This window comes from Emys orbicularis, chromosome 3 (genome assembly GCF_028017835.1).
Source record: "Emys orbicularis isolate rEmyOrb1 chromosome 3, rEmyOrb1.hap1, whole genome shotgun sequence".
NCBI lineage: Eukaryota > Metazoa > Chordata > Testudines > Emydidae > Emys > Emys orbicularis.
The window spans coordinates 70,285,123-70,573,480 of NC_088685.1; the positions used below are offsets into that span (position 1 = coordinate 70,285,123).

The window sequence follows — 288,358 nt, forward strand, 5'->3', positions numbered from 1 at the left end:
GACTTTTAGCGGCCCAGAGATCGCGATGGACTGGCAGAGGCTCCAGGATTGACCAATAAATAAATTATGGATTTATTTTTGCGGGGCCCCCCGAGGCCCTGAGCTGCAACCCCTAAGCCCCTGCATTAATCTGGCCCTGGCAGCAGTAGTATAAGCTCCCCCAATTACCAATATGCTCAAACCTCATTCTGGAGTTACCCCTATAAGGTATGAGTGTAGTTACATTTCCATGACCTTTTCTGAGATTTCTAAGAAAGATGTGATTTGGTGCCAACTATAGTGTATTGTGGGAAGACTTGATTAAAAAAAATTACATTTGGAATTTTTGTAGGAAAAAATCAGGGACAAATTTTTCACAAAAATGTGTAAAAGAAAAAAAATCCTATATTTCAATGAGCTCTAATTGAAGGCACCTGATCTAGGAACTGAACTGAGACCAACACTCACTTCACACTGAATATGCATCAGAGGATAACAATATTCAGTCACCAGGTTAGAGCTGAATTTATGATGTAGAAGGCTTAACATCCTCTTACCAGTCTCCTGATCCAAATAATTGGAATTCCTAATCGTCTCTCAAATTAAGTAATAATTTTATTTCATTTCTTAAACACATGGAAAACTGGAAGTTCTCAGAATGGTCATTGGAATCCTGGGGTTGATAACCTGTAGTTCAATAATTTGCCATTAATCTACAAACAAAAGGTATCTACTTGTCCTGGTCAGAATTCTGCCTCACATATCAGACTAAGTTCCCTCTAAGCTGCACAGCAGGCTACAAGGGCCGCGCAGGCAGGAAGAGGCGGTCCGGCCCAGCCCCACCCAGCAAGAGCTGCTGCAGGTGGGGACAGATGCGCCCCTCCCCTGGCCCCGCTGGAGCTGCCGCATCTGGGGAGAGGCACCTCTCCCCCAGCCCGGCACCACTGGAGCTGCTGGGGAGAGATGCCTCTCCCCCGGCCCGGAGCTGCTGCAGCGAGAGAGGGCTGGGGGTAGTCCTCTCTCTCCCTGCCTCAGCCCTGGGGCAGCCTGCACGCCAAACCCCTCATCCCTAGCCCCACCCCAGAGCCTGCACCCCCAGCCAGAGCCCTCATCCCTCTGCACTCCAACCTTCTGCCCAAGCCCTCAGCTCCCTCCCACACTCTGAACCCTTCAGCCCCACCCCTGCCATACATCACCTCCATATTGGTACACATAACAAAATTCATTCTGCACATGGATGTAAAAAAATAGAGGGAACAGTGGTGTCAGAGATACTGTTAATGATTGTAGTGAGATTTTTGTTCCCTCAGCTTCCAAGGAGACCTCAGCTGATGTGAAAAATATTTTTGTTCCCTTAAAGCTGATGCATTTTTTCCTGCTTTTGTTTTGATTGCTGAGTTAGTCCTGTTCATCTAATAAGAAATATTCCATCTGTTAGACAAAAGCTATCTGGGTTAATCCTTTATTATCAGTTTTTGTACTTTTCCTTCAAATCTTGTTTTGTGTTAGTTTCTTATTGTTTGGAAATATTCTTGTCACTTGTGGTCCAGTGAACCATAAATCACCTCTGCTACCTAGTCAAGTTGTTATTGAAAATTTAAGAGGCTGAGGGCATTAGAAGAGAATATGTAATCTCACTATTGTCAGTAAATGTTGCGGTGGGGAAAACAGAGAATGAAAGACAAATGTATGATGCACTGTAATAAACATCAAACCTGTTAATGTATTGTTGGTCCAGAATGTCTCACTCTCAGGCTGAAAGTGTCATAAAGAATATAATTCGTGAAATAGGACAAGAATGTGCCATGAAAGGGCAAACTGTGTCTGAAACCTTGGTGGCTTTCATGGTAAGAACAAAATTAATATTTTAGCCATTGATTATTTTGTTTAAATGCCTTCAGGTCATGTTAATATCCCCCTAAGATTAATAACATAATTTTCACTAAACAGACAAGTATAAAGATTTAGCAGTTGCGCACATTGGCCACAATTTTCAAACTCTGTTCTTAGGCTCTAGCCTTGCTAGGACTTACTGTAATTTTACTCACTGTGAGTAGTCCCCCTAATAACATATTTTGCTAATCTGCAGGTGAAAGCTGTCGTTTTGGATCCAAGGAATGAGTTTAATGTGGATCGAACCCTCACAAAAAATGATGTGCAAAAACTTATTAAGGTAATTCTGAAAATTCTCCAAAAGTTCAGAAACTTTACATACTTATGTAGAAATAAAACTTAAATATCTGCTCTGTATTTATAGTAACAGAACATACCTGCCATTGCCATCCACAGGCTAACATATACAATTATGCAAAGCCACCTGTATGGTTGTATATGCATTGGGAAATCTAAACAATCTAACTACTTGTTAAAGTGATGTTATGGTAAATTACTGAGATCTCAGCATAATTATTAGAAGGTAGGTGAGGATTAGATTAATGAAATATTTTTTGCCTCCTGGAGTTACAGTATAACCAGATATTGGAGGAGAGAGAGACTGAGAATAGCAGACAGAAATATTGAAAGCATCTTTAATTGCTAATCAGTCTCAGTAGGAGATTTTTCTATACAGCACCGAACATCCTATCAGCACTTAACAAATACTAAATCATACCAGTTTGTAGGTTGGTAATTTTTAGCTACCTGATCAATTTCCTAAGATTCCTTTAAAGCATTTTGAAAACTAACATCATACTTCATTCTCATGGTTCTGTAGTCAAGAACAGATTCTGCATTTCCTAGGGATGGTATATACCTATTCATCATGTTCTGTTGGGAGAATGAGGAATGGGGAGTGGAAGGCTCCGTTGCTGCTGTCAAAATGGTAACGTTGCTATTGATGTTTCCGAAAATTCTAAGTGGTTAGAAAGAATTAACTTTTACAACTCTCTTCTTAGCTCTGTGTTAGTAGACTTCTTGACACAGCAAATCCATCCCTGGACACTATTAAGATGCAAGTTTACTTTGATATGAATTATACAAACCGAGGTAATTTTAATATGTACAAATATTAAATATGAGTGTCAGATAATAAAACTTGTATCTAACTATATTGGTTCATCTGTATTTTAATATTACTCTTTATTAGCATACTATATAGATATAGATAATAGGATAGGTCTGTGAGAGGCTCCCTGGGGTACAACCTGAACTGGGGTACCGCTGTGCCCCCTTAACTCTCCAGCATGGGCTCTGTCTCACAATGCTTTGCTAATGACAAGCACCAAACCTCTCCCGGTGCTGTTATCTTTCAGTACAACAGCATGTGGAGCTCCACAACTAGCTAAATTGCATGAATGCTCCCTGAGCCACTCACAAATTGCACAGAGAAAGGCACCAGCAAACCTGCCAAGCCCCCAGCCTTGCACCGCAGAACTGTAGTATCTTGCCCTGGTCAGAAGCCTGACCAGTGTAAATTCATTACCCAGTCCGACTCTCCCTCAGTGTGGAGAGGATACACACTGGCCTTTGTAATCTGAGCTCAGGGCCGGCTTTAGCAAGTGCGGGGCCCGATTCGTGGGGCTTATACTCACCGGGCAGTGCTCCGAGTCTTCGGCGGCACTTTGGATTGCCGTGCTCCGGCCCGGGGAGGGGGGTCGCGGGGCTTTGGAGCTCCAGCCTGGGGAGCGTGGTCTGCCCTGCTCCGGCCGGGAGAGCGTGGCCGCAGGGCTTTGGAGTTCCGGCTGGGAGAGCGTGGCCACGGGGCTTTGGAGCTCCAGCCCGGGGTGTGGGACCGTGGGGCTTGCCCTGCTCCGGCCGGGGGAGCGTTGCCACGGGGCTTTGGAGCTCCGGCTGGGGGAGCGGGGCCGCGGGGCTTTGGAGATCCGACCCGGGGAGCGGGGCCGCAGGCTTGCCACGCTCTGGCTGGGCGCGGGGCTCTCTTAGGCGCGGGGCCCGATTCCGGGGAATCGGGGGAATCGGCCTAAAGCCGGCCCTGTCTGAGCTGAGATTTCCCAAGCACTTTAACCAAAACACACTGTTTTAGGTAAAATATAAAACAGATTTATTAACTACAGAAAGATCGATTTTAAGTGATTATAAGTGGTAGGCACTAAAGGTTAGAGATAGTTACCAAGGAAAATAAAAGGTAAGCATGCAGTCTAAATCCTGAACCTTATTAGACTGAACAATATTTGGATCAAGCAGTTTTCTCGCCCCTCTGGATGTTACAGGTTGGTTACAGTCCTTAATACACAGGCTTTCCCTTTAAGCCTGAGACCAGTCTCCTCAGTTCAAGTCTTTGTTTTCCCAGCGTTCGTGTTGCTTCCAGTGTAGGTGGGGGAGGATAAAGGTAAAAGCACAATGCCACTGTCCTTGATATTATATTCTTAGGCTATGTCTACACTTCGTACCTTACAGTGGCACAGCTCTTTGCCACAAGAGAGAGCTCTCCTGCCAGCAAAATAAAACCACCCCCAACGAGGGGCAGTAGCTTTCCCACCGACAAAGTGCTGTCCAAACTGGCGCTTTTTGTCATTAAAACTTTTTGTGTTTTTATCACACCCCTGACCGACAGAAGTTTTAACGACAAAAGTGCAATGAAAACATAGCTTTAGTCCATGTCCCTGCAAAGAAACTAGCCCTGGCATGCCAAGCGGAGTGCCCCAAGGGTCGGTCCTGGGGCTAGTTTTGTTCAATATCTTCATTAATGATCTGGAGGATGGCATGGATTGCACTCTCAGCAAGTTTGCAGATGACACTAAACTGGGAGGAGTGGTAGATACGCTGGAGGGTAGGGATAGGATACAGAAGGACCTAGACAAATCAGAGGATTGGGCCAAAAAAAATCTGATGAGATTCAACAAGGACAAGTGTAGAGTCCTGCACTTAGGATGGAAGAATCCCATGCACTGCTACAGACTAGGGACCAAGTGGCTAGGCAGCAGTTCTGTAGAAAAGGATCTATGGGTTACAGTGGATGAGAAGCTGAATATGAGTCAACAGTGTGCCCTTGTTGCCAAGAAGGCTAACGGCATTTTGGGCTGTATAAGTAGGAGCATTGCCAGCAGATCGAGGGACGTGATCATTCCCCTCTATTCGAGATTGGTGAGGCCTCATCTGGAGTACTGTGTCCAGTTTTGGGCCCCACACTACAAGAAGGATGTGGAAAAATTGGAAAGAATCCAGCGGAGGGCAACAAAAATGATTAGGGGTCTGGAGCACATGACTTATGAGGAGAGGCTGAGGGAACTGGGCTTATTTAATCTGCAGAAGAGAAGAATGAGGGGGGATTTGATAGCTGTTTTCAACTACCTGAAAGGGGGTTTCAAAGAGGATGGATCTAGACTGTTCTCAGTGGTACCAGATGAGAGAACAAGGAGTAATTGTCTCAAGTTGCAGTGGGGGAGGTTGAGGTTGGATATTAGGAAAAACTTTTTCACTAGTACAGTGGTGAAGCACTGGAATGGGTTACTTAGGGAGGTGGTGGAATCTCCTTCCTTAGAGGTTTTTTTAAGGTCAGGAGTGACAAAGCCCTGGCTGGGATGATCTAGTTGGGGATTGGTCCTTCTTTGAGCAGGGGGTTGGACTAGATGACCTCCTGAGCTCCCTTCCAACCCTGATATTCTATGATGGGCCTTGTTGAGTCACAGGGTTGAACAATCCCCATTGTGTGGTGCTTCTCTTACAGAATTGTAAATCCCTTGTCTACAACTCCCCTGCTGATTAATGGTTGTTTAACGTCTGCCTGGGTGTGGATCACCTCCTTTGTTGTCACTGAAGAACTAGCAAGGGACAACTCCCAAACTTACAACATATTTCAATAACAACCGTACAGCAAAATCTCATACTTTCATACACACTAATAATATACATATTTTGATGGAACAATGGGTTTCAGGAGATCATGACCTTTCCTATATATCTTACATGGCATACTTTGTACAAAACATATCATAATTACAGGTTTGAGGTACAGAGTGCCACAAGGTCTATCATGGGAAGTACAGTATTACAGCATGGATGTAACATAGAAGGAATGTATAATGGACTTGGAAGCCAGAACACATTCGCTTTTTTTATGGTGGGGGGGAGAGAGATTTACCTTTATAGAAAGGCAACGTTCTAGGTTCTTTGAACCAAGTTCTTCTCTCAGTTACACTGGTCCATTGACTTCAGTGCAGTTACTCTAGACCTGTGCTTGTGTGACCTGAGAGCAGAATTTGTCCATTTGTTGATTTTTCACAATTGAGAAGGATCAGCATTATTGGACCGTCTATTTTAAATGGATTGAGTTTGCATAGTCCAGAGATTATTTCATGAAATACAAATATTACAATCCCAGTGAATTAGGCAGATACTTGTCTTTGGCTATTATATATAAATATTGTATGTTGTCTCTGATCAGTGCCCAGTGACTTAAAATGGCAGAGAAGGTCTGGGTGGGAACAGGAAAAGAGAAGGAGGAGAATAAGAGTCACGGTGACATGCAATATTCCTGGGACAGGGAGAGCTGAGAGGCATGGGACATTCATAGGGCATCAGGATAAACTGTGAAAATTATTTGAAAGCTTTTGCTGCTTAGCACTGGCTTTCGTAGTGGATTTTTAAAATTAGCAAATCTAAGGGCTTGATCCAAAGCCACTGGGATTTGGAGCAGGCCCAAAATGCACAAACAGCAAGTTCAGTCCAGTGAAAATTATGTCACTAATGTAGGCTAGACCAAAAATGAGAATAATATTTGGCTGTAACATAGCACTTCTCAAATATCTTTCCTTCCCAGTTGAGTTACTTAATGAGCAGCATCGCATTCTAGAGGCCAGGCTGGCCCCCGTGAGCAGAGAAATCACAGATAATCGTGCTCGTACACGAGAAGAGCTGGAGAGCATTTACCGAAAGATTGTTAGCTATGTTCTGCTACGCTCTGGCCTCGGATCCCCTACAGACATCAAGGTTGTTAGGGAGGCAACAGGTCAGTAACCAGTCAAAGTATCTGATACTGGGCATCCCTTGTGGGAAAATAAAGTCTGGGCCTGATTCTGCTCTGACACAATGTAAATCTGGAATAATTTTATTGACTTCAGTAGAGTTTCCTGGTGTGAAACCGGTGTGAGTTGGGAATCAGGCTGTCTGACTCTTTCATTAAAACGTCCAATTGCCCAGACACTAGTAAATATTGTAAATTGTGGCAGCTTTAAAAATATTTGTTACTAATAGTCTGAATTTTAGATAAATCATTTCTATGGCATAAAATAGCTTGATAGCATATCAGCCTGTCTGCTTTGTTATTTGCTCGTCTCCAACAATAGGTGTGGTAAAATTATTAATTTGTGAGCGCCAAAGCATCTCTCCAAATCTAGAATACACTGCTATTTTCACAACTAGCCATAAGGAGGAGTTAGTTTTGTTTCCCTAGTATTTTCAGTTTCATTCTTATACCTGCTGTTATTTTTTAAATCTTTTCAGCTGCCCTGCAGAGTGTGTTTCCCCAGACAGAGCTGGGTGTTTTTCTCTCTCTCAGTAAGAAGGACAAAGAGCGACAACTGAAAGAACTTACCATGATTGTCACAGGAATTCGGTTATTCAACAAGGACTGTGGGAAAGGAGGAGAAGGCATTGATGACTGTAGGTATATTACTAAATTAAAATTATGAGCCCTAAGCCAGACTCTTCTTGCCTCTAGCCTTATGACTTCACGCTACTCAAGATGAGCAGGATTTGGCCCAGTGTCAGTAAGCCTGAAGGAAAAACAAACTATTAGAGGAATGAATTGCATAATGCTTAAGGCCAATCAATGCAAATGTCAAAATGGTACTGTCAAAATATTTACAGTAGAGCATACCTTTAATCTAATATTGCATGAGATGTTAGAAATCCATGGGACAGAAAATACATAAATTCTGATAGTTTTGGATCATTTCTCCCAATTCTTCTTGAATACTCAAAAATCTCTTAAGTCTTGAGCCCTTCAGGTTGTTTAGATAACTATAACAATGTAAATTGATGCACTGGAATCTTTTTAAGTGTGGAGCCAGATAGCCCAAAATAGTAAGCCCAAAGAGATGGCTAAACTTCCTTGTTGCTCTTATTTTTGACTCCCTCCTTAAAATATAGAGTCATAGAGTTTAAAGCCAGAAGGGACCACTTGATCATCTAGTATGACCTCCTGTATAGCACAGGTCACCAACACCACCCAGCACCTGCACACTAAATCCAACAACAGAAATGACACCAAACTAAATGAGACCCACAGGAAACTCAACTGTTATGTGCCACGCGCAGAGAATAGGCAGGACCAATGTGCACCAGTGCAGGAAGCCCCTGCAGTGGCAGGGAAATGATTAAATGATAGAGACCCAGATAATTCTGGCAAGGAAGTGACCAACATCCACACGCTGCAGGGAAGGCAAAAAAAACCCAAAGGTCACTGCTGATCTGATGTGGGAAAAAATTCTTTCCTGGCCCCATATATAGTGATCAGTTAGACCCTGAGTATATGAGCAAGAACCAGCCAGCCAAGCATCTGAGAGAGAGAATGCTCAGTGACACCTCATAGCCTTGGCCTACTCAGTGCCCCATCTCCAGTTGTTGCTATCCCTGATGCTTCAAAAGAAGGGGATTAAAAAAAAAAAAAAAACTCCCTTGCGGGGGCGAAGGAGGTGGGGGGGGGGGAATCCCTTCTTGACCCCTGCTGGTGACCAATTGAAACCCTGAAGCATGAGCTTTAGGGGGACATAAGCCAGAAGTGAGCCCCATATCTGTTGAGCCCTGCAACCCACAAACAACCAATGCTATTAAATATTTCACTGCTAAATGTATCAGAATTATTATTTAAATGGCTGTTCAATGGAAATAAGATTGCAATATATATGATATATTGTAATCTACTAGTTTAATTGTATTTTCATATAGAGCAGGGATCGGCAACCTTTGGCACGTGGCCTGTCAGGGAAATCCGCTGGCAGGCCGGGACGGTTTGTTTACCTGCACCGTCCGCAGGTTCGGCCGAACGCAGCTCCTACTGGCTGCGGTTCACCGTTCCAGGCCAATGGGGGCTGCGGGAAGCGGTGTGGGCCGAGGCATGTGCTGGCCGCCGCTTCCCACCATCCCCATTGGCCTGGAATGGCGAATCACGGCCAGTGGGAGCTGCGATCGGCCAAACCTGCGGATGCTGCAGGTAAACAAACCGTCCCGGCCCACCAGAGGATTTCCCTGACAGGCCGCGTGCCAAAGGTTGCCGATCCCCGATATAGAGGCAAAGACACTATATGTAAAATGTTCTAGTACCTCTGAATGAATGCTATACAAAAATAAATAATAACATGTATTGTGAGTTGTGAACATGCAAGTAATCAACTATTCTACTGATTATTTGGATAATCGAGATAATACTTTGCACTTAGAGCACCTTTAATTCAGGGTTCTTAGTGCTCTTCACAAAGGTATATACAGCATTATTACCCCCACTTTACAGATTGAAAAAGATTAATTAAAGAGATTTATGTGATTTTTCTAAAGATCATACAGCAAATTGTGGGCAGAGCTGACTGAATAGAAATGAACAGTTTTGCCACTCAGATCTTCTCTCTGAGTCTAATCATTACACCACACAGCCTCTGCTGCTTGCCTATGTTTTAATGTTAAGTCACATATAAAGAGGAATACATAAAAAACCCCACATGGCACAACTGTTTGCTCTGAGTGTGCAACTTACCTCTTTTGCATGCACAGATGTCATTACATTCTACACGTCCAAATGTAGAATGTAATGGATGCACGCCTGTTTATACCCTCCTTTGATAATGAGGCTCTAAGGAAGAAATGTTAATTATAAAACCATCAGCTCAAAGATTTTGGACTCCCATTGTGCAGCTTATGGAATTTTGTGGGGTGGTTGTAATGCGCCGTGTCCAGTAAGAGCAAAAATAGTTCATTTTAATAAGCAATATTATATTTTTCTCTCTTTCTGGGCTTATATAGACCCATTACTGTACTATGTGAGCATCTCATAAATGTGAATTAATTCATTCCCATAACACCTTTATGAGGCAGGGAAGTATTATTATTATCATCCCAGTTTCACAGATGGGGAAACTGAGGCACATAAGTGATTTACCTAAAGTCACACAGAAAATTTTGGAAGAGCCCAAAATTGAACCAAGACCGTCTGAAAAGCTAATTTTCCATAATCCTAGACTATACTGTAGCATTTTCCTCACAGAAAAGTTGTCATTTTTAAGAACCATTTGACCAGCAGTGTACGTAATGGTTGGGTCTTGTAAACAAACTTTGGAAATGTGTGCTGTCTCAGAATAAGAGCTTACGCTCCGAAATCTGTTGGAGGATTCTTCTGATCGAAGTATTGAAACTAAAATATTAGCTATCTAGCATGATTACCGTGATGTGTTTCTATATCTGTTACCTTCCTATGCATCTCATACTAAATCTGTATAAATAGTACCAGCTATTCTGAATGAAGCCATTCCAGCAGCCACGCAGCCTATTGATGCAGAGCTTCGTGCCTCCCAAGATCTGGCATACCGCTACACAGCTGTCTTGGAAATGATGTGTGAGAGCCCACACAGAAATATAGAAGCTAGATTATCTATGTTAAAGGAAGCACTGTTCAATGTGAGACAACATGAAGCCTTCCTCTGCATCATTCTGGTGAGATATCACATTATATTTTATGGATTCTTTAGGATAACTTAATATCAGTGTAAATTGCATTCTACAAAGTAAAATAGGGGTATATGTTTGAGGAAAGAAATCCTGGTGCTGTGTTTGAGCTGTGCAGCTAGAATGATATATTAAAAGTTCATGCCTCAGGGATTCAGCCAGCAACCTGCAGGGGTCAGGAAGAGATTTCACACATCCTCAATGTATTCTGAGTGGGTTTTTTTTATTTCTTTCCTCTAAGCATCAGGGATGGACACTGCTGGAGATGGGACATTGGATGGGGAGGGCCAGGGCTATGAATTGGCACCCAGCATTCTCTCTCTCAGGCACTTAGCTGGCTGTTCTTGCTCAGATGTTCACGGTCTAGCTGTTTGTCATGTGTGAGGTCAGGAAGAAATTTCCCCCCATGTCAGATTAGCAGTGATCTTCGGGGGGTTTCGCCTTCCTTTGCAGCATGTGGGTATGGGTCACTTTCCAGGAATATCTGAGTATATCTCACTTAATAATTTCCCTGCCATTGAGGGGGCCTCCTGTTCTCTGCATGTGGCATATACTAGTCTAGTCTCCTGTGGGTTGTAATACATTGCTCTGATTTCAGTTGTTGGGTTTAGTGGGTGGGTGGATGCTGGATGGTGTTGAGGGCTTATGATCTACAGGAGGTCAAACTAGATGATCTAATGGCCCTTCTGGCTGTAAAATTCTGACTCTATTTAGAAGTTAGGTTGCATGCCACTCCTTAAAATATAACTGCCCCAAAAGAGGCAGAATGCAAGTACTCAAATAGCTTCTGCTAGCTATTTATTTTTCTGTGACTGTCACACTCCTTACCTGAAGTATGTTCTCTTTCCAGTCTGATGTGATCACGTGTGCACAAGAAGTTGAAATGATGGACAAGCAGTTTGCAGCACAAATAGAGCAATTAAAAAACACTGTTCAAGCAAAGACTGCTGTACCTACATCACACGTTTTTGTAAGCATTTGAAATGCAAAAGTATTATTTTCTGAACAGAAGCAAATTAGAAAAATCACTTTTATTGTCTACAATACTAACATAATACAGTATTTATGCTGCAGTATCATGTGACATGGTTCACATAAATTTCATGTTGAATTAGGAAAAAGGATCTTATTTTCTGTGTCTGTCTAATAGCAGTGTTCCACTCAGGCAGTGTTCCACAGACACAGCTACCTTGACATCTATTCATTTGCTTAAAAAAAAGTTAAAAGAAGTTTGTTATTACACCTGCCCTGAGTTGTCTTCTCAATAATTGTGGTTTTACAAACATATTTTCCTATTTTTTTTTACATTTTCGTTTTCTTCCCAGTTGTTTTGCGAAAGACATAAAAAACAGGGAAAACTGACTCTAGGTGAACAGAGAAAATGATTATGCCAAAAGTGCTGTTAAATGCATAGAATAGCACTAAAAATAGATTTTCTCTATCCTTTTTCTTTATAGTAGCCTTAAATATTACTTTTAACAATAGTAGGTAAAAGTATTCAGAGATGAGAGTTTTAAGTTAATGATGCTTCACTATTGTATTATGTTGGAATAGCCTTGGCTCAGAGTCTTCTATCCATATTATTTTGAAACTAGGGCTGTGCAAACCTCCACATGGTCAGTTCTTATTTGGGTTCTTATTTTTAGCTGGGAAGATAGTAATAAAATAGTCACTATGTTGTCCACTTTCTGTCATAATTAATGATAATAAAATTTTGGAAGGGATCTTAAACCTCATGCTTCCATGACTTAAGTAAATCTCTAACCGTTAGAGAGCCTGATGAGACCTAATATGGGGGACAGATTATCCCACATCTACCTTCTCTAGGGTTCTTATACCTTCCTCGGAAGCATCTGGTGCTGCCCACTTCAAAGAGAGGATACTGGACTAGATGCCTCTTGGGTCTGATCCAATGTAGCTGTTTCTAGGTGCCTGTTGATCTTACAAATACTGTCCTTTTAGCAGACACCCCTTTCTTCTATCCTGCTACCCAGAGCAATTATTTCCCTTTGTCTTCTCTCTCGCTGTACTGTTCATTTTTATTACAAGGGCCAAAAACATACTTGTCACTTTACAAGCAAACAAGAAGGCACATCATCCCTGTCCTAAGGAGTTTACCATAGATTTCCTTTCTTGAATGGCTTCTCTTTACCAGGTTATTTGCTTGTTTTCTTCACCTCTGTTAGCAACAGAATATGTACAAGATACTTGATTCCATCTGTGCTCTTGCAGGTAGAACTTTCCCCATCACAAGACCACTTAATTCTACTTGTCTTCAAATTGCTGCAGAGAAGTTGTATTGTGTAAGAGCACCAGGAGATTATTTTATAATTTAGCATTTGTAGCACAGGGCCTGGATTGAGAATGTAGCAGACAAGCATTTTAGAGTATACAGTAGGCTCACTCATTTTCCAACAATTGAGCTAAAGATGGTTATGATGCTATTTACAGCAAAAATTATTTTGCTGCCATTCCTCTATTTTAGTTTCTTGTGTCCATAGCATTTCATGATAGTGATGCTGATGAACAACAGAGCTAACTCCCATACCAATTCTTATCATGGCTTCATTAACATGAATGCTAATGTGCTAGGATGAATTTTAAGTTCCTTGAATGTATTCCTGATGTCGGGGGAGCCCTTTTCTACTGTGCTAAGATCTGAAAACTTGAAGATGGCTGTGTTAACATTCAAAATCTATTCAGCATAGTCAGGAATGTAATTAATTTTCTGCTGGCCATTTCCTCAGTGATTTCAGATATGTTACAACAGGCCCATTTTCTGCCACTGTCTTTGAAATCTGTATCTGTACTAGACTGTTTTGGGACTGAGGGAAAATGAGAGGAACAAAGGCTGAAATTTGTCTATGCCTAGGTCTGTTTGTGTTTCTTTTTATAGTTAACCTGAATATAGGAATTTCTTCTTTATTGCCTTCCTCTGCCTATCTTCCCTTTTTGCATTTATATTATTATATTTGTGGGGAGGAGGCGAGACTCTTTTCCAATATAATTCAGAAAATCGCCTCCAATGTTTTCCCAAAATGTTGTTTTATTACTTTTAAAGTACATTTAAATGATTTCTAGGATTTGGGCCTGATCTTGCAAACCCTCCACTGAGATTTCTGAGTGCAGAGGGCATGCAGGATTGGGCCCTTTGCATTTAACAGTTGTATTTGTTAGTATTGTTTACAGTATTTGTTTAATTTTACAGACAAAGCAAATGTAGATTTCAGGTCTTTCTTATTATTTTTTAGCCTATCTTTCTAGCACTATCTAACCTCTGGACGAGCTTTCAGGATGAGATATTGCTGCTGAGTTTCCTGACTAATTTGACAGTCAGTCTACAGCAGTTCTTGGGAATCCATGCACAACTCTTTCCTGATGATGTGATGGAGTCACTTCTCGAAGGAGTGACTGTGAAAAGTGATGAGCAAAGGATAAAGGAAACCATAGGTACTGAAAGTTATCACATTTCCTTTTTCCCGTTTGAGTCCTTGTATGATTTTTTGACTTAAATCCTGTTTCTAAAAAGTGCAACATTCCTATCTAAAGCAGGACCTGACCCTGCAAATCTTTACTGACATAGGGGTCCTTACCCAATAGTCCTGTTGAGGGCAACAGAATTTGTAGGTGCTCAGGACCACATAGGAGCACTTAATGCTTTACAGAACTGAACTCTTACTTTCTTGATGAAAACATGCTTTACATATAATTAGTACACATCTTCTGAAAACTGAGAGGAAAACAATGCTTGGACACCAATATTTGCTCCCTGGTACAGTGCTACTGTTTCTTCTACATTATCAGTGTGCTGCTATACCTGGGACTACTTTTTAAAGTTACTCCTATGGCATAAGCTACTAAATCGTTCTTTATGTTAAATTTGTAAACACCTTGACATATCTTCATATATTTTCCCATAATACTGACCAAAATGGGATCCTGATCCCTACTGGAGCAACTGGGTGCTATCTTAAACAAACTAGGGAAATACAACCTAGATGGAGCTGCTATAGGGTGGGTGCATAACTGGTTGGAAAAACATTCCTAGAGGTAATCAGTGGTTCACAGTCAAGTTGGAAGTGCATATTGAGTGGGGTCCCGCAGGGATCAGTTCTGGGTCCAGTTCTGTTCAGTATCTTCATCAGTGATTCTGATAATGGTATAGAGAATACACTTCTAAAGTTTGCAGATGATACCAAGTTGGGAGGGGTTGCTTTGGAGGATAGAATTAAAATTCAAAATGATCTGGACAAACTGGAGAGATGGTCTGCAGTAAATAGGATGAAATTCCATAAGGACATATGCAAAGTACTCCACTCAGGAAAGAACAATCAGTTGCACACATACAAAATGGGAAATGACTGCCAACGAAGGAGTACTGCAAAAAGGGGTCCGGGGGTCATGGTGGATCACAAGCTAAATATGAGTCAACAGTGTAACATTGTTGCAAAAAAAGCAAATATCATTCTGGAATGTATTAGCAGGAGTGTTGTAAGTAAGACATGAGAAGTAATTCTTCCACTCTACTCCACGCTGATTAGGCCTCAGCTGGAGTATTGTGTCCAGTTCTGGGCGCCATATTTCAGGAAAGATAGGGACAAATTGGAGAAAGTCCAGAGAAGAGCAACAAAAATGATTGAAGGCATGACTTATGAGGGAAGAGTGAAAAAATTGGGTTTGTTTAGTCTGGAGAAGAGAAGACTGAGAGGGGACATGATAATATTTCCAAGTACATAAAAGGTTGTTACAAAGAGCAGTGAGAAAAATTGTTCTCATTAATCTCTGAGGATAGGACAAGAAGCAATGGGCTTAAATTATAGCAAGAGTGGTTTAGGTTGGACATTAGGAAAAATTTCCTAACTGTCAGGGTGATTAAGCACTGAAATAAATTGCCTAGGGAGGTTGTGGAATCTCTGTCATTGGAGATTTTTAAGAGTAGGTTAGACAAACACCTGACTGAGATGGTGTAGATAATACTAACTCCTGCTGTGAGTGCCAGGGCCTGGACTAGATGACCTCTTGAGGTCTCTTCCAGTCCTACAATTCTATGATAATATAAACAATAAATACTAAAAAGTGTCTGCAGTATAGGCAGGGCCAAGCAGAGGGGGGGCCAGGAGGGCCATTTGGCCTGGGCCTCAAGCTCAAAGGGGGCCTCAGATTTAGACACTTGTTCATTTTTTGGCATTTGATACATTTCTAAACTTGTTTTTATGCGCATCCCTATCGGACCAAAATGTGACACATTCTCTCAGCTTAGAGCTGCAAATTTAAGCAAATAAGAGATGTGATTTGGTAAAAGACATAATTTTTTTTGTTAACTGATATAGATTTTGTCATATTAACGAGTTAAAAATGTTCATAAATATTAATAAAAGTATATTGGTTCTGACGGCACAAGATTAGACTGTGATGAACGTGTCCTCTCAGATCAGCTGGTTATATAAAGAAACCACTACTACTGGCTGGTGCTGGATCAAGTGCATGTTGAAAGGTAGAGAATTGTTACATTTTAGTGTCTTTATAGTTTTACGTCTAGTTGATTAAGGAATTATTTATGTGTGAGAATTCCTCATTATTATCTTCACGTGGTAGCTAAAAGAGGTGACTGTTTGGTTGATTGAGCCTAGCTTGGTAGCTTGGCCATCATCATAGGCTTTCATAGTCTATAGGCCCAGAGTCAAGGTGAAAATTGGTGAGGACAATCTTGTACGGTGAGTTTCGTGAGGACACACATTTGAAATTTCTCTCTGTCTGTATCCGTGTCTGTGTGTACTATATATATGTCATCCCTTTGTCTTCAGCTTAGCCTGTTATATTATACCTTGCGTGCTTGAGTTTTGATTCCGTGATAAGGATAATAATCTGTCTGACAGTTTCATTTTGTGTTCTTAATTAGTATTCCTTCGTTTTAAGTCTTTTCAGCATTTGTGTACATGTTTAAAGTAGATTTCAAGTGTAGATAAGCTACTTATTTACAGCAGAATATTTCAAGTGTGGATAGGCTACATACTGACCAGATGGATCACTATGAAGACGAGATTTGGAAGTGGTGCAAGCAAGAGACAGTGAGAACAACTGAGTGAAGCAGCAGCTAAGAGCTCAAAGCCAAGAACTTCATTTCTCAAACCACTGGAAAACGCACCTTACCCAACAAACAACGCTACAGATAATGAAAACTCAGCAACTGCAACAGGTGATATTTCAATGCCAATACCTGAACATGAGGACAGTAGTCAAGAAGGAGATGTGCCAACTGTAACAGATGCAGCAGAAGATCCTGTGTGTGATCAAGAAACTCAACAGCAACAGGAAGATGTAGATCTTATGCAGCAAGAGCAATTAATGAGTACAGTACTACAGGTTTGACTGTGACTGATATTGGAATTATTGACAAGAGCAATGCTGCCCAAATGCAATCTTTTCTTCAAATTAGTTGTTTTGAAATTCCAAGTAACATTCCACGAGATGCTGATAATCATGCTTTCCCTACTCATCTGCTGACAAAAACTCTTCCAAACAGTGAGACCTGCACAAGAGACTGTTTTTCCATACTCCAGCATAACCAGTCTCTGTGCTGTGGACCCTGCTTCATTTTGAACAAAAGTGCTACAAATGCATCAGTTCTCTCTGATCAATCAGGATGGAGCATCAACAGAGGTTGGAGGAAGTTGAAAGACCGAATACCATCACATGAGAGTTCAATGTCACACAAAGAAAACTATGTTGCACAGAAATCAGCCAATAGGATAGCATCAGCTGAAAGTTCAGTTGAGAATTTACTCTTGACTGAACTCTCTACAGAAATTAATAACTGGAAAAAACTTCTTGAGCGCATCCTAAATGTCATCCTTTTTCTTTCTGAGCGGGGATTGGCTTTCTTTGGTTCCAGTCAATGTATTGGTGATTGTGCAAATGGAAACTTTCTAGGCATAGTTGAGCTCCTCAGCAGATATGACCCACTTTTATCAGAGCATGTTAAACATGTTCGAGAATCGCAAGAGAGTCAAAAGAGCATGCAAGTCCATTATCTCTCCACACGCATACAAAACGAGTTTATTGAGCTATGTGGGTCATTGGTACAAACAACAATTCTTGATGAGATTTGAAATGCCAAGTATTTTTCAATCATTGTTGATGCCACTCCAGATTGTTCTCACAAGGAACAGACTACTATGGTTATTCGATATGTTAAGATTGTAGACAGCTCAAAAAATTCAACTGAAGAAAGGTTTATTTTGTTTGATAATTACACAAGAAAAACTGGAAAAGAAATTGCTGCTCGAGTACTAGCAATTCTAGAAGATATTAAGTTAGATTTTCAAATCTGCATTGGTCAAGCCTATGACTATGGATCTAATATGGCAGGGAAGTACAAAGGTGTACAAGCAGTTCTGCTTGAGCATAATTCAAACTGTATTTTCTCCAGCTGTGGAAACCACACACTAAACTTTGTAGGTGTTGACTGTGTTGAATCATGCAAGGAGGCAATCACTTACTTTGGAACTGATCAGCAAATGTACAATCTCTTCAGTAGCAGTCCACAAAGGTGGGAAATTCTGAAGCAATATCTTCCTGTTTCACTCAGGGCCGGCTCTGGCTTTTTTGCCGCCCCAGGCAAAAAAGCCTCCGGCCGCGCTCCCCCCCCCCCCCAGCGCAGGGGGGGGGGGCGGCCGGAGCCCTGGGAGGAGGGCGGCGAGCCCCGGCCGGGGCTCCGCTCTCCCCGGTGGCCAGAGCGCCGGGGGGAGGGTGGCGAGCCCTGGCCGGGGCTCCGCTCTCCCTGGCGGCCGGGGGGGAGGGCGGCCGGGGGGAGCCCTGGGAGGAGGGCGGAGTGCCCGGCCGGGGCTCCGCTCTCCCCGGCGGCCAGAGCGCCGGGAGCAGGGCGGCGAGCCCCCGGCGGCCAGAGCGCCGGGGGGAGGGCGGCGAGCCCGGCTGTGGCCCCGCTGTCCCCGGCGGCGGGAGCCGGAGCGCCGCGCCGCCCCCCTCCAGGTGCCGCCCCAAGCACACGCTTGGTGTGCTGGTGCCTGGAGCCGGCCCTGGTTTCACTGCATGGGATGTCCAAAACTAGATGGTCTGCACGGATTCATGGTGTTCAACCAGTTGTGCAGCATTTGAATTCAGTGAGAAAGGCTTTAAATGAGCTTGAATCTCTCAATCTCACTGCACAGGCTGGAACTGAACTTTAGTCTATTCAGAAGCACATGTCCAAATTTGAAAGCAGTCTGATGTCACCTTTGTGGATGAAGCTACTTACAATGATCCACCAAACTAATCTGGTAATTGAAGCACAAGCAATAAATTAAATTAATAGAGATATCCTATCTCCTAGAACTGGAAGGTCATGGAGTCCAGTCCCCTGCCTTCACTAGCAGGACCAAGTACTGATTTTGCCTCAGATCCCTAGGTGGCCCCCTCAAGGATTGAACTCACAACCCTGGGTTTAGCAGGCCAATGCTCAAACCACTGAGCTATCCCTACATTTGTTATTGAGAAGGATAACATTGAAAGTCTTATCAATGACATTCAACAGATTCATGAACAATGGGATGCAATCCTGACTGAATCCAAATTAGTAGCACAGAATATTGGAATTTCATCTGAGTTCTCCATCAGTTGCAACTTACCTACTGAATCTGGTGCCAAGCAGCATTATAGGGTCAATGTCTTCCTTGTCATCATTGGCTCTATTCAATCAGGTCTGCGACTAATTCGTATCCTTTTTGGGTTTCTTTGGCAGTTCAACAGACTGAGTAATGAAGATCTACTTTCTGCAACTGAACAATTTCAGCACCAGTACAACAAAGAAATTTCAAAAGATCTCAGTGACGAGGTCGTCTTCCTCAAATGAATATATTCCACAAACTTTAATTTGGATTGCAAGCCAAAGGAATTGCTTCGAGAAATACTCGAACTTGGACTCTCTGGGGTGTTTCCTAATATCACAATTGCATTGCGTATTTTTGGCAGTTTGCCTGCATCAGTGGCTTCAGGTGAACGCACCTTCAACCTGTTGAAGCAGGTAAAGAACTATCACTGTTCAACTATGGAACAAGAGCATTTGAATGGGCTCGCCATGCTTAATATCAACTGTGACATTGCATGAAAGCTAGATTTTTCCTCAATAATTAGTGCATTTGCACAGAAAAAGGCTAGAAAAGCATTTGTTAAATAAAAAAATATTCAAATTATGTCTCAGTCTTTTTTTGGTGCCTTATTTTGTTTTCATGTGTCGTCATTTTTTATTATGGCTAGGGGCCTCAAAAGCTGGAAGTAGCCTGGACCTCTGAGAGGGCCTGGGTATAGGTATGAATTTATATAATAAAGTACAGCTTTAACTATTATTAAAGTATGTATATAAATGCATCCAATTAAAATGCCACATTGATTTTAGAAATGCCCTGCACTTTAATAATTCAGGATTCCTTGTGTTTTGTTTTGTCTGTTTATGCCTACTGAAACCTCTGAGATGGAAAAAAAAACAGTTTAATTAATTAGGGATATTAGGTTATCAGAAATATTTGTTAGGGAGATGTCCCTACCAATTAACCAAGTTCTGCTGTAGTGGATTTGAAACAAATGGGTGAGTTTAAAACAATGGCTGAAATTATTAGATTTTACTTTCTGTTTGTGGCCATGTTTCTTCCAAGGAAAAGCTAAACTGCTAGAATGTCTGCAGGCAGTCTACCACCAAAAAATAAGTAGGCCGTGGTGCATTCCCGCTCCTGTGGAAACCAGTGGAGCTGTGGGCGTTCAACACTTCAGGCCACAATGTGTTAAAGCATGATTGAACTCCCTTTGAGATTCCCATTAAATCACATTTTAGACATCATGTATTTTATTGTCATCTTTCCTTTGCCAAATTCTCTTTCAGGAATAAAAGTAAATATTTCTGATTTCAAGGAACAAGAGTGGCTTTTTCCAGAAACCACGGCTAATTTTGATCAGTTGTTAATCCAGTACCGTGGGTTTTGTGCTCACACACTTGCTGAAAAAGATGGCCTCCTCCTCCCAGGTGTGTTCTGTATTATTAGTAATATTATTATGTGTATTATTGGTGCCTAGAGTTAATTTTTTTCTTACTGTAAATATGCATACATTAGCAAAAAAATACATTTAAAGACATATACACTGTGTATTTCCTTCTGTGCCAGCATGCAAACTAGAATAACTCATTGAACACTTTTGCACTTTATACCTAACATATAGTTCTACTAATCCTCTGTGTTTTTGAGTGTTTGTGAAATTATAATTAGTGTTCATATAACCATATGTTCTGGACTTGGCTATGTTGTTCATATGTTTTGTCCCAGCAACCTCTCCAGCTCAAATATGTCTCTACCTAAGTTCCCTCTAAGCTGCGCAGCCATGCCTATTAAGCACTGCGCAGGTGCTCAGGGCTGTGGCAGGGAGAGATGCCTCTCCACAAGCCCCGGACCTGCCATGATACCGCTCCCCCAACCCAGCCCAGCCCCGGACCTGCCATGATACCGCTCCCCCAACCCAGCCCAGCCCCAGACCTGCCATGATACCGCTCCCCCAGCCCAGCCCAGCCCCGGACCTGCCATGATACCGCTCCCCCAACCCAGCCCAGCCCCGGACCTGCCATGATACCGCTTCCCCAGCCCAGCCCCGGACCTGCCATGATACCGCTCCCCCAACCCAGCCCAGCCCAGCCCCGGACCTGCCATGATACCGCTCCCCCAACCCAACCCAGCCCAGCCCAGCCCCGGACCTGCCATGATACCGCTCCCCCAACCCAGCCCAGCCCAGTCTCGGACCTGCCATGATACCGCTCCCCCAACCCAGCCCAGCCCAGCCCAGCCCCGGACCTGCCATGATACCGCTCCCCCAACCCAGCTCAGCCCCGGACCTGCCGTGATACCGCTCCCCCAACCCAGCCCAGCCCCGGACCTGCTGTGGCCGAGGGACAGATGCCCCGGCCCCAACCCAGCCTGGCTGGGACCTGCTGCGGCCGGGGGAGAGGCACCTCTCCCCCCAGCCCAGGTGCTGCTGCAGGGAGAGAGAGCTGGGGGGAGGAGTCCTCTCTCTCTACCGTAGCCCCGTGGAGCCCCACTGGACCCCAAACCCCTCTCCCCAGCCCCACCCCAGATCCCGCACCACCAGCTGGAGCCCTCACCCCCCCACACCCCAGCCGTCTGCCCCAGCCGTGAGCCTCTCCCACACTCTGAACCCCCCGGCCTCACCCTGCCACATTAATTTTGTTATGTGTATCAATATGGAGGCGATGTGTCATATATCACTTCCATATTGGTGCACATAACAAAATTCATTCCACACATGGGTGGGAAAAATTAGCAGGAACACTGGCTCTACTTGCTCATCTTTTTTGGCGATACTTAGTAATCCTGTCATTTCTTTTGGTATAACTGATGGTTTGGTTTTGTTTTTTGGGGGGGAATGGAGGTGAAATACCACTGTTTGTAGCAGTAAAAACAGGACTTCTTTAATGGTAGTTCAACTTCCTGACCTACTTAGTATTGTCCTTTGGCATAAAAGAGTAATTAAATTACAATCAATCTTCCACAGGAAATGTGCAGGACAGACATTTGCAGATATGTGCAATATAAATGAAAGGGAATATATTTTATATTAACTTGATAGATATGGATGATAAAGTCTGAGTAGTCTTTCTGGTTGTAATTTAAGCATGATCCAGACTATAATAATATCTAGCTCTTATGTAGCACTTTTCACCAGTAAATTTCAAAGTACTTTACAAAGGTGGTAGATATCGTTATCCTTCCTGGGGAACTGGGTGTAAGATGGTCATCATCAGTTCTGATGGTTTGTAGAAGCTGACTTTCACTGTATCTGATTCTACTGTGTAATGGAGAGGATTTCTTAATTTTGAAAAAGGTTTAGATTGTAGGTTCTATTACAATTCCAAAAGTGATGGAGTAAGAGCTGGTTGAGGGAAATGTATACTCATGATTATAGGAGCCTTGTGTGTTGAATGATTTATTGGTTCACTCTTGTTTTTGCTTTATTTGTTAGGAAATCCTGCTATTGGAATTTTGAAACATAAGGAGAAATATTACACTTTCAGTTCCAAGGAATCAGCATATGTTTTTTCCAAAACCCCAGATATGTTCATTCAGTTGATTGGAGAAAAAGCAAAAGAATGTGCTGAACTTATTCAGCTGCTTGAGCTTCATCATCAGTTTGAATCCCTTGCTCCTTATTCACAGGTATTCACTGCTTGCATCCCCTGTTGAATAGGTGATGTGACACTGACCTATCTGCCCTTTTGATTCACTGAAAAGTGTTGGGACCTGGCCAATCTGGAATTAGTGGGACACAGAAAAAATTTGTTTTATGGAGACAATACTTTGTCAGAGGACATATGTAGTCCTCTACCCAGCAAAGAGAGTACAGTATGTGGGGATCCTGCAGATCCTACTCTTTGGTGTACAGATGAAGGGCATCACTTCTGGGAAATTGTTCACCCTTAAACTCTATATGTGGGAGGGGCAGGGCCACGGAAATTCAGTGGTGGCAGCATTCTCCCATCTTCAGTCCAGAGAAATTCTGTGGATGATGTTTCCTGTTCCCCCTTTGTAGGAATCGTTTGTGTAAGGGAGGAGAGGGCCCTGTGTAATTAAGCATTGTAGATGAATATGAGAAACTTGGTCAGCACAAGTTGGAGACCCTTTGTCCATCCCTGTATATTGTAATAGGGAAAAAATGTCATTTGGGGAGAAAAATCATAGATGATATTTTTAAAATTATATTTTTAGCATATGGGTGTTAACATTGGTGTCCTGGACAAAATCCAACTTGGACAACTGCATTCTGCTTTTTAAATTCCCCCTGCAGTTTCAGTTAGATATTGTATTCTTCATTTAATTGTCCTGTGTATTGTTAAACAGGTGCTAGGCTTTACCCCAGAGGTAGCTACTCTTCAGCAACCCCTGCATAAATTTTGTACGGTAACTCCTCACATAAAGTCGTCCCGGTTAACGTTGTTTCGTTATGTTGCTGATCGATTAGAGAACATGATCGTTTAAAAGTTGTGCAATGCTCCCTGTAGTAGGGCAGCTGCCCCACTCCAAGGTAAAAGGGATTAAGAGCAGCTGAGGGAGGCTGGCAAGGTAGTTGGCCCTAGGTGTGGCTGGCTTAATTAGGCCACAGCTGGCCTGGATAAAAGGGCTGTGGGGCCAGGAGACAGAGAAATCTCACTCTAGCACTGGAGTGAGAAGGGCTAGCTGTCTGGGAGCAAGATACCTGAAGCGGAGCAGTGCTGGGGAAGGGCAAAGGGAGCTCGGGAGCTCCAGCCTGGTAAACCACCAGGCCGCAGGCCTTGGTGAAGGCCTCCGAAATGTTCTGGGGCTGCAGAGGGGTAGCTCGGGGATAGGCCAAGGCAGCAGGTCCTACCCCCTTGCCTATGATGAGTGGCCATTATAGACTTCAGTCTGCCGCAGGGAAGTAGCCACTGAGGCAAGGCGGGTTTAGAGCGTTGGGGGTTCCCCTGGAAGAGGAGACTCGGAGCGTGGGGGTACTGCTGGGGCAGAACCCCGAAGTAAAGGGGCACCGAAGTCCAGGAGGGACATAGGGGGCCTGAGGCAGGTGAGCCACCGGCCAGCAGAGGGCACTCTAAGGCTGGAAAAGAGCTAATTCCCAGGACGATCTGCAGGAGGTTTCGCACCGGTGAGTCTGCTCGCTGCTACAGTCCCTTATAACGTTGTTTGGCAGCTGACTGCTTTGTCCACTGCTTGCAGAAAGAGCAGCCCGTTGGAGCTAGCTGGTGGGGGCTTGGAACCAGGGTGGACCGGCAGCCCCCCATCAGCTCCCCACTCCCCTAAGTTTCCTGTGCAGCAGCCGCCCAGCAGGCTATTAATTGCCGGGCAGTTCAGCTGGCCCTCCCCCCACTGCCATGTGCTGCTCCTGCCCTCTGCCTCGGAGCTGCTCCCGGGAGCATCCTGCTTGCTGTGCAGAGGTGAGGGGAAGAGAGGTGCTAATGTCAGGCTGTCCCTCTCCTCCCGCTCCTGCCCCCTGCTCCTGTACCTTATCTCCACAGAGCAATGGGGGAACATGACAGGGCTCAGGACCGAGGGAGCTTGCTGGCAGCAGCTGCTGTCTCAACTTGCTGATCTACTTAAAAAGGCAATGTACTTAGAGTGGGGTCAGCGTACTTAAAGGTGCAATGCGCATCTCTCTCTCACACACATGGTGTGTGTCTCTGTCCGCTATGCTGTCTTCCCTCCCTTCATTCATGCTGCCTTGTAGAGTGTGAGGCTACATTAACAACAATGTGTTAACCCTTGAGGGCTTAGCTGAGTGCTAGTTCATGACTTCACCACCTCAACCAAGCTTCACAATCATCATTGCTGTGTACAATATTAAATTGTTTGTTTAAAACTTATACTCTGTGTGTGTGTGTGTGTGTGTGTGTGTGTGTATAGATATATACATATACATATATATATATATACACACACACACACACAGTCTTTTGTCTGGCGAAAAAAATTTCCTTGGAACCTAACCCCCCCATTTACATTAATTCTTATGGGGAAATTGGATTCGCTTAACATCGTTTAGCTTAAAGTAGCATTTTTTCAGGAATATAACTACAATGTTAAGTGAGGAGTTACTGTATCTTAGTTTAAATCTGTAAAGTATTTTAGGATCCTCTGGAATGACAGATACTATATGAACATAAGATGATTATTAACCATTAGTTACTAATAGACTTTTATATTTTGTATTCAAGTCTTTAAAGCTTTCAGTATTCTCAGATTCCTGTTTGTTTAAAAAAATACTGTGCTGTGTCTACATGTCATTTTTTCCCCCCTGTGACTTATAGATTCTCCTAATAAATACCTATATCTTCATCCAGGTCAGAAGTGGAGACAAACGTTCAATGAAACCAATTACCAAATGCAACAGCAGTACTCAGACTGACACCCATATATTGCCTCCAACTATTGTGAAGTCCTATGAGTGGAATGAATGGGAACTGAGGAGAAAAGCCATAAAATTGGTTTGTATCAGTATTATCTGGAAGATTAAGCCTTTCAAAATTTGGCATATTTGGCAGGAGGTCAGACTAGATTATCATAATTATTATCCCTTCTGGCTTTAAAATCTATGAAGAGACAAGTTCCTGTAATCATTTCTGTTTGATCTTATTTCACTCTATTTCATATTCCTGTTTCAAAAGCTTCCCCCCCACAAAAAACTTTTTTTATTTGAGCAATATTTTCCTGGCTAGATTCATTGATTCTAAAGTCTCAGGCACTCTTTTAAGTTGTAAGATTCTTTCAAATAATAGTGAATTTTTAGGGTGCTACTCTGTACTAAAACAGCTTAACTAATATAGACAGCTTAACCATTTGGAAGTAATGTGCTATATCTTACCTTTGTAGTACAATGATACAAAAAGGGCTAAGATGATAAAAAAAAAAGTTACTGCAAATGAAGCTGTGTACATTAATAAATATACCACCAAGTCACAAGGAAAAAAAGTTGTAGTAACTGTAGTGAAGTGTGGGTAAAAACACCACTAAGAGATTATAAAACTACAGAGAGTGAGTTGAAGAAAATATGCTGCATGATTGTATAGATGAGAGAATCTGTAATAACGGTCCCTTGTATATGAAAATGTGTATGGAGCTTTTTCTTGCCTTTTGAAGTCTGATTTCAGACATCCAATGAAATGTGTATATTTTATAACACTGAGTTGAGTATTCTGGCCAATAACAAATTAACTGACTGCCAGGTTTGCTCACAGCAACATTAACTTACTATCAATTTGTGGGCCTGATCCTGCAATGAGTTCTGCTTGAGTAGACCTATGTGGAAGTCACTGAAGGATTGGGGCCTTAATTTGTTTCATAGTAAATTATTTTTCACTTTGTTCCAACTCCTTCAATGTTGACTTACATCATCCCGTTTGCAATTTTTGTGTGCATATTTTGCACAGGACCAATTCTGAGCGTAAGATACCACAGCAACAAAATAAATACATTTTGTGTTGGATGTAGAATGTTGAGGCAGGTTTTTGAGGTATTGTTACTTAATCTGTAGAAGTATATGGCCTGCTGTTAGAAATTGCAGGTATGTCCTTAATGTTTTGGCTGTAAATTTAAAAAAACACACCCCAAACAATAAGTGCCTTTCAAATAAGATTCTTTTTTCTTACAGTGTGCACTGCATACTATGGTTTCAATTGTTAGATTCATGCAACATTGGGGTAATATTCTCATTTTAAATCTACACAGAAGATCTCATCTCTGCTAATCTGCTCATTCTACCTGCCATGGATTCTGCATAAATCATGTAGGGAGAGCAGACTATCAGAGTAAAGATCCACTTTGCGGAACTGAAAATGGAATTTTATCCTTCTTGATTATCCATCAGTTTGTGTAATTTGTTACTTTTCTCCCTCTTAGCATTATCCTTGATGACAACTATAAGACCTTTGTTTCCCAAATTGTATTTTGGGACCTTTGTTTTAAATTGTATTTTAAAATATAGAAACATCAACTCAAATCCATTAGAGCAGTAGACACAGACACTACCTCCTCATTATATGTTACCCTGTTACCGAGGGTTTTTAGAACCCAAAGCAGCGGTAGCTTAATTGTTTTATTTTAGGCAGTGTTAGGAATAAATTATTGGGAACACAGCTGAGAGATTGATATAAGTAAGCATGTTTTTATTTAAAACTACTGTTTATTAGTTTTAAGCACATATAGACATAAGCAATAGGTTTAGAACATTTTAAATAATTATTTAAAATTTGAGATGGTGTAGAGTAATTAGTAGCAGGTCAGCGATGGCCGATTGCTTTTTTGCCAAGAGTAAGGTGTTAGGAAAAAGTTTTTCAGGATAGCTTTAGAAAACCGTTTTAAAGTACTTTTTAATTTAGTTTTCTTATAATTAATTTTTAATTTTAATAAATTATTAATAATATATTTTAATACTTTTAGTTATAATAAGCTTTTATATTAAACACACTTAAACTTAAGGTTTTTAATTATTTATTTTTAGTTTTATAATTGGTTGGGTTTTTTTTTTATTTTGATTAGCAGAAACTACAAGCCTGAAGCTAGTATTTGACTTTGTCTTCAAAAGGCCTGCTTGTTCAAATTAACCCTTAACTATGTGGTGTTTTATTTTATTAATTTATGGTGGTTGAATGCACACAATATGGCTGCAGTTAGCTTGATCAAATTCTGGGGTAACATACCGCCTAATTCCAGGGTAATACCCCCCCTCCTTAAAGGTCGTATATTTTTAATATTAAGACCTATACATATGTGTAACAAGTTTAGTGGGTTACTCGTGAAGGCCCAGCATTAGGCTCAAGGCTTTTAGCTGAGACCGAGCAAGAATTTTCTCGCTGGCACTTTTAGGTTTTACCACTGATTTTGTCTTGTTAAAGAACAAACCTTATGTACTTATTTTTGGGGAGTATCCATGGTCTATAGAACCACTGGCTTTGCAATCAATCAATTTTTTTTTTTTTTTAATTTTAGCATGTTAGTACTAGAAATATAACAACCAACGCCAGCTGAAACATTAGAATTACCACAATTGGATATAAGGCCAGATTAAGAATCCCGGTTGCGGTGGGGGAACATCCCAACAATGTCTTTTACCAATTGTGTTTTGAATTTTTGCTAGCCCTTTTAATTACATGTTTAATTTTGTTAGTAGCATGGTGGATGGTAATCATGACCTTGCACGCCTTTTGCCTAGCAACTTGCAAATAATTTTTAAATAGGGATGCTTAAATAACATTTTTATAACAATTAAATTTATTTTCATGGGTTCAGGCATTGCATTAGAGTATAAGGTGTATTTTATATTTAATTGTATTTTAATTTAGACATTTGAAATTTAAAATTACATTTTTAATAGCCACAATTTGATAAAAACATTTATTTTTATGGTAATTATGGATTATATTGTCCACATAATTAATTGTGAGCACAGGGCATTAACTTTTAAGGCATATATAACTATTACCCACAAAAACAATTACAGATTTATTTGCAAAGAGATTTATGGCAAAATGGCATTATTTGTGTTATTTTAAAATATATATGTTGTTGCCATAAAGCATTTTTTGTACATTTCTATTTAATTTTAGATTTTTTTAAACAGGGTTTTAATTTTATTGTTTTTTATGTGGGGGCTTTTTATGGCCCATATTTTATAATTTATGGGTTTTATTACTATTTGATTAATATTGAGGCCTACGGCCATAATAGGAAAACTTTTATATTTGCCTTTGACATTAATAAAACAAATGTAGTATTTTTTAAAAAATGTTTGATTAGAAGTAAAATTTATTATTATTATTTTATTTATTAGGATTGCAATTTTTTTTTTAGTTTGGGTGGAACTTTTTAAAATAATACTTTTAATTTTTAATGAGAGTATATCATACCATTTCAAATTTATTTTTTACCATATTGATAATTTACATTTGTAGTTGCATGCATGCCAGGGCCAAGGAAAAATTACCTGAGGGCAAAAACAGCCTGCAGGAGGTGGAGGTGGTCCTTTTATGGGGATTGTTTAATTCCAAAATAACGACCCATGTTATGGTTTGTTTAATACAGTCCGACAATAACAACTTTATGCCAAGTGATTTATATCCTTTTACATCAATGCTAATGTTAACAGTTCACTGGAAGGGGGAACAAACAGACAGTTGATTTTAAAGTCCTGGCTCTACAGTATGAAGAATTCACAACAAGCTTTTTTGTAGCCTTTTCCACAAAGGTTGCCACAGCAGATTGGTGCTAAAATGACATATTCCACAGTTATGGATTTGTGAAACCTGGGGGCCGTACATGTAAAAGAAAAAAATATGCATCATTGTAATCTATAACACTTCCATTTCAGAGAAAAATTATATTTAAGAATAAAATCTTTCTTATTCTGATTCTGTTTTCATATTTAGGCTAATTTGCGTAGGAAATTAACTCACTCAGTGCAGACTAATCTCAGTCATTTGAGAAGAGATAACTCCACCCAAGTGTATCTGCTAAAGGATTTTGGCACACAGACTAAACTTGACAACTCTAGCAACGTACCCAGGCCACAGATTTTCCTGGCAGGTCTCCGAGGAGGATCAACCCCAGCTACTTGTATGGTCAAAGTGAACTTAACCAGAGCAGTTGATGAAACCTAAATGAAGTTTAAAAGGAGACATACTGAAGTATAGTACATGTTTTAAAAAAAATCCAAATAGATTTCTGAAGTAATATATAGTAAGCTGAATTCTATGTCCATTGATTCAAAGAGTTGTTGTTACACTCCATGGTTTCTGTTAGAACAGCTAAATGGCATTAAGTGATAGTGATTATAAAAAGCCTGAAACATCCAATTAAAAAAAAGTAGAATCCAGGCATGGCTGTAAATTCTGAATTAAACTGGCATTTCTATGGAAGTGTGTGTTTTTGGAATCCTTTAATGTTTTAATACCCTGAGTGCACATCATAACACTACCCTTAAGAGCCTTGTCTTTGAAGTTTGATTATATTGTAAGAAGAATAACTGTTATGAGTTAGAGACACCAAGGGCTAGATTCACAAAGGGACTTGGGCGTTGCAACACTATGCCTCGGTGCCTTGTTGCCTAGTGGAATTCTCAGCTCTGAGTTAGATGTCTGCCCAGGCTCCCCAGGCATTGTATGGGGAGAGTTAGGTGCCAAAGAAAGAGATTCTCAGAAGCCAGTAAGCCGAGCCATCTAAATTAGCCAGAAATGAAATGCAGAGGGAAGGGAGAGGATGTAGGTCTAGATTCTCAGAGGTATTTAGGTCCCTAGCTCCCATGAAGCACCTCCCTCTGCTCTGGATTCTCAGCCATGACCTTTGGAGTTAGGCAACTAAACCAGGTCAGTCCTTTTTCACGAAAAATGAAAGAAAAAGATCCTGTTACTCCATGATAGCCCAGTGGTTAGGGCACTGATCTGGGAGACTCGGATTCAAATCCTTCCTTTGCCTGATTTGGAGCAGGAACTTGAACCAAGGTGGGCCAGGTGAGTGCCCTGACTATCAGGCTATTGGGTATTCTGGGCTGGGCCTCTCTCCAGCTCTTCTGGTGAAGCTTTTTCACTTTGTATAAATAATTAAATATTCACCAGGCTAGAGCGAGAGACTGACTCCATCACCCAGTTGTTAGGGCACTCACCTGGGATGTCAGAGAATGACATTCAAATCTGTGCTCCAAACTGGGCAGAGTGGGGATTTAAACCTGCATCTTCCACATCCCTGGTGAGTGCCCTCACCACTGGGCTATTGGGTATTCTGAGAAACACTTTCTCTCTAGCTGCCTTTTTTGTATGTGCTGGGCCCAAACCTGTAGATGTGCAGAGGAAGCTCTAGTTTGAGAATTTTGCTCTTGGGCCACCAAAGCTTTCTCTTGCACTAGGGCTCCAAGCTGCTCAATAGCAGTGCGGTGGTGTCAGGACATAGGTGGTTTTGTGCATGCCCACTGTCAGAAATTTAAGTGCCATGGAGATGTAGGTGCCTATAGGATTAGGTGGCAGCTGAGCAGTGATATTGAGAATGTTAGTGTTGTCTAAATGGTAGTTTTAGGTGACTAAAATGGCAGATAGGTGCCTAAGTGCCTTTGTAAATCTGACCCCAATCCTCCAATTCTTGCACAAACAAACTCTCATTGACATGAAGTAATATTAACTGGAGGAAAATCATCTGAACCCTTTGTCTATAATCTTCCCTTTCTTGGTAGAATCACTGAGAATGAAATGATAAATTGGCTCCAGCAGTACCAGATCAGCCAGTGTGCTTGACAGAGAATCAGAGATGGTAGTGTGCACCCTGACAGCTATTACACCAGTTTTCTAGGAATTCTAGCTTTCTAAGAGTTTTCTGTATTCAGTGACTAAATAGTAGTGAGCAAACTAAAATTGACTAGATAGTTGTAGACTTCATTGTAGCCTTGCAAAATTCTACTTTCCTGGTAACTTTTTGATTTTTACATCCAAGTAAAATATCCTTTGGGTTTTTTTTTCCATCATGGTTAGGACAGGCTAGTAGAATATGTGCCTGGTCTGGCAAATCAAATGCTCCTGGTAATTTTACAATTGAATGAAAATTTGTCTTTAATGTATGAGTCAAGTGCAACAACGTCTTAACAATGTATAAGGGTGAAGAAACAGAAAAACACTTCTCAAGAACGTTGGGGTTGATCGATGTTTAGCTCCTGTAAAATGTTGGGGTATGTGATTGTACAAAACCATGCTAAGCTTTTGCTCTATCCTTTTGTTCATGTGCTGCATTCAGCTCCATCTACAATGCTGGGCCATATAGGGAATAATCTTTTTAGAAATGTGTGATGCTGGCAGATCAGGTGCCAGCTCATGCCAAGGCCCCTAGGCCTCAAATGAACACTGACAAATGCATAGACTTTTTGAAATGCTTGTAGGATGCTGCATGTATTAATCTCACTTATATTTGTATTCCATTTTATATTATACTGAGTGTTTGCATTGCAACCCACTGTAACTGTGTAAATCACCAAACAGGAAAGCAGCATTAACTAATGTAAAATGCTGGCTTTCTACAGAAGGTGTTAGGTCCTGTCCACCAAATAAGCCATTGTGAAACATCAAAGAACAAAGACTTTGCATTCTTGTCCCTCCCCACCCCCACCCACCCCCATTAAGAGGAGACCTGCATATGAACTCATGCCATGAGTTTGAACTCTGGGAGCATAGGGGTCGACTAAAAAATTAGTGGGTGCTTAGCACCCACCAGCAGCCACCTTCCCCCTCCTGCCCACTGGCGGCCCACCGATCAACAGCAGTCAGCTGTTCCACGGCGGGCAGGAGGTGCTGGGGGAGGAGCAGGGAAGGGGCACACTCCGGAGAGGGGGCAGAACTGGGCAGAAAGAGATGGTGGGGGTGGGGGCTTGGGAGAAGGGATGGGGCGGGGCCTGGGGCGGGAAGAGGCAGGGTAGGGGTCGGAGCTTGGGGATGGGGTGAGGTGGAGGTGGGGCCTGGGGTGGAAAGGGGGGTTGAGCACCCCCAGGGCGTGGAAGAAGCCGGCACTTTTGTCTGGGAGGAAGGGAATAAAAATCCCTGACAAGAAGAAACTGGATCTCTATGCTACTTGGATTTTGGGAGGGCAAGATTTCTAAGCATAAGGAAGGGATCCCCATCTGCTTTGCCTGTGTTAGCCATAGCAGACAGAGCTTGCATATTAAAGCAACTTCTATTACCTTTTGGAGCCTAAGACAATAACTCATTTGTGTGTGTACGTTAATTGTTTTATCTTTGCAAATAGCTATAATTTTTTTGTCTTATTTAACAATTCTTTAGTCAGTTTATTATAGGCTTGCCTGCAACTGTTGTCTTTAGTATAAGATCTACAGTGCAACTGACCTGTGGTAAGTAGGTTGACCATACGTCCCTGTTTTGACCAGGACGGTCCCTTTTTTAAGCCCTGTCCTGGCTGTCCCGAGTTTTTTGGCAAAAGTGGGCATTTGTCCCATTTGCTCTTGCCAGCTTGATCAGTTGGGAGGAGCAAACAGAACAAATGCACACTTTTGTCAAAAAAGTGGGGTGCAGAGGAATGTGTGGGGAGTGAGCAGTAATGCCAGACCGGCACTGGGGGGGAGGCAGGGCTCGGGTGGGGGCAGGCAGGGCTTGGTTAAGCAGTGACACCAACCCCAGCCTTGCACAGGCAGGCAGGGCTTGGGCGAGCAGCGTAGCCAGCCCTGCGTGGGAAGGGGGGGCAAGGCTTGGGCAAGCAGCTAGGGCAAGCCCTAGGGGAGGGTGGGAGGGCTCAGGTTAGTCCCATGCAGTGTCATGTTTTCCCTTTGGGAAATATGATCACCCTAGGGGTAAATGACTGGGTCTTTGGGGATTGGGAGTAAACTGAACATTGTGATTTTTGGAGTAAGGGACCATCTGTTAGAAAGGCAAGCTTCCCTAGGTGGCAAGATAAGAGGACTGTCTGTGACTCCACGGTTAGGCTGTTATAGTGCCTGAGAAGTTTACATTTCATACCTGGTTGGTGAAGTCTAAGTATAGAACTCACAACCAGTTTGGGGTTTGTGCCCTGCTTCTTGACGGTCTGCCTGAGGATGGCACTCATCAGGGGCGGCTCTAGCTTTTTTGCTGCCCCAAGCACGGCAGTCAGGCTGCCTTAGGCGGGAGGTCCGCTGGTCCCGCGGCTTTGGCGTACCCGCCGCTGAATCCGCGGGACCGGCGGACCTCCCGCAGGCATGCCGCTGAAGGCTGCCTGACTGCCGCCCTCGCAGGGACTGGCGGGGCGCCCCCCGCGGCTTGCCGCCCAGGCACGCGCTTGGTGCGCTGGTGCCTGGAGCCGCCGCTGGCACTCATGCTCTTTAGCCAGTCCAGAAAGCTTGACATAATGACTTGGAGGGATTCAAATAGCGGGGCCTAGAGAGCTCCTTAGTGTCCTTCAAATACTTAAAACCCATATTAACTCTCTTTCCACTTAACTAGATTGAAAGTTAGATCAAAGGTACCTTGCCTATGTTTTTAAAGAAGAATGGGGCAAACCCATGTGAGGCACTTAATAAAAAAAAAAAAAAAGAAAGAAAATGAAAAACCTGCCTGAGGGTGGAATAGCTTATGAATATATTCTCTCCTCTTTACTTGCAGCCCCAAACCTCTTTTAGCCATTACCATAGTGTGCTTGTTTAAGGCTGGCTGTGCATGTTGCTTCCTTCTCTGTATGTTCTCATGTGTGCTTCTCCCCCACAAATTTAGCCAAAACAATACCCAGTGAAGCCCTCCGCCCAGTTAGCTCAAATCCTGGGTGGACTCTGATATGCCTTTGTGTTAAGTAGGGACTGCCATAAAGGCGATTAACTGTTTCTATTGTAAATGAAGGGTGACTGTTCCACCCACCAGCTTCAATGTTTTTCCCAACTCACAACGCTGCATATTTTATTTTTCTTTAATCTGCACAATGGTAAATTATCTGGGTCCTGATTTTCAGGATGCTGAGCACCTGCAGGTCTCCTTAACTTTAGTTGATGTTCAGCATCTCTGAAAACCAGTTACGCTATGCCTACATCGTCTGCCATTTTTATTTTAGTGCTCAGTAACACTGCAGTCAAGAGACACTAGCAAATGAACAGGCACAAGAAGGGCCAAGACTAGAAGAAGATGGTAAATAAGTAGATTATAACTGTCAGGTTTACCTCAGGTGGTGTTGACGTATTAAAATGTCAGTCTCCAATTAACTCCTCTCACCTCCACAGCTGATAGAGGTGTAGCGATTTCTGACTTCTTAGTCCAACGGTCCCCAAACTTTTGAGGGTTGCCCCCCCCCGTTCGCATCCTGCTGCCCCTCCCTTCCCCGCCCCCTCCCCCCCCCCGGGAGCAGGGACAGTGCACCGGGGCAGGAGGCAGACAGGGTAAGGGGGACGAAGCTTTGGGTGGGTCTGGGGCCAGGAGCGGGGCTGCACCCAGGGGCCGAGGCTGGGGGCGGGAGTGGGGCCTGGAGCAGAGCCGTGCTGAGGCTGGGGACAGGGCCAGGAGCCAGGGACATGACTGGGGCGTGACCAGAGCAGAGCTGGGGGTGGGCAGGTGCTCCCTCCCCACCCCTGTGGGGGCTGGCCTGGGTCCCACCATGCCTCCCCATGATGTTTCTCCATGCCGTGCTGGGGGGTACGCCCCACACTTTGAGAACTTCTGTCTTAGTCCCACATCTATCATGTCAGAGTGCTTTGATCTTCTCTGCCCCGGCTCAACTCTTATCTTAAAAATTCTAATAATCCTTTATTTTTTGTGGCTCATTCTGATGCCATTCCTAATTTAAGAACTGAAACTGTGAATACAATAAGTAATATTGTTGGTGTCACTAGGCATAACCCTAGGTAACTCGGGAGGGTGGAAGGCCACAAAGTGTCAATGAAGCCTTCCTGCACTAGGCCTATATGAACCAAACTTCTACCATGTTTAAACTCTAATCAACCTCAAAAGCCAGGTGCAATTGGAATATGTAAGCAACCAGTTATCTGTGTGCAACCCCCTGCTCACACCGGTATCAAGCGGTAATAATGAGGCCTGCATGTTTCTGGCTGAAGGGAAAAAGGACAAGATAACGGTTTAAAGAAGTTACTAACAAGCTAGGCTTATAGCTGCCAAGAATGACTTAACTGCTTAAATGTAATCGTTATTTGCTTAGTAACTGTTACCAGGGAAGGGAGGGGTAGAGGGGTAGAGGAAGGGAGGAGGGGGGGGTGAGGCTTAACTGCAAAATGTATAAAAGAAGAAAAACTGTTTCTGTTGGTGTGCTTGATTTGAGACGTGCCTGTCTCCTAGCACCGCTTTGGGATCCCAAATAAACTTTGTTTGTTTCTCCACCCCTGGTGTGTTTATTGGCGCGAAGCACACCGAGCAACGAACCCCGCTGTTGCTGTCCTCGGGCACTCTGTGCCGGCAACAATATCAGATTGTAAAGTAATAATAGGGCATTGTCAAATCCTTTTATGCCAAGAAAAATCAGTATATCTTTAATTTACCAATTCTGACAAGAAATGGTTGGCCTTAATTATAACCTACAACAAAAATCTATAGCAATTTTTTTTCTTTCCCTTCTATGGATTCTTCTCTTGGAAAGGGTAGGAGTGGCAGTTATGATGTTCTTTACTATGCTGGTGCTGAAACTTTACACAGACCGAGGTGGGGTTTTGTGATCCTTAACTATTTATAAATCACTTTGAAATCCTCAAAGAAAATACTCTATTTAGCGCTGACCCAGCTTCCATCCTTACTGGGGCCGTCCAACCCACTGAAGTCAACAGGAAGTGCAAATTATCACAATTGCCATGAACTCAGAACACGAGATCAGAACTTGCAGTTCTTCTGTGATGCATTTTGGGACATCTTCAGCGACGTTGGCATGGCCAGGTCTTTCTGTGCATCATCACTGGATAATAAATTATACTAGTTGGCATCCATTCTGAATACTGGCCAAGCCATAATTGGCCTAGCAAATCTGAACATGTGACAACTGAATAATAAACATTAAAAATGAATTCAAAACACAGTTTATTTGCTATATCATTTATTCCTGAATATCAGTTAGGAATAGGAGTTGCATACTTCAGCTCTGTACAGTTTGTGTTCAAGCGTTTATACTTATTTGGAGACTAGTAAAAATTAATTTAAATTCAAATGCTTATGGTTGAGGAAACACCCAAAGGGAAGTTTCACAACCAAATTCCTGTGATGCTCATAAAAACAGGTGTTGAATTCCAAAAGCCCAGATAAGGATTTTTAATCAAGAAACTGTCCTGGATAAAAATTTTGTTTATTTATACATACGTAATAGTCTTTAGAACCTTTAAACAGGAATGTCTTTACATAGGCCCCAATCCTCCTCTCAAATAAGTAAATGGCAAAGCTCTTATTGACTTTAATTGGAGTATGATCATGTGCCCAATTAACTTTTTTTTTAAATATCCAGTATGCCCACATCTTTGTTATTGTAGGGCTGCTCATCAGGGCTGGGAATATAGATTAATTTAATCTTTTACTCCTATTCATGTAAGTACAACCCTGAAATGTGGGATTGTACTAAGTATGTGGGACAGAACTAGTGGTATGTTCGAACTGTGTCAAAATGTGCAAGAAGGGGGGAAATAGGGGTATGCTTTCAAGCTCCTTCCACTTGAGATGGTGCTCTCAATGGATTGTACAGATGTTCAGAATATGATCATGCAGTCTTTGTGAGTTCTTTGGCCTGGATTCCCTTTCAGTCATGTTCATATATACCCCTGGGCTCTATGGAGATTCTTGGTGGGGCTCAGATGCCACGCAGGGCTGCTTAGGCTTGTGTGATGAATTGGGGCTGTATCTGTGCAATATATAAATCCTGAATGATATTGTGAAGGTGTATTATGAAAAACTGCTGTATTATGAGTGCCTATATGTTTATGGATCCAGGGCCTGCAGCATGTACACTCCAGACAGATGCAAAGGGAAAAATTTAAGGTTAATGACAGTGCTTAGACCTCACAAAGGTTATACAAAAAAAGCAGCTGCATCCTTATAAAAATAGTTTAGCTGTTTCCTCTGGAGGAGCAATGGAAAGTAACCAGGAGGAAAACAAAACAGGCCAGATGACCAGGAGTGGCTAAAAATAAACACACAGGAGCCAGACAGGAAGAGGGAGTGTGTGGGGAAAGAGAGAGCAAGATCACAGAATCTGGGTAAGAGGGATCCAGAAGATAGAGACCATCCAGCATGTAGTAGCCTCAGGGGGTCCCAGTCCACTTTTGTGAGACCAGATGTCCCTAAGGATTTTGGACAACCCATGGGACTTGGACCCCTGCCCCAGGGGCATAGCTAAAATTATGCAAATGATGTAGCTGCACCAGGGTTACATGACTGTGGAGGCCCTACCAGACAAAGCAGCATTCCAGTGTAGTGGGTTGCTACACCACTCATTCAAATTGGACCTGGCTGGAAGTTCTCAGGGCAGTGGGTGAGGGACTGGGGGGCAAGTTTTAGGTGGACTATGGGGTGAATGGGGAATGTTTGGGGAACTATGGGGTGAGGTGTTGGGGGTGAGTGGGACACATTGGGGTGGTAGGTTGGGGATAAGCAAAAGTTTAGATTTTGGAATCGGGAAGGGGGCCCCTAACCTATTCTTGCATTAGGGCCCTAGAGCCTTGTTACACCACTGCCCTGCCCAAAGGATGTGCTGAAGTGATGAGGAAACTGAGGCAGAGACATTGCATTTAGTGCTTATTTTGTATGAACTGTACTCTCCTGTGCTTTACATGATTAAATATAAAAGAGCATAAAGGTATTAGACTGTACAAAGTGTGTATGTGTGAGAGAGAATTTTTTCACAACTACTGTATGCTCCTGAGAAAGTTAAACTATGATAGAAGCTCCACACCTTTTGGGTGGAGTCCTGTGAAAGGATTGTTTAACTGGGGTATCTTTAGGGAGGGAGTGCTGGGTTTAAGGCAGGTGGATTAAGGAGACCCATTTCTGAAAAGAGTCTGTGCCCAGGAAATGTGATAGAGAAGGCCAATGGAGGAACCAGTGCAGCAGCCTGCTGAGGCTTCAGAAACTTAACAGGAGTCGCAGAGCACTCAGGAGATGCAGAGCACAGACTCTTGGATTCCCCTCACAGCAGGTGAAGTGCATGAGTAGGAGGGAATGCTCACTAGGATCTGTGACACCTTGGTATCTTTTTGACTGGTGTTACTGATGGGGAATAAATGTTGGTACCCATTAAAAATAATCCCCCAAACCCATCCATGTGTGATGCCAAAATGAGCTGTCACTAAAAGTAAATTTTATAGATTGATTATATTTACCTCCTTTCTTTGATAAGCAGTTAACTAGTTAACATTGATCAAGTATAATAATTGATAGCCTCAAATAATATTAATGGGGAAGTTCATATTTCCCAGAGCTGTTATTTTAGGCTCTCTGCAAACTCAAGCAGATGTCACTGCGTCAGTTACTCAAATTTTCAGGTTTTCCTAGCGACCACACAATGAAAGCTGAGATTCTGGAGGACCGGAAATCAGTTTGAGAGATGTGCTGATAGGTTGTACCACTACGTACTGCCCAGATTGATCCCTGATTCCAACTATCAGGCACTGGGAACAGAATTTTTGTGCAACTTCTTGCTTTTAAAAAAAATTCAAATTGAGCCCAAACCTAGAAGCATTCAGATAATAGACTTCAAACATGTCTTTTCAGTAGGGCTGTCCATTAATCGCAGTTAACTCACACGATTAACTCAAAAAAATTAATTGTGATTAAAAAATTAATCACGATTAATCTCACTTTTAATTGCATTGTTAAACATCAGAATACCAATTGAAATGTATTAAATATTTTTGGATGTTTTTCTACATTTTCAAATGTATTAATTTCAATTACAACACAGAATACAAAGTGTACAGTGCTCACTTTATATTATTATTATTTTTAATACAAATTTTTACACTGTAAAAATGATAAATAAAGAAATGGTATTTTTCAAGTCACCTCATACAAATACTGTTGTCATTCTCTTTATCATGAAAGTGCAACTTACAAATGTAGATTTTTTTGTTTGTTACATAACTGCACTCAAAAACAATGTAAAACTTTAGGACTGAGTGGACTTGTAGGCTCTACTTCTTGGTCAGCCAAAAGCTAAGACAAACAAGTTTGTTTACATTTACAGGACATAATACTGCCCACTTCGTATTTACAATGTTACCTTAAAGTGAGAACAGGCGTTTGCATGGCACTTTTGTGGCTGGCATTGCAAGGTATTTACATGCCAGATATGCTAAACATTCTTATGCCCCTTCATGCTTCGGCCATCATTCCAGAGGACATGCTTCCATGCTGATGATGCTCTTAAAAAAAAAAAAAAACATTAATTGGATTTGTGACTGAACTCTGTGTGGAAGAATTGTACGTCCCCTGCTCTGTTTTACCTGCATTCTGCCATATATTTCATGTTACAGCAGTCCCGGATGATGACCCAGCACATGTTGTTCATTTTAAGAACACTTTCACTGCAGATTTGACAAAATGCAAAGAAGGCATCAATGTGAGATTTCTAAAGATAGCTACAGCACTCGACCCCAGGTTTAAGAATCTGAAGTGCCTTCCAAAATCTGAGAGGGACGAGGTGTGGAACATGCTTTCAGAAGTCTTAAAAGAGCAACACTCCGATGTGGAAACTACAGAACCGGAACCACCAAAAAAGAAAATCAACCTTCTGCTGGTGGCATCTGCCTCAGATGATGCACATGAACATGCGTTGCTCCGCACGGCTTTGGCGCGTTATGGAGCAGAGCCCAGCATTGCTATGGAAGCACGACCCCGGCCCTGGGCGTGGGGCGGGGCGAACTGACGGGCCCAGAGAGCCTCGGCCGCGCAAAGCTGCGGGGAACGGGGACACTAAGCGCAGACAGGCCTCGGGCTCTATGGTGACGCAGTTGAACGGGCCGCTCATGCCGACTCTCGCCGCTCTCTATGGTACCTGGGAGGAGCGGAGGGGCTGGGGCCCGGTTGCCGGCTCGGGTCGCACAATCTCGCCAGTTTAAGCTGCGGACACGATGGCGCCTCCGAAAGGTGGGAGACTCGGAACGGGGGAGGAGGATGGGACAGCCCCCTTCCCCGCGCGAGACAGATCCGGGGCCGCCTGTCTCTCCCCCCCCACGCCCCCAGGAGTGGGAGTTGCCCGTCCCGGAGGGGCTGCCGCGGGCGCGACTAATTATTGGGGCGGGGGCGACTGCCCCCCCCCCCCCGACTCGGTGCAGGCGCATGAAGGGCCTGGCTGCGGGGGGCAGGGGGATTAATGGCGGGGGGCCGGGCAATGTGTGTGTGTGGGGGGGGGGTGGGCGGGCTGGATTGGGTCAGGTTATGGGGGGCAGAGGAAGGCGAATGGGTTAATGGGCTGGGTCGGGCTGTGGTAGCGCCAGGGAGACAAGTTAATGAGGGATGGGGCGGGCAAGGGGGGGGGGGATGGGGGACAAAGGGGTGGAGACCAGGGCGTTATGGGGGAAGGGGAAAGCTGTGGGTGTCGGGTAAGGGTTAATGGGGGGGCACAGATATAAAGGGCCGTTATTGACTTAAAACTAACACTTTATTTTATTTACTGACAGCCTTCGAATAGTAAACATTTTCAAATGTACTTTTCATACTTGGGTTGTTGTAGCTGTTTTGCATTTTTCAGTGTAGACAATGAAACTAAACTGGTTGATTTCTCTTTTTGGTCCTGGGCACTTGCATGTTTTCAGTAAAACTCTAATATTGTCATGGAAACTTTCTGTTTGTACCTTGTAAATCATCTGGTTGTTGCAAAATCTAAATGTTGGTCCTAAAGCCAGTTGATAGTGCCCTTTGAAATTGCATAGGGAAGCATATGAGTTTTTATCTCTCCAAGAATATAGTTAATTTACATGATTGCAGCAGCGGGATGTGTGAGTTTACCTTGTAGAAATACGTTATACAACAAAAGGCATCACTCCCTTAAAACAAACAAACTGAGGTACAGGATTAATCAGATCATTATTATGATCAGTTCACTTGCAGTGAACATAGAACACTCATTCAGTAATTAACAGAGAACAATAAATTTGTATAGATCAAACTATATTTTTTCAAAATAATGAAAGCAAATTAAAATCTAGAAGCTGTAGAGTGCACAATGCAATTTTACTAAAGTTTGTCAGCCAGGGTACCTACATATATGCACTGTGTCCTCCATTACAACATATCACATTTCAGAAACCTGCAGAGAGGTATTACAGAATGTTTTATTTATTAGTAATAATATGTAACTCTTTTATAGTGTATTTCATCAGTAGATCTCAAAGCACTTTACAGAGGAGGTCAGTATCATTATGTTATGGGCCAGATTCTGCCATGCTTGTGTTGAACAGTATCTTAATGCAATAAGCAGGACTACTTGTGTAACTCTGACAGACTGGGGTCTGTTGGTGTTACAAGTTGGGGCGCCTCCGGGATTTCAACTGGGAAGACTCTGAAGCTCGGGATGCGCTTCCTCAGCTTGGGGAAGTATGTAACCCACACACCTTCTAGGTGTGGTGTTCTGTCCCATCTAGTGGCACTGAGACCACTTAAAGAGAGAGATGAAATGAGTCTGCTCGCCTCTACAGCCTTGGCTAACAGCCAGTTGGTCTTTAGCTCTAGAGGTCCCTGGTTCGGTTCTGCCCGACGACGACTGGGGTCTGTTGGCATTACACTTGCAGAATAAGATATCGCTCAACCTGAGCAAATATGGCAAATCTAGTTGTAAAACATTACTAGATGATGTGTTAATGCAATGGCTAAGAGTTCTAGAGCCATTTCTGAACCACTGGACATTTTTAGATTCTGGACTTTTCAAAGGTGCCATGCAAAATATGGCATTAAAATACTACTTGAGAAATTCTTTTAACTAAACATAGATTTGAATCAAATCAAACCAAAATGGCAGAAAGGGGAAATAATGCTGCCACAGAAATTGTAAAAATGATCAGAAAGAGAGTACAGGAGGAAATTTTCTCTTAAACCTTCAGTATTGACGTACTGTGTTGGAAAACCAAAACCATTTGTTTTTATATGATTCAAAAATTACTCTTCCTAATTTTTATGTTTTAATGTTGTCAGTTATAATTCACATATACAGTTAAAAAGTCTTTCCAACACTACTTTGGTTGCAGTGAGCTATTACTGTTAGTACATTCTAACAGGAAATTCCAGGATCATGGAAAGGTCATCTTCTCCTCCGCCCCTTCTCTCAAAAAGCTTTCTTGGTCTACCATAGAGAGACTGGAAGAGTACTGCAAACAATAATGCTGTGTTTGCATAAGGAAATGTGAGGAGCATAAAACACAAAAAAAACCCCTTTTTCGACTGGAGAGACTGAGCCTAGGTCAAATTCATCCCTGCTGTTACTCCATGAGGGCAGTGAAATCAATCTGTCAGTTTCACGGAGTTGAAACTTCTTCAGAATTAGTAGTAGTACCTGATCCTCTTCACTGCCAGAATTGAACTGCATGTGTAAAAACAAGGATAACATCACTTTTTACAACTAACAAAGTGCTGTCTCACATCTTTATAATAACCATTAGAAAAGAATTAGTATTGGCTTGTTTGATCAGACAGCTTTAGAAATTATATTTTTAGAGTTGTGTGCTGCATTATTACGATATAGTATAAACACAGGACTTTGCATGTACTTCATATGTAAGGGATACAGTTAGGTGTTTAGATCCAAAATTTGACATATTTTAAAACTGTTTTAATCTGGTAAGGCATATCCTTTGGATTTAAAATTTTAAAACTCTCTCTCCACGCTGTCGCCAAATAATGTTTAAAATAGAAAAGCCATTCTGTGTGTAGCTCAGTAACCTGTTTGACCAACCTGCATGGGAGTTAATTTACAAATCCCTCTTGCAGAGGTGTTCTGATTCCAGTTTAGGGATGCTATTACACAAACAAGGAAATCATGTTCAGTGTCATTGTGTCTTTCGTTATGAGAGCTATCCTGCATTTTGGCCATGTTCCTGACCTCATCCTGCCACACTGGCAATTGGTCCTATAGTGTAGTTAGTGTCTACCAAGGAAAGCTTTCTATATTACTCTTGGCACCCACGCTGTGGTGCATGTGGCAACCCCCACAGCAGAGCCTTGGCTGCTTCTGCCTGCCAATAAATACTTGCTTCTACTCATTTACCTAGCACCGTGGATACTATTTTCTGCAGAAGCTCAAGATGCTGATTTGGCTAGAACGAGGGACACATTGGTAGTCAGACACAAAGCAGAAAGCATGTCTTCTGAACTCATTTATATTCTTGCCTACTCCAGTAATTTATTTCATATACTAGAAGGTCTGTGCAGTCTCACAGGAGTAATTCGTAAAGTCAGGTGCATAGGGAAAAAAAAGTCAAAACTGGGGGCTTTTGTTTCTGTACACTGTGTTGTAGTGTACTATGTTGCTGTTTGTACATGTTGCCCAGTTTGTGCACAGAGCTGCCCCCAGGTGAAGGCATGGACCACCTCTTTGTTACCCCACATAACCATTATTCCCACCTTCTCTGATCAACTGTCATGTTCTCGCCATCACAAAACCTTTGTACTACAGCATTGCGTCTGGTTCTCACGAGGCCCACTGATGATTGAACCTGATGATATTTTGAACAAAAACCGCTCTAATTCATGCTTGTAGCTGTTTCAATGACTTCACACTTACTCTACGGATGTTCTAGGCTTTGGAGTGACACACGGACAGAGTGACAATCCTGGAATCTTAGTGTATAGATGTACTATTTACTTCCTGTCCCATTACTATAGTGATGGAACCCCTCCTTTTGTACTATCACCAGAACAATATATGAGAGGGTTGGGAAAGAAGCTTCCATTTATAACTGACTTTCCTGGATCAATCCTATTGTCTGTTATTTATTTTCTCTTCTCTTCTTTTCCGCTCCCATCTCACTTTTTAGTACATCTTAAACGTGCCATTTTTGCCACTTTGTGCAGAGCCTTTTGCTGTTGCTACTCTGAGAGTCTGGTCAACTTTCTCCTCAGTATGCAGAGAATTAGTTATAGCTCACAGCAAGTGGTTGTGCACAAGTTATAGAGACAAGAAGATAAAAGTGAAATATAGATTACTGCATAGGTAAATACCAGTGTATGATTATACTCTTTTTAGAGCAATGGCGTGCTTTGGTAAAGGAACCCCCTTGAAATCAAACATAGCTTGACATTCCTTTCTCAGATAGAATCTTTGAGGTTCCAATTTAGAATTCTTAGATACTGCAATGGAATTGTAGTGGAACTACTGTGTGCTACTACAGTGCACTTGAGACTGCGCTACTGCTTTACAATGCTTGGTTGTGTTCTTAGTTTAGAATGAGGAACATACTGAGTTGCTGTAAGTATACTAGCATGTTGCTCTTTGTCTGTTTCATGTTCCTTACGGAGTTATATTTTTTCTTTCAGAGAATGTCAGTTTACTGTTTAAATTGTACTGCTTGACGGTGATGACCCTGGTGGCCGCAACGTACACTGTAGCTTTACGATACACGAGAATAGCGGAAACAGAACTCTACTTTGCAACCACAGCTGTGTGCATCACAGAAGTTATCAAGTTATTCCTAAGTGTGGGTATTTTGGCCAAGTAAGTATGAGTGCTAACCACTACTGGAACTGCATTCTCACTCGTCTTCACACACACATGCAGATACGTTTACACACACACACGGACTTGAGTCTCAGCTAGCTCTCTTTTTATATGCCTTACTTGTGAAGCTGGGCAGGAGAGGCATTGTAAAATAATGCTGTGAAAGGATCAGTTTAAAACATGTCAGAGCTTGTGAACTTTTTTCTAAATCACTTCTGTAAACCTCACAATATGCAGGTGTGTCCATTTGCATTTTTTTAAATTTATGTGCTTTGGAGTAGGTTCAAAATGGATTAGATGCAAAATACTGAGTCATCAGAGTTCAGCATAGATGAGGACGTGGCTTTTTCCAGAAGTGTGTATGTGTAAAAATCTAGTATTCCCACTAATAACATTCTTCAGAGTAATTCCACAAAAATCTTAATATTTCTACTAGGGGTGAAAGATATAACGGTTAAATCCATACTGAAGGCTTATGGGAATTTTAAGAGCCTCTGCAGTCTAGCCTTCAGATCAGCGCCAGGTACAAAAAAGCTGATTGTGTGGGGGAGGTGGTCTGTCACTGCAGTTTCTTCCCTTCTTCCTGTAACATCTAGATTCCAAGCTCAAAAGAGACCCTGATGTTCATCTAATCTGACCTCCCGCATAACACAGGCCACAGAACTTTCCGAAAATAATTCCTAGAGCATAGCTTTTATAAAAATATTCAATCTTGATTTAAAAATCATGAGTGATGGAGAATCCACCATTACCCTGGGGAAATTGTTCCAGTGGTTAATTACTTTCACTGTTAAAAATTTACACCTTATTTCCATTATAAATTTGTCTAGCGTCAACTTCTAGCCAGTGGATTGTGTTATATTTTTCTCTGCTAGATTGAAGAGTCCCATTATTAAATATTTATTCCCCATGTAGGTATTCATAGATTGTAATCAAGTCACCCCTTAACATTCTCTTTGTTAAATTAAATAGATTGAGCTTCTTGAGTCTATGACTATAAGGCATGTTTTCTAATCCTTTAATCATTCTTGTGGCTCTTCTCTGAACCTTCTCCAATTTATCAACATTGTTCTTGAATTGTGGGCACCAGAACCAGGTACAGTATTCAAGCAGCAGTCGCACCAGTGCCAAATACAGAGATAAAATAACCCCTCTACTCCTTGAGATTCCTGTTAATGCATCCCAAGATCGCATTAGCTCTTTTCGCCACAGTGTCACATTAGGGGCTCATGTTCAGCTGATTACCACTACAGCCCCCAAATCTTTGCAACCTCTTTAGTGTGCAAAAGAAACGCAGCTGGTATATAAACTCAGTGTTATCTCAAGATAACTGAGATTTGCTTACATTTCAGTTTCTGTTAATTTAAAAGATCCAGCAAAAGTTTTTTTTTTTAAATAAACGTGTGTAGAATCTGCAGTAATACTAGCTTGAATTAAAATTTATAATGTTTATTAATGCTGATGCTTCAGTGTATAACCTGATCACTCAATGGATTCAGAAAGCAATCTGCTCCCTTGGTGCAAGGTGTGCATTTTGTGCCTTTGTCTGAAGCAGCCAGTGCTGATCACTGTTAAAGTACAGGACACCAAATAAGATAAACCAGGGTTCTGTTCCAAAATCGAATTTATGTAATTAAATACACTTGCTGTAGTTCTCTGCTGTTTACATTTTCGGCATTGTATGTTCAAGTATCAAATGTTACTTTAAGCTTTGAATAAATGACTGCCTTTTGAAATGGAGACTACGTATAGTTTAAGCTGTGTAATTATTTACTTTGCCTATAATTATGGGAATAAAATGAACCTGGCATACTCCTGGCCACTAAATTCTGAATTAGTAATTTGTTCAGATTCCCACATGACTTATAGCTTCTTAGAGTGGGGACTCAAAAAGCCAAACTGACTTGCATTCTAGTTTTATTTGGGATTACATATTTTGAACAAGTAAATACATACATATTGCAAGCTTGATTATAATTTATATCTCTCACATATCCAGTCCCATGAAAAACACAGAATAAGTTTCCAAGTTAAATATACAAAAGCATCAAGGATGTTGAATTAGTCAAAGCACTTTATTTACTTACTGCAAAACCAAGGCACACATGAGAATGTGTGATTAAGATCTGTTGTGAGATCTTTGTACTCCTTGTGCCAGTGTTGTGAGTGAAGGATGAAGTTTCTTTATTAACCTTTAATTTTTACACTTTTTGTGGGTTTAAATCTATCTAGGTGTGCCCGCATTGTCTAATTTAACTTTAAATTACGTCTAATTCAGAATATTTTTGTTTTTTTATTTTCTCCTGCCCAACTCAAATAAGAAGTCTCACAGAAGGGCTGCATATCTGAGGCCGTAATATTCAAATATAATCAAATATTGATTGTGAATAATCAAAACAATTGCTCCTGTTCTCCAGAACGAGAGTAGGAGTGGTGTTTAAAGGGGCATCATTTATTTTTCATTACTGAAATTCCATGCCAAATGTCAGAAGTACACGAAAAGTCTGTTGTTTAACCACCAGGCTCCTGCTGCCATACTCCCCCATCATGAAAAATTTCTCAGGCACCTCACACTAAGATTAAGAGAAATTCCTACTCTTTAATACAATCTGGATGGAACAGATGGAGGAAAGGGGAAACGTAATAAGCAAAATGACAGTTTGGCATGTGTCTTGTTAAGTTGTTAATTAAGTTTCAGTAGTCTGTCCATTACACTTACCCAGTATTTCAGTTGAGTTTATTTTTTCTGTGTATAAATAGTAACTATTTCAGCCTCTGGCTGCATGTATATAAACTAGAAAACACCTATCCAATGAAACAGAACTAAATGGAGTCAGCTAAAGAAAACTGAACTGTCTTCTAACTATGAAAGAAAGTATGGTCAGCTATAATAAGTATGTTGTGCTCCCTTCCTCTTAACACAAAATCCTGGCATGTGAGGTCATTTGGGGGGAGGGAGGGGTAAGATTTCTCCTAAATTATAAAGCAAACTGCAATTTTTTTTTCCTGTAGTGAAGTGGCTGGTACTCACAAGAGATCCTTCCTTTAAGTGGGATGATTTGTTTAATCATTTACATCAGTAACTTTGCTGAAATACAACCACTGTCTAATTTTGGTTCATCATATTACTGCTATAATTTAACTTTGAGTGACCAGCCAAGCAATATACTATCCTTTGGACCTGATCATTCATGCTTAAGTACATTATTTTTTAATAGTACAGTACTGTATTAGAATTGAACAAAGGTAGGTGCAGTTCTATCCATTTTTTTTTTACTTATTTAACAGCCTACCTTTAACAAACAAAATGTGTGATATATTGCGGGATACCATCGTATTAAAGGTCAGGCTTTTGTGGTATTTTTCCACATTTATTCTGACAGTTAAACTTTACTGTAAACAGAGTATAGTTAATGTAGATAATTCTTTTGAAACAGAAATCTTCTTCCTGGTCTGGATCATACAGTGCGAGGCAATGTGCTGTGCTGTTTAAGGAATAATACCAAGAAACCTCCTATTACATTAGATGTTCGTGTAATGTTTAGTGCCACAGTATAAACTTGCTGCGTGGTGCTGAGCTGCCGCATCCATTTCTGTGCCTTTGGCACCACAGCTCTGCCTAGAACACTGCTTGCCCATAGTAGTATTTGGAGAGGCAGAGTACAGGTACAGGAGGGAAGAGGTGCTCTCCAGGTCTGATTAAGGGCTTGGCTAGGAAGGTTAATCTGAATTAATTTAAATGTAAATTTAAAGCAGATTAATTAAACAGCACTAAACCCCGTGTGGACACTTTTATTCAGAATTAAAGTGGCCTTAATTTGGTTTATCTTAATTCACTTTGTAAGTTACACCAGAAGTGGGACAACTCAGAATCAGAAGAGTGCAAGGGTAGGTTAAAGCCACAGTAGCCCCTCCTTCCCCTGGGCTGAGAGTTCTGTGCTGAACCTCTTAAAGGCACAACCCAGAATCTCACCCAGAGGCTGCAGGGGATTTGGAAAATCACAAAAGAAATTTGAGATGAGTCCAATATTAGTAGCAGAAAGAGCAACTCTTTGTCTTTCTGTGTGAATACTTCACACTCTAAACAATGGGTTGAACAACTAATGTTATTGAAACTCTGTAGGGCCAACCTGTTGCTGAGAATTCATGTGTTAATACGTCTGACCTTTATCATTCCAAAATCTGCTCCTGGCCCTTAATGGTTTGTACTTGCAGGGAACCAAATTGATTTTCAGTGTAATTTTTTTAATTAATCGAAGATCCCAACTGTTTATTAAAAGCATGTTTTTAAAGACCTTCCAAAGAACTCTGTTCAGGTATCTCACTGTAAATGAGTCATCAAATATCGTTGTGCCAAAACCTTTTATTTTGCAGAGAAACTGGAAGCCTGGGTAGGTTGATGACATCTTTAAGAGAAAATGTACTAGGCAGCCCTAAGGAATTGCTAAAATTAAGTGTTCCATCTGTGGTGTATGCGGTCCAAAACAACATGGCTTTCTTGGCTCTTAGCAATTTGGATGCAGCAGTCTACCAGGTAACTGGCATTATTATGGTTAGGAACCAAAACACAGAATCCCTATTTTTACTCATTTTTAGGTTGTAGTTTTGTCTGCTTTAATGCCTTGTAACACCTTAGAATTTTTTAATTATTATTATTATTATTCAAGCACTGAAAAGTGCTCATTAAAAGATGCACATCAGGACAGACACCGAAAGACAAAATGCACTGGGAGGCCCAGAGGCAGGAGATGCTGTATTTATCTTTCACCAGGAAATCTATTTTTTTTTCTTATGATTGAGTGTCTTGAAGAAAAGACAAGTTTTTAGGAGGTATTTAAATAAGAGGATGGGGGGCCTGGTATGTGATGTAAGAAAATGCAATGACAGGAATCTTTGTAGGTTTACTGAACAGAGATTTACACATTTGTGTGAAAATTGGTGGTTGCATTAGTAATGGGGGGGAAATCCCATCTCTTGTAAATAGTGATTTATTATTGGCATCATGTGGCATTGTGTGTAGCCACACTTTAAAAAGCTGATTACCACACACTTGCTAAATGCAAGTAAGAAGTGAAACCTGGAGCTCATCACATCAAGTAATACAATCTGTAATTCACAGTGCATATGAATAAGGCATGAATTTTGGTAAGTCCCTAAAACAGTCTTGCCATCTTCTATGTTTTTGTGTTCCGTTAGAACCAAGTTTTGTTCAGTGCTATGTCACTTAGCACATTGCTGGAAGGTGCTTAAATACTGTGATGATGAGGGTGTTATAAGAACCTTTATAGAAGGGAATAATTCATGTGTAGTTTAAGTTGAAAAGTATAACCCTAATTATGTTTGTTACTATTAAACTTTGAAACCATGTATTTAGATTTAATAGTGGAAGGAATGAGATTAAACCTTTGTTGTAAGTGAATTCCCCTCACAAACCTGTCTTATTGTTAAAATAACTCCATTTATTAATATAACCCTTATGCAAATTACATAAGAACAGAAATAACCCCCCATCCAAAAACTTAAAAATTAAAATATTTTGAAATAATGAGGTAAGTTACTCGTATAAAATATTCTACTATCCTTACCATGTGTTAATCACATGTGTTAATCACAATATTGATATGTAAAAATTCACCATATGAACTTCATAATCAACCATAGCTCTGACCCATAAGAAAAATATGCACATCACTAATATTCGATATGAAAATACAGTAAAAAAATGCAAAGGTTGCAAAGTAAAGTACTTGAAAGTCAGGAAATACCAATTTTAAGCTTATCTCTTTGTGCATATGTTAATATACTTTAATTACACAAAAACATACTGTTGTTTCTACAGGATCCTAGCCTTTTTCGGTGCCCAAATTGGATGATGTGAAGTGAATGAAGAAGGGGTGCAGTATTTATGTTTAAATAACTTTTTAAAACAGAGGTGAAGAGGGAGGTAGCACACAGTACAATTGCAAGCTGTTAACCCACATTTCAAAAAAATCACTGTAGTAAATAACTAAAATACTTTTATAAAAGTCAAATTCTTTGACTTTTTTTTCCTCACTATTGCATGAATGCACCTCTGCCTCACTCACGGTACACTATCCAGCCTGAGCACTAAAAGCCAAGTTATGCTGTTACACCAGTGTAAATAAAAAGTAAACCCATTAACTGCCATGGAGTCATTCCAGATGCACATGGTTGTAATTGCAAATGAAATTTAGCCCAGAATGAGGCAGGAAATTAATATCTCTGAGTATGAAATACTATATGCTGATGTCAGTTTATAGTGGAGTTCAGTATTCTATCGGTTGTGGTTTTGATGGCGTTCATGTAACCATATGCTATTTGCCGTTTTCCCTTTTTTAGGTGACATATCAGTTGAAGATCCCATGCACAGCCTTATGTACGGTCTTAATGTTAAACCGTTCCCTCAGTAAATTGCAGTGGTTCTCAGTCTTTATGTTGTGTGGTGGAGTCACACTTGTTCAGTGGAAACCTGCTCAGGTTACAAAAGTACAGGTAAGCCTTATCACTTGGATACCTTCTCTGGACACTTCAGAAACAGCAGGCTGCTTTGAGCTTCTCCACCTACCTATTTCACTCGCTGTATGGTGACTGTGGAATATTTGTAATAATTTCACAATGTAAAATGTTAGTTTGATTGTCTAGTTCAAATTCAGTGGTCCCCAAACTGTGGAGTGCGCCCTCGTAGGGGGGTGCGGAGGAATGTTTGGGGGAGGGGCGTGGTGGCCACCCAGCCCCGTTCTGCCCCCAGCTCTGCTCCGTCCCTGGCTCCCAACTGTGGCTCCACACCCAGCTCCTGTTTGCAGCTATGCACCCAGCCCCACCCCTGACTACAGCCATCGCCCCGCCCCCAGCTGCGGCCCCAGCGTTGGCCCTAGCTTCCGGCTGGCTGCGGCCCCAGAACCACTCCTGTCTCAGCCTCGGCCCCTGGCCCTGACCGTGGCCCCGTTCCCAGCCCTGGCTCCCAACCGTGGCCTGTGGGTGGATTGGGGGATGAACAAGGGCAAGGGGGGAGCACAAGAGAGAGAAATTTTGGGGACCACTGCTTTCTTCTTCGAGAGATGTCCCTGTGGATGCTCCACTCCAGGTGATGGTGCATCCCTGCGCCTTTGTTCTGAGAGTTTTGCAGCAGTGTCCGCAGGGGTCACACACGTGCGATGCCTGGCTTGTGTGATGTTGGTGCTTCAACTAGCTCACGCGCGACCTGGACTCCTCAGTCCTTCTCAACTGTCCCCGGCCTGTGATGGAGCTCAGCAATCCCATTGAAAACCTTCGTTTCAAATAGATAAGTTTAGATAAATTAGTGAGTTAGGATAGTTTAGACAAGTTAAGTTTCAGTTATTAATTACGTCTCCTATTTAAAAAAAAAAAAAGTTTTATTTTTCCATCCTTTAGTACAGTTACTATTAGGTTAGGAAGATGCATGGTTCACCAGGATTTAAAAGATGCACAACATGCAGAGAGGAGATGCCTGTGTCAGATGGACATACTCAATGCGTCCGTTGACTGGGGGAAACTCACATTCCTCAGAAATGTGCCCACTGTAACAAACTGAAGGCTAGGGCATGAAGGGATAGAGACCTGAGACTTAAACTCATCTTGATGGAGAAGTCCTTAAGACCAGCCTCCGACACGGGGCAGGAACTGTCTTCCTATCATAAGTCACCGGTCTCCTCACCACCAAGGTCCCCGAAGGCCAAAAAACCTGCAAAAAAAAAAAAAAAAACTCCAGCCATCCTCTTCACCTGATAGAGAGCAGACGAACGCAAAACAGTCGCCAACCAAATCGCTCTCATTGGTGCCGGCTGCACCGCCGGGCATACTCCAGGCACCTCCGGCACCGTCTGCATGGTGGCCACCGGCGGAATCCAGTGCACTGGTGCCGAGCTAACGGCTCTAAGCTGCCTGCCTCCACCACGGCACCGTCGGCAGCTCCAAAGGAGACAGCACCGGCAACCACTCCTATCATCATGCCACAGCCCAATGCTGCTAGCGCAATGGTGCCCAAACAAACTGCACCGGCTCAGCACACCGTACCCCCGATGCAATGGCACCTTGCCCTCTGGCACTGAGGCTCTCGGCACCACAAGAATTTGTTGGTCTCCTGGACTCCGGAGTCCCCTGTCCTAGGCACTGATGTCTCACCGGGGCCAGCGGTACCATACCAACATTTATCTTTGATAGCGTCACAGTTCTCGAGCGATGAAGATGAGGAGGTTGAAGGGGTATTCTCCCCTCACCATTCCTCCCCAATCAGGACACCTGTGGCTACTGGACCCTGTGACCATGACCCTCATATGCTCACAACATGCCACCGTGGTATGGCCACCCATGGATGGCACCACCCATGCCTGGTCCTGGTCATTGGCCATATTGGAATCCCTGGGGGTCTTACAAATGATACTACAGCAGGCGCCACAGCCCACGTAGGGAAGATGCCAGATCCCCACCTCCACCTTCAGAGACTGTAGTGACCAAGACGGGATGAACCCATGGCAGAGTAGGAAGAGGACACTGTTCCTGACACCTCGCCAACCAAGAACAATTCATCCTCCTCACCGGATGAGGCTATCATGACTTTACCCATATCCAAGACTTACTCAAAAGAGTGGCCAATGAGCTCAAAATTGCTCTGGAGGAAGTGTCGGAAACTCAACATGAGCTAACAGATATTTTATGGACATCTTCCTTCTCCAAGATAGCCCCACTGATTGGCAATGCTATCATGGAACCCGCCAATACTGTGTGGCAAACTCCAGCCACCATACTTCCTACCTGCAAAAGGGTGGACTGAAAATATTATGTTCCCTCGAAGGGATTGGAATTTCTATTCATACACCCAGCACCCAACTCGCTGGTAGTGGAAGTGGCCAACCAAAGGGGCAAACAGCACTTTCGATCCACCCCCTTCAATAAAGAGAATAAGAGGTTGGACCTATTCGGCCGCAAAGTATACTCTTCATCCACGCTTCTATTCAGAGTGGCAAATTACACGGCACTACTTGCCAAATACAACCACAGGAACTATGGCAAATTTATGGACTTTATTAACAAGATCCCAGAGGAAAAGAGGCAACAATTTAAATCTCTAGTCTCTGAAGGACAGATGATTGCACGCACGGCTCTACAGGCCTCACTAGATGCTGCTGACACAGCCGTCAGGTCCGTCGCTACAGCTGTGGTCATGCAACGAGCCTGGTGGTTTAACTCCTTAGCATTCCCACAGGAGATACAAAATACAGTCGAAGATCTCCCCTTCAATGGAGAAAAATTGTTTGCAGCCAAAACCACTGAGGTACTGCACACTATGAAGGACTCGCGGGCCATTCTCCGGACCCTCGGCATTCATACACATGCTACAAGAAGGAGACAATATAGGTATCAACCATATCATAGGAATAGATACCCAACATACACACAGCAACACCAGAGGCCTTACGAACACCAACACCACCAACAACGACAGACAGAGACCACAATGACGACTCCCTCCACCACTAACGGCATCTCAACCTACTGCCTCTAATAAACAAATCTGAAGGCTTGGTTGAGGGTCTGGACGACCTCTCCCACATTCCAGCACTTATACCATCCATCCATATATTTGGAGACAGTTTGCTCTCATTCTACCTGAAATGGGCTGCCATCACCATGGACAAATAGGCTTAGGAATCATCCAAATGGGCTTATACCATTCCTTTCCTATCTATACTCTCCCACCCACCTCCCCTCCCTGTCCCTCTTCAGGGACCCCCTCATGAACATTTGCTATGCCAAGAGGTAGATCATCTCCTCCAATTAGGGGCAGTGGAGACTGTTCCTGCACACCACGGGGGAAGGGATTTTACTCCCACTATTTTTTAAACACAAAAGAAAAATGGGGATGGCGACCTATCCTCGATCTCAGGTGACTCAACAAGTTTGTGAGAAAGCAGCAGTTCAAGATGGTCACCTTAACAACAATACCAGTGCTGGAGCAGGGGGACTGGTTTTCAGCCCTTGACCTGCAGGATGCTTATTTTAATGTTACGATACACCCTGCCCACAGGCGTTTTCTGAGATTTACTTTGGACACAGACCACTATCAATATAAGGTTTTACTTTTTGGCCTGTCAACAGCACCTCGTGTTTTCTCAAAGATCCTTGCGGCAGTAATGGCACATCTGAGAAAACAAGGAATAATAATTTCCTTACCTGGATGACTGTCTCATACTCAATCAGATGCCATTCGCTCTACCCAAACGATGATGGATTGCTTCCAGAGTCTCAGTCTACAAATAAACAAAAAGAAATCAACAATAGAACCAGCTCAACAGTTAAAATTCATCGGCGCTTACCTCGACTCGGTGGCGGCGAAGGCTTCACTTCCACGAGACAGATTCAACATGATAAAGACACTCATATTCACAGTGTGGAACAGCCTACAGGTCATAGACCACACATGCTTACAACTGTTGGGCCACATGGCAGCATGCACGTTTGTGGTCAGACACGCACGCTTGCACATGCGTTGCCTGCAAGGATGGCTAGCAACCGTCTACAGACGAAACAAGCACAGGGTAAACATACGATTAACAATGCCCCCCAAGGTCAAGGACTCACTAACCTGGTGGACTCAACCACACAACCTGTACTTGGGAATCCCATTTACACAAGATCCTTCATCACACATGATCACAACGGATGGCTCCCTCATTGGGTGGGGAGCACACATGCAACATCGCACAGTTCAGGGATTATGGTCCACACCTGTGACAAGGCTACACATAAACCTGCTAGACCTTTGTGCCATCTGCAATGCTTGCGTCCACTTCCTACCGTTCATAAGAATCCAAAACATAAGAGTAATGACCGACAACATCGCTTGTATGTTTTACATAAACAAGCAAGGGGGAGCCCAACCACACTCGATATGTACCAAGGCTATGAGACTCTGGAATTGGTATATCCAACACAATATTCATATCTCGGTTTCCTACCTACCTGGATGCCGGAACACCACGGCAGACGAACTCAGCAGATGTTTTCCCCACGACCACGAATGGGAATTCAACAACGTGATACTGGAACGTGTATTCCGAAAATGGGGCCACCCACAAATTGATTTATTCACGATTGCCCGCAACACCAAATGTCCGAAATTCTGCTCCAGAGTAGGTCTCGGGAAGTGATCGATGCGGGATGTGTTCCTGACCAGGTGGAACACAGACCTTCTCTATGTGTTCCACCAATACCAGTACTACCCAGAGTAATAGAGAAAATAAGGACCAACAAAGCCAGAGTCATGCTAATAGCCCCCACATGGCCAAGACAAGTGTGGTATCCATACATAACACGGATGTCGGCATCTGCCCCAATCACACTCCCTCTCTGGACAGACCTATTAACACAACAAGAGGGCCAAATGTGACATCTGAACATAAAGATGCTACATCTGAAGGCATGACTCCTGATTCTCTAAAGATGAACTAAGTTGCTCTGAACAGGTCCAGAGGGTGCTACTCCACAGTAGAAAACATTCTGCACGTCGCACCCACCTACGTAAGTGGAAGAGATTTACAGCATGGTGCACCACCAGACAAACCAATGTAACATCTGCACCTCTTCCATTGATATTGGACTATGTCCTGGAATTAAAACAATCCAATCTCTCCATCAGCTCAATAAAGGTACACCTTGCGGCTATCACTGCCTTTCACCAAAACGCCTTTCACCGACGACACTACAATCTTTGCTCACCCAATCACCAAGCGATTCCTCAGGGGCATCCAAACCATCTATCCGGATGAGAGACCATCCACACAACCCTGGGACTTAAACTTGGTCTTACCGGCCCTCAGTCAGAAACTGTTCGAACCCTTAGCAAACTGCTCCCTACTGCACCTATCCATGAAAGTGGCATGCCTAATAGCAATCACATCAGCTAGATGTGTGGGAGAAATCAGGGCGCTCATGGCAGATCCACCATACATGACCTTTTTTAAAGATAAAGTCATGTTACGCACCTATCCTAAATTTCTCCCCAAAGTCCTTCCACATTAATCAACCTATACAGCTTCCAACTTTCTTTCCTAAACCACACGAGAATGCGTTCAAAGCTACGATACACACCCTAGACATTAGAGCACTAACCAAACCGAACCAAACCGGAACTCTCTAAGGGTATTTCCATATCCATGTAGAGACTCTCTAAATGGATATCTGGATGCATTCACCTGTGCTATCAATTAAAAGGCACACAACCTTCCGCGGGGATCAAGACGCACTCTGCTAGATCTATATCAGCATTAGTAGCGTTCCTAAACAATGTTCCACTTATAGACATATGCAAAGCCGCCACTTGGGCCTCCGAACACACCTTTGCCAAACATTATGCAATCACGCAAGGCCCTAGGGCAAAAGCTGGGCTGAGCGGTATTATCAGCAATTATCCTACCAACTCTGAAGCCCCTGCCATCCTAGGAGGTCACTGCTCTACAGGCACCTGGAGTGGCGCACTCACAGGGACATCTCTCTCAAAGAAGAGAAGGTTGCTCACCTTGTGCAGTAACTGAGGTTCTTCGAGATGTGTTCCCCTGTGGGTGCTCCACTACCCACCCTCCTCCCCTCTACTTCGGAGTTTAAAGCAGACTCTGTGGTAGAGAAGGAACTGAGGAGTCTGTGTCACGCATGCGCTAGATGAAGCACCAACATCATGCGAAGCAGGCACTGCGCATGCACGACCCGTATGAGCAGTGCTGCAAAATTCTCCTAGCAAAGGCACAGGGACCCACCATCATCTGGAGTGGGGCACCCACAGGGGGACACATCTTGAAGAACCTCAATTACTGCACAAGGTGAATAACCTCACACTGATTCAAACAGGCTTGTTACTCTGCCACATCCTGTACTTTTGGGAAGAGAAGTGATTGCCACAAGTAGCATAAATTACCACTATAGTAAATTCAACAGCATAGATGATAATGCAGCAATTCACTTTTTTCAGTAATTGGTGTTGAGTGTACGCTAGCAGTTGGATCAAGGAACTGGGAATCAATAATAATAATTGGCTTTTACATAGCACTTTACAAATGGAGGTAAGTATCATCCCCATTTTACAGATGGGGAAACCGAGGCACAGAGAGGTGAAGTGACTTGCCCAGTTACCTAGCAGGCCAGTGGCAGAGCTGGGAATAGAACACATGTCTCTTTAGTCCTAGTCCAGTGCTCTATCCACTAAACTGCTTCCAGAGAGCTGCATTTCATTCCTAGTTCTACTGGTGTCTTGTCTCGTGTGACCATGAGCAAGTCACTTAAGCCAGCATCTTTAAAGTTGTGTGCTTAATGTTAGGTTCCCAAATCCATACTTTAGGCAGATAAAGTGCCTTTCTTTACCGTGATCGTTGTAGGTGCTCTGTCCCTCTGAAAAGGTCACTTAAGTGCCTTCCTGTAGGCGTGCAAATTAAAAGACTAGCCATAACCATTCTAGTAAACTGAAATATAATGACAATCTGCATACTACTAATGCTTCCTCACAAGGGAGTTAAGGGTTAATCTGTAAAGTACTTTAAGATCTGCAGATGAACTCTGTGAGTGTAAAAAGTTTACAAGTTTACAAGATTAGAGGAAATAAAGAAACCTCATGTGACAGAAAAGCTGAGAGATAGGGCTGGTGGTTTGCCTTTGTAATTTGACTTGTGTGTCTCAGTACTTCTAAGGTTAGTAAAATATACTTGGCAAATCAAACTCCATAGTGAAGCATCGGTGAATCGAGCTAGCTAAGCTGTAGGGCAGCTCTGGCTAAGAAACGGTTACTTACTGTAAGTGTAACTCACTGTAACTAACCTAACACATTTTCATGTAGTAATAAAATGCTAATATGTGGTGTTCTTAACAAATTGGCTTCTGGAAATAATTACTGTAAATTACTCTAGTGATACAACTAACCTACTACCTGTTTTGTTTATGATTCATGTTGCAGATGGAGCAGAATCCATGGTTAGGGTTTGGCGCTATAGCTATTGCTGTATTATGTTCAGGATTTGCAGGTAAAACATTTCTGTATGCAGTTTGTTTTAAAAGAACAGGCCAGGACCTTTCATCATGGGGCAAACTAAAACATCTCACATCTCTTATATTACTTAATTTAACTATACACCTCTACCCTGATATAATGCGACCCGATATAACACGAATTCGGATATAACGTGGTAAAGCAGTGCTCCGGGGGGGGGGGGGGGGGGGCGGGGCTGCGCACTCTGGCGGATCAAAGCAAGTTCGATATAATGCGGTTTCACCTATAACGCGGTAAGATTTTTTGCTCCCGAGGACAGCATTATATCGGGGTAGAGGTGTACTTGTTGATTTACAAGACTGTTTGAGAGTTAAGCAAGGACTTCATCCCCTTCTGCACACATTTTCCTTCTATTTCCTGTGGTCGTAACACTGGATTTGTGATATCACAATATTTAAATTGTAAAATATAGTGATGTTACAAACCCATGGTTTTGAGTTCAAGGCTGGCTTAGACAGGAAAGGCAGGCGGACCTGTGAGAGGAAGAGCCCTTCTTCAAATATAAATATCTACAGTCACACTAAAGGAAAACTAGAAAGTGACTTGCTTAGTACAGTTTTTTAAATAAAAACTCCTTTTCCAAGTTTGCTTTGGTGTGAAAGCTCCCTTCCGATTTAGAAAAGAAGACACACATTCTTCCAGGTGTGGAATGGAACTCATTTCAATTTCTGTGCTGGTTCCGCCTCTGAAATAAGCCCTTCCCTAGTCCTGTGGGTGCAGTTGAAAGTCAATGTGATGCAGAAGGATCAGGTGTAATTTTAGATGGTCAGAGGAGAAGCAGGAAACATAGGAGAAATTCTATAAAAATAGAGTCTTTCCTTCTTGCTGCCTTTTATCCTTTTACCACTGCAGGAGCCAGAGAACTGGGAACAAGTGAGCTGCGGTTAAAGGATAATTGCATTTGTGTTTTCTAGTGCATAAGAATTCAAAAAGTTGTTTACAGGGTTCAGGAGGAATGCTTTCCTGGCTGTAAACTTCCAGCTGGTGGAGTCATTTGTTGCAAATCATACTAGGGTTTTTTTGTTTTTTGTTTTTGTTTTTTCCAGTTGAATAATTGGTCATGAACCAAGAGTTCAATCCTTGAGGGGGCCACCTAGGGATCTGGGGCAAAATCAGTACTTGGTCCTGCTAGTGAAGGCAGGGGGCTGGACTTGATGACCTTTCAAGGTCCCTTCCAGTTCTAGGAGATAGGATATCTCCATTAATTAATTAATTTAAAAAAAATTAATTAATTAATTAATTAAAGAGTTATCACTTCCAACCACTTCTAGTTCTCACCACATGAAGCTTCCTGTGAGGCTCCTCTGGGTTGTCACATGTGCTTATTCTTCTATTCACAGAAAACAAAATCCTTTTGAAAAAAGATCTTAGCAAAAGCAGCCTCATTTATAATACAGACCCCCAAAGTGCCTATCTAGGGCTCTAGCAGCCTTCTCCAAAGGGTTAAAAATACAAATAAAAAATAAATTCAGCAGCTGTGCCTCAGCCTGAAACCAAAATGCTTTAATCATGCCTTAATCAAGCCCAGCCAGCATCCCCTTCCCCACCTACTCCAGCCATTACCATGCCATGCCGTTCCCTCCCCAGCAGCCTGTGTAAATAGGTGGGCTGTGGCAGCCTACCCTGAAGGTCAACAAATTCAAACCATTTAGGTCCAGAATGGGGGAGGTTCAGAGTTGAGGACCCCTTTCTTCTGTAGCAAGAGGGCACCAGGATGAGGTACCTCCCTGACCACAATTATTGCAGTGTAGCATAGGGAAAGATATGGGCAGATCTAAAACCATTTTGGGCTTGAAAGGTTCAAAACAACACTAAGTTCCACTCAGAAACCAATATGCAGTCACTGTAGATCCCGGTGCATTGGTATCATGTACTACCAGTGAAAATAACCACTTAATGAGCTAGCTGATACATTTTGCATTAGCTTCAGTTTCAGGGCTGACCATATAGAGTGCATTGCGCTTGTCTAGCAAAGTCCACATCTGAAAAACAGGTGGAATCTCCTAGCCATATGAAGATGGAAAAAAGCTTTATTGGAAACTAATGCTATTGTGATAATAGCAGCTGGGGATCCAGTGGCCTATAAGAATGGTTTTGTCCAATGTAAATTGACAGAATACCTTTTAATAATTCCGATCTATATCAAGAATAGCTTCTCCTGAGTGCTATCCACTCCATCACACCCAGCAATATTGCCCAGTTGATTTGTGCTTTTTGTGTGCATTCAGATGTTTTGTACTAAATCTCAAGTATTACATCATTGATCTGGAAAGCAGCCTCAGACAGTTGTGTTCTTCCGAGATGGTAACATTTATGGGTCATGTTGACATTGAAAGCAACTTGTTGAGCAGTTGATTAAAAAATGAGTCAGACTTAGTTTTCCAACTGGCTGCAATGAATTATGTCTCAGTGGGCGGAATGCAGAACAATGAGACCACTGTGAATTTAACAACTACTATATCAATCACAGACTTTGGTTTTTTTGCTCTGCTTTTACAGAATACATCTCTGCAATGATGTCCAATTTTCTTGTTTAATTTTTTGTATTTGCACACATGCAGTTATAAATCTGCTCTGTAGCCTCTGTATGTCTCATACATACTTGCTATATTTTTTGTATTTTTTTAAATTCTGATGGTCTTAAACACTAATTATATTCTTCATCAGTAAACTAATAGTGTGGCCCTGATTTTCAGAGAAGCTAAACAGCTCTAGCTCCCATTGACTTCAGGTGGCGTTGTGGGTGTCTAGCGCTGGTGAAAGTTATGCCCCTAATTTCTGTTATACAAGCACTTCCTCCTCTTCCCAGTTCTCTTCATTTACCCATCCCATCCTGGTTCAGTGGTAATGTGAAGGCAGCAACTAGGAATAAAGACAATATATAACAAATGAAAAAGGGAAAGAGAGAGCAGTCAGGATAAGTTAGAAGTTCTGAAGCAAGAAAATTGATATGGAAAGCTAAACACAGAAAAATCCATGGCTGTAAGGACAATAACAAATTTTGTCCACTATATCATGAGTAAAAGAAATCTTAACAATAGTATAGCCCATTACTAGGTGAAGATGCTAAAATTGTTAATGCGGCAAAAGCACAAGTGTTCAATAAATATTTCTGTTCTGTATTTGGAAAGCAGTAGGATAATGTACTCGTATCATGGATGATGAAATACTTTCTAAACTATTAGTAACTAAGGAGCATGTTAGACGACAACTACACCTCTACCGCGATATAACACGACCCGATATAATACGAATTCAGATATAACGCGGTAAAGCAGCACTCCCGGGGGGGGGAAGGGGGCGGCTGCACACTCCGGCGGATCAAAGCAAGTTCGATATAACGCGGTTTCACCTATAACGCGGTAAGATTTTTTGGCTCCCGAGGACAGCGTTATATTGGGGTAGAGGTGTACTAGGGATAAGCATTTTAAAATGAGCAGACCTGGATAACTTGCACCCAAGAGTCTTGAACAAGTTGGTTGAAGAGCTCTCCAGCCCACTGATGATAATTTTCAATAAATCTTGGAATACAAAGGAAATTTCACAAGACTGGAAGAGTTCCGTTGTGCCAGTATTCAAAAAAGGGCATGTGGGGTGAACTGGGTAACCATAGGCTGGTTAGCCTGCCATCAACCCTAGTTATAATTATGGGAAAGCTGATAGGGGATTAAGTTAATAAAGAATTAAAGGATGCCAGTTAACATGGTTTATGGAAAACTGATCTTGTCAAACGGATGTAATTTATTGATGAGGTTACCAGTTTGGTGGAATAAAGGTAACTGCATAGATGTAATACTAAATCAAACGCCTTACAAAATTGTTAGAACCACTCAACATTCTCATTCAAAAAGTAGCATTATACAATATCAAAGCACAAGTTAAAGGGATTAAGACCTGGCCAACTAACATACTTCAAAGTAGTTGTCAATGGGGCTCATCATTGAATTGGGGTGTTTCTAGGGGGATTCTGCAGGGATCGGTACTAGGCTGATGCTATTCAACATTTTCAGCAGTGGTCTGGAAGTAATTAAAAAAATTGCAGATAACAAAGATTGGGGTAGTGGTAAATGATGAGGACTGGGCAGTCACACAGAGTGATCTGGATTGCTTGGTAAACTGGGCCCACTAAAACAAAATGCACTTGAATACAGCCAAATGCAAATTATACATCTAGGATCGAGGAATGCAGGCCAGACGTACAGAATAGGGGACTGTATGCTGGAAAGCAGTGGCACTGAAAAAGATTTAGGGGTCATAGTGGACAGGTAACTCAACACAAGCTCCCAGTGTGATAGTTGTATCCACTACAAGCGGGAGTAGTGAGGTGATTTTTACCTCTGTATACAGCACTGGAGTACAATTCTGGGGTCTACATTTTAAAAAGGATGTTCAGTAATGGAGAGGGTGCAGAAGAGAGCCACAACAATTATTCAAGGGCTGGAGTAAATGCTTTATGGTGATCTCTTTAAGTGTCTCAATCTGTTTACCTTAGCTGAAAGAAGATTGAGGTGAATTGATTACAGTGTGTAAGTGCCTTCACAGGGAGACAATAGTGGGTACTAAAGGGCTCTTAAATCGAGCAGGGAAAGGCGGAACAAGAACCAATGGCTAGAAGCTAAGGCCCGACAAATTCAAATTAGAATTGGGACATGATTTTTTTTCCAGTAAGGGTGATTAGCTGTTGAAACAAAAAACCAAGGGAAGTGGTAGATTCTCCATTTCTTGATGTCATCAAATCAAGACTGGATGCCTTTCTGAAGATATGCTTTTAGCCAAGCAAGTTACTGGGATCAATATACTGATAATAGATGAAATGTAATGGTTCGTGATAGATAGGTGGTCATCTAGAAGATGACATAATGATTCCTTCAGGCCTTAAACCTCTGTATAGCTACAAACCTTTGAGTGATTTTTGCATTCACCTTTATTGAATTCTCTCTTTTCAGGAGTCTATTTTGAAAAGGTATTAAAGAGTTCAGATACTTCCCTATGGGTGAGGAACATTCAGATGTACTTGTCTGGGATTGTGGTGACTTTAGTTGGTGTTTACGTGTCAGAAGGAGCTCAAGTTCTCGAGAAAGGATTTTTCTATGGCTACACATATTATGTCGGGTTTGTCATCTGTAAGTATCTTTCAATTCTGGTGCCCTGTCATGTTGATTCAAAACACTCAAATTCAGTCAAGACCAGGAGCCCTTAAGTGAGTGAGTTTGGAGAGGAAACATTTAAATTTCCTTATAAAATCAAAGAACTGCTTTTTCAGCACAACATTAATTAATGAATAGAACATCCATAATAATTCTAGTCATGTCCTTTCTGCTAGATGCCAGTTAGACGATCTATTTTGCTGTGTGTGGTTTTTAAAATTACAGGTTAGCAAGATCAGATCATAGTACAAACAATCTATACACCATTACAGAGCTAAACAAATTATTTTTACACCAAGAATTTAATAATAAGAATGTCTTATTTGCTTCCCAGTGCTTGCCAGTGTTGGAGGCCTCTACACTTCTGTTGTTGTTAAATACACAGACAACATTATGAAAGGATTTTCTGCAGCAGCAGCCATTGTCCTTTCTACTGTTGCATCGGTGATGCTGTTTGGTTTACAGATCAGTAAGTTGCTTTTGGCTAATGTTTGTTTCTTCCTCCTGAGTAGGCTGGTTACAGTGCATGTTGTAATACTTTACAGTCTACTGTGGAGTTTTCTTATTTGTTTTTTTTTACCTTGGCATGTAATTTTTGGGACTGACATTGGCTAGTGCTCAAGATGTGTTGTAGCATCATATTTCCTGGATACTACCATCCTACGAGTCCCAGGAATACTATGCGTTGTGTTCTTGGAGGGGATTCAGATGTGCCCTCCCATCCCCCACTTGCTACTGAAAAAGGCTGAATATCAAAACCTTTCATTTTCATATTCACCAGAGGCTGGAACTCTTTCATTTTAAGTCGCTCCGTTGTGTCAGTTTCTGATGCTGTGGCTAATGGAAAAATTAGTATTCCTGTATCTCTGGCAGATGTTCTGAGTTGCTGACAGTAGCTAATAAAGGAACTGCTACAATATTTTCATGCAGCGTTCACTAACTCTGAGCCAGTCCTAAGTTAACTTCTCAATTATTTATGAAATAGCAATGCCAAGTCCACAGTAGTCGTTCTATAGAGTGCTGTAATAACTGTTAGCCTCCTGTTTACACTGTGCCATGACCAGCATGTGTGCGTCAGGCAAACCCCAGCGTAGTGGTTTAAGGACATATCTTATATCCTTCACTGCAGAGACAAGGTAATATCTTTTATTGGATGAGCTTCTGTTGGTGAGAGAGACAAGCTTTCGCGCTACACAGAGCTCTTCTTCAGGTCAGCTCTGTATGGCTCGAAAACTTCTCTCTCTCACCAACAGAAGCTGGTCCAATTAAAGATACGATCCTCACCCACCTTCTCTCTCTAATGTCCTGTGACCAACACAGCTCCAACTACACTGCATCCTTCACTGCAGTCAGAATTCTGTCTAACATGACATTTGCCCAGCAGGAAGAGGCAGAGGGCAATGGTGGAAGAACTTCACAATGTGAGAGGTGGTATGACTTAATGAGGTGAAACTTGCAAGGGAACTTTGCATAAAGTGAAAAGCTTCCCAAGAGTTAGATCTAATGGGCTGTGGAACAGTGCCCCAGGATGAGTGGTGGATGCTTGACTGTCATTTTTAAAACTAGACTGGACAAAACACTAGAAAATGTACTGGCTGATCTAACTTCTGTGACAGAACCTCAGCTTTACTAATAGTACTCAAAAATCAGTATAGATTTGGAAAAGCAAAATGTGCTAACACTCTATTAGATTACAATTCCAGTTACAGAATATTTTTTGATTAGAGGCCAACCATGAGTTTGGTTTGACCGCATTGAAGGAGTAGAATCCAGCAGTCATTAAGGAAGAACAAATACAGAACTGTAGGATGTCTGTTTCGGACTTTCTCCTCTGACCTTCACCATATGATTGACTGAAATGCTATGACGTTTTGGGGGCTGGTAAATGATCAATTTTCACTGTCAAAACATGATACTAATTCTACAAATTATTAGGATGACCGCTCACATCTCCCTTAGAGTTGTAATTAAGGAGGATGTTGGAATAGTAGAATGTAACTTTCTCAGTTAAGTCTCCCATGAAAGTTTTATTTTTTTGTTTTCATTTGGAGCTGAGTGTTTAAACAATGTCTTGTTTCCTTCCAGCTGTAAGCTTTGCTCTCGGTGCTCTCCTTGTTTGTATTTCTATATACCTGTATGGATTACCTCGACAAGACACCACAAAAATCCAGCCATCGTTAGAGACAGAGAGTTCGAAAGAGAAACTTATCCATATGTGATGTTTGCAATAACAAACAACAAGAGACACTGCAAAGGAAAGACTTGGGGGGGAAAAAACTGTTTTTAATTGGCCTTAAACTAGTCATGGAAAGACTTAATTTGGACAGAATAAAAGCAGCAGTTAATTCTGTAAGGAAGTGAATGGTTTTCATTGGATGATACAGACTCTCCATTTTTGCCAAGCTCCTGAAGAAGCTAGTTCATGGAAGGCATGTTCCTTTCATGTTGGACTGTGAGGAGCCCACCTACCAGGAATGAAGAACGAAGGAATTGAACCTTCTGTTGTATGTAAAAGAGGGACATTCTCTCTGGCTGTGTATTTGAAAGACTGTATTGTGCCATTTATGGGCAGAAATGCTCAAAGGCTTCAGAAGCTCTATTAAAGGATGTCTCATTGCCAAAGCTACTCCTTTCACTCATTTGGCTCCAGAATTCTGAAAACGTTGGTCTGATTACCCAAATGTAGGGAAAGAAGAACCTTTCCTTTGACTAATAGGTGTATCATCTTGAATACCAACTGGCTGCTGAGCTCACACTCTCTTTAGGTAAATTAACTGATAATTGTAGCCTTACCTATTAGTAAGTCACAGAATCTGTGACTTTCATTGACCTCTGTGACAGTTTCTGCCCTGGGGCTGGAGCTCCCAGCCAGCCCTGCCCTCGCAGCTCCCAACCTGGTGGGGGACCCTCAGCAGCTACCCAGCCCCAGTGGGCGGCTGGCGGGACCCCGCGCACCTGCCCAGCCGCAGCAGGCACGCCCCACACCTGCCCAACTGCAGCCAGCGGCTGGAGGACTCTGCAGCTACCAGCTGCCCCGGGCAAGGGGACCCCACAGCAGCCCAGCCCCAGGGGCAGGGACACCCCGGAGCTCCCATGCACTGCAGCAGTGGGTGCTGAACCCACCTACTCCTTTTGTCAGGGATATTTTTAGTGAAAGTCAGGGACAGGTCAGGGGCTGCCGTGAATTTTTATTTCCCGTGACCTGTCCCTGACTTTCACTAAAAATATCTGTGACAAAAACTTAGTCTTACTAATAGGATGAATGTGAGCAAGAGTGGACTGTTGAAAGGAAAAACCTACTCTCATAACTTCATCTATATTGAGCATCCTTTAGTCACTAAGTACAATTGTTGCTTTCAGCCATAGTGGAACACCTGTTACAATGTACAAGTACATTTTTCATTGAGTAACTTTTAAAATGTGAAGATGTTTGTATCTTTTATAAAACTATTGTAAAATGTCCCAATTTTGTTAGGAGTAATTTGTGAAACTAGTTCACTGATTACATGGGGGAACCACTAATGATGTTCTCTTCGCATCTCAGTATTGGTGTCAAGTCAGGACGTGAGGTTTTTGGTTTGAGGCTGATGCAGACTTTTTATCTATATTCCAAGTAGTTTTCTGTGCCATAGCACAGATTGAGCCGTTCTGCACAGCAGAGGGATGCATGTAAAACCTAGAAGTGTTTTCCTAAAGTTTGTGTTTTGTTTGTTGAAGGGTGACTGAAACCTGCATAGGTTCAACAAATGCCTGAGAGGGCAAAACCACTGCTGTAGTTGATCCTCAATTCTTTGGAAGGTATCCATCAATACAGCCCATTTAGTCAATGCATTCGTAGAAAACATACACAGCAATTAATGGCTTCAGGGCACTTTGTACCATTTCATTTCTAGAAAACCAATGTTGGTACATTTATTCAGGTTAACTTTCATAATTGACTAAATTCTAGACCTGGCCATAGGTGATTAATGCTGCTGCTGTTTGAGAGCCTTAAAAGTCAAACATAGGAGGCTCGAGTTTAACTCACTCCCACTTACAAAATAACTGTTGAAATTCTACTTCATTGGTTGCTTTGTAATGAAACAGCTTAATGCGCAACCCATTACCCCCACCTTAGAGACATCAGCCTTTCGAAATCTGATCCACTTCAAAAAGGGTATTAAAAGCAGAAGGACCTGCCCCTCTCGTTTTTATTTTCACTGTGACCTTTTCCTATTCTTCAGAATTCGTCTCTAAGCTAAAGAAAACCCCCAACAAACAAAAGAAGATCAGTTTAACTTGACTATAGAGGGGAAATTGCAAAACTGAATGTACACAAAGGACCTGATTTGGGTTTATTATACACTGTGACCCTCAGCAGGCCTGGAAAATCCCCTGCAACTAGGTGTTGTCACTGCTATTAGGGAAGACTAAGAAACCCAGCCAGGGGTGTCCAAAGGATAGAAGGCAGTATCCAGGCTCTGAGGCATAGGTGGGGTGGCCTGTGGTGAGGGCAAGGGGGGGGGGGGGGTTGTCCTGGGCCCTGCAACCACTTAGGGACAGCTCTGCAGAGGTGTCCAGCCCCACCCCCTTTACGTTGCTGCATGCAGGCCCAGCCTCCCTCCTCCCCCCATGGTGATCTGCTGCTAACTGCTCCCAGCAGATGTGCCTCATAGAAGGGACGTGTGTTCCCCACAGATTTCTTCGCTCCCATTTTTCTGTGGTGGAGCCAAGAAATCTGCAGAAGGTATCAATTCTACACCCCCCGCAGGGCATAGGATTCCCCCAGGACTATACACATTAAGGCATTGGTTAGCAGGGGAGCAGTACACTTGGTTAAAACAACATGCTCAATGGAGGATAGAAAAGTAAATATTAGCTCATTTGTTCCTCTTCCTCATTCCCTCTGGTGCTTGTCTTTCAACACTGACGAAATGTAGTGACAATTGAGCTGACTCATAAAATGAGAACTTTTTCCTTTACCCCTGCCTCTGAGGTGAATTTAGCAGCCGTGTGTCTCCATCCATTTTAAGTAGAGTGTTAAGAGCTAATCTGGCAGGTGTGTGGGCTGTACTTAGAATTAGTCTTCCAAGTACAAAGTGCTTGGATTTTATTCAGGAACCACAAACATAAATTCTGGCAAGGCCTCTTATTGCTAGTCATGAAATAGCAATAGGGTAATATGTTAGGCTCCCTTCCACTATCGTATTGTTTTATGGCACATCTGTTCCAAGGTTGCAGCTTGTGCTCAGTGGTATTATCCTTAGATTATGATGTGGTACTCATACTAATGTTTCTTCATCTAAAAAACAAAACAAAACCACTTCTCAGAGCCATCTTTTCCTTTGAAACTGGGGAGAAGTCTCCTGGGGGGCGAAAGGAGGTTTGGCAGCTGGTCCAGGCCATATAGTTGAAGTGGGAAAGATCATAAAGGCAATGGGAAATCCAGAACAGCCTGTAACCAAACCATAGTTTGTGTGAACTGAATTGCAGCAGTAGATGAAGCAGCTAGAGCTATTACACTATTAGGTTTAGATAAACTTCGATTTAATCACTAACAAGGGCTCAAGGTGGGTGGGAGAGTAAGTAACGTTGAACTGTGAAACAGGAGTGAAATAAACTGAAGGGAGGACGTTTTTAGTGAGAGCAAGTGCAAGAGAAGGGACTCAAATGCTAGTGGACATGTGAGGGTGAAACACTGAATCTGTCTCAAAGAAAAAGCACCCTGCCCCACCAAAAAAACCCTACCTGATACCTTGCTTATCCTCCACTAACAGAATCACTGGATATAAATGAGAACTTGGGAGTTACAGAAGATGCCAATAAGGCCATATGTACATGGAGCGCTATGGTGACCCAGGTGTATGAAAAGAAAAGGGGAGACATCTATCCAGTAACCGAAAGCTCTTTTACATGTAGAGAGGAAATGGAAGTACTAGGATTGTAGATCTTAAGTGGAGGAGAGCCTTTGTTCAATGGGGTGTACAGTTCAATGGCAATTCTCTCAGGAAAAGGACAGATTAAGTGCTCCAAGCTGTTGTACCTATGCAAATATATGACCCTCCCTCATCGATAACAGGGATTACAGCCAACATTTTCAAACAGCTTGAAGCACTATCAAGGGTATAACATTATGAGTGGCAGTGAGACAGGGAAATGGACAATAGGGCTCTGTCCCATGAGAAGCTGTTCGTACACTGCCCTCAGCTTGAGGCACAGGAGAACACCAAAGACCAGACAAGAAGAGAGTTTGTAGGACTGAAGTAACAATGAGGGTCATAGCAGTGGCTGGATTCTCATTAAAAACTTTTACTAAGAAGCTTAATTTACATTGCAAGAGGCTTTTTTGTTACATTTGTGTGACAGGTGTGATTCCAAGAAGTTTCATTCCATTAGCTAGAACAGAACGCGCAGCCTGGAAGAGGCGGAGTCTTGCCTGCAAAATAAAAGTAACAATCAACTTATGCAGTCCCTCCATCTGAATAGCGGTTTATACTTACATGACCAAGGAGCATAGTCTCAAGGAAAGGGCTAGGAGGAAGCCTGTTAAAAATGAAGACAGCTACGTGTGTGTCATCTTTGTTTAAAAGGAGTCTGAGGATTACGGTTTGTCCAACACTATGAAGATACAAAGTGCCGAATACTAGTAGCAGCTCAAGGACTAGAGGAAGCCACTTTCATCCTCCGCCACAATAGCACTGAACAACTGATCGAAGGGTGAAAGTGGAGGAATTTATTCCCAATGTTGTAGAGACCATTCAAGCCAAAGTCAGACTCAGGTCTCTAGCCACATCCAGCCTGGACTCCCAGACCGAGGGAACAAGACCCTGCTGCAGAAAGCCTAGCACAGGAACGAGCAGAGTGGAGAACTGCCATGGTGGAACACAAGACGATTGGTCTGGATCGGGGGGGCCAACCTGTGGCTCCGGAGCCGCATGTGGCTCTTCAGAGGTTAATATGCAGCTCCTTGCATAGGCACTGACTCCAGGGCTGGAGCTACAGATGCCAACTTTCCACTGTGCCGGGGGGTGCCCCCACTCCACCCCTCCCCCCAAGGCCCCTGCTCCTTCCCTGGAGCCTGCCATGCCCTCACTCCTCCCCCTCCCCCACAGAGCCTCCTGCGCATGTGAAACAGCTGATTGCAGCAGGCGGGAGGCGCTGATTGGCAGGGCTGCCGGCAGGCGGGAGGCGCTGGGGGGTGGGAGCTGATGTGGGGTTGCTAATGTATTACTGTGGCTCTTTGGCAATGTACATTGGTAAATTCAGGCTCAGGTTGGCCACCCCTGGTCTGGATCCACAAAGGGACTCAGCTGTTGCAGTGCCTATCGTTTAGGCACCTCTGGAACAATAAGGGGATCTATAAAGCCTGAGTTAGATCCCTTGGCTCCTTGTACAAGGGGCGGCGGGGGGGGGGGGGGGGATTGCCTCCCTTGTAACTTTTAGCCTAGTGATTAGCGCACTCACCCAGGGTGTGGGAGATCCAGGTTTGGTTCCCCACTCTGCTGGAGAGAAGGGATCTGAACAGGGATCTCCTACCTCTAAGGAGTGTGCCCAAACCACCAGGATATTCGAATATCTCCTGTTGAAGCCATTCCACTTGGTATAATTACTGAAAGAGTCACTGGGCCACACAGACGGACTCCATAGACTGGTGGTTAGGGCACCCAGCTGAGAGGTGGGAGCTGCAGGGTCCAGTCCCCCTGCTTCAAATCACTCTTCTGCCAGGTGGAACAGCTTCACCAGAGGAGACTGAGCGAGGCCCCCCCCTCCCGATCAGAATATCCCCTAGACCAGTGGGTAGGGCACTCAGAGGTGGGAGACCCCTATTTAAATTCCTTCTCCCCATCATGCAAAGGGATGAAGTGAACCTGGGTCTCCCACACCCCAGGTAAGTGCTCTAACCACTGGGGTAAGCGTTAGGGAGGCAGGTGGCACCTCCTCCACTGGTCAGATTTGGAACATGCAGCGAACATGCTACCGCATTAGAGCCCGTAAGAAGCCAGGCAGAGGAGTGCTGGTCTTCCCCGGCTTCATGGATTGCACTGACGCATAGGCATAAAATAGGCTGTGGATGCCCAGAGTGCAGCAGTAAATTCAGTGCCTGGAGGATTAGGCAGCAGTTGAGTGAGGGTTGTGTGGATAGCAGTGGCAGCTAATTCTGGGGGTTAGGTGCCTAAGTCCTTGAGTGGATCTGAGCCACAGCAACTGTCAGAAAAACAAGGAGTTCCAAGCAGCACACAGGTAAGACACATTCACCTTGTGGCCGCACTGGACCTTTGAGAAGCTGAGTATAGACATGTCCTCTCACCTTCCCTTGATCATTTATTTGGCAGACAGCCTAGCATATTCATATTTGGTTGCCGTAGCCGTGCTGGTCCCAGGATATTAGAGAGAAAAGGTGGGTGAAGTAATATTTTTTATTGCACCAACTTCTGTTGGAGAGACAGCTCTTGAGCTACACTGAGCTCTTCTTCAGGTCTGGGAAAGGTACTCAGAAGGCCTGTCTACACTAAAAATGTAAGTGGGGGGCTTTCAGCCTCCCACACTGCCCCTCTTCAGTGGAAATGCTCCTGGTAAGGACATGCACCACCGACAGGAGAAGGATAGCGTGGACATGAACTGCTGCAGTAATTACTGCAGTAGTTGTAAAATGACTTAACAGTCAGCAGGGAGCCAGGCCAGGCTGCTGCCTGGAGGCTCAGCGCTTCCCATGGAAAGCCCTGGTACTGCCTGGAGGCTCCCAGCTCCCTGCCGCCGGGAGCCCGGCTGCTTCCCTGGGCTCTCCACTCCCCACCGCAGCCGGGCTCCCGGGGGAGAGCTCTGCACTCAGAGTCTGGGCAGCTCCTGGTAGGGAGCTGGAAGCCTTGGGGCAGTCACTGGGCTCCCCCTTGGGAGCTGACTGGCTGGGAGCGGGGAGCTGAGCGGGCACATCCCGGCGGCTGCCGGGAGGCTCCTGGCTCCGTGTGGGGAGTCCAGCAGCTGCACCAAGGCTCAGAACGGGGAGCATGGGCAGCAGCTGCGTTGGGAGCAGGTACCTGGGGGGCAGCCGGGCTCTAGCTGGAGCCCCCCCATCTACCCCAGTGACAATGTGGTTTTCTGGTCAATTTCACAGCTCCCAGCACGGAGCCGTGAAATTGACAAGAATGACAGCCAACAGCGGCTGTAAGTAATGCAGTGTCTACAGGGACACTGCATCACCCTAACTACACTGACATAAGCCCTATGCCTCATGCAGGTGGAGTTATTATGTCGGTGTAGTAGAGCACTTACTACAGCTTTGCTTCCGCAGGTGTGTGTACACTGGCATAATTACATTGATGTAAGCTGCCTTATGTTGACCTAACTGTAATGTAGACCAAGCCAGAGTGTCACAGCAAAATACAAGGTGGAACAAATTTTTTAGCCTAAGTAATTAACACATCTTCTAAGGGACCCGCAAGGTGAAGTGGCCTGTTAACACCCCTGCAGTCATGGGACAAGAAAGGGGGTATAGTGAGTTACAGATTGTTGTAATAAACCATAAATACTGTGTCTTTATACAGTCTTTGATTTGTAGTGTCTAGCAAAGTTATGAATTCAAGCTCGCAGGCTTGTCTTTTGAAAGTGTTGTGCAGGTTTTCTTTGAGGATGAGGACTGAGAGGCAGAGATACAGTGATCGCTTTATGAAAAGTGTTCTCCCATGGGTGATAGGGTATTTTTGGTTGGCGCTTAAATTCATAACTTGCTGAGTACCTTTCCCACAGCTGAATAAGAGCTCAATGTAGGTCAAAAGCTGGTCTCTTTCACCAACAGAAGTTGGTCCAATAAGAGATATTACCTCACCCATCTTGTCTTTAGGATAGTCACATTCTAGAAGATAATACCTGGATGTTCTATCTGTCCCATCCCCAGCTGTAGATCAAAGAAACCCCAACTACTTGTTGATGGAAGTTTCTCCACCACCTTCCCAATATTCCCCTACAATATTATCATCTGATGTAGTTGAGACATTACACAGTAAAGAATATTGATTTTTCTCTCAGCCCCAGTTCCTCCCTCCTCTACTGCTTCAGAATACTCAGTTTCTACCTGAAAGCCCAATTTTTTTAAGTCACTTATTGAACCTGGATTTATGGGTATGCATGTGTCTCCATACATCATCCATACTTCAGAGTCCCCCCCAAACCTCTCACCCCCAATGAAGTGTAAGAGGAAATCTAGAATCAGACAGAGCTAAAACTAAGTCAGAAAGATTAAAAAAGTCTGCTTGCATATTCTATTGATGTGGCTTAAAAAAAAAAAAAAAAAAGCAGCAGCAAAACCACATCTCCAGTAGTGATACTTAACTGCACACAAATTAAAATGCTCTATGCTGGCAAGACTTGCATAGCTTTTCATGCCAATAAAGAATGTGAACTGGTATATGGCTAATAGGTTGGTGAGAATAATATCAAATGTCACTTTGAAGGAACACCTGGCCCTGTAAAAGTTGCTGTTTTGTAAGGTGCGCAGAGAAGATGTACTTGTCCTTTGCATTGTTGGACTTGTTCTCCAGTTCCCACAGGAGATGGAACAAGCTGCCAAAAGGCAGAAGTGTCTCTTCTTTGGTCATGTCCCACTTGCTCTGGGAATGAGCACTTTAAAAGCACAGCAACAGTAAGTGTTTGGGAGTGAGTGTTTGGAGACAAGGGGGAGGACCTAACTTTCACCACTCTTCAGAATTACAGGGAATCTGACCTCACTTCTATCAAAAAAGTCGTGCTAACTAAAAGGTGCATTTACGTCAATAGAACTTTAAGCTCAACTATATGGAATATATTCTTTATAATCATCTCACTGTTATTCTTCACAACAGAACATTGCAAAGCTCAACCCTGAAGAAAGAGTCATCATCAAAGGCAGATACGTAATTACTTTTCAAATCAGTATGAGAGAGAACAAAAGATGGTGTAATTAGAGTAGCATTTACTCAATAGTTAAGGGATCAGATCTCTCGCCCAAAGATTCACAGCCTTCTAATTTGCATCTAGGTGGAACTGCACAAACCAGTCGACAACCTATGTTGGTAGAATAGCAGTATAGACAATTTGTATTGTGTAGGTGGAATTAGGGAGAGGAGGTTCAGTCACCTCACATATCTCTGTCCTCCCACTTACAGCTGAGGAAACCATCAGAAACTAACCAGAATGTTAAACACTCTCCGGAATATTAGGGAGAAGAAAATGAGATAGAAAGGGAACAATTGCTCTGAAGCAATTCTCTCTAAGTGGTGCTCACGGTCACATTGAAGAGGTCCAGAGAGCGCCCATGGTAGTCAGGGTGGGCTTGCAGCCATGAGTTCCTGCTCCTTCATTGAGAGGGGGGGAAAAAAAAAAAAAAAAAAAGGGCAGTTCTGCAGCTCAGAACTAGCCTTGCGCCATCCCTACAGTTAGTGCTTCCAAGAGCGCCTCTTAGTTTCAACTGTTTGGAGAGTGAATAGGTGTGTCCTCCTAAGCAGTTGTTTGTCAGATAGACGATGTTTCTCTTAGGATATACAGCTCAGGTATATTGAATTATAGTCACACAGCAATAATGCACAGTACCTGGGCTAGTTCAGGGGCACTGCCTTTCACAGGGAGCGTTTTATGAGCCACAGCAGCAAGATGGCTGAAACAGAAAAGTGGATTAGAACCAGCAATTCCCTTAAGAAGAGCAGTTACATGGGCTGCAGAAAGCAGCAGAACTAGGCGATCCACCCCCAACTACCAGACTAAGATCAATTTATAAGGGCCTTTGGGCAAACAGTCCTTTTCAGGACTGGATTATGAGTTTTATGTCTCACAGCTGCCTCATAAAAGAAGAAATTACTAGTTTGGCTTGCTGGTACATATATGGATTTTAGAAGTACATACTGGAAATATACAATAGGGACCAAAGGGCTATTTGGTCTGGGATACTATAACATTTTCAAGGGGACACTCACTCCTGTCTCAGTGATTACAAGTTTGATTTGTATTATCAAATTATTCTGCTTCAGTTATCCTCCTTTGTTTCTCCCTCTCCCCTCCTCCAAGAGGAGAGCCTGAGCCAAAACATTTAGATCTAGATCCAACCCTGTCCCATGTGCAAAGGGATGCAGATTTGGGGTTTTAGGTCTGTCCACAAGGGCTAGCTGTGGAGTTCAGATCTGGAACAGAGCACCCAGATGCCTGCAGGTTCTAGGTTTGCTTGTGCTGACTTGTGGATGTTACTGGAATTTGAGTCTAGTGAAACTGAGAATTAAAGCTGTTCAGCAATAGCAAATATTTCTTTCCTTACCTGAGTGTTAGGAGGTAGCTGACAATGTGCTTGGGCTGAAGATCTTCAGAGGATTTATACAGTACCTCATCGTATCTGGGGAGAAGGTAAGGGACAGTTCAGAGCTCAGCTTGCAATCACTAGAAAACGAACTCAAGTTCTTAAAACAGGAATAAAGAAAGTGACTGTAGCTGTTGCGAATAGCATCATCATCATACAGAAGTACATTTAAAACTTGCTGAATGAATACTGTAGATTTCAGAGCTCACAACAGGTGGTCAAGATAATAAATGGTTGCTCCTGGAATACTAGGTTCTGCTTTAAATCTTATCGCTGATTGTGGGCCGTTATGAGAAGAAAAATCTACATTAAATGACCACTTGAGGCACTGTCATAAAGCAGTACCTTAAAGGATGTGGCCTTTTAATAAAGGGGACTCAGAATTTTCAACAGCTTAAAGGGACTCTCATAAAATGGCCACTAGTAGATACAAACAAAAAAGTGTGTTTTCAAAATACTGAAATACAATCAGCTGAGATGAAAAACAGTATTAAAACTCAAACATGTACAGAGCTGCAGAGATAAAATGTTCCCGAATAGTTCTGTTGAGTGCTCTCTCTGACAGGCTAGTAGGAATAATCCTGCACCTGACAGCTTTGATCTTCAAAGCAGGGTCCCCTCCAAAGCAGAACTATGAAAGAGGATCTTCTGCCACTCTACTCTTTGATAGATTTCCGAGCCCTCCCATCCCAATGTGCATTCTTACAAAAGCAGAGCTTCCCTGGTAGTGTTATCTCTTGTGGTCAAGTTACAGCAAAACTGGGGAGTGGACACAGTGGGGGAGGACTCAGCAATCAGGAGACGTCTTAGAGGAACTGCACTTCTATGATTGCTCCACATTAACCTCCCATGCATGCAAACCCAAAATTGACTTATTTATTTTTGTCCTACTGTAGCACTAAGAGCCGCAGTCATGGCCGAAGACTCCATTGTGCTAGGTGCTGTCTAAACACATGATGAAAAATGTTTCCTGCCCCAAAGAGCTCACAGCCTAATGCACGTGTGCGGCATCAGTGGCCATGTGCAGGGTCCTAAGGGAAACTTAGCAGCTAGCAGCTGCTAGCCTAGCCTCTTGTGTTGCCACAAGATGTGATTTTATTTTAAAAACAATAACACAGGTGCTGGTCTCATGAGTGATCAGTATTACATGCTGGTTTCCATTTTAAAAGTGCTTAAGAACACCATGAGCTGTGTGGCAAGGCACCTCCTTCATCTCGCCAGACTTAGCACTTCCCCCTCTGGCAATGGCGGGCCTGAGGTAAATCAGCCCCACTCTGGGAAGTGTTTGCCTCCCCCTTCTGTGTTCCTTTGGCCGTGTTTCCAGGGTAGGCCTAAGGGGTGATCCTCCACCAAACAAAAGGGAAACCATCTCGTAAACACAAAACCAAAGGGAGATACCTTTCCCTGCCTCCTCACTGGGGCAGGCGTCATCCTGTTGCTTGCCCCAGGATATCAGTCCTTCCCCTAGCAGGCACTCAGGTTTGGCTGTTCCCCTAAGGGAAGGAGCACAGTCTCTCAGCCTGGAGAAGCTTATTTCCCTGCTACCAGTAGCCTGGCAGTTTCTTTCTCTCTCCCGCCTTTTCTCTCCCCAGAGGAGGTTTTTTTTTTTTTTTTTTTTTTAAAGGTCTCAGGCAGCCCTTAATTAGATTCAGGTGTCCCTAATTGACCTGAGGTAACCCCTTCTTAGCTTTACTCCTGGGGGATTTCTGCATCGATGCAGGGGCGCAGAATTCATATGGCCCACTTTTTTCTGTGCCCCCCGCACAGCAAAATGAAAAAAAAATTTTGCTGGGGCACACGCGCCTCTTCCCCGGCAGTCCAGACAGCGCGTCTGTTCCAGCGTGCCCGGAGCAGCCTCAGAGACAGGGGAGAGGGGCTGGGTGTGCGGGCCTGCGTGATCACCGGGGTGGGGCTGAGCGTATGTGCGTGCCAGTGTTACTCCTGGGGGAATCTGCGGAATGATAGAAGACCCTTGAAATCCTAAAATGATACCCCCTCCAGCCCCCTGCTGTGAGCCACTCGGGGCAGAGGGCTGTGAGCACCCCCACAACCTCAGCCCACACCCTCTGCCCTGACCCCTGCGCCCCCCCACACCCCTCAGCCTCATGCCCTGACTCCTGCACCCCCCTCATGCACCCCCAGCCCCCTGCCCTGACTCCTGCACCCCCCCACACACACCAGCCCTCTGCCCTGACCCCTGCACCTCCCTCACACACGCAGCAGCCCTCTGCCCTAACCCCTGCACTCCCTCACATGACCCCAGCCCTGACCCCTGCACCCCCCACACATACCCAGCCCCCCCACACCCTGACCCCTCTCAAACACTCGCAGCCTCCGTTCTGACTCCTGCACACCCCCACACATACCCAGCCCCCCCCACCCCTGCACCTCCCTCACACCCTCCAGCCCCCTGCCCTGACTCCTGCACCCCCCACATCCCCACCCCCACCCTGAGCACCAAACAGGAGCTCCTGCATCCTCCCCCCACATTCCTACCTTCACCCCTCGCACCAAATGGGAGTTGCCCCAGGTAAGCACTCCACACCCCAACCTCCTGCTCCAACTCTGAGCCCCCTCCCTCATCCTAGCTCCTGGCCAGACCCTGCACCCCAGCCTGCTCCTGCACCCTAACTCCCTCCCAGACCCTGCACCTCCAGCCCTGTGCTCAGTGCACCCCCACCCTCAGCTCAGTGCAGAGAGAGAGGAATGGGCTAGAACCAGGGAGAAGGTAGGTACCCACTCTATGTGGGCAGGGGGGATCCTGTTTATCCCCTCCCCGGCCCTGCTGCACGTGCAGTTTACCCCCGGCCCCTCCCTTGCTCCAGGGACCAACCCTAGGTCCCGCCCCGCTGTGTTTTTGCCCCCAGCCCCTGCCTTGCTCCAGTCAGCAGGACTAATCCTCCCAAGAGGCCCCACTGTGCTCATCTTGCCCTGGCCCCTGCCTCGCTCCAGCTGGGGACCAATCCTTCCCCCTGCCACTCCCCCCCATGCCCCACTGTCAGGGTGGATAAAAATCAATGACTTAAAAAAAAAATCGGAATTTTTTTATTTAAATTGGAATTTTGAGGAAAAAAACCTATCTAAAGATAGTTTTAATTAAGATACATTATATCTCATCATGGAATAGGGATTATAAATTATAATTCTATAGTATGAGACAATATAGTCATGTAATGTTTAAGAAAGTTTTGTAAGTGAGTTCCAATAGTTCGTGGATCAGGTACCCAATTTTATGGGGTTCCAGGGGTTTCTGTATAGATTATTTAGGTTAATCTTTCTATCTACCCAATGGGACTCAGTGCTCAGGCTAGAAGATACCATCAGAGATACTTAGTTTTGCAGTTCTCAAACTGTGGATTTGTGTCTCCAGAGGTAACATGCTTGTTAACAGCAAAAATGTTTTTAAATAAATAAATAATATTCAGAGGTGAGAAATAAACAGACCTCAACTCTATTGTCCCTCTGAAAATCTGTGTAAACAGAGTCAATCCCTTACCTCTCTTTAAAAGTGAAAAGTTTCAAGAAGTTCAATGAATAGAAGATTGTTGGGGGCGAAATAGATCTGGACAAGGAGAAGAAGTCTGGAGATAAATGTGAGAAGTGAGGGACATACGCTTGTTTTGTTAAAATATTATGTTTGCTGTTGAAGAAAAAAATCCAGAATACTTAACGTTGTTGTTTTAGTTAAATAAAACAATGTAAATGTCTGTCTGGTGATGTTCTCCTCCTAATACAGCATGGCAAGAAAATCCTCCACATTTTAATGATTAACCTGTTGAATTGGAGATAGCTCACCTCCCAATGACTTCATAAATAACTGCTTCAATTATCTTTGGTAAATGAAATAACCAATCATTCATTTTCTGATATAGCTGTAAAACTCATCTGAAAAGTTTTCAAAATAAATCACTGTTTAAAAATGTATAGTGTGTACCTTCTAAAAATGAAACCTACATCTATTTTTGAGTTGTGAAGAATAGGTATTAAGGTTATAACAACCAACAAGAATGCACTTTTATGTAGAAAACCATGATTAAATTGAGTCTTCCTGACTAGTGATTTAAATCATGATTTAAATCAAATCCACCCTGCCCTCTGTGCTCTTGCCCCTGGCCCTTTCATTCCCCAAGGGGGCCCACAAATATCTTTGGCACTGGGCCCACAAAAAGTTAATCCGGCACTGGGAACAGTGAGTTCCCACGGTGGGCCTGGGTAAGGGGGAGTGGGGGAAATGAGGGAAGTGGAGATGAGGGGGGTGGGGGAAGAGACAGTGGGGAAGGACGAGGGATGGGATAAGGCAGGGGGAGGGAATGTGGGAATGAGGGGAGGGGGATGGACAGCAGCTGGGGCTCCCCCATTAAGCAGGCCCATCGAACCCTCACCCTGACAAGCCCTACCCCCATAGACCTGGACTCCTCTGACAAGCCCCCCACACCCAGATCCTCACCCCACTGAGCTCCAACAGCTGCACTTGGACTCCCACCCTATCAAGCCCCACTCTCCCAGCACCTAGACCTCCCCACACCCAGACCTCCCCGCCAAGCCCCATCTTCCCACACCCAGACCCCCCCCCAAAAGCCCAACCATCATCACCTGGATCCCCTGTAGAGTCCCATTGCCCCTACACCTGGAACCCCCCAACGAGCCCTTGTACATCCAGATCTTCCACTGAGCCACCTGCACCCAGATTGCCCCACACAGAAACCTCTCACCCCACGCCTGGATCCCCCCACACTAAGCCCCTCCACACTTGGATCCTGCAGGGCTGAGCCTGCCCACCCTCACCTGGTGCACCTGGCGCAGAGGGGCAGGACCCCAGGGTGTTTCTGGGGCAAGCCCAGCCCTTGCACTGTCAGGGTCAGGTGCAGCCTCACTGCTGAGTCCCTGTACTCAGGGGGGGGAGATGTGGGCTTCAGGGTGATCTCCCACCTCAATGCAGCCAGTGGCCCATGCTCCTCACTGCCATGCTGGAGCCACATTTATTTATTGACAAATAAAATTTACAGAATTGTAAAATATTTTGCACATAATTTTTAATTTCTTGACACATAATTCCCTTAGGAGTATCAGCTTGTAGGAAAAAGGGCCTTTAGCATTCTAAGGCTAACATATCGGACTTCCCAGACCCTCTTATAGCCGTCTGGCCTGACTTTGTCACAGTTGGTTGCTAATACCAAGTTCACTGAACTATCAAGCAGCTATTAAATGAAGAGGCTAGTCTCTGCTACTGCAATCTGTTAGCCACATGAAATAAACTAATGAGTAGAGCTGGCTGAAAGTCAGAATTTCCGGTCCATGGGAAATTAAAAAAAACAAAACTGTTCAGCTTCAGAACAGAAACAATTTTTGAAATTTGCTGCGGAAGGGAAATTAGAAAAAAATAGTTTAAAACTTTTTGAAATTGACCCTGGGAGCCAAATGCCAAGGTTCCAGCTTCAGCCAAAAGCCTAGAAGCCCTGGGAACCACAACAGAGCTGTGAGCCTCCGAGCTTGGGAGCTGGGGTTTCCAGCTCTGTGACAGAGAGCCTGGAAGCCCTGAGAGCTGGGGACCCTGGAAGTCCTGGGTCTGCTGCCCTGGGGCAGTCCACATGGCTGAGCTGTATTTCATCAAATGTTCATCAACACTGACATGTTTCCATGAAACATTTTGGTTTCAACGAATTGGCATTTTCTGACTGAACCCTAGCTTTGTCTGAAAATTCTTGAGCAGCTCTCCTAAAGAGTTCTTCCATCTTCTGACTGCCAGAACCTGGGAATGGAGGACAGAGGATGCATCATTTGATGATTGCCTGTTCTGTTCATTCCTCTGAAGCACCTGACACTGAGACAGGATACTGGGCTAGATGCACCATTGGTCTGTCCCAGTACGGCTATTCTTATGTTAAGTGGAATAAGTCAGCTTCTGCAGGGAAGATGTGCTACCACAAATCTACCATCCCAAGGTATTCACTGGTCTACAAACATTATCTAGGTTAATGATGTTTAGCCTGACCAGTTCAAAGGCCAAGTATTTTTGTTATATTGTCAAAGGCCACAATCAAAGCAATGAAAGTGGGTTTAAGCCGCTAGGAAGGCTTTTGCTCTTGACTGCCTGGAGGGAGGATGGTATGAAGAGTGGCAGCATGGTGCAGGGTCTAGGACATTCAGCTGGGAATTCTGGGCTCTATATTCAGCTCTGCCATTAACTTCCTGTGTGGCACTGGGCAAGTCCTCACACCTTTCTGTGCTTGAGATTCCACACCTATAAACTAGGGGCAATAATGCTTGCTCAGCTTTGTCAGAATGTTAAGAATTATCAATGAAAAGCACTATATACGAACTAAGTACTATTATTAGGGATTGGTTTGTGGGTGTTCTTCATGGCTACTGGAAGTGGGTGGATGTTCCATTCCCCTCCTCCTAAGAGCATTTCCTCATCCCTTTTCCCATGGGATCCAGAGATCCCATCCACCAGGTCTATGTTTATGATGATAATCAATGTTTATATAGCTTATTACATTTACAAAAGAACTGTACTAACCTTTACTCATTAGCAACTAAGTAACAATTAGTTACAGGCACCCAATATTGTGAATAGTATTAACAATTAGTAACAGGCATCCAATTACTCAGAGGTATTTTCCCCACATGATCATTTTTCATTCAGCTTCTGAAATCAACACATTCATTTACATCTAAACATGTGTATTACAAGTATGGGCTTGTGCAACAGGCCCAATGATCAACAAGTTATTGCCTAAAATGTTCGTTTCTACTCTTCCACTGCCATGTAACTAATAACTTATTCAACATGCAGGCATCAAACCCCAAGGATCTGCTTCTTGGAAAGACAAACAGTAAATACCTGAGAAGGTGCTGAAGGACTGAGATGGCCTGTGGATCTTGTAAACAAGCTGTATTAATGTCAGTTGATTGCCCGTTCCTACACATCTGCTCTAAACTAGAAAACAGAAGAGCCCAGTGTGAGAAAACAAATGCTTTGGTAAATTTAAAAATAAACAACCTTCACCAGCAAAGCTGCATAAGAATTAAAACCAATGTGCACTTAAAGGAGAACAAAATTTGAATCTAGATACACTGTTTGCAAGCTGACTAAAACATTTGAGTTAGACTAGCTGAGTTAAATCCAAGAAAAAAAAAGCTATTTTACTTGAGCCAGCATTGAATATACATGTCAGTAACTTTACAGAAAGATCCCCTGAAAGAACATGACAGTTTAAAAGGGCACTGTCAAGTTTGACCTTTTTGGAATAAAAAAAAAAAAAAAAAAAATCAGTTCAGGAGTATGACACAATGCTGATGTCGACAGTCTGACCGAGTGCTTTATCTTCAATCTCGGTATTTCTCCTATGGATTTTTAAAATTTCCTAAGGTACAATTTTGTGTGATCACAAAAGGACATAATTAAGGCTGGAGTTGGTCACTGCAGCTAGTGACAGTTCAGTCAAATCACAGTTTAAATGTTGTAGCAAGGTGTATTTAGCATATCCAGAAGACTCCAGGTCAGATTCCTTGACTATAGCTGAACACCACTGATCTGGGGGCCAGTCTTTGCCATACCCTAATTTGCACCAGCCATCCCAAGCGGCTGTTACAGCAGCCAGGAATTACTAGGACTTCCCGCCTGGCCATGCCCCTGCCCCAGCCAGAGGGAGAGGGCTTGCAAGTTTCATTTTCCTTGGTTTTCCCATCTGAGGTCTCAACTGAATGGATGAGAGATTCAAATCTTTAGGAAAGGCTTCATCACAAATGTTACTCAGTCACTGGAGTAAAATAGACGTTAATAAAAACAGAAAATTTCTCCACTCTGGAAGGCTCTTCTTACCTGTGGAGTCTGGCATGTGTGTACTGCAGGAATACGCCTGTATCTCCCCGACTTTGGAGAACCCGGTCCCAACTAAACTGATAATCGGATGATAGAAGACCCTTGAAATCCTAAAATGATAACAGTTGCTATTCAGCATCATGTAGCTAGTGTTCCCAGTGCCAATTTATAGTCTCTCACAGAAGAAGGAATAATCAGAAGACAGTTTAAACAGACCTGAATTATGAGCGCTGCAAGCCCAATCTTTTCTGCAGTCTCAAGAGGGTTTTCCAGTTCTTTAGTTGCTGAACAGATACAAGCAAAAACAGATGATGAAAATCTGCAACAATGTAACTGGTTCATGGGTCAGCACTACAGAAGCTGGTGGAAGAGCAGATTTGATTAAAATTTATACCAGCAATAAAACAAATTGTCAGACTGCAAGGGCCGACAAAGTCTGAATGTAAAACTTTTTACATCTAGGCTACCTTTCTTTAAAAGAACTAGGGGTCACCAAATGAAATTAATAGGCAGCATGTTTAAAACATACAAAAGGAAGTATTTCTTCACACAATGCACAGTCAACCTGTGGAACTCTTTGCCAGAGGATGTTGTGAAGGCCAAGACTATAACAGGGTTCAAAAAAGAACTAGGTAAGTTCATGGAGGATAGAGGTCCATCAATGGCTATTAGCCAAGATGGGCAGGGATGGTGTCCCTAGCCTGTGTTTGCAAGAAGCTGGGAATGAGCAACAGGGATGGATCACTTGATAACCTGTTCTGTTCATTCCCTCTGGGGCACCTGGCATTGGCCACTGTCGGAAGACAGGATACTGGGCTAGATGGACCTTTTGTCTGACCTAGTATGGCCGTTCTTATTTTCAATATGATTCATAGATTTTAAGGCCAAGGGGATAGTCTAGTCTGACCCACTACGTAACACAGGCCATTGAATTTCACCCTGTAATTCTGGCATCAAGTCCATAACTTCTGGTTGAGCTACAGCATATCTTTTAGAAAGACATCCAGAGAGATCTCAAATGATGGAGAATCTAGCACATTCCTAGGTAAATTGTTCCAATGTGAACCTTATTTCTAGTCTGAATTTGTCTGGCTCCAGCTTCCAATCACTGGGTCTTATTACGTCTTTGCCTGCCTGATTAAAGAGTCTTCTATTATCAGAAATCTTCTCCCACATGAGTACTTATGGACTGTGATCAAATCCCCACTAAGCCTTCTCTTGGATAAGCTAACTAGACAGAACTTCTTAAATCTCTCACTGTGAGACTAATTTATCTGCCTTGAAACATCACTGATAAATAAGCTAACAAAGGATACCTGTTTTCACTGCAGCTGTTGGAAGGACCTTGGCTGGAAAGTTATTTTGTGACTGCTTTCAGCAATTCTTCAGTGAGCAAGCAGCTCTCTCACTCCTGCAGGAATCCACTAAAGGGACTGTTTTATTCCTATTTCCCCCCGAGAGGTGAGATCACACAGTGCTAAGCTGGGATCATAGCGCTCTTCACAAAGACATTCAGAGACTGCACACATCACCTCTGGTTTGGAAGGAATGTTAGCTCCAGGTGCACCAGTCCACATCTTCAGGCAATATATTAAATTGTGTTTGGACTCACTAACTTCACCTAACGTGGTGACACTCTTGGTCTATCTAAAACATTCCATTTTTAAATTCCGATCATATCTGCCTTCTGTCTAGGTCTCTTCTTCCTATTTGCAGGAGGATCCTAGTGCAGTCTCCTATGACACAAGGCTGTCAAACGCACTCTGCGGAGAGGGCCTTTTTAATTCTGGTCTATGGGCTAAGTCTACAAAGTCAGAGCTGTACACTACTCTCCATCCACAGCTGATCTCCCAGTTGGAGATTTGCACAAAGACAGAGGGGAAGATATGGCCGTTATGTAAAATCTAAACACACCACTCAATGGGAACGAAGATGCACATTTACAACTTATCTATGCCATTTGCTAGGCTATTTGCACACGCAGTTACCAGGTTTGCACATGCAGCTGAGGTAATTGTCCAAATTAGTGAGAACTGTGCACCTTAATTTTTTGAAAAAAAACTTTCAAGGTGTCATCCTTGGGTTTCATCGCTAATGCCCCACCGCGATGAGTGGGGGCGATTCACATCACTTAGAACTGTTTGCCCACCTGCTTGCTTAGGAAGACAACTCTGCATTGGTTACACTGTTCATGTCTGGAAGGATTTTTTTGCAACTCTAAGGGCAGATGTTTATATTTTAAATATATTCTGCAGAATGCAAGCTTTCATAAGCCAGTCAGAGGGGCTTGTTAGCTACCTTAAGTGGGCTAGTTCTAGTGTGCAAGCCAAGTATTTAACACCATCATAAGCAAATTCTTCCTGGCAACATGGTGGGAAGACAACCCTTGCTGTAACTAGAAAACCCACAGGGCCAACTGCTTACAATTACCCCACCGAGACACAAAAACAAGCATCTCCATCCCCACCACTTTCTGAGCCCAGGGAGAAGAGAGATCAATGGCAAGCCCTTCAGCATCGGTGCTAGGAGCCCTGCTGCACAGCTGATCCTGAGTTTGACACCATGAAGTTGCAAGGATGACTCTCACCCAAGGTTTGCTGCATTTACAGGAACTTGGAGCACTTAAGCAAATTTTTTTGAAAAACCATCAATTCCCTGGTTCTGTGCTGATGTCCCTTCAGCCTCCCCTCAAAATTAAAATGTATTAAAATCCCACAGTATCAGATAATGATTGAAATTATTATGTATTAGTACCATAGGTTTACAGGGTGCTTTACAAAACACAACTTAGGTGCCTGCCACAAGGAGTTCACAATCGAGGTAAGACACATACAATTCAAGGAAGCTGGAGTGGGTAGAAGCAGTCACAGCTGAGGTAAATCAATAATGAAAGGCTTTGCAGAAATGGTAAGGAGATATTTGAAGGAGAGGACAGTGGATGTTTGTTGCACAGAAAGAGAGGCTGATCCAGCAAGAAAAAGGTCCAGAGGCACAAGTGGAGCAGGTGCTCCTGGGGGAATTCTGCACCACTTGCAATGTAAAATTTGCACAGAATTAATGTTCTATGCAGAATTTCATTTTTCCCCATAGAATTGGTGCTGCAGAGCTGCTGACTGCCACTAGGTGCCACTGGACCCAGCAAGTCTGGCTCCGCAGCTCACAGTGTGCCTGCACAGGAGGTGCGGCAGGGTTGTGGGTCCCAGGGCTGCCAGCCCTGCTTGATCACATATTGTGGCCGGGCTCCCTTCCCGCACGGCAACTGCCGGAGCCAGTGAGCTGCACCCTGCGGGGAGAGGTAGGAGCAACAGCTGGGAGCTGCATGGAAAGGCCGCTGCTTTCTGGGAGGGGAGACTGAGGATAAGGGAGGGGGAATGCTCCGGAGGGAGATGGGGGTGCATGACTCAAGTGACACCCTCCCCCACTATCAGCAGGTACAGGCCATCTCTGCCCGGTGGGACAGTAACAAAGCTGTGTGGGGCAGAGCCTGTGACTGGGCTCAGGAAGGGAAGAGGGTGCGGGTTTCTGGGCCAGGGGGTCCCCGTGCAGACCCCCCAAATACCCCCTCCAGCACCTACCAACTATACCCCTCCTCCAGCTCCCCCCGGCAGTGTCCTCTATTTGGGAACTTGAAATACGGTAACCCTATGGGGGCTGGAAAAATGAGAATTGACTAAAAGACCGGAAGGACCTATTATTCCCCTAAATTGTGCCCAGCTGGCACGTGTGACACACCCAGACTGAGGGCCCGACAAAAGCATAACAAAAAACCAGGAAGTGGGTTGTCGAAGAGGCTTCTTGAACTCTCTACTTCTGGGGGAAATCTTTTTTGTTGTCTGTATTGTTACAGACATACTTGCTGACAGGCATTTTGAAATAAATTACCAAAATGATTGAAACTGGTGTGATTATATTGTGTTATTTTGACAAATAAAATATACAGAATTTTAAAATACTGTGCGCAGAATTTTTAATTTCTGGGCACAGAACTCCCCCAGGAGTAAGCAGGGAAACAGAGAGAGCATTAAGGAGAGAGGACTCTACTGAAGATAAGGCTTGTGAGAAGGTGTAGAGGGAAAAGAGGATACAAGAATGGAAATGCAGGCAGCACAGAGTTGTGCAGAGTCTTAACAGCGAGGACAATGAGATACCTAATAGCCCATATCACTATAGGCAAGATTTTCAAAGCAACAGATGGCAGGTAAGTGCCTTTGGAAATGCCCTCCCCAGCATCTGAGCACTTCAAACATTAATGAAACACTTCAAACAACCCTGTGAGTTAGGGAACTATTGCCATTTTACAAGTGAGGAAGTGAGGCAGAGCAAGATTAAGGATAGTGGGTAAAACTTTCAGAAGTGCCTGTGTGAGTGAGGAGACTAAGTTCCATTTTCAAAAGTGATTTAGGAGCTTACATGCCATTCATTCCTGGGTTCTGTTCCCAGCTCAGCCACTAACTTGCTGCATCATGGTAGGATAAAAGTGCCTTGCCCGTCCATCAAAAGGGGCAATAGCTTCCCTACATTGCAGGGTTGTTGTAAGGCAACATTCATTCCATGTTTTTCAAGCTCTATGGCCTCCTATGCTTCAGGAAAGCTATTTGAGATTCTAGCTATGGAAGGGCAAAGTGTTATTACTACTTTATTTATATCATTACAGATGGTGGAAAGACACAGATCAGAGCCTGTTGCTCTGGGTTACTGGATGTGGGGGAGGGTGTTGGAGGGGGGGAGGAGAAAGGGATATTGTAATCTGCATGGGAATATTTCAAGAGAAATGAATAAAACCTGAGTCAGCTAACTTTTTGCAGAAGCCATGTTTTGTAACATCCTTGAGCGAGCTTCATTTAAAACATCTTCCAGGAAAACCACCTCTCCTTTTCGTGTCTTCATCCCCTGCACTAGCCCAAAAGACACATGCTGACACCTGCATTGAAAACAGCAGGATCTAAAATCATATTTTAATCAACAGGAATGTCTGCAATGTTTGTTTAGGCAGGGCCCTGAACCAGGATGTAACAGTAACTGCTGAACAAACATCATTCAACATAGAAAGCTCAGCAATGTCATCATTACCTCACTTCAAAAACCATCTCTCCATGCACACCTTATAATTAGACAGAAAGGACCAGAATTATGATAACCTGGTCATTCATACACGCTCAGGAGACTGGTACTTTGTAGCAGCTGTGTTAGGCTTTAATATAGAAGACTCAGTACAATAAGCTAAGAAGAGGCAGGATGTAAAATATTACACTCATAAAAGTATATTAGCTCTTAAGATTATTACTATTTGAGCACACAGTGTACAGATACGGAGGTGTAATGACTTTGATGGGCAATATTTCCTCCTTTCTTGCTTTTATGTACCCTACTGTTCATATCAAGGAGCTTCAAGGGGCCTATTAAAGGTTTTCTGATTATCATTGCTTGTTTTTCCTTTTTAATATATCTCCACTCCAATAAAAAAGTAGCAATTATGACAACCACACCTACCTTTCTGCCCACTGGTAGCCCATGAGCTTCAGAATTTGGAACAGCTGTTCAAAGTGAGTGTTTTGACTTTTATCTGTCTTAAGGGAAAAAATGAGTGCATTTTAGAAGACATCCCTGCTTAGGTAGAGAGACAGCAGAACTAAGATCTAGAAAACAGACTGGATTTGAAATATATAATAGCGTAAGTACTTTGACATCAACCCACTCTAGAATCTTACTACTGATAAAATACTTTATCTTTTTTAAAACAGTTTATTCTATATCATTTTAGTACAGGCCTTTGAATTAATCTACTTTAAATATCACCTTTGAATTCATACATTTTGTCTAATCTCCCATCAGAAAGGATGCATTCATATCCAGGTCTGAGCCTTGAAGCCCCTGTCATTGGCGCTTGATTTACATCATCAATACAAATACTGGGCAGAAACCCATGAAAGCCTATAAATGATATACCAGTACTGGCTGAAAAGGTTTCCACTGAAAGCCACAAGGCAGTTCCTTGCTATGGTCTAAATTCTCTGCCTCTCCAGCACTGTCATCCCCCCATAAAAAAAGGCTCCAGAGGCGATCCTGGCAATTACAGGCCGTTAAGCCTAACTTCAATACCAGGCAATCTGGTTGAAACCATAGTGAATAACAGAATTATCAGACACACAGATGAACATGATTTGTTTGGGAAGAGACAACATGGCTTTTGTACAGGGAAATCGCGTCTCACCAATTAGAATTCTTTGAAGGGTCAACAAACACATGGACAAGGATGATCCAGTTGATATAGTGTACTTGGACTTTCAGAAAAGGTCTCTCACCAAAGGCTCTTAAGCAAATTAAGCAGTCATGGTTTAGAGCAGTGGTTCTCAAACTAGGGCCGCCGCTTGTTCAGGGAAAGCCCCCGGAGGGCAGGGATGGTTTGTTTACCTGCCGTGTCATTGTGGCAGCTATTTACAAGGGGGTAATGGTCTCAAAATTGAATCCAAAATGTGGGGTCTTCCTTCTCAGCTATGTGTTACTTGGCAGTAGGTCTGTAGTGAATACTCTAGAGCAGTGTTTCCCAAACTTGGGACGCCGCTTGTGTAGGGAAAGCCCCTGTCGGGCCGGGCTGGTTTGTTTACCTGCCGTGTCCGCAGGTTCGGCCGATCGCGGCTCCCATTGGCTGCGGTTCGCCGCTCCAGGCCAATAGGGGCCGCAGGAAGCGGCGTGGGCCGAGGGACGTGCTGGCCACCCTTCCTGCAGCCCCCATTGGCCTGGAGCAGCGAACCGCGGCCAGTGGGACCCGCGATCGGCCGAACCTGTGGACGTGGCAGGTAAACAAACCGGCCCGGCCCGCCAGGGGCTTTCCCTGAACAAGCGGCGGCCCTAGTTTGAGAACCACTGGTTTAGGGGGAAGGCCCTTTCATGGATCAGTAACTGGTTAAAAAATAGGAAACAAAGGGTAGGACTAAATGGTCAGTTTTCACAATGGAGAGAAGTAAACAGCAGGGTTCCCCTGGGATACTGGGATCTTTTCTGTTCAATGTATTCATTAATGATCTGGAAAAGGAAGTGAACAGTGAAGTGGCAAAGTTTGCAGATGATACAAAATGATTCAAAATAGTTAAGTCCAAAGGTGACTGGGCAAACAAAACAGCAGATGAAATTCAACACTGATAAGTGCAAAACAGGGCCGGCTCCAGGCACCAGCGGAGGAAGCACGTGCCTGGGGCGGCACAAGCTAAGGGGCGGCATTTCGTCCATTCTTGGGGCAGCACAGTCCAAGCGGCTTTTTTTTTTTTTTTGCACTTAGGGCGGCAAAAATGGTACATACAAGACTCCTGTTAATATACCCCAGAATATTAGCCTTTTTCATAACATTGTTGGCTTATATTCAATTAATGAGCCACTATAACCCCCAGATCCTTTTCAGGAGTACTACTGCCTAGCCAGTTATTCCCCATTTTGTAGTTGTGCATTTGATTTTTTTCCTTAGTAACAGATAATGCTCATCTCTCAAATATTAATATTTTAAATTAAATATACATTTGCTGCTCTCCTCATCTTTCAATTAATCTCTCCTGTGACTGTTACAGACTTCCCATTGGAATTAGCCTCTCTCTGTACTCAACAACAGGTTTGCTATAGGCATCATGGGATGCAGGTCCCCTCACCTAGTTAAGATGGCAGAATTCACCACCACTCCATCATTCTAGTTTGCTCCTGAACTACAGCCCCACAGGCCATATTTGACAGACCATTACTGCAAGAACGGAATGATTTTTGTTCTCCTTTATTCTTTTTCAAGCCCAGGCCAGGAATTTCCAGAGCTGGAATTAGTAATTCATGCATTAAACGGCTCTTGATGTGCAATTCCAACTGAATCAACAATAGAGCAACTGATGTACTGTAAACAAGCTATAAAATTCAGATTTGTGACAATATACTGGGACTTTAAAAATTAAAGTTCTACGTAAATGGATTTTAGAACATGACTTTAATTGTATATTTTATATCCTTTTATACGCTAAAACAATGATAAGAATCAACTTTTAACTTGATTCAATATTTAATAACAATATTTATCTGGAAAATGACCTGTTGATTGAGTAAAAGCTATTTTTGAGCAAATTACAATTAATTTTTAAGATGGTGAGTCCCACATGATTTTTCAGCCATTTTGTGGGTCATGAACCAAAAAAGGATTGAGAACCATTGTGTGGAATAGCTGCTGTGCAGTGAGGCCCTCTAAGTGTCTATTGTGATGCCAAGTACCATGTGCCACGGTCACACTGGGAGCAAGAGAGGCCCTGTATTAATAAAAGAGTTAAACTCAAAGTGTTGCGTGCATCTACAATTACTTACCACATAAATCATAGTATCACAGTTATATTTCTTCATTCGGTCTATAGCAGCAGCAAGATCTCTGGAAGAGATAAATGAGAAATTCTCAATCAAACTAAATACACCTCATTATTTAGAATGGGTTGCCTGCTGGGAAAATTCTCTACCATTGTGGAAAGGGAGGGACTGTAAAAATGAACAAGTGCGTTATGGTGAGTTTTCACCTTGTAATGAATCCACTGCCAGAGACAGAATACCAAGTTAAATGAATCAATGTATACTTCATGCAAAAGAGTAAGCATCTGGTCTTTGTTCATTACATATTTTTAGAATTCAGTGTTGCTGTTTTTAAACTCATTGATTATGGTCAGAAAAGCGAGCAGGAAAAATGACTTCTTGCACAGTACAAATCTGGTCTCTGTGTCCCTACTGGGACAGTGAAGTGATCAAACAACTGGGGGAATCTTGTGAGCAGAGAAGATAGCACCTTCACGGGACCTGGACATAGACTATGGAGCTCACTCCTGCAAGAGATAAGAATGACCTCTAACCACAGTCTCAGAACTGAATGCAGAGCACCTCTTCAGTGCAGCTTTTCTCAAGAAGTTCTACACACACACACACTCTCTCTCTCCTCCCACCCAAACACTAAAAAAAGTCTGATTTTTGTCAGCTTTGTGGTATGAATTAAAGTGACTGGGCCAGAAAGATGGTGGTAACAATTGATGTAGCAGGCTATCAGCACTGCAGAGCCAATAAAGATGTGGAAGAGCAAACTATGTTAGTCTACATCACGCTTCATGAATAAGAGTGCTAGTCAAGTTCTTCTAAAATCTTTGTTGTGGTCAATTATTTGTTAAGCAGAAAGAATATAGCTTTGTTTTCAGTCTATTCATATGGTTGATAGCTGGGACAAAAAAATTGTCCTATAAATAGAGTAGATTTCCTATTGGACTCTTAGAGAATAAATCTAGAAAAACGAGGCTTCATTTTTTAAAGTAACTACCTATCTCTCCATAGTTATATTGTCACTGTAACCTTCAGTTATTCAGATTATTGACTAGTCAATATCTTGTAGTGTTCCTATAACAAAAAGCTTCCAGTGTTTAAATCCCTCAAAGAGACTACTAATGCGAATTACACAAGAGTTTACCACTGAACTAAATCCAAAGTGTAGCATAGACAGAGACACTTGCCTTGTTATATAAAGAGATGTCCCATCACTACGCATTACAGTGGAAGACAATGAGAGGTCTCTTTTTTCAGAAAGATCCACTACTCTTGTTCCTTTGCTGAAAATGAAAAACAAACAAAAGAAACCCCAACCACATAACATCATTTAAAATAACTGCAAACCAGAATTGAAATACAGAATCCAGGAAAAAGAATCAGATGACACATACATAAAGAAAAGATCTTTCTTCATGCTGCCCGCTATTCTTGGAACAGTCTCATTCCTCTTGTGCACAGAGAATCTTCCCTCTACTCCTTCACATGTCCTTTGCATTAGTAGGAGTATTGCCAGCAGATCGAGGGAAGTGATTATTCCCCTCTATTCGGCACTGGTGAGACCACATCTGGAGTACTGCATCCAGTTTTGGGCCCCCCACTACAGAAACGATGTGGACAAATTGGAGAGAGTCCAGTGGAGGACAACGAAAATTATTAGGGGGCTGGAGCACATGACTTATGAGGAGAGGCTGAGGGAACTGGGCTTATTTTGTCTGCAGGAGAGAAGAGTGAGAGGGGATTTGATAGCAGCCTTCAACTACCTGAAGGGGGGTTCCAAAGAGGATGGAGCTAGGCTGTTCTCAGTGGTGGCAGATGACAGAACAAGGAGCAATGGTCTCAAGTTGCAGTGGTGAAGGTCTAGGCTGGATATTAGGAAAAACTATTTCACTAGGAGGGTGGTGAAGCACTGGAATGGGTTACCTAGGGAGGTGGTGGAATCTCCATCCTTAGAGATTTTCAAGGCCCGGCTTGACAAAGCCCTGGCTGGGATGATTTAGTTGGGATTGGTCCTGTTTTGAGCAGGGGGTTGGACTACATGACCTCCTGAGGTCTCTTCCAACCCTAATATTCTATGATTCTATGATCTCTCTTTCATAACCACTTCTTTCACCTTGCCTTCCATTGCTGATATCAGAGAATTGCCTGTTCTCACTCTTGTGGCTCATCTTTTATGAGTGTTGGTTTCACACATGTTAAGATTGTCACTACCTCAGGACAGGGACACATCTAACTCAATTTATTAAGTACCACGTACCACTATGGTGCTATATAACTAACAAACAGCATAACAGGCCATTAAATAATTAGTCAGGAAGACCATTTTCCCCAATATGAAACACTTTCACTGTGCATAGTTTTAGCTGCAACTCCACTGCTTCTACATTAGCTAGAAGGAAGAGGAAGACTAGGTTCTTCCACATGATATTATACTGAAAGTACTTGTGGGTTTTTTCCCTTATACAACTACTGAGCAGCATATTTTTATATATCTATATCTATATATATCCACCACACCTTTTATATTTGAAATATGACAATAGCAAAGAGTTAAAAAAAATCACAACTGTTATAATGAAAACAAAATAACCTTTCTTACATTGTTTTCTGAAGGAGTCCTTTAGTGTCCAACATCTTTAGAACTTCCTGGGACTTCTCTTGATAAAATGATTCTCCAGAATATTCATCAAAATGCACTCCTAGACGCTGAAAGTTTCCAGGAACAGAAAGGAAAACACTGTTAGGGTGAGACTTGCACTTTCTTCAGGTCTTTACATTTGCTATAAGTCAGATGATGGGTCTGTATGGTAGGCCATCTAGATGGGGAGAGTAACGATGGATTTTAGTCATGAACAGCTAGTATTTGTTGTCAAAAGGAAGGGATGTTGGGTTTTAATTTAATCTCTGGTTCATTACATTTTGGTTTTTGGATGAGGAGCAGCTGCTATTTTATTTTAATTCACAGCAAAGGCACTTGTCTAGAGCCTGGGATAGGTTCTTTCATAATATTTATTATAAATGAAAATAAAATACAAGTTTCTCCCACAAAAGAATGGAAACTGGTTTTAATTAAGTGTTCGTGTGTGAGAGAGGACTTCACTTTAACTGCACTCTATCTGCAGACAGCTTTTGTACTGATTGTTGTAACTTCCAGTTATTGTAATTTTTCATGATCAACTGAATCTGCAATGTTTGCTGTTCTGTATAATAAAGTTAGATGAATCTAAGCTAAAACAAGCTATTTACCAATTAAATTTATGACATGGAACCTTTTAATTTAGTGGGTTGGAATTTATTAAAGATGTACTACCTAGGCATAAATTTGCTTTGTCGCTCAGCACTCTTCTCTTGGATTGTGTGAATATGAGAACGGAAAGTCGAATGTCTAGTTATATGGATTTCACAAAACAAACTTGTCTAAGATCTTCGCAACTAAGATTTACTATGCTCTGCCTGGATACTAAATAAACCACGGCACTTTTGGTAAGAGAAAGGTGTTTGCCTCAGCATATTTGGAAAGGTTTTCCCTTTCCCTACTCTTGTAAAGCATACTGTAAAAAGTGAAATGGTTGAGCTCCTGATGGCTCCTTCCACTCCAGGAGCGACTGAATTTCAGCAGAGTATGTATTTAGTTTGTGATGTGCTGAGGGAGTTTCAGGGATGAAAAAGTGCTATGCAGATGTCAATTATTGGTGCTATGGAACAGTGGACGAAAGGAGACTATCCTAGGACTGCATAGAGACAACAGCTGATGGTTTGGCACCTTGTAAATCCGGACATACTCTTCAATACTGAAGTCTCTAAAATGTTGCCACATTGACAGTGTCTGCTCATCACGTGCCTCCAGTTTTCTAAAGAAATCCTGTGCCAGCTTCTTTATGTTTTCATCTTCTTCTGCTGCTTTGTTAACCTGTACATATACCTAAAATGCAATGGCATGGAAAATGTACAATAAATATAATCTTCCCTTCAAAGGAAAATAAAAGTGGAAAACACAGGAAGGTCCACAAGAACGGCACAGGAGAGTGAGACATACATCTTATTTTTAACGGTTGGAATATTGGCTTGACTGCACAATTTAGACAGCTGTGGGAACTATTAATTTTTTCAAAAATCCAGATTGTAATCCCACAACTGCTACTTCTGTTGCTGTTACTTCAGATGCGGCTTCTGTTACTATCCCAATCTTGAAGCACCCAAAGAATATGGAAGAATTCATTTGTATGTAAAGAAATCAATGATAGAGTCTTAAACCAGGATGCATTTCAGGTTGTAGATCGCATCATTGGCACACGTCAATTAAACCCCAAAGGAAAAGGTTGGTATGCTGTTTAACTGAGGGAGCCCATATGTCAATTTGCTAGAAGTGTGTGTTGCATTCAACACTACTAGCGTATATAGACGTTGGCTTCCCTGGTTGGATACTGTATTCCTTTAGTTGTTAAAGGCCAGAAGTAGATTCAGTTCAGAGTGATTTTTTTATTTATTTTTTGCATTTAGCATTTAGAAAATGAGAGGCAAAGTTTTGAAAGCAAAATTATAAAAATGCTGTTTAAAAATAAATTTACCATGACCGTTAATTTTATATTTTGACCCATACAGGTCAGCATTGATGGAATACTGTCCCACTTTGACAGGTTTTATAAAATAACCCTGTTAGGCCATTGAATTATTGCAACATTAGTGAGACATTAACACTCCAATTTACGAGAGTCCTGTTTGAATAATTCCATGAGATTAGCCAAAATAGCTTGCTGTAGTGGTCTCAGCCTGTAAAAATGCTCTCATCAACTAAACATTCTTGAACTTTTCTCCTTCCCTTTATATGTCTTGAATTTCAGAGATACTGAATTAACCAGACAGTATTACCAACAAGCCTCAAATTTGAGAGCAGATTAAGGTTTCCACAACCTAGCCACAGACAATGGAATTTAAGCTCAGAGAAGATTTAACCCTTTCTGTGAAAGGATAGTAACTGAACACATTCAGTTTTTCCCTCCTAGCTGATGATTTTATAGAGCAAACAATAACTGCAGCTCTGAATGGCTAACCACATCCGACTCCCAACCAGAATTTAAGGTGCAACTATGACTAGAAGGGATTCTCACTTATATGCTTAATTACACAAAAATCTTCCCAATGTGTTTTTCCTTTTAAATAACAGCAGGGAAGACCAGTCCAATGTATCATATATAGCATTTCAATACATATCAGAAAGGCTCCACAATACAAAACAATACAAAGCTGCATCAATTTCAGATATAAATCAGAGGCAGAGTTAAACAGTTATAGCAGTCAAAGATTGTGGGTATTTGAGAAATTGTATTTTGGTTTAATAAAAAACCTGCTTCATTAGAAATCACCACACCTGCACTGAATGTTTCTCTCTGTAAACGCAGAAGGTGATTTGGGGCCATCTCACCATAAGCCTAGGTAATTAATTCATTAATCAAATCAAGGAAAAGAACGATCAAGCCAAGATATCTCAATGTTGCAATGCTTATCTTGTACCAGATTCAAATAGCCTAATTTTGAATAATAAAACTCAACTGTATATAAGAAATCTCATTGCCTAGTGTGTAAATCCTACAGGGTATCAGTACAAACCACATACCAAATTATTTGGAAACTTGCAAAGAAAGAAAAAGTGCCACCATTTCTGTTGATTGAGAGTAATTCAAACTAAATAGTAAAAGTTGTGCAAGAATTATGTTCTAGGCTAGGTTGTCTCCTAATGGCTGGACCTTGAAGTTAGTACTTCAACTCCTATATCATGTGCTTAGAGCTATTTATCAATTGTACTGAGGGAGCCCAAAGGGAAAGAGAAAATATATATGGATTGTTAAAAGTAAAAGGAGGTGAATGGCTTGGAAGCCAGAACCATTATGCTATTGTATAAACAGTACATATTTCTGTGCACATAATACACAGTTGGGTGGAATGCATTGAAATACTCAAACACACCTTATGTCTGAGCCAGTAACTAGATTTACTTGAAATCATCATCCCATGACATAATGTCTGGTTAGTCTACTAGAATGTCAGCTTTTAGCAGCAGCTGCCATCTTCAGCCCAATACAGATGGAAGTGTAGTTCAGCTTTTTATTAGATCACTGATTCTCTAGGATACATACAACTCCATATCAGAATGTATGAATCGTTGCTGAATAGCACTATACATTTGGTATATTTACCTTTAAAGAATGGGGCACGGAACTTTTTACAATTCAAAATTTATGCCTGCCCATCTCCATAATGATTGGAATTGTTCTGCTAAGTGCCTTAAATCTATACTTGGCAATTTCTGATAGCTGATGCATGCAATCAGCCAGCAGACCATTTATTCATATTACAAAGGCTCAGTGAGGCTCTCTGCTCATGGCATACAATGCAATCAATAGTAATGTTCTCTATATAAACTGGTGGAGAGAAGGATCAAATGAATAACTAGTTTCCATGTGAAACACGTCTGGATGGACTGAGTCAGAATCCTAAAATACAATCTGCTCTGAACCAGCAAGGAGATTTGTTTGATCCAAATAACACTGCTCTACAGCCAAAATGCTTCTGAAATAAATGTAGTCAAACTTTACTAATTCTGGGTCACTGAGAACGAAAATGATGCTTAAAATTGTTGATTGGCTCTAGTTTTCAAGCTATGCTATTGGGTCAGTATATACAACCCTTGACTTGGGAATAGCAGAGGATAAGTGAGTTATAAAGGGAAGGGATCTCAATTTAAACCAGAAATGACTAAAATACATCTTTGACTGGATCTATGAATAAATCTATGACTGGGTTTGGACAGTACTTGCTTTTTAGGCAAAACAACGAATGATGCAATCTGAAGCTGGTATTGCGTCATACATGATATGAATTGCATCATGTTATTCCTAGAAGTCATGGCTGATGCAATCATAACGAAGCTTACATCACTCTGCTGAACAAATTGCCCTATATCAGGTCTAGAAATCATATAGTGTCGTGCTCTCTTATTTGTCAGTGTTTGATTTTGCAAAGGGACACATTTCTGTTTAGCCAAAGTGAGCAGAGATGCCTCGTACTTGTGTGAACAGTGCAGATAACTTCTGCTATGTTTGTGGTGAAGTGACTTTTGCATCACAAAAGCGCAGTATAACCACTATGGTTAAGAAAGCCTATCACCTTTATTTTGGCTGCAAAATTGGAGATCAGGACAAGCGGTGGGCCCCACACATATGCTGCAACACCTGTGCAACAAATCTTCGCCAGTGGTTGAACAGGAAAAGGAAATCTATGCCTTTTGCAGTGCCAATGATTTGGAGAGAGCCAACAGATCATACCAGCAATTGTTACTTCTGCATGGTGCCTCCAGTTGGGAAAGGTGTGTCAAAGAAGAAAAAGCGGACTGTGCATTATCCAAACATTCCATCAGCTATACGCCCAGTACCCCACGCAGAAGGACTGCCGGTTCCTGATGCACCAGAATCATTCTCACTTGAGTCAGACGAGGAAGAGGAAGAGGATGAAACTTCTGGTCCTGAACCATCAATGTCACAGGACCCACATTTTCTCCCATCCTCCTCCTCTGAACCACACCTCATAACACAAGGTGAACTGAATGACTTTGTCAGGGATTTGGAACTACCCAAGAGTAAGGCAGAGCTGTTGGGCTCCAGACTACAGCAGTGGAATCTCCTGGCAGGTGATGTTAGGGTTTCCATGTTCCGTGACCGTCAAAAGGATCTTGTCCCATTCTTCTTCATGGAAGGTGATCTTGTAGCCTGCAACAACATCGATGGTGTGATGGCAGCCCTCAACATCGTTCACGATCCAGATGAGTGGAGACTGTTCATTGATTCATCGAAGAAGAGTCTTAAAGCTGTTTTACTGCATAATGGCAATGTTTTGCCATCAATTCCAGTTGGTCATGCAGTCCATATGAAGGAAACCTATGACAACATGAAACAACTTTTGAGGTGCATAAACTATGACCAACATCAGTGGCAGCTTTGTGGTGATTTGAAGGTTGTTGCTCTCTTGCTTGGTCTGCAGACTGGATACACAAAGTACTGCTGTTTTCTCTGCGAATGGGATAGTCGTGCAAGAGATTCCCACTACATCAAGAAAGATTGGCCACTCCGACAGTCATTGGAGCCTGGGAGGAAAAGTGTTCAGCATCCACCACTTGTTGAATCAAGGAAGATTTTGTTACCACCCTTACACATCAAGCTGGGTCTGATGAAGAACTTTGTCAAGGCCATTGACAAAACACAAGCAGCTTTCAAGTACCTCCGTGGAAAATTTCCACGGTTAAGTGAAGCTAAGATAAAGGAAGGTGTCTTTGTTGGTCCTCAGATTCGTGAACTTCTTCGAGATGATGCATTTGACCATGCACTGCGTGGCAAGGAAAAGACGGCATGGAAAGCCTTCCAGTTAGTGGCAATAAATTTTCTCGGAAACAACAAGGCAGACAACTACAGGTTGTTGGTGGAAAACCTCCTCAAGGCATACAAAAGCCTTGGTTGCAACATGTCACTAAAGATACATTTTTTGCACTCTCATCTAGATTTTTTTCCACCGAACTGCGGAGCAGTGAGCGACTTCACCAGGACATTGCAACAATGGAGAAAGGCTATCAGGGCAAATGGAGCCCATCAATGCTTGCAGACTATTGCTGGACAGTGACAAGAGATGCTCCATTTAATGAATACAAGAGACAAGCCAAGAAGCGCCGAGTAGACACTGAATAGGACTAAACTATGTACAGAATAGTTTTTTGCCTTTTGTTTCATAATAAATTTTATTTATATAACCCTTTTGCTGATTTTTAAAGTGTTACATAAACAGGACAGGTGAAATATTATCATGTAAAGCAACCATAAGCACATGAAAAGACCTAGGTTTACAATTTATGATTAAAACTCTACTATCTACATAATATACATAGACATAAAATGTAAAAACTTAAATATCTTAGAAACAGTAGCCAATCAGTTGTTTTAATTGTCATATTTGAATTCAGCACATCAAAATACATAATAAATAGCACATTTTATCTCTGAAGCAGACGACTTCTCAAAAATTGTAGACCAGTGTAATCTGTCCTCACGTGTCTGAAGAGCCCATTGTGCAGTGAGGGGGTCAGATTCACTCTTCTGGTGCAGGGAGACGCAAACTGCTGTACCAGCTTGCTCCGTGTCCCAGGAAGGCCATTTGCCCAAGAGAGGACAGCTTTAACCTTCATCAACATGGGCACCATAGAATCCCTGCTGATGGAAGCTGCTTAGGAGATGTACTGAATCCGGTTCACTTTTACAATTGTAAAGAAAGATAAGCCCATTTTGCACAGCCAGGAGAGCATTCTGAAACTGCTCATGGTGACAATCACTTCTCACCACAAATCATGGTAGACTGCATTCAGATTAAAGATCTTGTTTAAGATCCTCTTCCCAAAGTTGCTGCTTAAGGTGTAATTAAAACAAACATTGTCATCTTTACATGTTTTCTAGTGTGAATTAAATAATAAAAAGAATATTTAGATGTTTAAAGCAGTTTAAGATGGGTGAAGTACCATGCCTGGCATTAAATGAGGATATTGATACAACAGGCATCAGGGAAACTTGGTGGAATGAAGATACTCAGTGGGACATGGTAATACCAAGGTACAAAATATATAGGAATGACAGAGTAGGCCATGCTAGTGGGTGTGTGGCATTATATGTTACAAGAAAGCATGGAGCCAAATAAGATAAAAATCTTACTTGAAACAAACTGTACCATAGAATCTCTATGCAGAGAAATTTCGTGCTTGAATAATAAGAGTATAATAGTAGGAAAATACTAACCAACCACCTGACCAGGATGGTGACTGTGACTGAAATGCTAAGGGAGGTTAGAGAGGCCACAAAAGCAGAAAGTGCAATAATAATGGGTTATTTCAACTATCCTCAAATTGACTGGGTAATTGTCACCTCAGGGCGTGATGCGGAGATAAAATTTCTAGACACCATAAATGACTGCTTCTTGGAACAGCTGGTCCTGGAATTTGCAAGGGGAGAGGCAACTCCCGACTTAGTCCTAAGAGGAGCACAGGATCTGGTTTGAGAGGTAACTATAACTAAATCACTCGGTAATAGCAACCATACTGTAATTAAATTTAACATCCTTGTATGGGGGATAATACCAAAACATCCCACCACTGTAACATTTAACTTTAAAAAGGGGAAGTACACAAAAATGAGGACACTTGTTAGATGGAAATTTAAAGGCACTGTCACAATGGTTAAGTGCCTGCAAGCAGCATGGGGATGACTTAAAAACTCCATAATAGAGGCTTAGAATAAATGTCTACCTCAAATCAGAAAAGACAATCAATCAATCAATCAGAGGACCAAAAAAAAAAAAGCCACTACAGCTAAATAGCAGAGTAATGGAAGCTGTCAGAGCCAAAAAGGCATCCTTTAAATTTTGGAAGTCAGATCCTAGTGAGGATAATAGGAAGGTGCACAAACTCTGGTAGGTTAAGTGTAAAAGTATAATAAGGCAGGCCAACAAAGAATTTGAGAAGTGTGATGAGGTGTATCAACCCCACACTAGTGAGATGAGGGTTAAGGAGCTGCTCTGGAAGCAGGAAGCCACACCCCTCGCTTCTGCCGGGCATGCTCCCAGTGTAGGGAGCATTCAAAAGGGAGCAGCTCAGCTCAGGCTAGGCTGACTGAGGAGGAAAGCAGTTGGGTGCCAAGAAGCTACTGGGACCAAGCTGATGGAAGACCATTTAATTTTTTTAAATTTTTTTTTTGGGGGGGAGGGGGAAATAGCTCAGTGGTTTGACCATTGACCGCAGGAGCAGAGGGTGCCAACTCACTGTCACCCAGGGCTCCGGAGACGATCCCGGGAGGAAGCCAGGAGGGATCCCAAGACAACCGTGGCACCACTGGAGGTACAGGGGTAGGAAGTGACCCAGGGAGTACAAGTAAGATATCAGACCCTTGGACACATATATGACCTACTGCTCTGAAGGGCCCTGGGTCAGAACCCGGTATAGGGTGGGCCCGTGTTATCCTACCTCCTAGTTGGGACTATAGCTGCTAGGCAGAGTGGCTCTTAACTCTTGCCATTGGATGATGCTACATGGACTATGGTTGCTAGGCACAGCGGCCCTTGACTCTCCACACTGGAAGACACGTCCATGAACTGTAGCCACTAGACAAAGTGGTCCTGAACACTCGCCACTAGGCGATAATGCTGGCCTGGGGCACACAGGCATCTCCTGACAAGAAGCAACTTGCTAGAGACACCATTCTAACAGTAAGTATCTTTTTAAGTACATCAGAAGCAGGAAGCCTGCCAAACAGGCAGTGTCGCCACTAGACAACCAAGATGCTGAAGGAGCACTCAAGGAACACAAGGCCATTGTGGAGAAGCAAAATGCATTGATCTTCACTGCAGAGGATGTGGGGGAGATACACACATCAGCGCTATCTTTTTTGGGTGACAAATCTGAAGTATTGTCCCAAATTGATTGATCAATAGATGAGGTGTTAGAACAAACTGATAAATGAAACAGTAATAAGTCACTAGGAGCAGATGGTATTCACATGAGAGTTCTGAAGCAACTCAAATATGAAATTGCAGAGCTACTAACTGTAGTATGTAACCTATTGCTAAAACAAGCTGCTGTACCAGATGATTGGAAGGTAGCCAATGTAACACCGATTTTTAGGAAGGGCTCCAGAGGCAATCCTGGCAATTACAGGCCAATAAGCCTAACTTCAGTACTGGCAAAACTGATAGAAATTATAGTAAAGAACAAAATCATCAGACACAGATAAAAAGGTCAATTTTCACAATGGAGAGAAGTAAACAGCGGGGACCTCCAAGGATCTGTACTGGGATCTGTGCTTTTCAACATAGTCATTAATTATCTGGAAAAGGGAGTGAACAGTGAAGTGGCAAAGTTTGCAGATGATAAAAAATTATTCAAGATAGTTAAATCCAAAGGTGATTGTGAAGAGTGAGAGAGGGATCTCACAAAACTGGGTGACTGGGCATCAAAATAGCAGATGAATCTCAACACTTATAATTGCAAAGTAATGCACATTGGAAACAATAATTCTTTACTATACATATAGAATGATGGTTTCTAAATTAGCTGTTGCTACTCAGTTAAAAGATCTTGGAGTCACCCTGGATAGTTCTCTGAAAACTTCAGCCCAATGCACAGCAATGGTCAGAAAGGCTAACAGAATGTTAGTTTCTATACCTTTCCTAATAGTTCCCAAGATAGAAAATATCATAATGCCACTATATAAATCCATGGTGCACCCAGACCTTGAATATTGTGTCCAGTTCTGGTTGCCCCATCTCAAAAAGGACATAGTGGAACTGGAAAAGATTCAGAAAAGGCAACAAAGATGATCAAAAGACTGGAAGGGCTTCCATACAAGGAGAGACTAAATAGATTAGGGCTGTTCAGTTTAGAAAAGAGGTGACTAAGGGGGATATGACAGAGGTCTATAAAATCATGAAAGGTGTGGAAAAAGTGACTAAAGAAGTGTTAGTTACCCTTTCCCATAATACAGAAACCAGGGGGCATCCAATGAAATTAATAAGAAGCAGGTTTAATACAAACAAGAGGAAGTACTTTTTTACACAACGCACAACTAACCTGTGGAACTCATTGCCAGAGGATGTTGTGATGGCCAGAAGTATAACTGGGTTCCAAAAAGAATTAGATAGATTCATGGAGGATATGTCCATCAATGGGAATTAGCCAAGATGGTCAGGGAATATAACCCCCGTGCTTGAGGTGATTCTAAACCTCTGACTGCCAGAAGCCAAGAGAGGAAGACAGGGGTAGATCACTCCAACTGTCCTCTCTGTACCCTCCCCCGAAACTCTGGTACTGGCTGCTCTCAGAGACAGGATACAGGTCTAGACAGACCATTGGTCTGACCCAGTATCGCAGTTCTCATGTTCTTAAGAAAAATAGAAGGTATTTTAGCACTATAAATGCTGCTTTTTTTTCAGTGGAGCATAATATAGCTTAAGTAACAAATGTTTTAAAGCTTTTTGTTTTGAAGACATATGCTTTCATACATATAAGAGCTAATAACTATGTTGAAAGAATATTGCTAATATTATTTGATAACTTTTGAATCAACTTACCTCAAAGAGGTGTTGTAAAGGATTGGATTGTAGCTCTTCTTCATTGCCAAACTGTTGGAAACCAGCTCCCAGTAAACCTAGAATAAGTAATAATTAATAAAATAGGACATTAGAAAACAGACCAGTATGTATTATATCTGGATTAAAAGCTTTGTACAACCAAATCTGTATCTTAGCATTATAAGTAATGAAAGGAAAACATGCCAAAATATTTTAAAAACATAATTGTGTCTGCTACAACAGACACAGAAAATAAATTGATTATTCCAGTGCTTGAAAAACCATAATAGGCAAAGACTGGTATAAAAGACAGGGATGATCCTTCTAATGAGAAGTCCCTCCCAACACCACAGCTGCTGGAATTCCTAACCCTGGAACCTGCTTCAGGGATCCATCTTTCACATGAGCATTTAGCTAGAAGCTGTCTGAAATCTGAAGCCCACACACCAATCCCCTATGTCTGCTGGAAAGAAGGTGCTTCCCTATTTCTTACACCAAAGTCATCTGGCTGCCATGACTACTCCTCCACCAGCTTCTGGACCACTCCAAGAGTCTGATCTCCACTACTCTATTCACACTTTTGTTTTGGGTCTTCCTTCCCAGTGAATAGCTCCCATGCCCCACCTCTCCTGTTGCCAAGGGGCAGCAGAGTGAAATTGACCGAACTATCAGTTTCTTTAGCTTTCCCAACAGTGAAAGTCGATTAGACTCTGGTCAGCTTTCACTCTGCTGCAGCTTAGGAAAAATATGAGCCGCAGCACAAACATTGGGGCTTCCTGTCTACAGAATGAGGACAATGCTCACTTCTTGTTTGAAAAGTTTCCTCTGGAGCCATAAGGGCAAAAACTTAGGGCCAAGGTCAACAGTCTGCTACAACGGCTATTCTAGTGACACAAAACTGCTGCAAACCCATCTAAATCAGCCAGTTCAGTCAGGTTTAGTGCTGCAAAGCAGTCATAGCATCAGTGAACCGTACCCTTCATTTTTTTTAAAAAATACATTCTTCTATTCTGCAGAAGCTGATGGCATTTGTCCCCCCACTCTCCAGAGAAAGTTTCCTATTTTCCACAAGTGGTGAGTAAGAGAATGGATTTTTCAAGCCCCGGTTGATTATAACCACAGGCCTTATAATATTGCAAGGAGAGTGAAGGAAAAAAAAAAAGTAGGCTTATTTATTTATTTTTAAAAAAACCCATACATTAGCATTTAAATGTAACAATTTCTACCTCAGAATGACATGAAGGGTCTGCCTGAACCCAATAAAAGCAAGAAAACTGAACTACTTAGCGTGCCCACATATTGCAGCACATGTAGCTGGGGCGGCAGAACCCAAAAGGACATTCACCTGAGGTGTTTTCCCTACTACCACCCTGACAGTTCCACTGTGGAAAGATAGCTTTAAACTACATCTAGGGTTCCACAGGATGCCTTGTGACAGCATATCCCCAAAGGTCCCTGGTCATGCTCCCTCTCTCACCAATACCTACCACTTTAGTAGCGGTCTTGAGAGACCAACAGGCTGCAGGCATGTTGCACTGCCACAACCCTCTTCCATGAGCACCTTCTGCTACCTGAGACTCTCAGCTAGTCTCTCTGTTGTGTGTAGTCACCACAGACCCTAGCGTGAATCAAACCTATGAAGTTGCATGACTTGATTATTTCTTTAAATGTATCTGGTTTGGTTTTAGAATTGCCCAAACATTCATAGATTATAAGGCTAGACAGAACCACTGTGATCATCTAGTCTGCCCTCCTGTATAAACACAGGCTATAGGACTTCCCTGAATTAATTCCTGTTTGAACTAGATCACCTGAGAGGCTTTAGAACTGCCCAAAGATTGCCTCAAAGGCTGAGAAATTCAAGTCCTTTCCTAATCTTTAAATCAAAAGAACTTGTCTAGGTGCCTCTGCAGCCATTCAGGAGAGCTGGGGTTGATTTTAAATCCACATTCCCTCTGAGCTGTCAAGGACTAGGACTGCTGGGGAGATGGTACACGTATCCCTGAAGAGGGAGAGTGTGTACCACTTTGGAATAACCTCTCCAGCTGATAAAGGAAGTACTTCAAAAGAGTCTCGTCCAGTTCCTGTTGGAAGCACAGAGATTGCAATAGAGGTCCTAGGAGGAGTTTAATAAGGGAAGCAAGACAATAGCCTGGAAAAAAAATAAAAAAGGGCTAATCCCATTTAAATTCAGTTCTATATTTTAAAAATTGCCTCTCGGCTGGGAACTTGTCTGCCAAGTTTCAGCTGGATACTATTTAGAAGGCTAAGTTATAAACTCCTTGTAAACGGTGGTTATAATAGAAATGCTGACAGCTCATTAACTATAGCGGTGCTTCTGGGAAGTACCATTATAATAAAATTCCTGAGCTATAATTTTGTGAACCGTGGTCACATCCTTTATAAAAGCTGTTAAATATTGGAATTGAATAGGGCAATATAAGAGAACATCTGTTTTAAAGGGGACAGTTAAAACTAGTAGCTCAAAAATATGACCTACCAGCTATGCTTTAGATTGAAGGTTCCCATGTACACAATATGCTCTCCAGCTTCCTTTCCTGACATCAAGATGTATGCAGCAATATATCAAATCCCTGTTATTCAAAGTTCTCTGAGAGCACCATTCTGCAATCAAACTATTTACTGCTCAAAAACAGAGCAGATAAGCACAGTAGGGAAAAGCACCCTTAACTAGATTTTATTTTGCTATTTAAATATTGTTGCAGTGTCTACTTTAAGGAAAAAAATGATGAAGTCATATCAAAGGAATAAAATAAAACACGTAACTATGAAGTCAGTCTAATTTTAAGGCAACTCATTACACAAGTATCCCTCATTAAATTCCACAGGGCTCAGTTTATAGAGGCTTGGTTGCAATAACATGACAAAAAGCAAAATATTTGTTACCAGATTTTAAAGTGTTAGAAAATTCAATTAAGTTGCCTTGCAAAACTGTCATGTGAAAATATCCACCCATCCACGTAAGGATTATGAATACACTAATATTTTTCTCATCTGTCCAAAACCAACCAACCTACCAAACAAAAAGATACTTGTCCCAAACAAGTGGGCAAGTAGAATTGTGCAGGGCTGGCATTTAATATATGCATCATCTACATAGAGGAGATTAAACACAATGATATGCAGGGGCATAGAAGTTTTATTGGTATGATTTTGGGTGTTAACCGAATGCCATAAATGTACCATGACACACAACTACACCTCTACCTCGATATAACGCTGTCCTCGGGAGCCAAAAAATCTTACCGCGTTATAGATGAAACCGCGTTATATCGAACTTGCTTTGATCCGCCGGAGTGCGCAGCCCCGCTCCCCCAGAGCACTGCTTTACCGCGTTATATCCGAATTCGTGTTATATCGGGTCGCGTTATATCGGGGTAGAGGTGTATTTTATTTATGCCACACATTTTAGAAAAATAGTTGTGTCTGCTTTTTGTTTTTTAAACAAAAATTTTGTTGGCACTATTTTTTTTTATCCATCTGTCTTCAAAGCTACCATGAGTATACCCAACCTCAGAGTAAAAGAAAGTTAGCACGAATACCTTTTTAAAACCTCTAGAAAACTATCACAAATAGCTCTTTTGGAGGGGGTGGAAGTGGAGGGGCAAAAGTACGGTGACATTAAGGTTTGATATCTTTCAGACTGATAGGGTTAAAAAATGATGCTATTTACCACTGTGAAGCTTGGAATGAATCTCAGCTCTCCTGTGCTATAAAATAAATGTTTATAGTCATGGTGGCTCATGTGATATGAGACATTAGGGCAGTCATTGGTGCAAGAATAAACATTTGACCATCTTAGATTCCAGAGCAGTATAATTTTCAGTCCTTGCTTCTACAACTGTGGCGGTAAAATTGATATTGATATTACCCTCTCCTTTCTTCACGCACTTTTTAAATAGCAGCTATTTGAACATTTTTCAGATGTTTGATTTTAGTAGCAGCTCTGGCAAACAGGGATTTGTAATTATCATCAACCATGCATAGTTTTGTACATTAGTAAGCATGGACCTAAAGGGGTTTGATAAGTTAAAGGCACAAAACAGAGTGCAGGAGAGGAGAGCAAATGTGAAATATGAATGCAAATTCCTCTACTGTTTCACAAAATAAGAAATTTATTCTATGGTTATGTCTACAAGTGTGAGGTAAATAAATTGAATACAGTGGGTTCGGTCTCCTGTAGTCCTTACACAAGCAAAACTCCCAAAGTCATGAAGGGTTTTGCATGACAAAAGAATTCAATATTAGGATATATACACAACAGCTGTAACCATACACTTATTGTCTAAAACTTGTTTTGGCAGCATGAGCCTGTCCAATTATTAATCTTTGCTATAGTCAAATCCAGTGAGGCAGCAAGAAATTGAGGTTGTAAGCCTAAATAATGTTATTTGTGAAAGAGAAAATAAACATACCAAACTGCATGCCCCAGTCTCCAAGGTAATTTATTCTTGTTACTTGATGTCCAAGTGCTTCTTTGAGGTTTGCTACAAAATTCCCTGGTAATCAATCAAAATTATTATTATTACTCAAAACAGTAAGTGTTCTCTCATTCTTAATACTAGTTTTGTTTTGATACAATCTGCATTCCCTCCTCATTACAAATCCAATAAAATGTACTGTTCTACCAAATTTCTTGCTGAAATGAATCAGACTGTTAATTCTTACAGGCCTTGTGGGGTTTTTTGTCCACTTGGAAGGTGCTGTATATTCATTCATTGTAATACAGAAAATAAACATAATATTTTATGCTTATGTGGTGCTCTTCAGCTGACCATCACAAAATGCTTTCAAGCTTCAGTGCATCCTCACAACACCACCGTAGACTATATCAGTCCCCCACCCCATTTTTCAGATAGGCAAACAGACACAAAGAAGTTAAGTGATTGCCCAAGTTCACCGAGCGTGTCAGTGGCAAAGCTGAGAAAAGAACCAAAAACTCATGATTTCCAGTGCTGTGCTCGAATCACCACAGTATCTGTAAACAGGCTGCACTCCAACCCGGCTCCTAACACATTTTACCCACGAGACAGGGTCCAGTCTTAACCCCTTCCTGAAGCTTGCTTTTAATATTACTGTAATTAAAATGCAAAAAAACCCTCAACTTCATCTTTTTCCTGAGCTGGGCTGTTCTTAGGATTTTTCCTTGCTTAACTTCTGTGTCCTTGCCCCTGGTTTCCCCTGCTTTAAAGGGGCTTACACCCTTTTAGCTCCGATGCAGGAGTATAAAAGGACCCATCTGGTCTGATATCAGGGTGACTCAGCTGCAGAGCTCTGTGTCTTTCTCCCAGAACCTTTATCCTGACACCATGTTACAGCACCCAACCATAATTTTCTATTAGATTCATTCATTCTATTCAGTTTATTTCATCCCTTCTGTGTAGACAGTGATCTATAGGATTATTTGGGGGAATGGTCCTCCCCACAGGAGATGGTGTGAAAAGGAGGAGCTATGACACCTTGTATCACTTAGCTAACAATTACATGGTTACAGAATGGTTGGATGCAGTATTAACTCAATAGATGAAGTGCAGACAGTGATCCTTGTCAGTAAAGTAGCACTTTATACACTGATATGGGGAAATACTGAAAGAGAAAAAACAATGAAGCTAAAATTTCACTTAATAGCTTTTGTGCCATTGGAGTGTTGAGCAGCAAATGAACACACAACTATTCAGTTATGTACAGGAGTCAACAAGAGTTTTATCCCATATATTTGAGGGCAGAACTGGGCCCACAACCACCATGACAGCAATATTGACATATAGTAGTTAACGAATTACAAACAAACCTGATGTCAGACAACTTCTAAGACAACTGGACAAACCGGAAATGAAAGTTACCCTTAAAAGGACTCAAAATATACCAACAAAGGCTTCTATCAGTGTCTTTCTAGGATGCCATTTTAAATCTCTAATTTGGGATTTCCTCATTTAATGCTCACACTACTAAAACTAAGTAATGTGCTCATTAATAAATCTGTCAGTAACGGACTGAGTTTTTGTTGTTTACTCCCTTCCTTCACTGTTTAATTGGTAGGAGGTTCTTATTAAACATAAGGTTGGCCTGACATGGCCTTTCCACTATAGGAATGAAATTCAATAGGATTTTCTATTGAACTCCATAGAGGAGATACAGATGATTTTCTAGGCTGTAGTTAAATGTGTACTTACCTATTATCGTGGAACGCAAGTGTCCTACATGAAACTTTTTGGCAATATTGGGTGAACTGCAATAAATACCCACAGTTAACATTTGTTGACTGTACAAAACAGAACTGCCAGACCATTGTCTCCCCTAACAAACATCCAAACAGTTGCTACACTCTTCCCATGTCCTGAAAAGTGCTAAAGAAAAACACAGTTGCCACCCTTTCCAATAAAATTCCCAGGCTGATCTAATTATGAGCTAGGATCCAGGTCCCAATTTTGCTCCAGAGGGCAAGGCATTAAAAAAAACAACAAAAAAACGTGTTGCCTTCCCAATTAGTATACAATTTTCAAATACAATCCTAAGTAGATAACGAAGTACTCACACCATGCTCTGTCACTCTATAAAAATTATGCAAGTATGGATTTTTCACAACAGACCTTCACTTTTACACAATACCTCCCTTCCTAGGAGTAAATGTGACTCCATCGCAAGGCTCTCATACAAAGCCCTACCCAGTATGTATGCCCTTCAGGGCATACTCCCTTTCAAATACCAACTCCAAGTAACGGCAATCAAGTATTATTATCTACAGGGATTAAATTCAGTTGAACCCCACCAGAGCAGAGCTCTGGTAAATATTTTCAAACCCAAAGCACCCACACACACACTCCCCACCCCAGGTGAGAACAAGCCAAAGTGGTTTCATTTACTTCCTCATTTGTAAGTCAGAATCATTTAGGTTAATTAACCTCAGGGCATTTAAAGTTTACTTCTCTTGGGGTACGTCTATACTTACCTCCGGGTTCGGCGGTAAGCAATCGATCTTCTGGGATCGATTTATCGCGTCTTGTCTAGACGCGATAAATCGATCCCGGAAGTGCTCGCCGTCGACGCCGGTACTCCTGCTCCGCGAGAGGAGTAAGCGGAGTCGACGGGGGAGCCTGCCTGCCGTGTGGACCCGCGGTAAGTACCTTGTAGTTCGAACTAAGGTACTTCGACTTCAGCTACGTTATTCACGTAGCTGAAGTTGCGTATCTTAGTTCGAACTGGGGGGTTAGTGTGGACCAGCCCTTGGACACTTGTACTATCCCTGATTTGCTAGTTCTCTTGTGCTCCCTCTGCTGGCAGGTTGTCCAGGTCGCAGCACAACAAAGATAAGGCAAATGGGTCTTTTTATAATTTTGAGCCAGATTTTCAGACCGAAGTCCATTTTTTGTGGACACAAAATTGTGCTCACAATTATTTGTGCCTGAAAAAAAATATTCAGGCCTGGATCTGAACATCCAGCCCAAAATTTTAAACAGCCAACTACTTATTTCTGACCTGACAATACCTTTGCTGTTCAGTTGCCAACCTAACCAGCTGGTGGAAGATGCACAAGTGAGCAAGCAAACCAGAGTACAGCACAAATATAAAGGAAATAAAGAGTCTTAACCAGGTATCTGTTTTTTCAGGAACAAATAAGTGGAGACACAATTTTGCACCAGTAGTTTTGTGCCTGCAGTTTAGGACATTTAGACATCCAAATGCTTGATTGCTCCTGAAAATCTTGGATGTAGGCATCAAAGTGATCTAAATTGCAGGTGCAAATAACTGTTGGTGCAGAACAGCACCCACAACAACTGAAGCTCAATTAAAACCTAAAAACTGGAGGCTAAAGGCTGAAAATTCAGCTTTAGTTTCTTCATAACAGAATTAATTAAAACAAAAAAAGACTATCATCCTCCAAATCAGAACATTCTTAATGAGGGTCAAATCAAGGCTTGAACTATCACACTAAATAGTGATGATATACTTAACAGTTCTAGGGGGGAAAAAGCCCCAAATATGATTTATGTTGTATTTGCAAATAAGCTACCCACGTACTAATGTAGTTGAATATCATACATATAACAATGCAGCAGTATCACCTTTGTTATTAATAAGGTATTTTATTGATTCTTGTAAAAGGACTTCACCCATGTACTCACCTAAACTCAATCACTATCTTTCTTCTGGGAAGTGTAGAGAAAAGTTCACTTTTTATTCCATATTCTGAGCCACCTTTAAATACCTGCTGCAACACAGTCTAAAAAGCAAGAAAAAAAATGGCTTGGAAAAGTACTTCATCGACAGAAAAAGAGCAATCAACAAAGAATTTTTTTAATGTTTTACTAATTGCCTAAGAGCTTAATCCTGCAGCCTTTATGCATATAAGCAATCCCACTGAAGGTTATATGCATAGTTGGCCAGACAAAGCAAGGCCCCACACTCAACCCCATGGCATTTTGATATGTCCGTCTGTAACAAACAATTTTTGAAAACTGCATCTCATCAACTCCAAAATTTCGGGGAATTTTCTAGGCCCCATTGATTTTGGTGAAAACCAGAAAACCAGAAAAGCCGGATTTCCACTAATATCACCATTTGTCACTCAGGTTAGAGGGCTAAGGAAGAAACTTCAGAGGTAGGGTTAGGTTAGGATTAGTGGGCCCCTCACCCCACAACATTTTGCACCACCTTGCATTTTGCATCTTTGTCCCTTGTAATTATGAGGGGTGACTAAAATACATTGAAAAACATTAAAAATTGAGATTTTTATTTAATTCAATATATAAAAAAGAATTGCATTAGCTCAGTAAAAATACATTTTTGTATATACTTGTCTGTCACAGAAATTTCAGTGTCCCAAAAATTTAGCATGTTGGGCTACAGATACTGAGAGAGCTTGCTGAAGGGTATGATACATCCATGAAGAGCAAAGATTTTAACGAAGAATACGAGGATTCCACAGAAACAGTTAAAGGCCGCTAATGCAGAAACACAGAAACTGAATTGCTCTTCAACAGAAATATTTTATGCTCTTATAATGGCACTTACAGTATTACTATAGTATCAGGGCCCATCCCAAATAACCAAAATTACAACGGGCCAGTGGTCTCATTTTCCTCTGATTTAACTATCTGACCAAATCCTGCCCATTAATCAGCTCTGAAACAAGAGCCAATAAAAATTTGATAGAACAGTCACACTAAATTCACATATTGTTAAGGTGGATTATATGTAACCAGTTTAAAATTAAATGATACTTTTATGGCATTTGTAACTATGTTAATGTTTTTCATAGGATAAGGTAAGAAATAAAATAGGATCTAATCAATAGAAGTGCACATAGCACTAATAACTAAGAAGCAGACTGAATGAGAGTATTCTTAATTTCTATTAAATACACATTGATGACCACAACGTAAAAGTATTCAGCAAAAGTCTTTACAGGAAAAGGCAACTTCTTGGGCTTCACCAATATAGATGAGAATTTTCATTTCCCCAGGAGACAGGCAGTCAGTTTTCCAAGACAACAACCTGTCAAATCCACTGCTCAGTCTCTGGTTTAGATTTTCAGAACAACTATATGGTGCACCTAGCTCTATGAACTAGCTGAGCAACCAACCGACAAAAGGACTTTTGAGTTTAGCTGTACCAACCATCCATCTATCTCCCTAAGGATCTTAAAACAAGGACCCAGAAATCAGTCTGCTTTGGGATAATACTACCAACGATGAAGGTGAGTGGCCAACTACCATCCAGCAAGTTACTGATTTAACATTTAAGCTGTCTTTTCCAATTAGCCACCAGTCTTTGAAGAAGAGACACTCCCTGTTTTGTAACAAACCACAATACAGTAAAATCTAAATAGCAAAAATTACAATTCTAGATGTCTTTATAAAATAGTATTTTCCACCACTAGCAAAGGTCTTGGAGCACAAGAACCAAGATTAAATTTTTGACTTGCACACTTTAGGTCCTGACCCTAATTTAGCCTTTAAAGGGAACAGGGGAAGAAGAAAAGTCAGAATTATCAAGCCGTGTCAGAGAAACGACTTCCTTATATTTTTAAGAAGAGATCTTTGTGAACCTGATTCCAAATTCTCAGCATGCATAATAAAAGACAGCTGTTTAGTCAATCCTTAGAGAGAGGGAATATATGGTTTTCAAACAGAAACAATGAATGTTTTGAATGTAAAGTTCTACACTAAGACTACAGTAGATGTTTTTCATTTCTATGTAGAGGGGCTAATTTTGTCATTATTGTTAATATTTCACATGTATTAAAACACTTACCTTTGCTAATAATTCCCTATTTATTGTGAAGTTCACTGTTCCTGGACCAGTGCTGATTTCACTCACTACCGTATCACATTTTAGCTAAAAAACACATAAAAACAGGTGAATAAATCATTTTCTTCATTAGACATGCAATACTATATTGGATAGAATCATTTAGGATGGAAGGGACGTACAGTGGGTCATCTAATAAATCCCTCCCCTCATAGAAAGGTAGACTTGCGTTCATTATTTCCAAACCATCTCCACCGTACTCCACCGTGGCAAGAGGCGGAGTCGACGGGGGAGCAGCGGCAGTCGACCCCGCGGCCACTGGGAGCTGCGGGCAGCCGTGCCTACGGACGGTCAATGTAAACCAACTGTCTTGCGGCCCGCCAGCGGATTACCCTGATGGGCCGCAGGTTGTCCACCACTGGTATAGCCTCATCTGCAATGTCCAATACTAGTTGCCCCATCTGAAAAAGGATATTGCAGAACTAGAGGGGTTCAGAGAATAGTAATGTGAACAATCAGAGGCCTGGAAAAACTTTCATATGAAGAGAGATTGAAAAGACTGGGCTGTGGATATCAAGAACATTCAGATTTATTAAAATTAATGCAAAAAATTTTTTGGAAGGGATATTAAATCATGATTCAGGATTTAAGCCAGTCTCTGACTATTAAAGATCAGGATGAGATATAATATGGGGGGCAGATTATCCCACATCTGCCTTCTGCGGGTGTCTTCCATCTTCCTTGTATGCATCTGGTACTGGCCTCTTTCAGAAATCATGGAGGTACCCTCTGGGCCTAGAGATTTATTGCATTTTAAATCATCTAATTGTGCCAACTGCTCTTCTGTCACCTCAGCCTCAGAGAGCACCCCATCTTTATTACCAGAAAAGAAAAGATTCAGCATAGGGATCTCCACAACATCTCAGAAATGAAGACTGATGCAGAGAAATTATTTAGCTTTTCAGCAACGTCCTTACCTTCCTTATTTGTTCTCTTTAACAGTTACTGATCCAGCAGACCCACTGATTCTTTTGCAGGCTTCCTGCTTCTGATGTATTTAAAGAGTCTCCGGTTGTTTGTTTGACACCTTTAGATATCTACTCTTTGAAATTAATTCTGGCCCTTCTAATTTCTTACTATCTTACTACATGCCTCCTTAATTCATGCTCCTGTTTTCTGGCTTCACTAGGATCAGGCTTCCAAATTTTGAAGGCTTTCTGGATGGTTCAAATAGCCTCTCAAACCTTACCATTTAGCCATACTGGTTTACTCCTTGCTGTTCAGGTTCTATTTTTGCTCAGCAGCATGCATGCCTTGTGAGGGTCTATTTTTTTTTTTAAAGGAGCAACCATGCCATCTCTAATTTACTTCCTTTACTTTTTATAGGGCCTTTTTGCCAAGCCTCCTCATCTAATTGAAATCTCCCTTTCTAAAGTTTAGTGTCACTGTGTCACTTGTGCGGTGCTTTACCTTCCCCTTGGATGTTGAACCTTACTTATATTGCGATCATTCTTACTTAATAGCTCAGCTACTTTCATTTCTTGAATTAGCTCGTGTGTTACCTAAAACTTAATCAAGAATAATCTCTTGTGTGCTCTAGAACTAGCTGTTCTAAGAAGTGTTCCAAAGAATCAAGAAATTGTTTCTTTATCCTACTGTGCCATTTGACCAATTAACCCGTGGGCAGCTGAAGTCTCCCACTAGTCTCATTTTGTTAGATTTGACTTGCCTCTTTGGTGTGTCTCAACTTTGTGGGCTCAATTTCTTATTCTTGATCTGGAGACCAGTAGTACAGAGCTACTAATATATTTATATTTTTACAGCTTAGGAATTATATCCACGGAGATTCAATTGCATGGTCCTCCGAGTTCAGCATTTTTATCTCACTATAATCTATGGAATCCTTGAAATACAGCTTTATTCTCCCACTTCTTTGGCCCGTCTATCCTTCCTGCCTAGTTTGTAACCAGGTATTACAGTGTCTCTAATGTTTTTTGTCATTCCACCACTTCCCCATAATGCCTATTATATCAAAAACCTTGTTGATTGCAAGGCAGTCTATTTCACCAATTTTTGCTTCTAAACTTCTTCCATTTGTATACATTTATAGTCTTGACAAGGTGCCTGTTTTTATCTAATCCCTTATTTTGACACCCTGCTGATTTTATAGAATGTATATCTCAGTGTTCTAATCCCATCTCTATTCTAGTTCAATTGTAATTTGCGTTCTACCCTTCTTAGATATACAGATACATATGTGTGCTTTTAAGTTGCCTTAAAACCATTTTAGCTGGCCACTGGAGGATTCTCCACACATAGGGGTATTCTTAGGTGGTGTACAGCAGTGATATTGGCTCTCACCAACCTTTTGTTGGCCACCAGTGTAGGAGGTTGGGTGGACTCCTTTATTCTCAGCTGATCCCCAGCTACCAGAATAGTCCCCTGAGGCTACGGGCAACCAGTGTAAATCAGAACAGGTTTTAGGCCTTTGTCTCTTCATCTATGAGCTACACAAAGCACTCCTTGGCCACAGTACCTGTTACATCTTCCCTCAATCATCTCATCTCTTTCCCAGATCTTGTCACTTTCCCTCAGAGTTTCACTCGCCAAACCTCTTGGTTTTTGCTGCTTTTCTCTGAACTCCCTCCAGTCTGTTGGAAGTCTAGTGTCAAAACTGAATACAATATCCCAATAAGGCCTAGCCAACACTCAATCGTTACTTCAGTTGTTTTTACATGTGACACTCTATCAGTGTAACTCATTCTTAATATTTACTTGTTTTGTGATAAAACTGCACGGGCAATGCATTCAATCTTGCACAACAACATCCTTCTGTAGTATTTACACACAGCTTTCTATGCGTGTATTATGCATATTAGTTTACATTCACTTTTAGTGAATCTCGTTTTTTTATGGTAATCAATTTTTCCAGTATATTAAGATCATATCCTATTATAATTCTATTTGCCCAAGCATTTGTGATACTTATCAGCTTTGTATCAATTACAGATTTGACTTGCCTCTTTGGTGTGTCTCAACTTTGTGGGCTCAATTTCTTATTCTTGATCTGGAGACCAGTAGTACAGGGCTACTAATATATTTATATTTTTACATCTTAGGAATTATATCCATAGAGATTCAATTGCATGGTCCTCCGAGTTCAGCATTTTTATCTCACTATAATCTATGGAATCCTCTAAACCATTAAGGAGAATATTAAATAGTATGGACTCAGAATGGACTCTGTATACACTTTAGACTTCACCTCTCAATGTCACATTGAACAATTAATTACTCCCAAGTTATTTTTGTTTTAAATCAAACTGTGACATCATTTATAGTACTCTTATCTAACGCTATTTCTCTAATTTCCCATAAAGAGGTCATGTTCGATTGGGTCAAATGGCTGCTGTTATGTTACACTCAGTCAAATGGGTGCAGCTGTCACTGGAATCAGTAGGAGCTGTTTGTGTGTGAGTACCATTTTCTCTAAGGAATTTGCTACATTTCCTTTATCTAATAAGCTTGTTATTGTATCAAATAAAGAAGCTTATCGTGCCAGAGTACCTTCTCTGCTAGCCTCTGAGTTTGAAGCTGAAGATCTGGCTTTGAACGATCACTAGACTTGTTCTCTATCACAGAACCCACAAAGAGCTGGAAATCAGCAACTGGCCTAGAGAAAGACATAAAATATTGAGATTGGGTAAAACAGAGTTTGCTGTTACTAAGATCTATTGAAATGCTGGGGAAATTTACTAAATGTTAATAATCCATTTTAGTATGGAATAATTCCATGTAGGCATTCACTCAAAGCATTCATGTCAAACAACAAAAAGCATCAAACGTGTTTTGCCTGTTCCCAATATCCTTTGAAAAGAACCACAAGAGCACATCACAATTTTATCTGAGTCATAATGGAACTTTTAGCAGATATTTTTCCAATAACCACTTGTTAATTTCAGTATCTGCTAAAAAGGAATATCAATACTTATTAGACAGACCAGTGAAAAGGTAAATGATACTGGAGACAACTGTGCGTAACCTACACAAGCATAAAGTGCATGAGGCTTCTCCTGTTCAATTTAAAGGAGAAAGGACAAAACTGAACAATTTATGATGTCTGAAAGATACTGGCTAAGGAAGAAATATTCAATAATGCAATCACACAGTCTGTGGAAAAATACTACTTCCCTAAAACTTTTCAGAATGTCTGTAATCTTTAGTGGTTTTCAAAAGCCAAGTCTAATAAGCAAACAATATTTCACGAGTGTATAATCAGCACATTGCATATGTGAGACAGACTGCCAGACTTAAGGAAATTAGCCAGATTCCCAATGATATCATAGGATGGAAAATGCAGTTGTGTTAGCATTTTTCAATCACCTCGTGGGGTATAAAAGATGTTATAAGGCAAAGACTACTTACAGAACAGCTGGAGTATAGGTGGAATTAGTTGGTTAGCTAGTTTAAAGGAATCCTTTTTCCTTTGTCAGGCAAACTGTCTTGAGCACAGGTTAAGGGAATGGTAGTAGACTCCCCCATCCCAACTGCTGTGCTGTATGCCATGTGCTCATGGTTTTCAGTCCCGCTCCAGCAGCAGCTCCATTTTGGTGATGCTGTTTTTATTTCGGGCCTGATCCTATAAACATTATCGCAGTAGAGCTCTGATCCAGCAAAATACTTAAACATATGATTAACTTTAAGCATGTGAATAGTCCTATTGACATCAATGAGACTACTCACTTCTATGCCAGATAGTAGGCATTTGTAGGATAAAGAAAGAACTCTGGGATCCTTCTAGATTGATACTATTGAACATGTGCCTGGCTATAGAAAGGCCCAACCTACTGTGATGCATAGATAAATGTACAATTAACATTTTTTCATTTTCCCCCAATTACTATATTCACCTAGTATACAATTTGAGGATATAACACCTTATATTAAGAATTCTTTCACTTGTAATAAAATCCAATTTACTTTTTGCATCTCTCAGACAGGAGAATAGAAATAAAAGTATCAGGGGGTAGCCGTGTTAGTCTGTATAAGTAACATTCATATTGATTTTCAATCAGTTTCACTTTCAGATTTTTAGTGCTGTAATATTTGCATTTCAGGCACTGCAATGGGATATTTATTTCAATTGAATTTTTAAGTATCAGAAGTGATTCTGTTGGTTTTGAGATTTCATAAAAGCTTGTTTTAAAAAAAATTAAACGGTGAGACAGATTTAAGTTAAATGTGCCTCTAAAATTGACTGGGATTTAAATATAAATTATAATCTTCATATTAGCCAGTACTGTTTGATTTTCTGTATTCATATTTCCCTTAAAGCTCACTGAGATCCTACAATATTAAGCACCACACACAAAAAATATTTTATTAGAACATAAAATGTAAACACTTTACCGTTTTTTGGAGACAGGAACTGCAGATATTGACTTTATCAAATTTTCTGGTGGCAGGTTCAAAACTCTTGAAAGCTAGATTTGAAACACATCAAAACTATAATAAGAAAGATTTTCAGTGAAGTTATTCCCTGTTTAGGCTCCAATGTGGATGAGACATACATTTTGATAAATTTATTACCATCCAGACTGGTGGCAAAAATGTTAGTGAAGCTATTTTAAGATCAGTTTTTAAAAATGTGTTACAAACACAGCCAATGAAAAAATATAAAGGGTGCTTTAGAGAAAGCTGTACTAATCAAAACTTGCAGCTCTAAACCCCTTTTATTTGTAGAAGGAAGACTGCAGAGACCTGTTTATTGGAATGAAAAAGATACATTTTATTTTAACATAAATTATTTATTGCCTGGAAGATGAATGATAATCAATTGCTGTCCCAACTTAAGATATTTTTCATGAGGATAACTGAATAAGTGGTACATTCCGTTATACTGGGTTATATTTTGCCCTAGCGGCAGCAGATGCAATTCTAATCAAGAGCTGCATCTGCTAAGGATGAACTTGGCCCATGGTGTGAAGTTCCCTGCAAAAAACATGCCAATGAACAGTGGCTCAGAAAAGCAGCAGACACAATTTGGGAAGCTAATGCATTAGAAAAATCAGATTCCTTTTGTTAAAAAAAAAATCCTAAAAACAGAGAATATTCTTGTGACTACATTTTTTTTTGTAATAATCATTTAACAATGTTAAGTAGAAAACAACCCCCCTCCAGTTTGCCTCAAACTGAAATATGATGAGAAAAACTGACAGAACACTCAAATTACCCCTGGTTAATAAGAAAACATTACACTGGAACAAAGAAGAGATGAATAAGGTACTTCACTGTTAGGAATAAAATTTAAAAATCCTAACATCCAGTTCCCTGGTCTAGCTACTGAACTTATTGTATCCCAGTAAAATGCAGCTCAGAGGCAGTCAGAGTCTGAGAGATTAATGTTAACACTTTAAAAGCCTTTGGAAAATCAGGGGACAGTAGATTTTATTTTTAAGCCCTAAATGGACCTCTCCAACCTTACTCACTGTTCTTATTCCTTTCTCTCTCTACTCTGTTGCCTGCTAATTCTGCTTTTTTAACATCAGCCTGTTCTCTCTTCTCACACAAAAACCAGAGCTGTGTCTCCTGCTGTTCTCAGTAGCCTTCCAATATCTTAATTTTATCAACTTTGCATCTCTTTACAAATCTCATATTAAATCATGTGCTTGAATTATACTTTTGAAATCTGGTACATTCCTTCTTCACTAATAATTACAGAGAAAAAAAAAGATGGGAGCCGACATTCTCTATCAGAGATCACGAAAAAGTCATCAGTCTAATAGCCACTTCCTCCTAAAGGGTGGGTGGCTGTCTTCTAATAAATATGAACTGTTTTGTTATACTATATTGTATCATCTTGTACAGTATGGCAATGCAAGATACTGTATTTATGGTTTTATATAAGTGCTTGAAAAATTCACTCAACACTTACTAGCCTGAAAACTGAATGTGCTAGCCAGGGTGAAAAATCCATGTCACCATGTCCCTGAGACCACACTCCCTGCAAATGAAAGGATTAGACAGTTTACTGTTCATTTGCTATATTTAATTTTAACACATCAATCAACTTTTTAAAAGTAACTCACTAAGGGATTCTCTACATGGGGAATTATTCCAGAATAACTATTCCTGATCCACTTCCAAAATGGATTAAGATGATTTGGAATAAGGTACTTTCATTCTGGAATAAGTGTATCCACATGTGGAGTTAATGAGAATAGTTAATCCACTTTAAATTCCACCCCCCCTGCCTTATTCCGCATTAGCTTTCATATGTAGACAAGCACTAACTCAGTTTTGCTTTTGTTTCATATTTTCCCTTCCTGGCATCACTCCATGTACCCCTCTCTTCTTTCCTACAATATCTTTTACTTTCTTTCTTTCTCCCTCCCTCTATTCTGTGAAAGCCCTAATTCTTTTTCCTAATTTATCTAGTCAATCTTTCTCACACCCCAGACTACCCACACCTTCCCTGATACATAGGACTTAAAAGCTACTACATACTTAACAGCCAGGGTACTAGACCAAAGGACTTAAGTAAAATGAGGGGCCACACTACCCAGGGACACCACCCAGAAAAGCTACCACTGTCTGGACTCCTACCATGATGACAAGGATCCTGGACCCTTGCTCAGAGGCTCCTTTTATTATAGCCCCCTTCACATGACCTGGATCTGTTACAAAGTCACATGTCAAATGATAGGGGACAATATTAGGGTTGCCAATTTTGGTCAGACGTATTCCTGGAGGTTTCATCACATGACAATCTTTAATTAAAGGTTAATCTTTAATTACTGGAGACTCCCAGGGCAATCCTGGAAGTATGGTAACCCTCAACAGCATCCACTGATTCATGATTACTTTTTTTTTTTTTAATTAAATGACAATAAAGCATGATACCAACCAAAACTGATCACCACAAACTAATCTGTCTCTGAATAACAATGGCCTTCTAATCACAAAGCCACTTCTTGTTCTCAATGCAGTTTCTTCTTCAGTGGCCCACTCAGTTGCCAAGGAAGAGCTTCCACCTGGAACCTGTATTTGCTGCCCTTAGTGGTTTTCAATGCCAGTGATTGGGTGGGCATTAGTTACTTTTGTCAGCAGCACTCCAGATGTCCTCAAGAAAAAGAGAGTCAGTGTCCTTGGTTTTCTTTATAGGTCTTCCATTCCCATTTTAGAATGGACTCTCATACATAGTTTGAGATATGACCTTGGTGCAGCTAGTAAAACTGTTACAGTGAGTGGATGGTCAGAAGGTGAAGCATGAAGTAGAACTGGTCTATCTAGGTGTGACCTTAGACCACACACTGAGTTACCATGCCCACCTGAAGAAGACAGCAACTAAAGTTAAGACGCGTAACAATCTTCTTAGCAAACTGGCAGGTTCGTCATGGGGTACTCGTGCTCTAACTTTGCAGACGTCAGCTCTTGCCATCTCGTATTCGGTGGTGGAGTATTGCACACCAGTTTGGAGTTGATCGTCACACATCAAACTGGTGGATACGCAGTTACTTGCTGCCATGCGTATCATTTCCGGCACCCTGCGTCCGACTCCACTCCGATGGCTTCCAGTTCTGAGCAATATTGCTCCTCCTCATATCAGACAAGAGGTTGCCACTGGCAAATTACTGGAGAAAGTATGTGCCAACTCAAGCCTACCCTGCACAATGACCTTTTTAAACCACCAGCTGCACGTTTGCCATCACATCGCCCATTATGGTCTCATCGGCCACGCCAGGATGTTAGGGCAGAAACACTCTGGCGAGAGGAATGGATATCTGTTATAATCCCCAACCAGTCCCTCGTCGCCAACCTCACAATTTGCCCCCCGTGGTTTTGACCTGCCCCATTGCCAATGGTCCCTGTTGAACAGGTTCCAGACCAGGCAAGGTCTCTGTGCAGCCAACCAGTATCACTGGGGCCTTCGTGACAGCCCTTTGTGCAGCTGCGGCGCAACACAGACGATGACGCACATTGTCGATGAATGCCTGCTGACTAGGTTCAGCGTGGCCTACACCTGCATCACGCCACTGAAGATGCCATCGCTTGGCTAGCCGACTACGCACTCACTAAATAAAAGTGAGTGGATGCCAACCTCTATGGTTACTAAGGCTAAGTCTACACCACACGCCACTGGTGGCAGTATGTAAGCTACGTGTAGTGACACACCACAGTGACAAGCTGCGCAGCTATACACGTCAGTGAAATACTCTGGCAGCGGGGAGCTGCCTGTTGGAATTATTATTATTAAGGCTACGTTTTAGTCATGGGTATTTTTAGTAAAAGTCATGGACAGGTCACGAGCACTAAACAAAAATTCACAGCCCGTGACCTGTCCATGACTTGTACTATAAACCCCTGACTAAATCTTGGGAAGGGGGGCGGACAGGAGTACTGCGTGTGCTGGGGAGGGAAGGCAGGGGGGCACTGCAGGTGCTCGGGGAGCTGGGCCGGGGGGTGCCGTGGGGGCAGGTGGCAGCGCACAGCCCGGGACCCCCACTGGTGCTGCGGGGTCGGTGTTTGGGGCTGGCAGGCTCCCTACCCGGCTCCGCGGCCCCTCGGAAATGACGATAGCCCTCAGCTCCTAGGCGGAGGCACGGCCACACAGCTCTGCATACTGCCTCCTCCCCAAGCGCCAGCTCCACAGCTCCCATTGGCCGCAGTTCCCAGCCAATGGGAGCTGTGGAGCTGGCACTTGGGGAGGAGGCAGCACGTAGAGCTGCGTGGCCACGCCTTCCCCTAGGAGCCGAGGAATGTCACCACTTCCAGGGAGCCCCCACCCCCCGAGGTAAGCACTGCTCAGAGCCCTCACCCCCTCCCATGCCCCAACCCCCAGCCCTGAGCCCCCCACCCAAACTCCTGCTGCTGCTGGGGGACAGGGGTCTGAGACTGCCTCAGCACCAGCCGGTGCAGCTGGCCCCGGGCCAGCCACACTGGCCACTACAGAAGTCATGGAAAGTCACAGAAAGTGACTTGCGTGACAAACTCGCAGCTTTAATTATTACTAATACAGGGTATCACCACAACATCAATGTAACCATAAATACCTTTATTACATTCAAAGGCTGAATGGTATTTATCCAAACGTGCCTTAAATGCCTAAGCAATAATTACAACCATACAGTAGCATGAAGTTATAAGCATTGATCAGCTACTTACAACAGGACTGGACCTAGGGTGCTCAAACCCATGTTGGCTGGCTCCAACTGAACAGCAGGTACTAGCAAGGCACTTTGAAGACTTTACCCTTTTATACCTTACTATTGGAACGAACATGACAATGGTCACTGCTTCTTGAATTCCTTTCTTTGTTAAAATCAGTCAGAACCATCTTGATAATTGGGGCTTTTCTTCAAAGAGTTTTCTCCTAGCTTATCAGTTACCTTTCAGCCACATTCCAAGCCCAGTATTTTCAATCAAGCATAGCACCTTTCAAGGCCGTCCCACGACTGCTAAACACCTGCATTTTACATAAACTGCAAAGCATATATATTATTTAGCCAAACCTATTAAACCCTTTATATACCTATCTAACCCTATACTGCTGGAACCTTTCCGTGCTGCTAGAGTCTTTCACAGTGGCAGGGAAAGGCTCTGGCAGCCTGCTGGGGCTACGTTTCCTTCTGCTAGAGCCTTCCTCTTCATCAGGGAAAGACTCCATCAGCGGGACACTACACTGCTAAAAAATAGCAGTGTAGATGGGGGAGGCACTGCTTGGGCGTGTAAAGTTGTACTGGGGTTCATACCCTAAAGGTTCTGGTGTATCTTTACTCACCTAAGCAGTGCCTCATCATCTAACATTGCTATTTATACTGGCAAGTGGGGGCATGCAGTATATATACCCTACACACTGCTGTAAGAAGTGTGCGGTTTATACGTACCCTCAGTGTACTAGTAACTGAAAGCCTATACTGATGCATGGGTGTAATTAGTAAAGTCATGTGTGTAAAAAGCCAAAAATGGCTGAGAACTTTCACACTGGACAGTAACAGACCGCAAATTCCAATGGTGGTTGAACCTGGTGATATTTCTAAACAAAAAGAGCTCTCAAGTATGCTTGTAGTTGTTTCCATTGCTTCACACTGACTGTTCAGATACTTCAGGTTTTAGAGTGACTAAAGAGTGACACTTTAGAGTGACAATCCTGGAATCTTACACATGATACATTTGAAGGTTCATCCCCACTCCTCTGTCTAGTGAAAGAAAGGAGGAGCCTGTGTGTTCACTACTCTCATCCCAGAACCTCCTGGCCAGAGCACACATTGGAACAGCATAAACCTGACCTGATGCTTGACAATTTCACTTCTGCCCCTAGAGATCTGAACAATAGCAGTGTATCTGACCAGTCTCAGGACTTTGTCTATGTGAAAAAAATAACACCAGTTTAACTGAAACTGGTGCAAAGACCTAGTAGGTGCTCTTATTTTAGTTTAAGAGCATCTTTTCGAGGTTTAGATTAAACAAATTCCTTTAATCCATTTAAAATAAACTGAAATATTGGATAATGGACTCTTCAGCCTAGAAGACTGGCTGGAAGTTGAAGCTTGACAAATTCAGCATGGAAATAAGGTATAAATTTTTAACAGTGAAGTGCGAGTAAGTAACCAGTGCACCAATTTACCAAGGGTGGCGGGGCATTCTCCATCGCCACCTATTTCTAGAGCAAGACAGGCTGTTTTGCTAAAGGAGAGGCTGGAGATCCAGAGGAATGAACCCAGAGAAGTTGCGTGGCCGGTGCCAAGCACGGGGTGGGACAGAAGATCATAGAATATCAGGGTTGGAAGGGACCTCAGGAGGTCATCTAGTCCAACCCCCTGCTCAAAGCAGGACCAATCCTCAAATAAATCATCCCAGCCAGGGCTTTGTCACTCCTGACCTTAAAAACCTCTAGGGAAGGAGATTCCACCACCTCCCTAGGTAAACCATTCCAGTGCTTCACCACCCTCCTAGTGAAAAAGTTTTTCCTAATATCCAACCTAAACCTCCCCCACTGCAACTTGAGACCATTACTCCTTGTTCTGTCATCTGGTACCACTGAGAACAGTCTAGATCCATCCTCTTCGGAACCCCCTTTCAGATAGTTGAAAGCAGCTATCAAATCCCCCCTCATTCTTCTCTTCTGCAGACTAAACAATCCCAGTTCCCTCAGCCTCCCCTCATAAGTCATGTGCTCCAGCCCCCTAATCATTTTTGTTGCCCTCTGCTGGACTCTTTCCAATTTTTCCACATCCTTCTTGTAGTGTGGGGCCCAAAACTGGACACAGTACTCCAGATGAGGCCTCACCAATTTCGAATAGAGGGGAATGATCACGTACCTCCATCTGCTGGCAATACCCCTATTTATACAGCTCAAAATGCTGTTAGCCTTCTTTGCAACAAGGGCACACTGTTGACTCATATCTAGCTTCTCATCTACTGTAACCCCTAGGTCATTTTCTGCAGAACTGCTGCCTAGCCATTCGCTCCCTAGTCTGTAACAGTGCATGGGATTCTTCTGTCTCCGCACTTGTCCTTGTTGAACTTCATCAGGTTTCTTTTGGCTCAATCCTCTAATTTGTCTAGGTCCCTCTGTATCCTATCCCTACCCTCCAGCGTATCTACCACTCCTCCCAGTTTAGTGTCATCTGCAAACTTACTGAGGGTGCAGTCCACGCCATCCTCCAGATCATTAATGAAGATATTGAACAAAACCAGCCCCAGGACCAACCCTTGGGGCACTCCGCTTGATACCGGCTGACAACTAGACATGGAGCCATTGATCACTACCCGTTGAGCCCGATGATCTAGCCAGCTTTCTATCCACCTTATAGTCCATTCATCCAGCCCATACTTCTTTAACTTGCTGGCAAGAATGCTGTGGGAGACAGTATCAAAAGCTTTGCTAAAGTCAAGGAATAACACATCCACTGCTTTCCCCTCATCCACAGACCCAGTTATCTCATCATAGAAGGCAATTAGGTTAGTCAGGCATGACTTGCCCTTGGTGAATCCATGCTGACTGTTCCTGATCACTTTCCTCGCCTCTAAGTGTTTCAGAATTGATTCCTTGAGGACCTGCTCCATGATTTTTCCAGGGACTGAGGTGAGGCTGACTGGCCTGTAGTTCCCCGGATCCTCCTCCTTCCCCTTTTTAAAGATGGACACTACATTAGCCTTTTTCCAGTCACACTGGTCCCATCTAGGTTTATCATCAAGGACACGTGCCTGGTTCAAACTGGACTCCGAGTGTCCACACAGCTTCTTGCGCCAGTTTAACTCCCCGGGTTTGACATCACACCGTGCAGGCCCCGGGAGCGTCCGCGGGACCCCGGGCTGCCTGGCAGCGCGGACTCGGGCACGTGGGGTCAGTTATACGCACATCCCACAGCTCGGCCGGGGGGGGGGGCGGCAGGGCCAAAGGGGAGTTTGGGAGCCGGGGGTTCAAGCGCTGGGGGGGTTAGACAGTCGGACGGTCCCAACATGGATCCCCGGGAGGAGGGGATTGGACCATGTGCAGCGGCAGGGAGCGTCTCTGCGCAGGGGACACGCTACCTGAGAGGCGATGCTCCTCCGAAAGAGACAAGCCGCCATGGCTCACATCGAACGAGCCGCGCGTGCACCCCCGTCCCCACCACGCGTGGACTAGCCCAGAGGGGAGGAGCCGTTCCTTCCTGTCGCTGCTGAAGGGGCGGCGAACTGTACAACCCTCGGGGGGATAAGCAGCTCCTTCTCCCCCCCGCGCCGGTGTTTGAGCCGGGCCGCTCGCGGGGAGGAGCCGCAGGGGATGGACCATCCTATTGTGTATAGGGGGTGAAGTAGTTTCCAAGTTCACTCTGCAAGTGGAGGAAGTGAACTCGCCCTGTTGTCGGAGATTTGCGCATGCGCCAGTAACTTCTCGCGCACTCGCTCGAGTGGGCTGCGGTGCTGGACACAGGAGCGCGTGGGGGCAGAATGAGCACGAGCTCCGTCTCCAAGGTGGGTAGAAGAGGGGGTCACTGAGCCCTTCGTGGCAGCCCTGCTGGTCCGCGCGCTGGGGGCCTGTGGCAGCTCAGCTCCCGGATCGGGCGGCTCCCGCGGCGCGCTTTGTCCCGCTCCTCGCCTGTCCGCCCAGGGCGCTAGGGGACTTCTCCCACGGGAGCTCCGCCAGGAAGGAACCTGGAGTGGAGCCCCCCCCCCCCCCGGACGTGGGGCTGGAGAGGAGCCCTCTCTCCTGTGGGGCTGCTGGGCGGGTAGGAAGCAGGTGTAACAGCAGGGAGGTGGGGCGCAAGGCACGTGTGCACTGGGGGGGGGGGCAGGCTGTTTGTGTATCCCCATCCCCTAGGGACACCCCCACACACACGTTCCCCGGGGCCACCTTCACCGTTAGAGCAGGAGCGAGTAGTGTTGATTCCTTTTGTTATGCCTGTTTATAGCAGCCTTGCATTTGTTTTTTTCTTGTACTGTAAATACATATACTGCAGCTCCAGAAACACTCACAGGGAGCAGATGCTGTGTCTGTACAGCCAGATTGTCTTCCAGACATTGAAGCACGTGCAGAACTTTATTCACGTGACTAAAGTTAAATAAGTTCTGGCAGGATCTGTCCCTGACACCCAGCAACAGTAGCATGTGATATATAACAGAGGAGATATGTACAGATACTATGTCCTGCTGCAGGGAGGAGCGGGATAGAGACCATGGGGATATGTAATTTTTATTTTGCTACAGAAGTGTGATTAATATGCTGCCCTGCTATTGTGTCATGTACATTGTGTTAGACTGTGCAGAGGTAGGGGTGATATTAGAGTGAGAGAGATTTACACAGGCTTTGTAACAGTGAGGAGGTGGATATGATATAGGGCATGGGATATTATTTATTCACAGTTTTATACCACAGAATATCAGTGTGTTTTGTTAATTAATGATGCTGATAATTGAAAACATACAGACTTCTAAACTTATAAACAACCCTACTATTCATAAAAATGTGTGTGACCAACAACCATCAATTAAGAGAAATCAGAATAAAAATAAAAGCAAAATAGTGTTCAGCCCAAAGTCTGGACCTAGCTACTATGATCCATGGCTTCATCCCCACAGATTACACTGTTACAGCTCATTTTACTTGTGGATGAGGTACAGGTCCTACCCTCATGCAAAAACCTATCTGTTAAGCATCAAAATCAATGTGAGTACATTATTTCAGAACTCCATGCATGCCACTAACTCCTAGTTTTCTTCAGAACTGAATTTGAAGTCCTGGTCCTAGGGTCTGATCTCAAGTCATTTGAACTTGGTGGAAAGACTCCTATTGACATAAATAGGCTTTGGACCAGGGTACTAATCTCTACTCTACCTGGTCTAGAATTTGACTCAAAGATTACCTAACTATCCATAACCAACCAAAATCCAGTGCTTCATGCAGACAGTGCAGCCAAAGATTAATTTTAGATATTTGGATGTTGGGGGCAGGACTTTCCATTGAACCCAAGCTTGACCATTATCAAAATCCAAGTCTTATCTTTTCACTAAAGCCTTCCTGCAAAACTCCTATGACCAAAACAGAGCTAGCAAGAGATGAGGGACAAGAGGACTGGGATAGGAACAGGTCTTATCTCTCTCACCCCTGGTTTCTTGTCCCAATCTCCATTCCTCAGGCTTCTCATTCTGGTCCCTGTCTCCTTGCCCAGCAAGTCCTGTTCCTCACCCTTCAGGCTTGTTTTGTGTCTCAGTCCCAGTCTCCTGCCCCTTCCCGTCTAACCAGTCCCAGCTCTTTGTCCAATCTCTCTCTCCCCTTCCTGTCCCCGCTGGCTCCCAGTCCTAGGCTCCCTCCCTGGACACTTCATCCAACCTCAGTCTTCCCTCTACCTGGCTCATTGACTCTGTCTCTTTGTCTAGCCAGTCCCATTTCCCCCCTGGACCCAAACTACTTGTTTGATCTTAGTTTTCCCTCACCTCTGCAAACTGGCTCCCACTCCCTTCCCCTCCACTCTTTCCCTCATTGGTTCCTAGTCTGCTTGCTCAATAGGTTCCAGCCTTCCCTCTGCCCCCAACTCCCAGTCCCAGCCTCCTTCCCCAGCCAATCCCAGTTTCTCTCCCCCTTTCAGTCTCAGTTTCATCAGATGCCTTGTCCAGTCTACTCCTTTTCTTACCCCTAGTCCAGCTTTTGTATCCTCTGTTTTTGAATTGGATGGCTTCCTCTTCTAGCGACCTGGATGCCAGCAGAGCAGGCCGTTGAGAATATGTCTAACTGCAATTTGAAACCTGTGACTGGCCTGACTGGGGCTCATGGGTTTGTTTAATTGTGGTGTGCTTGGGCTGGGGCTGGGACCCAGTGAGGGGGGAGGGAGCATGCTCAGTCGCACTATGGAGATGGCACATATGCAGTCTGGACTCTGGAGGTCCGCATGAGGAGCTGTGAGAAGCTCAAACATGCTTAGTGAGAATGGAATCTTCAGATATATTATCTGCTAAAATTGAAGAAGTCTTAAGTGAGCATAGGTGAGTTGCGATTTTTCAAAGGTTTGCAACTTGGCAGAATTTGGGTAAATTTTCACAGGGACAGCAAAAGGCCCATCCCTGGAAAAGGCACTCTCCTGCCACGTTTCAAGTCCCTGTTCCACAGCATTGGGTCACTAGAGCTATTCAAAGAAAAGGTTGCCAGAATTTTTTTACTAGGGCAAAACAACATATTTTTCTCTAGCCTAATTCTCAGAAGCAGCTAAACCATTTTAGCTGGAATTTTCACACACTTACACTTACACTTCAGACTGAGGCAGATACTAGGCCTGAAAAATTTCCGCCCAAATGGGTAAAATTCACAAAGTTATAAGCAACTGAAAACTGAGTCTTATATTGGGAAGTGTCAGACAACCTTAATAATAGTTTGTATTCTGCCTATGATACATACATGGTATGTATACACTGCAGCTGTTGGCATGCTTCCCAGCACGAGTAGATAGGTGCACTGGGTCTGCGCAGGCTAACCTCCTAAAAATAGCTGTGTGGTTGTGACAACTCAGGCTAACCGTATATGAGAAAGGTAGCTAGGTGGGTTTGTACTCAGGCAGCTAGCCTGAGCTGCCGCCTGCATTACTGTGGCCACACTACTATTTTTAGCTCAAGCTGAGCAGCGTGTGTCTGTCTACCCATGCTAGGAAGCGTGCCGTGAGCTGCAGTGAAGACCTATCCACAGAGGGAATGAGAGCGTGTGAATCCCTTTGTTTGATATTCTCTATCCTATAAATCACCCATCAAAGGGGTTATCAGGTTCCCTCCCACAGTGTAACACCGTTTTTTTGTATCGCCTGTGCAGTATATCAAACACACCCCAGTGATTATACATTTGTGTGCATACCTCCTGCTGCTGCCCATTTTATGTGGATTATCCTGATATTTTGTGTGTGTTTGGTGCGCTGCAGTGCTTGTGACTGATGTAACACACTTTGTCTGCTGTACCTTTTTCATTACACTTCACATTCTGACCCTGCCAAAAAACAGATGTGTTCGGTGCATGTTCGTGACATCTTAAAATGGATAGAAGTAAAGCTGATATGCAGCTGCACTGAGCACTAGCTCTGCTGCTGCAGATAGAGACTGCTTTTTTTTTTTTTTTTTTAAACACAAATCTGGTTTGGCACTTCCTTCTATTGCCATGGAGCACTCCTCCTGTGTCCCCCATGAGACTAATATTGGTGATCAAAGATTTAAATGAAATAGTGTTTGCTGTCGATGTACACTCCTGTAAGTCTCTTGACTCTGAATTAGAAGTTTAGATCTGGTTTAAGATTAGGGTTAGGATTGTGGCAGCTATTTACAAGGGAGTAATGGTCTCAAAATTGAATTCAAAATGTGGGGGCTTCCTTCTCAGCTATGTGTTACTTGGCAGTAGGTCTGTAGTGAATACTCTAAAGCAGTGTTTCCCAAACTTGGGACGCCGCTTGTTTAGGGAAAGCCCCTGTCGGGCCGGGCCGGTTTGTTTACCTGCTGCGTCCGCAGGACCGGCTGATCATGGCTCCCACTGGCCGTGGTTCGCTGCTCCAGGCCAATGGGAACTGCTGGAAGCAGCACGGGCCGAGGGACGTACTGGCTGCCGCTTCCAGCAGCTCCCATTGGCCTGGAGCAGCGAACCGCGGCCAGTGGGAGACGCGATCGGCCGGACCTGCGGACGCGGCAGGTAAACAAACCGGCCTGGCCCGACAGAGGCTTTCCCTAAACAAGCGGTGTCCCAAGTTTGGGAAACACTGCTCTAGAGGACTGCAAGGTCCCTTGCTTGTGGCATCTATCTTCTACAGTGGTTCTCCTTTTTCTTTTTACTCTGTAGCATTGTGTACCCTGACATTTTTAGGGGAAACTCCCACCATTGCACGGGGCAATCTGATTTTTACCATCATGTCATCTTGACTTGTTCTGATCAGAGTTAGATGACATGGGTAAAAATGCCAGTGTAGATCCCTCCGCAAAGTCCTTTCCCAGCATTGTATGTCATCTCTGTGAGAAGAGTATTGCATTTATTCTCTCTGTTGTCATTGGTATGATGGGAACCTATGGTGTTTCATGGTGGGGCATTGAATCCCCACTTCATGTTTTATAGGGGTTGTACTTTATCATGTTTGTTCCATTCCAGAAATAGCAACTTGAATTTCCTTTCAAGTTACATTTTGCTGTTATTTTTAAATGCACTGTATCTGATATATTTTGACGTCCTACTTTTTTTCCTTTTAGGAACTATAATCATTTTTAACCACAAATAGCTTTGTATTTTTGAAATGTTTTTTTATAAATTGTGAAACCATATACGTTATTTTGAAAGCCTAGTTCCCTCCTTTGAGAAACCACTTGTTGCACCATATTGTAGTTAGAAACAGACATTTTCCCAAAGTAAGACATCACCTCCCCCACTCCAGGTGTTTTGAAACAAAACTAATTAGGACTTACAGTTTTAAATATATCCTGTTGTCCTTTCACATAGATGTGCTGTAGCCTTGCTACTTCACTCTGATATCATCAGATTTTTGTAAGCCAAGCACAGTTGGTGAGCAGGTGCTTAGAGTGGAAACCTCAAAGGGAAAATTCAGGTGCTGCAGGAAATAGTGTTGGTAAATTCAGTAGGTGATACTCTTCCTCTGAGTCAGTACTGAACGTACGTCTCCTGCATGATTTTAGGAGACATTGGATCTCAAGAGAGATTATCTTTCAGGTGAGATATAAAATATAGGTCCTCACCACTATTGTTAAGAGTGGGAGTGCTGCCTCTGTTGGACTGTCCCACTTTGAGTAGTTAAAATATTTTATTTCCCCTGCATTTCAATTGGATATAATATTCCTCACTTCCTGTCTTAAGCTAATATGTAGTTTTGCTGTGTACTGTTTCAGTTGGTGTGGTTCACCCTAGCATGAGTGCATAGTAGGTGAACTAAAGGATTTCTTCTGTTTCCAATACACTTTGGAAACCTATCCGAATGAAAGATACTATGTTGCACTTAACTGCATAATCCACTTATGCATAAAGTGGTCCTGACCTGACCAAATTAGACTGCATAAATTACTATTCTGGTTAATATCATAATGGCTTATTGTATACTGCATTACAAATTGAGGTTCCAATGTAGCTCTCTACAGTGAAACCATTCCAGGTAATTGAATACTCTGAATAATCATGATATTTTATTATTTTTTTGTCCTTCCACTTTTTTCAATAGCTTTTAGTATGTGTGATAAGATATACCACTGGACATATACAAAAGTACTTGTAGATTAACAGATCCATAGAGTTTAAATCCAGAAGAGACCAGTAGATCATCTAGTCTGGCCTTCAGTATATCACAGACCATTAAACTTTACCCAGTTACCCTTGAGCCCAATAACTTGTGTTGGGTTAGACAGAGCATCTCTCCTAGAAATGCATCCTGTATTGAACTGAAAATATCAAGTTATGGAGAATGATGTGAAAACTAACACAGCTGTTCATTACATTGGGTAACTGCAGAGTCTTTATGTATACATTAAAGTAGCAGCAAAATTCTCCACATAAGATTAACTACAAAATATAATTTATGAACTGCGTGCTCTTGTGTGGTGTTGCATGGAATGCAGCTATGCTTGGAAAATTCATGCACATTTTTTCAGCATTGAGGCATCTGCACTGGTGCTACCAGTGAGGGAAACTCTTATCAGCTGAGCAGCCATTTATACCACTTTGTCATTTAATCCTGTTTATACAAATTGTTGGAATCCCTTAATTAACTTATGATGGACCGTCTGAGTAGTTAGTGCTCTGAGAAAGGTTGGATGACAAAGTTTACACCCAGTTGATGACCTTGCCTACACTTTTAAAAAGAGTTTGGTGGTATAGACATACCGGTAGAGCTATATCAGCAAACCTGCTATACCTCTACTGGTATGTCATGTCAGTAACATTTTAAAACTTATAGAATTTATAATTGAGTTCCTTATAAATTTTAATGTAAAGTTGCAATAGCACAAGTTTCAAATTATTTTTTACAAAGCATCAAGTTGATTTAAATCAATGACTTAAAAAATTAAGTGATTTAAATCATCTTGATTAAAAGCATGTAACCAGGTTTCCAGCACTGCAAGAGAATATTTAAATTATACATGCTTTAATTGAATTTAAAATATGTTGAAATGCTGTGTTGATATTTAGTTTTTTAAACTGTTTTAAAACAAAATCTAAAGTTTGGGCCGTAAGTGATTTTATTAGAAATTAAAACATTTGGTATCTTGAGAGCAGGGGTGCATTTGCACATACACAAATGCATATGTATTTGCATGTCTAATTTTCACTTGCAGTTACTCTAATAGTGCCTGCAAATAGTCACTTTGGCACATAACTTGTCCAGTGCATATATTCATATGTGCAATGAAAAGAAAAAAGTTCATGCTTTCCTGTCTGACATTTGAAAATTGGGCTTTTTCTATTCATATGTATTCCGTCTACTCTGGACTGACATTATTAATCAGATATCTGTTTTTACACTGCCTCTTATACTTTACCTTCTTGAGAAGTAGGGGAAGTTATTTCGCTCCTGGTCAGAATCTTCTAGTCTAGGTTTAGTAATCTTTCTTTGGTTATATAGAAGTTCCTATTTGGAAATCTAGGACTTGACATACAAAATCAGACAATCTATTTTAGGTATTTCTGTGCTCCCCAATACTTTAGTGTCTGAGCACCTCACAGTGTTTTTATTGTCACAATGCCTTTGTTGGTGGGTATTATGCATTATCCCCATTTTACTGATAGGGAAATGAGGCACAAAGAGACCAATAGACTTGCCACACAGAACATCTGTGGGGGAACAGTCTACCAAATCCCAAACTAATGCCTGAACTGCTGCAGAAGCCTTCCTTTCTTGGAACTGTGGTCCTTTTAACCCAGCATCCTCTCTCTTACAGTGGCCATTACCAGATGCTTTAGAGAAAAGTGCATGCAACCTTGTATTAGACAGATGTAGGATAATCTGCCCTCCATATTCTCCTCCTAATCCCTAATAGTTAGATATTGGATTAAACCCTGAAGTATGAGGTTTAATATCTCTTCCAACAGCATATGTTAGCATTAACTATTATTTTTATCCATATAAACATCCAATCCCCTTTTGAATCTTGCTAAGGTTTTGGACCCAACAGCATCATTTAGCAGTGAGCTCCACAGTTTGTTTACACGTTGTGTGGGGGAAAAAATAGTTACTCTTCTTGGTTTTGAATTTGCGATATTTTAATTTCATTGAATGCCTTCTTGTTCTTGTGTTATGTGACAGAGAGAACAGAAGTTCTCGATTTACCTTCTCTGTATCATCCATTATTTTGTCCCCTCTTATTCATTTCCTTTGTAAGATATAGTTTTAATATTTTCAGTCTCTCTTTGTACGAGGTTTTTTTATGCCCCTAATTTTTGTTGTTGTCCTTCTCTGAGCCCCTTTTAATTCTGAAATATCTTCTTTGAGAGGGGGTGACCAATATTGTACCCAGTATTCTAGATGAGGCTCTATTATTGATTCATATAAATGTCATTGTAATAATTTCTGTATTATTCTCCATCCTATTCCATATGCGTGCCAACATCTAGTTTGCTTTTTTGATCACTGCTGCACATTAAGCAGAGGTCTTTATTGAGATGTCCACAGTGACACCCCAAGTCCCTCTGCTGAGTTGATGGAGTTAATTAAGATGTGTGAATAGTTATTTTGCATTTATCAATGTTGAACTACTTTTGTCATCTTGTTGTACATTCACATGTTGATGTGGTCCCTCTGATGTTCCTCAGAGATCTCTCTGCCCTTGACTAACCTAAATTACTTTATCTGCAAATTTTGCCACTTCATTGCTGAATCCCATGTTCTGGCTCATTAATATATAAATATATTAAATACCATTGGACCTGGTACAGAATCTTCAGGCACCCCACTGTTAACCTTTTGCCCTGGTGAAAACTGACTATTTTTTCCTACTTTTTTGTTACTTGTCTCTTATCCAGTGTTACAGAGGGAATAAGAAGCCCATGAATGCTACACAGAGCTTTGTTGAGGCTATTCCCTTGAGTTCTTTTCCATGGATGATTTATAAATGTAATCTTGTATCTATAAATATGAGGAGGAAATTCCAAGTGTTAATAGGGTGGGTTCTGCTGCTTTATCACAAATTCCAGGGCTTTTTACTTTTCATAATCACTGTGAAATTACTGAGGTGTTGTGTGCGATTGAATTTCTGCCTTCTTTTGAAGTTCCTTATGTACCCTTTTCAAGATAGCCTGAAGGGAAACACTGTGAACCTGATTATTCACTTGCTTGCATCAATTTTATGCCAGTGAAATTTCATGGAATTTAATGGATGGTGATTTACACCAGTACTAGTGAGAGAAGACTCAGGCCCTATTTCTCCCAGTAAGGGAAAGTCTGCATACAGTTTGAGTATCCAGTTTGGTTAAATCTGGGTATCTTCATGGTGTGGATACTCTTAAATCATAGTGATCATCTAGTCTCATTTCTTGCATAACACAAGCCGTAGAATTTTGCACAGGAATTACTGTGTGAAACTCTGGCCTGTGATATTCAAGAGGTCAGACTAGATAATCATGATGGTCCCTTCTAGATTTAAATTTTTTGATTTTTTTATTAAATCTGTTTGAGTGCCTTAAATTGATTTAGCTTAATCAATATAAGGCACTCTTAAACTGATTTCTGAATGTCCACACCAGGGTGTTGCAGTAATTAAACAAATCAGCATCTGAGATTCTTACTCTTGCGTTGGTGGTCGCGGGGCGCTGCCTTCAGAGCTGGGCGCCTGGCCAGCAGCTGCCACTCTCCAGCCGCCCAGCTCTGAAGGCAGCATAGATGTAAGGGTGGCAATACCACGATCCTTCTAAAATAAGCTTGTGACCCCCTGCAACTTCCTTTTGGATCAGGACCCCCAATCTGAGAAACTCTGGTCTCCCCTGTGAAATCGGTATAGTACAGTGTAAAAGCACAGTAAAGACTAGATTTCACAGTCCGTGACGTTTTTCATTGCCGTGAACTTGGTAGGACCCTAAGTATTAGCCATAGTGGGAAACTTTTTTGAATTACTTTCCAGCTATAGGCAGAGCCTGTGTCTTTTATAATCTATAAATGAAAGCTTCAGATTTTGTATTTTTTCTTTACTTTATTATGAGACATGCTTTACCTGCTTTCATTTTGTCTTAAAGTATCTGTATTGTTTCCTGTTGTGTTCTATGTCACTAGTTGAGAGAAGAAGTGTGAGGAAATGGAGGTGAGAGAGGGATTGTTTTCAGATCTAGATTCCGGGAGTCTTCATAGATCCCTCCAGACCCAGGAGTTTTTCTTTTGTGGTAAAGCAAGGTTTTAGTTATACCCATGAATTCTTTGTGTTTTGAAAAGCTTGTATCATTTTTTATAGCGAATGTAGTTTTAGGAAGCAAGGTGAGTTAGTACTTACTTAGTGTTTGCATCTTTGTGGTATACTACCAGAGCCTTGTTGAGGATTTGTTCTGTTGTATTTTTTTCTGCTACGATGATCAACAGTGTAATAGTTAGTAGTATTGACATTTAAATGCCATCTTTAGGTTTTGGAGTTAACTCAATGAGACAAATGGAGCAGAACTGTTGTTTCAGGTTTTCTGTAGATGCCGGGAAGACAACATTGCATTCACGTTTTCAAGGTTGTCTTCACAATTTTGGGCTAGAAACATAATTTTTAAAAATTACATCTTGGATTTTGGAGCACAATTTTGCAGCAAGGGATAGAATCTGCTGCAAGTTCTGTGACTGCAAATTTGCATGACATATGAATACACAAGACCCTAAATGTAAATACATATAATATTTGAGTCACTGTATATCATACTGATATATGGTCTGCTCCTTCATCCTTCACTCACATGAGTAATCTTGAACTCAATGGGTCTGTTCACAGGAGTAAGATCTGCCTGATTGTGCCCATGTCAATATCATCATTCAAAGTCAAAACTGATAAATCTTTAAAATATTCTCCTAAAGCTAATACAACTTTATAATTACCAACTAGGGATTAGTAAATACTAATGGGAAATTTAGTATATCCATTGGCAGTGAACAGACAATTACTGTAAAAGACAGCACAGAATGCTTTCCATTTGATTTCCATGCCAGGTGTTCTGTCTAGCTGTCTGTGATTTGTTTGCATTATTTTATTAATAGTGTTTTTATATTAGATTTGTAGTTACTGTCAAAGTACATACTTCAGTGAACAAAGTATGTCCCCTAAAATCGGAAGAATTCTTAGAGATATGTTATAGGTGTTAAAGGTTCATCTCAACAGTGCCACTGAAGAAAAATTAATCTTTAACCTTCATCTTAGCAATTTGGATTTGCCCATGGTTGTTGATTTCTGCCTTATTTCAATATCTGAATTTTGCATCCTACTCTTCTTTGTATACAGTATAATTAATTTACTGCTTAGTCTCAGGATCCTTAAGTTTGTTTTTAAAGTGTTAATAGAGTAGCTCTTCTGTGAATCAATTGATTTGTTTTCATTTCTTCACTTTATTAATTACTGTTTAGTCACATTTCTTGTCACAACACGTTGGTTGGTAGATTGAGTTAAAAACCTATGGAAAGGTAGAAAACTCCAGCCCAAGGGTCAGAGATGATGCTTTGAGCTCTGGAAAGAACAAAGGGGGTATACTACTTTCCATAGGTTTCCAGCTTGAAAGAAGAAGTGAAAGTCCAGATGGACTAATTTCTCCATTGCTGCAATCACAGAATCTTAATGTCCTTAAGACATTGAAAGGCCAGTTCAGAATTAACAAATGTTGTTTTATTGGAACATTGAGATATTTGTCTTTTTCTGCTTGTTCCCTGTGCGCCTCAAGAATTCTTCTGAGATGGAAACTCACTCTGAAGTTCACATTTTGCTTGCTACTCTCTAGGGCTGCTTTGTGTTTAAACCAAGTTCCAAGAAGAGAAGGATATCTTCACCAACAGGTTAGTGCATTTTGATATATATTGCTATGCTTTAGAAAGGATCACTTGATCCCATAAGCCTCAACTCTGATTTTATTCTGTAATTCCCACATATGGATTTCATTTACTCCCCAATGCCAACACAATATTGAAGAGCTGTCATCTCTTTAGCAGCAGCACCCCAGCTAGTTATTAACTGCTATGAAATTTCTTCATCTCCAGAGCTCTGCCTTCATTGCCTTCTTCATCTTTATAAAAATCTTTTTTCAGGAAAACTTTTTCTCCATACTGTCATAAACAGGTATTTTGTCAAGCCAGTAAACAATAACTGATAAATCAAAGGAGAATCATCATTGGTAGGCACTGAATATTCTTACCTAATCAGAAACGATGAGTTATTCAGCATGCCGATCATATCTTACTTTGCTTATCTGATTTTGGTGAGGAAGAGGTCAGGAAAAAGCCCTTCGTACCTCTAATGTTCTTGTCCATTGTTCCTCATTATTTATGCTTCCCATCCGTCAGCCCCCATGTAGTATTCACCAACTGAGAAGAACTAGACAAGACCGACTCCCCTTGGACCTATGAATAGTGCTGCTCAGTTCCTGTTGAAAGCAACTCAAGAGACGTCCTGTCCTTACTCCCAGGTTAAGCATGCTGCCTTGGCAGCACTCCTAATCCCTGCTAGCCCCAGAGCTGTCAAAAGCGGTGACAATTTGAATGAAGAAGAGTGCAAAAAAAAAAAAAAAAAGATGAGCCAGATTTTAAAGCTCATTGGAAAACACTGCCGACTCTTTTATCACCAGAGGGATATACTGTAACACCTGCTTTAAAATTAATCCAAAATGATTTTCAGGCCTGGCATGTCTGAAACCCCAGGAGCTTGAGATCGGGAAGTCTAACCTACGTTTTCTAACTGTCAGTACGGAGCACTACTAGATAACTAAGACAGTGATTGGATTTTATCATGGGATAGACTTGGGACATCACAGTAGAATTTTTCTTTTACTGAAAACTTTGTTTGTGTTAACATTCTGCTAAATTAATCTTGCTAAAACTGATGTTGCTCCAATTTAGCAGCCAATATGCAATATCACTGTCTTTGGGAATAGTTCAATGAAATTTAATACAAATGTTAACTAATTTTGCTATTGTAAACCAGTCAATGTTTAGAATAATCTTTTAAATATCTTTTTGGGGAGATTTAACATGCTACTGGATTAAGTGAAATATCTAGTTAATTGCCACATCCCTAGAGGAGATGACATTCTCAGATTAAACAGATGCAATTTAATTGAGTAGGAGTCATCTTTTTTTGTTTGTTTTTAACCCTGAGGAAAAGAAGAATCCAGGAGTCGTCAAATATACAAATCAGCTTTCCATCTTTTAGTTGTGCGTCTTGTGGATCTGGCCATTGTTAAAAATATTGGCTGGTCACTGCATGTGTGCACACGCACATCCCCTTCTTCCATCATCTACTCAGGACTAGATTTTGAATGGTGTTTAGGTACCTAAACATGCAGATATAGTACCTGGTGGAATTTTCAAAAGTGCCTATGCATCTAATGCCCATTGGGACTTAAAATCCTATTAAAATCTGATTGAAAATCCCAGTAGGTCCTGAGATGTATCTTTAGGCACCTAAATACCTGTAAGTCTGTCCCTCAGTCCAAGACACTGATTTTGTTTACCTTTCTTTCTGGCTATTCAGAAAATGGACTCCAGGTATGCATTTATAGGTGCAAGAGAAGGCCATGCATATGCACAGATGTCTATTAAGGCCTAAGAAATAGGTAGTGCTCTCTTGTTTGTATGTCCAGCTTTTTGGCCCAGTCCTGCAAGATGCTGAGTACTTTCAAATCCCATTAACTTCAGCCAGAATTGCTGGTACTCCACATCTCTCAGGACCAGATCTTTGTGCACACTTGCACCTAGCATCTGCTGTCTAGACACTTGGGGGGGAAAAAAACAAAATAATTTTGGTATGATCACACACACATGGTGGTTTGTGTTGCTTTTAGTTAATTTAAAAAATAATAGATTTGCAAGACCAAAGGATCCTGGAGCCATTTAAGTGGCTTTGTTAGTGTAGGTCAGTGGTCACCAACTGGTCGATCGCGATCTCCGGCGGCAGCACAGCATGGCTTCCGCTAAGGCAGACTCCCTGCCTATCCCACTCCACACCGCTCCCGGAAGCGGCCACTGCCGCCCTGGGGGCAGGAGGGCAGGGGTCTCCCTCCGTGCTGCTCCTGCCTGCAAGCACCGCCCCCGCATCTCCCATTGGCCAGGAGAGCTGCAGGGGTGGTGCTTGCGGGACAGCGCACGGAGCCACGTGCCCCCCGTCTTCCCTTCCCTGGGGCCACAGGGCGCGTTGGCCTCTTCCGGGAGCGGTGTGGGGCCGGGGTAGGCAGGGAGCCTGCCTTACCCTCGCTGCGCCCGCTGCTGACCAGGAGCCACTGGAGGTAAGTGCTGCCCGGTGGGAGGCCGCACCCCAACCCCCATCCCTGAGCCCCCTCCTGGAGCCAGCACCTCATACCCCCTCCTGCATCCCAACCCCCAGCCCTGAGCCCCCTTCCAGAGCCAGCACCCCATACCCTCTCCTGCACCCCAACACTCTGCCCCAGCCTGGAGCCCCCTCTTGTACCCAACCTCCCTCCTACAGCTTGCACCCCTCACCCCTTCCTGCACCCCAACCCCCTGCCTCAGGCTCAGCCCAGAGCCCGCATCCCCTGCCCCAGCCCAGTGAGGGTGGGGGAGAACAAGTGACGGGGGGGGGGGGAAATGGAGTGACCGGGGCAAGGCTTTGGGGATGGGGTGGGGCCTTGGGGAAGGGGCGGGGTAGATCCTGAGTTGCCCTTAGATTCAAAAAGTGATCTTGGGTGTAAAAAGGTTGGAGACCACTGGTGTAGGTAAACAATGAGCTCTTTGATGGGGGTTCCATTAATCACCAATAGTGATACATTCGCAGGCACACCAGCTGATTCATTTCTTACTCCTAAGGGAATTATGTGCCAAGAAATTTAAAATTATGCGCACGATATTTTAAAATTCTGCACATTTTATTTGTCAATAAATAATTGTGGCTCCAGCATGGCAGTGGGGAGCCCCAGAGCCGTGCCCCTCTGCGCCAGGTGCACCAGGTGTGGGTGGGCAGGCTCAGCCCAGCAGGATCCAGGTGTGGGGAGGATCCAGGTGTGTGGGGAGAGGTTTCTGTGTGGGGCAATCTTGATGTGTGTGGCTCAGTGGGAGATCTGGATGCACAGAGGTTCATTGGGGGGTTCCGGGTGCAGGGGCAATGGGATTCTGCAGGGGATCCAGGTGAAGGTGGTTGGGGGGAGGGTGTCTGGGTGTGGGGGGCTCAGTGGGGGATCTGGGTGCTGGGGGTGTGGGGCTTGATGGGGTGGGGTCCAAGTGCAGCTGGTTGGGGATCAGTGGGGTGGAGTTCTGGGTGTAGGGGCTTGTTGGAGGGGTCCAGGTGTAGAGGGGTCGGGCTTGTCAGGGTGAGGGTTCAATGGGCCTGCTTAATGGGGGAGCCCCAGCTGCTGCTGAGGGGACGCTGCATGCCAGGCTCCTGCTTCCCCCCCCATGATTCCCCTGTCTTCTCCGTCCCCCTCACTCCCACATTCCCTCCCCCTGCCCTATTCCACCCCCTTCCTTCCCCACTGTCTCTTCCCCCCTCATCCCCCCTTCCCTCATTTCCCCCAGCCCCACCGCGGGCACTCACTGTTTCACGGAATAGAAAACAGGAAGGCTTCCAGAACACAGAAGGGGAGCAGGACTGGCACTGGGATCCAGGAGGCTGTGTTCAACTGCAGAGTTAGCGGAGCCATGGAGAGGCAGCTTCCTTCAGCTGGGCAGCGCTGCGCTTGTAGAATGGGGGAGGGGGGGCAAGTGGCATGTAACCCTGTGTGCCCCCCCATGCCTCGCCTCTGTTTGGAGGGGGGGCAATCCCCCCCAAAAAACTGCACCCATGGTCACCCCCATGCTCTTCCCTTTGCTTCCCTGCCATTTTCTGCGGGCGTGCAGTCCTGCAGAATCCCCCCCCCAGGAGTAATTTCTAGAGACTAGACTGCAGCTGATTGCTTAGTACCTGATTATTAAAGGGAACTTACAGTTCTTTTGTAACATTTATTTTTGTTTTCATGTCTTTGCTATTGCAAAGAGAAAAGTTAATCATCGTATTCAATCCTGCATTGCCCTGACAGTTAACTGAACTGTTTATATAACCGTCAGCCATTGTACCCTTCCACGTAGTGTTAGCTGTCCTCTAAGCCAGGGGTTCTCAACATTTTGCTTTCTGAGACCCCCTCAACATGCTATAAGAACTCCACAGCCCGCCTCTGCCACAACAACTGTTTTTCTGCATATAAAAGCCAGGGCCAGCATTACGGGGTAGCAAACAGGGCACCTAGGAAGCTGAGTGCAGAATGTCTCAGCAGAGAGACGTCAGGACACTGCTAACAAAGAGGGTCTGATATTTAAGAAGTGCTTATTAACTTTAAAGTTCAGGGAGGTGAGGGAAGGTTGGAGATGGGGACCAGAAACTTAGACCTGGTCTGCACTTAAAAGTTTTGCTAGCATATGTCAGGAGTGTGAAAAAATCACATGCACCCCCAACTGACATAGGTATGTTGGCAAATGTAAACGCTGTGATATCACCACAAATGTGCTTTTCCCGGTTGGGGAACTGGAATAAGATATAGTGGCAAAAGTTATTATTTGTATTATGCCATTCTAGGAGCCCTGATTATGAACCAGGACCCCTTTGGGCTAGACATTGTACAAACACTCAACAAAAAAGACGGTCCCTGCCCAAGTTCTTTAGTTTCTTCTGGTATAAACTGCATCTCCACTGGGAGGTTGCTGGTATTGCTATACTGGCAAAGCCTTTCTAGTATAGACCTGATGTTACTGTGGAATAATGGAGGGGGACCAGAGACCTACTGCAAGGCACTGTGGAAGACCCCATGGCTGGTTGGTTGCGTGGACTGAGACGGACTGAAACAAGTTGGACAGTTTGGGAAGGGGGATATTTATAATAGGGGAGACAATGCTAGTTTATCCAGCTGCAAGGCGGGATGTGGATGCTTGCCAAGCAGGGTGGTCTAGGGCAGTGGTTCTCAACTGGGGGGCCGCGAGCAGGTTTCAGAGGATATGCCAAGCAGGGCCGGCATTAGACTTGCTGGGGCCCAGGGCAGAAAGACAAAGCCCCCCGGCCTGGGGCTGAAGCCAAAGCCTGAGCGACTTAGCTTCGCAGGGCCCCGTGTGGCTTGGAGCCCTGGGCAATTGCCCTGCTTCTGACTCTGGCCCAGGCTTTTATATGCAGAAAAACAATGGTTGTGGCCCAGGTGGGCTGTGTGTATAGCACATTGGGAGGGGGGGCCTCAGAAAGAATAAGCTTGAGAACCCCTGGCATAGTGGAAAGAGCATTGGACAAGGATTTAGGAGGTCTGGGTTCTAGTCCTGGGTCTGCCACTGGCCTGCTGGCTGAGGTGGGCAAGTCACCTCTGTCTCTGTTCCTGCATTTTAGAGATGGTGATAATGATACTGACCTCCTTTGTAAACTGCTTTGAGATCTGTGGATGAAAAGTGCTATATAAGAGCTAGGGTATGTATGTTTGTATATATTTATTTATCTTTTTGTCTCAATCTGGGACCAGTGGTGAAAGTCAGCTCATTCACCAACTCCTTCTGGCAACAGCCTCGACATACTTCCCTCACTTGTTCTGCCTACCTGATAGAGATACATGCAGTTAGTAGACCAATAATGGCTTGTTATGATTGAGGATAGATTTCCTTTTCAGCCATTGTCTAGTTTTCTTATGAAAAAAAGTTTTGTTTTTATAAACACCATTATGATTGCCTTTTATTTGTATTTTTCCAGCTGACTATTTTAGTGAAGGTAAAAATGATTCAGAGGACAGCGGTCTTCGATTTGCTACTTGTCAGTTGTTATGGAAGCAGATCAATTCTGAAACAGAGGTGCGTCCTGCTACTTAATACTAACTATACATTTTACATTTTAAATCAATTCTGGTGTTTTGTTTTGTTCTTATTTTTCTGAGTGATTTCCTTTACCTGCAGAAAAGATGAATGGTCTGAGGCAGGAAGAGAGCCAGAAATGTGGAGTGAGACTGAAACCTCCATGAGGAACATATAAAAACCACCACTAGTACACTGTTTCTAACCATGACACACATACCAATTCTGACGCATAAGCTTCCCCTCCTTACCTTACTGATGGTCTTCTTTGCTGTATCCTGGTGTATTGCTACTGTCTGCTTCTAATCCAGTTGTGTGTTTTCTAACCCACAGTGAAGTTTAGGCTGCTCTAAACCTCAGTTTTGTGGGGTATAGGGCATCTCAAGGTCCATTTTGGATTAGAATGCACGCTGGTGAATGGAAGACGGACACGTGCTAATATGGCTGAGCACTTAGTCTGATGAACTGGTGTCAACAGTGTCTCTTATATACCAGTGAGAAGTGCTATAATGATAACCACCTCAAATGAAGCAGACCGTTTTAGGAAAAATAAAATGTTTCCTCAACCTCTTGGTTACTTGAGGCCTTATGAAATTAAGTAGCCTATAATTAGGAGCCCAAAACATTTTAATAAGTTTAACATTGCAAGATGGAGCAGATGAAGAGAGATTTTTATTATGGTGGGATTTTTTTGAGGGAAAGCAATCCCAGAAGATATTCTGCCTACTAGCCTTCCCTCTTCACCTGTTTCTCTCCCCCACTTCCCTCCGTGTTTAAAGAAGAACTTGCAGCCTGTGGTGAACTTAATATAACTGACTAAAAACATAAAAGCAGTGATAGGTAGTGGGGTTTTATACTTTTCTGGCTGTGTTTACCAAAGAGATGTTTAAAACAGGGCTTGCTTCCATGCAGCTCATTATTATTAATTAATTATTAATATTAATATGCAGATCGATTTCCACAAATAGTTTTGGGGGGAAATTTTGAAAAAGTCAGATTTTTTGTTGTTGACATTTTTCTAAACTAACCATTTCAGCATTTCATTTTGAGATGATGTTTGAAATGTTTCATTCAACCAGAATAAAAAAAAATTCATTTGAGGGAGAAACAATGAAAAAATGCAGGTTTTGGTTTGAAACAAAGCAAAAATTTGGGGGGCGGGGGGGCTGATTTTTTGTTCGACCACTGAATCAAAAAATAAATTATTCACTCAGCTCTAGGGTCTTGGTAGAACAGTTCAATTCAACCGTGTACTCAATGTGCAGTAGTGGTCAAAAAAGCAAATAAAGTGTTAAGATGCCTAAGGCTCAGAGGAGGCAGCAGCTGGCTGGTCACAGCCCCGAAAGCCAACCCCATAAATGATTTTTGTTGTAAGAAGTATGTGATTAGGTTTTGGTTGGTAGAGGTGAAACCATCTGTCCATTACGTTTTCTGATATTCCTAAACAGGACTACAACTTCCCTATGTATTCCAGCAGAAGAAATATTTTGGGCTGGAGGTAGAGAACCACAAATAAACACGTTTGATAATTGAAGGAAGTAGAAAAATACTGCAAAAGTATATCTGTCTTTATTGATTTTTTTTAATTATTTTTTTCACGTTGATCCCACTATGAAAATAATTTTTCAAGGATAAAAGGGAGTAGAGGAATGGTGACAAATAAGGCATGTGTTGGCTGAAGATACTTTTTCATCATTTAGGCCTAATACTTTCCTTAGCTGATTTTTTTTCTGTTTAAATTTAAAGAAATTGAATGTTGACTCTCCTGCGTAACTGTAGAATTCACACAGAAAATGCTTGTAGGTATTCTGTAAGACAATAGGGAATAAGAGGAGTAGGCATGGACATCCTTCCAGAAAATAATTGCACTGTTTTGTACATCCAGAGGTCACTTGCTTTTTCATAGCTAAATACATTTTTTTCCCCTCCTCTGTGCCTGAATCATTTTTAAGATTACTGTTCAACCTGTCTTGCAGCAACATACTTAAACAAAGATGCAGTATCCCTGAATTATTGAGATATTTGATCAAAGCATCAAGGGAAAACAGAAAGAAACACTTCTATTTCTGCCACCTAATAAATTATACACTCTGGTCATAAATGGCAGAAAAACAGAATATTAATTTAGAATTGGACCCTGGATAATTTTGCTTTGGGGCTTTTAACAACCAGTAAAGTGACAAGAGGGAAGTGGGAAAAGGGGGACTCCAGTGTCTCCCCACCTATGTATAATAAAAGCTGTGTGTGTGCGTTTATATGTTTTCTAGAAAATACAAGAAGAACTCAATAAACAATTATTTGATAACCTAATAAGTTTTCTGAGACAATCTCACTCTGAATTCCAAACAAAGAAGACAGAATGGATGTGTCGGATGAAATCTAGTGAAATTCCTACTGCAGCTCTTGTCCTAGGTAACTTTTTTGTATTTTAAGACACTTTGTGATACATCTGTCAAATCTCTAGATTAGATTAAAGATCAAAGGAAATTGATTTGGAGCCTTCCAGCTATTGGAGCAAGCAGCTTGAACTTCAGAAACATTAACAGACAAGAATCAGAGGAAAGCTGTATTGGTTTTAGTTCTCCTCTTGTTTTTCCCATATGTATGAAGGCACAGTGTGAGAGCATCTCCACCATAGGTTTTGCCTTAGGCAATAGGAGGGAGTGGACATCAGAACATTTGGCTTCTAGTCCCATTTCTACCACCAACGTGCTGTGTGGTTTGTCTTATTATCTTGGATTTTTAATATGGCATCCATTACCATGGGATATGAGTCCCTCATGTATATTTATGAATTTATTCTCCCAATCCTCCTTCGAGATAGGCAAATATTGTCCTTATTTTTTATTTATAGTTTTTATTTTTCCAAATACAACAAATATACCAAAACAACAGATTCATCATAATACTCAAAGTAAGTAAAGAGGTTAGATTGAAGAGCAGGGATAGGAGGGGAAGCAAGATATCTACCTTAAAGAGCTACAATACTCATAGACCTCTTAAAAAGTCAGCCCAAATTGCTTTGAATTTTTTGGACATTCTCCTTCTGCAGAATCCGAGTCATCTGTCAGACGCAAAGTCAGCCATATCACTGAGCTACTGGTGGGGATTGACTTTTCCATTTTTTCAGGATTAATTTTTTTAGTTACCAGTGTTGACCGTTGGGACCATGCCGCTTTGTTACCAGGTTACCTCCAGGTATCAGGAATATATCCATGGATGAAATTTAAGGAGGAGGGCTTCAACTTAGCATCCAATATCAAACTGGTCCTTTGACCCACCTCATAAGAGAAATTCTTGATACTGGGGCACTCTCAAAACATGTAAGCTAATGCAATACCCAGGGAGTTACATTACCAACAGCAGTCTGAATTTATGAGACCCTGTGGCAGGTTGGACTAGGTCTGGAGGCCTCGCAGCCCTGCATCACCTTGTCCCAGAATAGAGCAGCGAGAAGTCCTCCAGGCAGCCTAGAGTGGCTGTAGAAGAACGGCCAATCAGAGGGGCTGCTGGAGTGACCAATAAGGGTCCAGAAGAGCCAGATAAAAGGTAAGCAGCAGAGCAGCCTTCAGTTCCTGCCTGGAGCTTGAAGAGGGAGAACCAGGTGCTTGGCTGGCTGGCTGAGCAGCAGGTCCCTGTATAGCTCACTGCGGAGGCAGAACCAAGCCCAGGGAAGGTTGCCAAAGACTGGGTGCCTGGCTGGCTGGATAGAAGAGCAGCAGGACCATGAAAAGGTCAGTGCGGGCAGGCTGAACCCGGGGGACTGAGACCAGGACCTGCCCAGACCAGGCGAGGGTACCGAGATGGGCCCTGCTGGTCTGGTTAAAGACTGAACCCAGGGAGGGCTGCGGCCCTGGGTAGGTGTCAGAAGAAGGCAGTGTCTCTGGGAAGAAGTCTAAGAGCTACGGCCCCCTATCAGAGCCGGGATAAGAACTTGGGACTGTATACCCTGGAAGGGGGGACAGCGTGTGTGGCTCGGCCGGAGGGCTGAGCTGCCGAAGACCAGTCGAGAGAACCACGGGGCGGGGGGGGGGGGGGGGGGGAGTGCTTGCGAGAGGAGGGTGCCACCCCATTGAAAGAACAAAAAACCAAAAGCAGGCTCGCACCTAACCAAGAGAAAGGGGGCCATCCACGAGATGTATGTGTGTCCTCCCCCCCCCCCCCCCCCCCCATGAAAAGAACTGTGTTTGCAGGCACTATCGGCCAGAGAAATGGAGGCATGCATGAGAGGCGGGTGCTGATCCTGTTACAGGCCTTTAGCCTTCATGGGGATCATTATATTAAAAAAGGGGGGGTCTTTTGGTGAATAAGCCTTAGTCTCAAGTCTAAAGTTGCTTTTTTAACATTAGATACAATTGTATATATTGTCTCTCTTTTTGACAAATGAGGAAGTGAGGGAAAAAGAGATATTTGGGCAAGGATTTTATTCACAGAAATCAATGGGAGTGTGCCATTGGCTTCAGTGGGGCCAGGATATTGCCCTTAGGGTAGGTTTTTAAGGCCCGGCTTGACAAAGCCCTGGCTGGGATGATTTAGTTGGGGTTGGTCCTGCTTTGAGCAGGGGGTTGGACTAGATGCTCTCCTGAGGTCTCTTCCAACCCTAATATTCTATGATTCTATGTCTGCATGTCAAGAAAACACCTTCGGTTGGCCTGTGTCAGCTGACTTGGGCTGGGGCTGTGGGGTTGTAAAATTGCAGTGTAGACTCTCGGGCTGGAGCCTGGATTCTAGGATCTTCCCCACTCTCAGGGTCCTCCTAAAATTAGGTCTGTGCTATGGTTCTATCTGTTTTTTTAAAAAATTTTGGTTTAGCTGAAACAGTTTTACAGTTGGTTAGAAAATGTTCCCATTGTACACAAATCCAGGGAGCCTATGGCAGAGTTGGTGATTGAACTCAGATCTTCTGAGTTCCAGTCCTTCCTCCTTGGAAGTGGGGATAAAAGAAATAACTAAGCAGCAGTTTCAATTTCCCCTTAAAAATCTAATGTGTACATCACTAATCTTTAGACTCTTTGGAGGTTGTGGTGGAGAGAGATGATAAAACCTGCTTGAGTTCTGAGATCTGGTATAGTGGTAGTATAAGACTCATTCGGTGTCTTTCTCCATCCCTCCAAAATTCTGAATAACAAAAGAACTGGCTTTTCCTCATTCTTGCTAATGAGTGTTCTTGACAGCTTGTTAAGTGGACTCCAATGCAGAATTACATCAACAGGAATCAAACCACTGTTAAAAAAAATAACTGAGAAATATTTAGGTCTCAGGTGCCTCCTTACCTTCCTTCCTCCTGGAAGGAGCTTGAGGGATATTTCTGTTGCTGTCTCTAGAGAGAGAAAGTAATCTGTGATACCATTGATTTTAATCAGCCATCACTAATATGGAATTCTGAATACAAATTTTCTTCATAACTTACAGGTGACCTGTCATTTTTTCACTATTCTCTTTCTCGTCTATTTGGGATATCTTCTCATTCAGTGATTCTGATAATAAACGGGGATAATCCAGTATTGATTTTTCTTCCTTCTAGGTGTAAATGTTACAGATCATGACGTGACATTTAAAAGTCTCTCAGAGGTTCTTCAGGATAACGTGACTCCTTATGTAGTCTCACTGCAAGCCAAAGAATGCCCAGGTATTTAACGTAATAGCTTTAACAACCTGTTCAAATGGTGAATGCCATTAACCATAAATTCTATCTTATATTTTTGAATTATAAAAATTATGGATGGAAAAGACCTTTTAGGCCATCTAGTCCAATCTTCTGACAATACAGGATTGTTCTCTGCAATACATTTTCTAGTTATGTCCAGTTTTGTTTAAAACAATGAGGATTCCACCACTTCTTGTGGGAAACTATTCTATCTTTGTCATCCTGTTCAATTTGAAATAAAGCTGTTGCATATTTTAAGATTTTTTAAATAATTTTATATTTGGTCCAACCATTTCTTATTTTAAGCCTCGGGAAGAAGTAGATGTAATAACTATCATGGTTTCAGGGTAACTTCACCTGTATTCTTCCCTCCCTGGTCCGCTCTAGGGTGCCCAATCAGGTATCAAGCCTCCAGCCATCACTTGTCTCTGGGAAGGGACCTCTGTCAAATTCCCTTTTTTAACCGGGGGTTTTACAGCTGTATAGCCACGTTCGATACAATGTGACATCTGCAGCAAGACAGTCTGCCTTAAGGCCAGCACCTGGGCTTACCTTTCTCTCCAAGTGCCATGACAGGTGTGATTTACCAGTAATCCAAACAGCTCTTTCTAAGCAAGTACACTTATTCTTAGGGCAAAAGCTTTGTGTGTGAGAGAGAGCCCCAATAAACGGATTTAAACACACACTAAACAGATCAGGAGTCACCCACCAGTCTTATAGGACCCTAGTAAGCCAAAATTTTTCCAACCTTTCAGCAGGGTCTGTTTGTTGAATCAAAAGAAAGAACCTGTGTCAGTTGAAGCTCAGTTTTTTATACCAAAAGCCACTTCTTAGTTTGAGTCTCTGGAACACCCAGTTTGAACTAGTATATGCAAACCTCCCCAAGGGTTGTACCTCTCTAGAGTTGTTTAGTTACAGTGACTCACCTTAATCACCTTCCTCAATACACAGTTTTTAGTTTCTGGAGGAGCTGTAGTAACCCTCTTCCATAGAGTAGACTAGAGCACAAACATATAAACCATTCATAAATTTTAGTAAGTCGTCCCCAAAGATACTGCATCTGTCACAGCAAATATTCGATTATAAACTGAAATCTCCCTCTGCAAACCCTAGTCTCCTCTCTTTCAGCCACCAACTTCATGTCTCTGAGACATTTTCATAGTGAGGAGAATGACACCTGTGGGGTTTTTTTTGTTTTTTTTTGTTTTTTTTTTTTTTTTTTAATGCCAAGAACAGGTCTCATGGATACTTATTTATATTGTATGAAAAACCTAACATCATCTATGTTCTGTAAAGCTTTATGTATATGAGCTTCAGTGTGTACATATAGCAACTTATTTTACTGTAATCAGGAATATCTGTAATAACATTTTCTTCCAAATATATACTTTTTGTAAACTCAAAAGACTAAAATCACTCCAAGAAATGTACTCAGATCTCTTATTTAGCCTTTTAGTCTATCTTTAGGTTAATCTAGCAGTGCACAAACAGTGCATTGCTCAAGCCTGAGGGAGAGGCAGGATCAGTGTCTGACCCTTTGATTTCCTCCCTCCCCCACCAGACAAGCTAGTAGTGTTAACTATTGTTATACACAGCAGTCCTGATATATGGAGGTTTGGGAGCTGCCTGGGGAAGTTGAAAATAATGCTCTGCAGAGAGGGTGAGCTTGGGGAAGGGGAAGAAAAGACAAAAACAGGATGATCGGGGGAGAGGGGTGGAAATAGGTGTGGTGTGGGTTAGAATTCTAGGTAATTAGGTGAGAGTCTCTTCATTGTGTGCCTCTATGTTGTAAAGGCATAAAACATCTGCTTCAGAAACTGATGGGACAGCTAATGGACTGCTGTGTAGATGTGGACTCATCTGAAGAGGAGGAATGTGTTAACATTTCCCAGAAAAAGATACGCTGCTCAATGGTTTCTCTTTCCAAATGGTACGAGAGTGTAACAAAGGTAGGCTTTCATACTGCCATTTTACAAAATATCTGGCTTTTAAGTCTCATAAAATTTTAATTGCATGACTCAGTCTTATATCTAATAGTCAAAACACTAGCAAAGCTAGTCTTTCATTTAGTACTAGGTGATACCTGACCCTGAGACCATCAGAACCTAAAAGTATTCTTTCACGAGTATGAATTCAGTTTCTAATTAAATATTGTCTATCTTTTTGAAAGGTCACTTTTGAAAGTGTTTTCATCATTCAAAAAAAAATGGTTGTTTTATGCTAATCCTTTGGAAGTGGAAGCTTAAAACTCAAATCTGACTTCCTACCAAATGTTGTTCTCTCCAGACAAGATCCTTGAAGTATTTGTTTTGAAAAACAAAGTATAAAGAACAGATGATCAGTGTTAAGTCGGCCTTTTACGCAAGCTATCTGAAGCCTGCACTACACAGGCAGTTAATAATAGCAAAACCTTCCAAATGTTTTATATTTTCTCACTATTGAAAAACTAAAAATTAGGAACACAAATATTTTACCAAAATTATTGAGACTCTGAGGGTCTCCTCTGGTTTCCTACTGGGTAATTGGACAAAAAAAGCATAGAATAATTTTCCTTATTACTTTGTATTTACATTGATTTCAGTGGGATTTATGTGCTTTGTTGAATAGAAATGGACTTTAGCATGTGCTTAAGTCTCTGCTAAATTGGGACCTAAATATCCATGTTCCAGCAACCAGCCCGAGTAGCTTGAGTATCTCAGCTGAGATACTCAAGCTACATCTACTGAGGGACAGGAGGAAAAAGAATCCTACTCTCTACTCCCAGTGCTGGGAAGTCATTATGCAGATTCTGTTTTAACCTAATTTGGAATAATAGCCTTTATGGTGTTAGCACAGCCCCTGAAGCAGAGTAATAGAGAATCTGTGCAACTGAGGATGCTTCATCCCTTTTCAATTCCCAGGCATGCCTGACTTGCTACTGTGATCTTCACAAGAAGTGGTGCAAATCTGTGTGCCCATCCCAAATTGTCCCTCCCTTTGCCCAGTGGAACCACACCAGAGGGCTCTGCAGAGATAAGGGCCGGATTGGCCCTTGTTAAAGAATAGTTTTCTAACCTACTCTCTGTTATAGCTGTTTCATTTAGGTCACAGGAGAGGAACAGTGGTGATGTACACAGTTAGAGAAGTACCATGTGTTCCTTAAACACAGCTAATTTTGTTTATTTTGGTTAAGTTGTCCATGTGGTAATAGAGTGTTATAACATGGGAGACAAGAGACTTACTTTGTATTTTCCCAACTTCCGTTTTATAATATATGGACAATGGCTTTGAAGAAAACAGGTTCTGAAACTCCAAGCAAAAAAAGAACTTCCTCTTCCAGGCACTGGCAATCTCCTCCAATTGTGGTTATCTTCAAGGACATGGAAAGTTTCACAACGAAAGTACTTCAGGACTTCATAGTTATCAGCAGGTAATGTGCCCTGAGGTTTTGGACTGGTGCTCTTTTACTCCCTTCCACTTTTTCTAGTTGTTGCCATAAAATTAAAGGCTGGAGCTCAGGTGTCACTTTTGCTTGGGGTGGTAACCTGCCCACTTTGCCATGAGAATGCAGGCCAAATCACTTGAGTGCTGATGGTTCTCCAGTGTTTCTCCCCATATGCCCAAAGGACAGAGAGGTTCTCCATAATTCACTGGAAAAGAATTGTAGAGTGACTCAGCTAAATGCAGCACAAAGAATCCTTGGATATGCCCCCAGAAGTCCTAGCGACACTTGTGGTTGAGGGGGTGCAGCAGCAGTAAGGACACAGTAACTCGGGTACAGCTTCTCAATACAGCTGCTGAGATCCAGGCTAGGCTAAACAGGGTTCTCAGACCTCATTGTTGATCACCCAAGCTAACTCTGGATTACAACATATCCCTTCTTGATTGTAAAATCCTGGGACATGCAGTATCCCTCTACAAGGACATGGAGAGGATGGAAAACTGAATCAGAAATTTTGAGAATAGCAATAGTGGTGCAAAGCAACAGAGTGCTTCTACTGCTAAAAGTGCTTGTTTTCCACTGCCTGCTCACCTGCACCACTATTAGAGGGGTAGCCGTGTTAGTCTGAATCTGTAAAAAGCAACAGAGGGTCCTGTGGCACTTTTAAGACTAACAGAAGTATTGCAAAGCAACAGAGTGCTTCTACTGCTAAAAGTGCGTAGCGGTTGGTGGGTTTTCGGTATAGGGTGGTGTTAACGTGGCCATCGCTTATTTGTACGGTGGTGTCTAGGAAGTGGACCTCCTGTGTAGATTGTAAATACCGAAAACCCACCGACCGCTACGCCTACCTTCATGCCTCCAGCTTCCACCCCAGACACACCACACAATCCATCGTCTACAGCCAAGCACTGAGGTACAATCGCATCTGCTCCAACCCCTCTGACAGAGACCAACACCTACAAGATCTTCACCAAGCATTCTCAAAACTACGATACCCACACAAGGAAATAAAGAAACAAATCAACAGAGCCAGACGTGTACCCAGAAGCCTCCTGCTACAAGACAGGCCCCAAAAAGAAACCAACAGAACTCCACTGGCCATCACCTACAGTCCTCAGCTTAAACCTCTCCAACGCATCATCAGTGATCTACAACCCATCCTGGACAATGATCCCTCACTTTCACAGACCTTGGGAGGCAGGCCAGTCCTCGCCCACAGACAACCCGCCAACCTTAAGCATATTCTCACCAGCAACCACGCACCGCACCATAACAACTCTAACTCAGGAACCAACCCATGCAACAAACCTCGATGCCAACTCTGCCCACATATCTACACCAGCAACACCATCACAGGACCTAACCAGATCAGCTACAACATCACCGGCTCATTCACCTGCATGTCCACCAATGTTATATATGCCATCATATGCCAGCAATGCCCCTCTGCTATGTACATTGGCCAAACTGGACAGTCACTACGCAAGAGGATAAATGGACACAAGTCAGATATCAGGAATGGCAATATACAAAAACATGTAGGAGAACACTTCAACCTCCCTGGCCACAAAATAGCAGATGTAAAGGTAGCCATCTTACAGCAAAAAAACTTCAGGACCAGACTCCAAAGAGAAAATGCTGAGCTCCAGTTCATTTGCAAATTTGACACCATCAGATCAGGATTAAACAAAGACTGTGAATGGCTATCCAACTACAGAAGCAGTTTCTCCTCCCTTGGTGTTCACACCTCAACTGCTAGCAGAGCACCTCACCCTCCCTGATTGAACTAACCTCGTTATCTCCATACTGATTTATACCTGCCTCTGGAGATTTCCATTACTTGCATCTGAAGAAGTGAGGTTCTTACCCACGAAAGCTTATGCTCCCAATACTTCTGTTAGTCTTAAAAGTGCCACAGGACCCTCTGTTGCTTTTTACAGATTCAGACTAACACGGCTACCCCTCTAATAGTGGTGCAGGTGAACAGGCAGTGGAAAACAAGCACTATTAGCAGTAGAAATGATGAACTGTTAGAATACTACCTAATTTCCAGTGTTCTGAAGTCTTGAAGGGGTGGTTATTGTCATGGTGCCTGTCTAATGGGGAATAGCTGAGGTCACATATTTGAAGTTGAGTGGGAGGGTTCCAGCACTAGATAAGTTTGGATGTTTGTCCTGTGGTTTGCTAGAGCAGTGGCTCTCAACCTTTCCAGACTACTTATACCCCTTTCTGGAGTCTGATTTGTCTTGCGTACCCCAAGTTTCACCCAATTTAAAACCTACTTGCTTATAAAATCAGACATAAAGATACAAAAGTGTCGCAGCACATTGTTACTGAAAAAGTCTTACTTTACCATTTTTACCATGTAATCGTACAATAAATCAATTGAAATATAAATATTGTACTTACATTTCAGTGTATGGTGTATATATAAAACAGTATAAACAAGTCACTGCCTGTATGAAATTTTAGTTTGTACTGACTTTGCTAGTGCTTTTTATGTAGCCTGTTGTAAAACTAGGCAAATATCTAGATGAGATGATGTACCCCCTGGAAGACCTGCGTAGAAGAAGTCTAGCGTCAGTGCAATAACTGTACAATTAAAAGTTGTCTTCCTTAAAATCTGGTACTGTACTGCTGGACTAGAAGTCAGTCAATGTTGTGCCTTATCTTTTAAAGAAGGTGCTGGGGATGTCCCTGGGAATTAGACAAATGCACTTTACTTTGTTATTACAAACTAATTTACCTGATGCTAAAGATGGAGTTAAAACATCTTGATGACATGAAGTTTAAAAAAAAAAAAAAAACAACATGGTTTCTGCATAGGAAAAGCCTACTTCTTCAATCTGTTAGAATTCTTTGAGGTAGCCAACAGAATAGTAGATAAGGGACAGATGCTATATATAACTTTTTAAGATTGATTAAAAATTCTTCAACAAAATCCCTCCTAAAAAGTGGCTAAGGAAATGATATAGTTATGGGATTAGAGTTGAAGCCCTGTCATGGGTTGAAAACTGGCTAAGAGGTTGAGAACAAAAAGAAGGAATAGTCAATTTTCATCAGGGAAGAAAGTTAGTAGTGGGGTGCCACAAAGATCTGTAATGGGACTAGTATGATTTAATATATTAGTGAACTTTAAGGGGCAGTGTTAAATTGTATAACACTGTTTTGGATAACATGAAACTAGAAAAGGGAAGAGGCTATACCTCTGTATAAAGCAGTGATAGACCCTCATTTGAACACAGTGCTCAGTTCTGGTCATCACATGTCAGAAAAAATGAACTAGAAATAGAAAAGATCCAGAGAGGGCAAAAATGATAAGAGAAATGGAAAAACTCCAAAAACAAAGAGAAATTTAGAAGTTTAGGATTGTTTGTTTTAGAGAAGGAACAAGTAAGTGAGTTTATAGTAAGTCTAAAACTTATTGCGTGTGTATATATAGAAAGAGCTATTTGGGCATTCCAATTTTCCTTTTCTCGTAACACATGAACAACTTGATAAACAGTGAAATTAAAAAGCAGTACATTTAAAACTGCTAAAGATACATGAATTACACCACAAATAATTAACTGTGGAACTCACTGCCACAATGTGTTTTTGAGGCAAAGAGTCTAGTTAGATTTTAAAAAGAGGTGTGTGTTATTATTCATATATTATATTTATTAATCACAGATATGCTAGGATAAAAACAAGATGAAGTCAAGGGAGAGAGGATTTCACCCACAGAAGGAATATAGACTCTTTAAGACGTATACTAAGCCAAACACAAAACTCTCTAGGAGATAGAATTAACTTCTCTCATAGGAATGCTAATTTGTGTAAATATGCAGTGTTGTTGTAGCCGTGTTGGTCCCAGGATATTAGAGAGGCCAGGTGGTTGAGGTAATATCTTTTATTGGATGAACTTCTGTTGGTGAGAGAGACAAGCTTTTGAGCTACACAGAGCTCTTCTCTCGGAGTATCTTTCCGAGACCTGAGGAATAGCTCTGTGTAGCTTGAAAGTTTGTCTCTCTCCAACAGAGGTTGGTCCAATAAAAGATATTACCTCACCCACCTTGTCTTTCTAATTTGTGTTAATGTCAATTATGGATCACTTTATCCCCTTCTTCTGAAGCATTTTTTATTGGTTGCTATCAGAGATAGGATTGGTGAACATAGGGACTTTGGTCAGATCTGATACGGCAATTCGGAATTCAGATGAATAATGTTGTTTCTGGTTCATCTCAGGATGTTAATGTGGGTGGAAAGTTACAATTGTTTGAATTATCTAACTGCATTCCATACTTTCAGAAAGTTGGGTTTCTTGTAAGTTTAATTCTAAATGTCTTGCTTTATTTTTTTATTTTATTTTATTTAAGCAAACTACAATACTTTTTAAAGTCTTGGGGCTCTTGTTTGTTTGTTTTGTTTTGTGCTAGACACCGTATAATCACAAAAAACAATCAGGCCTTGATCTATGATTGTGGCCCTTAGGTCCTACTGCAATTCAAAGAGTAAATAATAATTTCATTCACCATTTAATTATTTTTATCCATGTGAGCCTTTCAACACTATTTATTAAAGTTGTTCCTTAGAAATGAAAATAATTTCAAGGCATATTTAGAAGACTATATTTTGGAATTTTTCAACTAGGTAAAACTAGCAAAGGGGAACCTTTCCTGTACTGTAACACTAAAAGCAGATGTTTTACAAGCATCTTCCTGAAGATTGGGTCCTCAGGATACAATTTGATTTGTTTTTTTTCCTTGGGTGCTTATAATTTCCGCTCTACCCTTTTCATTTTCTTCCCAGATCAAAACTCATCTTGTTCCAATTGTAGCAGTCTATTTACGTTGTTCCTTTGAGAGTAGTGCTGTATTGGGAATATACTGTGTTGCCTTGTGGTTGTGGTGCTGGGGAAACCCGCATAACTATTATGTTTTCTTTTTCCTTCCCCACTTTGTGGTCTAGTCAGCACATACATGAATTCCCTCTTGTACTCATTTTTGGAATTGCCACGTCTCCAATGATCATCCACAGGTTACTTCCTCACTCTGTTTCTTCTCTGCTGTGTATAGAGCTTTTCCAGTCTCTTTCCTGCAAGGAGCACCTGGCTACAGTAATTGACAAGGTAATTCCATTTCTAGATAAATGAGGGGGGAATAGATGTGTACAAGTATGGTGTATGTATACATAGCATCTTATGCTTTAAAAGTAGACTAGTGTGAAGCTTTTAAAGTGGGATCTGTTCTTGAGAGCCATATGTTCTGAATATTGTCTCTGTATACCCATGTCTTTAAGCTCACTTACATATGTTGAGAGTTTCCTCTTCACACGTGTTGGAGACCATTCAGAAATTATTCGGTACATATCTTCACTTCTCGTTTGTATTAACGTTCATGCACACACAACTATATGGTTTTCATTCACTCCCCTTTATTATAGTGCTGCTTTGAAGTAAGATTCACTTAGTTCTAAATAGGGATGGCTTCACATAGCTTTTATTTACACTGAATATTGCAGCTTAATGTGAATTCTGCAGCCCCTTGAAAATGAGCAGAATTATCCAAATCTAAGGTCCCATCATGCAGACACTTTGCTCGTGTGATTTCAGTGGAATGCATTTGTAGAGTGCCAGCAGAACTATTGCATATGCTTGCAGAAAGTAGTTTTGTCCCAGATGCCTGCTATAATATTTGTTCTATCATTCATAATTTGAAAAATTATAGGTAAAATTAATGTCAAGTTTGAACATAACTAAAATCAGACAATATAAAGTTCAGGATGTGGTGGAATCATAAGCTTTAAATAAGTGTGTGTGTTTTTGCAGTAATGGAAATAAATGTGGTTTGGCTGAAGATGACTACATGCGTTAATCAATTAATATAGTTTAATTCTAGCACATTCTGAAAGTTGAATCAAACACAGATCTAACTGCTTTGCTATTTTCATATTCAAGAAGGAACATTATTATAATTAGCTGTTGCTACTAGCAGTTACATTTACCTTGAAATGTAATCTATTCTGGTAACATTTAGCAAGGAAATATTTTTTTTCCCTTTGTCTCCTGCAGCTACTTCTGACAACTCAGTTTCCCTTTAAACTAAGTGAGAAAGTGTTGCAAGTTCTAATCAACATATTTTTGTACCATGATTTCTCTGTCCAGAACTTTATCAAAGGATTTCAGGTAAGCAGGAGTAAGACGAATTTCAATTACAGATAGGCGGTGGTGAAAATGCAATAGGATTACTCCCTGGCGGCAGACTTGTACTCAATTTTTTATGGCCTGATTTTAGTCCCATTGAAGTCAGTGGCAAAATTCCCATTGAATACTATAACTGAAATCAGGTCTCTAGATAGGTTTTTTTTGGAAATGGGAAAGCTGTTGGGAAGCTAGCAGGAATTGTGGGATGGCAGTTTAGAAACCGCTTATTCTGTGGCACAATCGTATGAATAAAAAATTAGAAACAAAAAAAGAGAATCTACCTGAAATGGTAGAAACAAATTTTGTATGTATTAATTTTATAGGTATTCTTTGATGCCTTTCAATTTTGCATGCTAATACTAAAAAAACTTCAATCATATAAAGAACTTTGTGACAGGAAAAAGCTTTCCATCTCAATATACCTGCCCAGTTTTTGTACTACTACTTTTTTTTTTTTTCCAGAATGACTGTGGTGCAGTCTTTCAAAAAATTGCATTGTCAGAAGGATGTTTTCTACTATACTGTAAGGCCCCAGACCTGCAAACACTTACACACTTAAAATCAGTGGAGCAACTCAAAGTAGCATAGTTAAGCACATGTGTAAATGTTTACAGGATCAGGGCCTAGCGGTATGATTTCAGATATGTGAAATGTGGGATCTTGTCGTGTTCCATTGCTTCATTTAATGCATTCTAGCTAACGTTTGTGCCTTAAATGATACACTCTTTACTTGGTGCTTTGGCATTTGTGAGGTTGGGCCTGGTCACATAACCCAACAAATTATGTAATACCTAATGTAATTGCTGAATTTGTCTATTATTCAAAGAATAAATAAATCAAGTAATAATTGAGCAGCTATAGATCTCGTATAAAACAAAAAGCAATTGACTGAATGATATGGGCAGCAGAAAATGGCAAAATGAGGTTGCCTATATTATTCATTGAATAATAATCAACCACCTCTAGTGACAATGGAAAGTAGATTATTATTAATGTAATCTGATGTGTTGACTGAGTAGACTCTAAATTTTTTAAATTAATGTCATTTTAGCAATTGTTAATAAATTGCTTAGCTTATTTAAATGCTAGGACACCGCAAGGAAAGTGAACTGCATAGATATTACAGGTTTTTACTGCATTGTCTCTTTCAGCTGTCTATTGTGGAGCATTTCTATTCCCAGCCCCTCAGTGTGTTGTGCTGCCAGCTCCTGGAAGCTAAGAAGAGAGTAAATTCTTTATCTCACAATCAGTGTGAAAACATTCGAAGCCTGCCATCTTTTAGAAGGTAAAGGAGAAATAAATATTTTGAACAGTCCTATATTCAATGAGCATTTTTTAAAAAAATACTTGTAAATACAGTATTGTGAAATGTGTAATTATATGTGCATATGTTACACAAAACAGGGACAGTTGTGAATTACTTCTGAAATTCTTTAATCTCTTGTCTAAAGAATGCAGCTTTTATTTTGTGTAAAATCTGCTGTAAAATCCTTCTGTTGAAAGATCCATTTTTTCCTTTTGTCCTTCGTGTAGAAACATATTCTTTTGACAAATGTTCTAATCAGTTGAGAAGTTATGGCAGACCCAGGACTTAAACTGCAGGATTTTGTAGTGGCCACAGACCCAACAGAATCCTGACCACCACCATTTTTAAAACTATGTATTGTGTAACTTTATATTATACCAGTATTTTTGTTTGGTTTTTACTTCAGATATGTGGAAAGTCAAGTCTCAGAAAAACAAATTGCACTTCTGACTGAGGACAGTTTTTTAAAGGTAAAGTGTAAAATCATTTGGAGGATAGGAACAACCTTTCAAACCCCCCATCTTTTTGCATGAAAAGGGATAGAAAACTAAGGTAGAACTTGGTTCTGTGTAGCATCTTTCATTTTGTAGATATCCTAAAACATGTCTAATGATTTGAGAGCTGGGCTTTAGATCTACATGATCGTCCCAATTCTGCTCTGTGGTGTGTTGGGCAGGTCCCTCAGCCTTTCTGTGCATTGAGTTTACCATCTGTAAAATGGGTAAAATAATTACCAGGGAGGTTGTGGGGCTCAATTATTTAGGACCCACTCTTACTACTTATTCAGGCAAAAAAACCCATGAAACTCAATGGAGTGTTTGCCAGAACAAGGGACGAATAATTAATCCTGCAGGCTGTTCCATATGTGGGCTCCTGTACCTTGTGTAGATCTCCATTAAAATCAATCAGACTCCCTATGGATACAAAGTGTTCACTCACGCTAAACAGAATTTCAGGACTGGGGCCTTAATTTGTAAAGCACTTTTAAAATCTTCAGATGCAGGTCCAATATAAATGTTTTACAAAATGAGCTAGATACAAGTGATAAGTGACAGTGTAAGTAAATGTTAAAGCTGTTGTAGGTGTAGCCATGACTCTCACACTGCCATAGGCATAAAAATTTGTTTTACAGAGAGATGTTAACTCAGGAGACCAAGTTTATCCTGTACTCATTTTGAGTATGCTCTTTTCCTACCAAGAGAGCACCTAGGCTGCCATAAAATCCAAGGATCAGCATTTCTGTTAGTTGCCTAAATCTGCATTTTTAGTTTCCAGTCTAGTTTTAAACATTTTAAAACCACTTCAGGATTAAACCGTTTTAACATGTTTTTGCCAGCCAGTGTTGGTGGGGCTAAATCATGTTAAAATATATTGAATAAAGTGTTCAAGATTACAAGTGCATAAGGGAGCGACAAGATTTACTTGTAAGCTAACTATATCTCCAGGCTGCTAGCAGAACATTTGAAGGGCTATAATCTGTTTCTCTAAAACATTTTTATATGGACTTTTGAAGACATTGCCATGCCTTAGTGAAGGCCTTACGCTGCCTTCCCTGACTGAGTGACATTTGATCTGCTCAGCACCTTTGGGCTGATATACCACCTCATTCCAAAGTTAAGTTATTAATTATTTGTATTAATATAGCACCTAAGGGCCCCACTGATAGATCAGTACTCCATTATGTTACATTTGTACAAACACAGAACAAAAAGATGACCCTGCCCCAAAGAGCTTACAATCTAAGTATGAGACAGGAGTCGGGAGTACAAGGAAATATTGAGACCATACTCATGAGACCACAGGATACTCATGAAACCACAGCATGATAGGCAGTGGTATCAGTATACCAGCAGTGAAAACTGTTGTCAAAGGAGCAGTTTTAAGTAGGGATTTGAAGGTGGATAATAGGGTAGCTTTGCAGCTGTTTATGGGAGCTCCTCACAGGTATGAGGGGCAGCATGGGAGAAAGCACAAAGGCGCTTGTTTGAAAATTTAGCAAGTGGGCGATGAAAGCTGGCATCATGGGCCAGTTGGAAGTGAGAATGAGAGATGATCAGTAGGGTAGGGACAGGCCATGAAGAACCTTGAAAGTGAAGACAAGCAGCTTATGTCTAATGTGATGATAAAGAAGATGAAATGAGTGGAGGGATCCAAAGAGAGAGGTGACACAGCCAGTGCAACAAGCTAGAAAAATGACCTATGGAGCAGCATTCTGGATGGCTATGAGCAGGGTAAGATTGCATTCGTCCTGACCAAAGAGAGGGATATGCACGGATCAAGATTAGAAATGATGAGAGGATGGACTAGAATTTTAGCTGTGTGGATGAATAGGACAGGCCATGTCTTAAAGATGTTATGGAGATAGCAAAATTTAAACATTGACTGGATGTAAGGACCTAGACTGAGGTCTAAGTTGAAGATGATGCACAGACTATGGGCCCGAGTGACAGGCAAGATGGTGGTTTTGTTCACAGTGATAGAAAAAGGAGATGTGGAGGGAGGATTAAGAACTCTATTTTAGCAATTTTGAGCTTGAGATGACAGTTAGACATCCAAAAGGAGACATCAGAGGCCAGAGGTACAGGCCAAGATTTTAATTTGCACAGAAGGCGACAGATCCGGAGTAGAGAGACAGATCCGGAGTAGAGGTCTGTGGTCATCAGCATGGAGATGCATTGGAAGTTGAATTTGTGTTTGCAGAGATAAAGCTTAGAAGGAGAGTAGAAGACAAGGGGACTGAGGACAGAACCATGTGGAACCCCCAGAGAAAGTTGGAGGGCAGTTGAGGAGGATCCTCCAAAGCATGTGCTAAAGGAGTGATTAGAGATATAGAAGGAGAACCAGGAGAGGACAGAGTCATGGAAGCAGCCAAGGGAGGACAAGACTCCAAGAAGAGCATGGTTGCCAGTGTTGAAGGCAGCTCATTTGTCAAGGAGGAGGAGATGGAGTACTGGTTCTGAGCTTTGACCAGGAAGAGGTCATTAGAGACTTTAACAAACTGGTTTTAACGTAGTACGAGGGGCAGAAACTGGATTAGAGGGTCTAGGATGGAATTGGAGGAGAGGAATACTGGACAGTGCTTATAGATGACATGTTCAGTGAATTTAGAGAAGAAAGGGAGATGCAGCGATAGTTGGAGAGGCAAATGGAATCAAGTACAGTGGAACAGTGATTGTATTTGAAAGGAAAGCGACAGAGGAGAGTGAGGTTAAGGAGAACAGTTAAGGGAGTGAGTGTGAGGGAGATCAGGGGATGGAATGGGATCGGGTAACTGGGGCAAGTGGAGGGGTTGGAGGAGGATAGCAGACGAGAAGCTTCATGCTTCTGTGATGGGAGGAGGAGAGAATTGTAGGAGGCATGCTGAGGGGAGGGGGAAGTTCCCTGTCCTATTTTGTCCGTTTTCTCTTGGAAGACAGCAGCAAGATCCTGTGCAGAGAATAGAAATGGAGGAAGGAAAGCTTTGAGGAATGAGTCCAAGGTAGTGAAAAGGTGACTGAAATTGCAGGCTTGGGATTCAGTTAAATTGGAGTAGTAGAGCTGTTTAGCTAGGAAGATGGCAAATCTGAAGAGTAGTGAACATATCTGTACTGGAGGAAGTCAGCCTGGTCACAGGATTTCTGCCAGAGATGCTCTGCAGTGTAAGAGCAGAAGCAGCAGATATTGGGGTGAGTCAGCACTAGGGGTTAGTAGGGCAGACACTGTGAAGGGAGAGAGGGGCAAAAACAAGTGGAAGATAGTGAAGCATGCAGAGAATAAACAACTCTGTTGGTGGAAGAGAGGGCAGGGTGGAGAGGGCTGAGAAATCATCAGTGTTGATGGATGAAGTCACTGAAAGGCTGAGTGACAAGATGGGAAGAAGGGCTCATGGGTGACACTGAAAAAGACCAGGTGATGATCCAAGAAGGGGAACTCAGCAACAGAAAGATCAGAGAGAGAGGAGTGCTTGGTGAAGACCAACTCAAGGGAATGGCCTTTTTGATGAGTGGGAGAGTTGAAAGAATGCTGCAGGTAAATGAAGAGATGAGGACAAGAAATGGGTGGCTAAGGGATCAGATGGGTATCAACATGGAAGCTGAAGTCGCAGAGGATGAATGTGGGAGATTGTCAGGAGAGAAAGAGTGTGCCAGGAGTCAAAGGCAGAAAGGAAGTCTGATGGGGAGACTATAGAAGACTGTGAGCAAAGCTTGGTGAATGGGCAGCATGATGGCTGATGAAATTCAGTGTTGATAAATGTAAGTTAGTGCAAATCAGAAGTAATCATTGAACTATTTATGCATATTGCTGGGTTCTAAATCAACTGCAATCACTTGGGTGGGTGTAGCGGGGGAGGTCTGTTCCTCTGTGTACAGCTGTGGTGGGGGGGGAAAGAAAAAAAACAACCAAACAAAAAGAAAAGATGTATAAAGAATGGAATCAACAGTAATACTGAAAATATTATAATGACTTTATATAAAATTATGATATTACCATCACTTGGAATACTGTGTTCAGCTGTGGTCATCCCATCTGAAAAAAGACAGCAGGGGTTTGGAGGAAGGCAATAAAAATGATTGTTGCTTTTGAAAGAGTCCCTTCTGAAAAGAGATTGAAAAGGCTGTTACTGTTTAGTTTAGAGAGGGGATGGATTAGAGGGGTCATGAGAAAGATAAACAAAATAACCAATGGTTTAAGAAGATAAATCATGCACTCCTTATTATCCTTTCCCATAACACAAGAGCACGGGGACATTCAATTGCAAGCAATACATTTAAAATTGATAAAAGGAAATACTTCTTTACCAAACACATAACTAACCTGTGAAAATCACTGCCACAAATATAACTGGAAAACGGTTTAGATGTTTGTATGGTTTATGAAAGCATCCACATTTTATTAGATAGGATTATAAAATAGAGAAACTCTCAGGCTTTGGAGCATAAACCAGCTACTAACTGACAGAGTTAATAAATTTCTTCTATGGTAAGGTTATCCACTCTGGAGTTTCTTGCATCTTCCTTTGAAACATCAGGTACCAGCCATTGTTAGAGACAGGATACTGGAGATGGACCATTGGTCTGATTTATTATGGCCATTATCTATGTTTCCAAGTTGCCTGTTTGGAAGTTGAGGAGTATCTCTGCAGTTTCATATAGGCCTCCCTGGATTTATAAAATCTGGACTTTATTATTGGTCACTTTTCCTGAAAATTTGATGTGTGACAGATAATGGAAATCTCATAACCAGAGAGTGGGATGGCTTCACAGAGCCAAAAGATGCATATATTTTTTTTTTGTATTCTGAATGCAGTCATGGAATACAGAATTGGAATTAGCTAGTCAGCTGTCTCTTAAGGAGAAATTCTTAAAGCAGACAGAGAGAACCTACTTATTTATAACGAGTCCACATTTTATTGTGATCTGTTCTATTAGTATTTCTGCAGTAGAATAAGAGAGGAAGTTTTCTTAGTAAACAAACCAAGAGGTAGCAGATCACAAGCCCATTGCTGTGAAACCTGGCAACTTGTGCAATACTTCCAAGGAAGTGATATCCATTTGACAACAATCCATATTCTAACAGCCATGAAATGCCAAGCAGAAGTCCTTGGAATGATAAAGATCTGCCTTCATGAGGGGGAATTGAAACAACTAGTCTCTGATCAGATGTTTCATCTCTGTCACAGATCTGTTTGCCACCACATATAATTCCAAGCTAGAAAGTTTCTGACAAGCAATCTTTCAGAAGTCATGAAGATGTTGTTCTGATTGATGTCTTTCTGTACTACTGATCCTAAGATCTCAAACTAAGACAGTTTGGAAAACAGCTTCTATAATCCCACACTGACCTAGAAGATACTGAATTGTTACAGTTAAATTCATCTTGCCAATAACTCTTCTCCCTCCTCCCCCAGTAAAATAACCAACCATTACTGCAATAACCTCTTCTGCAGATGGGCTGCTGCTGAGAGGAGGAATCTAAACATATAAATTCTCTGACGGAGTATTACTTACTCTGCAGTCAGCCAGAAAAGGATCTATAAGGTCAGCGTGTAGCCAAGTGAATGATTTTTCTTTCTACAATTCACAGAGGAGTTAAAAACAATAAATCCCCCTATGCTCTTTATTTTGGTCTAGCTGACAGAACTTTCTATTCTGCCCTTCAAATAAGGTTTATTATATTTTGCTGATGTCCCATTTGAGCATTCTACAAATGGACTGAAAAGTTTAAAACAAAGGAAGCATCAATTTTAATATTGAATGTCCAAAAAGACTTAAACTGAGTTTCATCATAAACACCATTTCACCATCTTGGGATTTAAGACTCTTCCACAGATCAAAAACCCCCTTCATGTCCACAATGATTTAAGTTCATCTTTCTCTCCTGGAAAACAGGATTCATAGTAACTATAACCTCTGCTAGAAGGTTGGGGAGCTGCAACCAATAACACTGCCTCATCAATTTTCCCATTGTTTCCCCATCTTACAAAATATAAAGCTTGCATAAAACTAGACCCAATATTCTTCATTTGGGAAGTATCTTATTTTATTTAAAGATTGAAATGCAATTATACTAAATAGTTTTTTGTGGGTTTTTTTGTTTTGTTTTGTTAATTTTTAAATTCTGACACAAGTGCCTGAATAGTGAAGGATATGATCTCATACTAGACAATCCTTCCAGAATGGAGTGGAATGAAACTATTTTGTTTTAAGACATCTGCTAAGGAAATGCCAGCTTCCTTGTCTGTGTACTAAGAAAATAGTGATCCAAGTCACAGTAATGCAAATGTTTAATCTCAGTCCAGTCATTGCCTCACTTGCTCTGTTTCCTTAATAACAGAAAGGACATTATGAACTTATTGTCCATCAAATGAAAAAAAAAAACTGTCGTGTATCAGAAGGAAAGGATTTGGCTTTAGATCCATCAGCCACAAGGCACTGCTTGTTAAAGTTATAGCTATGCCAAGGAGCTATGTCGCACCAGGGGAAAAAATCAGAGCTACTGTTGGATGTTCTTTCATCTACACTATTGATTTATCTTACCCAAATATGTAATTGTGGTATGAAGAATAGAACCCAAGACCAAAGTCATTTTTGAAAGTTTGAATGAAAACAGAACAATTAATTTTAGCACTGAGCTTTTCAAGATCACCCCACATTGGTTCAGTGTTCTTTGTGGCTCTAAGCTCCGTGACATACTTTGGAATTGAATCAAATCTTTTCCAGTACCCAGAGGTGTTTGAATCTGTGGTATTTACCATATATACTCGTTCATAAGCCGAATATTTTTGGTAAAAAAGTGACACGTGAAAGAGCGGGGGTCGGCTTATAAACGGGTCTACACCAAAATTTGATGATTTTAAACTATGGAATCATTGAATTGAATATCGAATACATTGTCGTTTTGTTTACCTGGAGCGTTCACAGGCACGGAACCCCTCAGCTCCCTGTGGCCACGGTTCGCCGTTCCCAGCCAATGGGAGCTGCGGGAAGTGCAGCTCCCATTGGCTGGGAACGGCGAACCGCGGCCACAGGGAGCTGAGGGGTTCCGTGCCTGTGAACGCTCCAGGTAAACAAAACATCCCGACCTGCCAGCGGCTTACCCTGACGGGCTGGGAGCCAAAGTTTTCCAACCCCTGAAATACAGGGTCAGCTTATGAAAGGGTCATACAGTTTTTGCTATTTTTACTTCTCCATCTTGAGGGGTCAGCTTATAAACAAACAGGCTAATGAACGAGTATATACGGTAATTCATACTCCATTTCTGTTTTTTGCATTCATATGTCTAGTTTAGACTCCCAGCTTCAGTGTTAAATTGCTTAGTCTTAGGAAAATAATACTATTAATAGTTGTATAGTTGTTATAACAGAATAACAAACAAAAAATCAGCAAAGCCTTTATTTATCAAGCAGAACTCCAACACTATTATCTAGGGCCAGATTTTGACCTCCTTACACCAAAATCAGTGGGACTTCTTGAGGAGTAAGGTTCATCTCACTGTGAGTAAGGGTGGCAGAAATGGCCTATAGTCATTAAATCCATTCAGATTGTGTGTGTGTGTGTCCTTATCATATGCACCTGATATTTCATTTGACAATGTTTACTTTTATCCCAAAATGCATTTCCTTTGTATTTATCATTCAGAACGGAATTAATTTGCAATTGAATTTAAAAAATGCTTTCCGATCTCTGTAGAAATATGCTATTTATGCAGAGGTGTGGGGATTATATGTCAATTTCTGTAAACTCAGAGCAGAACTTTGAAAATATCTTAATATGTTAAATTTTCTGAGGTTTTATATTGGGCATTTTGTTAGCCATCTGCACTAATCAGTTTCAGAGCCTGCATATCTGAGAACAGAAAGAGAGATCTCTTATATGTTCAACAAAATACAAGGGCACACATGTATGGAATAAGTCTGCTTTTAATGAGTCTTTTTAAAGCAAAAGTGGTGGAATGGCAGGCTAGGATAGACATCATTGATTCCTGGCCATCCAAAAAAGGATACTTGACCTAGCTTTACTTAGACCTTAATATAACAGGAACCACTTAGATGATGAGAGACTAGTTATAGGTTTACACTGTGGTTGAGATCCTCAGCCCTGCTGTGGTTCTTTTATGCCAGGAAAAAGGGCCAAAACAGCATAAAAGGAACCCTAAAAGCTCTGTATGTAGTCAGGGGAGGATTCCTTGGTCACAGGCACTTCATAAGATTTCCATGAGGCTGCCTTCCAAGGACTCCCTTGTAAGCTCTAGCACAGGGGATGTGCTGGGGGCAGGATGGGCATGTTAGGGACAATGTTGCAATGCACAGCACTCTGGGGATTCGAGGCTGTGCTGTGGCCCACCCTTGGGGCAATCTGGGGAAAATGTGTAGTTTAGACAGACACCAAGGGCTATCTAAGGTACACTGTGGGCCTTCCCTCCCTGAGAGCAACCCAGGATCAGAAGGGCAGAAAGATGGCTTAAAGCTACCGTAGTCCTGTCTACCCTAGATTGGGAGTTTTAGAACAGAATCTCACCCTATCTGCAGAAACAGAACTATGACCTTTTTGTTCATTTACAACTGATGTACTTCCAGTCTCAGTGTGTTATAAATCCAAGTGCTGCATAATAAGTTATCTATATTATTTTCAGTCTTTACAATGGAGCGAATGTTATTTACATTTTTCCAAATATAAGTACTTCGTTTTTGTTGTGCAGAAAAGCTTTTGCCTTAATTAGTATTGCTTTCAGTTGAGCTAGCAAGTGCAGGGAGAATATATATATTTTTTCACTTGGACTAGTTCATTCAAAGTTGAGAAACCATTTAGGAGTTGAAAAAGCAGAAAAGCTTGTTTACCTCTTCCAGTCTATGAATAAAAACCAGCTGGCGAGGATGAGATCTACTAATTCTAAAAACTTGAAGGACATAGGATAGATTTTCAAAGGTATTTAGTCACCTAAAAATGCAGAGGCACCTAATGGGATTTTCAGAAATGCTTAAGTAGGTCCAGTGCCTACCTCTCATTGATTTCAGTGGGAATTGGGCATGTAAACTGCTCAGGCACTTTTGAAAATCTTTGTCTCTAAATACCTTTTTCTGGTCACCATGGGCCAGGTTTTCAATCTGTCAAGTCATTAACTACATTTAATATTTCCTTTTGTTTTAATAAATCAGTTTTAAATTAAACTGCTGGTTTTTGTTCATTTTTAATTTAATTCCAATTTCTGTCCAAATGCAGCTTGACACAAAGCATGAGTAAGACATTATCATCTAGTAAATAGGAAATACATCATTTCTAACATAATAAAAATCTGAAAAAATAAGAATCTGAATAAATGTATTTTGAGCCATATAATTGCTTAAATAAATGTGTATAGATACAGTTTGTCCTGCTGATTAGCAAAAAGTAGTACCAAATCGAGTATAAAGACCATATTTAGTTGCAAATCAACATGTTTTAATGATTATATCAACCAATGAGAATGAATCTTTCTTTAGGAAAATAACTAAAAAGGTACAAATGTGAAACAAGATTGAAATCAATTATTTAAATCAAGATTTCCTGCTTGTTGATTTAAATCATGATTAAAATCACTTTGATGTAAATCAGTCCCTCCTAGTTTGTCAGAACTTTAGTGTTCCCTTAAAATATTTTGTGTTTTGATATTTTGTGATTTTCATACTGCTTTGTTCTGGTGGATATTGAACTACTTTGTTAAACTGTTATTCTGTCGTTTTAGGAGGTAACACAGACATTACTGGAAGACTTGCATATTTACCATGAGAATTATTTCACAGTTCTGAGATGTCTTCATGTTTTCACAACTTCCCTTCCAAAGTACCCTTTGGGCAAACAGGTGAAGTACCATCATTCCCTGGACCTCTCTTGTTTCATGGTTGACATCTTTACAAATTTGAAGTCCACTCCTTCCTTCCCTCTCCACTCCTCTTTTCCTCCATGCCCTTCCCACATACAGTCAGATATTTTTGTCTTTATTATGGACTGGGGGAACAGCACATCATTTCTTTAACAATGCCTGTAATACTTTGTTGTGAGTAAACAGCAGAGGGCTTGTAGGGAGAAGCAGATGCACAGAACAGCCAGTGCCTGTGTGATGTTTGGCTTTTATGCATCTGGATTTCTCATATGTAGTACAGACAATTTTCCATTCCTCCTATCATCAATCAACTGGTTGCCTAATGGTTAGATTCAGATGAGAATTAACATCCTTTTGGCAGGAACAACATAGCAGTGATGGGACAGTCATGGGTATTCTTAGTAGTTAGTTGTATATTGACTTGCGTTAGAGCTCTGGTATGACCAAACTCAACTTCTCATACCAAGCAGTTATTTTTGTCCCACATTCTCCTATTAATGCTGCAGAACATTCCATGATGTGCATTTCCACATTGATTCTAGATGTATCAGATACATTGTTACTAGATGTGGATCTTAGCTGTGAATTCACTCTGAATTTTCCTAATGTTTGGGAATGTGGAATGTTTGAATCAGAGGTTTTGATTCAGGTTCATTTCTAATCCCTGCATTCCCATCACCTGAATGGACCCTGTTAAAACATAGTCTGAGCGGCAAGCATATTCTTGCCACACTGAGGGCCTAGTCCCAAGAGATGCTGAATGCCTTCACCTCAAATTGCAGTCAGTGAGAGTTGAGAGCACTCAGCTCCTCACAGGATCACTCTTTGAATGAGTCAGTCATTGTTTTGAAAAGTGAATGTAAAACTAACCCATTACTTGTTTTGTAAAACATTGTATTCCTTTTACTCATATACTGGTTCATAGATCAGAGAGCTGCACTGTGCATGTTTGGGAAAGAGAGTGTGGGAAACAGAAGAATATGGGTCAGCTGTTCAGTTACTAAGGTAATCTTTCTCCTTTCCGTTTTCTTGTTTTGTTTTAGACATGTAGAATATCTTCCATCTGTTTCTCTAGAACTTTACATTTAGAACTGTGCTGGACAAGAAGTTTTGCAATGGACTAGATTGATTGATTGAAAATATAATTGGCTATCATTTTTAATTTGCATGCCTGTTCTTTTGAGTGGAACCGCCAGAAGCTATCTGAGGCTAGATTCTGATATCTTTCCCTCATGCTGATTACTCCCTGAGTAGTCCTACTGAAGTCATTGAGACTACTGAACCTGAATGAGAGTATCAGAATCTGGACTTTGGTAATTTGTTTGGAATATTTGTTTAAATGATGGTGTTCTTTTTTTATTAGATCTTCATAATTTGATTAATAAAATTGTTGCACTCTTTTGTGATACTCTTTTGTTAACAGTCAAGAAACATTATCAGTGTTGTTTGCAGTGATATTGTAGCCATGTTGGTCCCAGAATATTAGAGAGAAAAGGTGGGTGAGGTCATATCTTTTATTGTACCAACTTCTGTTGGTGAAAGAGAGAAGTGTTTGAGCTACGCTACCCTTCTGCCAGTTCAAGTCAGCAGCAGCAAGGACCAGGTTCAATATCTGGGGATTCCTCTTAATACTACAAAACAGAACTAGTTCTAGCCCCCACCCAATAATCTGTGAAAATAGAACACCATCCCTGGGCATCTCTAAGAGGCAGTCCTTCCCCACTGTCAATCACTGAGCCTGTGTATAACAAAAGAAAACTTTTATTAAAAGGGAAAGGGAACCCAGCATTAATCTGGGAAAACACTTCAACCATGATTCAAAAGCATGTAACCGGAAGCAAACACCCACCCCACAGTACATTGGGCAGCGTCCTTTGCCTCAGTATCCCACCTGGTGGTATGAAAGTCCAATGAACGAATGGGCCTTTAACATGCCACTCCCCTTTCCCTCCGCTGCACCTCACTCACAGTGGTTGTGCTTGGTCACTGAAGACCTAGAGTTCACAGGTGCTTTCACATGGCTTCACTTCCCAGCGCTGAAAGGATGCTGCTGCTGCTACCTCTACAACTGTCTCACTGTTGCCGATTCCCCCGGTGCAGGACTGGGATCTTGTGGGGTCCTGCAGGGTCCGCTGCCATAATAATGGGAGCGGGACAGGAGTCGGATTAAAAATAGTCACGTGTAGGGCTCTAGCTCTCACCTCTGCCACTGTTATCTCTGCTGCTGCTCAGCTCTGCCACTTATCACTGCTGCTGCTTGCTGCTCACTGCCACTTCTGCTATGTTCTGAGGCTCCATCATTTAGCCCAGCTCTTAGTGATTTCACTGGGTAACGGGAAATCTAAAGAACTCTCTGTAGCTTGAAAGCTAGTCTCTTTCACAACAGAAGTTGGTACAATAAAAGATATTACCTCATCCACCTTGTCTCCCAGTGTTGGCAAGCCAAATGCTCTGAAAGTTACAATAATGTGTTCCAAGTGACCTGCTTACAGCTTTATTATTTTTCTTCATAGAATGCTTTACAGATTTGCATTTCATCCTTAGGATGGCCCCTACATAATATTTTCTTTAGCATTGTAATTGCAGTAAAGGTTCCACCAAATCAAGTTTTCCTGTTGACTAGCAGTGTTTAAAATAGAAACAATATCAAAGCCAATTTTTGAAAAGATATGATGTGGTTGCCACTTTACAGTTACAAACATTTGTGAAAATTTTCTCTATGATGGCAGGTGATCAGGTGCAAATATCATGAAATGCTCAGTTAATAGGATTTCATGTTGCTGGCATACAAGAAAGGAGCAGATAGGCACAGAGTTGGGGTAATGGGGAATCCTTCGAGGGCTCTGTGCATTTCCACTTATGGGATTTGGCACCTCTGACATGGAGCTATGAACTGCATAGAAAAGTCATGTATTTTGAGGGGTGCAAGAGTGCTCTCCCACTAGGATGATGTCCTTGCTTCTCTCTATACATTGGAGTGACACAGTTCCTTTGCTGCCTCTGCAGAGAGCTGAATGGAACTCTCTCATGTCCACAAGCTAGTTAGCTTTTTACTATTAGTTACTGTAGGGATCAGAGTATTGGCGGTCATGCCTTGTAGTCAGTCAGGAGCCAGGAACTGGAACCAGCGGTTGGAGCTTGAGACAGAGAGTCCAAAGTCAAGTGAAGGAGTGAAGTCAGAGTCAGACTAAGGATGAGCCAGGGGCCAACCTGGAGTTGGAGTAAGGAGTTAAACCAGGGGGCAAAGCTGGCATTGGATAGGGTGGAGGAGCAGGGACTTGGAGCAAGAAAAGTGGGAACCGGGAACAAAGGCGGATCTGGGATAAGGTGGACAGGAACAGGCAGAAGTATAGAGCACGGGAGTCAAGCAAGAAGGCAGGGTCCGAAGTGGCAGGCAGAGATCCACCTAGTTGCTTGGACGACTTCTTATGCCTTCTTCTGGCTTAAGTAGTGCATGTGAGCCAATTGGTGGGGCCAGATGATTCACCCAATCAGGAACTTCATGGGCAGAACCTTTGGTGAGCTAGAGCTCCTTTAGCCCCCTTCTCTGCTGGTTCCAGTGAGCTGCTGGGTGGTGGCCCAGTGGTGAGATCTGTCATCCCTCATAGTTACTTCATTAGAGTTCTATAGTATAGTTAGAGTATCTGGAGCCACTTGCCTCGGGTTATCTCTGAGCTATGCTGGGTCCCAAACTTCAGAGAGGGTTCAGCCATCTTTCTGAGACGAGATGCACACATTTGGTGTCTAGTATGCCTGGGAGAGGCTCACATAGAGTCTCAATGCACTATTTATTTGCCATTTCTTCACCCCTCAGATAAGGAAGTTCAGAGACTTAAGACTGCAACTGCATTTGACTGCCTTAAACCTTCAACTGGACTGTTCTAAAACTCCTTTTTTGAGTTGTGAGGTCTGTCTCTGTGCTGAGGTCTTCTGTGAAGAATCCTGAAACACACCTTTCTGCCCTTAGTGTCGGCCCCCAGCTCCATCAAAACAGACTACTCTAGCAACACCGTTACGTCCACGCTGCTGTTGGCACTGAAAACTCACACACAGCACCATTAGAGTTGACACCAGTTGGTTCCAAGAGTGAGAGAAGCGCTTCCAGATCTGCTTGTAACCTGTTCTTGGGAAGTGAAAGGAAAAGAGGAAGCATTGATTCACAAAAGGAGCCTAAGGAAAAAAAGAGGAGGTGGTATTGCTTTCCTCCTCCTCTGTTGCTTGTCACCTCCTTACCAGTCTCATCACTGCACTTGGCACACACGTCTCCTCAACTTGAGGTTCTGTACTTGAGTGATTTAGTCATCTCAGCGGTGCACATCTCTCTAACACAGTTGATTTCCCATCTCATGACTGAGGGACCTCTTTCAAAGCTTTTGGCTTGTCTCTGCTGCTTGAAATATTTGTCATTGGTATAGATCCAGAATGCCCTTGAGGAGCATGGGATTCCCTCTAAACTGACCACGCAAGCTCTTACAGTTTGCTCCTGAGAGCCTTAGCTATCTTCCCTTGCTGAAAGTTCCATTTCCCTGGAAAGATGCCAGGTCCCCTGTTAATGTGGCTGTGCCTTCAGGACTCAGTGAAGGCTTTGCTCAGTGCTGTCAAAACCAACATGGCACCTATTTCAGCACTGGTGATAACGCTGACACCAGTGCCCCTTGCAGCACTGGAGGCACCTCCATTGGTGCCAAGAGCTTTCCCAGCACTGGTCTTCTCAGGCACCACTGCCTTCATGTTTCAATAAGCACAGATCTGACCAGTGCCATCAGTGCTGGCACAAGCATCATTGCCTCCTCAAAGAGTGACACGTGTATAACGACTGGGAGGAGAGTCCTTCACAGGAAGTGCAGCAGTCACCAATCAAAGAATATACTGATGGTATGTCCTTTAAGGATCAAATTGGGACTTCATTTGTCTCCCCTGCAAATGAATAGAAGCAATTTCAGGAGCTGGTGGGGAGGATGGCTATTACCCTGCAGTTACAGATGGGAGTTTTGGCACCAGACACATCTGATCCTCTTTGTAATATCATGGAATGGCAGACAAAAGGCAAGATCACACTTCCTGTTCTCCGAGGACTACTCAGTCCAGCAAAGGACATTTGGCACTCTCCTGTGTCCTCACCACCGGTATATTTGGAGCAGGGGGGGCTAATTGTATGTATCCTGTACAATTGGAGGCACACTTTCTTTTTTTTTAATTTATTTATTAATTGTTACAACATTCCTTGGCTGATTATCCATGTCAGTGTCTGCAGCCCAGGAATTATTTAAAAGTAACAGGGCATCCTTGTGTGTTCCCTTGGCTAGAAAAGGGAATAGACTGGATGCTATTGTAGAAAAGGTCTATTCTTCTACTTCTGTGGGTTTCCATGTGGCAAATTATCAAGCTGTCATGTCCTGATATAACTGTGTTATGGCTTTCCATTAACTCTATACTGGACTCCTTATTGGACGAACAGAAGGAAGCAGCTAAGAGCTTAGGCTGTCCTCAGCATGTCTTGCTATGAAATCTATTGCTTGAGCTATTGGTTAGGTGATATTTAGAGTTTCCAACTAACATTATGTGATTTGGCAGAGCTCAGTTGCCTTGAGATCCGCCACAGTGTTACAGTTACACTGGCGTCCTCACTCCCAAACTATGTGGGAGAGACGCACACACTTAGGGAAGATCTTCTGAATTTGTGATAGTTTTATTAGCAGACTCAGCAATATCACAAACACTACAACGAAGCAAAGTAGATAGAGATAATACAAGCATCAGAACTTGCATATTCACATAATCATCTGCTGGGGATCCCCATAGAAGCTAGAATGACCCATGAGTGGTCCTTGGCTGACAGGTTCTAGGAAGTCACCCAGGATCACCCATGGGCGAGTGCCACTTTTTATCAGAGCTTATGGCTCACAGAAACCCCCTTGGGAGCTGCCACTTGATGTGCCAAGACTACTTCTGCCCCTGCTTTCCTGCCCTGCCAGCCTGGGACTTCGGTGCCCTGCCTGGTTTGAGCCAGACCCGCTAGCCTACTGCAAACCCAGACCCAGGTCTGAACCATGTCCCCTAACAGCTGCAGGCTTACCTGAAAGCAGCTAACAGAAGTGTTCTTGTCTTTAACACTCAGATGCCCAACTCCCAATGGGGTCTAAAACCCAAATAAATTTGTTTTACCCTATATAAAGCTTATACAGGGTAAACTTATGAATTGTTTGCCTTCTATAACACTGACAGAGATGCACAGCTGTTTGACTCCCCCCCCCCCCCCCCCGTATTAATACATACTCTGGGTTAATTAATAAGTAAAAAGTGATTTTATTAAATACAGAAAGTAGGATTTAAGTGGTTCCAAGTAGTAATAGACAGAACAAAGTGAATTACCAAGCAAAATAAAATAAAACACGCAAGTCTAAGTCTAATACAGTAATACAACTGAGTACAGGTGAAAATCTCACCCTGAGAGATGTTTCAATAAGTCTCTTTCACAGACTACAAAAAGAACAGGAGTACTTGTGGCCCACGAAAGCTTATGCTCAAATAAATTTGTTAGTCTCTAAGGTGCCACAAGTACTCCTGTTCTTTTTGCAGATACAGACTAACACGGCTGCTACTCTGAAACCTTTCACAGACTGGACGCCTTCCTAGTCTGGGCACAGTCTTTTCCCCGGTATAGCCCTTGTTCCAGCTCAGGTGGTAGCTAGGGGATTCCTCATGATGGCTGCTTCCCTTTGTTCTCTTCCATCCATTTATATATCTTTTGCATAAGGCGGGAATCCTTTGTCCCTCTCTGGGTTCCCACCCCCCCTTCTCAAAGGAAAGACACCAGGTTAAAGATAGATTCCAGTTCAGGTGACATGATCACATGTCACTGCAAGACTTCATTACCCACTTGCCAGCACACAGGTATACAGGAAGACTTACAGGTAAAACAGAGCCATCTGCATTCAATTGTCCTGGTTAATGGGAGTCATCAAGATTCCAAACCAGCATTAATGGCCCACACTTTGCATAATTACAATAGGCCCTCAAAGTTATATTTCATATTTCTAGTTTCAGATACAAGGGTGGTACATTTATATGAATAGGATGATCACACTCAGTAGATTATAAGCTTTGTAATGATACCTTACAAGAGACCTTTTGTATAAAGCATATTCCAATTACATTAGCATATTTTTATAAAATCATATAGAGTGCAACATCACAATGCTGATGCCCACTATGTCTAATGCATATTCAGTAGGGATTTTAGCCTCTTTTCTTTATCTGTATTTCCTCACCCTACTAATGTTGGGGTGCCCTTCTCCTATAGGTTACTGGGTCTTTCACTTTGAGCTTATTAGCATATATATCATTTAGTTACCTTGGCGTTGTTGTAGGCACATCAGCAGAAGTCCAACCTTAAAATATCTAAAGCTGGCATCTTGTGGTTATCTGTCAGCAGTTTAGCAACACTTGCTTATATAACAGCATTCTGTCTTGTGATATAGGGTCGTTTACTGGTTAGTTGGGTATATCAAGTGTTTAAGCCTTGGACCTTAGTTTGGCTTAGCTATTGTCTCTACAGGCTTGAGAATGTAGGGTTTTACATTACTCCACACCTGTACCTTAGTGTATGCCCATATATTTATAACAACCTAGCTGGATACAAGTCACCTCCTCTCCCCTCGATGGGGTGATTGCTAATGAACCCTATCACACTGCTATTTAGGGTCTTAACAACATATACCATCCATATGGAGACACTGTATTGGCTGTCCTGGATGAATAGAAGCATAGGAATGTTCATGTACCTGGTATACTGCTGCTGGTTGCCTGGACACACACTATGGTTCCTTAGTTTGGGTTACCTGAGGTTAATTGGTCACCTCCTGCGAGATAATAGGATTCTGAATGGAGACAATCTGGGGTTGGTTTTCTAGGGGAGGTGTTTGGGGAAGTGCTTAATACCCTTTGTTTAGACCTCTGATTTTACAATGCTTACAACACAATACAACATTCAGTCCAATCTCCATCCATAGAGGTACAGTTAACACCTAATCACCTCCATCCATTAACCTGGTGAGCATTTGTCCTGCCTCGGTTACTTCATTACTAATTTTTATCAAGTATGAATCTTTATACTCATATTAACTAGCTTAAATTTAAATTAAGAAGGGCAATATGAAGCTGCAACATTGGCGTGTTCTGTCGGACTAGATCCTCATATTCTGGTTTAGCAGTGAAAACTGTTTCATTTTTAAAAACAGGTACTGGGGAAACTGCCATATGCCCAATTAAAATATGCACCTTTGGATAAAAACAGAATTTTGGGGGGTTTGGCTACACTACCACACGGGGTCAATCTAAGATATGCAACTTCAGCTACATGAATAGTGTAGCTGAAGTCGACATACTTAGATCTACTTACTGTGGTGTCTTTGCTGTGGTAAGTCGACAGCTGACGCTCTCCTGTTGACTCCGCTTGCACTTCTCGTTCTGGTGGAGTACCGGAGTCGATAGGAGAGCGCTCAGCGGTCGATTTATCATGTCGACCCCAGCTGGATCGATCGCTGCCGGCCGATTTGGCGGATAGTGTAGACAAGCCCTTAGTCATGACCTTGCACTCTGACCAGGATAATATTTTTGATGGTTGGTCACTACACAATATTGGCCATCTCCACCAGAGGTCACCCTTTCTGTGGGAGCTTGGTCATCTTAACAGGGGATGACGACGCTGATGATTGGTTCCATAGTTGGTACCCTTCCTTCTGGCCACACAGCAGCATGTCTGCCACAAACACACATCTGCAGATGTACTGATGCCTTTTGTCAGAGCAACAGGCAATTCATGGAACTTTCTAGGTTTGGGTGCCTTGATGATAGACCACCAGAGGAGGTACATTTATTTGTTCCTCGTAGATGTTGCCTTCTAGGTGACCTTTTGAGTCCTTACCTACCAATTGTCTTAAAAATAAAAAATCCTCATCTGGATCAAACACAGGCATCGAGACTGTAAAGGAGACATAAGGATTTTGATATGATGCAATTTTTTTGTTAAATAACACAAGTCGATTAGAATGCTGTATCACAGTATTACCATATTTCTGATTTACCCCAATGACAATTTTTGACAAGAATTTAAACAATTAGCTTTTCTCCCTGTGGTTTTAAAAACATTTTGCACAATACCAGTTTAGCAGCTGCTCATCCTTGGCTAAATCTGTGACCTTTCCTAGTTCCAAGAACTGCAATGCGCTGCTGATGGTATTAATACATATTCACTGTATGCTGAACAAATAATTTCCTTTCCCATATACTGATACCTTTCCTGATCATTATTGTTTAATTGACCGATTAATTTTAATTTGAGTTTCATTAAACAGTCTATCTTTTTCACGAATATTATCTGCTACAAATCTTTCCTTGTTTGATTAATCTTTTATCCCTTGCAGCACTGGATTGACACCCTGTCCCTGTAATACATAATGTGTCTCTTAACTTTTTCAACATCCACCTGATTCCAAATTGACATTCCATTTCCAAATAACCCTGACACAGTTTTTATGATCCCCAAAGGATCAGTTCCCCTTTTTTTCCCTAGGGATACATAACTTATGCTTGGCATGGATTTCCAAATTTGTAATATCCTGCACCCATTGTTGATAAGCAGTGACCTTATCCACAAGGAGTAATGAAAAGAAAGAGGACACTTTGGAGTCTTTCCAATAACTGAATTTACCCACGTGCCACTTAACACATTTAACACAACAGGAACATACATAAATTGAACCTGATTGATTAATACCTCTGCTATAGGTGTAGCCGCCTTCCCTCCCTCCCCCACAGAGTTATTGATCAGGGGAAAGATCTATTTCCAGTTTACCTAAGGTGACATGTTTACATCCACTAGCTCATAGCTAAGGGTCACACTTTTGCCTATTAGGCCCGTTACAATTTGATAGGACTTGCTAGGAGTAGGCTCCCTTGATTGGCTACTGGAGTAGGGGAAATGATTTGACCAGGACCCCCTTCAGTTACATATCTTTCTTGTACATGAATTGACACTTTGTGTAAGGCTAATGCAGTCCCATTATGCCAGGTTATAAACTTAGTACTGTTCATCTTGGTAGTTAGTCTTCCCCGAATTCAGGTATAGTGTCATCCGGGGGTGAGATCATACTGCTCCGAGGATGCCACCAGTGCAGCATCAGGTGTTCTTACAGCGGACTGCTGTTGTCAGCTCCAGACCACCGTTACTACAGTGTTAGGGTTTACACTGTCTGGAGTTTTTACCTGAAAGTCCATTTTCTCTATTTCTACTATATGGGAATCAAGTACTGGAGATCGAGAGTCTTCAGTCAGCTTGGCTGGATACTGTGCATTCTGCAGACCAGGTGCCCCAAAGGCCTGGGCTTGCATCAGATTAATTGTGAGGACATTAAAGCTGCTGCAGAGGACAAACAGCATTTTGCTGTGTGCTTGTTCCAACTTGGCTTCTGAGGATTTTGAATTGTTGGACACCTGCAAAGGAGAGGTCTTTTTTCCTGGTACAACTTTAATTGATTAGCATGGTAAAACTTTATTTAATTTGTGTGTATTAGTAGTTACTTGAATTTTCTATACAGATAAATCAGCTTGTTACGGTGATACGGTTTTAACCACCTGTGGTAGCAACCATGCTCCTGATATTTTATACGAAAAGAGCATGACTTGGTTACCAACTTTCCAATTTTTTTAATTTTATTAAAATAGGCCAGTTCTAACCACTACATACCAATGCATCTTGCATATATGGTTGTGCAAGGATTGCAGGTATGTATCCATTTTAATTTTCTTAATTTGGGAGTCACTGGTTTGCCATAGAAGGTGCTTAAATAATATTATTTCTCTTCTGACCATCACCTTAAAAGGTGATTGGCCAGTTGAGGCAATGGAAGTTATTCTAAAAGCCATTAAGATTGTGGGAATTAAAACTTTCTAATTTGCTATTGGCATTTACCAACTTTTAATTTGATAAATTGATCCTTTCCACAGTCCCTGAAAACTGTGGCTAATGAAGGACGGGGTCTGTTCTACCAGAGCCTTAACCACTTTTCTGAAAAAGAAATCCACTACTACTAGCAAAAACTATTTTTTGGATAGGAGATAATGGCCCTACAAAAGTAATTTTGGAAGGTTAATTGGTTCCTTGCTGCCAAATTGTCTTAAAATATTTTTATTTTCCTTTTATAGGGCTTTAAATCAAGGACTAATTCTTTGACTTTTCTTAATTGAAAGAATTGGACGGGAGTGACAGGCTGACTCACAAATGTGTTTACATCACAACGTGTTTACATTATGCCCCCCTTGCACTCCTTTTTGGCTAATAAATTACTTTTATTGTTTTGGATGTACAAAGGGTCCATTTACAAAGACCTTTTACCTTGCAAACAAAGGGGTTTGCTGGGTAAGAGGTGAAAACACTAATTTAAAATAAGAGTGCCATACTTGAGGGGTGAACCATTTGAGGAGGTGAACCCTCAAACCCAGTACCCATATATCTGTAGCAACATAGCTGGCTACACACCTCAAACTCTGCTGCCAGAGCCATGGCCACTGCCATAGCTCTAAGGAGGTATTAATGACTTAGATCATTAGGCCTTGCTATTGCAAAAATGTAATTTGTAAAATCAAAATGGCTTGAGAATTTAAAAATTGAACAGTAACAGATGGTGAACCTGGTGATATTCTGAACAAAAAGAGCCCTCAACCACGCTTGTAGCTGTTTCCATTCTTTCACACTGACTCAACAGATAGTCTAGGCTTCAGGAGACTATCCTAGAATATTATTATATAGATACTTTTAGATTTAATTTGTATTTGATGTTTGATTTGATATCTTTAGAATGAAAATATTGAGACTAAGCAATCCTTAGTCATCTTTATAAAATGCTGGGATCTACAGATAAGTGCTGTATAAATACAAAGTGGTGATGTTTTTATATTAATTAAATACCTGAATCATTAACTTTGACTGTGTTTCAAGTTCATTCTGGATCCCAGAATGTAATGAGTTTTGTGATGTTGAAATGCCAGGTGAGGCTATTCTGCTTTATATAATTCACATACCTTGTTTGGCATGAATCATGAACCACTGTCAAGCTTTAAGTCCAAGTTCCCACCTCTAAATCAGATCCTAGAGGGAAGGCATACGAAGGTGCTTCCAGCTCTAGATGATGTCATAGACTGGGTACTCTGAAGAAACTATTCACCATCTATTCTAGGGGGAAATTGAAGGATATCTTCTTCTAGCTCAGTCAATACTTCAGCCCTTTTTAAATACTGAGCTTTGGATATAAAAGCTAAACAGCCTTAGTTTATTCTTTAGGAAATCAACTTTACAAGAAAACTGGCAGCTTTAAATTACAGAACTTGGGGATTTCTTTCTTTCTTTTCTTTTTTCAGATGAGTAGAAAATACAGTACTGAACATTATTCTAAGTACTTCAGCAAATGCTTTTCTTGTTTGCTGGTTATATTACATCATTAGCTATTTGATTCTGTTTTTCAGGATGTTGGCTAAGGATGAGTTGGTGGCCATACTTCAAAAATGTGTGGAGATTTTTATATCGTCTTCTGGAAAACAGTTTAGCAACACGGTAGAGAAACTGGAGGAGTTCCTGGCACGATTTCAAAATCTGGAAGGTGAGCATGTAACTTACTGCCAAATTGTTTGGCATCAATAATCTGCTATAAAATGGCCTCAAAGAATCTACATTCTGATGAAATTCACTGGCCCTGCTGATGTCTCATGGTATTTTGAGATCAAACCCCAAAATTTCTCCACATAAGAATATCAATATGGCAAGCGTTTTTGACATGGAGTACATCTTTTCAAAAACGATTGACATGCAAAATAGGGATTGTCGATATTTGTATTACAGCTGACGGGGCCCATCATTTGTAAAATGGAAGAGTGGTGTGAGACAAGGAACTGGACAGATCAAAGGAGGTTGATGATAAATGACATCTGATATATATATTTTCTTGAGGTTTTTCATAAAGTGCTTTACAGCTTTCAAAAACATTTCATGAATAAGTCAAAACTTGAAAAATTAATAGTAGCAAACTCCTTTACACATACATTTGGGCTCATTACCATGCCAACTAATAAAAATGTGCAAATTAAGTCACAGTCAGATCCAAATAAGAGATGGATTGTTCAGGTCAGGGTGGCCTGATTGCAGTGGTAATGGCCAGTGGCAACCTGTAGAGTTCAACAGTGCAGCCCAAGGGAAAAAGTGAAAGGTCCTATATTAACAGCCTCTTTGTAACCACAGCATAGAGTATAGCCAATCTCAAGCATTCAAAAATCATGAGTGGCTTAAAAATTGAGATTTAAAAAAAATATTAATACATTTGGACTTTTTGTTTATTTTGTTTGCCTTTAGTTTCAGAGCCTTCAGTACATTCTTCATGATTTCAGGCTTTTGTCTGCAACTGTGAGGGCTAGAAGCTTATTTATTTGTAAATTAAAGCTGACATTATCCCATAACAGTTGTCTTCAGGAAATTAGGTTTTAAGAAAGACTTCCAAGATCACAAGAGCAATGATAAAGTTGCAGGATTTGGCATCGCTGAAAATAGGCAGCACATCTACAATCTTCCCTGTGCTCATTAATGTACCTCACCCTGATTTTGACAAACGACTTCTAGGGTGAGGGGGCAGTATAGTCTCCATGCTTATTGAATCTTTGGCCTTTGTTGATGCTGACAGAAAACTGTGATGATGGATTTTAAGATGTTGACACCTGTCCACTAAAATTGGACTTCAACTACCAACTCATTTCATGTAATCCACCAAACAGCTATCATACTTCACCACTGACCTGAGCCAGACTTAAACCTGTGACCTACAGGTGACAACCCCATAAGCAATGCAAGTAACCTAACAGTCTGTTGCTTTGAATATTATTAGTTGTTACTGTGATAGGAATTGTTTGTTTTAAAATTAATCAAAATTGAAACTTAGCCCACCACCAGAGAATCAGGATTTTTTTTAAAGCAAAGTTGCTAATTATTGATGCAATTATTGATATACAAACTACAGGGTTCTGAAAGCAAAATTCAGGCATAGGTTAAAATTAAGATAAAACTGGTCAGTCAAATGCTTCAGTATGTTCTATTTTTCACTTTGCTCTCACTTCAGTAAATCCAGGTTATGGAGTTTGGGAATGGCAGATGAGAATCTATTTTCTCTTTAAAAATTTTGCATGGGAAAAATGTAAATTTACAATGTGAGGAGTTTTAAAAGCTCATTAAGTGGCTACTTCATTGAGATCAGTGGAGCTTTGCCAATTTGTACCTGTTGAGGATATGGTCCAGAAGTTTTAAGTGAAATGTAAGTGGTGCATAGGCCTTGTGCTGGCCCTCTGCACAGGGCTGAATTTTCTGTTTTTGAATAACTGTTCACAATATAAATTACACAGTGACGTGTTGTTGACCTTTGTTTGCCAGGGGAAAAATTTAATAGCTAACTGGACTTCGGTCCTCATCTAACATGAAAGAGTACCATTGACCCTGTCTCAATTTCGCCTGGGTCACCGAGTTTCTCTAGATATTAGAAAAAGTTTATGCCATGTGTTGAACACTGGTTTTGTTCCAGTAGCAGAAACCAATGAGGTACAAGATGTGTCTGTGTCATCACAAAAGGAACTCCAGAAGAAGACAGACCTCTATCACCTTCAGAAGGTCAGGCCAGTTTTACTTTCTACAAACTAGTTTCAAGATTTATTTTTTTCAAGCTGTTAATTATTCCTGATTAGATCTGCCCTGCACACCGTAGCTATGAGCAAATCATGTTCTGTGAGTGACTTGAAAATTTAACATCCTGCCCAACCTAAATGTCAGATAAGAAGCCACCGGCTTGAAGGATTTCCATGACTCCTGCCTGTCTGACTAAGCATACTGGCCTTGATAAAAAAGCCTGCAGCACCACAGTCCCATGCATATTTAACTTACGTTGGCATGTGTTGACAGTCCTCCGGTAAGTAGATTTCCCCACACAAAGAATAAATCACTTTTATACACTTTTCTACTCCACCTCCTTCCCCTTCCCCTACCTATCAATCAATTCTGATCCTAACCCTCTACCTCTTTGTAGAGCTTCCTTGCAGATGCTACTGTTGCCTTCCTTAACATGCAGAGAGCTTCAGCCTCCAGGTTTCTTCTCCTACATCTGGATTGTCTGCTCCCAGTTCTACCCCTTTCTTCTTAGAGGAGAAGCAGCAGGGGTTTCTCATTTCCTTCCACCCCAGTCTTAAAAAAAAGAATGGTAGCATCTGATTGGCTCTGTCCCCCTTCCCCCTGATAAAAGGGCAAGCAGCGCTGCAAGGAAGGAGCCAGAAGCTCTCCAGCCTTACTCTGACTAAAATTTCTAGTTGCCCTAGGCAAGTTGGTTTGTCAAGTCTGGTAGCAGCCTATGAAAACAAGGTGTGTATGAAGTGCAATGTGTATGAATGTTTTAGTTCAACATCTCTCTACACCGTTATTTTGTTGTAGCTAAATTGACAGCAAGTGGTACATCAATACCTATTTCAGCACTAAAGGTGCTTTCATTTATATTTTTAACTGCACATGTTGAGTCAGAATTCATTGCAGCTAACAAATTCATATAATAATGCCAGTTAGCATTTTGATAGCACCTTGCATCATGCATCTGAGAACTTTACAGACTTTTAATCTGCACATCCTCCCTGTGAGATAGGTTCATATTATTATCCCCATTTTGTGAATGTGGAAACCGAGGCCCTGGAAGGCTAAGTGACTTGTTCAAAGTCGCATAGCAAATCAGAAGCAGAGCTGGGGCGAGAATCCAAATTCCCTGTGTCTCCGTCCCTGGCTCCAACCAAGAGACAACTCTCCCTTTCCTTTTATAACACCATAATGTATGTTAATTTTAGGAATGGAGAAAAAGCAATCTGAAATTTTCTTGTCCTAGCCTCAGGACACTAATGTCAGGATTTGTGTTAGCTCTGTCTTAGTAAAACAGACTCTCACAATGAAAACATTTATTTCCCTTCTTAAGCAGCCAGATACTTGTATACCTTTTGTAAGATAGCATACAAACAGGGAACACAGTATTGTCAGTCTAACTTTATTTCCGTTTAGATTAGTATGTGTTACCTAGGAGAGTCATGGCAATCATTTTTCATGTCTTGATTTCTAAAATGCAATAATCCTGTCAGCATCACTCTAGATAAATGGGTTTGCCATCCAAAATGACTGGGCTGTGCATTTTCTGTCTTTTATAGACTTTGCTGGAGTTGAAAGAATCAAAAAGATCTAAGAAACTAACTAAGTTTGAAATGCTCCGGTTCGAAGTTGTTGACTTTATAGACAGCCTGGTAAGGTGAGCTTTCCTGTTCTTTGGACCCTTTAATAGTTGATACAGTATCATAAGATACCATAGAAAAATATATACATGCACGCACGCACACACAGAACAACAGTTTACCAAACAGTTCAGACTTGGGAGAAACTGCTATCAAAATCACAGCTATAGTCCTGCAATATGAGACATGTCCTCTCCACTCTTTTTATTTCCGTGAAATGTTGCTGTTGGGTGTCCTTGCAGCCATCTATGTCTGGATGAGGTCTCTGAAAATGCCTCTTTTCCATAGAATGCTGTAAGGAGTCTGAAACATACATTGCGCAACTCATTCCTGCTGCTGCAGAAGATGAAGAAAAATATGGCAGTTGACAAGACAAGGTCAAATTGGCCCACACCATAATCAGTATTGGTCTATCCATGATTTCTTTTCTGCATTGTGTAGGCTAGGGTTGTGATACCCATTTCTATTTTGGCTAATGCAAGGCATGGCAGATGGGCTCGTGGAGGCAGTTCCAAGTGTAAGCATCCACAAGGAAGAAAGTGTGGAGACAAGGGTGGGAGAAGGCTATGAAGGCAGCGGTTAGTTGTGCATCTTCAGTAGAGGGAAGGATCAAAAGTGTGGAGCAAATAGGGACTAGGGCAGAGAAATTGGCAGGAGCTAGATTGTGCAGAGGTACGTAGGCCAAGACAAGAAGCTTGAATTTGAAAACAAAGGTGAGAGCAAGCCAGTGAAGGGATTTAAAGATTGGATGGGTGTAGGAGTAATGAGCAAGGCAGATGACTGGTGTCAGCATTCTGGGTATTGCCTGCATTGTTGGGTGAATTTGCCCCGGATGTAGGTAGGATTCTAATTAAGAAATGTTTGAAGTGGGAAGCTGGGTTGATAATTCCTAAAATTCTCATTTTATTTGAAGTTGTTTCTAGGTATTGGGGGTATCTTATTTTTCAGAGGTTTTCTGCCCATGCCTGTTGTGAAATGCACATTCTTGCTATCTCTGTGAAAGCTTAGCTTTCAGTAGGGTTTCATAGTGTCCTTTCAGTTGAAGAGCTGTCTTTTTCATACATCCCATGTTGTTCTTTTAGAAGTTACCTTGCTCCTGCAGAGATGCAGACCCTGAACGAAGTGGTGTATTTCAACACAGCTAACACCCTCCGTGAGCACTTGAATGCTGCCCCACGGATTGCTCTTCACACAGCTCTGAACAACCCCTATTGCTACCTGAAAGTAAGAAATGGACAACAACTATGTGACTTGTTCATAGTTCTGTGTGTAATTCGTGCATGGTCTGTGTGAGGCTAATGTGTGTATTTTAATGTTGCTATTTCATAACATTTGGCACACAGTAGGGTCTGTCACAAGGAACAAGCAAGTGGCTCTTTATGAAGCAGCTGGGGAACTGGCTGAGAGCCAGAGAATCTGCCTGATTCAGGAAAAAGCTGATGCTGCTTCATTAAGAGTTTTGGACGGGAAGGCAGTTTCCAGAGCCTCATTTTTAACTGCCTTCTCTACAGAGATAAGCAGAAAGACTTTCTCACCTTCCACTTTGACTGGGTGACCGTGACCCTGAAAAGAGAGTCCTCCAGTTACCAAACCTGGTCCTATAGGCCCTGTTCATTTTACAAAAATAGTGTTTTGTCCTGTGTCTTTGTAAACTCATGTAGATTGGCTGCCTGATGGAGCTGCTGGTCAGCTGAGCTGCTGAAATTAAGGACAGACTGGCTGTATACAAAAGTATCTAAAAGACTCCCTCCTTTTCATACCTATAACATAGTGATGCCCTGCCCCTTCTTGTTCCAGACCTTCAGAGATCCGCACACCACCTCCCCGTGAGCTCTTGAACGAAACCAGCCCCCCTGACATAGTCAAAATCACATGGTGGCAGGGAAGGAGAAGGGGTGGATGGGAGAGAGGCAGGAGTGGGCATTCTTTTCTCTTTCCCACTCTCATGCACAGTTCCCTGATGCCCATCCAAACCATCCCCGTGTCCCAGTTTTTTCCCTTTAAAAATGTGGCCATTATGTGGAAAAATGAGATTATTGCCATTCATGGATGTTTGCATGCTTGCTGCCTGAGTCAAACCCAAACCAAACTGGATAAGTGTTTGAATTCTGTGATCCAGTCTGTGTTGGGTTTGTTTGTCTGTGTGCTTATTTATCTGATCCTTTACAATTTTATCTGGTTATAAAAACACAAAAGACTTAGATTAGGAGAGCCAGCTAAATCCAGTTTCTAATGTGCTTAATGAATATTCTCTTAATTAAATTTACAGAAATGTAAAAGACCTAGATCTCTATCTTTACACATTTGTTCTTTGCATTTTTGATGCATTTCTTATGCTTGTTGGGTATCTAACTCAGTGTCTAGTAGGAGTACTGGCTGTGGCAGTGTATTACTACTATTTTAATCTGTTTGAATTGAAGATATAATTTCCCCAACAGTGTCTATAAATTCTGCAGAGTTTGTACTTTCATGGGCTACAACCAGAGCAAAAGTTCTCTGATAAAGATCTAGCTATCCAGAGCTATTCCTACCAAAAAGGTGCAGGCAGGAAAGAATCTGCCACTGTAAGGTACCAGCAAGTGATTAAAGATATGATGCCATTTCTCATGGGACTCTAACCCAGCTTTTACCTCAGCAAAATGTGAACTGGATTGGTATTTAGCCTGACAGAAATGTGTACAAAAGAATTGTAATTCTTCTTCGGGTGCTTGCTCATGTCCATTCCATTGTAGGTGTGTGTGCTTGCCACATGCACTGGTGCCAGAAGTTTTTCCCTCAGTGGTATCTGTAGGGGACTGGCTCTGGTGCCCTGTGAAGTGGCACGCGGTATAAGGGGTGAAGCCCACTCCCCCCCAACCCTCAGTTCCTTCTTACTGCCAGTGACGGTGCTGAAATGTCTTCTTGCCTCGGCAAGCTTGCTCCTCTCAACTAGTTGTGAACTTTCTGTATATAGTTGTTAGAAATTTTAGTTTTATAGTTCCCTTAGTGTTAGGGTTGCCAACCTTCCAGGATTGTCCTGGAGTATCCAGGAATTAAAGATTAATCTTTAATTAAAGATTGTCATCTGATGAAACCTCCAGGAATACGTCCAACCAAAGTTGGCAACCCTACTAGTGTAGACTTAGTCCTGAATGGGACTTAGCCTAGGGACGGGGCATGCCCCAGTCCCCAGGCTTCAAACCTTGTGACTGTTGCAAGAAACCCATGCCAGTCAGTGATCCCCATAGAAGCTGTTTGAATTGCTTAGGGGAAATCCACGTTAGCAACAAGAATCACACAAGCATGAGACGAGTGTCTCACAAGCAAGAGCTTCAGATCGCGGACCAAAAAGGAGCAGGACATTCATCTCCGAGCACTCCTTATGGAGTCGGCCCTTACACCGGCCTCAGAGCCGACCAGGTCGGACTCCGCTCCTAGCATTGCAGCCTTGGTCCAGAGCATTCCGCCGGCACCAGCCTCAGATCAGCACCAATGCCCATCCCCAGTACCAGCTAAAAAGCAAAGAGAGGCCAGAAGGGGACGTTCTCCTACATCCCATAAAGGGGAGGAGAGCAAAGGCACGCGAGGGGCAGCTCTTCCCCTCTAGACAGAGGTTGGGCTCCGACTCCTACTGAGTGGTCAAGCCCACTCCAAGACCCACCTGCCACCCCGGGGAGCATCAGAGGCACACGGCACCTCGCGGTGCCGTCCACACCGCCTTGGAGGTGCCTCATTTGAGGGATACACCTGCCTTGGGACCTTTCTAATGGTCCGCATCAGTCCCGTCAGCGCTCGCCTGAGCAGCACCACCAGCCCACGGACGCGAGTTGGCTTGCCTGCCAGAGTTCCCGGCGTCGTTCCTTGGAAACCAAGCAGCGTTCCTCGGGCTCGAGGCGGCGATCACCAATGGGCTGGCGCAGAAGCGCGGCACCAGTCCCCAGAGCCCTGGTGCCGGGAGCGCCCGAGCCACTCTCCCAGCTCATGGCACCGCTTCGGAGGGTCGAGACGCCTGTCCCCAAAGCCCCATCGCTGGAACGCCGGAACAGTTCACTGCAAGCGCATCAATGGTCTCTGACACATCGGTCTACCCGCTCCCATTCCTGCTCTTGCTCAACGGAACGGCATCGCTCGCGAAGCATAAGGCGTCCATCACCAGGGTACCGTCACCTATCTACCGAACGCCATCACCGGGATTGCAGCACCGAGTGCCATCGCCCTCATACAGATCCTCAGCGGCAGTCTGGGGCCAGAGCCGATCGGATCGAGGTAGACAGGCAGCCTCGGCACCGTCCTGGTCCCCCAGGCATGTATCCCCCCCCCCTCAGGCTCCGACAGCGAGGAGGAAATCCTGCTCACTGGCCAGGGCCACCCATCGGTGGCACCGGCATTCCCCACTGGGCCACAAGTGGCAACGTGGCTTCAGGGCCAGTGGCCTGCCCCCTGGCAACTCTGGAATCCCTGGGGATTTCCCCAACCATTGCAGGTGCATAGGTCGGCCTCAGGGGCATCTGACAAATGGTTGGCGACAGTCTCCCACCCGCCCCCTGACTCGGATGTGGAGTCAGAGTGGGCTCCCCAGGTTCAGCCAGCCTTGGCTGAGGCCCCCATGGCAGAAGTGGTGGAGTTGGTTGACCCGCCTGTACCTGCCTCCTCGTCTTCTTCGCATGATGAGGTGATGGTTGGGCCCTCTCACCTGGTTCCACAGGACCATGCCAAGGCTCACCAGGAGCATACGCGCCCCACTCCAGAGGGCGCCAGAGCCAGTCCCATACGGATACCACTGAGGGGGGAAAAGCTTCCAGCATCGGTGTATGGGGCAAGCACGCACACCTACAATGGAATGGACATGAGCAATACATCTTGAAGAACAACAGTTTCAAAAAGTTAACTGTCTTTTCTGCCCTGATGGATTGCTTGGAAACCCAGCTACTGGCAATTCAAAATATCACAGCTAGGAACTGCTTGGCCTTGTGTCAGTATGATATGGGTAATATGAGCCCAAAATATCCCTGGGGCTTAGAGAATCATGGAGGCATCATGTTTGATCTTGCAGAGAGGGTGAGTTTCACACAGAACTTGAGTAATAATTCCCATCCCACCAAGATGTTTGGAGCAGCAAAAAACAAAAAATTCCATAAGCTGCATCTAGCTCTCTTTTTTTTGGAGGGAGGGATAAGGCCCTTGATAAAGGGAATAAATAGAGATCCTGAAAAACTTATTTTTCCTCCATCTGCTCCCCTCAAAAAAGAGCACAGCCAGGTTTTTAACTTGTTCCTGAGTATCTGTTTATGCTCCTTACTTGGAAGCAGCACTAGTTGCCAATTAAATGTAATGTTGGTGTTTAAGGTCCTCCTTTTCATTAATGATTGCATTCTAGAACAACTTCCTGCTTATCAGTCTTAGTATGTAGTTATTTCCTGCCAGAGACAGATTATCTGCTGTTACCTCAGGAAGCTGAGGTTTCCATGAGCACTGCTGCAGCTCCCTCAGGGCATGCTATAAAGACCTGGCCATAAGATCATAAGCAAGCTGTCATTCTCCAAACTCAGGCATAGACCATGCATTGCTAATCAATAGTATTCTCCCTTGATTAGTTCCTTTTTTCCTATGTTCGGTCCAAATGCCCACACTATAGAAGTTGGGCCTTGCCCTGTTTTACACAGCTGTTTGATTTCAAACCAAATCAAAGTGGTCTTACTGGTTGGTAAAATGGTAGCATAGGGAATGAATTACATTATTTTCATGAATTGCTGACTGGCTCACCAATGATACAGTACAATTTATCAATCTAGACATCAGCTGCATTAGTTAATAGTCACACTATTTAGACTGAAACCATCTGTACTGAACTGTCAGGTAAATTGACATAATACCTAATCCGTTCAATTTCTGTCTTCTTTGCATAGTGTAATTGAATCTGAAAATCTGTTAGACTGAATTTCTGAAAACTCTATAAGGGAACTTCCCATAGGCACTGGGATTGCTGAACACAAACTGGAAGAATCAGTTGTAAAAGGCAAATTTAGAAATGTAATAAACAGGAAATGAAAGTAATTCCTTGCCTGATCTTTTCCTCTGTATTGAAAAACCTTTGCTTATGGTGGTGTCCTTGTTCAGCATTTTTTAAACTTATTTTCTAACTGACCTATTATGCAACCAAATGTTGAAGTATGGGTTTTAGCCCCGTTATTAGCAGCTGATAGCAGCAGAATCAACGGTGTTGTTCACAGCGGGAGCTCCTGACCTGTTAATGTGGATAAAGTACGATCAATAAATGTATGAGCTGATGTCACAGTGCTATGGATTGCAACAATAGCATAGAAGATTTTTTTTCTTAGATAAGGTCCTTTTTTAACTTCGCAGTCAACTAACTAAAGTGTTGTCGGTTTGGATTTCCTGACATGTGGAATGGTTTCTCAAAATCAGACTTCAGCTTTGCAAGTACTGGTTTTCAAACCAGAGAGAGGTGATGGTTTATACACATTGAAGATAAAACTATAAGAAAAACAAGTAAACTTGTTAATGTATGCAGACAGATTTATGCTTATATTCCTTCCCTCCCTGAGGGCAAAAAGCACGCTGACATCTATTTATTTGATAATGAGGACAGAGATGAAGTGTTAATCAATTTCTTACCTGATCTATAGAATTAAATATTCCTTACTCTAGTGTACAAAATAGAACAAGCAAGAGAGAAGGGTAATAATCTTAATAAAATACCTGCTGTGGGTGCTCCACTGTAGGTGTGCTTGCGTCCCTGAGCTGCTGATCAGAGAACTTTTATAGCAGTGTCCATTACGCCCACACACGCACTGTCTATCCTTGTGCCCTGCCACAAGGCTAGCCAGCGTGCGTGGGCTAACCCCCCTCAGTTCCTTCTCAACTGCTGCAGCTAGAGACAGAGCTATTGGCCCTCCGTTACTACCATTACCTTCACTTACATTTCTATAGCTAGTCTCCCCAGTCGTAGTTGTAGTTTTCTTCTTTTCTATTTTCTTCCTAAAAAAGGGGGGGGGCTTCTTCCCCCCCCCCTTTTTTTTGTTGGGGACCCTTCCCCCAGTAGGATAATGCTTGGTTTACCGGACTTCCAGAAGTGCCTCTCGTGCAAAGAGGCTATCCCTATAGCAGACAAGCACTCCTGGTGCATACGCTACCTCGGGGAAGGCCACATTCCACAGAAGTATGGTCTCTGCCAGCAACTCAGGCCCAGGTCTTGCAAGGACAGGGAGTTGAGACCAGAAGATCATCTTCATGGAGGCAGCCCTCCAACCCTCCCCGGACCCCCACCAAGAGTCCCCTGGCAGACGTGATTCTTCCCCACAGCCCTCAACTTGCAAGGACTGTGGGTCGAAGAAATCAGCCACTGACCCCTCTCATAAGTCATCAAAAAACAGAGCGGGAAGTCCTCATAGTGAGCCCCAAGCCAACCATAAACAATCTCCAGTACGCTCAGTATCCTCTGTACCATCTGCACTGAGACAATCTCAGTCCAGTATCCATGGCTCACAAAGATCTGCAATGGCAGATACCATTGACACACCTAAGAACCCAATAGGCACAGGCACCGAGTTAACAGCACCAAAGGACAAGGACAGGAGTCAGCACTCCACTAAGATGCTGCCGGTACATGCTACTCCATCAGCACTGTCATCAATGCCCCATTCAGCACTGGAGTGGTCAGTGTGGGCAAGATCTCCATTCCCCTGGTACTGCCAGTGACAGCAAGGCAGTCGGTACCACTGGAATTCCAACACTCGAGACACCTCTGCATTTCCAACGTACTGGAGTCTCCTTGTCTCAGTAACTAACTGGGACCTCCACACCAGTCTTCTTGTGGTACGGGAGTCTTCCCTGCCACATGCCCCTGCTCTCTAGCGCCAGCTCAGACAGTGAACCGAGGCGGCTATATCACAGTACTCCTCTCAGGCTCCCTATGGTGCCCAATACCAACAGGGCCCCCCAAGCATACCCTCAGATGGCCCCACCACTGCCACCTTGGTGCAGTCAACCGTTGGCACCACCACGGAGCTCTATGCCTCCACCAGGCCAGTGGCCCATGCCTCTCAAGCATCTAGTCCTACCCGAGATGCTCCCCCTCGGCTATGGCGTCCAGAGCCTCAGAACCTCCAGAAGAGAACGTGGAGGAACAGGAGGGCGGCATTGAGGAAGAGGTGACCCTGAGGACCATATCCTCCTTCCCATATGAGACCATCATGCATCCCACACCATCCCTGGCTGATGACTTCTGCCTTTTCCAGGACCTAGCAAAGAGAGTGGCAGACACTCTGCAGATACCATTAGAAGAAATCAAGAACACCCATCACAAGTTCCTTGACATACTCCACTCCTCCTTATCCTCAAAAATAGCCCTCCCTATTAATGAGGCTCTTCTGGATCCCAGAAAAACCATATGGCAGACCCCAGCATCAGTGGCGCCTACATGCAAGTGGGCTGGAAAAAAATATGTCCCAGCAAGGGAGATGAAATTCTTCTTCTCCCACCCTCCACCCAACTCCACAGTGGTGGACGCTGTCAGTTCTCGTGGCCATCAACACCAAATGAGGCCCAGTCCCTACAATGAGGATTGGAAGCATTTGGACCTCTTTGGAAGGAAAGCCTACTCTTCTGCCTTTCGAATTGCCAATTACCAAGCCCTAACTGTGAAATACAACTATGTGAACTACTAGAAACTCAACAGTTTTATTGATCAGCTGCCTGACCTGCACCGCGACCAATTCATAGCCATCATTCAGGAGGGACAGTTAGTGGCCAAGACAACGCTACAATCTGCTCTTGTTGCAGCCAACACAGCCCCAGGTCCATCTCCATGGTGGTGATTGTGTGGCGTGTGCCATGACTACATCTGTTGAGCTTCCCTCATGAGGTCCAGTCAACTGTCGAAGATCTTCCCTTTGAAGGCACCGAGCTCTTTGCAGAGATGGATTCCTCTCTTCACACCCTAAAAGAGTCTAGGGCTACTCTCTGCTCGCTGGGCATGGGCATGGGCATCTACACACCAGGACAAGAGAAAATTTAGTCCGCAGCCCCAGTACAAACCATGTACTTTCCAATACCCAACTCAACGCTACTACAAGCCTCAGAGAAAGAAAATTAAGTTCACTGGGCATAAATCATCCGTCCCACAGTCTTTCACATCCCAGCCATCCACTTCCAAGCACCAATTTTGACATGTTGGTCAATGTGACGATAGACCACTCGCCCCAACCACTACAGCTGACCACTGCTTTCCACCCATTTGGCCACCATCTGATAATGTTCCGCAGCATCTGAGAATGCATAACATCAGACCAATGGGTCTTGGAGATTGTTCATAATGGGTACTCCATTTTACCTCCCAACTCCCTCCACAACCCCCTTCCCTGTCCCTCTTCAGGGACCCTTCTTGCAAGAATTTACTACAACAAGAGAGAGATCATCATCTCCTCCAGTTAGGAGCCATAGAACCAGTACCCTAACATTTATGAGGCAAAGGGTTTTACTCTTGTTATTTCCCAATACCCAAGAGGAAAGGAGGTTGGAGACCCATATTAGACCTCAGAGTACTCAACAAGTTTGTCAGAGCTCAAAAATTGAAGATGGTCACTCTAGCAACAATTATTCCAGCATTGGAGCAGGGAAACTGTTTTTCAGCCGTCTATCTTCAGGACACTTACTTCCATATCTCAATCCTACCATCTCACAGACAGTTCCTTAGATTTAACCTAGGACAAGATCACTACCAGTACAGAGTACTGCCCTTCGGGCTATCCTCTACTGTGAGAGTATTCTCCAAGGTTCTCTCAGTAGTGGCCGTGCACTTACGTTCCCAAGGGATTGTGATTTACCCCTACCTGGACGATTGCCTCCACAAAGCTCAGTCCCTCCAAGAGGCTCGCTGACTCACTAAATCTGCAATAGACTTTCACAGAACTGGGCCTACAGATCAACACCTAGAAATCAACCCTCGTTCCTGTTCAACTTCTGGAATTCATAGGCGCCGACCTCAACTAGTTACAGGCCAGAGCACTCCTCTCTCAATGCAGATTCCTTTTCTTGGCCACACTCATAGAGACCGTTCAAAAGAGCCCACAAATATCAGCCAGACACTGCCTCCAACTCTTGGGGCATATGGCAGAAGGCACAGCGATGATACCACATGCCAGGCTTCACATGCAATGCCTCCAGATGTGCTTCAGCTCAATTTACAGACCAAACAGAGACTAGACAAACTCTGTCACTACCCACCAGGATCAAAATCTCCTTAGACTGGTGGAAAGACCCAGCCATTATTTGCAGGGGGATTCCCTTTTCACAACCCCATCGCGCCCCCACTTCCCTCCCCGCTGTTCCTTCTCACCATTGATGCATCGCTCATAGGGTGGTGCGTGCATCTAAACGACCTCACAATACAAGGCAGGTGGTCATCCACACAGATATTCCTTCACATCAACCTCCTAGAGCTAAGGGCGATCAGGAATGCTTGCGCCTATTTCCTCCCACTGATCAAGGGATCACAAACGAGACTCCTAACAGACCACGTGGCATGTATATACTACATAAGTCGACAAGGGGGAACCAGGTTACCCTCCCCCTGTGCAGAAGCAATGAGACTATGGAATTGGTATATTTCCCATGGCGTCACACTGTTAGCAGCTTACCTCCTGGGCGCACACAACTCGATAGCGGACAGTCTGTCGCAGATTCCCACACGACCATGAGTGGGAGATAAACCAGCTGTACTTCACGACCTATTCAGGCGATGGGGCACACCGACCACAGAACAGTTCGCCACTTACCTACACTACTGCTCCAGAACAGAGATAGGACAACACTCCATGGGCAATGCTCTCCTCCTCACCTTCTCTATGCCTTTCCTCCTTTTTCCCCTATTGTCAAAAGTCCTGTTAAAAATAAAAGAGAGAGAGAGAGAGAGAGCACACGTCATACTTGATTGCTCCTACGTGGCCAAGACAGACCTGGTGCCCTTACCTGTCATAACTCACAGTGTGCCCGCCGATCTCTCTCCAGTGCACACCATACTTCCTCTTGCCGAACAAAGGACGCACTCTACATCCCAACCTAGGGATTCTTTGCCTCAAGGTGCAGATCCTTCATGGCTCCAACACCTAGAGAACTCCTGCTTGGAGGAGGTACAAGAGGTATTACTACAAAATAGACAGTCCTCAACACGCCATACTTACCTGTGAAAATGGTCCAGATTCCAGTTTTGGTGTTCTTCCCAACAAATCTCCCCAACACCTGCAGCTATTCCAAAGATCCTAGAATATGTACTGACCCTAAAAAGATTGGGGTTATCTCTTAGCTCTTGGAGTCCACATAGTGGCTATAGCAGCCTTCCCCCAACAAGTAGGGGGATACTCAGTGCTATCACACCCAACCACTACAAGATTCCTCAGGGGTATAGTAAACCTTTTCCCACAGCCCTGACTTCCTATCCCCACATGATACCCAAACCTGGTATTGAAAGGACTGACTAGGTCTCCCTTCGAACCCATGGCCACCTGTTTGCTATCAGAAAGGCCATTTTCATTGAGATGTGTAAGCAATCACCCTGGATAGGAGAATAGGAGAAATCGCAGCTCTGATAGCACATCCCCCACACAGTATTCTTTCGGGACAAGCTTATGCTCAGGCCACATCCAAAATTCATCCCTAAGTTAACCTCTCCATTGCACATGAATCAATTGATTCACCTTCAAACTTTCTACCGAGACAACAGAGAGGCTATATTACACACATTAGATGCCAGGAGAGCCCTTGCCTTTTACCTGGATAGGACGAAGATTTTCAAGAACTCTCCTAAGCTCTTCATCTCTATTGCAGAAAGGTCCAGGACTGTTAGCAATATCAGCCCAGAGACTCTCCCAATGGGTCTCGAACTACATTAGACAATGTTATCAAGTTTGCAATATGATCCCTCCATACAGTGTTCGCACGCACTCCACAAGGTCGATCTCATCCATCGCCTTCTTCAAGAATGTCCCTATCAGAGATCTGTAAAGCAGTGATATGGGCATCAGTCCACACCACCTCAGAACGTTATGCAGTCACTGGGGAGTCTGCCTCCAATGCCATCTTCGGCACCACAGTATTGTCATCTGTAACTGACCCAACTCCAAAGTCCCAGCCCTCCAATAGGGATACTGCTCAGGAGTCACCTACAGTGGAGCACCTATAGGGACGCTTCTCAAAGAAGAAAAAAAAGTTACGTTTCAGAGTAGCAGCCGTGTTAGTCTGTATCCGGAAAAAGAATAGGAGTACTTGTGGCACCTTAGAGACTAACAAATTTATTAAAAATAACAGGAGTACTTGTGGCACCTTAGAGACTAACAAATTTAGTACTCCTGTTATTTTTGCGGATACAGACTAACACGGCTGCTACTCTGAAATTTATTAAAGTTATTCACCTTGTGCAGTAATGATGGTTCTTCGAGATGTGTGTCCTGATGTGTGCTCAACAACCCAACCCTCCTCCCCTCTACTTCGGAGTTCTTTTCTATTACTTTGCGTTAGAGAAGGAATTGAGGGAGGTTAGCCCATGTGCACTGCCTAGCCTCGTGGTTGGGCGCGAGGAGAGACTGCGCATGTGCGGGCCTAACGAACACTGCTACTGAAGTTCTCCAGTCAGCAACGCAGGGACGCAAGCACACCTAAAGTGGAGCACCTATAGGGACACATTTCAAAGAACCATTGTTACTGCACAAGGTGAGTAACTTCTTTTTGCAAACCAGATGATACATCATTTAATTTCTTATATCGCCAGTGGATTTGTGTTGGCGTTTTTTTGGGGTTTTTTTTGCACTCATCACCCTACTTCTAGAGGCACAAACAATAAATATGAAAAAATACAGATAGTACTAACTTCCTGAGTCATCTGGGGTTGATCATATTTGCTTTCAACTCTAGAGATCTTTAAAGATAAAATATGCGGTGAAAACTACTGCCTTCATTTTCTCTATTTTTTTTTTATCAGAATCAAACTTTGAAAAGCGACGTCGGATGCATTTCTAATACTGCTCCTGACATATGCATAGTGTATAAACTTCATTTGGAGTGCGGCAGATTAATAAATCTTGTTGACTGGTTAGAGGTATGTGAAGATGAAAATATTGATTATATATGTGTATAGTCTCTAGATTTTGCTGATTTTTTTTTGCATGCTTTTCTTCATTTTTTTTTTTTCTCTTCAATGCCATCACTTCTGAAAGTCAGTCTTCTCATGCCACACTGACTCCTGTCCCTGCAAGTACGTGTAAGGCCCACAAATCACCATCCCACTCAACCTCCCCTCCCAGTGCTGGGAATCCTTTATTACCAGCACTGCTATCCCAACAATGAAAATCCCTGTTGCTGCTTGTACGTTGTTTATGTTAAGTAAACCAAATTTTATGCTTTACAGAGCTACCTTTTTCCTCTTTAGCCTTTTAACATTTGCTGATGCTCGTGTTCACAGAAAAGCTTGTGTAATGCAAGTACTGTCTCTGAGATGTGTGTGGTTGGAGGGGTTATGTATCTTACCTGCTTTTCTCTTTAGGCCTTTTCAACTGTGGTAACAGCCGTTGAAGGAACAGACCCAGATTCAGTGGCCACAGACCAGGTGGATGAAATTATCCAGTATCCTTTGTTATTTCTCGCTTGAATTTATTTTTTAATGTTCACATACGTACAAGCCAGTGGCCTTTTTCTTGTGTATGAACAAAACTTTTACTAATGCAGCTTCCCCATGCACTGAGAACTGACTGAAAGAGGGCTAAATACTTTTCAAGCAATCTTATAATAAAAAAATACAAAAGGACGGTTGACCATTTGTCATATGGCGCTTTTTGCCAAAACCTTCATTCTTTTAGGGTTGGGCGAGGTGAGGTCCCAAGTGCCACAGAATGTTGTTAGTATAATATATGCCCATATTTCATTATTCTGTAGCATATTGTAGATTTCCTTCAAAAATGTCAACTTGCATTTAATATTTCTAAGGAAGTTAAAACCTCTACCATTTAAAATCAAGTATATCTAAGTGTTGAGGAGAGATGAATGGCACAAACAAGCACATCAAAGGCATCACCTCACTTATTATGCAAATAAAAATAATTAATGCCTGAATTGAAGTCAAAAGCTGGGGCATTGTTTCTGTAACCAGAGGATGGGTTTCAGTCAGGTGGGTGGGGTTCTGCCCCTCATTCTTCAGTTTTGTCGTCCAGGAATGTACAAACAGAATAACCCTAAATATTGAGTTTACAAAATTAATATTTTGTAGCCCTCAGTCACCACCGTATCCAACCCAAACAGCTAGGAGCTGCATGGGTTAGAGCAGTGGTTCTCAAACTTTTTTACTGGTGACCCCTTTCATATAGCAAACCGCTGAGTGTGACCCCCCCCCCCCTTTTATAAAGGCTGGAGGCAAAGCGGAGTTTGGAGTGGAGGTTGACAGCTCATAACCCCCCATCTAATAACCTCATGATCCCCTGAGGGGTCCCGAGCCCCTGGGTTAGAGCAAGGGATACTTTATCCTGTAGGTCAGAGGTCATGTTGCCTTGATTGAAATTCATTTAAATCTGTGAACACACCTTCTTGAAACAGTGCTTACTATGCATCAATAAATCCCTCCCATGCTAGAGAGAAATTTAAGTGGTGACTTCATTCAATTATTTTAATCATGACATATGTACTTGTTAATTTCCTTTACCAGAACTTCCAGCGCTCGTTTTATTAGAGCTGTTTCAGAACTGGAACTTTTAGGGTTCATAAAACCTAGCAAACAGAAAACAGATCATGTGGCAAGGCTGACATGGGGAGGCTGTTAAATGATAGAACAAGTCAAGAAAGACTAACCAATGTATGCACGCTGCCTATGAAAATTCATTATAGCATGGGGACAATGCAGCCATTGGGACAAATTAATCCTTTATGTAACTCTACTGATGTTAAAGGAGTTACATAAAGGATTAATTTGACCTCTTATGTACTATATTCTAATTGCCAACAAAATATTACCTCTTTTCTATACATGTTTGTATGGACAAGGAGTCAGCTTTAGTACATGATTTAATACTCACTTAAACTTGCAAAGTTCTGACCACTGTTCTGTACCAGTTTTCATCTTCTGTGATGTATGGTGTGGTTTAGGCTAGGAGGCCAGAATGAGATTATGTTGAATTTTCTTTTAATGTGTAACTATGAATGCTGAATGTAATTTGCTCACAATCTGGATTTAAATGGTCATGTTATGAAATGTTCTCCAGATACTGCATATTTTCAAAAAATCATTCTGCTGAGATTTTAAACAAGCCTCTGTAACCAGAACCCCCCTTGTGGTGTGCAGTACCAGCAACTCTGAGCGGAACTATTTGATGATCCTGGTGATGGTACCCTGGGAAGACTTGTCTACAAACAGAAGAAAACTGGGTTTCTGTATTAGAAAATGAAGGAAAAGTGTTCCTGAAGGGACAAAAACAATTGTTTCTATCCAATTTGATAACATAGCTGGACAGTAAATAAGACTATTTAAAAAATACTCCTTTAGCTAGACTACATTAGTCAGATTTCATTATCCACCTAGGAGAAATGAGAACATTGCACGATTATGAGTGCTGAAGGAAGGTAATAAAATACCCATTTAAAGTACAAGGTCATCATTTCTCATCTCTCCCCCCCCCCCCCCCCCAAAGATTTTTGTTCATTGTGCAGTGGGACAAGTAAGGGAAACAGCTGTGTGGGAATAATGTAACTGTTGACATGATTTTATAACTGACAGCTATTTAGCCACTGCTATCACATGATGGGTGGAACATTCCAAACCATTTGTGCCCTATACAAGGAATGAAATAAGTTTAATCATGGGGCTATCCTAGTGAAGTGTAGACATTAAGACAGAACCACTCCAGATCACAAACCTAGCGATTGTGAATTGTTTGTAAAGTGCCATCAGTCTAGAAGTACAATGTGGAAGCCTAAAATAAGGCTACACTGTTTCTCAGCATTAAAAATCTGCAATACAGGTTTGTCCTGATATAGTAATCTATTGTGATTTCTCTCCCCAGGAAGATAAATAGTTGATGTGCAGTGTTTGACTTTTTAAGTTAGATTGAAGATCTCAGTATGGAATCGTGGGGGCAAGCTAGCCTACTTTCAAAGGAAGGATCAAGGTTATATTTTTTCTGATGAGCTGATAAATAGCCCCCAAACGTACTCAGATACATTCTCAATGTGGTTTGTGCAAACTTCAGGCCAGAGAGTCTTACTACTGTTACTAGGAGCTGCACAGCTAAAGGGTTAGTGCATTTACTCTTAAAAGCCAACCAATGCTTCCCAGCCCAGCCAGTGGAAATTTTGACTGGTAACTGCATGCATGCTATTCAAAAAGACAAAATCATATTTTTTTTCCCCAAAAGAACTGAACACCCTAGGTTGCCTTGTTTGCTGAAATAATTGCTTTTCTGAAGGAACCACTTGCTCATATGCAGAAAAAAATAAATCTGACAAAGGAACATGGTGATGAGGATAAAGAGGAGTTATGTACTGTAATTGCCTCCAAAATGTGACCAACAAAATACCTGAACATGACTTACTCCTTGTGATGGGTGACTTTAATGCTAAAGTAGAACATGACAACCAAGCAATGGAAAGAGCAACTGGGGAAAAGCCTGCATTGGGAACAATCAACCAAAATGGCAAGACACTTACTGAACTGTGCTAAGTATCTGACCTAGCTCTTGCAAGTGCCATATTCCCTCAGACACACACACACACACACAAATGTAATTCACCAGATGGCAACACAAAAACAGATGATCGACCACATCTGCATTACCTTGAGATTCAAATAATCTGTTCAAGATGTAAGGGCATATAGAGCAGGAGATGTAAGCAGTGACCATAATAGTTGCATTGCTAAATTGAAATTAAAGTTAAGACCAGCTTTAAACAGAAAGTGGTAAAGAAAAAAGTATAAAATTAAAAATCAAAACAATGTGAGAAATTCTAACTTTAACTAAGGAACAGATTTGAGGCACTGCGAGAAGCAGAGGTGAGAGACTGGACTGGAAAAAAAATGGGCAGTGCTCAGAGATAATGTGATTTAAGTTGCAGCATTCACAGGTTGATAGCAGCAGAGGCAGAACAAGAATTGGATAAGCGAGGAGATGCAGCATCCCATCAAGGAAAGAAGTACAACTCCTGCATATTAAGGCCAACAAACTATTGAGAAAGGCAAAGGAGGAGCATAAGAAAGCAAAAGCAAGGAAAGGCAAACAGGTGTTGAAGACCTAAGCAGCTGAAGCTGCTGCTGATTGCAAATTTCAACAGGGCCAATAAACAAAATGGAAAAATGCTTACAACTGAGGTAAACTGAGCAGATGGACAGAGCATCTTTAAGTCAATAGACCCAACCCCCATCAGCATCAGATTTTGATTAAATGTGAAGCTGATCAAATTGACCAATCCAATAGAAATGTGCAGGCTGCAATCAAAGTTGAAAAATAAAGTAGCAGATGATCAAATTTATATGCAGTTACATTTGCCCTTTCAGGTAATGTTAGAAGCATCTGCACAGTACACATATCAACAGGAGTGCAAAGACTATGTATGGAGCGAGTGGATACATAATTTAAAAAAAACTTTGCAGCTTAAGATATTGCTCTCTCTCCTTGCCAAAACCTAGAGCTAGTTACCTCTCAAACCAGATCCTGTGCTCCACTTAGGACTAATCAAGAATTGCCTCTCTCCTTAATGGTACAGTATCTAGAAACTTTCTCTGCATCCCATCCTAAGGTGACACACAGTCACTATGGGGATAGTTGAAATCCCCCATTATTACTGACTTTTCTTTTAATAGCCTAATTGTCTGGAGCATTTCACCATCTTGGTCAGTAGTATATCCCTATTGCTATATTCTTATTCAAGCATGGAATTTCTATCTAGAGAGATTCTATGGTAGTTTAATTCCTTTAAGATTACTATATTTGACTTTCACATATGCTACTCCCCAGCAGCATGACCTAGTCATTCCTATATATTTTGTACTATAGTACTGCCATGTCCAATTGATTATCATTCCAAGTCGAAGATGCCTATTATATCAATATCCTCTTAATACCAGGCACTCAGATTCATTTGTACGCAAGCACTTATAAAATTTGTCACAGTTTAGCTGTCTGCCATTACGTGATGTAAGACTCATTTGACTTTCTCTTTAGTTCCTATCTGTACTTTATCAATCTCTCTCCTCACCAGGATATACAGAATTCCCATTAATAGATGGGATCCTCTAAGGGATGTCTCTGTCTGAACCATGTGCTCCTCCACACCTGTCACCTTCCCCCCCAGCCCTTTAGTTGTAAAGGAGTTTTGTAAACTTTTATTTTATATATCAGGAATCTGGTTCCATCCTTCCCCATAGGCTCCTCCTTTCCCAAAAGACTCTCCTGTTCCCAATAAATTTAACCCCCTTCTCCCTACACCATCATCTCATCCACACAGTGAGACCCTTCAATTCTGTTCCTAGAAGCATTTCAGAGAATGCTACCATGGAGGTAGTGGACTTCAATCTCCTTCCTAGCAGCCTAAATTTTAAAACCACAGTATTAGCTATTCCTATCTCCTTGCCTCTAGACAATGCAATACATTTTCAGCCCTGGAACAATCTATCACTCACTTTCATACCACATGAAAAGAGAATTTGGTAGAACAGGCTTGCTCCTTCCTTATGCTATAGCTCCTAGTAATGGACAGCTGTTTATAAACTGGTTGCTTGAATGGGCTAACCCAGCTCCTTAGTGTCATTTTATTAAATGAAAAAATGGTCACTGCATTCAACTGATTTTTGCTTTTGGATTGTAGGCTACAGCTACACAAGACTGGCAAAATAAATATTTAACTCAAGTATAATAGTGCAGACCACAAGTCTGCCAACAATCCAGCTGCAGGGAACTCATTTTACATAACACCTAAGTGGAATACTCTGCCACAGGCACTTCCACAGAAGCATGGCGGTTTTAAGAGGTTCCCCACATCACACTGCATGTCATCCCCTGGCCAACTCCAAAAGCTTTGAAAGGTGGAAGACAGGCTTTGCACTTCATGGGATTTCGAATGAAAGGAAAAGGGGGCAAAAAAAAGTGTTCAAACAACAAAGAACTATATAGATTCCAAGACGAGATCATTGATCTCCTCTAATCTGTATAACACAAGTCATAGAACTTCCCCAAAATAATCCCTATAGCATATCTTTTAAAAAGCACACAATCTGATTTAAAATTGGCAGTGATAAGAGAATTCACCATGACCCTTGGTATATTATTCCAACATTTGTTTATAGAAGGCTAAAAATCCCTACAGCACTACAGCTTGAGGAAAGAATTGGCAAGACAAATACTACCCCTAAAATGCATCTTTCCCTTTGTTTAATGATAGTTGATAAATCACAGAAAATACCAGTAAGAGGCTCTTAATTGTAACACACTTTTTCTCTCACATCTTTTTAAATGAGGACAGTACAGTTCCTTCAAGGAAAAGCTCAAGTGTGAAACCAAACTGCAAGAGCCCACCATGCCTAGGTCATCACAGCCTTTACATGCTAGAAATGCATGGTAATAGCACCGAGTTCAGGGAGAAAAGGGGACAAAAAAAATACCAGCAGCAGCAAAAAAGCCTAGAGATAGACTTGGAACGATTAATGTATTGTTAAATGTCCATTTCACTGTACACACCCCACTGAAAATATAGTTAGGCCAGGTCAGAAAAATGCTGCTTGAGAACGGAGTTTGATGTAAGGATACTTATTTTGTTTTGAGATTTGTTTTAACAGTTATGCTTTAACTTTTTGAATCTCACCATGTTATTAAATAATTTCCCACAACTAACAATTTAAATAAATAAGACAGTAAAAAATATTTGTTTTTAAACACCTATGCTATCAATTGTATAAAAAAAACCACCCTGAATTTGGCTAAGTATCTACTATAACAGTGGTTCCCAAACTGGGGTTCGTGAAATGTTACAGGGGGTTCTCGGGGAAAAATTCCCTAATGGCGGACAGAGCTGTCCCTAGGGACCCTGGGCAGCCCAGATCTCCTAGGCTTCCAAGAGCAAAGCAGATCAAAGCAAGCATCTCTATCACACTGAGGAGATTTAAACTTCAAGACTCCTTATAAGAAATGGAAAGGGAGGTGGATATTTTTTGCTGTTTTTAAAATGAAATAGGCAGTAGGTATTGTTTTTAAAATTATTATGAAGAACAAGTTTAAGCTTTGTTGTAATGTGCATTGTTTGCCTGGACTGCTCAAGACCTGAATGCTTGTGTAGGAGGAACTCTTTGAGTTGGCTTCTTAAATACCTTCCTGCTGTTTCACATCTGATACTCCTTGATGAAACCTAGGAGCCTTGTCTTATAACAGGCTTATTCAAAGTGACACAAGCTACGAAAGTGAGAGCTTAGAAGTGTGTTGCCGTTTTCATAATGTACTAAAAATGCTGTCACGATACATGATAATTAATAGTGTGTAATAAGCATGTCAAAAAAACAAATTTTATATTTCCAAGATCACAGCTTTTATAATTTATACTCAGATCAAGGAGAACATCCCTGGAAATATTAATTTTTAGGAGGGGGTTCGCGAGACTTGACATTTTAGTGAAAGAGGTTCACAGGTTGTTAAAGTTTGGGAACCACTGTACTATAAGCATTTTCTCATCCATCTGGTTAATTTCAAACTGGCATTAAGCAAGCTACACTTAACCCTGGTATACACTGGGAAGGGGGGGGGGAAGGAGGAGAGAATCGATCTAAGTTACGCAACTTCAGCTACGATCGACTTGCCGTGGTGTTTTCACTGTGGTGAATTGACTGCTGCCACTCCCCGATCGACTCTGCTTGCGCCTCTCGCAGTGCTGGAGTACAGGGGTAGACAGGAGAGGGTTCGGGGGTCGATTTATCTCGTCTAGACTAGATGCAATAAATCGATCCCTGCTGGATCGATCGCTGCCCGCCGATCTGGTGAGTAGTGTAGACATGCCCTTAGAATACACACACGGCTGTAGTGGATTGTGGGTCAGCATAAGCATAGCTATAGTGGTGTGACAGCACATGTTCTTTACAGTAACTATCCTCCCCCTCTTGCTTACCATAAAAGGGAAGATCAACCAGAGTTACTGGTTCTCTTAGCCCCATTCTACAATGCCCGATCACCATAGCATATTAAGAAATTTGTACTAAATAGTGCACTTATCGCTATCATTCACTCAATGTGGACACCACCTAGCTAATCAATTTAGCAGGAGGGATGTCCTGAAACACAATGCAGGAGACAAAATATACTAGGACACTGGTGTTTAGCAAAGGTTCCACTCTGATGCAGCAGTGCTCTTCCCCACATCCACAGCAGAAAAGTGCACTAAAGTAGTCAGCATGAAGGGAGAAGGGTTAAGCAGGTCCCAAGCAGACACATTAGAGATGTCAGTTCATATTCCCTGCTTTGGATTTTGAAAGGAATGGGTCTGAGTATTTTTCCCTGTACCTCAAGATGGAAAAAGGCCAGAGTATAACGGAGGATCTAGATGAGTTTGCTTCCTTGTCCACTATACTCGTCTTCTAACCCTCAACAGTCCAAGCACAGTGAGTAGAGGAGAAAATTGTGTGCAGCCCACAGACATGCAGAATACAACTAAAGCTATTTGCATCTCTTTGGTGATAGTGAAGTCACTACTCCAGTAAATGAGAGTTCATGAGGGACTGAAGAGAAGAGAAAGGCTTTCCAAAAATGGATGTTGTAAAGATCAGTTAGAGCCAGTTTGCCAAACAGGAGGACTTCGCTCACATCCCAACATCTGAAACTATCTGGAGTCTTTAACCATTGCAGTTCAACTTTAAATACCAAAATAAGACAAAATAAACCTTTTCCCAACACAATAGTGGACGTAGGATGTCAAGATCTAGCATGCATATAGACACACCTGGTTACTGCAGCTTAACCAAAAGCTATGTTTTAAAACAGCTTATATTCCCAGAGTGAAAAAATAGACAGGCCTGTCTTATGAACAGATTTCTTTGGTATCACTGAAATCGGGGGGTGAGAAAAGAACAGATGCTGAGTACATTAGTAATATCAAATCAGAAGTTTTTGGTCAGTTACATAAAGAACATGCTTCCACATGAAGCAGCTCATCCAAATTTAACAGAGGAATCATCTCTTAACCTCTGCAGAATTACTCAATATTTCAGTCTATTTCCCTCTCCTAAATTAAACTCTCACCTACTTCAGTTGCTAGTAAATAAAGTTTTCATTTAAACATGGATAAATTTTATTCATACACAGCAGCAGTGCCACCTGCATATTAAAAACGAACAGATTAGAAGTAAATGTTTTATTCTTCCAACTAAATTCCAGTACTACAAGGGCAGTAAAACAATGATACACTGAAAAATTGCAGCAATAAACATTTGTTAAAGACTGATAGAATAAATAAAAACTACAAAAATGAGAAATCATATAAACCCATTCTTAACCCCCAAAAAAGTCATGGAATACAGAAATGCCCTCCTTTACTATTTCACAGGCAGTACTGTGGGCTAGTTGCTTAAAATTGTCCTGGGGTTACATTCTAATTTAACTGTGATTACAGTTTTCTTGTAGTGCACAGTTATGAAAACCACACTAACTTCAGTCAGAAGTGTCATTCTACATTTTTATTTACACAACCAGTGAAGGGCAAGTTCTAGAACACCAGCTTTAATCCTTTACTTTTTCAAACTTATTAACATAAGAAGCCAAATTGTAATGATACAGCAAATGAGGCCACTGGTATTATTACAGGTAGCAAAGGTCCACATCCAGGTGGTACTGACATCAGGGAGCACTCCAAAACCAGTTGCTGCATAAGAGTGGTTGCCACTGACAAAAGCTTGAAATAACCTGTGTTCACGGGGGTAGGGAGGGTGGGGGAAGGGGGGAAATATGGCATTGCTGCAAGTCTTTTACTGGGACAGCTTGCAACAATTAGGGTGTATAGGGCAGCCCACATATGCAGAAAACATGATTCATGAAACATCTGAAAAGAGGAAAAAAAGAAAAGGTTAGTGACAAGATAACTGAATTCAAATCTAATATAAATCAGTTAAGACAATATCAAAAATCAATTTAAAATGCAAATCCCCAATGGTTTACAGGAGGCAAAGCTATTTGATGCACATATATGACATATTATTCAGCACATTTTCATTTCACTATAAATTCTCCACAGCATCATGAATTCAAGCTTTTAACTCAGTGCTTTTCAGTTAAAATAGAGACAAAAAACAGTGGTACTGGCCATTTTAAGTATTCAACAATTAAGAGATGTAGTGTTCCTGCTGGACGTTAAAGAAGCAGAGATACTCACAACTAGCAGGCTGTTCTCCATATCGTCGCATGATCTGATCATGCGTGAACTTCACAAATGCGTCGTATTGTTCTGCAAACATTAACATTAGAAGTGAGTGTACCAAGTTTAACTTAGCATGAAAAAAAGGTCAAGGCTTACTTCTTATGCCATGCAAGCTATATCAATTAAACAAATGTTGACAGTCTGTAAGGGGCAAGTATGGATTATTCAACACAGCCATCTCATCTCTGCTCCCTAAAAAAAATCCACACCATTAAACCATGTTAGCAATCAATTGGATTTCCCTTGACAAGCGAACTACAGCACAGAATAAGACAACAGAGGAATTTGGCAAAGGAATATTCTGCACTTAGAGAGAGAGGATCTCAAAGCACTTTAAACGCACTTAAATTCTCACATTATCCCAATTTTACAGATGCATAATGAAGGCCCAGAGTGGTTAACTGAGCAAAGTCAGTGAGTGGCAAGGCTGGAAGTAGAACCCAACTCCCACCCTCTAACCACTGAACATGGTTACAAAAAGGCAGAATTTAAAGGTCTGGGAAATGACAGCACAGAAGTATAGAAGAGCGATTTATTACAATCAATTATGTCACTGATTGCCAAAATGTTGAACAAGCAAGAAACAGCTAACTACGGGATAAAAAGCTAAGTGAAAAATATTTGCTTTATTTCAACAGCAAAAATAGTCACAATAGGGAACAGGTGACTGGGGGCTTAGTAAAATCAGCTATTGAGTAATCTCCTCAAACTAAATACTAAGATTAAGATGATGCTATAAAGAATATTCAGTTCACTCTGAACTCAAAATTAGTCCTTTCCAGAAGGAATCTCTATACATCACATACATAAGAACACATTTTTTCATATTCTCTTCAGTTTCTAATATTGCACCCATCAACATGGTATTAACGTTCAGAATTAGGAAATTAAAGAAGAAGATCTATCAGATGCAGCTCCTCTCCATTCCCCTTCCTCCCTTGTGGAAAACCGCATGTGAGGTGTGTTGGGTTATTACTTTTAAGTGCTCTGCACTGTTCTTAGAAGAGGCAAGGTTAAAGAAAGCAATCTTCAACCAAAAATGTAGTAGTAGTTCTTGGTTTCCACAGAAGAGTCCCAGTCTGAGGGTCCCCCCCATGAAAGTCCCATCCTCCTGCAGGGATGAGCAAAGTAAACAGTGAATCAGTAATCAGCAAGCAGTGCAAAAGAACTCCTAAGTGTGGACTGTCTTGATGATCTGTGGGCCTTCAACCTTTGACTGGAACTGGCCAGTAACATGGCAGCCAGTTTTTTTAAAAGTGTTTCCCTCTCCCCTCAAGCATAATCTCTGACTTACTGGAAATTCAGATTCAGCCAACTCTTCCTCAGCTGCATGAGGATGTTAGCCAAAATACTGGGATAACACAATGGGTATGTCTACACTGCAATTAGACACCTGTGGCTGGCCCATGCAAGCTGACTCAGGTTCACACGACTCAGGCTAGGGGGCTGTTTAACTGCGGCATAGACATTTGGGCACTCTAGGACCCTCCCACCTTGCAGGTTCTATGCTCCAGCCTGAGCATCTACACCGTAATTAAACAGCCCTTTCATCAGAACCCAGGTTTTTAATTGCAGTGTAGACATACCCAATGTGAGCAGATGGAAGGATTGGTTGCCCAGAAACAGTATCCAAGAACAGCAGCAACTCAACTTTAGAATGTTTAGAAAAACAATATATTAAAAACTAGATAGCCACCTCATAAATTCTCTTGTGAATTTAAATTTGGCTCAGTATAGCACTGGTTTGCATACTGATATCTAGTATGCTCAAAGTACAGGTCTACAAATGAAATAGAAATCCCTGATCACTTATCTTATTCATCAAACTGAATGTCACAGGAAAGGGACAAATCCACAGCTGGCTGTTTGAAATCAGTTTTAATGAGGGCTTGTAGCACATTAGAACTCTGGGTTTTTCCAGGTTGCCTTAAAAGTAGGTAATCACCACAACTACAAAGGAATGAGAAATACCAGAGTGCTATATAAGAATACAGCAGGTGATATCAATATATGTCAGTACCCTGTGACCTGAACCTAACCAACCTTCTCAGACCTGCAAAAGCTTTTATATAGGGAACTCCAGAGTAACTTTCACGGGGAATAGAAGAGGAATAATGTTTTAGCCACAGCCCTACTGAGGCTAGTATCTCTAATGATTCTAATCTCAAGTGAATGCTAATTAAGGTTCCAGGTAGTGGAGATAAGGAAGAACCAAAGAACTCCACTGAATCAGGTTCACTATTTGGAAGATTCAATTGTTTGTCAGACACCCATACACAATGAAAGATGGAAAAAAGGAGCTCTCTGGTAAACTATAAAGAAACCCTAATAGTTGCAGAAGCAAGAAGAGACTCTGAACTTTGAAAAGTACCAAGTGGTGAACAAGTCGGCTTAGAGGCAGAAAGCCATTTGGTTAAGATCTGCTAGAGACTAGATTCCTACTGATTTATCCTTTCATACTGAAGAGCTATCACCTTGGAAAGGATGTGTGTATTGGAAGGGGATACAACCATTGTGGTGGTAAAACACAACTTAACTAGTCTCTTGCTGAGGGACTTGCTCTGGATTTTAATTTGGCACTCCCTCCTCAAAAGTTCCCATATGTTACAGAACATCTGTCATTGCTCCATATATGAATGAGGTAATAGGATCCTATAGCATTTCTAACAGCTTTTTTTGGTAACCTCTGCCTTAAGAGCACACTAATCATCATATAAGCTCCTCTCCCCAAGAGATCAGTCTCTAGTGGAACTCTGACTGAGGGAGTGTCTAACTAGAGATTTTTCAGGAAGTACCTGTCATGCAGACAACTTCTCTAGGTTGGAAACCTGTAGTTATCCAGAACACGAATGTGTAAACATTCTTGGTCTTTAACTGAGCTTTTATTATCCTACGATAGTAGAGAACACTTAAGAAGGAATGCACCTGATGATCTCGAGGGAAAGACTCTAAAATTATACAATAGGTACTACAGCAGTGGGAAGCCATCTACCTAACACAGGTATTTAGGAATACTGAGGCTGCTTAAAAGTGAATATGGGTAGAAAAATTACTATTTACATGTGTATTTTTACACTGCTTTGAGCCTAAGGACATTCTGGTCTAAGACGGATCTATGGGATGCCCAGCCACAAGTACAGTCAAAGTTCCTCACCTCCACTAATTGAACTACATCAGTGAGCCAGCAATCCAGCACGAAGAGCATGGGGTGAATGCAACTACCCACAATAAAGAGGGGTTCGGGGGCAGAGGAAACAGGCAATCCACTGTGTAGTAAAGAAGAAAGCAGCTATGCCACTGGTCAGAAAAACACGAGTAGTAGCCAAACACTGCTGGTTGTCTGGGCTCAATCAGGGTTGGTATATGGGAAACTTCTAGTGCTAAAGGTATCTGCCTCACGTACTGTCCCCTCTATGCCAAATGCAAAACTCCTGTTAAAAAAAAAAAAAAAAAAAAAAAAAGGAGGGGGGGGGGGAGAAAAGCCCTTGCCCAGGAGGAAAAAAACACTGCAAATGGCTCTTAGGAAAGCCAAATAGGAAGCCATTTTCTCTGTGGAGACAGAAAATGGGGAGGAGATGGTCAGCTCAAATATGCCAGCAAGAGAAAGTTCTATTTGAAATAAAAACTCTGCTTCCACCAATTGATGGTGTAGAAATACCCATGGAGTTATAACTTCTGTCCATAGCAGCACAGAAGACGGGCCAGATAGTCTACAACAGACACTACACGTTATCATTTTTGCTATATCCAGAGATGGAAACTTAAATTTTCAACTTGAGCATCTCATTTCTTAGCCAATACAAGGTCAGGTACACACTGGATATAACATTAAAGTTACAGAAATTGCGGTTGCCAATATATTAATCTTTTTTTTCAAGTTGCATTTAATTCAAACACACCTGCAAGTTTTGTGGTCAAAATTTCTTCATACTCTTCACGGATTTTCTCTTCACGTTCTTTCAGCAAACGTTCACAGATCATTCCAACTTGTCTGAGAGTAAACAGGGGCTGTTCTTTTTTCAATGGTGATGATGCTGCAGATGAAGTACCTATGTGTAAATATTTACACACAAGTAACTCACAGTCAACATTCAACGTCTTCCAGCTTTCTACACATCATCTCTATTACATTAAATGTGTTCTCCAAACAAAACATTTGGCAAAATCTTGCTTTAATTTTTGGATACTTCCAAATTTTATTGATATTGTAAATATTTTATACCATCACTTAAAAAGGAAGTAATCTAAAATTATGCTCTCAGTTCAGCATGCTGTAAGGATAATGAAAGCCTCAAAAAAATGTTAAACAGCATTTACTACATGCAAAAATGTCTATTACAGCAAAGAAAAGACAGGTTATACTCCTACAGAAACATGTCCTCAATAAGGATCCTAGGCATTCATTGTGAGTAAAGTTACATCTGTTTTTAAAGTATGAGTTGATCTTTCTGTAAAGACATCTGCTGCTCAATGGTTTAGAAAAAGTTTGTTTGCAGGATGATTTACTGGGAATGAGCTAACAAAAGCTTCAAGGAGTGCTCTATTTTAATTCTTTTAATCAAAAGCTGGAATTTGCCAAGACATTAATGCTTGCAATGAATGCAACTCCACAAACAGTAAGGATATGACTTAAGCAAGAGACGGTTCACAGGGAATCAGAGAACTTGAGAAAAGTTATCTACCCACATGGAGTCATAAGGTATATATCAAAGTTATACAGAGTTGTGCTAGATACCTGGCAAAGCTGGTCCAGTAAGGAGAAATGCATGTGGCTGTGCATCAGTAGAACAACATGGATCTGTCTGCTGGAAGCTATTTTCTAAATGTCTCCTCTTCTGCATGCGTTTGTACTCCTGTTTTATGTTGTACAGAATTTGTTCTAAAAGAAAAGTTAAAACAAAAGTTAACCTAGTAATGACTACTTTACAGTATCCCTCAACTTTATTTCCATTTCAGATATCAAGCATCCGGGATAATTAACTGATACCAATAATAGTTCCTAAAGCTATTTTTTTAAGTGATGTGTAAGTCTACAACCCATTAAAGGGGCCATTTTATCCATTATATTCATGTGTGAAATGCAAATATAAATAAAGAATCTGACATTTAAAGAAGTTCACTCCATAATATTCATGTTAAAAGACTGAAGATACAAGTGACAAGTTACAGTGGTCTGAGGTACAAGACCAGCCTTAAAAGCCCTCCTAGGGTGAATAATCAGTGAAAAGTTTTAAGGTCACGAACCATCATGGTTAGAAGTAAATGACAGACACCTTTGGAAACCTGGGAGTTTCAACCTTCCAGCTCTAATAGCACTAGCCACCTTCTGTTGACACATCTGATTTTAATACAGTTCTTCTGATTACTACCTTGCTTCCCTTTGACCCCACCATTATATTTCATCTTAATTAAGGGCTGATATCTACACACCTCCATAATTAAAAAACAATCATTTAAAAGCAGATACTCCAAGCTTCCAGATAGAAATCAGTATTTCACACTATTTTTTTCCAGAGATGCTGATAACATGTTGCAACTCAAGGGGGAAGAAAACAAGAGAGTAATCAGAATAATATGATTGTATAGTGGGACTATTATTTTGACACCTGCCAGGACTACAAACTGTTAGGCAAATCAGTACAAAAATTTCAGGATCAGCAGCTTTCTAAACCATGGTCCAGACAAGTAATATTTCATGGATCAAATTTTGGTCTCTTCTGAAGGACAACAATATGGAGTTCAAAATTCGTATAATTTTGTAATATTTAAGTAACTTGAATAATCTAGCCTCAATAATTTAAAATATAGCATCTAAATTATCATCATTCCAGGTGGTATATATGCTCTTCTAAACTTAAGAAATGAATATGCATACTGAAATGTCACGATTATACCAAATGAATTTTTAAGTGGCTACGTATTAAAAAAAAACAATTTAAAGTAACATTAACTGTTAATTCCCATTACCCCAAGGTACTGCTATACAATAAGAAAATAGAAATTCTTAAATGTTTTACACAAGCTTAAGTTTTATTTCAAAATCTGGCATCTAATAATTTCTAGAAACATGTTCAAAGTGTACCCTAAACATCCCTTCCCTTACTCTCTCCCCTCAAGGCATTCCTATGTTGCCATCTCTCCAATTAAACAGTTACCTCTAGCAACTTTCATAGCTTTTGCTCCCATGAGCATCAGCACCTGAATTAGACAACTAATACAGAGAACTACATACACTGGGCCCCCCTCCCCAGTTTCACAAAACACACACAAAAAAACTTCAAAGGTAACTAAAAGAAAAAAATGGACAGGCTTTCTGCTCTTTAAAAAGGGCCTCCAGATGCTTACAGACACCCCTCTCCCACAGGCATTTTTCAGATTTCTGCAGGTCCAACCACAGCTTGGAAAAATCTACTGCTCACAGCAAAAACAACACTTCCCAGGATGATCATTAGCTTCTGTAGACTCTAGACTTTCATTTTACAAAATTTACTTTCTAGTCCTTGGGGCAAAGATATCTTTCCAAATGTCAATTAAACAGAAAGTAATGGCACGCTGTCTCCATGACTCCACAACTTTAGTCAGTACATCCCTGCTGCTCCTTTGTGTTTTGCCAAACTGCAATATGGTTCTGCTATACAGAATCCTATGGACAACACTGTGTCTAAGCACCTCATAATGGATTAATTTAACACTACTGTCAAATAGGTAAACTGAGGCATAGAGGCTTAAGTGACTTGCCCAAAATCAGATAAGTTTTTGGCAGAGCCAGTAGTAGGAAACAGATCTTCTGATTCCTTGTCCAGAGGTTTAACCACACAACTATCCTTCCTCTCATATTTCTCTCTCTCCCTTTCAGCAGGAGTTTGGAGGCTTCAAATATCAGATACCTCTTAGCCACAGGTTACAAAAAACAGATCCCTTGGGCAGAGGCAGTGTCAGAACCCTTCTAGGTATCCCTGCACCTTCAGCAAGAGGGCTTCTCATTTGGATTATACACCATGGTCTATCATCGCACAGAGTATTAAAAAATTGGAGTGAAGACAGAAAGGAAGACGATATAATGAAAGCAAGGGACATAGTAAAGTTAGGCTTTCTAGTCCATTTGTAAAAGCACATGTATGTACAATGAATTACAATGAAATACAGTTTACAGCAGAGGCTCTCAAATTGTGGTCCAGGAACCACTTGCTGGCCACCATGGTGCTCAGGCCACATTTCCAGCTGCTAAGTTACATTTAGAGTTAAATACTTTCCTCAATATTACTTTTCTATACAACCAAGTGCTGCCATAGCTACAGAGATGTTATGTGATTGTGAAATGGAAGACAACTGGTTCTGTATTAAAGTGTTATCCACACTATGAAAAAATATGTATTGCAGTAGTTCTCAACTGTCTTAGGGCTTGTCTACATGAACACAGACTGACAAGCTGGGGTGTGAATCTACCCTGCGCTAGCCTGCCACAGTCTAACTGTCCATGTGTACCTGTTTCAAAGAGGACTAGATCAAAGCACATTAACTATTAATATGCATCCACAAAGTCCACATGCACAGTTAGACCACAGCAGGCTAGTGCAGGGTAGATTCCCACCCCAGCTTACCACAGTCTGTGTTCATGTAGACAAGCCCCTACAGCTTAAATTCCAAGTGCCCAGCACCACCACATCTATGTTGCACTATGTGGCTAGTCCATATCAAGGAAATTTTTTAAGATCTGGGTTCACCAACTATACAGACATAAATTAAACTTCAAACATGACAAACCACAACAGAAGTCTTTTTCTGCAGTTCTGAAAACAAATACTCCATGTACACAAACTCTCAACTGCAACTGAGAGTATAACAAGGGGAATTCCCTTGGCTTAATAAAAAAACCAATTTCTGAAGTCATCTCAACTAAAATAGTATAACTTCTTCCTGTCCATCAGAGTACCAAACCAAAAAAACCCACAGGCTTTTATCACTAACCCCTCCAAAGGAATAGACAAAAAAATCCCACTGAGACTCAAGGCATTAGACAAAAACCTAAAAAGCAGCTAGACTACTCCAGGTCCCTAAACACTATTACATAGCAAAACAGGCAATATGTATGTATGGAGTGAAAAATCAAACCCAACACATTTTCTCCTCTACTGTCCAGGATACAAGGAACTCAAGAAAGATACATTATTATACTCTTATCAAAAATGATAAATTTCAATTACTTTGTGTCATGGAATGGTTATGTACAAATCTAGGAAGAGTGAGGGCAGATAGCAGGTTGGACTGATTTTAATCAAAGCAATTTAAATCACTGATTTTAATCATGATTTAAATCAGCAAGCAGGAAACCCTGATTTAAATCACTGTTTTGAGTCTTGTTTTACATCTCTGCTTTTTATTTTCCTAAAGAAAGGTTGATTCTCATTGGCTGGAAACTATTAAAATATGTTGATTTACAACTAAATATAGCCTTTGCACTAAATTTCGTGCTTTGTTGCTAACCAGGCAGATGTACTGTATCTATACATAGTTAAGCACTTATATAGCTTAACTCACATTTTATTCAGATTCTGAATTTTTACATTTTTATGTTAGAAAATGGGGAATGTTCCATTTCACTTATTAGATTAATTTTTACTTGTGATTTTATGAAGCCCTATTTAGACAGAAATTTAAATTCAATTAAAAATGCACATAAACAGCAATTTAAAATTGTTTTTATTAGTTCAATAAAACTACCTTAAATGTGCTAGATAAGGGAAAAAACTGTATCAAAGTATGTTTTGCACTTAGAACTAACTTAATAAACAAAGGAAGTATCTGTAGTTAGGGAATTGAACTTACTGTTTTAGTCACCACATCCTTCAAGCTATTACTACCAGTAGATTTCATTCTCTCATACCTAGTTTTTAACAACAGATTGGAACAATAAACCAGCTTTTCTGCTTTTTCAACTCAGTTTCTCAATTTTTAATAAACTAAACCAGTTGAATAAACTGAAAATACTCTTTGCACCTGCAGAAGAGGCTATTTCTGTTAAAAACTGGTTTAGCAGCACCACAACCATCTCTTGTTCCAGATGCTTAGATGGGCTAGAGAGAGAAAATGACTCTATATAGTTTGGTGATTAGGCAACTCACACAGGAAGGGGGAACCTGAACCCTGGTCTCCCACAGCCCCATGGTTAGAGCACTCCCCTGGGATACAGGATATAAAGGGGCGCCACCACTTCCTCCACCATTAGTTTTGTGAATGGTGCTTTCATAGTTCCTTTGCTTAAGATGAAAACACACTTTAAAATGCCCCAAAGCAAAAGAAAACATTTCATTCAAAACTTTTTTCAGGGTTTTTTGTTTTGGTAAGAAAACGGGGGGAAAAAATCTTGTTTATCTGAAAAGGGTTGTTTTTTTATTAAAGGTTTTGGTTCAATCAGCAAACTGTAAAATTGATTATTTGCACAGCTTTAATGTAGGTGCTGAAATTTAAGCCACAACTCATATGGTATCTTATTTTATTTGTACTAAACTGCTATAGGCCAAAAACAAAATAGTGAAAATGAAAGCCCTGATCCCATAAACACGTAAATAGGTTCATAACATGAACAACCCCACTGACTTCAAATCATGTGAATCATGGGCCTTGTGCTTATAATTTAGCATGAGTTTCTGTGTTTACAGCATCAAGGACTAGCTAAAATAGTTTTTAATTAAAAACTTCTTGACCCACACAAAATCTTTGTCACTTCAAAACAAAACTGCTTTGATGTTAATAGTGAAAAGTTATTTAAACTTACAATACATCAAAGTTAGTGACCTTTTTATACATAGGCCAAAAATTTCAAAAACAGGAGCCTAAAGTCAGGTTTCCCCTTATGTTGGATTTTTTGTTGTTTGTGTTTTTTCTTTGACCTGCTTTTTATATTAGCAACCTCAGAAATCTTGGTTCCTGGCTTCCGTCATTTAGCTGAAGGACACTTTGGCAGAATAAATAGTATGGTGATTCAGTAGGTTGAAATCGAAGTAGCAGCTTTCCCAGCCCTCAAATGGAACCTGAAACTCAGGTTTCAGTTTGTGATGTCACCTTCCAATTTATTTCGTTAGAACCAAACCAAAGAATCCTTCAGAACTAGGGCTTGGCAAGCTGGTCAAATAATATAACTGACCACCCATTATTTGAGCATGGTCAAATGTCAAATATCCCAGCAAGAATACCCTAATGTAGCCGATGGCCTACCTTTTTGATTGCATCACGGTGCCACCTGTTAGCAAGCCTACTTAAATGCCTTGACGACTCACTTTTCTACATGCTAATACCACATGTTGGGAAAAAGTGAACTAACTGAAACCTGAAGTGAACTAATCAAGAAGTTTTTAATTTACAAATATGAAAGCTGCTGAGGCTTTGTTGATAAATGAGTATCCAAACCACCTTCTGTATTACGGATGGCTGCCCTCTGATCCTATTTTACATTGGCCACATTGAAGATTGACAACTTTCTCATCACATGTCAAAAATGAAAAGCACTGTCAAATTTTTCAAAAATAGAAGTACCAGCAGCCATTTTTCAGTGCCATTTAGTAGAGCACTCACTTTCATCCACACTGGGTAATCCTTGTCTTATTTGATGGGCACCTTCTATTAAATATCTCAAAGATCTTCAAATATGCAAGACATGAGTTGCTGTTGAAAAAGCCTATTAAGACTTTATGGTCTCCACTCTTGTTATGGTTCTAATAAATTAGTGCTTTAAAATATCTGACAATTTTTGACATTATTTGACCAACCATTTTTGCACCAATCAATGCTCAACCATATTCAGAACCTAACCAATCCTGAGATTTTCATGAAGGAGACAAGTAGAAAACTACCATGTCGTCATCTATATATAATCATAAAGGAGTAAGAAAGGAATCAGCTCCTTTTTAAATGAACTTTTGTACAGTTCAGTAATTCCTAGTTACTATGATCTCACTTATTTACAGCTTTTTCACTAGCCAAGCCCTGTCCCCCTTGTTCATACGCCTTTCATTTGGTCCCACCACACCTCTGATTCGGGGATCACCAGCCAAGTATTCTTCCACGAGCTGTTATCCCATTTCACCATCAAGGAAACTAGATCTCCATTCCAGAATCTGCCAACCCAACCAAGATATCGGGGGGGGGGGGGGGGGGAGGAGAAATTAATGAAGATATGCATTTTAGAGAGATCCAGACATTTAGCATTCTCTTGCTTTGGTCATGCTCAGTCATTTCAATGTATTTTTCTGCCCTCAAACAAAAAAAATAATCTGTTGATTTTTGCAGTAGATTTCTGACACTGAAAATTATATTTGTCTTAAAGAGCTACACTACTGTGTAAGGTTTATAGATGGCACCATGATCAGCATTTTTTATTTTTTGACATTCACAGCCAGTGCCCACATTTACAGGACCAGCAGCAGAACCTCTCAAGAGACCCAGCGGTGCAGAACGGGCACCCTCATGAGATCCAATTATCCAGGACCACAAATTAATGAATGTTCTGCTCCTTCTGCTTCACGGTCGGGCATTCACGTTAGCATTAGTGTGTTTTGCAATAACGTGACATTTCAGAAAATGCCAGAACCCTGGGTCAGGGACTTAAGGAATGACAAATAAAAGAACAGACAGTGTGAAATATGCCAGACAACTGGCATTTCTGTATTTTTCTACAATCACCATAATTTTATTGTCAAACTGGAAGCTAAAAATGCAGGATAAATTCAACATTTAGGCTACATTTGAAAATCAGCCTATTAATCACTTCATGCACCTATATAAGACAAAATCACCTCTCAAAAGGAGGTAAACTGATTTAACAAGTTCACATACAGTGTATTTTAATTCAGGGAACACAGTTCTATGATACTGGGGTATTTTGAAAACCCTTTCATGTTGCCATGATAATACAAGGACAAACTGTCCTGCTAATGAGTGTGTGCACAAGATTATTTTTGTATTTAAATTCTGTTTAGTGCTAGTAATAACATGGTAGATCTCCTCTTAAGGCCTTCAAGACTTGCTTGTCTTGGTTCTCAAACTTGTACTTAGCCACTGCTTGCTAGGTTTCAGTCAGAGGAAGCACGTTTCCTGCAAAGGTAACTCACAGATCAAAGGAGAAAGATAGCTCAAGGGTAGATTCAACACAGTTATTCCTCTCTAAGTATGCCAATTTCTTTTTCTTGCATAATTTTAAGATTTATTATAACTGGGTTTAGATATTAGATTTTTCTGTGAAAGATCAAAGAACATCTTGAATGGCAAAATCCTCAACTAACCTCTGTTCATGAATCAAGATTCAATGATACCTCAAGGGAAAGACTATTTACAGCCAATTTTCCTTTACCATATTTGTCCAGTTACTAGGGATATTTGCAAGAAACGAAGTCTGCATTTCTTAAGAATTTATCTGTCCTTGCTTGTTTTTCACTTTTTCAATATATTTAAAAGGGCAGGTGAGGAGAAAGAAGGTTAAATCCCATTTTAGAATAATTTAGTACTCCTGAAGGATGAGAACAGGTACACAGCACGGTCAAAAGCTATACAGTATTCTTCAAACTCATCAACCCATGTGCCTCAATCCTGAACTAGAGTTAGAGAAGATGATCCATTTTATTACACCTGTTCAATTAGTAGTCTCTATGCCAAGGCTAGCAATAAAGGTGCACTTAGAGATTGTGGGTTTGTGATGTGGATATGTGCCCACTAAAAAAGTAGACTTCTGATGGTATCTGGGAAGTTCAACTAGCTTAATTAGTTTCATTCACTAATGATCTCTGCCTGGATTTGAACCAGTGACATCTGAAATGAAAGGCCTTGTATTCCCAATAGCTATCCATCTCCTATAATCTTTGGTTTGTGACATCAATTACTTACTGGGAAAATGCTCATGAGAATATTACTTCAGATGGAAAATAAACTGCAAATATAGATGAACTTAAAGATCTTGCTCATGTGTTTTTAATAGAGATTTTTCAGGTTAATTCTAAATACAACATTTTTCATGATTTTTGTAAGGTATTAGCTGCTATTTAACCTTTGAGAGGAAGCCATTTTCATGGAAGCACACCCAAAATATGCGTTTGTTTAAAGGTACAATATGCAATCTGGAGCAGAGATGCAGAGAAGCCATCTGAAGTTACTATCAGTGTTAATGGGATTTAAAAACAGCTCGTGAGAAGAGATCTGCACTGTATTTTTATTTCTTTGGACACTGTTTCCCACCCTACCCACTTTCAATCAACCTAAAAGCCTCAGTTTCAGAAGAGCCTGTAGCCAGTACAGCATAATCTGACTTTTAATTGTAAGCACAATGCTGGAATTATCAATTAGTAAAATATTACTACTATTTTTGCCCTGAATATGTTCCTCTCCTCAGCAAAAGCAACTGAAGATAAACCCCTCCTGACATCTTAACGAGGAAAAATACATCATTCCTCCCACCACTTCCACCACCTAAATTTATCAGCTTGATAAAAAGAGAGCATAGTAGCTTTAAGATTTCACAGGGGAAAGTTATAAGGTACAGCAAGTTACCACAGGACACCTAAGTTTAAGTCATGCCAAAGTCACAAATGAATTTGAACTTGGTGGACTAGTCCCTATGTGCCCAAAACACAAAACCACCAAAAAACCTTGGCACAATTGACTGCCTCTTTGAGAAACCTGGGCCTCACTCTATTAAAAAAAGACACTCAAGACACTACCATTTATGCTTTATTTTCAGAATAACTGGAATCACTCACAACATTGTAGTTAAAAAGGCCACCCTCCAATCTGTTTTTGAAGTACCACAATAAAGCATGTATTCTAACCCACCTTGCATGGGGAAATCCTCCAGATACAAGAAAGTGAGCACCTCTGATGATTTTTGTTTAATCCTAGCCCTTCAAACAAACTTAAATATAAATTATATTTAAAAGTGCTCTCTATCCTTCTAGTCAGTCTAGTCTAACACCCTTTCCTCTATATATACATACACACAAAATATTCTTACCTAAATCAAATCTTAGCTAGAACATATGTAAAAGGAATTTCAGGCAAGTAGGAGTACAAAGACTAATCTACTCAAAAGGGGGAGGGGGGGAGGAAATCTTACTAACATTAAGATAGTGCCACTCTTTCCCTACCAGAATTGTTGTATGTAAGTAGCATTGTCTGCACCCTACGCAAGTTAACCTTGATTTAAAAGTTTAAGATTGATAATTCCTTACAGATGCAAAACACTTCATGGTATGGAATGGAAGAATGATTCAAAATAGTCATAACAGTACTAGATACAAGATCTATAGGAGGTATAGATGAGAAACCACAAAACACAATTCAGCTGCCAAATCCACTGAGAAACTAAAAGCGACTTAACAGCTGTCCAAATAACCACAAAATATTAAAACACTCCTGTTAGATATAAATTTCATCCTAAAGTCATCCCTCTCCCAAATAGAGGTATCATTTATTTGCCTATGAGCATTTTATACTTAATTTAAGACAGCTGGTGTTTCGTCTGGCTAGCATACTATGTGTGTTCCTGCAGACACTATTGCCATTCAAGTTGCATTTTGTTTCCAGATAACACATTTGTTTCTGAAAAGATTAATCAAGTGTTGAAATACTGAGGTGCACAGCCATAAACTGGAGTTGAACAGCACCAGGACTGACAGGTCAAAGAAAGAACAATGTATTTGTTGTATGAAGTACCATCTTGATTTAAACAGCAGCATCAAGGTTTTTTTTTGTTTTGTTTTGTTTTAAACACACACACACACTTACTTTAGGTCTCAAATTACTAGAAATCTTTTCATTAAACAAAATTTAAAACAAATTCTGGCTGCAAGCATTGAAAACCTAAACACTACAGCATTGTACTTGAGAAACAGTGAGTGAAATTAACTAAACTACCTATTGTGAGTAAATTTCACTGTCCATAAGTGCAAAAATTAAACAAGCAGTGAAAGTCTGGGTTAAATTTTAAAAGTTTTTTTAAACAGACACTAGGGCTCTTTACAGTGTGCCTTTAAAAGGGAAGGCTCTCATTTTAAAATAATGCATTAGCAAGTGAGACCAGGATAATAATACACTTAGAAATGTTACTTATGACTATGTTTAGTGAAAAGCATAAAATTAGACAGAACTTAAATATTCACAGTAAACACTAAAGAGGTATGGCAAAGCAAAAGCTCCCATTATTACAACATTATTATAGCAATCTTATGTCAGAGCACACCCATGTGTGAGCATGCATAACTCCCAATTAAATTGAGCAAGGTTGTTGTTCAAGATCATTCAGTAACACAAACATTTTTATTCATTTGTGCCTTATCTTTCACTACATAATTCACAAAGCCACCATAATTACTCTGATAATTAGAACCAACTACACCATATCAAAAATCATAATTTAGAACCTAATAGTGGAAAACACAGTTTAATGACTACTTATAACACTTATTTCTGCTCGGAAAAAATCAATTATGATGCATTATAATACTTGATTAGTCAAGATTTTATCATTAATATTCAGACAGTTGTATGAGATTAGAGACATTGCCAAACTGACAATTGTTGACAGCAAATTTCTCTTTTTAAGTTTTATTTTGAAGATGCAGTTTAAAAACTAATGTATGGATACAAAGATCCATAAATAAAACCTGATGTTGAATCTGATCACTTAGATTTTGGCATTTCCCCTCCAATAACTAGTGTATTATAATAATCTTTCCTACTCGAACAATTTATTTAATTTGATCATTTTAGATACATTTACTGGATTATTATACATATTCTTGCCATTATAGAATCACCTTTTTTTTTGGAATTTAAGTTTTTTCAAAGGAAAGATGAGGTAGGGACCCAAGACAGACCAACTATATATGCTCAACATTATAGACCAATAATAAATCTTAGTCTCAAAGGCCCTATATAAAGACCATTTAGCATTAAGATAGGAAATGATTTTAACTACCACCCATGCCTTGAAATTGTATCAATACTCCTCCCCCCTTGAGCAAGATGCATTACTATTACAATGCAGTGGCCTGACCAACTATTTTTTTTAAACCACATTTACATGAATTATTCATAGCATGGATCTTTCCATTTCCCTAAGAAATTATCCAACTGAAATCTTAGTATTTAAACAGTAACTCATAGTTTGAAAAGATAAGCAAACTAAGCTTGTTCTTAAAGATTACATATGTACAGACATTTAAATGTCTTATTGCAGTGTCATCCTTTACAAAGCTGCCTGGTGATCCATTCAAAACCCTTTCTAAACATTTTTATTTAAAAAAAAAATCAAATATTAAGTCATTGTCACTAAATTTAAGGAACTATCATTTTATATATATAATATCATGATTCCTTAAATGTGATATTTTTAGTGTTTGACTAAAGCCTGTAGAACCAGAAGGGTTTAATCAGGACCTGCTGTCTATCGAGCTAAGCAAGCTACAGTAAGATCAGAACTGTCCTAGTAACAAAGAACTTAAAATACACACTTAAAACTACAGTTTAGCACCGGAAACATAAGAATTCAGCAATTCTTATCAAAAGGGGTAACAAATTTAACAAAGGACCTGAGTTAGTGACAATTTAGGAAAGGCCTTTTCTGCACACAAAGGAGAGATTTACACCTCAGCTGCACGGCCACAAAAAACTCATGACTGCATGCATGGATGACAAACGTTGTGAAGTGCATTACTGGAAGCTGTAGGCTAAACTGACACAGGGAAGCCAGCAGACTCTGCACACCCAGCCAAAATTCATTTTCTCCTAGATTCGTTTGCGAAATTGATCTAGTTGTTTTTTAAATTGAAACAATTGCACAAACATGCCTAGAGCTAAGTCTTAGGGCCACCAGTTGAATATTCTCTTACTTGAGAAGAACATGAAAAGGGTTTCTTTCCTCCCAACATCTTTGTGATGACAGAGACTCACTAATTACATTTTATTTGCCCCGAAGGCAATTTACGCATTTAAAGCCAATCACTTTCATCACTTGATTTTTCCATGAAACTTTAAAGACACCAAAGACTGTCATTTCGGTTAGTGCCACATCCTAGGCGACTGGAAAAGGCATTTTCCCTTTGTTGTATCCGCTTTCGCCCTTGCCCAAGTGGCGTTTTGTGGGTGATTGATGACAGGACATGCCCCCCTCCCCCTCCGATATCTGAACAACAGGAGAGGAGGTGCCGACGCCCGCCTCACTGAGGCACCACCACTCGCTCCCGGCGCTAATGGCTGCAACAAATCGATCGGGGGAGCAGAGAGGGGGGCCTCGAGCCCAGGTACCTTTCCCGGGTGTGATCGCGCCTCCCCCACGCCCCTACGTACATGCTCACCCCCCTCCGCCCCCAGGATTTCCGCAGTTTGACTCGCCCCTGCGGCTCCCCAGCCGCCCAAGGAAAGCCTCCACGCCCGCCTCAGCGCAAAGAAACCCGCCCCCCCGCCAGCTCCCCCCGCCTAGAACGAGCCGCTCCCACCCCCCAGCCAGCCGGCCCCGACCTGTCGCCTCAGTCTGCCCCCCCCCCCCCAAGCCGGCATCGGCCCAGCCCGCCCCCTCCCCCTTTGCTGCCAACGGCCATTTCTATTGTGTCGTCTCCGCGGCGATGCCAAGCAGAGGCGGAATCGCCCCGTCTCTGCCGCTGCCCTTCCCGCAGCCCGAGAGAAAATGGCTGGAGGAGACTCGATACCCCCCCGCCGCACTCCCCAGCAGGGCCGAGAGCCCCCTCCCCCCTAGCCAGGACCCGCTCCCCTGCCCCCCTCACACTCAGCCCCACCCAAACGCCCCCCCCCCGCCGCGGGGCCCCCGGCACCCACCTGTGGTGAGGCGGGAGGACACCTCCCCGAAGGGCGAGGGCTCCATGCGCAGGTATTTCTGCGGCGAGGCGGCGGCGAAGGACGAGGCGGCGGCGGCCGAGGAGGCCGGGGCTGACAATGGCGCACATCGCCTCCGCTTCGGGGAGGCCGGGCTCAGCAGAGGGTCGAAATCCAGAGTCCTTTTCAATGTGGCGCCGCAAGCCATGGCCGGGGGGGAGCGGGCCGGGGGCTGCGGAGAGCCGGGGAGAGCGGGGTAAGGGGGCTCGGTGAGAGGGGAGGGGGAGACGGCAGCAGCCGGCCCAGCCCAGAGGCGCCTTCCCCACCGTCTGGGGCGGATGGTGGGGGGGGAGCTGCGTCAGGGCCTCCGCCTCCTCCCTATCGCCCTCTCCAGGGAGCGGCTCCGGCCCCCCCGGCGGCTCCTTCGCCGACGGATTCGCTCTCCGCCCGCCCCGCCCTCGCGAATTCCGCCCCCGGCCGTTCCCGGGGCGGTTGCTGGGACGGTAGGTGCGGAGCTGGGCTCGGCTCGCCGGCTAGGGGCCGCCGATGAAAAGCGATGGCAGCGGTGGCGGCGGCGCTTCCCTCTGTGACTCTCCCACACCAGCAATATGGCGTCAATAACAACGCCGCTGATTCAAAAACCAGCCCTCTTCATTGCGCCTGCGTAGCAGGGGCGGTGGCTGCCGCAAAGGATTAGGGGACTTGTGGTTTTTCAGCGGCTTCCCCTGCACTATGCGAAAGCGTTCAAAGGGAGTGGGGTGGAACTACACTTCCTGCCATGCAGCGCGCCGGGGCCCTAACTTCCGGGGTAGAATTTAAATCCCACAGAGGCTGCTGTGTGGGATGCAGGTTAAAGGACAAGTGACTGAGAGTGGTAGCCTTATATGTCTCTAGTACAGAAAGCAGGCAAATAACAATCAGGCAGGGAAGAAGAGCTTTAGTGCTGAGAGAAATATAAAACACAGTTGCACCCAGGAAAATGGGCCTAACTCTTAGGGGGAGGGGAAGTTCATATGGCAAGATTTCCTGAAACACAAAGCAGATCAGGAAGATAAGAAATGAAAAGGGAAGAGACCTTCTGAATGTGGTTGGGGCTGGCAATCTAGGATTGTGATGGGGGAAAGAAGCATTACTTGTTCTCAGCAATAATAGTGATTTTATACATAAGTGCACTCCTGCTGGGATGCTGCACAAACTCTTATTATTTCTTTATGACACCACAGGTGTACATGGTACTTTACAACAAGTAAAATATACTGCACAAATGCTCTTAAGTAAAATGTGTGGTCTCAAAAGCTTTTAGTGTCAGAATTGTACCAACGAGTACAATAGTGTGTGACTAGAAAAAAATATGAGAACACAGGTACATATCCTAACTAATAACATACTGTGAAAGACCTTAGTTGAAAAATTTTCTTCAACATGATAAAGTGATATTCTTACAATTACTTAAACTGCTATCTTGTAGAAGGAAACCAATGGAGGGCAGGGGAATAGGTTTAAAAAACTGTTTTCTATAGGGCAACATAAAATATCCCACTTCATAATCCTAATAAATTACAATTTACCACTGTGCAAAATATAACAGTCAATTTAACTATTAGCAGCAACAAAAGATAAAGATATGGTATGTTCTTGGTAAATTAGTAACATTTTTAGAGATTAGGAAAATAGTCCTTTTCATAAATTACTTGGGTTTGGGTTTTGTCTTATTTTTAACAAATCAAACAAACAGTTCTGTAAAGAATGTGACTATACATCAGAATAAAACCTATCATCTGGAAATGAATCTCAGTTTTACAGGCCAAGATTAATGTATAAGTAATGTCTACTAAATCAAAAGAGGGACATATCAGTCTAAATATACATTTAATTATCCTGATGACAACATGTTTGCACAGTTCCTAGCACTATCGGGCTGATCCCGATTGGGCTTATGGGCATTACTGCAATACGAATAAATAGTAAATAATAAATAACTTGCTTTCCCTGTTAATAATAGCACATGTCAGGCCTGGAATAACTAGAATAGGGTTTCCATAACCAGATGCAGCTGGAAAAGGGTTCTCCAGACTTGCACAGACCTAAAAGTAACTAATGCCAGTAGCAAATTAGTTCTTCTTACTGTTCTCTTTTCTTTTGGACAGACTTAGAGTAGTCAAAACATTTCTTCATTAAAGAGGACTCTGACAAGGCTTTCTTTAACCAAGGCAACATGTAAAACAAGGCCCTACATGACTAAGGGCTTGTCTACATGAGGAAAAGTACCAGCATTACTATACCAATATGATTCTATTGTTACAATTATTCTTCCCCAGAAGGACACTGTTATTCAGAATAACTGGCCTTTTTTCAGTTTAGTTTTATTTACAAAGTAAGCTAAACTGGAAAAGGCCATGTTGGGACTTATACAGTGTAACTATTGTGGTATAATTATGCTGGTATAGTAATGCTGGTAAATTTCCTTATGTAGACAAGGGTTCATATGGGCATATAACTGACTTAAACAATAAAATGAAACATTCCATGAGCCAATAAGACCAAGGCAAAGCTTTCTTACAGTGATGGCTTTGAATCAGGGTAATCCTGTCCATCTCTCAATTTATGTTTTACATCTAGCAGAGTGCTCAAGAGCTATCAGAACCTAGAAAGTCGACTCTGTCTCCATCTACATTTTGAGAGACTTGTTATTCTGGCACAATATATAATCAGTTATACCACATTTTGTCATAATCCATATCCTCTAAGATTAATTTACATTTGGTTCTATCATATAGGCCCTGTCTATCTCAGCAAAAAAGGGGCTTTTTTCCAGTTGAGTTAGCTCAGTCAAGTTAGCTTAACTCAGCTGTACTTCTGCTCCCGCTTCCCACCATAACAGCCACATAGACACAATGGCCCAGACCTTCAAAGGTATGTAGGTGCCTAACTCCCATTGAAATCAGAGAGCTGGGCGCCTAAATACCTTTGAGGATTTAGTCCAATTTAGTCCAGTAAGATAGTTTGAGCTGTGTCTACCTGAATGTTGGGGTGGGGGACGAGTCAGTCAAGGGCCTGATCTACACTGGGGGGGGGAATCGATCTAAGTTACCAACTTCAGCTACATGAATAACGTAGCTGAAGTCGATGTACTTAGATCGACTTTCTGGGGTGTCTTCACCACAGTGAGTCAACTGTTGCTGCTCCCCCGTCGACTCCACCTGCGCCTCTCGCCAAGCTGGAGTACGGGAGTCGACCGGAGAGTGTCAGGGATCGATTTATCGTGTCTAGACTAGACGCGATAAATCCACCCCTGCTGGCTCAATCGCTGCCCGCCGGTCGGGCGGGCAGTTTAGACATACCCAAGGTAAACTAACTCAATCGAGCTAACTGTGTGGCCAGTTGCTTTAAATGGGGTTTTTCCAATGACCCACAATTCAGCTGCCGTCAACTTTAGACTATACCACATATCCTTGACAAGTGCCCACTGACTACTTTCAATGACAGGCTACTGCCTCTCCACCTGTCTGATGACGATGCCATCAAATGGCTTGGCACATTGCGCCAACACTGATATATAACTGAAAATACAGCTTTTTTTGCCCAGAGAGACAGGGCCATAGTTAGAAGAAGCAATTGACTAGGGCCTTGTCTATACACAAACTTGCACAGGTTTCAGTTTCTCTTAAACCTGTTCAACTAAACTGAAATAAGCCTAATGTAAACCAAAATAAGAGTATTCACACAACTTTTTGCACCAGTTTAATTCAATTTAAAGTTGCACCTTAAACTAAACCAGTGCAGTTTTTCCTGTAGATGAGCCCTAAGGCAGCAAAATGTCCAGTAACAGTGACAGTGGTTGAGGATTGTCAGAGGGCATATGTTTCCAATTTAATTGTAGTTGAAAATACCTTAAAAGTCAGGGCTTCAATTTGTTATATTATTGTTCTTTCTTTATATATTTATATATATTTATTGTCAAAACAAAATGTATTGTACTGTAATCAATTATACGCGATTCTGTTAAAGTCTATATTTTATAATCTTATTTTACACAAGTAGCATCCCCTAATTGTATTAACATGGAGAGTGGGATTGAACAACTGATTTGTTTAGAAGTGATGCCATATAGTTGTGCTTTTATTAGTTCTGTACTTCAAGCGGAAGACCTATTAAAAGGGCTAATGGCCAGATGTAGCACAGGGCTTTGGACGTTGCTGTGGTTTTAGAGAAAGTGGGGGAATAGTTGCTCTAGCTTATGGCTTTGGACAATTATGACAAACCTCTTTCTCAGGCTCCTTCAGTATTAGTCTTTACATTAGCTTCTTTCCTCTGTCCTCCCCTTCTTTTTATCCTAATCCTATTCCTCCACCTTGTTCTGCCACCTCAATGTCTTCCTAGTTTTCTTCTTTTTTTAATCTTCTATCCTCCTCTCACTCTCTTTACATCTCATGTGGGCCCCTGTGATGGGGCTACACTAGGACTGAAACGGGAAGAATTGGAGAACGGCAGGAGAATTGGTTGGGAACGGTGAACCACTGCCACTGGGAACTGCGGGCGGCTGTGCCTGCAGATGGTCAATGTAAACAAAGTGTCTTGTGGCCCACCAGCAGATTACCCTGATGGGCCGTGTGCGGCCCGCAGGCCGCAGGTTACCCACCACTGATCTAAGCCAAAGAAAATCTCACTCACCCATTCCTTGCATGCCCTTACCCTTCAAGGTCAAGTATTCTCTCTCAACCTCTTGAAACACATGCACACATAAGTTATGTAGGCTTTTCCTTGTTATCATTGATACTACAAAAGTAAGAGTAAATATGTAAGAGGGGTTGTGAAATTTTTTTACTTCATGTAAGGGGCCTCCGGCCTCAAAACGTTGAGAAACACTGCACTAAACTAAACTTCAAATTGCTGTTGGTCTTTGAAGCTGAAATAAATGCTACATATTAGCATAAAGGGTAATGAATCCTTTTGTTCATGGGTTTCCAAAAAAGTATGTGTTCACTTTTTGCAGACGCCATTTCCCATAAGCTAAGGGAACAGTACAGCATTGCTTAATAATCAGAGTGTGGAACAGAGTCATCTAAAGTTAACTAGACTGGTGGAAAAATTATAGGCCAAGGTCTGATCCAGCAAAGCACTTAATCAAGTCCTTAATTTTAAGCACACAATAATAATAATATAAATACATAATAATTAATGGAGATATCCCATCTCCTAGAACTGGAAGGGACCTTGAAAGGTCATCGAGTCCAGCCCCCTGCCTTCACTAGCAGGACCAAGTACTGATTTTGCCCCAGATCCCCAAGTGGCCCCCTCAAGGATTGAACTCACAACCCTGGGTTTAGCAGGCCAATGCTCAAACCACTGAGCTCAGTTCCTGAGCAGACTTGTGCAGCTGGGTAAGGTGCCCAGATGCAGTGAAAACCATGGATTTCATCTATGCTAGCAGGTCAAAGAGTAGAGACCTACAAAGGGTACAGTAACAACTGAAAAGTACAGTTGCGGAGAGGGGTAGTATCTCATATGCCATCAACCAAACTGTTAACTATGATGCATAAAGGAGAAAATATAACTTTCATACTCAGATCTTAGACTGGGTTTGCAGTATTGGTAGTTAGAAAAAATACTTTGTTAACCAAGCAAGACATTAAGAGACAAACATGAAATTCCACTGTGGTTTACTATCACTTCTGAGAATATAAACACAATTTAAATCAATGACTGGCTGTTAACCAGACATTTCTTCAAACATCCAAACTTTCAGGCCGCCTACATTTTGTTTACTCATATCAAACTCATATTTATTTGTGTGTGCAAATGGGAGAAATGCACATGTATTTGTGTGTGCAAATTTACTGTTTATATAGACACATTTTGCATGTAAACACAACAGAGACCTGCTGAAAACTTTGCCCTTTAATAAACCAACTCGTCTACAATGAGCAAGTAAGAACTGTGGACTTTCATGATTCTGTGTTCTCCTGGTTCTTTTCTTGTCTTTTAGACTGCTCTTTCCATGTGCCGCATCAGCTTTTCCTCCTGTTCACCTCTCCTGTGTTGTTGTGGTTGATGTTTTTATTCTGGTATCCCAGAGGGCTTTGGTTTCAGGATCCTCTTCTCTCTCTACACCCTGTCTGTCCCTGGGGACTTCATATGCTTCATGGCTACCACTACCATCTCTATGTCAATGACTCCTGAATCTACCTCTCCACCTCTGATCTATCTAGGGTGACCAGACAGCAAGTGTGAAAAATCGGGATGGGGGTGGGGGGGTAATAGGAGCCTATATAAGAAAAAGCCCCAAATATCAGGACTGTCCCTATAAAATTGGGACATCTGGTCACCCTAGATCTATCCCTCCCTGTTCAGTCCCACATCTATGCGTGCCTCTGATATCCCATATAGCATATTTCACTCTCCGTTTGCCCTACTGTCTTTGTTTTTAAGAAAATCCTAATTTTCATCTGAAAAAATCCCTTTCTCCTCCCTTCTTTATCACTGTTGATAATTCTGTCCTTCTCCTCCCCATCACAAAGCTATACAACTGGGGTGTCACATCTGACTCTTTTTCTCCCACTATATATAAGCTGTTGCCAAACCTGTCAATTCTTCCTTATAACATCTTACACCCGCCCATTCCTCTCAATCCTTACTACCAAAGCACTGATCCAAGCGTGGGTCATCTCTTGCCTCAGTTACTATGTTATGCTTTTATAGATCCTTGTATTAGAGTATCTCAAAGCACTATATCTATGAAGCATGTAATCTCTTCCCCTCTCTCTTTTCTGATTCTCACTTTGCCCCGCCCTCATCCATCAACCATTCATTTGTTAAAATGGTTTTTGTTGGCCACCACTGAGACCATATCACTCTCCTGTTTGAATCCTTTCATTGGGACCCATTGCCTTCTGCATCAGGTAAAACCTTCTGTCCTCATCTTCAGGGACCTGCACAGCTTTGTTCCTTTCTTTCTGTCTTTCTGCCTGCCTGTTCTGTCTTTGCACCCACACAAGTTGTTCAACCCAAGCCTTCCCTTTCCTTTTCTCTCATCTTAGGGTATGTCTACACAAAAGATGGCGAGAGTGGCACAGCTAGAGTGCTGCAGTTATGCCACTGTAGTGCAATAGTGTAGATACTTGCTACAGTGGCAGAAGGGGTTTTTCCATTGCTGTAGTTAATGCCCACCCCACCCTCGAGAGGCAGTAGCTAGGTTGATGAAAGAATTCTTTTGTCAATCTAGCAGTGTCTATACTGGGGCCTAGGCTAGTTTAGCTATGTGTTTCAGGAATATGAATGTAGCAATGTAGCTAGGTTGACCTATGTTTTGCGTTTAGACCAGGCCTTAGTGATTTCTTTCATACTGCACCTTGTTTCTGGAACAATTGCCCTGATCTTGTAAAACAAATCAAGCCTTTTCTCTTTTAGATCTTTCCATAAAATGTACTTCTTCCACAAAGCCGAGTGCCTTTCCCATCACTCTTTTTCTTGTCACAAAAATGAAAATAATAATAATACACCCACACTAGTTACAAAACAATGAGACTGGCTATTTCTGACTTTAGATGTTCTCAATGGAATCATCTGACTTCCAGCATTCCATCCCTTCATGTGTTTGTACAATGCCTAGTTTACACAATGGTCCCCAGCCAATCCTGATTGGAATCTCTGTGCTTTGTTGTAATAATTATAATCATGGCTATAATAAATAAGTAGCCACTTAAGACATATTGATTGCTGTTTAAAGAACAGAAAATAAGTTTTCTTTTAAGATTATTGAAGTCAATGACAGAACTTCAATTAATTTCAGGGGGAGCAGGAGCAGGTTCTCCATCCATAAGTTAAGCGTGTGCCTTAGTGCTTTGCTGGTTTAGGACTTAAGTATGTGAGGAAGCACATCAATTTCCTCTGCTAGGTAGATCCAAAGCAGCTGAAGGATGGCATCCAATACAGCAGTCAACCCCGGTTGCAAAAGGAGTGACAGAAATATTGGTGTTCAGCTGTGGGGCTACTTGAAAGTTGGATCCTTATAAGTCACTCCCAAGTAAAATACAATCACAGCTTCTCTTGCCCGTAAGCAAGATAACATAAGCAAATATGCAGCATCATTTTCTATATTGCTATCTTCAGCATGTAATTTTAGGTGGCTATCTGAAATGAATGACCAGCAATGATGCTATTAACAAGAGAACAGATGGGCTACATAATTTTATTTCTGTACTTGATCATAAGTCTGAGACAATTCAGAATAAGTATTATAATGACTAAAGGAAATATTCTGTCCTTGAAGCAAACACAGAGGAGTACAACTTGTTCAAAGAGATTTTGAAAGTAAACAAAAGAGTTTAAGGCCAGAACTGACTCCTTTGAAATTCAACTATGAAATGAGAAATGATCCACAATGCTAAAGATACTTTGGGGGTGAGTATCAAAGATATGTGAATTATGTAATTAATTAGATTAAGTAAAGAGACAGAAAAATCTTGAGAACTCTTTTTTAAAGTAGAGCTCTGATATGTTGGGAGCATAAGAACAAAATTTCAGAGGGTCTTGCTTAGAGCCCAGAATCAGCATGACTTCTTCCCTTGAAGAGAGTGCAAACTAGAGGAGGGTAGAGTACATACAGTCTTATCCCTTTTCATTGTGGATCAAAGAAATAGACTCCTCAGGATCCGCCAGGCTTTTGATTTCTTGCAGTGGATCTGGAGTGCAGATTGCTCTGGACTGCATTCTAACTGTTCTTGGTTTATTACTGTTGGATATACCCCAATACTCTGAAATATCAATTCCTACAGGGGACTTCTTATATGCTCTGTATCTTATTTACTGGATTATTTGTGGTATAAATGATTGTTTGAAATTGAGTATAATATGAGTGAACCCCTCTTGCCGTTGACAGAAGCTATGTTTTATTACGAGAAGTTTTTTCCCCCTTTTTGTAGTCTTTCTTTGCATCTGAACTGAATTTTCTTTATCCCAGCCCTATCATATCCACAGGCTCTACCTATATTATATACACCTCTACCTCGATATAACGCTGTCCTCGGGAGCCAAAAAATCTTACCGTGTTATAGGTGAAACCGCGTTATTTCGAACTTGCTTTGATCCACCGGAGTGCGCAGCCCCGCCCCCCCGGAGCACTGCTTTACCGCGTTATATCCAAATTTGTGTTATATCGGGGTAGAAGTGTACTAAAAGCCACAGAGTAGTTAATTTGTATTTACTTTTTTATTTCTGTACAGTTCTGTACAGTTCTATGAAACTTGGATGATCAATGCTATTCAAAATCAATATGTATACATATACAGAAGTATCACAGATAATTATAGTCTATATATATATGAATGAACTGCTTTATGTAGGTAATATACAGGTAGCGCACATAGATGTATAACACATCTAACCACAAAATGCCAATGCAAAAAAGCAGATCAGTTTTGAGGTGTTTGTGCTGATTCAAAAGTGTCTGATTATGGAATACTGATGCTGGAATGGCAGAAATGTGTTAAATCTGGGGTAGATATTAAATGTGCACAAAGTACCAAAAACTCTATTAGTAAGTAATATTCTGAAGAGAAAGAGCAAGTATCAGAATGGTAAGGGCTGCCTTATAAGGGAACTTGTTGCTACTTAAGACCAGGGTGGATTTGATTTAAATCAAATTGATTTAAATCACTAGTCAGGATCACTCGATTTAATCATGGATTTCTACATAAAAGTGCATTCTTCTTGGTTGTTGTAGCCTTAATACCTATTCTTCACAACTCAGAGATAGATGTAGGTTTCATTTTTAGAAGGTACACACTATGCATTTTTAAATGATTTATTTTGAAAACTTTTCAGATTCGTTTTACAGCTTTATCAGAAAATGAATTATTGTTTGGTTATTTCATTTACCAAAGGTAATTGAAGCAGATATTTATGAAGACATCGGGAGGTGAACTATCTCCAGTTCAACAGGTTAATCATTAATATTTGGAGGATTTTCTTGCCAGGCTGTATTAGGAGGAGAACATCACCAGACAGACATTTAAATTGTTTTATTTAACTAAAACAACAACATTATGTTTTCTGGATTTTTTTCTTCAACAGCAAACATATAATATTTTAACAAAACAAGCATATGAATTTTTGAATTTAGTTGAACATTTAAGTTTTTTAAAATCAGGTTTGTTTTTGTTAAAATTATTTTTAACTAAAATAGTTAAACGAAATATTTAAAAAAAAAACAAAAATTAAATCGACTATGTCAGCCAGGTCAACATGAGAAACTTAAAATATTGGCTACTGCAGTTAACTCAGTCGTCTTCACCTTCATTTTCCTGTTTGTTCATAATCTGGAAAAGAAAAACAAGCTTTCCTGCTCTTTCAGGTCCCAAATGATTTCTCAATTTGGAATGAATTAGTCCAAAGGAAGAACATATTCTTTCTACACTGACAGAAGAAGCTATTGCTGTTAAAAGTAAGATTATCACTTCAACAGTCTCTGAATCCAAGTGTTTAAGTGACTTCCAGCAGTTCACTGGTGTGGCTTTCTTTAAAACATCATCAGCAAACATATATTTCTTGACTGGTTTACCCTTAACTCTGAAGTTTATTATAGTTGGCATTATGGAGGGATGATTGCTGGATGTCCATGTCATAGCCAGCTGCTCTTCTTCAGCAGTTAAGGTTTGACCCTGGTACTGAGTATTGAGAATATTTGCAAGAAAATGAGCTGGAGATAGTGCTTGTCCCGTTTGTTTTTTTAATGCTTGTAATTTAACTCTGTCGTTGCATATTTCTCTTTTTAAGATCTCACTCAGTTCCTTCCAAATTTCAACAGCGTCAGCAATAAAACAGCTATTTCCCTGCATTTTGTTCAAGGCTACAGAAATAGGCTTCAAGGTACCCAGCATGTGTTCAACATTTCTCTTAAGCCCAACGCTGAGAACTTTGGCTGTGTCAGTGCCATCTATTTTTTCAGGATTTTGTTCACAAACTGTAATCAGATTAGGCCAGTTCTTGATCTAGTGCTCAAAACAGTCCACTACTGAGTTCCATCGCACGTCTTGTGGTAGAGTTAGCTTGGTTCCTCCCATTTTTTTCAGAGTAGCTGCTGCAAAGTGGTTGTTATGGAAGTATTTTGCAATTTCAACAACATTAGCCTTTATTTCTGGAACACTGAAGTCTTTCACTAGGAGGTGCATCAAATGAGCACTGCAATCGTATTTTATTAGCTTGGGACTCTCTTCTAAATTTCTTCTCATCTTGGATACATTTGCAGCATTGTCTGTGACCAAGCTGCGTACTAGACATTAGAATTTTTTTTTCACAGTTTGTTATAGCTTTTACTGCTACTTCTATGTAAGTATTCTGCTGTGTGTGCATTTCCCGATGTATCGTTTCTGTAAGGAAGACATTCCCTTCTTCTGTTGTCACACAAGCACATACAACAGGATCAGTGTGGACATTGCTCCACCCATCAAGACTCAGGTTAACAATTTCACCCTCTAGACCAGGGGTTCCCAAACTTGGTTCGTGGCTTGTTCAGGGCAAGCCCCTGGCGGGCTGCGAGATGCTTTGAGCATCTGCAGGTATGGCTGCTCGCCGCTCCCAGTGGCCACGGTTCGCCATTCTTGGCCAATGGGAGCTGCGGGAAGCGGCACGGGCCCCAAATCTGAAATAGTTGTGGGTGAGGACAAAGTCACAAAGCTCAGCCACCAGGTTAGCCGTGACATTATCGGGGATACTGATCCTGACGGCTTGTAGTCCATCCTGCTGTCAGGGTTCCACAACTATTTCAGATTTGGGGACGATTTATACCTTCAAATCAGCAGCAGTGTTATGGGTACCTGCATGGCCCCACAGTATGCTAACATTTTTAGAACAACGCTTCCTCAGCTCTTGTCCCCTAGCGCCCCTACTCTACTTGCGCTACATTGATGACATCTTCAACATCTGGACCCACGGGAAGGATGCCCTTGAGGAATTCCACCTGGATTTCAACAATTTCCACCTCATCAACCTCAGCCTGGACCAGTCCACATAAGAAATCCACTTCCTGGACACTACAGTACAAATCAGCAATGGTCACATAAACACCACCTTGTACCGGAAACCTACTGATTGCTATACTTACCTACATGCCTCCAGCTTCCATCCAGACCACATCACACAATTCATTGTCTACAGCCAAGCCCTCAGATACAACCGCATTTGCTCCAAGCCCTCAGACAGTGACAAACACCTACAGGATCTCTATCAGGCGTTCTTAAAACTTCCGTACCCACCTGGGGAAGTGAAGAAACAGATTGACAGAGCTAGAAGGGTACCCAGAAGTCTACAGGACAGGCCCAACAAAGAAAGTAACAGAACGCCACTAGCCATCACCTACAGCCCCCAACTAAAACCTCTCCAGCGCATCATCAAGGATCTACAACCTGTCCTGAAGGACGATCCCTCACTGTCACAGACCTTGGGAGACAGGTCAGTCCTCGCTTACTGACAGCCCCCCAACCTAAAGCAAATACTCACCAGCAACTACACACCACACAACAGAAACACTAACCCAGGAACCAATCCCTGCAACAAACCCCGTTGCCAACTCTGTCCGCATTTCTATTCAAGGGACAGCATCATAGGACCCAACCACATCAGCCACACCATCAAGTACTCATTCACCTGCACATCTACCAATGTGATATATGCCAGCATGTGCCAGCAATGCCCCTCTGCCATGTACATTGGCCAAACCGGACAGTCTCTACGCAAAAGAATAAATGGACACAAATCAGGCATCAAGAATTGTAACATTCAAAAACCACTTCAATCTCCCTGGACACTCAATAACAGACTTAAAAGTCTCCATTCTTCAACAAAAAAACTTCAAAACCAGACTTCAATGAGAAACTGCAGAATTGGAATGAATTTGCAAATTTGACACCATCAAATTAGGCATGAATAAAGACTGGGAGTGGCTGGGTCACTACAAAAAATAATTTTCCCTCTGTTTATAACTCACACCTTCTTGACAACTGTTGGGATTGGGCCACATCCACCATGATTGAATTGGCCTCGTTAGCACTACAAAAAGTAATTTTCCTTCTGTTGATATTCACCCCTTCTTGTCAACTGTTGGGAATGGGCCATAACCACCCTAATTGAATTGGCCTCGTTAGCACTGATCCCTCACTTGGTAAGGCAACTCCTATCTTTTCATGTACTGTATATTTATACCTGCTTATTGTATTTTCCACTCCATGCATCTGATGAAGTGGGTTATATCCCACGAAAGCTTATGCTCAAATAAATGTGTTAGTCTCTAAGGTGCCACAAGGACACCTCATTGTTTTTACTGAAATAAAAAAGTTTACCAACCTGAAGATCCTGCATGTTCAGACATGTTCCTTTCATCATCTTCAAGGCAGCTTCCTCCTGAGAAACAACTTCTCATGATGTTGTTTTATTTGGGTAACCAGGCCTTGCATTTCTTTATTGCACTCTTTGCATTTTGCACGCATGCCTGTCTTACCCACAGGTAGAGGAACTTCATTAAAATATTCCCAAATTGGGGCTCTTTTACGTCCTGCTGCCGTTATAGGTTTTCCCTTCTAGTGAGAGAATGGTATGGTAGATCTCAAATCAATGAAGGCTACACTCAGAAAGACCTCAAGACTTCTGGAATGTGCTGCTCAAACAGTTTCACTTTTGTTGCTACTGCCTGTCCCTCCCTTCTCACATTTATCTCCAGACTTCTTCTCCTTGTCCAGATCTATTCTGCCCCAACAATCTTCTATTCATTGAACTTTTTGAAACTTTGCACTTTTAGAGAGAGGTAAGGGATTGACTCTGTGTACACAAATTTGCAGAGGGACAATAGGGTTGAGGTCTCACCCCTATATATTTCTCACCTCTATATATTATTCATTTATTTAAAAACATTTTTGCTGTTAACAAGCATGTTATTTCTGGAGACACAACCAACAGTTTGAGAACTGCAAAACTAAGCATCTCTGATGGTATCTTCTAGACTGAGCACTGAGTCCCATTGGGTAGATAGAAAGATTAACCTAATCTATACAGAACCCCCTGGAATCCCATAAGATTGGGTCCCTAATCCATGAACTATTGGAACTCATTTACAAAACTTTTCTTAAATGAATATGAATATATATTGTCTCATACTATAGAATTAGAATTTATAATCCCTATTCCACGATGAGATATCTTTGAGCTATAATGTATCTTAATTAAAACTATCTTTAGATAGGTTTTTTCCTCAAAAAGCATTTTATCAAAAAAAATCTGATTTAAATAAAAAAAAATCCATTAAAAAAAAGCATTGATTTTTATCCACCCTGCTTAAGACTTTATGTAAATCTTGCTGTCAAACAGATTAATACTGCTTTGTAGTCTTTATGAAAGAGCTATTAAGTGTGGAGATTTTAAAAAATCAAAATGGAAATATATAGAAAAGAGGGTGGATGCTTTGTAGCTGGCATTTATATTTTGATTTCAAAGTAAGAAACTTTCTTCTATATACTGTGGATGCATAAAACATAAGGAGAAAAGGTATCTGTTTGAATATGGCATAATGGTAGTCTGAAGGTATACTGAATTACTGCCTTTTTTGTGTCAGAATCAAGACTTCCTGAGGATGTACCTGAAGTATGTTTTTTAAAGCTTTCTGGGGGATTTTATGTAAACTTTTAATGCTGCACATGGCCGGGGCAGGGTGAGAGTGGGGACAGGAGGAAATTTATAAATACCCAGGATGTTTATTCAGGGAAGTGGCAAAGCAAAGCTCTTGTTTGTTCATGAATGACTGACAATCTTTTGGTGCTTTGTTAATTTTTTGGTGGTAAATGTGCATTCTGAATGGATCTGGGGAATATTTCTCACATGAACTATAAGATCAAATTCAGCCCTAGTGTAAATTAATGAAGTCTTGATACCAATGGAAGTTGCATCTCTTTATGCTATGGCCATAATCTCTAAATAATGCCATATAACTAGTGATTGATATGTTGTGAGAGAGGAGATTGTATTTTGTGGCCAGAGAAAAGTAAGTTGCCTCCATATTTGTCTTTCTTTAGAGCTCAGTCCAAAAGCTTTATCTGTGGAAAATCAGAAGGAGCCAATGCCTTCAAAGGGACATATGTATAATGCGGCAGACCAGTTGTCTCGTTGAAGAAATCTGGGATGAGATTGTTGGGAGTCCAAAAATGAAAGCCTACCCTGGTGGCCAAGAGCTTCCTGTACATAGTTCCTGAAGGATTTTCTCCTGGCAACCCATTTGAAGGAAAAGATGCCCCATCCCTTTGCATTTTGGAAACCTCTCTAATTTTGATAATCTGAGGGGGAAGGAAAAGGCTTAGTGTCTGTTGGGCTGCTCCAACCAACAACAATTAATTTGTGGGTGAGGGACTGTTAGGCGCATGTCAGACTCAGAACAATATTTCTGGTTTTTATGCACTGACTCATCAGTGTTTATAGGCTTCCAACATGTCAATTGCCCTGAGGTAACCTGGTAAAGAAGGATATGACTAGACCAATTACAGTGGCTGAGAGCCTAAGAAACACCCTGCTTCAAGGAAAAGATCACATTTCTGTCATACTTCCAGTAGTTATCGTCTTTGGAATTCTTTTTTAAACGAACCTGAATGGTTTGGATGAGTCTAGTTGTCCCCTTTGTGTATGTGTGAGCTCTAGTGACTGAGATGATGTAGTAAATAATTTATTCTATATACATAATCTTTGTTTTGAGACATGGAAGGATGTCATTCAGGTAGAAGAGGGTGTGGAAAACCAGTTGCCTCATGTCTGATATTTATTTCGTATTAGATTGCATGATATGAGTACACAAAAGGGTGGACTGCCCTTTATCTTTTCTAAGTACCTTTTTTTTTTTTTAAGGAATGGCAGCACAATTTGTCCACTTTGAGGCCTTCCCACCCTACTCAACAATTCCTAACATGCTCTTAGGAGCTATATAAATAAATAAATAATGATGATAACCATCTGGCTTCTTCCTGTCACTTGCCAAACCACATGCCCTTATAGACATCATGTGATGAAAAGAAAGAGGAGAGACAAGTGTTTATATTTAGATTGTAAGCTCTTTGGGGCAGAGATTGTCTTTTTGCTCTGTGTTTGTACAGTGCCTAGCACAATGGGGTCCTGGTCCATGACTAGGGTTTCTAGTGCTATGGTAACACAGATAATAAATAATATTTAGACGTTATGTGCAGAATGGGGAAAAGGGGGTTGTATCCCTTTTTACTACTTTATGATGTATAAATAAGTGTCTTGAAGGGGGTTAGTGGTAGGATATGTTTGTTTTTTAACTTAGGAATATCAGTCTGATCTTCCCTAGTTTTGCTGGAAGGCTTCCTGGAGCTACTAAATGTGAGTTTTCTAACCCCAATGAAGGGGCTGGATTATCAATTTGTTAACAAAGTGCACCTTTCTCCTAAATGTTTATTAGATATTGGCATTAAATATGTCAAAACAAAACTCAAAAAGTTATAAACAGTTTCACTGCGTGTCCTTCCCCGCCTCAAATGCTGAGCTTTCAATCTCAAGAGAGATCATAATCCTATCAGTTCTCCATAGATATCAAGGGATAGACATGATCTGTATTTCTAAATTAAAATGGAAGCCAACATCCTCCCCCACCTTTTCCCTCTTCGCTTTATTAAAAAAATGGGGAAATAACCTTTCAGGTTGCCTACGTACATCAAAAAAAAGGCAAAAAAAGGTACAAACTCAATTTGTTTCCATTGCAGAGACACACTAGAAGTCTTGGAGTAATATAGTTGTGGTCTTAGATGAAGGGAAGAGGTCATTCAGGTGTTTCTCACTTCCCAATGAAAAAAGCCAGAAAAGGAACAGCACCCTGGGGTTCCTACAGCAACTACATACACTAACCTCATCACCATCTCTGAAAGCCTTGGAGGTAGCCTCAGGAGCAAGGATCCTCAATACAAGCAGGGCCCTGCAAAAGAGCCAACTAAACATAGTCAGTTAAATGAATAAACTATTTGCTTTACTTTTTATTTTGACCTACAAGGTGAGCTCCACTGATAGAAATTGTGGCTTTCCTTTCTACAGATGGGGTCTGAACTGGTGATGCTACACCAGTGGCTGGCCATCAATTGCTGAAATCAGAGCAAATTCCCACTGTAGACAAGTGTGTGTTTGTGGGTGTAATTTTGTACTAAGGGTTAATTTCATTTTTAAGGATCCCTTTTGCTCTGAACTGGAAAGTGGTTGACTAATCACTGCAGGGGTGAAAGTAACACAGATTGAAGAGTTATTGGTACAGGGCCCCAGCTCTGAGCCCCTGAAAGGGGTGGGGTCTTGGTAGGGTGACCATATGCGATTTTATAGGGACAGTCACGATTTTTGGGTCTTTTTCTTATATAGGCTCCTATTACCCCCCACCCCATCCCGATTTTTCACACTTGCTGTCTGGTCACCCTAGGTCTTGGGTGGAAGGGGCGGGGCTGGGGGGGTCAGCCTCCCCCAGCCAGCCCATCCGTGCTGCCTGGTCCGTGCCACCTGGGGCTCTGGCGGCAGTTTAAAAGGGCCTGGGGCTCTGGCCGCTGCTGTGGTAGTGGTGGCCAGGAGTCCCGGGCCCTTTTAAATCGCCAGGCCCTGGGGCAGCTGCCCCTTTTACCACCACCACCCCTCTCCGGCGGCCCTGCCGGTGGCAAAAGGGGCAGCGATGTTAAAGTGCTGCCGCGGCAGCACTTTAACGTTGGCTGCGTATGGGCCGGTCCCAGCAGCCGCTTCTTACCGGTACGACGCATCGACCTGTACCGGCCTACTTTCACCCCTGTCACTAGGAGATATTGGTGTCCCTTGTACAATTTCAGACATGCTGCACAGAGCAGTGAAGTGAAACAGAAATAGTCACTCTCACTTCCCTGTGTATGTCCTGTCCATGTAGAGAAACAGGAACCAAACTAAGATTAAATGGGGTTCAAGGAAACAAGACATTGGTTTGTACAAGGGAGAAAAGCTACCTAAACTATTCATGTAGTTGACTTTAGAACAATGTGCACAAATTGTTGCCATGTCACTGGGAAAGCAAGAGAGTCAGAGAGACTAGAATCCATGAAACACAGAGAATTTTACATATTCTATTCCGCGTGGGTTCTCCTACAGTTCTCATCATTGTATATCTCTGTACCTTCTAGAAGTGCATTAAGCAATGTGACTACACATCTGTCATATGTCACTTGGTCTCTCATCCTCTCCTGAAGAGGAAACACACAGGCAGTGGAGTGTCTTGCTGTATGTATTAGTGAAGGGAAGGTCAAAGGAATGCCCCTTCCACTTGGAATGGAAGGTGGTAAGGTTTGTGATGGTGCTTAATTTCTTTAGGAGTTTGTCTGGGCTTGCCTCTGAGAAAGTTCTCTCTCTTGCACAGACAAGCTTTACCCTTACTGTTGAAAGTTTCATTCTGCCAGGGAAGCAGAGTTGTCAACCAGTGTCTTCATCCTGGAGCTTTAGGTGGTCTTTTAGGTATCCTGGACCCAGGTGATGGAGCACCTTGAAGATAGGACCAAGACCTTGAATTAGATTCAATACTCTATGAGAAACCAGTGTGGAGAGCAGAGGACAGGTTTGATGTACTTGTGGTAGCCTGTGCTGTTGAGGAGACATGTTGCACTATTTTGTACTAGTTGGAGTTTCTTAAGTGCAGAAGGCTTCATGCCCAGGTATTCCACATTCCTGTAGTCTAGCCAAGACGTGACAAGGGTATGAATAACTGAGGTTGGGTCTGCATCCTACAACTTGAGATGGTAGAAAGCATTACTTGTGGATGCTGCTATGTGGGAGATTAGCATCTGCGACAAATCCAACAGTACTCCTAAACTTCAGACTGAATTGACCAATTGTGGGTGAGTGCCTTCAACTAAAGGAGACTGTGCAGTGGCTACAAACTCTTCAAAATGCTTTCCTCTGCCCACCAGGATCATTTCTGTTTTGCTCAGGTTTAGCATCACCTAGTTGTTCATCCATGTGCTGATCTCATCCAAGCACTGGGCCATATTGGTGGTAGTGGTGTGGTTACATGTGGTGAAGGACAGGTAGAGCTGAGTGTCATCTGCATATTGCTGGCACTTGATCCATGTCATCTGACCAGTTCACCTAGAGGTTGCATGTAGTTGTCAAAAAGGACTGGAGAAAGAACTGAACCTTGTGGGAGGTGTCTAGCGATGGAGGTGCAGATTTCTATCACTATTCGTTGGATTCATCCCTCCAGGAAGAAGTCAAACCATTTTAATGCATTACCCTGGACCTCTGCCACACCTCTCAGGCTGAGAGTGCAGTATCTCATAGTCAAACGTTGAATGCTGCAGAGAGGTCCAGGAGGATGAGAATGGATGTCTATCCTCTATCCATTGACAGCAAGAGATCATTCATCACTGCCACTAAAGTGGGTTAAGTTGCATGTCCTGGCCTGAATCCAGATTGTACCAGGTCTAGAATATTAGCTTCAATTAGATGAGTTTGCAGTTAGCCTTTTTCAAGGAGCTTGCTCAGAAATAGGAGCTTTGACACTGGGCAGTAATTGACTAGGACTGAAGTATCCAGGGTGGGTTCCTTCATTGTTGGTCAGAGTATTGCATGTTTCAAGGAGAAAGGAAAGATTCCTCCTCTGAGTGATGCACTGGCTATTTCGATCAGGAGTGACACCAGTGGTTCATGACTGTCTTTCCCAAGTCAGGAAGGGCCTGGGTCAGATTCACAGGTCTTGGGTTGAAAATCTGTTAGGGTGTCCAGAACTTCTTGATGATTGTATGGATTGAACTCCAGGAAGGCAGGTGGGCTGGTGGGTGTAGGCAGAATGGATCCATGCTGTTTGAGAAGGCTTTCTGAATGTATGTGATCTTTTTAGTGAAGTAGGGTGATAATTCTTTGTTGCACTTGCTGCTCACTTCTGATGCAGGTTCTAGGCACTCAGAGTTGATGAAGCGGCTTACCACCCTGGATAGCTTTTTGGGGGTGAGGTTTTGCAGCTCCAGTGGAGGCTGAGGAAGAGGCCATTTTGGGGCCAGTGTGTTAATGGTTGAAATTATTGTACAATGGTAATGATTCAACAAGATTCTTGGTTCCCTATCTTATGTGTGGAGCGCTGTGGTACTTAAGCAGGTTTGGGAATTTGCTGGAGAACCTTTGTTTTAATTGATAGGGCTCTTGAAATAATGTGACCTCAGTGTTTCCCTTGTTAGGCTAAAGTATTTAGTGCAGCTGTAAGGAGTAGTTCATCATTTTTATCAAGGGTACAAATGGTACTTCATGGGGGTGGAGTAGTGCTCTAAATGCAATGTACATTTTCATGTTTTAACTTGCTAATTTGTACACAGTTAGGGGTTGAGAAAGAGAGAACACTTTGTCATCTTATGAAAATGATGAGCAACCCCTTATTATAATCTTGTCAGAGGTTTAAAGTGTGTTCACAAATAGGAGTATGATTAAAATGACATCTCAGAGTTTCATACATTTAGTCTCATTCAGTGGGATCCATATACATTTTTCTGAATGTTCATTCCAAAACAAGATGTTTCTAACCTTCCGTGGTGCTGTAAACACCATCCTTTCTGTCTTGGTGGCCCAGATGCTAGGAAACTCAGCAGCACTCCTATCAGAAGTGGAGCAATAACAAGGAAAGCTAGTCTCCTGCTCTGGGCTCATTGTCTGAGTTCCAATCTCACCCATTCCTAGTCTCTCCCATTCCCCACACCCAGTTCCAGTATCCTTGTCCAGCTAGTCCCAGTTCTACCACTCCTCACACCTTAGATCCTTGTCAGATCTCTTCCCACCCACTCATTTCCCCCCATTGGTTCCTAGTCCCTGTCTCCTTGTCCAGCAAGTTGCAGTCTAGCTCTCTTCTCCCAGTTCCTTGTCTGATTTCAGGGTCCCCCAACCCCTACCCAGCCAACTGGCTCCTAGACCCTCCTGTTTCCCTCACTGGTTCCCAGTCCCACTCTACCCACCTGGCTCCTAATTCCAGGCTCCTTGCCCAACCAGTTCAAGCCTGCCCTCCCCACCTCCAGTTCCCAGCCTCATGTTTAGTTGCTCTGTGAGGATGCTGCATGTGCAGTCTGGTCAGTGCTAGGAGCTGGGACTAGGCTTGAGCATACTCAGTGAAGATGGAATCTTCCTGACTTCTAGCTACTAAAATGGAATGTCTCAACTGAGCATATGCCAACAACAATGTTTCACAGTTTTATATAACCTGGCCAAATTTGGGCAGATTGTCATGGGGATGGCAAAAGGCACAGCCTTGACACAAAGGCCACTCCTCCACTGCAGGCCAAATTTCAAGTCTGGGCTCCAAAGCCTAGGGGCCATAGTACTGTTCAAAGAAGAGGTCACCAGAATTTCTCACACGCACACACATGCACACACGCACGCACACGCACGCACGCGCGCACACACACACACACACACACACACACACACACACACACACACGGCATGGAAACATTTAGTTCAAATAGTTAACGTTTGGTAAAGTTGTAAGCAACTGAAAACAAAGACTTATAATGGGACATGTCAGGTAACCTTAACAGGCAGCACCACTAGTCCCACCTATAATATATAGGTAAGGCCTTTGAAGATTGCAGGTCGCACATGTTTGCTGCTAAATCAACTAGGGCCATTAAGGTAAGGATGGAGAATTGCATGCCATGGCATGCAGCCACTGTGGGCCGCAACCCTTTTTTGAAGGTGTGGGTTGCTGTAACAATCTCCATTTCATGGGAGTTATACTTCTGGCAAGCTGCCAATGCAGCCTTCAGTTGGGAAAAGTTTGGGTGCTCCTGCATTCACGGCCATACAGGGTTTTTGGGGTACCAAAAACAGAGACACGCCCCGCACGTCCTTCCCAAAAAATTTTACCACTGAGGGGACGTCTGGTGGTGGTGGTTAAGAGCAGTCAGCACTGCACTATCCCACAGCAGTAGCTTTTGTCCTACGGGGCTGGGCCTGGCTTCCCGCTCTGGGCACTGTGACTTGTACATGGAGGCTCCTCTTCCATCCTACCCAGCATGCCTCTCTAAGTCCTGCTGCATACTGCCTCCCACCACTCACATAAAAGCACTGAGAGGATTGATAATAAGCACCTCAAAACACAGACCTGGAATGAAATAGTTCTATTTGAGAAAAACAGATTTAATGAAGGAAGAATAAACCTGTAGCTGCTTTACACTGGGTCCTAAAAAAACAAGGAAAATAGTGTCAGGATTTCCAAAAGCACCTAGTGATGTTTGGGTACAGATGGTCAGGAATCTTTTGATGAAAGTTTTTTTTTGTTTTGTTGGAAAATGTTGATTTGTCAAAAAGGTTTCTCAGGCCCAGAATGGAATTTCTGATCAAAATGTGGGAGCCCCGCCCAGAATAACCAAAAGTTCAGTGGTTAGGGCACTCAGCGAGGCTGTAGGGAAACCCAGGTTCACTTCCCCAGCTCTGTATCAGACAGAGCAGGGATGTCAACCTAGGTCAAAATGTGAAAGGGCTCAGGTTTGTCCTGATGCATAGTGGGAACGTTTTTGTGGGATAGAAAACTGTTTCCCACCTAGCTCCAATTTTGGGTTCCCAAAATGAAACATTTTAAAGCAGTCTGATTTTGAGAGCACTTTCTGAAAATCTGAAGGTGTCTCAAGTTAAGCCCCCAAGTTACTCTTGTGAAAAACTTAACCATCCATTCTAATCTTCACCCTGATCCTGCAAACAGTTACATGTGTGAGTAACTCTGTGCATGTGGGTAGCCACTATTGCATGTAAAATTACGTTCGTAAAGGTTTGCAGAATTGGGCCCAAAGTTTTACACAAACAGACCTTTATAATTAAAAACACTTCCTGTTCCTCAGGCTGTTGATCTCAGTGTTTCCTCTGTTTCCTTGAATGAAAGAAAAAAACAAAGTTAATTAGGTACAAAAAATGCCCACACAGCTGCTAAAATTATTGACACAGTGTAAAGATAACATAAAATCACAAGAAAAAAGTGTATCAACTTACTCTGATGTGGTGCATCATGGCCCTGAATGTCCTGTCACAGTCCTTGAACTGCCTCCTCCCTGCACAGCTGCTGTCATATCAGCACGGCTTTGATGGGGAAAGGTTGCTGGCCACAACAATCTCTTATTCATCGGAACATGGGGATTGCCATGCTGGACCAGACCCATCTAGTCCAGTGTCCTGTCTCAGACAGGAGCCAATGCTTTCTGCTTCCGAGGACAATGTGAGAAGCACTGTGGTGGACAACTAAGAAACAATGGAAATTTCTTTTAAGCCTATGAACTATTTGTTAGTGGCTGTCTTAAGCCTGGAAACATGAGGGTTTTATAATTTGCTAATTCAGCTTCTGGCCTCCTAATTCCCTTTATTGGGCAAAATAAAAACAGGAAAAGAAATGAAACCCTACTCCTGCTCCTTCTGAAGTCAATAGACAGACTCCTATTGTTTTTGATTGTGCAGGATCAAGCCCTTAATTATCTAGTACACAGGGTGATAAATATAATGACAAAGAATGACAGCAAGTCAATATCTATAATTTCTAAGCAACCAACTTCCTCTGTGGATCCCATCTTCGGTTAAGGCATATTGGGAACTGCCTCACCCACTGGTGATCTTAGAACTGTCCTGCATCAACATTTTCTGTCATGCAGTCAGGTGCCTTGTACAGAAAAAACACAGGTGAACAATATTTTACATATACACGCAGTAGGGTAGATCACATTACAATAGACTATAGGAATAAATAAGACATTATTTTCAGGCAGCTGTGTGATGTGTCCCTACTACCCAGACTTCTGATTGATGTTACTGAAGAATCCATTTTTATTAGATTCATTACATCCCTAATTCATAATTGTCAGAGAGAGACAGCTCAGCAGCACAAGGACAATGTACTATTATTAGAAATTTCCTGACTCGAACCTTACACTTTGTGAATGTTAGTCCTTGAATTCCACTGCACGCAAATGCTAACACTGAAATCATGCTTGTTGGCAAATGGGATTAACGGAAGCTGAACGAGTGACCTGGATCATAACCTACTGTGTGGGTCCAAAAATGGATAGGCGGATGTGGCATTGGTTACAGTCTAACCAATATGTGGCATGGATAGTGTGATGAGATTTTCAAAGTGAAGAATTGAGATGTTTGTTGCAACGGGTGGAAAAAGAGTGAAGATTGGAGCACACACGGGAGATGGTTTTAACGGGCATCGGGGAGATGTCCAGAGAAAAGTGAGAGAAAATGGGGCCTCTTTTCCCTTTCCTCAGCCAAGCAATCACCTATTCTTTCCCTGTGGATTTAACTGCATGGGTTGGGGAGGGCTGGCTTCAGGATTCATATAGAGCAGAATCTCATGGGAAGGTTTAGAGGGAGAAGAAATTGTCAGCAAGTGACAGACCCAATGGGGTGAGATCTTTGAGGGCACATGTCTTCAGTCTGGTCTCATCAATTTACCAGCTCAGCTGAGGTTCCATCAGGCAGCTTATCTGCCAAGGTTTGCTAAAATCAGGACAAAACACTGTTTTTTATAAAACTGGTAGTGACACAAGGACAGGTCCTGAAAACTGGGGCAATACTGATGTTTAGGGAGGTATGATTACTGAAGACATGAGTTACTTACAGATCATTTTCAGACAATCAGCCAAGACTTTCAAATATGCATGCCTAAAGCAAGTTAGGGTCCTAAGTCTATCTGTAGACACCTAAGTAAGTGGACTGATTTTTCAAAAGTGCTGAGCAGCTAAAAACTTCCTTCAGCCTGCTGTCCTCTCCTTTTCTCTTGTGTGCATATATATATATAATAGATCAGGGAGGGCTGAGTCCAGAGTAAGGAGCTCCCATAGAGTGAAATCTGCAAAAGGGTTACTGGGTTATGCACTCTGTCTGAATTGGCAGGAAAGTAGAACAACCCAGTAGGAACCGGTTAATGATAGTATGAAGGATCAGATACCCTTCCTGCCTTTTACCTGAAATTCTTAAAACAAACAAAAAACCCATCCACACACATTTGAACCCCCAAGGTACAAGTAGGCCTAAACTGAGTATCCATATAAGCATAAATCTGTTAGCTGTATCTTTCCTCATGGCTCCAACTTCCTAGTGGACATTATGTCCCTACTTGTCACATTAAGGCCCCATTAGACCCTGGACTGACAAACATATGGGCAGATCCCTGCACCCAAACAAAACCCCATGAGTAAGGCTCTGCACAGATACAGGGATCTGCCCAAGTGGTTCTCAAAAAGGTTCAGAGCCATAGATTTTACTCTATTTGGAGCAGGGATCTGTCTGGCAGACCTGATGTTGGCAGGTAAGATTTTTCAACAAAGACTATTTCAGTGGGAGAAAAGGGTCTTCCTGCTAAGTTTGAAAGTTTTCCCATGTTGCAGTGTTTTTAGCTGTGTTGGTCTGAAGCTCTGTGTAGCTCAAAAGCTTGTCTCTCTCATCAACAGAAGTTGGTTCAATAAAAGACATTACCTTACCCACTTGTCTTTGTGTTTGTTGCTGACATGTATGAGAGTGTAGGTGGAATCAGGGAACCAGCTTGCTAAAGCAGTCTCCGCTGTAATGGCCTTATCTCCAACTTCTGTGGATAGCATTTTTAAGAGAGGAAAGGAGGCAATGAATACAAAAGTGCCCTAATCTTCATTCATTTTTCCCAGTGTGTGAAACTAAAACGACACCACTGTCTTTTTACCTTAATTTTTCATGCTTTTTGTTTGATGATTGTTCTTTATTGCAGCTATATAGAAGCACAGAGCTGAGCTAGTCTTCTCATAGTAAAATTGTTTCTGGCAGTCAATATTCTAGCAAACTGATAGAATACAATTTCCAGCATAGATCCTGACAATAATGCAAAATCATCCATGTTGGAAGGCCACCAGGTTACAACACAGCTGCCCCCAGGCACTATTAAAACATAGTTCAATTTTGTAATCCAGATGAGACTCAACTGTGTCTTCTTAACTGCATCCCCAAATCATGCTAAAGACTTGGGAGATTTAACATGATTTGGGGTCATGGCTAAAACATGATTAGGTATCATCTGCACTGCCAGAGGAACTCTGGTACAATTGATTTTCTGTTGTAAACAGGACCATTGACTCCTCAACCAAAATAACCAAGTATAAAATGTTGAACCAAACTATGGCTGCTCTATCATGGGTGGACTGGGGTAGGAGAGAGGGGATTAAGGGATCTCCTTCCCCTCCCCACCAACACTTCCATGCAAGAAGCAGATATAATTTGGTTGCTGGCACTGCAGGAGCTCAAGGGAGGAAGTTATTGTCATGCTGTCTAGAGTGGTTCATCACTGTGAGTGCCAGCCTCAGGGCAGACTTTCAGAAGCAGGGCAGACACCCCAAACTGGGTCTATGTTTTATAATTAGATTTCACCAACCCAGTAAGAAATGTGAACTCCTGGATCAGTGTAATACTCTTACCATGGGGTCACAGACAGTCCCCGAGGCTCTCCAGTCTATCTTGCCACACAGGCAAGCAGGACTTAGTGATAAATGGTCATTTACACCAAAGACCATAAAATATTCAGGTTGCTTCCAGTCCCAAGAGACTAGTCACTTACCCCAGATCTATTTGTACTTTCGATTTCATACCACAGACAACGCTGATAGCCAGTCCTATAGTAAACTAATAAAGGATTTATTAACTAGGAAAAAGAAATGAGAGTTATTTACAAGTTAAAGCGGGCAACATATATGCACAAATAAGTTCAGACTATGATTCCAAAAGATGACAGAGAAGTAGTAATAATGTCAGCATTAAATGTCTTCTCAGAGCTTAACCCAGGGCGACCCTGGGGATCTCTGCTTTTTGTTTCTTAGCTCCAGCCCTTGTAAGAGTCCAAACAGCAAAGAGATGAAAAATCTTGATGTCAACATTCTTTATTTCCTTCTTCCAGCCCTCCAACCAATGGGAGAAGGCCTTCGCAATCAACAAAGCTTTTGTCCTACAATGGGCCACTTCATTTTGATAGTTCTCCTGGATGGGCGGGGGGAGCCATTCTTCCCATCTGAGTTCACAAACTCAAAGCAGGCATTTTTAAAATTATAAAACAAACTTATATTTTACCTTGTAGCATGGAATACAAACATTACAAGTAAGATTAATGCATGCAGCAATTGACACGCCTTTTATGGAGTCTAAACACATCCTTACAAGTCTAATACCTCTCTTGAACAATATTAACAGGTAGGCAAGCTGGTCTGGTTTCCAGCTATGAATTTGTCAGTGCTCAGCTGACGCTTACAGACTTGGCAAGAGCTGGCCCCTGGTTTACCAGCATCACAGTTATCCAGCACTTCTGTCAGTGCTGAATTGTTGAAAGGGGATATGTCTGGGTGGCATGAGGGTACGGCCACTGTTTCCTGGCTGGTGACTGGGGGCCTACACTGAGAAGAGTGCATGATATAGCGCTGTTCTGCAGGTGTTATAAGTGTCATTCATGAGCATGCTTGCTGCAGTGCCCCTGAAGGCATTATACTTGCCTCCACTTGAGTGCTATAGTGATGAGACTCATGAGTGATATAAATGCCTAGAAAGACAGATGCTGCGCTTTCTGAGTAACTTCAAAAAAGCCTTCTTGGCTGTATTCTCAGTGCTGTGGACTTTCCTTTTCCCATAAAACTGCCTTGCCTGAATAAGCAGCAGCAATTAAGTTAAAGGAAATGATAGATTTTTAAACTGAGACAATTGAAGCAATCATTACTTTGATCTCTAGCAAAGCCCAGGGGCTTGATTATTTTCTAATGGAAGGAGCTGAGACAAATGAGATTTCAGCAGTATGGAACCAGAGAGTGTTCAGGGTTTGTGGTGGATTAGAATGAAAGGCTCTGGTAAATCTCTTTTCCTAAGGTAGGAAGGGCAGCCCTCAATGGGCCACATGGCCTTCTCATAGTTCTGCAGTTTGCAGTGTCTGCCTGCATTTTTTAGGAGAATGTTTCTTTGCTTAAATTGCAGCCACCAACTTGGAGCCTGATCAAACCAGTTTTATTAAAAACCACCATTTGGCTTCTAATGTTTTTACTCTGATTAAGAACATTGACTTGGCTAAATGAACAAGGGAACGGATTGTTGCTTAGTCTCTCAATGCCGGAAAAGCTTTTGATCAGGCTGAGTGGGAGTTTGTTTATGGTACCATATAAAATGAAATTTGGAGATAAGCTTATTTATTGAATTTGAACCAATGAACAACAATAAACAGATCAATTTACATTTACTAAAGGCCCATGCCAAGATGTCCTTTTAACCCTTAATTATTTTACTTAGAGATCAAACTCTTTTCTAAACTATTTGTGATGATCTATCCATGTTAGCTATTTGGATTGAAAATAGCTTTTATGGGTGGCTGACTATAATAAGGGAATTTGATGTTTTACTTTTGTTGGAGAAGTTGAATGAATTACACTGTGGCCAAATAACCCCTAGTTCTTTTGTATAATACACAGGAATATGGGTGGTCTCCCTGATCCCTGTATGATATTAGTACAGTAGCAGCTTCCTTCCCTTCTTACAGTCATAAACAGCAGACATTACAATTAGAAAACAAGATCATAGAAATGTGGGGCTGGAAGGGACCTGGAGAAGTCATCAAGTCCAGCCCCCTGTGCTGAGGCAGGACCAAGTAAACCTAGACCATCCCTGACAGGTGTTTGTCCAACCTGTTATTTAAAACTTCCATGGGAGGCTGTGGAATCCCCATCATTGAAAGCCTATTCCAGAGTTTAACTACCCTTATAGTTTGAAAATTTTTCCTAATATCTAACCTATATCTCCCCTGCTGCAGATTAAGCCAGTTACTTCTCTCTGACTTTCAGTGGACGTGGTAAACAATTGAGCACCGTTCTCTTTAAAACAGCCCTTAACATATTTGAAGACTGCTATCAGGTCTCCCCTCAGTCTTCTTTTGTCAAGACTAAACAGATCCAATTTTTTAAACCTTTCTTCATAAGTCAGGTTTTCTGACCCTTTTCTCATTTTTGTTGCTCATCTCTGGACTGTCTCCAATCTATCCACATCTTTCCTAAAGTATGGTGCTCAGAATTAGATGCATTACTCCAGATGAGGCCTCACCAGTGCTGAGAAGAGCAGGACAGTTACCTCCCGTGTCTTGGATACAGCACTGCAGTTAATACACCCCAGAAGATTAGCCATTTTTGTAACTGCATCACATTTAGATTCATATTCAATCTGTGATCCACGATAACCCCCAGATCATTTTCAGCAGTACTACCATCTAGCCAGTTATTCCCCATTGTGTAGTTGTGAATTTGATTTTTTCCTTCCTAAGTGAAGTACTTTGCACTTCTCTCTATTGAATTTCATCATGCTGATTTCAAACCAATTCTTCAATTTGTCAAGATTGTTTCGAATTCTAATCCTGTCCTCCAAAGTGCTGGCAACCCCTCCTAGCATGGTGTCATCTGCAGATTTTATAATCATATTCTCCATTCCATTATCCTAGTCATTAATGAAAATATTTAATAGTACCTTTGGGACCCCACTAGATACATCCTCCCTGTTTGACAGCAAACCCTTGATACTGTTTGAGTATGGTCTTTCAACAAATTGTGCACCTACCTTAGAGTAACCTCATCTAGACCGCATTTTCCTAGTTTGCTTATGAGAATGTCTGGCATAGAATACTACAGAGCAACAAGGGCTCAGTGCTATTCCCACTGAAGTCAATGACAAAAAAAGTCCATTTAATTTAACGGGCGCAAGATCAAGTGATTGGTGTGTAAAAAACCCCAAATAAATACATGCATTTATATAGGACTTGAACTGTATATTAGAAAGATATATGGATAATGTATATTATTTATTATTGGTTAATAAAGTGATTTACACAGTACAGACACATATATATTGTGAATGCACATAGACTGTGGCTTGGCTACAAGCCCTGTGCTTAGGGTGATGAATAGCTATGTCACCCCTGGATCAGTGCAGGAAGGAGCTGTGCCTCTGAGAGGATCTCCTTTGAAAGTGGGGCTGTAATATATGTGTGTATATGTCTAAATTTTTCATCAGAGAAGGAATCCAGCTGCTGTTTGTCTCACATCTGGAGGCGGGGAGAGATGGTTTTGAGTTTTAAGCACAGGACTAGGAATGAGGAAATCTGGGTTGTATTTCTGGCTCTGCACAGGCTTCCTGCATAACTCTGGGCAAGTCACTTCATCTTGATGCAACTCCCATTAAAGTCAGTGAAAAGACTCCCATTGACTTCAAAGTGTAAATCTAGTCTGAAAAGTGACTGTATACAATAAATGACATCATGAGGTTCCATACCTAGTGTTCCTCAATGACTCATGATCAAATCTGCTCAGTTTACAAATAATAAGATGTACTTTTCTCTAACTCTCAGTTCTAGGAACCCAACCTGGAGTCTGAAAGCCAAGTTGGATGGGAAACAGTTTTCCCATCCTGTGAACAATGAGATTTCTCCTATTCCATACTGGGGGGGGAAATTGAGACCTTTCAAAACTTTGAGAGAGAAGCAAGCCCACTCCTCAGAATTGCCAATAGCCTGGTGGTTAGGGCATTCACTGCAGATGTGGGAGCCTGGGCTTATGTCCCTGCTCTGCCTGATTTGGGGCAGGGAATTGAACCCAGCTCTCCTATGTCACAGGTGAGTGACTGAGGCTATTGGCAGTTCTGGGGTGTAAGCTCTCTTGCTCTCTCTGGTTTAGACTGGAAATTTCATCCTGGACCTGATGAAACTTTAGTTGAACTTTGGTATGTTCCCATGAACAGTTTGGTTTCAGTGAAAAATGGTTTTGTCAAAAAGTACCTGACCAGATCTACTTTCTAGCTTGCACATCACCAATAAGAAGTTCCTGCAATCAGAACTTAGTAAATCTACTCATGGTGCCCAAGCTAGAATCCAGCTCACTCTCACATAGCTGTATTGGAGAGACAAGGTGGGTGAAGTAATATCTTTTATTGGATCAGCTTCTGTTGGTGAGAGAGAGACGCTTTCAAGTTTACATAAAGCTCTAGCTTGAAAGCTTGTCTCTCTTTCACCAACACAAGTTGGTCCAATAAAAGGTATTACCTCACCCACCTTGTGTCTCTAATATCCTGGGACCAACACAGCTACAACACTTCATATAGCTGTATTGGTTCTTCTGTGCTGAGTAAAATGTAAGCAGGCTTAGCCCTGGTCTACAGTACGATGAACTTATGTTGATATAACTACGTTGCTCTGGATTTTCCACACCCCTGAGCGATGCAGTTATACCAACTGAACTCCTGGTGTAGACAGCACTGTGTCAATGGGAGTGCGCCTCCCGTCAACATAGCTACTGCCTTTTGAGGAGGTGGAATACCTACGCTGATGGGAGAAGCTTTCCCGTTGGCACAGGTAGTGTCTTCACTAAGTGCTACAGCAATGCTTGCAGCTGCATTGGTGCAGCTGCTCCACTGTGAGTGAGTGTAGACAAGCCCATAACCTTAACTAGAGTGGAGCGGTGTAAGGCGGTTGTGATTCTCTCCCCGTCCGTCAGGGAGGGAGACCACGCCCTCTCGCTGCAATGCTCCTAGAGCGACTACGTTCAGAGGGGAACCGTATGGTGACTTGCCTGCCTGGTGCGAAGGTTGCGGATCTCTCGAGGCATCTAGATAGACTTATATGTAGTCCTGGGGAGGAGCCGGTGGTCGTGGTACATGTAGGTACCAATGACATAGGGAAGGGTAGGAGAGATGTCCTGGAAGCCAAATTTAGGCTGCTAGGGAAGAGACTGAAATCCAGGACCTCTATGGTGGCATTTTCAGAAATGCTCCCAGTTCCACGCGCAGGGCCAGGTAGGCAGGCAGAGCTTCAGAGTCTCAATGCGTGGATGAGACGATGGTGTAGAGAGGAGGGGTTCACGTTCATTAGGAACTGGGGAAACTTCTGGGATGGGAGGAGCCTATACAGGAGAGATGGGCTCCACCTAAACCAAAGTGGAACCAGACTGCTGGCACTAAACATTAAAAAGGTTGTAGAGCAGTTTTTAAACTAGGAGATGGGGGAAAGCCGACTGCTGCAGAGGAGCGTGTGGATCGGACACAGACTTCTCTTAGGGGAGAGTCTGATGATAGAGAATCTCCAGGTTATAGTCAGGAGCAGAGGACTGAAAAGTATAATGTAAGGGCCGGATCAGATGATAAACAGTCACATAAAAAAGAATCTGGCACATCAGAAAAAGGCAGGCTAATAAACAGGGACAAGTTTTTAAAGTGCTTGTACACAAATGCCAGAAGTCTAAATAATAAGATGGGTGAACTAGAGTGCCTTGTGATAAAGGAGGATATAGATATAATAGGCATCACAGAAACCTGGTGGACTGAGAGCAATCAATGGGACACAATCATTCCGGGGTACAAAATATATCGGAAGGACAGAACAGGCCGTGCAGGGCGAGGAGTGGCACTATATGTTAAAGAAAGTGTAGATTCAAATGAAGTAAAAATCTTAAGCGAATCCACAGGTTCCATAGAGTCTCTATGGATAGAAATTTCATGCTCTAGTAAAAATATAACATTAGGGATCTATTATCGACCACCTGACCAGGACAGTAATAGTGATGATGAAATGCTAAGGGAAATTAGAGAGGCTAGCAAAATTAAGAACCCAATAATAGTGGGGGATTTCAATTATCCCCATATTGACTGGGAACATTTCACTTCAGGATGAAATGCAGAGATAAAATTTCTCGATACTTTAAATGACTGCTTCATGGAGCAGCTGGTACGGGAACCCACAAGGGGAGAGGCGACTCTAGATTTAATCCTGAGTGGAGCGCAGGAGCTGGTCCAAGAGGTAACTATAGCGGGACCGCTTGGAAATAGTGACCATAATACAATAGCATTCAACATCCCTGTGGTGGGAAGAACACCTCAACTGCCCAACACCGTGGCCTTTAATTTCAAAAGGGGGAACTATACAAAAATGAGGGGGTTAGTTAGACAAAAGTTAAAAGGTACAGTGACTAAAGTGAAATCCCTGGAAGTTGCGTGGGCCCTTTTTAAAGACACCATAATAGAGGCTCAACTTCAATGTATACCCCAAATTAAGAAAAACAGTAAAAGAACTAAAAAAGAGCCACCGTGGCTTAACAACCATGTAAAAGAAGCAGTGAGAGATAAAAAGACTTCCTTTAAAAAGTGGAAGTCAAATCCTAGTGAGGCAAATAGAAAGGAGCACAAACACTGCCAACTTAAGTGCAAGAGTGTAATAAGAAAAGCCAAAGAGGAGTTTGAAGAACGGCTAGCCAAAAACTCCAAAGGTAATAACAAAATGTTTTTTAAGTACATCAGAAGCAGGAAGCCTGCTAAACAACCAGTGGGGCCCCTTGACGATGAAAATACAAAAGGAGCGCTTAAAGATGATAAAGTCATTGCGGAGAAACTAAATGGATTCTTTGCTTCAGTCTTCACGGCTGAGGATGTTAGGGAGATTCCCAAACCTGAGCTGGCTTTTGTAGGTGACAAATCTGAGGAACTGTCACAGATTGAAGTATCACTAGAGGAGGTTTTGGAATTAATTGATAAACTCAACATTAACAAGTCACCGGGACCAGATGGCATTCACCCAAGAGTTCTGAAAGAACTCAAATGTGAAGTTGCGGAATTATTAACTAAGGTTTGTAACCTGTCCTTTAAATCGGCTTCGGTACCCAATGACTGGAATTTAGCTAATGTAACACCAATATTTAAAAAGGGCTCTAGGGGTGATCCCGGCAATTACAGACCGGTAAGTCTAACGTCGGTACCGGGCAAATTAGTTGAAACAATAGTAAAGAACAAAATTGTCAGACACATAGAAAAACATAAACTCTTGAGCAATAGTCAACATGGTTTCTGTAAAGGGAAATCGTGTCTTACTAATCTATTAGAGTTCTTTGAAGGGGTCAACAAACATGTGGACAAGGGGGATCCGGTGGACATCGTGTACTTAGATTTCCAGAAAGCCTTTGACAAGGTCCCTCACCAAAGGCTCTTATGTAAATTAAGCTGCCATGGGATAAAAGGGAAGGTCCTTTCATGGATTGAGAACTGGTTAAAGGACAGGGAACAAAGGGTAGGAATTAATGGTAAATTCTCAGAATGGAGAGGGGTAACTAGTGGTGTTCCCCAAGGGTCAGTCCTAGGACCAATCCTATTCAATTTATTCATAAATGATCTGGAGAAAGGGGTAAACAGTGAGGTGGCAAAGTTTGCAGATGATACTAAACTACTCAAGATAGTTAAGACCAAAGCAGATTGTGAAGAACTTCAAAAAGATCTCACAAAACTAAGTGATTGGGCAGCAAAATGGCAAATGAAATTTAATGTGGATAAATGTAAAGTAATGCACATTGGAAAAAATAACCCCAACTATACATACAACATGATGGGGGCTAATTTAGCTACAACGAGTCAGGAAAAAGATCTTGGCGTCATCGTGGATAGTTCTCTAAAGATGTCCACGCAGTGTGCAGAGGCGGTCAAAAAAGCAAACAGGATGTTAGGAATCATTAAAAAGGGGATAGAGAATAAGACTGAGAATATATTATTGCCCTTATATAAATCCATGGTACGCCCACATCTCGAATACTGTGTACAGATGTGGTCTCCTCACCTCAAAAAAGATATTCTAGCACTAGAAAAGGTTCAGAAAAGAGCAACTAAAATGATTAAGGGTTTAGAGAGGGTCCCATATGAGGAAAGATTAAAGAGGCTAGGACTCTTCAGTTTGGAAAAGAGAAGACTAAGGGGGGACATGACAGAGGTATATAAAATCATGAGTGATGTTGAGAAAGTGGATAAGGAAAAGTTATTTACTTATTCCCATAATACAAGAACTAGGGGTCACCAAATGAAATTAATAGGCAGCAGGTTTAAAACAAATAAAAGGAAGTTCTTCTTCATGCAGCGCACAGTCAACTTGTAGAACTCCTTACCTGAGGAGGTTGTGAAGGCTAGGACTATAACAATGTTTAAAAGGGGACTGGATAAATTCATGGTGGCTAAGTCCATAAATGGCTATTAGCCAGGATGGGTAAGAATGGTGTCCCTAGCCTCTGTTCGTCAGAGGATGGAGATGGATGGCAGGAGAGAGATCACTTGATCATTGCCTGTTAGGTTCACTCCCTCTGGGGCACCTGGCATTGGCCACTGTCGGTAGACAGATACTGGGCTAGATGGACCTTTGGTCTGACCCAGTACGGCCTTTCTTATGTTCTTATGTTCTTATGTTAATTAGCTGACAGTTGATAGACCCAAGCCTGCAATCCAGGCCAGGCAGCAGTTGGGTCTATGAGCCCCAGCCCTCAGTCAGAACAGGGCAGCACACAGTTAATGCTTCTGGCCCGCAGTCGGGCAGGGTAGCAGTAAATCTATAGGCCCCAGGGCCCTCAAACAGGGTGGAAGCATAATCAGTTAATGGCTCTGGCCTGCAATCAGGCAGAGCATTAGGCAATCTATATGTCCAAGGCCCTCAATCAGGGCGGGGCAGCAATCAGGTAATGGCTCTGGCCTGCAGTCAGGTAGAGCAATACAGCAGTCTAGGGGGGATTAGCTCTCTGGCGAGAGAGCCAGCAAAACCATCTGGTGTCCTAGCTCGGGTGGGCACCAGACTAATGCAGGCCTCCTGGCCAAAAGGTAGGGAGGCTGCCACCCCTGACGATGAGGTGGCAGGGGGACGCAGGCCCACTTGCTCCACTGTGTCGCGTCCCACCCCAGAGCCCTAACAGTGGCCCACCACTGGGTCAGTGGGGAAATCCGGCCGCAACACGCTGGCTGGTCTGCAGTTAGTAACACAGCCGAACCCTATTTGGCTTCCCTGGGCTCCTTCTTACACTCTCTGTCAGGGGGTATCTGGGTTCCAGGATTGTCATTTGCCTTGTGGGGTAAATGGCAAGTGGCAGCCCCAACAGCTCCTCGGTGTCCCCGGCATCTGGCAGCTCCGGCAGTCCCTCTGGGTCTCTGGCACTGTAAAGGCCTCCGTTGGATCTGGGCTCCAGCAGCAGGGGGGAGATGGCCTGCTCCTCGGCACCTCTCCCTCCACTGAGCTGGAGGGCCTGCCTTTTATATTTCCGATTCCTGTCCCGCCCCTCTGCTTCCGGTGGGGCTGCCGTGGGTGTCCCGGTTCTGCATAACAGGGGGCGGTCACGGTTCTCTCCCTGTCCGTCAGGGAGGGAGACCACGCCCCCTCGCTACAAGCGGCACTATGACTCCGAATACACACAGGGAACAAGTCTATTGAGAACAAAGGTGCTAGTTTTACACAGTCACTAGAAGAAGTGCAACTTAATGGTAGTTGGATCAGGCCTAGTCGTGCCTCAGTTTCCCCATTCTATAAAGCTAAAATAGTAATATATAGCTATCTCACTGGAGGGGGTGGGTTAAAAGAAGAGGAGGGCTGTGAGTATTAATTCATTAACCTGACTACAGGTTTTTTAAACTAACATCTTAAACTAAGCCTATCCCCAATATCTGTAAATCAATAATTCTGGCAAATATATCATAGATGATCAAATCTTCTGAGGACATTATTAACTTCTTCAAACACTCCTATTCAAGAATCATAGACTACAGGCATAGCAGGCTTCCATTTAAATAACTTTTCTCTTGGCATACTCCCTTTATCACACATTATTTAGTTTTAGTCCGCATTGAAATAACATTTAATTGGAAATCCATCTTGCATTTACCAATATCTGCCTATGTATGGAAAGAGACCTCAGCTTCTATGCAGTCATTCTCAATCAATGTCATCTAGGAATTAACTCAGCGTTATTACATTATTGATTCTATTTGTCCCAGAAGCTACATCAATTTATCATGGAATTTTTGCCTCTTTATCGAGAAACACCAATCAAGAGCATTCATTATGTTGCTATTATAGACTGGAAGGTTTTTGGAATCTAATTTTCCTTCCAATTTTTGTTTAGATTTCCAGTTAATTTAAATTCCCATCTAGCCCCTTTGCACTTCCTACCAATTGTAAATAGTTCTGACAAGTTCTCTTGAGGCTTGCCTTATATCATTAGGGTTTGCTAAGATGTTGCAATATTATGGTATAAAAAACAACAAAGCTGTGCTGTATTGGTATAAAAGTTTGGGGGAATAAATGATGAGAATGGTTTATGTTACCAAGTGGTTACATGTAAATTACACAACGAGCTTTCTAGCCTTAGTCATATCATATATACAGTTCCACCATATATTGCATGACCATTTATAGTTTTGGCTAGGGTGACCAGCTGTCCCATTTTTAAAGGGACAGTCCCGTTTTTGGGGACTTTTTCTTATATAGGCGCCTATTACCCCCCACCCTCTGTCCCGTTTTTTCATAGTTGCTATCTGGCAACCCTAGTTTTGGCTCATCGGTCTTAAAGGGGACCTGCAAATGGGGGAGGCAGGGGAGAGAAGGAAAATGTTGTGGGGGGATCTTTTTCATTTTTTGATTTCTTTAAAATGTAGGTCTGAAAAGTCTTGTTTTTGTTTTGCTTTTTAAATTTCGGCTTGTATTTTACATTAGAAATTGAGGTCCTGATAGACACTGCGATGACTGGAGAACTAGTGATGTCAGAAAAATCAAGCATGACAGCTGAGGAGATGGGATTTCCGTCAGAGTGTTAAAAATTCTGGTTTTTGTTAACATGTATTTAACTTAAATTACTAATTAACATTTTGGAGAAAGAACATCTTAGTTAAATGTTCAGCACCCACCCCTGCAATTAAGGTGTGAGAGTTCACAAAATACATCTCCTGAGATCCCCCACACCACCTCCAAGAGGTCCTCCAACAAAAATCAGGGAAGACCAGAGTTGACATGCCTGATATTTCTATGATAAAATACAAGGAGGTTTTTTACACAACAAACCAAGAGACACAAGGCTGATTTGTAAAATTCTTTTATGTAAAAAGACCCGGGGAACCTTTACTCCTAAAAGATATTCTGTAGGTTGGAGGGGATGATTTTGTGGTCTAGCCATTTGGTTTGAGACAAGTATATATACTTTTATTGCATTCAAACGTCACAATTGCACCACTCAACAAGGAGTCTTTTGTAGGGTAGCAGTAGCAGGAGAAGTGAAGGAAGGAAAGAGGGGAGGGGGGGATGAGTGTTGGGGAAAAGAGAAGGGAGGAATTGTAACTAGCTCTGCTATCACAATTATACCAACCTGTGTATTTTCCACAGCTGCCTGCCAGTTTATTTATAACGTTCTCAAATTATTAGGCACACAAATGTCATTATAATCATATCTGTAAAGTTCTTTGGCATGCTCAGACAAAAGGTATTATAGAAGTGCAAGATATTGTTATAACTTTCACTTCATCACTGCTCTCTGTATTCAGGCCATATTACTCTTGGGTGCAACAGCAATATAATTTGAAGGAAATATTGTGTTAGAAGTAAGTGTATTTAGAAGGCCATAAGCCAGTGGTTCTCAAACTATTGTACTGGTGACCCCTTTCACATAGCAAACCTCTGAGTGCGACCCTCCCTTATAAATTAAAAACCCTTTTAAATATATTTAACACCATTATAAATGCTGGAGGCACAGCGGGGTTTGGGGTGGAGGCTGGCAGCTCGTGATCCCCATGTAATAACCTTGCGACCCCCTGAGGAGTCCCGACCCCCAGTTTGAGAATCCCTGCCATAAGCTAAGTAGAACAATTAGAACAGACTTGGAGAGTAAAAGACTAATTCAGCTGAGTTTAATTGAAACTACATGAGCAAGCTAGAAATGGAGATTTCCAGTTCTGCCTGTTTCCATGGAACCTCCACCCACCAGAGTTACCTAGCACAATATCATATTATCTAGGTTACTTCACCACAGCAAACTCTCACTGGCTAACCACACTCTGGTATATTAAGCTTTCTAATTTCCTGTGGAAGCAATCCCCTCATACAAATTTACCCTCTCCTGGGTGTTGCATACACCACAGAAAACTCTGCATAGTGACATAGGACAAACAGTATTTTTATTACTAATTATTTATATTATCATAGTACCTTGGAGCCCCAGTCATGGACTAGGCCCCCCAATATGCTAGGTGCTGTACTAACACAGACCAAAAAGACAGTCCCTGCCCCAGTTATAAATCCTACCTTGGGAGAGGAGCCCTTCATCAGCAAGGATACCAAATGAAAAATTCAGGAGAAAATGTACTTTGAATGGCTTTTTCCTGAGATTTCAAGGCATTAAACTAGGGTTACCATATGTCTTGGTTTTCCTGGACATAACCTCTTTTGGGGTCCTCGGAGCTCTGTCCGGGCAGATTTTTGAAATATGAACAAATGTATGATTTTTCTTGCTCATCCTTTTTCCAACATCGATTCTCATAGAACTGCAATTCCTGGCATGCCCTAATAGCAGCATGCATGTTTACTGGATTTGCCACCCTTACTTCAGCGCTGCTGCTGGTGGCAGCGCCCCCTTTGGAGCTGGGCGGCTGGAGAGCAGCGACTGCTGGCCAGGTGCCCAGCTCTGAAGGCAGCACCGCCGCCAGCAGCAGCGCAGAAGTAAGGGTGGCATGGTGTGGTATTGCCATAGAAACTGCACCCCCCGCACCTCCTCCAGCTCCCACTTTCCCCAGCAGTGGGTGTGGTAACCCTATATTAAACATACATCTTCTTAACCACATTCTTCAGGAGAGTTTTGGAAATATGGTGCACCCATTGATTTCTAATTTTGTTTTGTACTCAGTCATCTCTATATGACAGTGACAGTGACCCTGACCCAGATCCTTGAGTCCTTCAAATCTGTACTCAGTGCAGGATGTATGAGAAAGAAGAGAGAGGACAAAGGTAGCTGTGTGCCACTTCTGCACTGCCCTGATCCCTTGGGCTGCCAGGTGCTTCCATTTCCCCAGCTGTAAAATCAACAGGATAATATTGACCTTGCATTCATTCATTAATGTTCCTATGTAATTTCATATTTCGGGCTGATAGTGGCTGTGCTGTAAGCACTTGCATAGGTGCACCAGAACAACATCTTGTGCTTCTGAGAGGCGCAGTAACAATTCCCTCCTTTCTTCCCCTTGTTCCAAGACAGAGTGAGAAAAAATTTGCTCCTGGACTATGCCAGCCGTAAATGATGATGCCCCCAACACTAGCACAGTTATGCTGGCTAGTGCATTGCGAGAGGTGGCAGAAGCAAGAGTCCAACCTCCTGCCTTCAGGGGGCAGTAAAGGATGTGCAGAATCCCCTTACTCCCACACACAGCTAGGTAGTCTGCACAAAGGGTTGGTGCAGGGGGGAGCAAAGCTCTTCCCCCACCTCACCCCACCCCTGCCATTGGGTACACAGCCCAAGTCAGAATCTATCCATTAATGCTCTGATCACACTTGGAACTTGTGAAGCACTAAGCATTATTATTAACTGAATGGTTAGATTAAGAAGAGTTTTCTGACTCAAAAAGCGTCTGTACTTGTTTCTTGGGACTCAGCTGATGTTAGTTTTATTTTAAATTTTACTAGGTTTGTAACAAGATTATTTCTGTTTCAGAAGAAGTAGCCCATATTAATGAAGGTCCCCAAAGCCAAATTTCTGTGCTTAAGGAACACTTCAGAGCTGTACTTCTCATACCCTGTAACCATGGTGATTTGTTTTCTTTTAAATTCCTTCCCCTTGGGTTCAATGCTATGTCTAGATGTCATCCTGTTTGACAAATGTGTATGTAGTTCCTGATACTATCAGGCTGCTTTGGCATGACAAGGACTGACTTGAGCAACAACTGCATAGCTGTGTCAAGAGTGAATCATGCAGTTAGGGCCCCTTCCTGAAAATGCTTTGCTTTTCAGTGACTTTTGTTCTGATCCCCCTCCTGCCCTCCAAACCCCTTGGTCCCAGCCCAGAACACCCTCCTGCACCCCAAACCCCTCCCTGACGTTTGTGGAGTTTTGGGTTGAGGTTTTGGCTTGGCATATCTCTAGTTGTAAAGATTGTGTATGTATCTATTACATGCCAACACTGTGCTTGGGGCTATACAAGATATAAAGTAAGTCCCTGCTGTGGCAAGATTCCAGTTTATAACTATAGGGATTTTTAAAAAAACTTTGAAGTCTGGACCTAGTGCTCCTTGAAATAATTTTGTAGTGAAAATCTCTTTGGCTGGTGGTTTTAGCATATGCATGCACAACAAGATCGGTTCGGTCTTTGTATGAGTTCTTCTGGACTGTATCCTTGTGTTTTGCCTGTGGCTCTTGGGCTATCCTTCCTTTGTTGATGAAGACCTTAGAATTATCAGCCTTCTCCCCTCCTTTTTTCTATCCTATATATTTGCTGGAGCAGGGAAGAGAATTCCTAGATGACCCAGAAGCAAAAGTCATGATTGCTGGAAAATGAAATGAAAATGCCTGCTTGAAAATAATCACAGATCCCAGAATTTTATAGTCGCTCAGAGATTTTTGCTGCTTCAGGTAGAATTTAAATTTCCAAACTAGTTAGATTTTCTAGCCCATTCATTACAGATGCAATGTAAAATCTTGTTAATCTGGCTCTCCAGAACACTGTCTCCAACCAGGTAACAGCTGAGCAAAGACCTAAACCTTTGTAAAGTACTACCCATCCCACCTCATTCCTCTCACTGAAGTGTTATCTTTAAAGCTTAATTGGGACCATTTAAATGCTAACAGTTTCAAGCAACAGAAATAGAAGGCACAAACACTCAGCTGGCTTTGGCTAAAACATTGTTCTTTTGTTTCCCAATTGCTGCAACAGTGACAATTGCTTTACAATGAATGATGGGTGTAAAACTCTCTTTCCCACCAACTGTTGCTACATAGTGCTTGGCTAAAGAGTGCTGTGCAGCCAGATCTGTAGCATAAACACTGGAGACTCAACAGGTACCACTTCAGTGCCCTATCTGTCTGCACTTCCAGTAGATCTATGCCAGGGAACCCTCTTAAAACATGGCTGGCTCCCAACATGTGTACAGCACTGTTTGGTCTTGCAGTGTAGATGAGACTGAACCATACTTTAACTGCGTCCCCTAACCATGCCACAGTCCACGTCTTAAGGACACTGTTAAAACATAATTTGGTACCACCTACACTTCACTTCCAAATGGTGCTTCGGCTATGCCAGGAGACAAATGTGTTATAGCCGGGTCCCTCATCACAACTGGTTTTAGAGTAGCTAAATCCTTGGGGGGCATCGACACTAAGCAAGGAAATCAACTGCATGAAATAGTTGGTTGTCTTGCTTGTCCTTGCAACAGTTTACCACGTGCATACAGCATCACAATTTCCAAAAGATCAATTTTAGTGTGTCCACACACAGCCTGTCTTACAACTGCGGTTTGTATTTGCAGCCTGGGACACCTGAAACAACTATCCACAGGCCTAATTAGATCATGTGTTAACTAACCTGTTTTAACTAACATGATGTTTATCACTTTGACTAGACAAGGATTGTGTTTAACATGTCATCTGATCCTGGTTAATGCTTGGCTATAGTCTTTGCCTACACTATGGAAATTTGGTAACCACTGTTTGGCATCTTGTTTTGGCATCTCAGGCGGGTGAAGCTTGCTCTATGGGTGGATTATCACTATGCTTTATTGTCTAACTAATCAACCCCTAAAGCATACTGTCAGAACTCAGTAGGTAATGTTAACATCTGACTGTTCAAGCTTATAGGTCAAATACAAGAGGTTATAGTTCAAATCAAGATGTTATTGGAAATTTACGGGAAATTAAATGGTGCACGGTATGACATGACCTTCAACTCCTAATAGTCTAAGAGAAATTCACATCCATCTGCTCAAACATTCAGAATTAGCAAATTATAAGATGACATTTGCTTAACATTAGGGACTATGTACTCATAATTTTAAAAGGGCTAGAAAAATTATCCTGTCATTAAATAGTAGAGTAAATGCCACCGAATAGTCAGAGTTCCAGAGCTGACTTTTAGCATCACACATGAACTTTGTTTCCTTAATTAACAAAATAGAATCACTTCTCTTCAATATGAACACCCCATCCTTTATTGACTGGACAAGTGAAAGTTGCAGGGAGAATATTGATTTAAGAGAAAGGAAAATGTGTAATAATTTCAGATTCTATTCTGAATATTGCAAAACATTAACCTTTTTAATGGTTAAATATTATATATCCAAGATAGTTCCACTATACTTACCATAATTCAATAATTCCTAAGCATACACAGTCAAGATCAGAATCAACCCTAGTGGATTCCGCAGGCCAAATTTGGCTCCAGCAGTTGTCACTGAGGGCTTGTCTACATGATATAGGTGTACCAGTTTAATTTAGATGGGTTTAAAAACTGATTTGTTAAACTAGTGCGAGACCTTTCATAGCCACTCATCTCAGTTTGAGTGATTTATTTTGATTTAGTTTAAGTCAGATGGTAATCAATTTAAGCTAAATCAATATAAGGCACTTTTAAACCAAAATAAGAGTGGCTACACTGGGTTTTGCACTATTTTAACTAAATGTGTTTAAAAACATACCTTGAATTATCTTGGTGCAGGCCTAAGGGGAATTCGGTTAAAACATGGGAACACTTCTTTTGAAAAGAAGAGGAAAGTACAGAAAGTTCTATTTGGTTGCTAAAGTGCCAAGTTCCTCTTGGCTTTTCATCATCTGGTTTATCATTTCCCGTTTGAGGCTCTGATTCTGCAAACACTTGCTGCCAGACGTAGTGCTTACAACACGAGTTGTCCCCCTGATAGCAGTGGACCTATGCAGGCAGTAAGCATAAAGAGTGAAATCCTGGCCACACTGCAATCAGTGAAAAAACTCCCCTTAACTTCCATAGGACCAATATTTCACCCTAAGTGTTTGCAGTATCAGGAGCTTGTTAAACTGAAAAGCTTACAGGCCAAGCATGCCCACATGCTCCAAAACATGTACTAGACTGAAAAATATTTTTAGCTACATTGTTTAAATATATTTCAATATAGTTCTTGATGAGGTCTTCCCCACTATAATAAGACCTTGACATAGGGAAATATAAATGTTTAATAAAGCAGGGGGAAAGGAGACAGATATATATGAAAAGCATGTGTGGTTCTCTGTTCCTTCTCCCCCCTTCTTTGGCCTTGTCTACATTAGGGTTTTAGCCACCAGTATGATTACATCAGTGTAGCTGCATCAGTGCAAACTCCCAGCACTAGTGCTCAACTGATTTGAAATCATGCCTTACACTGATGCTTTCCAGCCAGGGCCGGCTTTAGGAACTGCGGGGCCTGATTCGAATACCCGGCGGTGCTCCGGGTCTTTGGCAGCACTTCGGCGGTGAGGGGTCCTTCACTCGCTCCGGGTCTTCCGTGGCACTGAAGGACCCCCCGCCGCCGAAATGCCGCCGAAGACCCGGAACGAGTGAAGGACCCCCCGCCGCCGAAATGCCGCCGAAGACCTGGACCGCCGCTGGGTGAGTAAAAAAAATTAAAAAGGCGCTCTTCTTTAGGGCGCGGGGCCCGATTCCGGGGAATCGGGGGAATCGGCCTCAAGCTGGCCCTGTTTCCAGCATAAATCACTGTTACACCAGTGCAGCACATCAACATTAGAGGGTTAGTACTGGCATACAGCTCCATTAGTGTAGATTCACTAGTGGCTGAGCATCCTAGTGTAGACTAGCCCCTTCTCTCATTTTTTCTTTCTTTCACCCTTTCTAAATCCCTCTTCTGTGTCTCTCTCCCTCCATTCCCTCCCCCTTTTCCTTTATTTTAGTTTTATCTTTTACAGCCTCCCCCACCTCCTGAGAGATAACTCGACACTTTTCAGATAATTGTTTTGTCAGTGGGCGAGTTCTTCTAAGGGGTGATTCCATTCCCGTGAGGTCCTTTTTGGGTAGGTGGCGCACTAGCTCTGTAGTCAATATCTAAAGCCACCGCCCTAGAAGCACAATTAGAAGAACGGAATCATTATTTAATGTTTGTTTCTTTTGTTTGTTTGTTTGTGGGGCAGGGGAAGATGGGCAGAAGAATACTATCCACAATTACAGCATTTTAATAAAAAAGGCAGCATATAGCTTAGGTAGTTATATGGCCCTCCCTTACTAGGGTATCTGAGCACCTCACAATCTTTAACAGAATTATCTTCTGTGTGCTAAGGAAGCACTATTCTCCCTAGGTCACAGAGTCTATACAGAGCAGGAAATTGAGCCCAGCTCACTTGAATTCCAGGCTAGCATCCTAACCACTGGCCTATATTCAACTCAACCAGGAGAGTGAGGGAGCTGGACCCACACAGCTAATCCATCATACCCACAGTCCTAACCAGGGTTCAGACATTCAGTGCCTTACACACACTAATGTATTTCCCCTTATTTTTCCATACTCTCTCTTCAGGTATAGTCATTGCATTCCATTTCAGTTGGAGGAATTGAGATTCTGGGCCCGATACTGAACATCCTACCTCAGACATTTCAGTCACTCTTATTATATGTTCTGTTTGATTGGAGGAGAGAATGTTAGTTTAGTTCTTGTGTGTGCAAAGTGCTGGGCAGATATCACAGGCGGCTGAAGTCCTCTATTTACCTGCTCAGGTAGCACTCTGCAGATGTGTCTCAAGCTTGATGTGGAGGAACCACTTCTAAGGGTGAGAATGGTGAGTCTCCAAGGCCCACTTGCCCTTGGCCTTTCTGCTGAGACTGCCAACCAGGATGCCAATCAGAGCCTGTGGGGTGTCTGTGATGTCCACCGGGGACTGGATAGAGAACACTAAACGTGCTACATAAAGACCACTGAATGCCCATAAAATGGCAGCATCTTTCAGTCACTATTGACTTGGGCTGAATTCTAATGCATGACCTGGAGTTGAAAGGCTCTGTATCCCATTACCTAGCCTGCTCCATTAACATTCATTTTCATTTCAAAGTGTTGCTTATTATGTTTTGGAAGGTTCCACCCTTCTATCTCCCCCCTTTATTATTTCCTAGAGGCTCTCAAAGACAAAGACAAATTGGGATAAGTATGCACAGCATATGGGCAGAAAGATGGTTTCCTTAGCAACACTTACAGTAAGAAAGAATATCTTCATCAAGGGCAATGTTTAAATTGGTGTTTAGTCATTCACAGTAATAAAGTCAGGCATTCTTCTGAATATCCACTTTGGCTGTTAGATGGGGCAAAAGGAGACCAAATGCAGTGTCAGCTACACACTGTACTAAGCCACTAGCTACTACCAGGCATATATATTTGAAACCTCCAGTCATCTCTTCAGTATGATCTGATGACATGCAGCATGACCTAGAAAAGTTCAGTAATCTTACTTTTAATATATTTAATCTGCTTTCTTATGCATCTTGATCAACTGATGACTTAGGTCTATTACTCCTGAGGGAATTCTGCACCAAAAAGTAAAAATTCTGCGAACAATATTTTAAAATTCTGCAAATTTTATTTGTCAAATAAATGTGGAGGCTCCAGCATGGCATTGGGGAGCACAGGCCACTGGTTGCACAGAGGTGGGGATCACTATGCAGCTCCCCCCCCCGCCCCCACAGGACACGAACTTAGCAGTGAGGTTGCACCCAACCGTGACACAGCGCAGAGTCGAGGCCTGCCCCAGAAACACCCCAGGGCCCTGCCCCTCCATGCCAGGTGCACCAGGTGTGGGCAGACAGGCTCAGCAAGGCAGGATCCAAGTGTGGAGGGGCTTATTATGGGGGGATCCAGGTGTGGGTTGAGCGGGTTCTATGTGGGGCAATCTGCATGCGGGCAACTCAGTGGAGGATCTGGGTGCAAGGGGGGATCTGGATGCACAGGGGCTTGTTGGGGGCTTCTGTGTGCAACGGTAATGGGACTCTGCAGGAGGGTCCAGGTGAAGGTGGTTGGGGCTCAGCGGGGGGGAGGGTCTGGGTGTGTGGGGGGGGGGCTCAGAGGGGGTCCAGATGCTGAGAGGATGGGGCTCAGTGGGGTCGGGATCCACGTGCAGCTGGTTGGAGCTCGGTGGGGTGGGGATCCGGATGTGTGTGGTTTGTCAGGGTGGTCCAGGTGTAGAAGGAGTGGGGCTCATCGGGGAGGGGTGTTCTGAGTGCAGGGGGGTGAGGTTCAGTGGGAGCGTCTGAGTATGGGGGGGTCTGAATGCATGGGGGTTGGGTGGATGGGGGAGCAGCTCCCTGTAAAGGGATCTCTCTCCCTGCAGCTGAGGAGTGATGGGTGCAGGAAGCGGGTGGAGGGAGTTTGCAGAGCTTCATGCAGCTGGGGGGAAAATCTGGGGGGGAAAAGGGGGGCTGACCCAGCCCTGGATGCTGTGCAGGGGAAGTGGAAGTCCCCATCCTCCCTAGCCTAGCTGGGACTAGCAGCTGAGCTTGGCGCAGGGTAGGAGCCACCAGCCAGGTCTTCCTCAGTCCCATCTCCTGCCCCACAGTGATTTACCTCTCTGCCGGCTGCCCTGGGCACCCGAAACATATTGCTGGATAGGATCGCATGACCGCTCTTGTAGCTTTCTTTTGCGTCCCTATCAGAAAGTCATTTTTCTGTGGGGAAGCAAAGAAATCTGTGGGGGACATAAATTCTCTGCATGCGCAGTGGCGCAAAATTCTGTGAGGAGTAGTCTATAGAAAGCTACAGCTGTAAATCTGAAGTGAATAAGGGTATCAGTCCACAAGCAATATTCACAATAAAACATGAAAATTTACTTTAAAAAACCCCTCTGAAGAAATATGCCTGTGTAAATAGGGCCAAATCCTATTCTCTGTACACCACTGACGGCAATGGTGTGAGTGAGAGAAAAATTTGGCCCCTACTTTTTTTTTCATGGGCTCTGCTGTTTCTTAGATTACTGGGAGCCTTTAATGTGTTAAATCAGACCCAACAGAGGTAAATAATTAGCAGCTTTATTGAATATATCTAGTTATGCTGCAGGTGTAAACTGCCAATGTGTCCCATTCAGCATTCACTACCTCTTGTGTAAAACCTGGGACGGATTGTCCATGGGCAGCATATCATTCAGTTGCTTAGACGTCCTGGGCAGGAAATAGGAGAGGATTTTTCCAGCACATTTTAGGGACTTCAGGCATCAAAGCTTGGTCTTAGATGTTTTCCACTTCTGCCTCCTTTTTCTCTCTGACTCTCTCACACATGCATGCACACACTGTTCTTCTTACTATGTCTGCCAACCTTCTTAAGAAATTAAAGATATATGAAAGACATTTCATCACCTTGGATGCTTCATGTTTCATCAGCAGGTTCTGTGACGTTGCACTCTATATGATTTTATAAAAATATGCTAATGAGTGAATATAATGTAACTGGAATATGCTTCATACAAAAGGTCTCTTGTAAGGTATCATTACAAAGCTTATAATCTACTGAGTGTGGTCATCCTATTTGTATAAATGTATCACTCTTGTATCTGAAACTAGAAATATGAAATATAACTTTGAGGGCCTATTGTAATTATGCAAAGTGTGGGCCATTAATGGTTGTTTGGAATCTTGATGGCTCCCATCAACCAGGACAATTGACTGTGGATGGCTCTGTTTGCAGGCAAGCCTTCCTGTGAGTCAGGCTGGGACGAATGAAGGCTTGGGGTCTTACAGTGACATGTGATCATGTCACCTGAACTGGAATCCATCTTTAACCTAGTGCTTTTCCATTGAGAAGGGGGGTGGGAACCCAGAGGAACAAAGGATTCCCGCCTTATGCAAAAGATATATAAATGGGTGGAAGAGAACAAAGAGGGGGCCATCATGAGGAATCCCCTAGCTACCACCTGAGCTGGAACAAGAGCTGTACCAGGGGAAAGTATTGTGCCCAGGCCTGGAAGGTGTCCAGTCTGAGGAAAAAACTTACTGAAGCATCTCTAAGGGTGAGATTATCTGTATTCAGTTTGATTAGACATAGATTTGCGTGTTTTATTTTATTTTGCTTGGTGACTTACTTTGTTCTGTCTGTCACTACTTGGAACCACTTAAATCCTACTTTCTGTATTTAATAAAATAATTTTTTACTTATTAATTAACCCAGAGTATGTATTAATACCGGGGGGTGGGGCAAACAGCTGTGCATACCTCTCTATCAGTGTTATAGATGGCGAACAATTTATGAGTTTACCCTCCATAAGCTTTATACAGGGTAAAACGGATTTATTTGGATTTAGACCCCATTGGGAGTTGGGCATCCGAGTGTTAAAGACAGGAACACTTCTGTGAGCTGCTTTCAGGTAAACCTGCAGCTGTTAGGGGACGTGGTTCAAACCTGGGTCTGGATTTGCAGCAGGCTAGCGGGTCTGGCTCAAACCAGGCAGGGCACTGAAATCCTAAGCTGCCAGGGCAGGAAAGCAGGGGCAGAAGTAGTCTTGGCACATCAGGTGGCAGCTCCCCAGGGGGGTTCTGTGATCCAACCCGTCACAGGTTCTTTGAGGCTTATGAGGGGAACTCTCTTGAGACTGCATTACTCTGTTCAAGGTTTGCCTTCAAAAACATTTGTGGGACGGGGAGTCTGTCACCGAGAGACAGCAAGTAGTCTCGGAGAAGTGGTCTCAAGTTTATAAAGGGCTCAGTGCTGCTGACTCTGGCTTTAGGGCCAGGTTCTATCTGTGTGAGGGCAAGAATTGTCCTCTCTCCTCACTGGTGAGGGCTTAGACTGGCTCTTCGTGGTTCCAGCCAGTCTGTCTCTGAGACATTATTCTCAAAATGTAATTTGTAAATGGGGAATCATCATTGAGCAAGTGTTTCTAGTGGGGTCCCAAAGGGATCAGTTCTTGGCCCTACGCTATTTAACATGTTTATCTATGATGTGGGAGAAAACATAAAACCATCACTGATAAAGTTTGCAAATGCTGCAAAGATTGGGGGAGTGGTAAATAAGGAAGAGGACAGGTCACTGAGGCCTGGTCTACACGGGGGGAGGAGGGGGTCGATTTATTGTGTCTACACTAGACGCGATAAATTGATCCCCATAGACGCGATAAATCGATCCCCGATAGATCGATCACTCCCCGCCGATCCGGTGGGTAGTGTAGATGTACCCTGAGAGTGAGCGACCTGGATCATGGGTAAACTGGGTGCAAGCAAACAATACATGTTTAAATAAGGCCAAATATAAAGTTATACATCGAAGAGTATATAAACAGTAACCCTTCCACAAGATGTAGAGAGACCTGAGGTTTCTGGGATGTGCTGATGGTCTTTTGGGAGGAATGTGGGCAGGTAAAACTCCTTCCTTTATCAACTTGCTTTGTAATCTTTTTTTTTAAATAATGATTTGGGGGTGGGCGCCTCTCAGGAGGGTCTGAAACAATCAGTGAGACTGAGGGTAAATGTTCTTTTCTTTTGAGGCTGTTTCAAATAAATACCCTCACAGAAGGAGAACTTACAGGTTTACAATGCTAGTGATGCCTCTTGTTTGTTTGGTCTGAGACACTGTTCCAGATGCCATCATCAGTAATATCCCCACCTCCTGCCAGAAGAATGAATTACTGGCTTCTTCTGTGGCTGAGCTAAGGCTGTTCTTCTTAGAACTAGCCAGTAATGGGCAACAATGGGTGCTAAAGACAGTCACAGACAGTAACTGCGTCACTTCCTCATCTCCAGTAGGCTGATTAAACAACATCCCAGAAATAGTTTCCAAAGCTGCTTCTTCATTTCCCAGTAACTGTACTGTCAACCTCAAACATTTAAAAAAACAAGTCAGACAACATCCTCAAAAATTAATAATGGTACAGTCTCACTTTTGAGCTGTGGATGGTCCCCTCATCTGCCCAAATTTGGGTGTGATTTGTTTCAGGATGAAAATTCAACCTTAAATTTGGATGTTTCCTCTGGGTGCAAAGAAGACCCCGCGTACCCTCTTCTGGCCACAGGGGTGGAGGAGCTGATATTCTTTCCTTCTCCTTTTTCCTTATCACTCTTCTGCCTCTCGCCTCTTCCCCCCTCCCCCCCAGGACTTAGTCCCGCTGTCCGGAGATTGTGAGAAACTAAAAACACCTAAAATCATGAGGCTTATGATACTGTGGGAGTTGGCTACAATGATAAGTACACTGCAGCAAAAGCAGATCATAGTGAAAATATGCCAAAATATAGGATCTCTCTGGTTCACTGCTCAGGAAGTGCCAACTCAGGGCATCATGAGAACTGGGCAGCCTGCTAGCAATAGGAGCAGTAAAGATGAGTGAGTGCTGAAGTGGTGAAATGTTGCCTGCACCTATGGTGATTCATAATGACATACACTAGGGCCCAGATTCCCCAAAATATTTAGATGCCTAACTTCCATTGAAATCACTGGGAATTAGGTGCCTGAATACCTATGAGGAGCTTGGTTTTGCTGTCAATGAACTAATCCTTAAGGGCCAGATTGTGGTACTGGTGATAGTGCCATTAAGGACTCAGCTTCCCAGACAGTGTCTGGGCAGGGTGCTGTGAAGGTCTTGTTATGCAGGGCGAGGTAGAACCAGACAGAATAAAGCAGAGCTCTTGCAGGCAATTTAAGAACTGAGTGATGACTGAACTAGGGTTACCATGTTTCAGTTCCCAAAAAGAGGACACTGCTGGGGGAGGGAGGAGGTGTTGGAGGGGGTACAGTTGGGGAATGTTGGAGGGGTGTATGTGTACTGGGGAATACCAGGGTTGGGGGGCGCTGCAGGGGGAATTTGGGGATGCTGAAGGAGTGTGTGTGTATACTGGGCAGGGGTACCTGGGGTCTCACTCATGAGGTGGGGGTGGCAGTGTTGCTCCCTGTCACGGTGGCAGGGCAGCTGGCGCAGACCCAGGATGCAGCGACAGCCATCAGTCAACACCTCCCTGTGCGGCTCTTCCCCTCCCCAGGGCTCGGAGCTGGGGCCTGGGTGGGAGGGATCCGGTAGCTGCAAGGGACAAATCAGATATGCATGCAGGGGAGGGACCAATCGGAGCTCTGAGCTGCAGTGTCTGCTCCACAAAAATCCCTGACATTTCCTGTTATTTGAAAAATCCACCCAGACAGAGGGCAGAGGATCAAAAAAGAGGCAGTGTCTGGGAAAACCCGGATGTATGGTAACCCTACACTGAACCCCACAGAGATTATGCCTGGACCTGACACTGGGGGCCAGGCCGGACTCTCACTCACCCTGGCCCCGCACTTCCCCTGCATCTCCCGGGCCTCCCTCCAGCGCTTGTGGAGGAGGGGGGGGGGGGGGGGTTGGGTTTTTTTTGCCCTGCCCCCTCCCGCCATGTTCCCCCCCCCCCCGTGTCCCGATATTTGACTTGGGTGATCTGGTCACCCTATAGCTTGGTCTATCTACATTTTCAGTGGCTACTCCTCTGGGGTGCACAGCACCCAAAGTGAGCGAGAGAGGTGTGGAAAAGAGTCTCAGCGGAGTTACTCCAGATTTACACTAGCATGAGAGCAGATTTTGGCTCAGAGATTATTATTTAATGCTCCTGCTGGCTCTATTCCTACCCTGTCTTAGATAAATGGCAAAGCACTCATTGATATCAGTGTGTGCTGGCTGGACCCCTCTATCAGTACCATTCTGCCTCACCTTAGTGCACAAGGATTTAACTAATACAACAGTTTAATTATAAAGGCGTTTGTTGCTGAATGGCAATTATATGTGGGATTAGACCTTGGGAGTGGGTGAGCCTTGGAGATTTTGCTGTCTCTCAGGTATCTTGTTCCATTCTCCAACTGGCTGATAAAGAATAAGAAAAACTTGCAGGCTTTCCCATTAAAAAAAGTGGGAAAACCCATGACATTGGACTTGTTTGGGAGTTTGTTCTTTCTCAGTAATTGTTAATACTAACTGTCTGATTCTTTTCTGCTCCTTGGCTAACCCTCTCACACTAATGGCTTGGTTTTCAGCTCAACTTTCAATACATGCTGTAACCAAAAGCAATAAAACAAGGGTGGTAGAAGTCTGGCCCACAGTTGACCTCATCTTTAATCTGGAGGTGCTGCCCATGAACACAACAGTCGTAACAGCTCAGTTAGTCTTAATACAAGGGCCCTATAGCAGTCTGGGGATTTAGTGTTGTTCTTTTTAATTAGAAAAGGGAGAGCTCTAGTGGCTGAGTGGCAGGGGGAGTGGGGAGGATATTGGAGCTTCTCACTGTCCTCTTAACTCTGTGTCTGGTTTTCCTCTCGCACTGGTATAACTCCACTTGGTCTGATTCCTTACACCCTGTGTAGATGAACATGCCTGGGCAAAGTGAGCATAACATGCTGCCAGCTCAGAATTGCTTGCAGTTGCTTTGTTTAAGTTAAATGACTGAACTGGGCAGAGAGGAATCAGGCCCCACTCCCTTTCAGTACAAATCCCGAACAGTTATTTGGCTGACAGAGAATCCTCCCTCAGACCTTGAGACTGACTAACTAGATTTGAGAGGCATCATCGTCCAGATAGGGCAGGGATGTGGGACTTGGGACACCTGGGCTTTGTTTCCAGCTCTGTCACCGACCTGCTGTGTGACCTGGGGCAAATCACTCCACCTCTCTGGGACCATTTCCCCTCCAAGCCTTTGTCTGTCTTGTTGGGTCTGCTAAGCGCTATTGGAATACAAATAATGAATCATAATAACAGACATGAGAGCTGTGAAATATCCTGAGTGATATTAGTGGCAAAGGCTGGTACACACTGAGGTACCTGGTGGTTGGTGCCTGGAACCTAAAAAAGAAGCAAAGAAAAAATGTATATTTTAAAGAAAAATCTTAAAAATGAAGACCTAAAATTGTGAAAATTGTTTCAGGAGCTGGTTCCAATGTTCTAATACAAAGCTGGCCTTATACATATTCTCAGGCCATGTGAGAACAAAAAGAATCCTGTAGTGAGGTCCTAGACCCCTGTGATCTACCTTGGCACCTGTCAATTGGCTCATGCAGCGATTTCTCCCAACACCAGTTAATCCCCCTCCCCTATCACGAACCTCCCCAGGTCCAAATTAATCCCCTTCTCAATATGAACCTTTGAAGTCCAAAATGACCCCCTTTCCACACAGAAAATCCATCGGACTGTATCTTTAAAACCACATACTTTGCCTGTCCTCAGCACTGATACTGATCACAGGCGGTTGGTTCTTCGACATAAAATAGCAGCTAGGAGCAAATATTTGGGTTTGTATGCACAAAGGCTAAGGAATGAAATATAATTTTGACTAAAATCTTTTCTCTCTAAAACAAGCTATGTTATTCCCAGAGCCATTTAAAAAATTCAGCCACTAGAGAGCAAACTTCTTCTGTTTATCAAACTGTACGTATATACACAATATTTCAGGCTAGAAATCCTAGAAAATAAACAGAGCTGTCGGTTGACCTGGGAAAAGCTTTATTTTTTAAATTGCATGAACTGTGGGAAAAGTAGACAAGTGTGGTTTGTTATAGTTAGGCTTGGAAGGATTAGCTTTTTAATCAGTAAATGTTGATTCCACCGTACACATACAAACTGACGAAAAATATTTCCGTTGATAATAATTCAAATGTACAGATAGGCAAAGTAAGACAAATGCTGCTTGAGGAATAATTAGCGTGTGATTTAAGGATATTTGTACATTTTGGCATGTGATGTTGACCAATTAGGTTCAATGGTTATAAAGCTTTAACTTTTTGAATCTGAGGCCTGGTCTACACTAAAAAGTTACATTGACCGAGCTAAATTGCTCAGGGGTGTGAAAAATCCACACCCCCTGAGCAATGTAGTTAAGCTGACCTAACCCCTGGAATAGACAGTGCTAGACTGATGGAAGAATTCTGCTGATTTAGCTACCACATCTCGGGGAGGTGGATTGCCTACGCTGACAGGAGAACCCCCCCTGTCAGTGTAGGTAACGTCTACACTGACGTGCTACAGCGGCGCAGCTGCAGTGCTGTGGCTGTCCGGCTTTGGCGTTTTAAGGCTAGACAAGCCCTCAGCATCTCACTGTCGTCATAATTTTGCACAACTGGGAAAATTTAAATGGATGAAAATAAAAACTGCTTACTAATAAAGATCAGTATCATCCCTTGAAATTAGAAAAAAATAAAAATCGAATTCTGCCAAGCTTAATTATAGCGAAGCCTTCTGCTAATGGGAGCTGAAGTCTTATCCTTCATACATGTGTTTGTCCATTGTTAGGTGTGACAAGCCTTGCTGGGTGTTTCTCAAGGGGAGGCCTCAGAATAATGATAGTCCATGTACACCTATGGCATTATATATATAACAAATAACAGATATGAAGATAATAACAGATAACTAAGCAGCTGGGTTCAGCAGTCACTGGAGTTAATGCTATCTGGGATTAAAGAAGAGAGGATGGAGGTCAGCCCTTTCCAGAGAAGGATCTTTGACTCTGGAATTCACTTTCCCAATTTGGCTCATCACAGCTCAAATATGCCACCATTCAGTCCTGGTGCAAAACTAATCAGGGTGGGGATGTTGAGTGGGTGGGAATGGATGAGGGAGGAGAGTCTTAATTTGGGCGTGTTGGAAGGAGTTTTAATTGGAGGAATTAGTCCTATTGATATGGTGCAAACAAACGGTGTACATGCACTTAGCATGATGGGTGGGCACATCTTAAATAACTTCAAAGCAATAAAAATAGGCAATAAAACTTTAACTGCCTTAATTGACTCACAAAATAGCCTGTAAGGGGTGCTTGAGGGCAGTGGGGACTCTATGCCAGGGCTCCTTTGAATTCTTACTCCTACACCATTAAGCTACAACAGGGTGTACATTATGAGGTTAATGTTACTTATCTTGGGTGGTGGAAGGTTTTCTTTAAGTGTATTCTACTAACAATAAGTCATGACAAGAGGTTCAAGTACCCTAGAAGTGAAACAAGAGCTTAGGAATGCACATCCTGGTGTGACACTCATCCCTGGGAAAGTTTTTAAATATCAACAGCTTTTGGCTGTATGCAGTGTTGTTGTAACCCTGTTGGTTCCAGGATATTACGGAGACAAGGTGGGTGAGGTAACATATCTTTTTATTGGACCAACTTCTGTTGGTGAGAGAGACAAGCTTTTGAGTTTACACAGAGCTCTTCTTCAGAATGAGCTGTGTATGCTCGAACGCTTGTTTCTCTCACCAACAGAAGTTGGTTCAATTATCTCACCCATCCTGTGACAGCTTTTGGCTGTGTCTAGCCTAGACTTTAAATTCCTCAGACTTCCCACCATTGGTGCAGCTCCACCAGCAGTAGCAAAGGGTCCCTAGTGGAGACCAGCAGCTGGTCTCTATTCTCCACCAAGTTGTCTAACCCATAGCAAAAGTGAGGGGGGAAAAAATCTACTTCCGGCAAGGTCCTGGAA

At 42.1% G+C, this 288,358-nt stretch overlaps 5 protein-coding genes and 1 long non-coding RNA gene across 7 annotated transcripts; 3 read left to right on the plus strand and 3 right to left on the minus strand.

Moving 5' to 3' along the window:
* Positions 1-1,700: 1,700 nt before the first annotated feature.
* CFAP206 (cilia and flagella associated protein 206) lies at positions 1,701-29,764 on the plus strand. Its single transcript, XM_065402098.1, has 12 exons — positions 1,701-1,826; positions 2,069-2,152; positions 2,874-2,964; positions 6,698-6,886; positions 7,381-7,539; positions 10,373-10,581; positions 11,444-11,563; positions 13,845-14,043; positions 20,465-20,605; positions 22,609-22,802; positions 25,454-25,597; positions 29,534-29,764. The coding sequence occupies exons 1-12, from the start codon at positions 1,701-1,703 to the stop codon at positions 29,762-29,764; spliced, it is 1,887 nt and encodes a 628-aa protein (XP_065258170.1).
* Positions 29,765-39,509: 9,745 nt separating this feature from the next.
* On the minus strand, positions 39,510-40,116 carry LOC135875539 (uncharacterized). Its single transcript, XR_010561283.1, has 2 exons — positions 40,036-40,116; positions 39,510-39,954 (listed from the first exon to the last, which is right to left on the minus strand). It is a non-coding gene; the product is annotated as an uncharacterized LOC135875539 (long non-coding RNA).
* A 476-nt stretch (positions 40,117-40,592) lies between these two features.
* On the plus strand, positions 40,593-67,079 carry SLC35A1 (solute carrier family 35 member A1). Its single transcript, XM_065400409.1, has 8 exons — positions 40,593-40,678; positions 45,059-45,236; positions 49,614-49,773; positions 51,600-51,752; positions 59,218-59,284; positions 64,257-64,433; positions 64,792-64,926; positions 66,543-67,079. Exons 1-8 carry the CDS (start codon positions 40,663-40,665, stop codon positions 66,674-66,676), a joined length of 1,020 nt encoding a protein of 339 aa, XP_065256481.1. The 5' UTR covers positions 40,593-40,662; the 3' UTR covers positions 66,677-67,079.
* Positions 67,080-70,785: 3,706 nt separating this feature from the next.
* On the minus strand, positions 70,786-130,091 carry RARS2 (arginyl-tRNA synthetase 2, mitochondrial). Of its 2 annotated transcripts, XM_065401571.1 has the most exons (20): positions 129,851-129,916; positions 121,724-121,797; positions 119,882-119,987; positions 116,318-116,401; positions 114,187-114,284; positions 112,237-112,292; positions 110,479-110,562; positions 106,043-106,119; positions 96,657-96,815; positions 95,493-95,599; positions 94,081-94,176; positions 92,906-92,966; positions 90,068-90,144; positions 89,374-89,498; positions 84,794-84,861; positions 84,578-84,687; positions 83,597-83,692; positions 76,714-76,788; positions 75,999-76,062; positions 70,786-70,872 (listed from the first exon to the last, which is right to left on the minus strand). In XM_065401571.1, the coding sequence occupies exons 1-20, from the start codon at positions 129,887-129,889 to the stop codon at positions 70,786-70,788; spliced, it is 1,743 nt and encodes a 580-aa protein (XP_065257643.1). In that variant the 5' UTR covers positions 129,890-129,916. The 2 variants fall into 2 exon arrangements, with proteins under 2 accessions (XP_065257643.1, XP_065257642.1); XM_065401570.1 differs by lacking the exon at positions 119,882-119,987 and having other exon boundaries at positions 129,851-130,091.
* A 99-nt stretch (positions 130,092-130,190) lies between these two features.
* Positions 130,191-205,758, plus strand: ORC3 (origin recognition complex subunit 3). Its single transcript, XM_065400753.1, has 20 exons — positions 130,191-130,273; positions 141,702-141,756; positions 147,620-147,717; positions 149,985-150,129; positions 153,242-153,346; positions 155,159-155,313; positions 156,637-156,773; positions 161,736-161,895; positions 162,838-162,951; positions 164,121-164,254; positions 164,682-164,745; positions 174,476-174,592; positions 175,539-175,618; positions 187,136-187,269; positions 189,232-189,314; positions 190,877-190,974; positions 192,040-192,181; positions 203,931-204,047; positions 204,492-204,571; positions 205,653-205,758. Exons 1-20 carry the CDS (start codon positions 130,250-130,252, stop codon positions 205,756-205,758), a joined length of 2,148 nt encoding a protein of 715 aa, XP_065256825.1. The 5' UTR covers positions 130,191-130,249.
* A 7,482-nt stretch (positions 205,759-213,240) lies between these two features.
* Positions 213,241-232,815, minus strand: AKIRIN2 (akirin 2). Its single transcript, XM_065400773.1, has 5 exons — positions 232,190-232,815; positions 219,108-219,251; positions 218,272-218,421; positions 214,328-214,399; positions 213,241-213,997 (listed from the first exon to the last, which is right to left on the minus strand). Exons 1-5 carry the CDS (start codon positions 232,392-232,394, stop codon positions 213,987-213,989), a joined length of 582 nt encoding a protein of 193 aa, XP_065256845.1. The 5' UTR covers positions 232,395-232,815; the 3' UTR covers positions 213,241-213,986.
* Between the last annotated feature and the right edge of the window lie 55,543 nt (positions 232,816-288,358).

Coding starts and splice junctions, on each gene's coding strand:
- CFAP206 (XM_065402098.1), top strand. CDS start 1,701: ATGTATTGTTGGTCCAGAATGTCTCACTCTCAGGCTGAAAGTGTCATA. Junction 2,965..6,697: donor TATGAATTATACAAACCGAG/GTAATTTTAATA, acceptor TTTCCTTCCCAG/TTGAGTTACTTAATGAGCAG. Junction 20,606..22,608: donor AGATGGCCTCCTCCTCCCAG/GTGTGTTCTGTA, acceptor TTTATTTGTTAG/GAAATCCTGCTATTGGAATT.
- SLC35A1 (XM_065400409.1), top strand. Junction 45,237..49,613: donor AGTGTGGGTATTTTGGCCAA/GTAAGTATGAGT, acceptor TTTATTTTGCAG/AGAAACTGGAAGCCTGGGTA. Junction 64,927..66,542: donor GCTGTTTGGTTTACAGATCA/GTAAGTTGCTTT, acceptor GTTTCCTTCCAG/CTGTAAGCTTTGCTCTCGGT.
- RARS2 (XM_065401570.1), bottom strand. CDS start 130,091: ATGGTCCATCCCCTGCGGCTCCTCCCCGCGAGCGGCCCGGCTCAAACA. Junction 116,402..121,723: donor GTTCCTGTCTCCAAAAAACG/GTAAAGTGTTTA, acceptor TGTGTTTTTTAG/CTAAAATGTGATACGGTAGT. Junction 90,145..92,905: donor GTGATACTATGATTTATGTG/GTAAGTAATTGT, acceptor TTTTCCCTTAAG/ACAGATAAAAGTCAAAACAC.
- ORC3 (XM_065400753.1), top strand. CDS start 130,250: ATGAGCACGAGCTCCGTCTCCAAG. Junction 174,593..175,538: donor AGTACCCTTTGGGCAAACAG/GTGAAGTACCAT, acceptor ACTGGTTCATAG/ATCAGAGAGCTGCACTGTGC. Junction 175,619..187,135: donor TCAGCTGTTCAGTTACTAAG/GTAATCTTTCTC, acceptor TCTGTTTTTCAG/GATGTTGGCTAAGGATGAGT.
- AKIRIN2 (XM_065400773.1), bottom strand. CDS start 232,394: ATGGCTTGCGGCGCCACATTGAAAAGGACTCTGGATTTCGACCCTCTG. Junction 219,252..232,189: donor GTCCTCCCGCCTCACCACAG/GTGGGTGCCGGG, acceptor CTTTTCTTTTAG/AACAAATTCTGTACAACATA. Junction 218,422..219,107: donor TACTGGACCAGCTTTGCCAG/GTATCTAGCACA, acceptor ATTTACACATAG/GTACTTCATCTGCAGCATCA.